General features: G+C 40.2%; 7 protein-coding genes across 11 annotated transcripts; 5 read left to right on the top strand and 2 right to left on the bottom strand.

The window, feature by feature from the left end:
- The first annotated feature begins 37,248 nt into the window (after positions 1-37,248).
- Positions 37,249-81,776, top strand: acsf3 (acyl-CoA synthetase family member 3). Of its 3 annotated transcripts, XM_062423628.1 has the most exons (11): positions 37,249-37,279; positions 37,365-37,432; positions 38,811-39,627; positions 43,217-43,372; positions 47,560-47,714; positions 48,774-48,919; positions 62,518-62,615; positions 62,976-63,102; positions 76,861-76,995; positions 77,482-77,593; positions 80,146-81,776. In XM_062423628.1, exons 3-11 carry the CDS (start codon positions 38,911-38,913, stop codon positions 80,258-80,260), a joined length of 1,761 nt encoding a protein of 586 aa, XP_062279612.1. In that variant the 5' UTR covers positions 37,249-37,279; positions 37,365-37,432; positions 38,811-38,910; the 3' UTR covers positions 80,261-81,776. The 3 variants fall into 3 exon arrangements, with proteins under 3 accessions (XP_062279612.1, XP_062279602.1, XP_062279620.1); XM_062423618.1 differs by lacking the exon at positions 37,365-37,432; XM_062423636.1 differs by lacking the exons at positions 37,365-37,432; positions 43,217-43,372.
- A 20,374-nt stretch (positions 81,777-102,150) lies between these two features.
- On the top strand, positions 102,151-119,494 carry cdh15 (cadherin 15, type 1, M-cadherin (myotubule)). The gene is made up of 14 exons (XM_062423551.1): positions 102,151-102,257; positions 110,588-110,755; positions 112,077-112,232; positions 112,791-112,935; positions 113,870-114,051; positions 114,369-114,497; positions 114,667-114,849; positions 115,401-115,642; positions 115,827-115,969; positions 116,686-116,916; positions 116,995-117,234; positions 117,506-117,654; positions 117,885-118,076; positions 118,657-119,494. The coding sequence occupies exons 1-14, from the start codon at positions 102,207-102,209 to the stop codon at positions 118,855-118,857; spliced, it is 2,412 nt and encodes an 803-aa protein (XP_062279535.1). The 5' UTR covers positions 102,151-102,206; the 3' UTR covers positions 118,858-119,494.
- A 147-nt stretch (positions 119,495-119,641) lies between these two features.
- On the bottom strand, positions 119,642-126,990 carry spg7 (SPG7 matrix AAA peptidase subunit, paraplegin). Its single transcript, XM_062423539.1, has 17 exons — positions 126,437-126,990; positions 125,257-125,359; positions 125,083-125,172; positions 124,734-124,975; positions 124,494-124,633; positions 124,166-124,268; positions 123,944-124,069; positions 123,682-123,844; positions 123,277-123,450; positions 123,065-123,189; positions 122,624-122,726; positions 122,318-122,428; positions 122,104-122,219; positions 121,746-121,902; positions 121,487-121,650; positions 121,263-121,340; positions 119,642-121,111 (listed from the first exon to the last, which is right to left on the bottom strand). The coding sequence occupies exons 1-17, from the start codon at positions 126,656-126,658 to the stop codon at positions 120,905-120,907; spliced, it is 2,424 nt and encodes an 807-aa protein (XP_062279523.1). The 5' UTR covers positions 126,659-126,990; the 3' UTR covers positions 119,642-120,904.
- A 2,240-nt stretch (positions 126,991-129,230) lies between these two features.
- Positions 129,231-246,342, top strand: ankrd11 (ankyrin repeat domain 11). Of its 3 annotated transcripts, none has more exons than XM_062423503.1 (14): positions 129,231-129,633; positions 162,452-162,531; positions 216,054-216,199; positions 220,600-220,732; positions 231,056-231,229; positions 232,310-232,510; positions 232,617-232,759; positions 233,019-233,166; positions 233,303-237,758; positions 237,862-240,568; positions 240,815-240,913; positions 241,294-241,437; positions 241,551-241,643; positions 241,764-246,342. In XM_062423503.1, exons 3-14 carry the CDS (start codon positions 216,113-216,115, stop codon positions 241,947-241,949), a joined length of 8,571 nt encoding a protein of 2,856 aa, XP_062279487.1. In that variant the 5' UTR covers positions 129,231-129,633; positions 162,452-162,531; positions 216,054-216,112; the 3' UTR covers positions 241,950-246,342. The 3 variants fall into 3 exon arrangements, with proteins under 3 accessions (XP_062279487.1, XP_062279469.1, XP_062279478.1); XM_062423485.1 differs by having other exon boundaries at positions 237,859-240,568; XM_062423494.1 differs by lacking the exons at positions 129,231-129,633; positions 162,452-162,531 and adding an exon at positions 194,840-195,170 and having other exon boundaries at positions 237,859-240,568.
- Positions 246,343-250,689: 4,347 nt separating this feature from the next.
- slc22a31 (solute carrier family 22 member 31) lies at positions 250,690-266,271 on the top strand. The gene is made up of 9 exons (XM_062423514.1): positions 250,690-251,079; positions 255,118-255,221; positions 255,308-255,462; positions 259,060-259,228; positions 260,061-260,206; positions 262,194-262,302; positions 262,557-262,771; positions 263,422-263,533; positions 264,165-266,271. The coding sequence occupies exons 1-9, from the start codon at positions 250,690-250,692 to the stop codon at positions 264,607-264,609; spliced, it is 1,845 nt and encodes a 614-aa protein (XP_062279498.1). The 3' UTR covers positions 264,610-266,271.
- A 65-nt stretch (positions 266,272-266,336) lies between these two features.
- dpep1 (dipeptidase 1) lies at positions 266,337-275,352 on the bottom strand. The gene is made up of 10 exons (XM_062423527.1): positions 275,024-275,352; positions 274,753-274,879; positions 272,161-272,293; positions 271,922-272,072; positions 271,127-271,196; positions 270,048-270,224; positions 269,442-269,526; positions 269,244-269,319; positions 268,411-268,546; positions 266,337-267,146 (listed from the first exon to the last, which is right to left on the bottom strand). The coding sequence occupies exons 1-10, from the start codon at positions 275,149-275,151 to the stop codon at positions 266,949-266,951; spliced, it is 1,281 nt and encodes a 426-aa protein (XP_062279511.1). The 5' UTR covers positions 275,152-275,352; the 3' UTR covers positions 266,337-266,948.
- A 3,530-nt stretch (positions 275,353-278,882) lies between these two features.
- On the top strand, positions 278,883-282,638 carry sult5a1 (sulfotransferase family 5A, member 1). Its single transcript, XM_062423473.1, has 6 exons — positions 278,883-279,163; positions 279,905-280,116; positions 280,211-280,337; positions 280,452-280,549; positions 280,800-280,980; positions 282,180-282,638. The coding sequence occupies exons 1-6, from the start codon at positions 279,025-279,027 to the stop codon at positions 282,311-282,313; spliced, it is 891 nt and encodes a 296-aa protein (XP_062279457.1). The 5' UTR covers positions 278,883-279,024; the 3' UTR covers positions 282,314-282,638.
- The last annotated feature ends 5,720 nt before the right edge of the window (positions 282,639-288,358 follow it).

Here is a 288,358-nt window from a genome sequence, read left to right as displayed (position 1 = left end):
TTCAATCAATCAATCATGGCAATGTAAATATTGATACTTCCAGTTAAGGTACCTATATACATCATAAAATGACAGAAAGTATATTAGCAAATGGTCTGTAACTATTAATATCGTCAGCCTTTTCAATTGATTTGCTGCATAAAACATAGAAAAAGTTAGTTGAATTGTATGATGTAAAGACTGTTGAGTCAGCGCTGACTCTGAAAAATGTTTCCTTTATGCTGCTGTGTTCACCCAGTGATGACAGGTGAGCCTGGCACTCACAGGGTATGGCTGGTTGGCACAGAGGGTCGGCTACGGAGCTGCATGGAAGGCGGGTGCATTGTTAGCTGGCGTGTGCAGGCCCTTAATGAGCAAAGTGTTGATTTGGCACTGATCCTAATAGGATCAAAGCTGTCATTTGGCTCCCCCAATGGCTGACAGGAGGCCAGGCCTGGCACACCACCAAGAAGGAAGAGAAACAACATCACTTTCACAAGCTACGTAAGTACACATAGTCAAACACAGCCTCCTTTCTTTTCACTGTTTTTCTGTCTCGCTCTCTCTCTCTCTGCCTCTACCTACTTTGTTGCTTTTGATCTCCATTCTTATTTTCTGTCTCTTAGTCGCTCTCCATCTTTTACAGACATACATACTCTCACAAGATAATGGAGCTCCAGTTTATTATGGGCATGTAAGGAATATGATATACGCCTGATGCACGTTCATTTCAACATATTTATAAGCCTTCAGTCCACTGGAAAAGCCTCAAGGCAGTTATTTCTAGCAAACAGAAATCGCCCACAGTGAGGGCAATAGGAACAATGTTTATTGAATGTAGATGATATTGTAATGCACTAAGGAGCGTCTCAGCTGGCTTCAGCTCATTGAGAAGAATGATTTATTGTGCAGGAGTAAGTGGGGTTTATTTTGGCTTGGGAGCACTGCATGCCCTAAGGGCTGGTGATGGATTCACTCACACATATATGCATTGTCATTTACACACACACACACACACACACACACACACACACACACACACACACACACACACACACACACACACACACACACACACACGCACACGCACAGAAAGAACAACTTAAAGGCAAATGTAGTCATGTTAAAATACTGTGAAATAGCATAAAGAACAAAATGAACTGTAAAATCCCAAACACAGATATGATGGAGAGAGCAAGGGCAAAAGAAAGGAGACAAAGAGACTGAAAAAAAATCATGCTTCCAAATTAAAATGCAAATGTTTTTTTTTCTTTTTTTTGTTATCATTATTTGCCTCATCCTCTTCATCCCACATGCCACCCCCACCCTTTCGCCCTCCAACCCCACCACCCACCCCCTCCCTTCTCCTCCATCCTTTTGTCTCAAAATTAGTGAAGCAGAGTGCTCGGGCGGCTAATTATGTATTCAAATGAAAGAGGCTCGTTAATGTTGCACTGGGGAGAGGCAAGATGATTGGAAGAGGGTGATGGAATTGAAATGAGTGCTGGGGTGTCGTTCGCTCGCTCACTCGCTCGGGTGGCGGTGGTGGTGGCTGCGGCGGTGGTGGAAGAAGCGGTGGTGCATCTGGAACCAGCCGAGCGCATCCCGGCAGATGTCACCTCCCGGGGGGTGATTGGAAGGCAGGATGGGAGAGAGAGTGTGGGTGTGTGCTTGGGGAGGAAGGGGGTTGGGGGGTAAGGTAGAGAGGCGATGGTTGGTGGGGAGGGTGTAGAGGGAGGTGTGAGGTGGGGGTAAGGACAAGGGGGGAGGGGGTACAGTCAGACAGGAGACGCACACTTTACAATGACAGGATGGGTGGGGAGTAGGGAGGGGAAGCCAAGCAGCGAGGGAGGAAGGGGTGATGTGGAGGAGGGGTGTTCGGGGGCACATGGCTTTGTTTCTGCAGAGGACACACAAAGAAGAGAAATGGGATGGTTAATTTAGCTCAGCAGTGAAAGAGAGAAATAAGACTAGGTCAAAACCTATTATATGGCTGGACCATGTATGAAACACTAGAGGGCTTTTAATTTGAAACAAGGGATACAGGAAGTGGCTGAGGCGAGTGATTCAGCCGACTAATCGTGTAACTTCATCACTCAGTCAGTGACAGACATTCACGTTTATAGTGCTGGTTTCTGTGGTCCAGCCAAAAAAAAGCTGAAATGAGCGGGTGACCTGCTGGACCTTGTGTCTGTGAGGAAACATGTGAAGAGGATGACACTGATGCTAATTCTGTCTAGTAGAGCTCTGCATATACACCTGAATTCAAACAGTACAGAAAGTTGTTAATCAACTTTTTCTTGTTATCATGTGTATAACAAGAAAAAATGCTCCATGTGAGTGTTTTCTGCAAGTGTCAAGGTTGTATTGAACTGAGCAAACAGTGAGGTAAAGTTAGTGATGCTGGAGATGAAAAAGTCCAGGCTGAACAATGCACAGAGGTAGGGAAAGACCAGGTGAGGTGTTCATACAGCTCCAACCAGCCATCTGCTCTCTGTGTCCTTCATCTGACATACTTCTCACCCGTATTGGCCCATACAGACACGCACACATGCACAGACACACACTCGAACTGTATGTAACATACACATGCGCGCGCACACACACACACATACTTTCCTCCAGTCTTATCCTGTATTCATGAGGGTTGTCCATGCCAGCCCAGTACCCTGAGGCCCCTGGCCCTGTGGCCTGCAGCTATCATTAGAGAGAGCCTGTACTCTCATTATTGATCCCTTGCCTGATAATGTTATGCATGCTCTGTCCCTAGAGGGCACCACTGGGACCAGTGGCGCCCGCCAGCCCTTTGCTGCTGCTGCTGTAAGGGTGTTCCATCAACGACACATCAATACACACATGCACACTCACACACACACACATATACTCATCTTTCCTATGGCCCAGCCAGCAAAGAGGCATGTGATGAGCATACCTAATCAACACATAGGTGTGACTGAAGCATGATGGATATTCTGCAGGTACAGTGTTACCTTGTGGGTAGACAAAGTGATGAAAGAGGATTAAAGGTTGCTTATGCGACCTATTAATCTTTGTACTATATGCATGCATGCACAAAATCTATCTATCTATCTATCTATCTATCTATCTATCTATCTATCTATCTATCTATCTATCTATCTATCTATCTATCTATCTATCTATCTATCTATCTATCTATCTATCTATCTATCTATCTATCTATCTATCTATCTATCTATCTATCTATGTTTTATGTTTATGTGTCTGTCTCTTTCTTTTTCTTTTTCTTTCTCTTTCCCTCCATTCCCTCCCTATTTTCTGCGAATCTCTGACGGAGATGCATGGTGTTTCTAATTTGGCATGCAGACATTAATTCCAGCACAGCTGCTGCCTCCTCCTCCTTCTCCCTCCATCCTCTCCCCGTCCTCCCTCCACCCACCCCCTCAACCCCACGTCTCCTCCTCCCTGCCTCTCTCCCTAAAGGCTTCTCTCTAATGTGCAGCTTCAGAGAGGCGCGGCAAATTAACACCATTTGTTCTGCGGAGCATGCCTTCTTCTCAACACTACAAGCATATCTTATGAGGTTTGTCTAAATGTGGGAGAGAGCAGGAAAAAGGAATCTACAGAATTTTTTTCCCTGTTTAACTCCACAACAGATACAAGCCCAAAATACGTCTCAGACTGATTTTTTTTTTCTTTCAATTTTTACACAGGAGATTGTAAACCATGTTACTTTTTTATCTCTGAAAAGTTGTGCCTTCAGCAACAGACAGTCTTTTGCATATACTCACCAGCACTGACAGAGATCAAAATATGTAAATTGTCTCTGTTACAACAGCCAACATCTGTGCAACTGCTGAGATCTATGTCGCCTTAGACAAAATGCTGCGGTTTACTATTTATCTATTAGCACACAGCGATTTCTCAAAACAAATGTTTTATTCAAACTTAAACTCCAATTAGAAACAAATATCTGAGGACTAGCGGTTGAGACGGTGGACCATATGTGTGAGGAGAATGGAGGGAGAAAACAGAGCAGAGGAGGTGGAGGAGGGAAAGGTGGGGAGTGGAAGGTGTGGATAGGCAGGAGCATCTGTATACTCCCAGACAGGTTGTTTTGGTATTCCAAGTCCAGGCTGACAGGAATATTGAATAAGGCAGACCTGCCTTTGCATACTGCACACAAAGAAACACAGACATGTGCACGGTTATACACACACAGCCCACACCCCCCTGCCTCCCCCAAAGACCCATCAGGGCTCTCTTCGTGGGCACATCTCCTTTTGAGCCGTGGGCTAATTCCCCCTTGCTCTTCTTGTCCTCCCTCCACTGTGCCTCTGTCTCCCTCAACCCTTTTTCTTCTTCTTTTATTTTCTCTCTGCACCCTTCCCTCCCTTTATATCATAGCCCACATGTCCACTCTCCTTGTCTCCCTCCTTCCTCCACCTCCTTGGCTCCAAGATAACAGCATTATTAACTGGCCTAGTTGACCTACACTCCTGATAAACTCAACTCGCTGAGGATCCCTGCTTTTCCTTCCCTGCTGCTGCATAGGGGTTACTATCTCCTAGACCATAGCAGAGGAGACCATAAACATCAGGTGATTGGAATAAAGTCCACCTGGAAAATGATGTTAGATGCAGATACACACTTGCAGAGACAGAGAGAAACTGAAAATAAGAACTGAGAGAAAGAGAGTATTCACAGCAGCATAGAGTCAAATTTTCAAAATTTGTTTAGAGTAGCTAATAATTGAAGAATTATATTAGTTGGTAATTAGCTGGTGATGTAAAAGCAATTTGATTAGCTTGAGTGGAAATAGTGCCGGATGTGGGCCAGAGAGTAGTCAGCTGTGTCTCAGCTGGGAGAGAGCTGAATAACCTCTTTACCACAGGTGCATGCTGGGAGACGGTAGGGGGATGAGTCTCTGAAACTAAACAAGTGCTTGGCATCAGTTTCTTTTTTAACACATACCTTTTTCTTGTTGCTTCGTTTGAGGGTTGTTGTTTTTTTTTTAACTTAGTCTAAAGTCCAATGGAAAGATTGCTATTCAGTCAAGAAGCAAACTGCTGAGAGAGACAGACACGTGAGATAGTGAGACAGATACAATTATAGAGAAACAGGTAGAGGGATACACAAAAGACAGGGAGAGCATACCCGGAGGCAGAAAAGAGAAAAAAGAAGAAGAAGAAGAAGAAGAAGAAGAAGAAGAAGAAGAAGAAGAAGAAGAAGAAGAAGAAGAAGAAGAAGAAGAAGAAGAAGAAGAAGAAGAAGAAGAAGAAGAAGAAGAAGAAGAAGAAGAAGAAGAAGAAGAATAGGGGAATAGAGACAGAGAGAGAGAGGAGGGATGAAGTGTTGTTGCACTTGGAAAGCTGCCGCCACATCTGCTCGTCCATGATGTCTGTGCGGCAGCCGTCAGCTGTCATTTTGGACCGCAGTCAAGTGGAGCAGAGGTACCGCCTGGCTCTCTGCCTCCCTGCCTCCTTTTGTACCCAGAAAGCTGGTTTGTCTTTCCAATGCTCTGAAAATGTAGTCTTCTCCTTCTCTCAGCCCTCCTTTCACTTTCTGCTCTTGACCCTGACTTCTTTAAGCAAAGATTGTTTTGGGTTTTTTCAGGCTCAGAAGCACAATATGTCCATGAATACTCCAGGTTCCTTCTTCCAGGGTTTCGAGTGCCATTACTTGGCCAACAAAGTAAATCATAAATGTTACTCGGGCATCTGCTAGAAAGCAACAGCCTCCAAACCTGCCCAAACAACAAGCCAATCCATCATGGAAAACATGCCACTAACAGCCCAACAGGATGCATTACTGTAGAGCATTTAGCCCAATTATCACCACCAAACAAAGAATTTAAGTGTCCCAATGCATTAGGCAGGGTTGTAAATAATGACATTGTATTTAAGCACTACCATTAGGCTTCACAGACAAACATCAGTTATTCAACACTCTATTCACTCCCCACCCATCTGCCTGATAAAAGTGAGGGTGAGAGAGAGAAAGAGAAAGAGTACAACAGAAATAGAGAAAGAGAGAAAAACAAGAGTCGGGTAAAAGAAAGGTAGGACAGAGGCAGGACAGGGAAGGATCCACCAAAATACCAACAGATGTGGAAAAAGGCATGTCAAGGAGAACTGTGCCAATGAAAAGATCAAGAAAAGAAACACTGGAAGAAAAAGCTAAGTGGCGAGGGTCTCTGAGAGAAACAGGAAGGTGAGAAGATGCTTTTGTATGTTGAACTGTTGTTGTGCATTAGGCAGCCAGGCAGCAGGGTGATGAAATAAATAAATAAGTGATCTCTGGTCTGTGTGGCGCGGTGCTGTGCTGAGCTGCAGTGCCTGGTTGCCCATGAATATTCCATGAGGCAGAGAGTGGGGAAGTGTGCTGCCTGGAACATCTGGTCCGGTCCACAGGGACCCTCGTGGCGAGAAAGCTGCAAATTCAGGAGGAAAGGAGGGAAAGAGGAAAAAATGCCAATAAAATGAAGGGGGGAAAAAACAGCAGCAATCAGCAAGCCTGCGCATCATATGGTTGATTTGTTTTGCTAATTTGATTTTAAGACCAGCGGCCCCTGCCAGTGCAAAACAAACTGAATGAATGAATTCAGTGGGTAAACTAAATCCTAAATCATCAGGGTCATCTTTTTTCAGGTTCGGCTTTGTGTGTGATCAAATATTTGTTTCACATTGCATTGTATATGAGGCACTTGTTTGCATATTGATACATTGGAATTGAAGTTGTCAAGGTTTAATGTAGATATGGATCCATTGTGAAAGAGTTGTTGAAGTTATATGACTATGTTGGTGCTCTCTGAGTTGTGGTCCACCTCTTTTTCATATTAGTATGTATGTGAAGAGAGAGTGAGAGGGTTGAACAAAGTCTGAAGAGCTGAGCGAGGAAAAGAGGGGCAGTCGTGAGCATAATGCCTACGGCAGAAGAACAAAGTGGCAGAATGACTGTGGCCTTGCTTCTCCAACTGTATTGTTGGAGAGATGCAAACATTTGAGAGACTGTCTTTCGGCTTTCTACGCTATCTGTTGATGACAACTACAGGTATGGTTATGTTTAGGGAAATAATGTATAAATGGCAAATACACTGTGCTTTAAGTATGGTTAGAGTTATGCTTCTATGTCACTTGGTTAAGCTTAGGAAAAAATGTGATCATGGTTAATAAAAAGAAAAATGTAGACTGCAGGTAAACCAAAGCTTTACCTAAAGGTACTGTCACAGGTTGTAAGGAGGAGGTCGGGTTGAATGGTTGAACATACAAAATGTGTGACTTTCACACCACTGTCAATTTTGGTTTCCTTTATTAAGTATTGTTAGAGCCTTTTATGTCTTTATCAGAGTTTATAGTTGATAAATGACAAGAAATGAGGAGAAAGAGAGATGAGCAGTGACATGCAACAACGATCCCCAGGCAGGCTCAAACCAGGGACGTTACATTTCATGGTCAGTACCTTGCACCAGTGCACTCCAACTTTGGTTTCTTCCAACCATGAAGGCAAATATCTACTAATTTTAGCATTTTTTGAAACATTAGCCAAGTTGATTTATTTGGTTAAACGTATGGGTGAAAGATCAGAAAACACCCATGTGAGTTTTAGGAACAGTCATGTGGCTGGTTTTGGATGGAACTGACAAACAACCTGTTTTGTTGTTTGTACTTATTGGAAAGTGAATGATCAAGATCAGACACATACACACACACAGCTATGGATTAATTGGTTCATACATGCACATGCACAAATATTTACACACAGTCATTCAAATTGTATGCACGCCCTCTTTGCATGGCAAAAAGTTGCTTTCTGCAATAATTTCAATCTTTTCTGATTCAAAGAGAATACACTGAATGACGAATAAATACTAACTTTCTGAGACGGAGAAAAATGATCAGAATGGTGTAATGACTTTCTCTACACTGAAAACACCTCAAGGTTTTTTTCTGCTTTAGAAAGCGTCTGATATTCGTATTTAAGAAACAAAATACCAACACTTTTTGCAACGTAGTAGTTGCAAGGTTAGTTATAAAACCTTGCACAGATTGTCTATGTGTTGAAAGCACCTGTCTAACAAACAAAAGATAGCATATTGAAATTCATTAATTTGGACTCATTGTGATTTCTTTTGTGACTTTTAATGGAAGTAAAGAATATGTTTGTTTGCTTTCAGGTCTTGTAAATCTGCAGTTCATTTATGAGAATGTTTACTTGTTTTGTTTTTTAATCACTCTTTTCATACTTTACCAGATTGGCTTTCATACGGAAACCTGAAGGACTTAATGTAATGGAGGGGGGTACAGAACACATACGTACACATTCTCTTACACATTTAACATGCCTTTCAGACAACCAACACTTTAGAGTTATTGCATATTCGCTGTTGTTAAAATTATGAATTAGTTCATAATGTTGTTTGCTGAGATGGATGATATACGTCAAGGTAGTTTAAAATTCAACTAAACAAGAAGGATTTTAAAATGTTATTTTATAGAAGTAAGAAAACAAGGCATCATATAGCCAGCTACATGAATGGAAAAAACCCTACAATAACAAAAAACAAAGAACAATTGTGTTTAAATTAATGTCAAAATGTATTTTCTTACTTAGTTGAGATAAGGTCAACATGATGTGACTTGCAATGTCATGCAAAAGAAAGTGTGTCCCCTCCTTAATTTTCAGCCTGTACCAGTAGATCGTAGTAGCAGCTGGAGCCCAGAGTTGGGAGGACTGGATGAGGGTCAGAGTACCCTGTTCTGGATACTGGATCATTGAGATCCCCTCATTAGGCAGAGCCAACCCTGTAATGATTGGCCTTCACTACCGAGCACCTGAGCACTGCTCACTGGTCAGGCATGCTCCTAACGACACTGCTGCAGTCGGCCATGCTCTCTCCGAAGGCTTCGTTATCGTGACAGTTGTACTCACATGCCTGCTTGTTGCAGGTGGGCCACACATGGGTAATACAAACAATGACTCTGAAACCTTAATATAATGTATGTACAGTGTCAAAGCTAAATTATGATAGTTATTAAAGTCTGTTGGGAATAACTATTACAGAATAATATTCAAAGTATCTTAGTTTATCATCTGTGATTTTAAGATATTTGTTGTTCAAAAATTTATTTTCAAAATAGAAACCAGAGAAAAAGCACAGAAAAGCTTTGGGAGATTTGATTTTATTCATATCTTGTCCTCTCAAAAATGTGTCACTGGAGAAACAATATCTTGTTTAGTAGACTGGCACATAAAATATTTTAAAATAGATGTCTAACACACATGCACATACGCAGTTTTGTGTCTGTGGAGTGGTCCTGATCCTGAGTGTTACGCTGGTTTAACTCTGGGGTGGTGCGCCACGTAACAATATCAACATGCCTTTAGTCATGCTATATTTTACATGTGCGCCAATATGCTTCATATTCTACCCATCTCACTGTCATGTTAAATCATAGCTTGGCCCATCCATGTAAACCTCCTAGGATCTCCCTGTTAACAGAAGAGACTGTCTGCATGTGAATTGCTGGGGCTAAAAATCACAAAGTTTTATTTTTTATCTTACTGATAAGAGTTTTTCAAAATGCAGAAAGCGGCTGAGATCTATTTGTATTTAGGATGTCAGAAATGGGCTCAGTGGGGTCAAAAGGATAGAATATACCCCATTGCTGTGAATTAATTTGTGATTTACGGATTTGTTTATTTACTATGGAGGCCATAGTCTGAAGTTGGAATCAGTCCATGTTTGTGAAGTTATTCAATACATTTGTTGCATTCATAGTGTTTGACTGACCACAGCTTTAAAAATGAAAGTAAATTGAATCTATAACAACCAAACAGAAAACATGCTGTAATCATTTCACTGAGGTCTTTGTTTTGGGTGTATATTAGCAGTGACTATCCACAAGCTGCAAGGTTTAGCCAGTTTATGAACAATGCAAAGTGTTAATGGGAGTACTGTTCATCTATGGCATATATTTGATTTGCATTGTATTTCTTCCGTTGAAATCCCCACTGCTACACTAGACGGGTATATCTTATGTGATCTTGTCGTATTTTGCTTTAATCATATTCCACGCATTAACTGTGTTTAAATCCTGTCATTAACTCTGTGATATGAGCTATACTAGGAAGGTCACATTTATTCCATGACTGAATATAAGGCTGTTCTGTGCAGTTGGTGTATTTACATTCATTCATTTGCTGTCAAGAACAGTGATTGTAGTGAGCAAAAGGTGTGCATGTCTTTGCTTGATTAGGGTCGCTATGAGAGGATAACTGAGCATTTTATCAGCTTCCTTTATATTGTTGTCAGTGTCAATAATCTTTGCTGGCATCAGAAAAATAAAAGTATAAAAAAGTAGCCCATGCTGAGCAATTACAGTTCTTGCGGTCCATTGTGTATAATCGCCGTAGCTGCCATAGTTTCGGAGCATATGGCGTAACTCCTTAGAAGTTTAAATGGAACTTTAGCCACTCTCTGCTTTGAAGACACAGCATCTTCATCCAATACCAATAGAGGATAAAAAAATGAGTTGATTTTAACCACATGGTTGGTGGCTTGTTGTACATGATGCTTTATAAATTGGAAAAATGAAAATAAATGTTTAAAGATGTGTTTGTGTCGAGTTTGTGTTGAGTTCTTTCTTTGGACTGATCTGATATGACAGCTTTAAAATGTACTTCAGCTGCTCTAATCTTAACAGTTAAAATACCCTTAATATGCTATGATAATATGTTCCATCTCTCTAATTGATGATTCAAGACTCACAAGATATATTTTTTTGCATCTTTGATCCTGGTAAAAGCTATTCTTGTGTGTTGATGGTCTTAGATTTAACCTCTTTATGTTATGTTGTAACTTATTGCAATGTTATTCTGAGAACATCAGCTATCTAGCTATGGAAATTTAAATTAAATTATGTACAGTGTGTGTCTTGTAAAATTTTACAATACATTACAGTTTTTTAAAAATCATTTTAGAGTGTCTGGAGAGTGCACTACATGTCTGCACAGGACTGATGGGAGTGGTGGAATCCTCTAGTCCAATATGCACTGATGGATCATCTGTTTGACCATAATATCTGTGGTGAGAGACCACATGATCACACCTCATCCATCACCCACAGACACAACGCCTCACTCTCACACACAAACACACACACACACACACACACACACACGCACGCACACACACACGCACGCACACACACACACACACACACACACGTACACACACTCAAATTCACCTTACCATCACTCCAACCCATATATTTCCTTTTCCACCTGAGACCCTCACATCCTACAAAACACACACACACACACACACACGCACACACACACGCACGCACGCACGCACGCACACACACACACACACACACACACACACACACACACACACACACACATACATCTGTCCTTAACCCCTCCTCCACAACAGAGAGGACCTCTCCATCTTCATCTCTACCCCTTTTACATCTACACACAGCAGGGCAGACAGATCTGCTCCCCAGCCCCATGGCTTTGCCAGTACTTCATATAATGTCTAAGCTGTATATGGCACTTCAGTGCAGTTGGAAATATGTAACCTTGAGCTATTCACATCTAGCTGCACTAATTATGAGAAGCTCTGATAATAAGGAAGACTATGAATCTGAACAGAAAGGCCACAAAGCCTAATATAATTGAGGAGGGAAATTTGTAAGAAATGCTCCTGCTTTTATCATGGATTTTAATCTTTAATGTTAAAAGCAGTATATTTGTAAAGGCCAAAACCCTTTCAACTGCACCCAGTATTTGGTGATTACATAATGTTCTGCTTGCAGTGAACTAAATGTGAATGAATATATATTGAGTGATGGATTCAGAGATACCCTCTGCACACCAAGCCCTCAGGAACAATGTTTGGCTGTATGGTGATTTTGGCCACATTACTATGGACGGAAAACCCAAAGTTTTTCAAATCTACTTTTGCATTCCCTTACAATATTTCTGCCTTACCTCGGAGTACTTTTACCATACTGGCAATTAGTGCTGCTCGATTAATCTAATGGCAATCGCAATCGCGATATCAGCATGTGAAATTATAACCAAAAAAGAGACTTTTAATCACAAAAGAGACTCAATTTAAATGTGCGCGTAAAAATGTGTGTTTATCTACGCACCTGTGTAGTCAGTGAAGCGTGTGCAATGCATAGTCACATGACTTTGCTGGTGTGCAGACCACAGACCAGGTGTTAATGGAAGCTAACAAACAGACCTACACTGAACTGGTGGCCAAAAAAACGCAACCTCTGTTACATGTTGATATTTCGGATTCAAGCTCTGTGACATCGCACAGAAAGAGGTACTCTGTATAACATCTAAAATAAAAATCTCTACGTCATGCAGCAATACAACACATTTATATCAGCAGCTTAAACAGCACAAAGTAAAATATGAATGCATCACAGTGAAAGGGCTAACTAATAAAGAGACAACTTACGACCAGCCTGTAAACAAAACAAAACACAAACTGACTCCATAACATACTGCTTGGAGAAAGACATGATGCCCCTGTACTCAATGGACATAAACTTCACCTTGCTATTGGTAAGTTAGATCCTCAAAATCATCAGTAATTATACACTCATAATACCGTTTTGTTTATCATATTGCAATCATAATCGCAATATTTTCCACAATAATTGCAATATGACTTTTTCATCAAATGGTGAAGCCCTACTGGCAATGAATTCCCTCTTATTCATAGAGAAAGGCTGAGCTGTATTATGACACTGTATTAGGTACTATGTATGAGCAGCTGCTTGTAACCACAGCATGTGTTGGTGACCCTCAGCTGTGGCTCAGTCAACCGCAAATCTGTATCATTACATCTTATGGAGGCTAGTTCGACTAGTTCTCTACTTTCCTTTATGACTGACTGCTACTGTGGCTGCGATTCTGACAAGCTGTTTGACTACAAACACAAGATAACTATGGATTTGTCCATGGCTGTGGCTTTGATTATTATGATGACCCAGGCAATGATATTAGGTTTTAAAGGGTGTAACTACAGTACATGTGAGGGTTATGTGTGTGCAGTGGCAGCTATGGACTGAACTCCTGGTGTATGATAACATATCTGTCATATCTAATAGAAGCACTGGGTTTAAATCCTGAGCGTCAGTAGTTAAGATGCTTTCTCTGCTAATGTTAACAGGAGCAGCAACGAGTAGCTATAATACAGCTACTGTATCCATACAACAACAACTGTTGTCATAGCTCTGGCAATAACTATGTCCAATAACTAATGGCCACAGCCAACTTCAACCATATCCCAACCAACAACCAGGCAGCGCAGCTGTGATCAGTGGCTGTATACTATTGCAGTAGAGCAATCATTTCAAGAGTAATAAATGCATGCAGTAATGTAAAGTGTCACATCACTTCTCCTTTCTGCAGCATCTGCAGAGAATTAGAGCTCTTGCGGTCTGCAGTATGTGTAACCCTCTCAAGGACTAGCCCATCACACTAGCTAACTGTTCCTATGGATCACAGCAAGTGCAAAAAGTATTGTAAAGTAACGCAGAAGTAGTTCAGAAAAAATAATTCCCATGATCTTTCAGAGGCTTCATACATAACAACAGTCATGCAGCCAAATATGTTTTTGGTCGAAAAAGATAAATAATATGTCCTTATTTCGTAACAAATGTTATGAATGTTATGTCTGAAGTTTTGCCGCTCTAACCTTGTTGTACACTATGATCATCTGCCCATTGGTGTGCGGTGAAGGATGCACTAGTACAAGATTTAGTGTGTGCAAACTCACTCTTTCTGTTTACATGGCTTGGTGCATGCACTACATGTATTATAGATATTGTGTGTACAGTGCAGTGCTCTCCTCCGTGTCTCTCTATGCTCCCTCTATCAAATCAGCAATTTAGATAGGATGTTGGTCTGTTTTCACAGCAGACGCAAGGAGTAAATTAAAAGCAGTGGCTGACAGAGAACCATATGGTACCACTCTCTGCAAGAGAAAAAACACAGCAAAGATTAATTGATAATAGCTTGCACTTCCACCACCTCCAACAGGGATGCTTGTGTGTGTGTGTGTGTGTGTGTGTGTGTGTGTGTGTGTGTGTGTGTGTGTGTGTGTGTGTGTGTGTGTGTGTGTGTGTGTGTGTGTGTGTGTGTGTGTGTGTGTGTGTGTGTGTGTGTGTGTGTGTGTGAGCGTTTCTGTGTATATGCATGCAGTACATGTGTGTATGCAGGCAGATTTCAAACAGCATGCTTATATTGAAAGGCCCAGGAGGGGGACCTGTCAGACAAGATGGTTTGCATTGTCGCATCAACATGCTTACATTTTTAAACTTGCCATCTTGTAAGAGATGTTGAAGACTTAAACAAGCAACACATTACTCATGCATGAGAGCTCTCAGGGCACTGTTGGATTCTATTGTTAAATGTGGGTTTCTTTGACTGTGGCTGTTTTTCTGTGTTATGTCTGTGCGTAGGCTTCAATCCATTCATTGCACAACATATTGCTTTCTCTCACATTTGCTGCTGCAGGAGCAAAAAGATGACATTGACATGACTAGTGAGCATGATTAAAGGGATACTGCTGACAAGGTTGTGGAAACAGCTCTCCACACTCTAAACATTATTACAAGAAAATCAGAATCTCAATTGTATCTGTGTCTTTTTGTACAGTCCAATGGTCAATGACCCCTCCAGTTCAGGATTGGCTGATGTCAGAAGGGTGATGCACCCTGCAGGGGTGGAAAGGGTTTGGGGGGCTGTCTTTGATTGGATGGACTGATGCAGAGAAACAGGGAGAAAGAAAGAGTTAGAGAGGGAGAAAGACCACTCAGGGGAAATCAGCTCTCTCTACTCATAAACAAATTCATCATCAGCTCTGACAAACCACACGCCGCATAACGATGAGCTTAAGTGCACAGAGCAGGAGGAAGAGAGGATGAGAGAAAGAAGTAGACAAGAACGGATATCAGGAAAAACAGGAGGTATATATGTGTGTATATATCAAGCAGAGGTAATTTCTAAGTACCACTGCAAAAAAAGAGCTCAGGCATGTTGCTATGCAAAACATTTGTGCATGAACAAACTGGTTTGCAGATAATCTGCTCAACTTTGAATGGTTGGGACAGAAATTGTAATTAGTTATCAACTGTTCCATGTATTACAAGCAGGTGTGTAGGGTAATGGGGGCCAGATAGGCAGCACTATTTGAATAAAAGTGTTGTAGCAGTTATCTACATTTATTTTTTGATTGCTTTAAAATTAGTTCCACTGACAAAGATTTTTTGATTAGTCTAGTAGTGGAATAGGGGTGGTGTTGGGGTAGGTAACTCAGATATATGTGATAAGTGGTGATGGTAAGTGATGGCAGTCTGGGTGTGGTGCAGCAGTGGTGCAGCAGAGGGGAGGACATGGACCCTTGAGATGGAGGAGCAGAGGGGGCGCCAGGGGCTGGACTGACAGCCCATAATTACGGCTCATTTTCAGTCATTAAGCCATGGAGTGTGAGCAGCTCTCACACTAAGGGAAGGGCCCTGATTAATAATGAAGCCCCCCTCTCCTTCTCTTAATACACACACACCCACATACACACAGATATGCAAATATAGTACATGCGCGCACAAGTACACACTACAATGTACACGTGTGCTCATCTAACGCTAATGACTGGCATGAGGAATGTTACATGTTACTGCATTGTATCTCTCACTCCCTCAATTTAAAAAATTAAACATATATATGAATAAAAACACATTTTGCCTCAGTATAGAAGTTGTTTTTCAAATGTGTCAACAAAAATTACTTCTGGTTTTCAAATGTGCTGAAGACCAAGGGAGCTGTCCGGGAAATTGGTGGTGCTGAATTTAAACTGAGCACACAGCAGTTCCTCCCTCCTTTCTTTACTCCCCTCCCCTCCCACCTCCCTTCTTTTCTCTTCCCCCCACCTCTGTCTTACCCCAGTCTCTCCTCCACTCTGTTCTGGCTGTTTGTCAGAGGACCCACTGTCTCCTTTGAACTCGAACACTGGCACCCTGCAATGATCAAACTTCGAGCTGCTCCCCACTATGAAATATTTAGGGGACATATTCAGTCAGTCGGTGGAGAGCCTGGTACAAAGGTGCAACATGAAAGATACAGAGAATATGAAATGACTGAAGTCGAAGCTCAGTCTTTTCAACCACAAAACTGCAAATAAATATGACTACTCAGTTAGCATTTTATTGAATGATGTAATATTTTGGCAAAAGAGGATTAAAATTGCATTTTATTCTCCAGGAGGAGGAGAAGAAGAAAGAAGACATAAAAATGAAACACAAAAGCATTCTCAGTGTTATCCAAACAAGATCTGTACAGTCTTTCACTCTGCCACCTCAATACACAATGCAAAGCTACAGCATTTACTTAGCCCAACAACACAAAAAAAACCTATGGTGCTGTGAACTTCTGCTGTTGTTGAATTCAAGCATTAAATATGGATGCAAAGCTCCAACCTTGGATCTGTCAAAGTCATAACTCAAAAATAAAAATATGAACAAAGTAACATCCGCTCACATATCAGTTCTTTCCTATTCTCTGATGAACCTTCAAAGGTTGAAAGGATGTTGTAGAACAATGTTGAGCATGAATCCCCACTTCTGCCATCTCATCACTGTTATTTGCAGGTGTCACCAGCTCCCTAGTGCCAGCACCACAGACACACATACAGTACACACACACACACACACACACACACACACACACACACACACACACACACACACACACACACACACACACACACACACACACACACACACACACACACACACATACACACACACACACATACACACACACATACACACACACATCAACACCAGCATCACCAGCTCAGAGAGGGCCGGGACAGAGCTGGCTGGTCCCAGCTGGTCCCTGCTAACACATTCCACTGCACCCTAATGACAGCGGGCCCCCCAGCCTCTGTGACCCTGGCCCTAACACCCTTTCATGGGCCCCCAGGGATCCCGCAGGGCCAGGAGAGGTGAGGAGGAGGAAGGATGGGGGAGGAGTGACACAGATGAGGGAGGACACTCCAGGTGGTGGGACAGCTCTGAGGGAATTGGAAGTCATGAATATATTAACTGACAGGAGGGGGAGTAATGAATTCAAATTAAATTATATGTGCTGAGCACCACACGAACACGAGCAAACACGCCAGGGATATTTCAAGGGGGCCGACATAATTACACCTTTCAGGAAATTTGATAAAAAGGAAATATGTGTAAGACAATCAAAGATGCAAAACACAGCTGCCAGGCTGGTGTACACTCTTAGAAAGTTAGATACTATCAAAAATAGAAGTTCTTTTTTTCTTTTTCCTTTGCTCTGTCTTTCCTGGAAGTATTTACACTTCATCTTGATAAGGGCATGGAAATAACAACATTACTTAATAAATAACCATTTCATAATATATTGTTTTCTGTTGATCAAGATATTTATTATTGTTTGGTTCTTTCACATCATTGTAAATAACACTGTACTAATCTTTGTAGATAAACTACTAATAGGGCTTTCATCCTGGACTGTTTTCTGGTCTACATTATTTGGGCTTTGGTAGCTGCACTCTCTTCTGGCCAAATCCCATAGACACTGGTCATGTTGCAGGCCAAGGATTTGGTCCTTATGGTTGTGGTAACAGGAATGACCCCAACAAGCCAGGAGGTGAGAGGGAGTCCAGCTGTCTCCCAGGGTTGGGACTGACTGAGGCGACAATGCAAACCCCACCTCCCTTGCTCCTCCTATCCCATCACCCACTTTTTCCCTCAGTCTGTCTTTGCTTCGCCAGGGGCAACTGTCAGTGCAAAATCCCCTCTGCTGTGGTGTGGGGCCAGGTGACCAGAGGGCAAACAGCACTGGGGGATGATCGGTCTGCAACAACAATCAGGACAGCAGCCCATGAAATTGTCCCTGACTGCAGAGGAGAAGGGGACAGGTTGGAGTGGTGCAAGAGGACAGGAAAAGAGGGTGAAAGGCAACAAGGAAGACGTCAAGATGTAGAGAAGTCTTGGTTCCTTATAGGACAAAAGGGAGAGAAGTGGTTAGGGCAGTCTTCTACACAGCCTGAGGCAAATCAGAGATAGAGGGAGGAGAGAAAAGCTCCCCTGCCTATTGTTCAGTTGATCCTATAAACAATATTCCAATCCCTGTGATCTGCTGAGTATTAGCTTGTCCATACAGTCCTCCCCGCTTATAAAAGCAAGACAAACCAGCCAAAGTAAACAGATCAGATTTATGAACCCTTCATTTCCTCAAAAATAGGGTTATCACTGATATTCAACCTCCAAACATTGTTGTTTTTGTGCCTTCTTTTAGGGTTGATTTCATATTCTGACACCACTGCATTCATTTCTTTTTTAAACTTCCTTTACTTTTATTTATTTTCCATTTGGTAGAGGGGTTCTGAGCCATTTATCTAATCAGACTAAGCACAGAATGATTCATTCCTAAATCTTATGGGGAATGGAATAAATTTAAACATTTATAATTTCCTTCAACGTGAAGTGTAATAAGCAAAATGCAAGCACAATCTGCAAGTAATGGCAGGCAGCGTGTTGTCTGCACGTTAAGACGCTGTGTTAATTACGGATTGTGAAGACCAATTAAAAACCACAGTCACACCGGGCTTTGTTTCAAGGTTTCTATTATTTTGTGAGACTGAGAGATGGGGAAAGATACGATGGAAGGTAGACATAGATAAACGTAGACTGAGATGACGCAGGGATAACCAGTTATCTCAGCTTTCACATGCCTTCATCTTTGTCCTTCCCTTACCCCCTCCTTCCCGCTTTCTCTGTCTCTGCCTTTCTATCGCTTAAGATCTCTCACAAGTAGCGTAATATATTTTTCCTGAAGCCCATGTCCTCTTGGTTGTCTTTCAATATAACATGCTTATTTTGGTATGTTGCATCTAATACTCATATCTCTCCATCTCCTCACACCGCCTTTCTGTGCACTGTATATATTCTGTAGCTTTCTTTTCTTTCTTTCCTTGTCTTCCTCTATGCCTTCTGCATTTTCTCGTTATCTTGCTGAGCACAACCATGGCCCGGCCTCTCACCTGGAAGAAGTACAAGCATTTGGGCCATTAACACTGCTCCTCCATGCAAACAAAAAAAAATGAAAACAAATCTCACAAGATTTTTATTCATCTTTTATTGTCTACCTATACGACTGGTTATACACAAAGGTGACGGTTGAAAAGGATATTGCTGGAGTAAATATATGTAGGACAGAATGGTGGCACCCATAATGTCTTTGTGTGTGTGCGTGTGTGCGAGCGCACTATGTTGCAGATTAGGAGGTGCGAGACAGCAGATGGGTATGTCTAAAAAAGCCCCAAGCTCCCAACACCAATCAACGATTGCAGGCTGGGATTGATGTTGAGGTGGCAAATTATTTCATTAGTGCAGATGAAAACTGATTACAAGATATAAAAATCACACCACAGTAGTGTCCATTTCACATAATTGAAAAAAAAGATGAACTAAAAAATTTAAAACTGATTCAACCTCTCATGAATTAAAAAAAAAAAAAAAGAGGCTTATAATCAAGCAAAAGATCTGAATTCAGTGAGACATTTTGTGCAACGTGTGTATGTGAAAATGAAGTGTTTGAGAAGAACATTTTTATACGCTTCAACAAGACAGCTGCTCATCCAACCTCATCTTTCCCTCATAAATAAGAATACGGCCATATCTTGCTGTGTCAATCCAGTGTGAGTGTGTGTGTGTGTGTGTGTGTGTGTGTGTGTGTGTGTGTGTGTGTGTGTGTGTGTGTATTTGTGACAGATGAACATGGACTAGTGTATGAGCAGAGTGGCTGATGACAATGACAGGACTTGATGAGCAGATATAGCCCACTACTGATGCCCTGACCATATGGACGGGTATTGTTGTGCCTCCCCCTCACTACCACAGATGGTGCCCGCAGCAACACAAGACAACAAAACCTAAGCCATTGTTTTACCAGTAGCAATCATATTAAGAGGAAGGAGGGAGAAAGACGGGGAAAAATAATTACTTCTGCAGCCAGGAAAAATCTGTCCTTCTTCGGAGCTGGTGTCCAGAAGGGCAGATTCCTGAGAGAAAGCAGCCAGAATGGTTGTTGGTAATTGACTGATATGGTAATGAGTACCTAATTATACCCAGTACACGGGCGCAGAGGGCCGCCTACACAGTGACTGCCCCATGACCCGCTTTCTGACAAACTGTCACTTCATCTTGCCATATCACTCAAGGGCTTATCAAATATGACCCCAAAATAGACAAGCGATAATATACACACATACAGGCAGCATTGGACATATGCGCGCACACACACACACACACACACACACACACACACACACACACACACACACACACACACACACACACACACACAAATATGTACAGTACAATTGCAGGCATGGTACACACACATACAGAGAAACATATGCTTGCACACTCTAACACTTAGATGCATGCGTGTGTGAATATTATGACACACAGGCGTCCTCGTAAGCAGTTAGTGGGTACAGTGATAAACCTCAGAGTCATGGCAAAACTCAGCAGTGCTATTACAGGAATCATTACTGTTGTACCCACTCATCCTGAGGCAGATGCAGTGCATGATAGTATTGTGTAACCAAAAATATTCAAGGCAATGCTTTGCAATATTTTGTAACAGCAGGCCTCTCTTTCCTTGATCAGAATCTTTATTATAGCGTTTACATGTTAAATGTGCTTTTATCATGCGCCCAACTGGGAGCACGAGTCACTGGCTGTGGATAAATAGGGATAACATGATAATGTTGTGCTTGTCACTTCTCCTATAATAAATCAAAATATGTATTCCACATAATTACCAGTCTATCCCATAATAAAGCCCTCTTTACATGTGCTTAATGGTACACTCTTTAGCACCATTTCACAACTTTATAAAACCTTAATTGTTCAAAAAAAAATTTTTTTTAAATACATCTACAGCAATGTTCTGGCACATTCATTCAAATCGCTTGCCATTGTTCACAAGGTATTCTTGTAGGTTAACATCTGGTTTTATTTTTGACAGTGATGTGAATGGTGTTCAAACTTACTCTGCAGGGAAGCTAAATTAAAAGCCCTCTTGACCAAATGGGATTTTAACTCAGTGGAGTTCCCAACAGTCTGGCTATGTTAGCTGACTTGATAAGTAAAACATTTCAGTAATCTTCATGAGGAAGTGCTCCAAGAGGGAATACTATAAACATAAAAATAGAATAGGAGAACAAATGTACTCATAAATGTGTATTATAAAACAGAATATGCAACATTTAGTATATGAATATGTGCGGTTACTGGTATATATGAATCAGAAATATTGAGACTAATATTTGGATTACAACATCATTTGGGTTGAAAAAAGCATTATGGGATATAGATATAAGTGAGAGGAGAGACACAGAAGTACAATTTGAAATTTACAATTTAATTTAACAGATTCATGCACAAGTACATAAAATAAATGTACATGATCCACACGATGTGGACCACAGCACTCAAATATAACAAGTCTTATTAGTAAATCAAATTTCTCTCAGTACAAAAAGTGGGACTAACAATGTTCATTACGTCTGTAAAATCAGCACACAGAGTGCACAGGAAACACACTTTTGTAACAATCAGGTGTAGTGTGTGTTGTTTTTTGCAATTTACATTTCAATTTAAAGTTTTATATGGCATTTATTTGGCTGACTAACATTTCTTCTCACATACTTTGGGACAATTTGGGGATGACTTGGTCAAGGACACTCTGGCATGTGGATCTCAGGGACTGAACCTTGCAATTAATAGCTGTCCTGCTCTGCCTCAGCATGATTTGTTTAGACAATGCTGTGTTTCAGGTCTTCATAATGGCAACAGTGTAGTCTCATACAGGAAGGCAGTAAGGTAAATGTAAGGTAAATCAGCGATTTTTGTGATTTTGTCTTGGCTGAGTCAGTGCATAAATTCACTCTCGATTACAGCAATAGTGTGTTACCGCAGTGGTTGGGTGTTAACAGATAGAGTTCTCAAAGTTGATGTTATCATGCCCCATACCCCACCCCACCTCCTCCCTTTCGCATTTCCCCCTCACTGCCTATAGAGTGCCAGCACAGAGTTTTAAAATACACATATCCTGTTTTATCACTTATCAATTAACCCATTAAGGCAGGCTGTTGCACAGTAGATCCTTCTGTTTGTATGATGTCCATGTAATAACCACAGCTTCGGTTCAAGAAAAACTGTTCTCTACACAGTCTCATAATGTTTTTAAAGCAAGTATAAGCTGTGAAACACAAATAATGTTTTGGACAGAAACTGTGTGACCTTTCATGGTTAGGTTATTGGGGAAACTTTGGTATTTTGCAACCAGAACCTTATTTTCCCATCTTTTTCTGTCCAAGTGACTAATGGAGACAACAATTTTTGAAATTGGTCCAGTATTGAGAGAGAGTGCTTCCATCAGCCATGTATCGGCCTGCCATGTAATCGTTGGGGGCAATTGCACCCAATCAATATAAGTCCCCTAAAGTGCTTGTTTTGTGGACCATACAGAGATTTAAAATGTTTTTCTTTACCGTATGCTTGATCCAGTCTATGTGTTACTATGTCTAACTAAGCCTCATATTAGTATCCCTCTGAAATTTCACAAGAGTTGTGTCATTGCCAAAATCAGCTAAATAACGAAAAAACCAAAGCACTCCAGAGAACACTTCCTCAAAGGAAGTGCAATTGTACTATTGCTCTGTTCAGATATGCTCTAACGAATTACACTAAGGGGGAAAGCAAAGAGTCAGATCAAAGTGGTCTATTTAAGGCCTGTTTGAAAACAGGTTTTGGTGAGGCACAAACTTATGCAAAACTTATACAAAACTTGGACAACAATGTCATTTTTTCATATCCTCACCTCTAAGTTAGAGACAAGAGATAATGGCAATATTTGTATTTTTGTTGATATAATTTTGGATTTACAACTAATACCTGTTATTCAGCTGAAAGAAAGCGAGAGGGAGAAAAAAATGAAACAGAAAAATAAATATATATTGATTGAGAGAAAGAGACACACAGGATTTCCTGTCATGTGGTGTAATCATGTATCATTGGTCAGCATGCGGGGTCTGACCTTCACAGTATCAGACTGGAATGAAAGCCCACCCTCCAGATGGCCTTGGTCCAACAGGTGGTCCCTTGGTGGGGGTGGGGCCTGAGAGGTCTGACATCTGCCATCCAAAGCTAACTCCTCACACAGACTAGTTTGTAGCAACACCTTTTCCTCCCTGTTCTATATATCTGCTGCAGTGAGAACTCAGGGGCCTGGGGCTCTGTCTTACTGTCTGCCTGTTTCCTCTATCAGATTTCACACTCATGTCACACATCACGGCTCAGTGTGCACTCATTTCCATGGCTCAGGCTTCAAACAATGACAACTAATTAGCATGTATTGTATGGCCTTGGATTGTCGTGAACTGGCAGAGAATGAATATGGATTCTATGCGCAGGCCTTTTGTTTTATTTTTTTTTCATTTGCTCATAATCTGAGTTTGTTTGATCTGTTTGTGCTCTACCACAGCTATATATTGTGTGCAGCCTTGCACTTGTTAGTTTACTGATGTTGTTTAATTGCTTATATAAGAGTGTTGCTACACAGGAGACATGACTCACTAGCATAAAACCTAATCACTATGGGAAGTGGGGTTTTAGGGCCTGTACAGAAAATATGGCAATTTACTGGCTATGGATTTCAACTTTTACAAAGAAATCATCAGATGGGACACATTTGGATGTCAGTGGCTTAAAAGAGAGAATACAAAGCAAAGAGCATGCACATTATTTTTTGGTATATTGACTACAGTGTGATATAAAAGCTTTGTGTTTTGAATGTTGTATTATTGATAATAGGCTAGTCTATAATCAAATGAATGATGGAAACAATCATCTCATTTACTGACACTTAAATGCCCTCTGTATTGTATAATTCTATCTATCAAAACTACCATATATGCTGAAAATAATTATAACTTGCATTGAATTCACATCACAGGTAATTTTGTATAATTATTCTCCATTATCCGAATGCCTACATGAATAAGTTCACTGTTTCATATGGTAAGCTAACCCCAACACATAACATTATGGGCAGTTTTGTTAACAATTGTGATCAATTTTGTCATACGAATTCTTGTTGTAGTAGAGTTGACTAATTTAAGACTTCAAATCACTCCAGTAATCATGGATTGCCAAAAACGTAAATTTTCTACATAGTACGTTGTGCATAAATATTTTTCCTACACATAAATCTTCTTTGCTTCCAGTGTTCTTACTTTAGCTGAAGAAAAATGTAATTTCAGGACTCCCCTGGAAATAGCAATTTTCAAATTTGTTCATTTAAACATATTGTATATAACTGAAGAGCTTGTAGACTGAAAAAAACTTGAAATAACCACTGTTTAATTATATCAAAATATTTGTGGAGATAAAATGTTGATTTTTACCAATTAACACTAATTACTATGCAAATAATTGATTCAAGCTTCATTATAAACATTTTTTGTAATTTGTTTTCAAGAGGCACATCACTTCCCTCAATCAACAATTAAATTACTTTCAAACTTGAAAAGAAAACATTATTAATGGCACCAGGTCGGCAGATAGATCATTTTCTATCATCAGAAATATTTGCTGTGTGACAGAAGTGAAAGATACAGTGATCTCATTGTGAAGGTTCAGGAAAACTTGCTGCCAAAGTTGAATTATTCATCAGATGTCATTGCCATTCTTTTCTACCTTCTATTGACAGGTGTCAAATACACACACGCAACACACACAGGAAGGGTGGGAGGTGGTTGAAAACAGATGATTGGTACTATGTACTGTGTGTGTGTGTGTGCGTGTGTGTGTGTGTGTGTGTGTGTGTGTGTGTGTGTGTGTGTGTGTGTGTGTGTGCCTGTTCACATGGTAGAGGTCTCGTTAGCACTACAAGTGTATGGCTAAATTAGTCTTCTCTATCTTTCCATCACACCTGCTCTCAGACCCTACAGCTGTCTCTAAGCTCATGTCTGCCTTTCTATTTATTTATTAGAGGTTTAACAATTCATTCCAAACATAGGTGCATCAACTGCAAACTGTGCTAATTCAGTGCATTCATCAGCACTGACTTCAGCTTAAAATAAAGTAATACAATTAATTTAATTTAATTTGAACCAGGTTCACTAATCATTACGAAATACTTCAAATTCAAAATTGCAACTGAATCAAAATTCTTCCTCTGCCAGAACTGAAAAAGTAAGATTACTGTCTGTTATTTTGCTGCTATCATAATATTACATCTACTACTGCTAATGCCGTTAGATATACAACAATTATAGATAAAAGTAATAATGTTTATAATGTACATAGATTGAATGTCATTTACTTTATTTTTGCTGTTTGTATTACACTTAGCTCTTATTTGTTTCTTGCCTTGCTAGACTGTTTGCTGGACTTCAATTACATGCACATTTCTCCTGTGGGGGCTCAATAAACTCTTATGTCTAATCTAATCTAATCTAATCTTATCTTATCTCATTTTATTTTATTTTAGATTAGTTTAGTTTAGCTTAGCTTAGCTTATTTTATCTTATTATCATAGCATATCATATCATTTAATGGCATCTAGCAGTGACATGGCAGATTGCAGCCAACTGAATAGCCCTTCCCTTCTCCTCCCCTTCAAAGTTTGTAGGAAAACCCTCAGTGGTCGGGACACTTACAAAACATGTGATAGGCCCTCTCTAGAGTGAGTGTTTGGTTTGTCCATTCTGGGTTACTGTAGATACATGGCGGGTTCCGTGGAAGAGGACCCTCTCCCTATGTGGATATAAAGGGCTCATTCTTAAGTAAAACAGTTCTTATTTTAGGTGATTATACTCGAATTAAAACATACTCATAAATATATTATTCATTTCTGCCAAGTCTGTTCCACTGCATGCCATGAAATTCTACATACTGCATCTTTAAATGCTATCTCCTTGTTTGACATCACTCTGTCACTTCATCTATGTATCTTGTTATATTCTTTTGTCACAATGACAAATAAGGACTTATTTTTTAACTGACTGATAAATATCTGTATTTTCTTGTTTGTACAGTATGTCAAAACTTTATTCTTTCTATAGTTCTTGCCTGGAAAGATGTTATATTTAGTGATTCATTGCATTGCATATCCAGGAAGCATACATACAAATTCCAGGCATAAAAGTCATATTTTGATCAAATGTCAATATCTTTTACCAGTATTAGGTTGGTTTTATCAAATACAGAGCCAAATCACATTGCTACTTTAAACATCTGTCTTGCTGCTTCTGCCCTACTACTACTCTTTGCCTCAAATCATTAAATTGCTGTACTTCTTTGCTCTGGTTATTCATGCCCCCCATCCAATATTGTGCAAAAGGATGAACAAAAGAAGAGCAAGGATGAACAAATAGACTAGAATGAAAATGGACAATGGACCACAGAAGGAAAAGGTTAAAAGGTCATTTTGGTTATGACCCTTGTGGTCAGTTAGAATCAATGTGGTCTGTGCTGCCACCACCTCTGCAGCTTGTTATTGCTGGTCGGGTCATATCTGTGACCCCTCTTTCAGCCAAACACAACAGGCTAACATATGACCTTAAATATGTGAAAAATATATAGAAATAACATATGTTAAAACAAGTTTGAATGGTATAAAATGTGCATTTTGTTTTTCTTAGTTCAATTTTGTGCGTGTGTGTGTGTGTGCCCGCGCACTCACTCCTGTGCATGTGTTGTCACTTTCTACATTACTCTCTAATTTTTCATTTCCTTGCTGTCTTTCCATGTATACTAACTGCTATGGTGTGACCTTCCTCAAGTATGCGAGTTGGCTCCCATAGCCTGCAGAGACCTTCACAATATTGCTTTTGAACAGGGTCCAATAAATAAACAATTACAAGAGAGGAAGACGTATCAGGCTGAATTGCTTCACGATGCTGAAGCGTTTAATTTCTGATTTCACAGTCCTTTGGATGAGGGGACAGGGGGCCAAGCCAAACAGCAGTCACTTTCCCAGGGACACACACTCCCTCTCTGTTTGTCACACACACACACTCAATTATTTTCATGCCCTACTGTTTTTGAATGACCTGCAATTACATCTCACAGCCTAATGCCATGGCTTCCATTTTCAATTTAATGTATAGATGTAATGCATTGTGGTCGATGGAAACATCCATCTCTATTTGGGTCTTTACATGCTGCTCATAACTGAATTGTATATTGAATAATTCAATTTGCAGTCATATATAATAACTATATTGTGGAGAGTGACCACAGTTTCAATACTCACCTAATGGATTGATTCAGTTATAACAGTGGGTTGGAGTAAGTAGTTTTCCTACTAGCTTGTCTAACCGCAGCATAGCCATAAAGACCAACATTAAGCTACACACAGATCAATACATACCACTGGGGGAGGGATGGGGGGAGGGGAGTTCTTGAGTGAGACCGTGATGAAGCTGTTCCTCAGTGAGAGTTAAATGTTCTTGCCATATAAAAATCATTTAACCCCTTTAGTTGCATTCATGCTATTTTACAGTAATTACACTAACCCTGAAACAACAACAGTGGTTCCCAACTGGGGGGCTTTTCTCCTGCATAGGGTTTTGTTTTGTTTTGTCTTTTTCTTTCTTTTGGAGGGGGCAGGTTTTTATCTGAACTAGGGGTCTAAGGATTGAGGTTATCAAACTAATTGTAAAGTCCTTTGAAGCAGATTTGATTACTTTTGCCATCTTGGATGGGAGCATCACGTTGTTTGAACTGCTTGCAACTCAAAGACATATGTGACCTGTAATGAGGGATCACAAGAAGACTTATGCTTCAAAGCATTGTTGCATTGCTTCGAAGGGACATGAGCCAAAACGTTTTGGAACTACTGATATACTGTATCTTCATATTATCATAGATTATTCATGAGGCCATCAGTCTCAGACAAAAATAAATCACAACCTTCAAGCTACTTCAGAAAAAAAAAAAATTATGAAAAACTTGCATTCAAAACTTAACTTGGGGAAATATTCACTGTACAATGGAAGACTTACAAGTGTCTTACAACAACTCATAAGAGAATGGTTCTCACCAAACAGTTTAATCATTAATGTTTTACTGTAACGTGTTTGCAACATTATAATGCTGTAGCCGGACTAGATGGTGCTATACATCCAACTACTTTAATGCTCAGTTTTAGTAAAGGAAGAATAGTAGATGAGGATCCTCTCTACTTTTTTTTTTTCTCTTCACTCTGGACACACACAAATACACACGCGTGCGCTTGCATGCTCTCATTGTTTCTGTGGTATTGTTCTCAGTGGCTTTGTTGTTATCATTCACCCCCCTGATACATCTGCCAACCCTGATCCATTGTCCAGCAGCGTGCCACACAAACAGGCATCAATTAGACAGCCTGTCGCTTCCTGTAGCAACGTGATTGTTTTGGCCTGGTCTCCGTCGCAGCACCTGTCTCGCACATGTTGGAGTCCTTTGATGGGCTGTAACTTAACCCCTGTTCAAATTACCCAGGGGTAAAAATAGCAAGTGCCACACAGGTCATGTTCAGCTAATGATTAGTTCAGTTAAGATGGCTTTACTGTACAAATTATTACAATAAACTCAGTGTGTATGACCCACTCATAGACCCAGTTACAGGGTATCATGGGTATTTAGACATATAAAGTAATTTCTATTACATTTTCTTTATATTTAATTTACCTGAAGTGATCATGCTGCTTTAATAACTGCTGTTATCAAAAGGCAGTCAGATACATAAGGTCAGTCAGTGTGGGCATCACTTGACTTGAGAGTAAGGAGATGCCAAAGGAAAAAATTGAGATCATCACTTTTTTTTACATGAGCAAAATCATTGGACCATCATCAGCACCTGACACCACACAAACCATTTTTTCTTTACAGTAATACTAGATAGATCAGTGGCCAACAGCTCAGAAAACAGTCTGTAAATACTTGTGTTCCCTTTTCACACATAATCAATTTGGTTTTAGGTAGGGTTTTTTGTTTGTTTGTTTGTTTTTTTTCTTTTTCTTTTTTAAGTAATATTGATAATGGACTTGTATTGTGCCTCATTAAACCTTTTTCTGTGATTGACAGTTTAGTGCTTATTTGTGTGTGTGTGTTTGTGTGTGTGTGTGTGTGTACTATAATACTAAGAGTAGGCTGTGTTTTAAAGTAAGCCATTTTCAATGAAGTCAGTAATTTTATAATAACAAATAGTGCTATTCACCAGCTAACTAGAGCTGTCACATGCTTAGTTTTTCAATAAAATGTTGTTTTAACAATGTTCTCCTTCCCAGGATTATCGTGTCTTCTCAGTAGATTTCTTTTTAGTTTTCTCTTATTATTACGGAGTCATTAGAAAATCAAGAGAGAGAGAGAGAGAGAGAGAGAGAGAGAGAGAGAGAGAGAAAGAGAGAGGGGAGCTGGGAATGACATGCAACACATACTTTATCTCAGTTAGGTTCAACCCAGTTCATGTTCAGCACCTTTAACTCCTAGGCCACAATAGGAACACAGATTTGAATAGATTTGAACAAACCTTGGCCTTAAGCTCACTTTTACTCAATAGATTTACCGTAAAAGAAGTGTTATCAGTAAAGTAGCAGTACTTGAGTAGAGCATTGTAGCACTTTCTCAATAACTGACTGAAAAAACAGTGTTTTCAGGTTCCAGTGTCTAAATGCTGTTTCAGAGAATTTTCTGCACTGCCAAGAATAGATTTTGCTGACCGCTATCTTGTTTTTGTTGATAAGGCAAAGATCAAATATAAAAAACTGAATATTGGCACAAATATCAGCATTAGCCTCATAAGGAAACATTTGTTTAACTTTATTTATTGCACTTTTGCTTCAGCAAAAAAACCTCAGCAACTTGAGGTATCGTCCTGGTTATGGATGTCTGTCTCATAATCAGTCTTAAAGATGCACACTTAAAGATTGTTGCAGATTGTTTCTTAGAATATTCTCTAGCAATGCTCTGAAAACATACTATGCTGGATCTATAACCAGGCCTGAAAAGTACCATAGTGTAACTGTAAACTTAGGCTCATTTATGTTAGGTTTGGCCAGGAAATTTGACATATTAGACACTCCAAATCCAGACTGCAGGAAGTAGAGGGATGTGATTGGATAATGAAAGCCAGAGCAGAATGCTGCAAGGAGCCAGTGTTCCCAAAGAGGAACCAGGCAACACTGACATCACATATTAGACTTGTACGTATGTACTCATGAAACAATCAGAAACAGCGGACAAATACACTAATCTCTGAGCTACAGGGTTATTGATCTTCAGCTGTAATAAAGGGTCACAGTGATTGAACAAAGCTTCAAAAAGGTCCCTTACTTTGGCTACATGCAGTTGGCTGAAATCACACCTGCTTACCCATAAACCCTGAACAATAAACGGTCAGTAATGATAGGATTAATTCAACCTGCCATAAAAACACAGCAACAAGCTGTAATACTGTAAGCATAATCACTTTATTTTTTAAAAACCTTTATTTAAATATAAATGTATAGAAAATGAAAACAACTGCACTCTCCAAGTAGTAGCCTCAGTAGTAAATGCACAATTTCACCATTTCATTGCAGAGGATCAACCAAACACCACTTTGTAAACATTTCATGCAAATTTAATGTAAATCCACAGTGAATTATATAAACATAAAAATCTACAAATTATAGCAGTGTTGACGAAATCACATTGTGTGTGTGAAACAGAGGTCAGTGCATATTTCACGAATCATTATTTGGTATTATTTTGTGAAAATATTGAAGAAGCAACAGTATGATACAAAATCATTGTTGTCTTTTGTTTCCATATGTCAACATCCATTGATATGTATTTCATCTATGTTCGAACAGATGGAGCAGAAGTAAATATTATCTTGTGTACAAAAAGATACTGTTAATCTGTTCTCAAACTTCATGGTTTAAAAGAACCGCAGCTAATTAACCGCACACCAAAACAGGAATACATTTTAATATTGATCCCCTTATGTCCCTGGTGCATTGTCTGTGTGCATATGTGTGTGTGTGTGTGTGTGTGTGTGTGTGTGTGTGTGTGTGTGTGTGTGTGTGTGTGTGTGTGTGTGTGTGTGTGTGCGTGTGTGTGTGTGCGTGTGTGCAGGCAAGAGTATGATTATGAATATTTTAAGAGCACATTTAACATGGCGAAGCCAGCGCAGGCTCGATGAAGGATTTGCGCCTACTCTTCAGCTAATGACCCCAGGCGCTTCCAGCAAAGCTTCTTCATATTTTAAAGAAAGTCGATAGAGCTGCAGCCCAGTCAGCAGCATTAAGATTCATACAGACGCCACAGGGACCCTGAAGAAATTAATAACACGCGTGTCTAACAATCCTTCCTGCGATTTAGTGGAGCACCCAAGCTCTCTGCCTGAAATGCAAAGTAGTAATGAACACACAGATAAGATAAATTCTGAACATGCATCCCCTACCCCTCAAGTCAATGCACAAACACACTTTTACTCCCACTCTTTCCTTCATCCTCTTCTCAACAAACATGCCCATCACCTCCCCACACCCCGACTAAACACTCACTTTTCATCACTCTGCACTTGAAGATTTTCTTTTTTCTCTCTTTCTCTCTGTCTCATCATCTCTTAAAAAGGAGAAGAAATTCAAGGGCTCTAAAAGATCCACGTTGGTACATTTAAACAAATTTTCTTTTTTTTCTTCTTTTTTTTTTTAACTTTGTCTGTTTAAAATGATTTTTTCAAGACTTCTGATATGCAAATATGCAGAGGAATTGGCTGGTCCTCTCAATGCAAGGTTAGCCATTGTCTAGAATTCCTTTCAACAGCTCTTTATTTGTTTACAATTTGCTAGAAGTGGTCACACTGCCAGTAGAACTTCCTGTCGACATGGACATGGGAGCTAAGTGCTTATATCACTATAGATATGTATTCGGTCTTTCTCTGAAAAACATCAAGAATTTAATTAGCTAATTTCATACATTTGTTTGAGGGTTTCTCTGTGGTTGTTTTGTCTGTGTAAGTGTAAAATCAAAAAAATAAAGTGTGCTGCCTAAGAATAGCTTAAGTTTCAGGACTACAGTACTTTAGGTGAGGTATTTTACTCCACTGGGCTTCCCTCGGAGACAGGACAACAGTACACCAGTAAGCTCTGCCCTCCCTGGGAGGCTAGACAACATATGGCACTGTCTCCCAGAGAACACACCACCCAAGCAGCCTGGCAGCCTCAGAGTATGAGCATGTGTGTAAGGACAAGTGTGTGTGCCTGCCTGTATGTGCATGTTTACAGGAGATGAACCAAGAATGATGGCTGCCAAGTTTATTTACATGGCAGAGGAAATAAATCAAAGGAAGTTGTGTTAGGAGGATGTATGGGAAATGTAACTTTTTTTCTTCCATAAGGTAAACAGACATCAAATAACAAACAGTTGCAAGGCTTTCGGGGAGATTATAAATAACCATCTCCTGAATTATGAACTCTGAGATCATGAAATTATTTTCATCCAAACTGTATTATTAGCATACTTAAAAAAGAGATGGAGGATGGAAGAACTACAGATCTCATCTATTACATGTGGATGTATAGTGCAACTTTACAAAATGTTGGCATGCTTTTATTATTAAGATGCTAGAATCCTTCCTATGTTGTATGAGGAAGCAGATTGTTGAAGACTCAGACCAAAATTAGGGAGCTGAATTAAACTCAAGGAGCGTAATTGTCTGCTATAGCAGAATAGTTTCCATTTCCATGTGTGGGAGTTAAAAGGGAAAGAAGAGAATCAATATAGCATTAGTGGAAAGCCATCAAAAAACTCTGGAGCAATCTGCAGCTTATTACAGCCCCGTAGGTCAGGAAGTTGGATATCATTTATTTAGGGTGAGTTACCTTAAGACTATAGTTAAATCAACTTTATTCCATCCATCTGACCACACTGTCTGCCTCAGTCATTCAGGAAACGTGTAAATTACAATAACAAGTTGCAGGCATAGTGCATTCAAATAAGCTTTACTGTTTTGGTGTTTCCCACCAGTGACTTTGTATGACATTTTATTTTAGAAAACTGAAGGGAAAACCTTCTTGTGGACAAACGTATCTGCTCTCTCAGCAGCTTGAATCCAACATCCTGTGCCAACCCAAACAATGCAGATCCACAGCACACAGCCACTTCAAATCCTCTGGTGGAGACATCTCTCTCTAAGGCCACGATGAGAGGCTCATATAAGCAGCTCATCAGCAGCCTGGTTGCCCATATGTGCCTCACACCCCACAGTCCCCAGTGGGTCCAAGCTCTGTGCAGTGATACCATCTCATCTGCCAACATGGACCACTTGGAAAACCCCCAAACCCTCTTCTGGTTGGCCTATTCTGCCCTCACTGGCTAATGTTATGATATACTCAGACACTATAGACAGCCTGTCCACCAAATCAATTGCCTGATGAAGGCTAGCCATTAGAAAACAGAATAAGTATAGGCAATATGCTGAATGATAGCTATGAGAGAGGTTAAGAGTTGTGATGGAAATTCAAAATCAAGTGGGGTCAAATGAGGGCAGGTATATATTTTGTCCAACAGTCATCACACAGTGCATGAAAAGGAAAAAAAAACAAAAACACATATAACCCAACATCTTTACATACTGACTTCATGAGATAAAAGTATTTATAACACAGACAGACATCCTTAACACAGAATATGACAAGGATGCAATAGCAGTGGTGTTTTGTCAAATCACTAAGGTGTGAATCCTCTGGGCCAGTATTGATAATGACATATGCTGTGGGAAGCAGACAGACAGGAAAGCAGGGTCCAGTGTCATATCTGCAGTGTGTGTCTGCAGGTCCCGTGCGGCGACGGTTCGCTTATCCCCCTGCCACCGCACATATGTTTGGGACATGGAACAGTTGGACGTGGCCGAGGGCTAAAATGGGTCAGACCGACACAGATGGAGGAAAAACTCCCACTGGGTCACTGTCAGATGACTAACACCCACAGAAAAAAAGAGAGAATATGTGCGTGTGTGTGTATGTGTCTGTTTGAGTAAGGGAGAGATGTAGTTGAATTTTGACAGATTTTAACAACTTGCAAACAACATTTCTGTCTCTCTCAAAAACTCTGCAACACAAGTTTTGAATTTAAATTGTGTCATGAAGTTCTCAAGTAGAGGACAGGAAACCACAAACTCTTGAATTGCTTCATATTCAGGTATAAAAATTCAGTAAAATTATGAACTAGTGTCATCCGTCATGATTTAATTTAATGCTGTGATATTTTAACAATGTGCGGCTGCCAAACTTGTATAACATAACAGCTGACATTTGGGATAAATTGAAAGCTTTGGGTCTTTGCCCTGGGAACAGTCCATATGAGGGCTTCTCTACAAGAAAAATCAATTGAAAGTCCAAACGAACCCAAACACATTTCTGGATTAGATGGAGAGGAGTTGGTATAAAATGCAGTTCATTGATGGAATCATCCAGTGAAGTATATGATATATTCCATGGCAAAGGGTAAAAAAAGATGTAACTGAATGAATGAAGTATAAAATAAAGCAACATTATATCATGCTGCCTATCATCTCCTTACTGTAGTCTTCCCAAATCAAGACATCATAAATGAAATCTTTATGAGCACATCCTTCCAAGGTGCTGCTGGAAATTTTCTTTCATAAGTCGAGGTAATCTTCAAACAAAGCCGTCCTTATTCTTTTTCAGCAATCCATGGTGTCACAGCTAAAATATATTCAGAGTGCTTCAAGCAAATGTCCTTGGTTGTCAAAACCTCCATTAGAAATGGAATGTGAGGCAATAATTGTAGAGTTGAAAGGTCATTCATCCATTTCTTCATTATAAAATGGAAAGAAAATTCCTTTCAGTGTAATCCTTGTCTTCCTTTTGATTTGATCGTTCAACAGTATTTCCCAGCACAAAGAGATGGGCTGAGGCTAGCTAATGAAGAGCACTGACTGAATCTGAAATGTGTCACCAATCTGAATGTTATGTTCTATCCAGTTATGTTTTTATCTTTTGCGCTCTTAAGTTCTTTTGTTGATTTGCACACTTTAATCAATATTTTTGCTTTTTGCAAAGAGCTTCCAGTAGTCCATGTGTTGTTCCTCTTGTTTTATTTGGATACAACATGTATAGATTCGTTACAGTGCATCCTGTATCTTTCGCCTCAATTGAACCATGCCATCACATGGCACAAGAGTCCCACTGCACCAGGATACAAGCCATGTTGTCAACAATGCATTAGTATGTGGGTGGCATGTGCTCTGCAAGGCAGTCATATGTTTACAGTGAATCTCTTGGATGAAAGTCAAGTTTGCAGCTGCAGCCTCGGAATAATTCATCGCCCGCCTTTTTATCCGGGAGGAGCCACAGGTAGTTGATGAAGTGGCAGTGCCAAGACTCCCAACTGGCGAAGATGAAGCGCAGCTGCCGGGAGTCAGCGCGGCCAGATGCCGCTGCTGATGTACCATGTGTTCCAAGCAGGGCAACAGTGTGTTTGTGTGTGAGCTGGGGTGGGAGGGGAGAGAACGGAGCGCTTGCCAAGACATTCTCACATTGATGCCAACCTGACACATGTTAGGGTACTCCCCATGGTTTGTGTTACCATTTCAGCCTCTCTCACAGATCTGTGGGGGGTCCCCTCTTCCCCTCTTCCTCTTTTCCTCAGATGCAGTCCTTTGCCAAGATGAGAATTGGCGCCTGCTTGCGGCCGTCCAGCCCCTCAGTTGCGAGATCCTTTCAGGTGGTTGCTGAATGTTGTGTTGGCAACAGGCCACTGCAGCAGAATGCCAGCTTCTGCTTACTATATAGGTACACTGTCTTATCATGTTTTCGCCATAACCATTTCCACAACTCCTTACGGTAGCCATGTCTTCTCCACTAACCCTTGACAAACATATACAGTACATATCTTTATTATCCTCCACTCTTCATCCATCCCTGCATGTTTCCAGTAGCTGTAAATAAGCCTCTGAATGGCTCAGATTCCAGTTCCCACATGTCAAAAATATGGCCAACTTCCAGGAAACAAATCCAAAAAACATCGGTTGCCTCTGTCTGATTTGTTTTCATCGGAGATGACATTCGGTCATTTTTAGGTTGTATCCTTAGAAAATGCGGTAGTGCCATCTGCATTAAAAAGACTAAAGACTGTGCAAATGCCTAAAAATAAAAGATTCTCTGTAAATTACATTGCTGCTGGGGTAGCATAGCATCCCCTTGAATAGCGCTTTCACCACGAATGGGAACGAGTGGTCTTTGACGATACTATTCCTGAGAGTGGAGGGGAGTTCTCTGAAACAAAGGCTCCAATTTCGTTAGGAACATGCCATCCTCGTTTGCAGTGTAGGGGGTTTGGGGAGGGAAGTGAAAACTTTTTGAACGTGTGCCATGTCTGTACCATTCTCTTATCTGAGGCCCACGACTGCCAGCTGGCGGCTGAATGTGCCCACTTGCACTGTGATGATGAAGCCAGCCAAGCTAGTTGGCAAGCTGAGAGGTAAGACTGGCATGTGATCTAAAGCCAAACACAGCTCTGTGTGGGGTAACTGCATATATGCCGCACTCTCTCCCCTCACATGTGTCCTTCTTTCTATGTTTCCTCTTTCTCTCCACTAGATCTGCAGGTCTTCAAGAATGGGAATCAGTCTGTCCAACCAACCAGCAGGTTGAGCTAAGAACAGGATGGCAGACAACAACAGAAGCCATGCTAGTCCTCTATAAGCAATGAAAATAAATACATAAAAAATATTTAAAAAGTGAAACTTGGAGGCTGTAAGGTGTGAAATGTCTGTGTTGCCTTATGCATCTAGTAGTTTACAAAGTGCAACATCAAACCACGTGTCAAAAAGTAACATCTAAACTTTAAAAATGACCAAAAAGGCCTAAGAAACGACCATTTTTATTCAGCCTGAAGCAACACAGTTTAATAATTATCATATGGCATAGAGCTGTGTGTATTTAACTCATTTAATATGGTGAAATGCGTTAAAGAATTAAGTACAATGTCATTAAGGTAATTGTTTAAACGATTAAAGCATTAATTTTAATGAAAGGTCTCTACCACCATGGTCGGCACACAGGAGCTGGAGACTGAGCTTTGGCGGGAACCACTCAAGCCATATCCGTTTCATTCAGGAAGGATAATACCGCTGCACCGTCCTTCACAACAAGACGTACCGGCGTTTGTTTTAGGTAAGGTGAATCTAAATTTAAGGTGACATGTTTTCAGCAGAACACCGACATCAAGCAATTAATATGAATGTATTATTAATGACAGAAAGGCGACTTTGAAGTACCGTAACCTGTCGTTGCTGTGGCTGATGTCCGGTCAGTGTTGCCATGACGGTCAGTACCCGAAATATTGTCAACTAACAGCAGGGTGATAATTTAATTTATTTCTGTCAACAACAAAATAATCTGGTATTCACTTATTACTGGAGACACCACCGTCAAGCAGTTACATATCACGTTTTACATGTACGGTAAAGTTTACGCATACTTAATGAATCTAATCTAATCTAATCTCTGTCGCTGTTCAATCATAATTACACAAGTTATAAAGGACAGGATATTGTTTAGTTTTGTATGTTTGTTGTGTTTGCTTGTTTTCGCCTCTTTAAACTGAATAAAAAAAGACATCATAGACCTAGACAGCAGTACCAGACTTTGTTGATCTGTTTTTTTTTCTTTTTTCTCTTATTTTTCTTTTTTTAATCACTGCCTTCACAGTCAGACTTCATTTTTAAAGATCTTTATTGGATTTCACATTACAAAATTACATACAGCATATCTAGCAATAAAGTATAAGCATTTATAAAGTGCATAGAGTTCACTTCATAAGTCCACTATTTTCCACTGAGACTTATCTAGACTCTCTAGACAACTATTAGTCTGCAGATAGCAAAGCTCTTTATTACAGTCTCTTGTATTATCATGGCACATATTGTTTCCCACAGTTTTTAACATACAATACATATGATACATAATTATCTGTATCAGCTTAAATGGCAATATAGAATACATATTACAATATATGACAGATTAATAACATAAATCAATATGTGAGCTTATCTCAAACTTCCTGAGCTGGGTGACTTTGATCTTTTTGATATTACAGTAGCCCGTTTTATTTATTTATTTATTTATGTAGTTTTTTTATTGAGTGAGTAACAAATAAACAAAAAATGTAATTTGTAATAGTAATATACTGCAACAGTTTTCTACACACACACTTGTTCACAAATACATGAAGTCTAAAATGTGACCCCATGTTTTACAGAATTCATTCATTCTTCTTTGATAGACATGCACATGTTTTATTACAAAACCTTTTTATTTTTCATTTTAATTTTTACCATTTTTACCTTTCAAATATTAACAATAATGTTTTCTCAATATTAAGAGCAGTACAAAAACTTCTTCTTCTGCTTCTTAAATGAGTCTTTAATTGGCAAAAATGTATGTATGATTTTCATCAGAGAGTGTTTGCAAATAAATGAGGGGTACAGCCTGTACTTGACAGATACTTAGTGTTACAAGTACTTGGTATTATGGACACCTTTTGGGTAGAACAAAAAAAAAGTATTTGGATTCGATCCCCAGGTGTAATGACAAAAAAGTTAGAACTGGTGTCGTGCTATATACACTTGGAGTGGTTGTTAATTTCTTTATGTTATAAGATTAAAAAAAAAACTCACACACTGTTTTCCCTTTGAACTAACAGATGTTGTCACTGTAACATGAATGATTGGAAGAGACCTAGGATGGAGCCATCTTGACATGAAGTTCAAATCTCGGATAGTCTGAACAGCTGTGTCTCAAAAATGCTCTCGGGACTTGTTGCTGCACGCCACTCTCTGAAGTGGACCACTCCTCACTGGAAAACTACTCTTAATAGAACTTATTGGCCATCAGAGCCAGGGCAGTGGCTGCTGAGAGCTGTTGTCTGGAGGAAAGCTCATAGATGGACGAAAGTACCGTCATCAAGGATAAACCAGAAGCCAGTCTTTGCCAGAGCTCCAGCTTTTGGAGATAAGCTAGCTATCATAGACAGTAGTGGCAGCCACAGCTACAAGCAGCTGTACGGCAGCAGCTTAGGCCTTGCAGGAAGAATCAGCACTGCTCTCAGCTCTGACTTTGGGGGTCTGGAAGGAAAACGAATCACCTTCCTATGTGCTAATGATGCGTCCTATACAGTGGCACAATGGGCAGCTTGGATGAGTGGCGGGACGGCGGTGCCGCTCTACCGAAAACACCCACCAGCTGAACTGGAGTACATCATCTCCGACTCCCAGAGTTCACTGCTGGTGGCAGGGCATCCTTACGCTGAAACCTTGGAGCCCCTGGCACGGAGACTGGGGTTGCCATGTCTCACACTGCCCCCTACCTCAAACCTGCACACTTTGAATGGGGCAGAGACACAAGAGAAGGAGGTGACCATCACAGACTGGGCTGAGCGACCAGCGATGATCATCTACACCAGCGGTACCACAGGGAGACCCAAGGGAGTTCTGCATACACACTACAGCATCCAAGCCATGGTAAATTATATATTTTTAATGTACAATTAAAGTACAGCTGAAACTACAAAGCAACTTGTCCACGGTTACTTTTCCACAATGCAAACGGACTATTTATTAATTGCTTTTATCCATTTAATTGAAATATTGGTGATTGAGGTTATAATTTAGCTCTCTGGCTGATAACTCCCTTAGTGAGATGTTGTGGCATCCAATTCATGTCAAATCATTTCTTTTTTATTTCTGTGATGGTGTGCGCAACAGCTGAGACAGCGTTCACAGCACGGGTCATTTTTTCTCCTTCTTTGTCTTTCTCTGGACCTTTAATTTCACCACTAACACTAAATAATAATATATGTTTGTGTTGACCTATTTCTGAGAGCGGTACCTCAGTCGAGAGCTCATAAAGTTGTTCTTCTTAGTCTTTGGTGCCATTTTCATGAATGGAGCTTCTCTACAACCTGCCCAATGACTGCCCTTATATGGCATTTTGAGGGCGTCATTCATGTTAATTTAATCTTCTCTGGAACGCACATTAATTTAGAATAGGTAGGTTTTTTCAGTCATATTTAATATTACAAGTATTGTGATTTACTCATTAATGAGTTCATGATATCATGATAGTGTATGGACTGTTTGATATGGCATAGTCCTCCCTCCTGGCTTTAGATCATTTCTTAAACTGTAACCTCAGTCTGTGTGTTCTGTCCAGAGGTTCTCCAAATAGAGGGGAAGTGATTTGTTTGCTACTTGGCTGTGGCTGTGACTGGAGGTAACACATTAGTCAAAGTTTCACACTGTCATAACATCAGAATATATGGACCTGGGGGTTTAAATGTCTCGTTGTTGGTGTGTTCAGGTGCTTGTGAGAAGCTCAGAAATTGGGGATTTGAAAGTTAGCTGCCAAGAAACTGCAAAAATTGACATTTTCCTTTTCACTTTGTCACTGCTTTAGTTTTCTGACTTTTATTTACTGAAAACATGACCTATGAGCACTTCTGTGGTGACTGATGCCTACATGTGATAAGTCAAAGTGTTTGTTTATACACCAACAAAGAAGAATTTTCAAAAACTTCTCATAAGCATATACTGTATTATATTAAGAAAAAAGAAAAACAATACAAGTCAAATACACTGAGTAGAGAATCAGTATCAAAACGTTGGGCATTTGGTTAATGGCCAAGAATACATTATTTGTTTTTCATAGGCTAAATGTATTCATTATTTCAATAAATTAAATAATTACTGGTAATTAATATTCTTGTAAAGTTAGATTTTTTTATATTGCCCAAAATTACAAGTCCCTATATCTGAGAATGTGGTTCAGCCTTTCTACAGAATATTTCATGAAGTGCAGGAAGAGGTTATTCAGAACTCCACTAAAAACTCAAATATAGACACATGAAATTATATGCGAGTTTGCAAGTGCAAGACGTTTGTAGACATCCCCAAATCACGCCCCTCCCCCACACCCATATCTGACTGTCTCATCAGCATCATTCCTCTTTTGTTCCAGTCTAGCTTTGTAAACAATCACTAATTTATGCCATTAAAGATCTTCCGAAGATTTCTCCGAATATTTTTAAGCAAAATTGACCTACATGTCCAATAGTGTGGAAAATTAAATCACTGTGAACTAAGTCAGAGCTTCATTTGTCTCTGGGTGACCGAGGGGAGTGAGTGAGTGAGTGAATGATTAAGTGAGTCTGTCTGTTTTCCTGCAAGGCAACAACATCAGGTTGTCAGAGTTCCTGGAAAGCTTGAAGGCTTGAGACCAATTTCAGGAAGGGGAATAGGTTTGATGAATCACTTCCAAACTCAAACTTAGATTTAAGATGAGACCATATGATCCCCATCTTCTGCTTACACCTCTTTTTCCATGTTTCCACGTACACTGAATGTTTTTAGTGTGATTTTTCTGAATTGAAATGCCTGCAATTTCTTCCTAGTGATTGGGGGAAAAAAAGATGAAAATCATACATATCAATTCCCTATTGTGCTTGCAATGTGTTTGGTTCATGATGTCAAAGGTGCTGACATCATGAACAATGTCAGATGAGTGCTGAATGCCATCTAAATGGTGTAGCCAGAGCAAACATTAACATGGACTGCTCTCAGCATGCGTGCATGTTTCTGCAAGTGTGTCAGTGATTACCAGCTGTGATCTGCTCAATTATTTTGCATTTACATTCAGAGGCACACAGTGGAAGTTTCACTGTTTCTAAACAAGAAAATATTACTCACAATAACATGAACACCTGTTCTAAATAATGCAATTCAGTACTGTATAACTGTAAGGTACAAATTATCTTTGAATTGCATTAACCACTTTTCTCACACAGCCTCAACAAAATGAAAACAATGTAAGCTTCTAATATCTTCACATTAACAGTAGTTTCAACACTATGCATTGCTTAACAACATCAGCAGTTGTTATAGGAACACAGGGATGAACACACTGATGCTTTCCATGCCCTCCATTATCACAGAATCAAAACTTGTTTAGTAATTGAATCTTGATGGAAAGTTAGTTGAGTTTTTCCTATTCAGAATCGACGGTCGAAGTATAGTGGGTCTAAGCAGGCATTAGACCCAGTATACTTCAAGAGAAAATAGTGATTTTGTGCAAAACTGAATTGAGTAGAAGAAATGTATTTCCATCTCCTTCATTCCTGAAACAAATTGCATAATTTCTGAGAGAAAAAAATAGTGTATTGCACTATATATAATTCAAGACTTGTATGACACTATATAACTATATATGATTTGATATTACCCTGTAACAATTGATTTCTTAAAAACTGTTTAGGTGCTTTAGGTGGCGTCCATTGCTTATGTGACCCTTGTTTAGGGGTTTCAATTTTGCTCTTTGTCTTACTGATAAAAAACAAATGATGAAGTGCATATTCAGAGAAGTTATGATCATATTAGTAACAGCAGATGCTTATTTACATGTAATATTTTCTTCATGCAGGGTAAAATCCATTGTTAAACATTTCTTCACAGATGGGAGCCTCAATTGACCCTCATGCAATTAAGTTATGACAGTATTTGTTAAAAAGGTGCGCTCTTACATTCTTTGGCCTGGAAGTTTCACTCCAATGCTTTCAGTACACCCTATCTATCATTATTATTATGCTCTCCAACTGCAACCAAATGCATTGTTTACAAGAGTCAGAATACATTGTTGCAAAAGGAGGAAATTACTAACTAAGGTATGAATAAAGAGGATTAAGAGGACAAAAAGTTAAACAACTGCAAAATAGAGTACATCCGATACAAGAATTTTGCAGAATTCTGTCTGTTGCGTGATCCTTGGAGTTACTTCACCGATATCCATCACTCTTAATGTCAAGGTTCAGGGTTTAAGTTTATTTTATTCATCCATAAAAACATGAAAATCACAGCCCTCCCATGCCTTCACTTTCAAAGCATGCCAATGTGGTGGTGAAGAATTCAAATAACCCTCAAAAATCAATATTTTTATTGTGGTAGTGAACCAAACGACAGCACGAAGAAGATCATTGTTACAAATATCTGCAACAGTGGAATCTGACTGAGGTGATTTATTTTAGAGATGCTGACCCCTTCCTCCTTTGTCACCCCCCAGATCCAATGTCTGGTTTCAGAGTGGGCGTGGTCCAAGGATGACGTCATCCTCCACACTTTGCCGCTCCACCACGTGCACGGCATTGTCAACAAGCTGCTGTGCCCGCTCTGGGTTGGCGCCACCTGCATTATGCTGCCTGAATTCCAGCCTCATAAGGTCGAGACTGCACTCTATCTGTCTCTTTTTTTCCCCTCTGACTCTTTCTCAAATCTTTCATTAACTTCTCTAAATAAAGGAGGCAGTTGTACAGCTGTAGTGCTCAGGAGCCAACTATGAGAGCCAGACTGTAATTGACCGTGAGCCATAGAAGTACATCAGATTTAGAAGTACCATATGGCAAAGGTGTAGCAGAGTTGAAAAAGACCTTTGACTCTTTCCACATCAGTCCCTCTGTTTGTAAGCCTATGCCTTTATAAGTGTTTCCTTTTCCCCTTCCACTTTTGTTCTCTCTGCTTTCTCCTTGCTGCATCTCCTCTCTCTCTCTCTCTCTCTCTCTCTCTCTCTCTCTTTCTATCAGTCTCCCCTTCTCCTCCTCCTCCTCGTCTTCCTTCTCCCACTCTGACTGTCAAACTAAGTGTTTGGGGCTCAGTGATGAATTGCCCTGTGTGGCTTTGTATCTGACCAACGCCGACTCACAGCGGGGGCTTAAGCAGCGGATCAATCGATGAGCTGACATTGAAGAATGATAGTGCTTCTTTGGCCAAGAGAAGGGAGGGGAAGAAGTGTGTGTGTGTGTGTGTGTGTGTGTGTGTGTGTGTGTGTGTGTGTGTGTGTGTGTGTGTGTGTGTGTGTGTGTGTGTGTGTGTGTGTGTGTGTGTGTGTGTGTGTGTGTGTGTGTGTGTGTGTGTGTGGGGGGGGGGGGGTTTTGGAACATAAAGGAGTGTAGATGCACATGTGTGCTAATGTATGTGTGCTTTTGTTTGTAGGGAGGGACCTCCACAGCTTAATGGCAGTGAAAGGGTCTTTGAAGGACATATGTATCTGTCAGCAGGGGTATTGCAACACGATCATAGCTATCAGTATTCGACTGTTATCCCTGACCTTGTGTACCAAACCACAAGCCCCTTCTCTCACCCTCAGAAAAAAAAGCCTTTATTCTCCTCCTCCTGAAGTTACAGTACATTGATGACGTGATCGATAGTCTGTCTCTTCTATCCCCTAAGATCTCTGAAGTGTAGCCTAGGCAGTAGAGGCTGGCATTGATTTTTTTTTTCTTTCTGATTTCGCCTGGAGATAGTGACAAAACTTTTCAGTGCAGCAATTGTGATCCGATAAATCGCAGATATGTCTATTTCAAGTGTGCTATTTCAGACTGACTGTGGTACGTACTCACACAACACAGGGTAGATTTTATTTCTCAATTTCAATTCAGACACTTCATCACAGCAGCGTACACAAGAAATAGATTTGTTAACACATTGACAAATTGTTAACTCAGATGTAATATCAAATATATAATTGTTGAGACATTCAATGAGAGGGTGGTATAACACATCTAGGGCTGCAGCTAATAAGTCATTTCAATATCGGTTCAACTGATGATTATGTTCTCAATTGATCAAATATTCTATTGGTCTGTAAAATGTCAGAAAATTCATCACAATTAGAAAATCCCAATGTCCTAAAGCCCAAAGTGGTGTCTTCAATTTTTATTTCCTGACTAATTTTTCAAAAGCCAAAGATGAAGAAAATCAGCAAATACTCACATTTGAGAAGCTGGAACCAGTAAATGATTGGTACTGTTTTGTTAAATAAAGACTTAAATTATTTACCAGTTATCAAAATATTTCTGATTTAATTTATGTTGATCAATGCATCAATTTAGAAAAAAATACTTAACTAATTAGCCCTATGTAGGAGTAATAATTGTATATAAAACTTAGCTCTTATGCCTACACACTACAAGGGTACTGGTCAGACAACTTGGTGCAGCTATCCTCAAAAATTGCTCTTATAATCAAGTCAAAATGTGCATCTCAAAAGTAGTATCTCAGTCGCCACTGGTGTTACAAAATGTGGAGGAATGAAGCCTCTTTTCATTGTTTTGTATTGTATAAAGAAATAAAAACAGTTTGGCTTGGGATAAAAGTCGACTTCTCAAGGTTTTAGATGCCATAACTAAAACAGCTCCAGCCTGAATTTGATGAAGCTTGGAGGGATTCTGTGGTACATTATTCCTCATTATTGTGGTGGATTCTGGGTACATTATAACGTGGGTGTAAGGATGATCATGGTTTGAAATGTTGAGAATCAGAACCAATATCAAAATGCCACTTTTTCAATATCTTACTTTGAAGAATATAAACCTTGTCTACAAAACCCTGTTTTATCAAATCATCATATAACGTATATTTTGTCCAAAAGCAAAACAGCTGCACAAGCTTTCTTGCGAAAAATACAAACTAAAATTTTCAAAATTATGATCAGGAAATTTACAGTCAGAGAATATTTTTAAAATGAATCTAAACATACCAACATTAAATAATTGATAGTTTTTCAGTGCTCTGCACTACCAGCCCATTTTGGTTGGTATCCAAAAAGTGTTGAGGTTCAGTATCCTGTCTTTCTCAGGAAGAGTCCATCAGTTGTGTTGTATTCTTATGTTTAGCGCAGGGCTCAACAGCTCACAGCATTGTTTAGGATGCAGGCCGTGGCTCTGGGTTCTCACCACATCCTGTCCCCATAGGTGGAGGCCAGCTATTTGACGGATATAAATTGCCTTCTACTCCTCTCTAGGCTGGACTAGGTGGAAGCGCTCCACTGCACTTGACAGACACCACACAGAATGGTCAGGGCACACTCAGTTAATAATCCTTCCCCCTGCACTAAGTATTATTCTCCATGTGCACAGGTACCAGACACACCCAACTTTTTAAGATCAGCTTGTAATGATACTCTGAGAAATGGGATAAGGATCTGATTAAACTGTCGACAAGTCTTAATCTTATCATCTTTATTCATCTATATGTTTCAGTGTTTGTTTATTAGATGCAGAAGGGATGATAGGAACAGAAGTCAGTAGTGAATACATTAGGTGAGTCTACGATGAGGTGACTCAAAGGAGAAGTGGAAGGAAGAGTTTAGAAATTGCTGGCACATTAAGAAGGATGCGGTGGTGGGTGAGAGGGATGATGGAATAGACTGATGGTTTCTGTGTGTGTGTGTGTGTGTGTGTGTGTGTGTGTGTGTGTGTGTGTGTGTGTGTGTGTGTGTGTGTGTGTGTGTGTGTGTGTGTGTGTGTGTGTGTGTGTGTGTGTGTGTGTGTGTGTGTGTGTGTGTGTGTGTGTGTGTGTGTGTGTGTGTGTGTGTGAGAGACTGCAGAGGCAGTGAAGCAAGAAATTATGAAATGGAGAAAGACGGTAAGTGAATGTGAGATAGGGAGGGGAGAAGGAAAGATAAAGGGAAGATGTGGGGTCAGAGAAGAAAGTAGAGAATGAAAAATAAGCACTCAGAAAATTGAGGTAGAATGAAAGAAGAAGAAGAAGTAAGGATAAGTAGACTGAGAGGGGAGGGGAGACAGCTGGGGAGGAGCGTTCGTCTCCCAGGGGGGAGACGGGACTTAGAGAAGCTGTCGTTCACCTTCACTTAATTCATGCTGTCGTCCCATCCTCCCATCGTCTACTGTGATGTAGCCAGAGTGTGTGTGTGTGTGTGTAAGAGGGATGAGGTGGAGTGGGTAGGGCGGAGTGAGTAAAATGACTTTGTCCTTGAACAAGGGAGTTTATGTGTTATTTGAACAGTATTTTTATATGTGCCTGTAGTTCATGATTCATGTTTATGTCCATTAACACCTGTAAGTGTGTACGTATGTGTGTGTGTGTGATGCAGTGGGGGGCATGAGTAGCTACTTCTACAGAGTCAAGAAGCACATTTGTCAAAAGTAGCCGTACAGAAGCTATTTAACTGGCCCTACAGCAGTCTGCTGTATTCCTCCCCCTGACCTTTACAAATCTTGACTTTTTTCTTTTCTTGTTTTGGCGTGATGTTGACAACTTTAATATGAGGCTGCTGCCTGGACCTTACTCTGCCATTTACGTCAAATAAAAGAAACAAAATGGCACTTTTTGATATCACAAATACTCTAATGGAATGAATGTGGATGTAATCATTTCTATTACATGGTCCCGTCCATCAGCCTGTCCTTATCTCTCTCCTCTTTATGCTGTCTCAGTCATATTCTGTGCTCATCTCTCTCTCTCTCTCTCTCTCTCTCTCTCTCTCTCTCTCTCTCTCTCTCTCTCTCTCTCTCTCTCTCTCTCTCTCTCTCTCTCTCTCTCTCTCTCTCTCTCTCTCTCTCTCTCTCTCTCTCTCTCTCTCTCTCTCTCTCTCTCTCTCTCTCTCAGGTGTGGGAGATGCTGTTGAGCTCCAAGTCTCCCCTGGTTAATGTGTTCATGGCCGTGCCAACTATCTACTCTAAGCTGATAGAGTACTATGATCAGCACTTCACACAGCCTCATGTCAAAGACTTTGTCAAAGCGGTCTGCAAAGAAAGGATCAGGTAGGGGCTGTAACATCAATCAAAGACAGCTTACTTGTAGGTAGGTATATTTGTAGATACACCTATGTGTGTGCAACACAGACTGGTGAGAAGTTTCTTCTATACAGGGTTAAAGCAGTCAATGAATAGTTTAATGAGTATGAAAATGATGTGAGTCATATTTGTTATGTCGCCCTCGCAGTCACCAGATCTGACAGACAAACATCAATACATCAACAATATATTTAAAGATCATCTGTCTTTTTCAGTGACAGTGTATTGAATCATGTAGTACAAGGCTGAAACAATTTTATTTTCATTATCGATTATTTTTTCAATTAATCGGTTAATCAGTGTTAAAAAAAGGCTATTCTCATAGGCCATAGTAATTTCTTCAGTTAGCTTGTTTTGTCTGAATAAGAGCCTAAAATGTTATATTCAGTGTATTGTCATATATGACAAGGAAAGACAGGAAATTGTCACATTTGAGAATCTGTAACCATCAAATATTTTACACTTTTGCTTGAAAACTGACAATTCAGTTATCAGAATAGTTGCAAGAGTCATTTGTCAATTGACTATTCATTTTTTTTGACTAATCATTGCAGCTTGAGTGTTGTAACACATATGCTGCTTATCTTTAAATCCATGATTTTGTTATCAGTCTGGTGTGTGGTGTCTGCACTATTTATTTGGTTGCCTCTGTGGCGCCAGTATTTTCTACTGCTTCATTTTGCATACTTAACATGTTTGATTATTCATCAAAAAACACAGAATTGTTCTCATCTGGAGCACTACGGGCATTCAACCCTTTGACACCCACCTGTCACCTATAAATCACATGTGAATACTACTATGACTACTACTACTACTACTACTATTACTACTATTGATGATGATAATAATAAATAAAAATAATAATAATAATAATAACTTTATTTTTAGGGCACTTTTCAAGCAAATAGGTTTAAGTGCAAATTTCAAACACAGGCAACTTTAAAAACAATAGCAAGCAATTTCAATTGCATCATTACTCGGAACCCCTGAGTGATTTCCTCACATCCATCCTTCCTTCCTCAGGCTCATGGTTTCAGGCTCAGCTGCTCTCCCTCTGCCCACTCTGCAACGCTGGGAGGAGATTACAGGACACACACTGCTGGAACGCTACGGCATGACTGAGATCGGCATGGCACTGTCCAACCCTCTGAGGGGCACACGCATCCCAGGTACTTAAGTTTGCACACACACAAACACACACACACATGCGCACATTCACTTTAATATTGAAAAGCATATTTAGGAGGAAGATAAAAACAAAACGTAAGGACACAGTCACACTAATTGTGTTTCAGAGTTTTTTATTCACTCTGGTGGATAACAATAATGCTATTCAACCTCAGGTGCCAAAACAATAACGATCATTAAGACAGCTTAAAACACAGGTCATGTTCCTTTTCCAAGCAACCTGTGGTGAGGTTTGGAGGCAACTGCTTAGTCAATGTTTGGAAATTAAACCAGAACACAAGGTTTTGTGAAGATTAGTTTAACATCTGACACTCAGCAGTTACTGTTTAATTAAATAAATGACAGTGAAGTGTGCAGGTAGAGTGCACGGCTATAGCACTTTGCCAGGTTACCAAAACTCAGTCAGGGGAAAAGGTATGTGTGTCTGTCTGTCATCTATTTACAAATCCTGAGTTAGGGCAATCGAATACTACAGTCAGTAAATCAGCTTGGTGTTGTGCTTTTTAGCGATACCACCATTACTATGATAGTATAACAAGAATGAAAACAGTTTTGCTGACTGTGAAAGCACATATGTTTGGATTAATCACAGTCAACAGTGTGCCTCTCCTACAAGTGAAGGTAGCCTAAGTGAAAGTGGGTGTTGTAATTTGTTATTAAAGGCTTTTCTCAAAAGAATTACAACTACATTATGTAAGTAGATGTTCACAATTTATCAAGTCTGTCTTAAACAACAGTCAGTCAAGACTGTTGCTTTGTAAAATATCCACTTTATTTGACTGACTAGAATTCAATACATTTTTGCACAGAAAGAGGACGTTGGATTTTGTCCCAGTGCATTAAAGGAATTTTTTAATGACCTGTATGAACAGGAGGAAAGATTACAGAAAGCTAAACCTGTTTTAGTTTTCATATGGGCACCTGAGTATTGTTTCAAGACAGACCTGAAAAATAGTGAACCTATCCTTGAAGTCCTACCAATATGTCAGCTTATGATTGTCATCCAACAAAGACATGAGGCTTTCATCAAGATGAATGCAAATGAAAATGACTTGATGGAACACATGCTTGTGGGTTTTACTCTCCATCTTTTCCAAAGTCAAAGTTTAGGGTTGGAGGATCAGATAAAAGCACATCCCCAGTGGTGTTTTGGTGAGGTTCTAGGTTGTTCTCTGTTGAAACAGGGCTAAATTTGAATTTGATAACATATGTTGTATTTTGATCATAGGCAGTTTTCTTTAGTGTGATGTCAGGTAAAACCCCATGATCCCAACAACACCTCCCTCACACATGCAGAAACAAAAGCAAGGTCTGAAAATTAGGTCAGACTAGTAGTGGTTGCTTTCTTCTTCTTTTCTTCCTCTCGGAGCTCTTTTCTTATCCCATCTTCTTCCATCCTCCCCCTCTCATTTTTCCCTTCGTGTTCCCCAGCCAACTCTTCCTCTTACAGGTAAGGCTAATTGGCTTTCAAGTGGATTGGGTAATCCTCTGTCTACTGTTTTGTTGTGGTATTGTTTTGTTTGTTTGTCAGGTAATGTTTGGCATAAACTGAACAGGATGTGTTTGATTCCTCTCAGGTGATTATTAAGAATGGCTTCAAGAGGTCTGCGGTTCTATTGATGTTTCCACTGCAGGGCATTTGTGGGAGATGTTTTTATGTAGGTGTGAGTATATGTAGGTGTGAGTATATGTGGGCATGAGCTTGTGCCTGTTTGAGTCAGTGTGCTCCTGTCTTGTCTTTAAGTAGGTTAAAATGGATCAATAGCAACCGCAAGAAACACTCTCAGAAGAGTAGAGGAGTGGAATCCCCCTCTTTCTTTCCCACTCTCACTTTCTTTTCTTTCTGTCCTCCGCCAGTTAAGCAGCAGACAACACAGTTCTTAATACACTTTATTGGCAGAAATGTTTTTAATAATTTTGTATCTTATTTAGGGCGTCTATCTGGCCTGATTATGTATCTTACAGTTTTGGAATATTCCAGATTAACAGCAGTGTGGCTTTCTGGGTCATATTACCCTTGTTGAGATGTAAATATGTAAGTGAGTTCATCCTTGTTCTTTCCATCTCATTAGTATCTCACTCTGCTGCCCCTTTTATCATTTTTACTCTTTTTCTTCCTGCTTCCCAGCCTCTTTTTTTTGTCTTCTCACTGACATAGAGAATCATTTTCATATTTCACCACAGCCTCACACCTTCCCATCTTCAGTCTTCCTTGTGCTGTCCCTTCACATTCCTGTCCAATCTCTTCCTATTTATATTTCCTGTTAAAAATGTGCCAATATTTTATGTAATTTGAGGCCCGAAAAGTAGTATTTCATTAACTTCTTGGAAGAAAATCTCTCATTGGCCTTTGACATGCTTTCTCTGCCCCACACATACCAGGTTGTAGCATTTTTAATATGCCTGTGCTCTTAGAAATAGCAATTAATATGGACAAAATGAAGAACCCAAGGAAGACTACATCTACACCTACATTACTTCACTCCTCATTAGCGGAAAACAGGACAGGGAGCTGAGAGATTGCCCCCTTTGGGTTTTGTAATCCCTTTTTACCAGGCTTGTTTTTAAGTCCAAGGAGGCAAAAACATGAGCAGTCAAATAGTCAGACAGGTTTTAAACAAATCACCACATCGGTCAAACAACTTTGGAAAAGTACACAAAGGCAAAAAAGTAAAGGCTCTCACTTCTTGATTTAGCTCTGAATAAAATGGTCTAGATCATGTTTAGATACAGTAACTGTCTGGTTTTTTTTTTTACTGCGTTGTCACAAAATTGCCAGTTATCAGCAGTTGTTTTGGTGAGTACAATGTTATCGTGGCTGATTGAAAACATGGACAAAACTATAAAAATAATCGGTTGTATTAAATTATCCTTTAATAACATATCCTTTTGAAATACTTTAAATATTGCCTGATCATTGACAAAGATTAGCACAACTTTCATCTTGAGGTCATTTTTAATTAATCCATCCACTACATCCATACTCTAAAGGGTTGTGGGGAAGCTGGGGCCACTCTTAGGTCATCAGTCACTCACAGGACTAACATATTGTATATGTGTGTGAATGGTTGTCTGTCTACAGATACAGAATAATTCACACCTATGGGCAATTTAGAGACACCAGTTACCCTAACCTGTAGGTTTTAGGTCTGTTGGAGGAATACCCAGAGAGAACATACACAGGCATGGAAAGAATATGTAAACTTCACATAGAAGGTGTCAGGTTTTGTAGAAAGTTCGGACCCAAATGCAGAAAGTTCCAAATTCAAGAGTTTTTAATTGAACAGAAAAAGTCAAAAAACAACTCCAACAAAGAATGTCCCGTCAAACGGTGAAAAAACTCAACAAAAATGCAGGCTCTTGGCCACAAAACTGAAACAGGAGAAGAGCTGACAAACTAGAGGGCAGTCCAAAGAGTGGTCTAGAGGCAGGCAAGGGTCAGGTCCAAATAAGCAGTCCAAACAGGCAAAATCCAAAAACCAGGTTCACAGGCAGAGTACAAACAAGCAGGTTGGCAGACAGGCAAAGCAGGTAACAACGGTAGATGTGCTCAGAACAAAAGACTGGGACAATCTGACAAACTGGGGCTGACAGAGCACAGAATAAGTAGGCCTAATCATTAGGACTTAACGGAGTACAGGTGAGCACAAAATGGCCGACAATGACCACATGGAAGCATGACAGGTGAGGGCGGAGTCATTACCCAAAACAAACAAAAGCACATGGTTGCAACACACAAAATGTCCAGCAGGTGTCAATGAACATGCAAGGATACTGACACTACCCCCCCCCTCAACGAACGCCTCTCGGCGTCAAGGCAGGATGGCGTGGGTGTTGCTGGCGAAAGTCTCTAATGAGTGTCTTATCCACAATGTGGCGGGCGGGAACCCACATCCGCTCCTCTGGCCCATACCCTTTCCAGTCAACCAAAAACTGGAGACCACGCCCACGCCGGCGAACATCCATCAGCTTCTCGACAGTGTAGACAGGACCCCCATCAACGAGCGGGGGGGGAGGGCGGGGCACAGCCGGGGGAGACAGAGGACTGTGACAGACAGGTTTGACCGGGACACATGGAAGGTGGGATGGACTCGGCGAAGTGAGAGGGGCAGGCGCAACCGGACTGCAGATCTGCCCAAGACCTGTTCGATGACATAGGGCCCAATGAAGCGGGGAGCCAGCTTACGTGAGTCCACTCGGAGAGGTAGGTCCTTGGTAGAGAGCCAAACCCTCTGACCGCTCCTGTAGTGGGGGGCCTTGACCCTTCGGCGGTCTGCCAACCGCTTGACCTGGGCACCCGAACGCAACAGAGAGGCTCGAGCACGTCTCCACGTCGCCTTGCACCGCCGGACAAACGCCTGGACAGATGGAACCGATGCCTCAAGTTCCTGGGAAGAAAAGAGAGGTGGTTGGTAGCCAAGGCAACATTGAAAAGGGAAGAGACCCGTAGATGCAACAGGGAGAGAATTGTGGGCATACTCAGCCCATGCCAAATGCCGACTCCAGGATGTGGGATTCTGGGACGCCAGGCACCTAAGAACCCTTTCAAGGTCCTGGTTGGCCCGCTCTGTCTGGCCGTTGGTCTGAGGATGGAATCATGAAGAGAGGCTGGCGGTGGCTCCAATAAGCCTACAGAAGTCCTTCCAAAACGAGGACACAAATTGAGGACCTCGGTCAGACACCATGTCAAAAGGCATTCCATGGATCCTAAAGACATGGTTAACCATGAGAGAAGCTGTCTCCTTGGCAGAAGGGAGTTTAGGCAGAGGGACAAAGTGCACACACTTGGAGAACCGATCAACAATAGTCAGGACAGCAGAGTTACCATCAGAAGGCGGGAGGCCAGTCACAAAATCCAAGGCTATGTGGGACCATGGTCGTCTGGGTACCGGGAGCGGCTGGAGGAGTCCGACAGGTGGCTGATTTGAGCTCTTGTTTTGGGCACAAATCTGACAGGCAGCGATGAAGGCTTGGACATCTGCAACCATTCGGGGCCACCAAAACTGTTGACGGAGAAATGCCATAGTCCTCCTAACCCCGGCATGGCAGGTCAGTCGGGAGCAGTGACCCCACTCCAAAACCTGAGGACGGACAGAACTGGGGACAAACAGGCGGTTAGGGGGGCAACCAGCTGGGCAAGCCTCCTGTTGCTGGGCACTGCGAACCACAGAGACTATATCCCAAGAAACTGCACCCACTAAACAGTGAGAAGGCAAAATGGTGTTAGGGGCAGGAGCAGCATCTGGAGCACTAAACTGTCGAGAAAGAGAGTCAGGTTTAGCATTCTTGGACCCAGGACGGAAAGACAAGGTAAAATTGAACCGACTAAAAAAAAGAGACCACCTGGCCTGGCGTGCGTTGAGTCGTTTGGCAGACTTCAAATACTCCAGGTTCATATGGTCCGTCCACACAAGAAAAGGAACCTCAGCGCCCTCTAGCCAATGACGCCACTCCTCCAGAGCGAGTTTGACTGCCAGAAGTTCCCGGTCCCCGACATCATAGTTTCTCAGCAGGCGTTAACTTGTGGGAGGAAAAGGCACATGGGTGCAGCTTATTGTCCTCCTTGGACCTCTGGGACAGGACAGCTCCAGCCCCTACCTCAGAGGCATCCACCTCAACAATGAACTGACACGAAGGATCTGGCATAACCAGAATGGGAGAAGAGGTGAAACGCTTCTTCAGTTGTTGGAACGCCTTCTCCGCCACTTCCGACCAGAAAAACCTGACAGAGGAGGATGTCAGAGCAGTTAGAGGAGAGGCAAGAGAACTATAGTTACGAATGAACCGTCTGTAAAAATTTGCAAAACCCAGAAACTTCTGCAGATCCTTGCGGGACTGAGGGGTAGGCCAATCAATGACTGCCTTGATCTTAGAGGAGTCCATCCCAACACCACCTTCAGAGACGACAAAGCCCAAAAACGATGTGGAGCGTTGATGGAACTCACATTTCTCAGCCTTTACATAAAGTTGGTTCTCTAGTAACCGCTGAAGAACTAACTGGACATGATGGACATGGTCACGAATGGACTTGGAAAAAATCAGAATATCGTCCAAATAAACAAAAACAAATTTGTTTACCATATCCCGCAGTACATCATTGACCAAAGTCTGGAACACAGCTGGGGCGTTGGTCAGTCCAAACGGCATTACAAGGTACTCGTAGTGCCCTGTGGGTGTATTAAATGCCGTCTTCCACTCATCTCCCTCCCTGATTCTCACCAAATGATAGGCATTACGAAGGTCCAATTTAGAAAACACTGTGGCACCCTGTAGCAGTTCAAAGGCTGAGGACATCAAGGGAAGAGGATATCTGTTCTTAACCGTAATATCATTGAGGCCCCGGTAATCAATGCAAGGTCTTAATGATCTATCCTTCTTGCCCACAAAGAAAAACCCTGCCCCTGCTGGAGAGGACGAGGGACGGATAATACCTGCTGCTAGGGAGTCCTCAATATACTTGTTCATGGCCATTCTCTCAGGGGGCGCCAGAGAGTACAGACGACCTCGAGGCGGACAAGCTCCAGGAAGCAACTCTATAGAGCAATCATATGGACGATGAGGTAGTAGAGAAGTTGCCCTGGACTTGCTGAAGACGGGTCTCAGGTCTAGGTATTCCTCCGGAACTCTTGACAGGTCTGGAAACTCCTCAGGTAGCTCAGGAAAAACAGGGAACCGGTTAAGGGCAGACCTCAGACACTGGGAATGACAGAATGGGCTCCAGCCCAAAATAGAATTCTTCTCCCAATCAATGTGCGGGTTGTGTTTGACTAACCAAGGGTGTCCAAGAACTATGGGAATCTGTGGTGAATCAATAACATAAAGAGCAATCTCCTCAGTGTGATTACCAGAGAGCATCAAACTCACCGGGGATGAGATATGGGTTACCTTGGCGAAACAGGTCCCGTTTAGCGCTGAGGCAGTCAATGGCACTTGCAGGGTGGTTACTGGAACTCCCCATCTGGTGGCCAGTGATACTTCAATGAAGCTCTCTTCAGCTCCAGAGTCAATGAGGACGGAGGTGGTGTGATGATGGCTCCTCCACATCACAGTTGCTTGCAGAACACTGCGAAGGGATGGGGAGATCCTTGAGGGAATTGCGCTCACCAGTACTCCCCGCCTCACTGGTGAGCATTGTCTTTTACAGGACAGGTTGAAACAAAATGGCCACGCTGACCACAGTACAGACAGGCACGAGACTCCAGCCTTCGCTGTCTCTCAGCTGGTGAAAGACTAGTCCGGTCTATCTTCATTGGCTCTGGAGGAGCCGGAGTGGACGACCTTGATCCCCCCTCAAGGACCTGAAGAGGAGAACTGGACCCTCGACGAAGCTCAGTCCGCTAAGAACTACTGGTTGTCTTCAACCGATGAAGCTGACCTAGCCGAGTGTCCACACGGATAGCCACACCCACCAAGCCATCAAAAGATGAAGGCAAATCGCGGGGAATGAGTTCATCCTTAATCCCTTCAGAAAGTCCATTGAAAAACGTATCATACAGAGCTTCCAGGTTCCAACCAGTAGAGGACGCCAGAGTCCGGAATTCTATTGCAAAGTCGGACACTGACCTGCGGCCTTGACGGAGGTTAAGGATCTCACGAGCAGCCTCCCTTCCCTGTTTAGAGCGATCGAAGACCTTCTTCATTTCACCAGTGAATTGAGTGAAGTCATCCTGGATCGCCACCTGGTTGCTCCAGATGGCCGTTCCCCACTCACGAGCTCTTCCAGACAACTGGGTGATGACGTAGGCAACCTTAGAACGATCAGAAGGAAAAGTCAATGGCTGTAGTCCAAAAATCAGCTCACACTGAGCTAGGAATGACTGACAGGATCCTGGATCTCCTGAGTAAGTCTCAGGTGGAGGCAGGCGAGGTTCTCGGGCTGGAGCAGCTGGAGGAGGTGGTACTGAGGAGGCTAACTGGAGCTGTTGCACCCTAGCAGCAAGGTCAGTCACACTTGCTGTAGCTGCCTCCAACGTCCTGGAAACAAACTCAATTTGTGCCTGGTGTTTCCCCAGCGTTGCTCCATGCCGATCAAGAACCTTACTTATTTCTGCTGGGTCCATTATCTGGTCAGATTGTAATGTCAGGTTTTGTAGAAAGTTCGGACCCAAATGCAGAAAGTTCCAAATTCAAGAGTTTTTAATTGAACAGAAAAAGTCAAAAAACAACTCCAACAAAGAATGTCCCGTCAAACGGTGAAAAAACTCAACAAAAATGCAGGCTCTTGGCCACAAAACTGAAACAGGAGAAGAGCTGACAAACTAGAGGGCAGTCCAAAGAGTGGTCTAGAGGCAGGCAAGGGTCAGGTCCAAATAAGCAGTCCAAACAGGCAAAATCCAAAAACCAGGTTCACAGGCAGAGTATAAACAAGCAGGTTGGCAGACAGGCAAAGCAGGTAACAACGGTAGATGTGCTCAGAACAAAAGACTGGGACAATCTGACAAACTGGGGCTGACAGAGCACAGAATAAGTAGGCCTAATCATTAGGACTTAACGGAGTACAGGTGAGCACAAAATGGCCGACAATGACCACATGGAAGCATGACAGGTGAGGGCGGAGTCATTACCCAAAACAAACAAAAGCACATGGTTGCAACACACAAAATGTCCAGCAGGTGTCAATGAACATGCAAGGATACTGACAGAAGGGCCCTAGCCAGCTGGCGTGTTTGAACCCAGGAGCCTCTTGTTGTGAGGGGATGGTGCTAACTACTGCACCATTGTGTCACCCCTCTTGATTCAGACCCATATTGACAGGCTTGTCTAAAAGGATTCAGTTTGCCTAACCCTGCTGAAGTGTCCTTAAGCAAGACACTAATTGCACTCTGGCTCTGAACTCTGTCCCCCATACTCTGACTAAGTATAATAAGGAAAATAAGAAATAAGAACCATTGTGTGCTTCAGGTGTCAATTAACCTTGTTCACACTGTCCTCAGTGGATCAGGATACAGCAAGTTGGCAATATTCAGCTTGTCTAACCCTCTGACTGAAGCGTGTTTGTTATCCTGCTTGTCAACTGAGAAGTAATCTAGTTACTTTAGTGGTCAATTGGTTTTCCCTGCTGGATTGGGCACGAGTGATGGAGGGCGTGTGATAGACATTGCCAATCAGGTCCAGAGTGGATTAGATCAATATGAAGTGAGAGAATCGCAATTTAATCAGGACCTGACCTGCTCTTTATTAGGAGAGCAACTGTCTGTGAAATTGCATAATAGCCTTAAGGCACAGGTGCGCACATACACATACAAACACAAAGAGAAAGACTACTAAAACTTTCTCTGTGCATCCCCTATGCAGTCTTTGCTATCATTACTTAAATCAAGGGGTCATAGTTGAACGCATACTTAAGGATGGCGACTCGAGGTGATGTCAAGCATGTCGAGGAACCAGCAGTAAAGGACTGACGGACTGAATTCTACTGTCAGTGCTTTTTTCAGAAACTAGCATGAGAACAGAGCAAATGTTGAGACTGTTTGTGAATGGTTATGGAGGTGTAAGGATTATTAATGGCTATATGCAGGCCAGCTGACAGTCTTGCCTGGGCCTGGGACGAGATAATCTTAGATGGGCCCCCACGCACCCGGATCTCTCCTTTTCCCTTGCTCTTCCTCTCCTCTTCTCTCCTCTGCTCTTCCTCTCCTCTCGTCAGTGTTGGGGAAGCTACTTTGCAAGCATAGCTTGTAAAACTACATGTAGTTCAGCCTGGCAGTAGTTTGAACAAACTACCATTTCTACCCCTGGAGAAATGTAGTTTGTAAAACTACAGCTAAAAAAAGTAGCTTTAGCAACTACTTATACTCATTATACTCGTTTAACTCAGCGTTAAATAAATCAACATGTGGTGTATATGAAACTAAATATAATAGCCTACAAAAAATTCACATGCCAGCAGAAATATGCCTCTCAACTCAGTTTTATTTTTTTAAAGAAAAAAAGCTGGTCAACATACTGTAGGTTCACCATAGACATGTTGGGTAATCTATAGATATGTTGGGTAATATAAAGAGAAAATGAAAAGCCTACCCCAACACCCACATGGGTCAATGACGTGCCTATGACATGTTCAGTCTAACTGCATTTTTTTCAGTTAGAAAAAGGTTTAAATTGATTTTAAAAAATACCATATATATGTAGTACCTTTCCTTTATATGAAATCACTTTAACTTTTCAAAAACCACAAGTTATTAGTAATTTTTCTGTTATTTAAAGTGACAAAACATCATGTGGTGCGACCGATAAAACCAATAACTGTATTAAATTCAGAGTAAAATATCACTTTTAATATTAATCACTGATACAGTATGCTTAACTGAATTGTATTTTTAAATTTTTTCAATCATTTTTAAGCAATTTACAGGAAAAATAAGTCTTACATACATTTAAGAAGGCAACTGTGACATAATAGAACATAAATATGAGATTATTATTTACAAAAACTTAAAGGACATGCAAATAATTTGTTTCGAAACACTTAAATTCATTTATTTTAAGATAGATCACGGTCGCACCACATGACTTTTTTAAGGTCAGTTCTAATTCATCGAGATGGAAAAACACATAAAACACCTAATTTACTATTTTAATATGTATTTATGTGTACTCAACCTTTCTTAATGTTTGAATTACTGCAATAGATATTCCCATATTTATTATTTTTAAATAAATCCTTATACGTCATTGACCCACATGTAAATCAGAAGTGTAAATCAGTCTACAAAAAATGTAATAAAAAACCCAAAGAGGTAGACATACTCTAGATCGGTGTGTCTTCAACAACAATGTTGGCATGTCATGACATGATTCATGCCTTTTTTCAAAAAAAATGTGCAGGTGGTCGAGTGGTTAGAGCACATGCCATATACGCTGCTAAATAAAGGCGTCCATGCCAACAAAATCTTAAAAAAATAAAATAATAATATTTCATGTTATTGACCAAAATTGTAGTTTGTAAATTGAGTAGTTTAACTACAAAAAATGACCCAAAAAGTAGTTGAAATACTTGACGCAGCACAACATATGAATGTAGTTTAACTACCAGCAAGTTACAGCTAATTGTAGTTAAGCTATTTAGTTCAACTACATGTAGTTTAAGTCTCCCCAACACTGCCTCTCCTCTGCTCTTCCTACTCCTACTCTATCAGACTCGGTCATTTTAGTTGGCCATAATGCAGGATCGCTGAAATTAAATGTCTGATCAGTCTCTGATCCATCCTGCTCAGACTCTCTGACGGGGCAGCGAGCCCCTCCCGCTCCACTGTGACTCTCTTCTCTCTCACCGGTAGCCTGACTCTGTCCCTCCATTGCGGGGCAGCTCTCCCGCATCACTCTCTCGGTCACCTGACTGCAGCTGGATCTCTCTCCTCTCTGACGGAGCTACCAAACTCAACTGTTTCTGTCAAAGATAGCGTGTTGTGTCAGGCTTTTATACAAGCTAATGGACGTTAACATTAGAGCTGGCCAGTTAGGTTACGTTACAAGGCTGCCGGTAAACGTTGTCTGCGCTGTTTCTTACCTTGCTCTACGTTGACTTTACTATAAGGTGACCAGATTTCTGAAATGAAAATCTGGGACATTTTCAATGCGGCGGTGAAAAATCATTAAATATTATCATTATGAAATAAAAAATGGGGACAAGTACTTTTTCGTGTATTTTAACCTGCTTTTATTACACAAAAGGACCAGGTTAATAAATCAAAATATCAGCACCCACAAATATCATGTATCAGTAGCACACAGCAGTGTCAAAAACACAAATGTAGAATACTTTAGAAAAAACATCTCTCTTCCAAAGTTAAGTGTCATGTGCAAGGACAGCTGCCAGACCAGTAGCTAGTAAATATCATCAAGATGTAATTAATAATAATTACCAAGTCAAAACATATGAGTATATTAATTTTATACATGACTCAGGGCATCAGCTAATCAGATGGTCTGCATTTATAACTACTACAGTCATTAGTTACCCACACAGCCCGACACAAAATACAGAAGCACACACAACTATCAACCATTGATTTATTATTAATTAATGTCTCATGTCCCTATGCCTACAGGAAAATCATATGTTACCAAAGCAGTCTTCCACCTCCCCCTCTTCCAAAACAGGGACACATACAATGTCATCACCTGGTAATCTCATGCTAACGTTAACGTTACAGCGTCACTAATGACAGATATGAAAACATTGTCATAATGTTAACGTCCACTGACTTTTATAACGTTACGTTAGGTCTTCAATTCAGATAAACAACTTACTTTAACGTTACATCACTTCTCACACACACACACACAGCCAAGTCTACTGCCAATTCACACAATATAAATAAGTTCATACACAACATACCATGTATGACCGCTGGTCTTCTTTTCTTTCCTTTTTGCCGCCTCTAGATTGTTGTTGTTGACGCTGCTGCGTCTAGTCGTACGTCCTGATAACCTGTACGTCATACGACGTCTTCTCTGGTGATGCGTTAAATGGCTAGCGTAATAACTGGTGTTTGAGTCTGCGCGCATTTTTCCCCCATTCAGTGTCAAAATCGGGGACATTTTCGGGGACAGCTTTGACCGGGGACAGGTCACCCAAAACGGGGACTGTCCCCGGAAATCGGGGACGTTTGGTCACCCTACTTTACTAGTTCCAGCTTCACCGTCACCACCTTTTTTTAAATATTTGTTTAGAAAATCTCTAAGGCCTCTATTTCCTTTTTCTTCTCTTCTTCTCTTTTCTTTACTTTTCTGAGCACCGGACTTGGGCTGACCGGACATTTTTAGCGTACTGAACTTCAAATGACAACATCAAATTTTGATCAGTGGCCAAACCATTTTTGTGTTGGGGGTGGGGGGGTTCTTGACCACTATTTCAAGAGCGATTAGGAAGAAAGCAATTAAAAGCTGTTATGTAACTCAAATATTACAATACAATTTCTTTCCACAAATAGGCCTATTTTGAAAAATTATTCCATAATTTAATGTGGGCCCAGTTCTGCCCCCCCCCCCCCCCTATCCTGGGCCCGGGACAACAGACCCGTTTGTCCCCCCCTATCGGCGGGTGTGGCTATATGTGTATCAGAGGAAGGATGTTGTTTTTGGGTTAACTTACAAATTCTAGATATTGTAGATAAGTGTTAAACTCTTAAAGTGGATACATCAGTAAGCCCTGGAGAGTGTTCTCTCAGACAAATGCAACACCGTCATCCCAAAAGCCATGCTCCTATATGGAGTTTACTTATGTTGGTGAAAACAGCTGCATCAGGCATTGCTCTTGAAATCCCAATAACTGTCCAACTAAGCTGACTTGTGGTGACTGAGACGAATGGCTTTCTGTTTACAGTGTTTTACAGTCTCAGCAAACCATTTAGTGACTAGCTATGCCCTGTAGATAGAGGTTAATGCCATTCTGGAGGAGAGCACTCCTACTGTGGTAGAAATCCTTCACAAAGAGAGTCGATGAAGATCTCTTCATTGGTTATTGCCATTTTAATTCCACCCTGCTTCCAATAAACTTTTCCCTTTGTATTTATATGTTCCCTTTCCTTTTGTAGTTATATGTTTTTGTGTTTGTGCTCATGCTTGTTTTTCCCAGGGGCTGTAGGGTTGCCACTCCCTGGTGTGGATGTTCGGATTGTTATGAATAACATGACCAACGCCACTATTGTGGAGGGAAACCACAGAGAGACTCAGGTGATTACAAAATACATAAATGAACAAATTAAAATGCAATACTAATTAATTTATAGTCATTGGATAAAAACAAAAAACATGCAAATGCAGAAAAATTTGATTTTTAAGACTCATATTACGTTTAAACCCAGTATATGGAGGATGACAGAGTTTAGAAGCATATTTAGTATATTAATATAATATATGGGTTATATTAGCTGTATTTATTAGCCATGGAAAAATAGCATTTTGCTTCCTAACTAAGCAATCAATTGGATGATAATTTAGCCTTTTCTTCCCTGATTTAACCTGCACTCAACTCTATTAAACTGTCTACTCCATCTGTCTTTGTCTTCCTGTCTTTCTATCAATATGCCCCAGGTACGTCCAGGTCTGGAGGGGAAGGAAGGGGAGCTCCTGGTTCGAGGTCCATCCGTCTTTAAGGAGTACTGGAATAAACCTCAGGAGACCAGAGAGGCTTTCACTGATGACAGCTGGTTCAAAACAGGTACCAAACCTCCCCACCCCCTCCCCATTTATCCCTCCCTCATTGCTTTTCACTCTTTAAGTCACTCTTGAGCACTGTATATGCTCACACACATTCCCTTGGAAGAACTGAATTCTGACAGTAATTGCATCTACATGACTCGTAACGTCAGAGGGATTCACAGGGGGAGCAAAGATGTCAAAAGAGTTTTCGTCTTTGCGGCCGACTGCAGTTTCAGGGATTTTAAACACTTAAAAACCAGAAGTCCATCCCAGGAAGCACACACACTCACAGACTGGCTATGTGTGCACTGTATGTTTGTGTGTGCACATTTTAGGGGACTATGAGCGAGTGATAAATGGACTGTGTGTTTTTGGTGCTCCAGGGCATTTTTCCTCCTAAGTGGTTGTGACTGCTCTAGGTCTTGAGGAACCAAGTATTGCTCTCTCCGTCTCTCTCTCCCTCTCTTTAGAGTGTGTGGGGTAGCACAGAGGGGAGCTGTCATCAGAGGCTCTCTTTCCCTGCAGCCCAGCACTTCTCTCTCTGCCCCCCAAAGGAGCCCTGCTTTTCTGCAAAACCACCGGGAGACAGGCGTTAGTTTGGTGTGTGCGAGTAGGGGGGGGGCAGAAGCAATTGGAGTGTCGTGTAGGCGACAGGAAATAAGAGCCAGAAGCAAAGAGCGGGGGAAAAGCTGGAAGTTGAGCTAGAGGATGTGGCGATGGAGGGGTTAGAAAGATTCGAGCTACAAAGGGTGGCATGTAAGGCCTTAGAGAGACCGGGAATGGGCAAGGTAGGGATTGGGGAGTTGGTGGTGGTTCGGGGGAGGAAGAGGAGGATGAGGGTGAAAAGCAGCAAGGAAGGAATGAGGGATGGAGAGCGAGGCAGTGGGAGAGCAGGGCAGAGTGTGTTTAATTGGCTTTGCAGGCTGGAAGGACAGAGATCCAGAGCACAGCACGCTGCTGTCACACTCCATTACAGCCACTGGCCACATAATGAGAGCCCGTGCAATCAGCTCCCCACAGACCAGTCCCTCCAGCCACATACACACACACACACACACACAAACCATGGAGTACTTTATAGGAAACTATCAAGCATGTTCCTTGCTCACCCACCTGTCTGTGTTCCCTGACTCCCACTCAAACACACACATAGAGTTGTGAAATGGTATGAATTATTTCCTGTTTATTTTCTACACAGACAATGATAGGTGAGGCACAATTGAAAGCACAGACACTCGTGGGTAAATCATCGGATGAAAAAGAAATGGAAATATGTTCAGAAGTATGTGCAGAGGTGACAGTATCTCAAGATCTCTTTTAATTCTTCACACAAATATTTTGTGTGTGTGCAACCCAATTCAGCACTAATGCCTTTGAGGATAGACTGTCCAAAACAGTTTTGACTTGACATGTCTTTTCTATGACAGAGGTTTGGTCATAGTATTAACATGTATTAAAACTTTTGATTTAGATGTATAGACAGATGAACAGATGGAACGATCTACCGTAGTTCATTTCAAGAATACTACATCCTTTAAAATTCTGTTTTGAGCACTGGTAACAATGACAATGAAAGATGTTGTTTTCTACACAACCTATAGAGTATTTAACAGTTTGAATTACTTCACTTTGGTATTTTTGGTAAATGTTGGACAAAGTTGGCAACTATAGTGAGTTGTTCTGTTCCCAATCATAATAATTTAGAACCATACCAAACGTACCAACAAAAAAAAATTCTCAGGAATGCAGTTGAAATAATTAAAGTTCCTTTCCAGACATGTATTAAGACCAAGCAGTTAGCTCCGGATCTGAAAAGTGAAGCCAATGTGGAAGTGCTTTTAACCTGCATTCTTTCTAATGGGCAGCAGAGGGCAATACCACTGGTTGCAAAAAGAAACCTGATTGTATGGAAGTCTATGAGAAAACTCACTTGATTTATTATGCTTGAGAGCATGGCTACCTTGTGATTGACAAGTCGCTACCACAGCGACAAAGTTCGTTAAGAAAAGTAACCATGGCATAACCCCAGATTAGAATAGTAGTATAGGTGTAGCTGTCACTATATTAGCGTGTTTCAGTACATGTAAATTAATTGTAACATTTTGGTCACCTAAACAAGTCTTGTTCAGTGTTCGATTGAACCTCTAAGGCTGGGATGTCCAAACTATTCCACAGAGGGCCATGTGGCTGCAGGTTTCCATTCCAACACAGCAGGAGCACACCATGCTTGATTCATTTAATCAACTGATTTCAGTCTTAAGACAGCTGATTGGTTGAAATTGTGTGCTCTTGATTAGTTGGAACAAAATCCTGCAGCCACATGCAGTACATCGAGTCTCAAATACCACCTGCTGGCCAAGCATAAAGCAAGCATATGTGTCCTCTCCCATGTTGATTAGAGTTTTAAAAACTTGAAAAATATCCCTTTAAAGTACATTTAGAACAAATGAAAAATGTGTGATTAATTTGCAATTAATCGCGAGTTAACTCAAGACAATCATGTGATTAATCGCAATTAAATATTTTAATCGATTGACAGCCCTAAATATAATTAATGATCATAAAATAAACCCATATTTTACCCAGTACACTTGTGTGTTTCTGCATTATATTAAGGAATACTTTAAAGATGTCAATACAAGAAAACTTTAAAATGGGATTTTACAGTGTGGAAAAATACTAGCACTTCTCCCACTCAATTCTTTTGACATCATGAGACACATACTGTACTTATGCACTTGATTTATAGATAGACACATTGATATGGAGAGTTAACTCCCGCACAAGTTATTGTTGTCCACACACACTACTGTGCCAAGTCCACATAAACCCCCTTAGTGTGGATATCTCGTTGGGAGAAGTGTTAGATAGAGACCCCTTGCACTTAACCCTCTCCTTAGCTTCATCCCTCCCCTCTCACACCCGTACCCTCTTTACCCTCACACCTGCTCCCTGTTTCACACTCCACCTTTCTCTCTAACACTCTGTCTTATCCTCACACTTCCATCTCTGACTTGCTAACTCTTTGCTGATCTCTCGTCACCTTCCCATGGAGCTTTTTGTTTCTCACTTTTTCTACATCCCCCTGGATTTGACCTTCTGGTCAGGGAGAAAAAGTGACAGGTGTTCAGCACTAGCTGAACTGTTCAGCGCTTTTTAGACATATGACAGAAAGTGTACTTTTTTTTTGACAATAGCTATCAAAACTGGCAAATTAACTTTGTCTGACAATAATGGCATAAACACCCACTACCTTGAAAACAAAGTGTGTAACAGACTTTCTGCTGCTGAGTCACATCTCCTAAGCACCATCTACTCTCAGGTTGCAACCCCTCCATCAGTCTACAAATTGTAGCAATGGAGGCACAGTTGTATGCAGCCTGAGAGAGCTCAAGGAAAGAAACTCCACTGGCCATTTGTCAAATGAGCTTCTGGCTAGAAAGCAGTACAATATTTTAGTTGAGATGTGGAGAATAAAAAAAAGATAGTTCTAAAGGTTTAAAGTTATCTGATGACTCCTAAGACATATTTGATATATTTTCACAATTACAATTTACAATCATAATACTATATAATACAAAATATATAATATATTATGCATTTAAAGTTTAGTCAAGGTACAACATAAATGACACAGTGCTTATCTGTTCTTTTTTTCTTTGTGTTGATTCTACATTAGTTTGATGTTCATTTGATTTTCATGTCAAAACTATGACAGTTACATAGGTTACATAAAGGTTAGTGCATCATTTTTCAACCTCATTAAAATGTTCATAATTTCTAACAGTGTGCAACACAACCTTGTCAAAAACACACCGATCTTAAACAATCCTGCGGTCTTAAAGGCCCTCAATGAGTCATTTGTTGTCAGTGAAATACTGGTGCAGAAAGCCATGTTTATCCAAATGGTAGATTAAAACAGAATTAAAACATTTCAAGCTATTATTGTATATTCTGAACATAAAAGCTGGTGCATCGGTTATAACCAGCAGAATTGCTTTGAGCTTAAAAAAAATCTATTGCAGTTGAATGTGTCTGTAAAACCATACTGTTTGCACTGTATGTGTGACATGCACAGAGTGGAAGATGAAATCTGACAAGAAAAGAAAGCTAATGAAGGATGCTGACAGGCAAAGAGGAAAGTGAAGCAAAGGAGATGGCCAAAGAAAAGTGGAGTGTAAAAAGCAGAGATAGGAGTGTTAGTTTAGATCAATAAGCACACAGCTGGCCAGAGGTGTCTTGCGAGCGGGTGCTGCGTAGCATGACTGGCAGCTCTATAGGGAAGCTGTCACCTTCTCCTGAGTGCTCTTCTCATTCCACTGATCTTCACAAACATCTCTGTGCACATTGATCCCTTCTTGCTTTTTTGTCGCTGTTTTTGTACAATGTACAGTTCAGTCTGTCTCCCGTGCAGAACTACAATATAATTTCAAGATGACAAATCTGCAACAAGATGATGCACACGTGTGAGCACAGTGTGTCTGTGGCAACAGAGGTGAGCAAAGAGCCACAGATTAATTAAAAGCCAGACAGTGTTGCAGTAGATTTGGGGTTAGTTTAGTACCAAGACAGCCCAGCACCCCTCACAGAATGGATTATGATGTTCTGAATCTATCCATAAATAAATTTAGAAATACATAAATAAGTAATGACTTGTGGGAAGAGATGGAGGCTTAAGATTAGCAATTTTCCAAATTTTTCATTTTGGTGGTGAATAATGGAAGCATGATTGTAGCCGGCGGTGCAGAGGAAGCTGTGTTTTCGGGGCTGGCTGTTAGCCCTTTAATTATTTATTTAATTAATTTGGAGAGGCTCAGGCTCCGGGGCAAAAATGTTAATAGTGGGGTTAAATCTTTGTTTTGCACTCTTAATGATTTATTCCCACAGAACCTTCTAATGTGAGCCAATGTAATCCTTGAAGAGCCAGAATAAGCAAGAGATGCACTAAAATATTTTTCAGGTTTTTTTTGGTTTTTTTGAGGGAGGGGGGGGGTTCTGTTGCAAGTAAAGCTATTTCCACTGTGTTTGAAGCCACAAACTATTCTAGGATGTATCTGCTTAGTGTAGTTTATATTATGACCATATGTTGCTGCTGAAGTTGTTTTCACAAATTTCATTTTTAAACAGACAGTATCCCCGCAGAGTGTCGAGGCTCGACAAAGCTTGAGTGTTAAAACAGATGAGGAAAATGTAAGAATATGTTTTAATGAATGTGTGCGCTCTTGTTCATTTGTGCCTGTCTGTTATGTGTGACCGAGAGAGATGTAACCCCAGCTGTAAAGGTGAGCTTCAGAACTGCAGGGTAAATTCTCCGCCGATAGACAGACAGAAGTGCGGCTCATATCCTGCAGAGCCATCACTAGTCATTTGTGCATCGCTCTTTTGCTCCCAGCTGTGCTCTCCCCTTCACTGCCACCTTCCCTCTCTGTGTTCCCAATGTCAAATCTCACCCGCAGTCACATTGTGTCCTTTTAAACTCCAATGTCAGAGCTTCCAGTGGGATTCACCAACACCCCATCCAGCTTAAAATCAGCCGTCCCTCCATCCCTGTAACATTTACAGGCAAGGTGTCAAAGCACGGTGGTCTTGGTGTTATTAACACCAATTGTAGGTAAATCTAGTCAAACACTGTTTCATGTGAGGCACTTAACTGCAGGAGTTTTCAGTAAAGTGTTAAGGCAGCTGCAGCTTTGTCTTCTTTACATTTTCCTGCAGAAAATATCGAATAAGACAAACTTGTAGGAAAAGAATTTCATTCATTAATTATTCCATGTTTCAGATAAAATCAAAGATACAAGAGTTTTGTGATTTCTAAAGTGGCAAAAGCTGAAAAAACAGCTTGAGTTTTGAAATCAGGTCTGCTTGGTGTTCAGGCATCATCGATGGCTTCAGATTTGTGTGTTTCACTGTAGAGAAGGAGCATGTAAACGGCAGTTAAGTAGTTTGCTTGATGAACATGGCGGATCTGAGACAGACATCAATCCTCAAGTTCAGCTTGTTATCTGCCGGTGGAGAGGCAAGCCAGCAAGGAATATAATCAGTAACATTAACATAAAGCAATTCAAGCTCCTTTAATTACATTATATTAAACAAATTAGATCACTCATCCAAGTGCAAAGTGCTTTCTTGTACGATATTAATTACTAAAAAAGGAGCTGTGACAAAAGTTAAGGATGATAAATAATGTCAGAGCTGAGATTTCACTGCTTGGCTGTCTGTTATTTGTCCTCATTAACTCTTCCATCTAGGCTTTGGGGCTTTAATGTGGAACATTAATATTCATATATGCTAAGTGTTTACAGTCACTTTGAGAAGAGGCATGGCTCACATTTAGACCTCGCTCATCTCTGTGCAGATAAGGCTCTCCTCTCCAAAGTGATGGAGGGCACTCAGCTTTAACCCGCAGTGTGAAAGTTTAGGTTCTGCTGAAAGACTGTGGCTCCACTTGTACCTTCTCACAGAGGAAAAGCATCTCCTCATCCAGCTCAATTTAAACACTTGATTGATAACGAGTGCAGAGACATATGCAAACACAACATTCACTGTCAAATAGTATTTCTAAAAAGTCAACTTTTTCTTTTCTTTTGGTTGATGAAAGGTAATGTTTGAAACTATTCAGAGGGTTTCAAAAAGGTTGTGTCACCATGCCTAATCTATAGATCTTTGCAAAGTTGATATTCAGGGGAATACACTATAGCTGAAGTGCACTCCTTCAAAAATCTAAATCCATCTGTGTAGATGGATTTAGCTTTAGACAGCCTACACAATGACTATGACTATGACTGCTCAGCTCAAAGCACTTTTGTGCCTTTCAGGATTCAATGGTGTTTGCCAATAGTGAGGCCAACATAAAGCGGGTATAAAAGAGGCTAACTAAAAATGTGCAAATTTCACCTTAACTACATTTTGACTACATGCTATGAGCATAGCCACATGACTCTGTATTTATGGTTTAGGATCATTGTAAACATCAGATTGTAAACTGTAAAGTGTCTATTAACTTGTCATAGACAGAAAGCCTTAAGAACTATAAATCATCCAGTACGTTGTAGATTTATGTTTTTCAGCAGTTATATTTCGTTTCAGAGCTTGGGCTGCATTGAGAATTTTTGTTTATATAACCCTTTGAAGACCACTGACAAACTGAGACATTGTGGGTTATGAAAAATAATCGTTACTTGACTAGAGTGACAGGCAGTGTGACTATAGCAACACCTTGACACAGAAATATACAGGTTTTAAAGATAAGAGGGTCCTATTTGTTAAAAGCTTTTTATTTTTAACCATCCGCATATTTGGTTGTCTGTCACATAGTGAAGTAAAGTGAGTTTAAGAGCCGTAATTCGCCTCGTCGAAAGCTGTCGTTTGGTTTTTGTTTGTTGAAAAAGAGCTCTATGGCAACACCTTGACGTGAGATTTTTTTTCAGTCAGTAAAGAATTTTCTGCCTTACCTTCTAATCTTGTGAAAAGAAAACACATTACAACAGCATAAGAAAAGATTTATAAGATTTGTTCATCCCAAAGTAAATGTTTGTGCTAAAAATGCTTAGTATAAACAATAAAATAAATGTATACATACTGTAATAAGTAGACACTATATAGTAAACTATATGTACACAGTAAATTAAATTAAACACAAGAGCAATACAAAGAGGTGTAAAGAACAAATGTCAGTGCAGCCCAGGAGAGAAATTGCCAATTACTGATTACAATGCTACACCCATAAAACGCAGAATGAAATGACACATCTTATTTAGTTGATGAGAGATCCAGCTTAAAGTTAATTTTTCAAGTAATTTGTGACTAAACAGTTTAGATCTTTTTGATGTACATGTTCTTAACATATATTGATTATGTAGATCTCTTATTTCACTATTAATGATGGGAGTTGTCGTTATGTTGCAGTCAAAGCGAGAAACCTCGAGGGGGGCGGGTGTGCTGATATGTGTTTGTGTATTTTTATTATGTGTTAGCCAATATTTATGAAAGGCCTTTTATTTTTATCCATCCACTTGAGTGCCTGAAATTACATTTTTTTATGCCACACCCTACCCATGGATCAAGGCATGTTTTGTTTTCTTAATAGTTGAAGTCAGCAAGTCAAAGACAGAATGCAGAGATGGAAATGTGAATGTGGACACACTTTCATTTTATCGATCAAAGTGTGCTCTTTACAGAAGGCTGCATGCCATCTCCAGGGTTGAGTGTGTGCGCAACAACAAGTACACTGTACTTAGATCAAGGTCATTCAATTACAAATACTCATCCGAAACTTATTTTAGTCTATTTCACTGAGAGCAAGAATCTTTTGTGTGGCTTGAAGGTAGTGACAGACTAACAAATTATTTCTGTCTCCCCCACAAAAACAGATTTTTTTCAGTTGCCTCTCTCCTTTCCCGGCACTTCTAGTAGTGAGGCCAGTGGCAGACAGGCGGAAGTGTTTTTGTGACTAGCTGTGGCCTTTGTCATATGTCACACTCTGCCCTTTTTTTCACACTCTTTTAGTTTAAGCAAAGTAACATGCCCAGACTCTATGTGTGTCTGTGTAATGTTGAACAGCTGTGTGGACAATTGAATTTTTCCCAAGGTGTAGTGTGCTCCCAATCAGAAATAAAAAATATGACACAGGATGTACATGTAAGTAATGTTTTAGGGAAATCATTGAACATACCCCTTTGCTTATTTTGAGCCCTAGAATCATAGTTCACATTTTCTGAGGTAGCATGCATGTTGTCAGCACTGTGGAGCCCCTGTGCTGCTTCCCTGCCAGCCCTGAGTGTTTGTTGAGTGGGTACTCGGGGAGAGAGGCAAACAGTTTGTTTGATGGGTAAAGAGCCAACAGCCTGGTGCTCTACAGTAACTGCCTCAGCTAAATTTTTTTGCTCCAAACATAATACATGGCATGTAATCTCATAGGTAAATATTAAATGAAGTTGTGTAAGATATATTTGCATAAACTGACGGGGTTTTTTGTGGTTTTGGTATTAAGCAATGTTTAAAAGGTTTATTTACAGTCAAATTATCACATGGCCTTATTTTGCTTTTACAACTTTTACTTTACCTTCCCAATTCATCCGTCTTCTTCCATGGCAGCTGTCATGGCGATTCACCCATTGCACTTGACTTCTTTGGGGAAATAAACAATTCTGGTCATACTTTCTTTAATGCTCAGACGATGGCACACTCACACTCAATACAGACATACGAGAGGCTGAAGAGGACAGGGCACAGAAGAGTGGGGCAAATACTCCTTTATCTCTTTCTCGCTGACCTCTAGGAGTTGTTGTGACTAATCTATGCGTGGTTATACCCAAACAGGCACGGCAGGATATGCTTCTGCTTGAACAGATGTTCTTTGTTTCTCTTTCACACAGGGAACATACTGTTCAGATGCAAAAACATAGTTTCTAGGACTGTCACTAAGCATTTTAACCTTTCAGAAGTTCACACAAGCATTTTTCATATTCATACAATAATTTCCACACACAGCCAATTTGTACTTCTCATCTCTCTTTCCTCCAGTTTGTTCAGTGTAATGTCCTTGGTTTTACATGGAAACTATCAACCATGACACAAATGCAGACCTTGATAAAGAAATAAATTACAGCAGGAATGGTTACCAATCACCAGTGTTCATTTTCAAATTTTACTCTCAGGCAGAAATTCCTCTAAAGTCAATTTTGCATCACACTGACAAATTGCTGTAGCTGGATTTTTAAAAACTTTTGCACAGTGCTGTTTTTCCTCTTACCAGAGTGATAAATAATGGCTTGAAATAATTTAAAGTGTTGATTTTCTGAAATTTGAATCGTTTTCTTCATTCTGCAGAGCAAACTAATGTCATTTTCTTGCTGAAATGTCTGAAATACATTATGGAAGTTTCTCTGCCCTCCATCCTCAGTTAAAGTCTTGATGTGTTTTTACTTCTTTTTTTTCCACACTGTGTGCCTTCACTTTCTTTAATGCGTCAGAATGAGATGAAAGCCCAGTGCAATTAGGCTTCTTATCGTTTTAATTAAGAAAGCCATTCGGCCATATCTGCCTCCGACGCCATAACACATAATGGCAGAGAGTCTCTGATGCCTGAAGTAGTGTTGTGTGTGTGTGTGTGTGTGTGTGTGTGTGTGTGTGTGTGTGTGTGTGTGTGTGTGTGTGTGTGTGTGTGTGTGTGTGTGTGTGTGTGTGTGTGTGTGTGTGTGTGTGTGTGTGTGTGTGTGTGTGTGTGTGTGTGTGTGTGTGTGTGTGTGTACGAGCCTCTACATGTGTGTGCGTGTCCTAGTAACACAGTTCGCAACAATCTCTCTCCCACCCTTCTTCCCTTTTTTATCAGTCTGTGTTCTCCAATCACTATTCCCACTTGTGCCTCTCTCCAAACATGCTGTACTATCCCTCGTTATTTCATCCTCCTCAAAGAGACAAGGTCAAAGAGTCCTGTGTAAGTGCTTCAAACTCAATACAAGTATGTTGTCTGAGTGTTAGTTTTCAAGCCTTTGTCAATCATTAATGCAGTTTCCTTCCTCTCTGCTTAAACATTTGCAGCCAGATGGATGAATGTATGGCATTTTTATCTGTCTCAGGTTTTGCATATACTCACACTAACAAACACAGGGCATAATCACAGCTTATAAATGTGCACATAAACTGCACTTTTTTTCCTCCCATATATATGTGCATAAGAAGAGAGAGCCACATTACTGTAACCAGATTATTTCTGTACTATTTCTTTTTCCTCATGCTAAAGAGGATGAGAAAAAGAGAAACTGTAACTACGCTGTTACTGATGTTAACACCCAACCAAGCTCCTCTTCTCCCCCCTCTGCCTCCCCTCCTTCTCTCTCCATCCTCCCCTGTTACCCCGGCCTATCAGTGCAGAGCAGTGGTCTGTGAAGAAATTCCCAATATCTAAATTTACACAGTGTATCAATCTTGTTTAATAGACTGGAAAGCTTATAGCCGCCGTGGCAAGCCGGCAGAGAGGGCAGCGGTGATAAATTGTCGGTGTGCAGGCGACAGCCGCCCGTGATGTATAATGAAATATTTATGATTTATCCCAGCTAATAAACTGAAATGAAGTGCGTGATGTATGGGAACAGATGGGCCCTCTATTGATGCTGAGGCATAGAGGCAAAGGGAGAAGAGGAGACGGGAAGATAGGTGGAGAGAAGGAAACAGGAGATGTGATGTGAGATGCTCTAGAGAGGAGGAAGGAACTGGTGAATGAATAAGGTGGTGAAAAAAAAAGTGGAGGGCTATGATGGAGTTGTGTGTTTTTGTTTGGCACAGGAGCAGAAGAGGCTGAGAAAGAAGGGGGAAATGTAAGATTGATAGAGGAACACAGGGTTAGAGATTAGGGATTACATTTGATTAAATGATGGAGTAGAAGACAGAGCAGAGATGGCAGTAGAAGTAGACCACCATCAAAATATAATACTTCTCTTAGATTGTGTTGATTCCAGACAAGAGTTGTTTGTTTGTTGGTTTTCTTTGAGCGTTGATTTCATATTTCAGGTTTAGACTAGACATGTGTCTCGCTGGAGTGTCTGCAAACACTGTGTAACCTGGTGGATCTGTGTGTTTTTCTAGAAATTATTTTTGTCCAGATTCCCTCAAAACTGCCCATCCTGTCCAAATTAAATTAATAGTTTGCTATTTTGGGACAAATGCTAATTAGATTTGTTAGATAAGAAGATTCCATTGTTGATACCATTGTCGTTTCTGTTCATCTAGTATGAATGTGTGATAGCCAGCAGCCACTTAGCATGACATAAAGACTAGAAACTGGGGGAAACTGCCTGCCTATTGTCTGAAAGTAAGCTAGCATATCAGAAGTGAGCATTTGGAGAAATAGTCATCACAGCTAATTTTCATGACAAAATGAGAAAATAGAATTTGAAGACCCAGACTGAAGCATCGAAAAAGGAGGTGGTCTTGAAAGCAGATATAAATCTCTTTGGGAATAAGATCATCGCTTCGCAAAGTAGAGATTGCACAAAGAAGGAAACAGTAAGCAAATAGATGTGTTTGATTAGTACTGGAAAACATCTATCAAGAAAGCAGAGAGATGCAGTTGTGGTCCAGCAAGTAGCACTCAATGGAAGAACTTTGGCCTGGGCCACAATGTTGTGCAGAGGACAGAGCTGTTACATAATACAGACAGCAAAACAGCCTTGACAACATTCATTGTGGAACAGTAGAAGCTAGTAGAGAAACAGGTAAAGCTTCAGGACAAGGAGCTATTTGCAACCTGTGGAGATATGTGCTATTGTCTTAGCAAAAAAAGACTATATTCCCACAAGGAAGTGAATACCTATATGCTCATACATGCAAATCACGCCAGCCAGAATGCTAGCAACCACAGTTATTGTGAGTGAGTATACGGATGTCATGATCCTCTGTAAGAATGTAAGAAAAGGCTGTCCTGTATAAGAAATGTGGCACTCAGAATCAGACAAGGTACATCAACATCAGCAACGTTGCTCAGCTCCTTGGAGATGATGATGGTGATGCTCTTATGGGTGTACATGCCTTAACAGGTTGTGATAGCGTAAGTGCTTTTGCAGGATGAGGGAAACTCCACGCTTTCAAACATGTCAAAGAAAACAGGATATTCCATTAGTCCTCCAAATCCCTGGGAACATGCTCGGATGTATCTGAGGAATTATACAGCAGTATTTTCTGCAGGATGTATACACCACCATCCAACATGTATGTGATGTCGGTGATCTGCATTACCTGTTTGGCACCGAAACAGGTGAAGCAGAGTCCAGCTTAGCTCCCCCTTGCAGGGATATCTTACAGCTACATGTACAGCATGTCAATAACCAGACCTTTATCTTCATATTTTTTCATTACATTTTATATATTCATTTAACCATTACATTTTAATTTCTTTAAATTGTATTTCCCTTCATAGTCTTAATGTTGTTTCAGTGTCTTATCCACAATGCCAGGAATATAATTCTGGTGTAAAAATATCAGCTCTGCATGTGTGAAGAAGGTTTATCACCCTTTGTCTTCAATGAAATTGAATTTACAGATTCTAGTTTTTGTGTCACAGCTGCAGCCCCTATTCCTGACCTTCGTTCAACCCTCCGACCTTAACTACAGCACCCACTTAACCTCATCACATTGTCTCACACACACTTGCCCTTCCATCCCCTCCTCCGTCCCAGCTGTGGACACACCACCTGTGATAATCCAAAAGGACACCTTCCTGTTCCTTATTTTCTATCCTCTGCTACTTGTCTCCTCTGTCCATTTTTCTCTCCGTCCGTCTCTCTCTACTCATCCATACTGACCCATTTCCTCTGCTCGTCATCCCAAGGCCCAGCTGAGCCCCTCATACCACAGACTGTACCCATCCTCCCCCACACCTGTCTCCCTAGACACCTATGTTTGTGGCGGGGGTGGGAGAATCTTAAACACTAATCCATCCTCTGCACTCTGACTTTCTCTGTCTCAAACACACAAACACACATATCCTTTGTACTGAGCCAAGTATACTCAGTCTAAAGGTGAGGTGAGCCTTTGTCTTCATCCCACTTCTGTCACCCTACATCCCTTGCAAGTCATCATAAAGGTTACACGTGTGTTACTTACAGATACTGTTTTTCAGTATTGAATAGATTTTCAACCATTTTTTATATTTTTGTTTTTTGTTTTTAAAGAAAAGGGAGCGCCAGTAAATTCTCAGCTATATTAAGAAAAAAATCTGACATGGACATAGATAAGTTAAAATTTTCATTTTCAACTCCCTCCTTACTTCTTTGTCTTTTAGGAGACACAGCAACCTTTAAAGATGGTGTGTATTGGATTTTGGGCCGAACCAGTGTTGACATCATCAAGAGTGGTGGCTACAAGATCAGTGCGCTCGAAGTGGAGCGTCACCTGCTGAGTCATCCAGACATCACAGGTAAATGTGCTGAACAGGTTCAATCTAAATACTTTGACAGCACTTTTCATTGTTTTGGCTCTGTCCTGTTCGCACATTGGGAGTGAAATGAAATGACTATGATGATGCTGTGTGAACTGTCAGCTTTAAAGGTGTCAACATATTAAGACAACAGTATAGAAATCATAAAAATATCCTTTTTTGTATGGTGTTTCCGAATTTTAGGACAATGCAGCAATCCAATTATTTTTTTAATGTACAGGAAAATTGATGGACAATGTATAAAAAAGGCTACAACTCATGCACAGTTAGTCTGACGTGGATGCAGACACCCTCAAATTAGAGACAAGAGTCAACCCCTTTAATCTCTTTATTGTTTCATTTCAAATCCAATGTTATGTGTAGAGGCCAGAAAACAACAACAAAAATGGTGTAACTTTCTCAACATTTGTGGACTGCAATGTATGATGCGAGGACATGTCAGCAATTTGATGTTCAACCTTGCAGATGTTGCTGTGATCGGGGCCCCAGATGCCACATGGGGCCAAAAGGTCACTGCAGTGGTGCAGCTGAAGAGGGGGCAGAGTTTGACCTTGCCTCAGTTGAAGACCTGGGCTAGGTACTATGACTTTCAGCTACATGATCTTTCCTTTAAATGCATTGCAAGTATTTAGTTAGTTATTTTAGTACATCTCTATTGTACTATGTAACACAGTTTTTTTCTGGGTAGTAAGTGTTTTGTCCTGATTGCTCATGCAGAAAAAATATGAACAAATTAACATGTATTTATGCGTATGAAAGTGACCACAAAAGATTCGGAAGTGAGTAGTTTTTCCAAGATTTAAGATTATACTGATCAAACAGCTCCCAAATATAGTCTCCCATCATTATATCCAGTGCTTCATAAATTGTTTTTGCTAGATTCATGTGAATGAAAATGTGCAAATTCGCCAGTTTTCCCATTGGAAATAGACACATAAAAAAATATCACTGTCCTGGTCACAAAAGCATAGTTTAAAGAGAATAATTGTCATTTTCTAAGCTTAATAGGCATAAGCAGTGAGAAAATAACACTACCCAGGAACAAAAAACTTTGCTACAGTGTACTTATATATATCATTATAATTGAACAACAAACAAAAAAGAAAACAGCGCTCACTATGGTACCTGCTGCAGGAATAATACTAAACATAAGCTACAGATTAGCTACTGATTTGATTCTTAAATTCAATCTTAACTTACTATAAAGAAAGGTTGTTTTTTTTACTACATGCATGAGAAGTTGTTGATATGGATCTATTGTTTTACTCAAAGCATGGAGGTAGTGTAGATGCTTGCTAAGACATCATCCCGCTGTACTGTAGTTTAAAAATAAAGTCATAACTACTGGGCCACCTGCTACCTGAAAAAGTGCTTTCTGGCAGCAGGTGGACTCCAACCCCTACCACCGGTGGAGACTGTGACCTAAATAACTTCCAACCAATCCATCATACCGAATGGCACAAAAATAAAACAAAAAAGAGGCCCATGTCCCTTTGTTGCAAAATAAATCTGACACTTTCCTGGTTAAATCTTATTAGGCTTATTCAAGAGCACATATTTTTCTGCTCGTCGGTCCTCAGACTCTGCAGCTCTGCGAGCAGTTCAGCACACAGATCCCCAGTGATTAGCCCTGAAGTCTTCGGATCAATAGGAAAGGATGTGCGAGAAAGAGAGGCCAGAGATGGACTAATGAGGGGAGCTGAAGGAAACACAAGAGATGAAAAAGAGAAAGATATGGAAGAAGCTAACAAATTATTGTTACGGAGGGCTTTGTCTTGCAGGCTAAGAGGTTTTTTTGTCTTTCTCTAAATGTCAGTGGAGTTTATTTTGTCTACCGCAGGCAGTTGGTGGTGACACACTGCCCTCCACTTTGGAGTGACCGAAAGCACAAACACTCCTTTTCCTAATTTTTTCCCTTTTTTTTTTCTTGCTTGCCCATTTTGTAGTATTTGCGCTCACTCATTTTTCCACCTCTTTTCTGTTTTTGTGTGTGTGTGTGTGTGTGTGTGTGTGTGTGTGTGTGTGTGTGTGTGTGTGTGTGTGTGTGTGTGTGTGTGTGTGTGTGTGTGTGTGTGTGTGTGTGTGTGTGTGTGTGTGTGTGTGTGCCTGTGGCCCAGGTTAGCACGTGCACGCACACACACACACACATGCACGCACACAAACACACACACACACATACACTTACACACAGTGTTTTCAGCCACGGGTGCTGCCAGCGGACAGGCAGTGCCAGCACACCGCCCAATGCTGAGGCCAGGGTGTGTGTGTGTGTGTGTGTGTGTGTTGGGGTGGGGGGGGCTAGAGGGAGATAAAATGAGACATAAACAAGTAGATGGATGCTCACTCTTCAGTGCCCTGGCTTCAGCTGTCAGTCCAAATCTCTTTCACGCCCTATGTGCCCTACGCTGCCTTGAACACACACGCTTGTGCACACACAAACACACTGCCCTGGAGAAAATGGTGACACGAGCAAAGCACCATTACAGACGTGTATGCATGCAGTCACTCACACTTTACCCACTGAGTCAGAGAGACGAAGAGACGGAGACATCTGCTGAAAGGAGTGTTTGATGGCAGCAGCATGAGTCATTATGCTCACTTGCACCACAAACGTGCACACAAGAACCCTCATACACACACAAACAAACAAACAAACTAGGTTAGAAGATAATAAAAAAAGCTCCAGGCTTCAAGACTTGACGTAACAACCATGCACTCAGAATGGAAAAAATAAAACACTTTTAATTATCCCAGCCTTCTGTTTATCCTTTTATTATTTGTTTTTTTAATTTCATCTCACAGTGATTGTATTGTTTTTGTATGAAGGGAATTGTCTGTGTCTGGAAGGCGAATTGGGGATATTAGGGAGGAGAGCTGCAGAGTGTATGAAGGACATTTCTTTCCTTATCTCGACTACTCTGCCACGGGGCTAGCCTTTGTTTTGCAATTGTTCACTGTTTTTGTTTTCTTATTTTGTTGTTGCATATGTGTATGTGTGCATATTACCGTCTTTGTGTGCATTTCCACTTGTGTTGTGTGTGTCCTTGTGCATGCCTGTGTGTATCTCCTTTCTGCAGTAAACAGTCTTCAGTGTTTTAATGTCTGTGCTCATTGGGGCTGTTTTTGCAGGGAGCACATGGCGCCCTACACCATCCCCACAGGCCTGGTGCTGGTGGAAGAGATGCCGAGGAATCAGATGGGCAAGGTCAACAAGAAGGACCTCCTGCGACACTTCTTCTCATGACTGGACTACTTCTCAGTGTATGACACCATACAGGTTCCTGGTTGAAGAAAAACAGATGTACGTCACCTCTTGACTGTCCCCATCTGGTCCTTAGATCAGACAATACATCACACGTATAGAGAGGGAACACAAAGTAATGAATAAACACCTCATGGAAAATGACTTCCCCTCTGAGGAAACTTAATCACAACTACAAACGCTGCTACAAAGGTAATTCTATTACTTTGAATACCAATTATGCCGAGCATTGTTTATTAGCTATGAGAGGGCTGGAAATTATCCCTTTGATATATAATTTACCATGTAACCATGGTCTTGAGTCAGTAAATTCTCAATGTAAAACAAAATAGCACAAATAATGTGTGCTCAATTTCCAGATGTATTCAATAACATAAAAGTAAGAAAATAAGAATTATATAGAATACCACTTTGAAAAGTGCTGAATTGTGACAATATGGCAAACAAACTGAATCAAAAACAAGGACCATTTATATTCAGTTTACATTTACTTAACATTGATGTGACAGAAAGTTGTGACTGTCTCAGATTCACACTATATACTAATTCTAAGCAGGTTTTGAGTATTAAATATATTCACGCTTAGAAAGTCAAATTAAATGCACTCAAAACAGTCAGTATGCATACAAAAACGTATTGATTTTTGAGTGTACTGTTAATGAACCCTGTTGTCCAACATCACAAAGCACAAAGGCAACACATTACTCTGCATGAAATTCTAAATGATTTCAGATTTTAGAGAGACAACAGGGAAATACAAAAGCATTAAATCCTCTAAAATACCTGGAAAAACATTTTTCTTTAACTTTGTGAAGTTTATTTGACAGAGGCATTCTAATTACAGTTTGATTGACGTTACACGTATTGTGTCATTTCCTGTCAGTACAAATTAGTAAAGTATTTGATTCCTTTATTGTAAATGCAAAACCAGTATACTGCAATGATTAGTTTTGGTACAAACTGCTTACAATAAGTCTTTATTGGGAAATTGGGATACAATATGTGATTTAGTTGCTTCAAAAGTCAAATTATTTTTTATTTATTGTTAATGTCATTTTGTCTTCTCTTAGCAAAACTGTGACATTGACCATTAAATCTGCCTTAATGAGACAGGAACAGCTAGCGTCATCCTCTTTGGCTACTGATGATTAATTATACTCACTATCAACAAAAGGTTTAGTTGTTCAGCAACATAGCAATATTGGAGTATTAATAATGGTATATTGGCATGTTTTTAATTGTTTTATCAAAGATTTTTGAATGATAGTTTGCAGTGGTAGGTTGTGACCCCATATGTGGTTGATAATACCAGCACCGGACACAATAAAAGACTATGAGGTGGTAGAAGAGAAGGCATGATGAGCTTTGAAATGTACTTTCAGGAGATCAGTGAGAATACACAGTTAATATTAGCTCCTCAGCACTGTGTATACACTGATGCACTTGAAAACGCAGATAATGTTTATCTGAAAATTGCAAAGTTTTATAAAAATCTAAATAAATTAAAAAGTGTTTTCGAGTTATTTTAGTTTGCTACTTTTTCATGAACTACAGTGTTGTTACACTTGTTTTCTCTTTGTAAGTGTGTATGTGTGTGTGTGTGTGTGTGTGTGTGTGTGTGTGTGTGTGTGTGTGTGTGTGTGTGTGTGTGTGTGTGTGTGTGTGTGTGTGTGTGTGTGTGTGTGTGTGTGTGTGTGTGTGTGTGTGTGTGTGTGTGTGTGTGTGTGTGTGTGTGTGTGCAGCTGTAGTTGCACAGGTGTGATGAGAGCCTTGAGGCAGATTCTCTAGCAAGGCACAACACCACAGCTGGATGCCCCGCACTCCATCTGACTAACCCTCTCGCTCCGCTCACTCTTCTCACCTCTCATCTTTTCTCATCTCCATTTCTCCAATACTTCGCCTCTTCTGTCTTCATCACAAGTCAAAACAGATTGCAGCAACACCGGGTCCAACTTGACTGTGAGACTCCTTTTGAATGAGCCCTGGCGTGCTGCCAGAATAGCAAGAGAGTGTGTGAAGAGATGAAAGAAAAGGCACAGGGAGAAGAGAGAAAATATAAAGCAGGACTGTCAGAAAGATTGGAGCCTTAACAAGAGCTGGCTAGAGTAAGTGGATAGAAGAGAGGGGGATGAAAGAAATGAGGATGCAAAAGAAGTCAGTGTAGGGTTTTGAACAGGGGATATGCAAAGGATTTGGAGATAAAGAAGAAAGGGAGAAGGGGGCCCTAAAATACAGTTGAGATAAGCAGTCGTGGTGAACAGCCAGAGAATTGAAGATGGAAAGAAACACAAGTGCAACCCCCAGCCGATACAACCTCCTGTCCACACACACACACACACACATACACACACTCGTCCGCCCACAGTCACCAGAGACCTGATTAAGAGAGCAGAGCTATCGATCTGTGGGCTGGCAAGCTAGGATGGATGAGCAGGCAGGGCTGCAGGAGCACCAGAGGACAGCTTCAGTGCCCCCAAATCTCCCCAACCACCCACGCCAGAGCTGGGAGTCGGCCAGGGCCACGGGCAGTTCGGCTGGGGCCCCCACGCTGAGGCCGCAGCCAGCAGCATAGGGTCAAAATCAAAAATGAAGAGTGTGGAGACAGTGTGCAGTAATAGGTAGGCTGTACTCCAGGTGTGTGTATTTAGGGGGGCACTCAGGACGGGTTCCCGGTGCACGCAAGGGGGGAAGGGGAGGCTGGTGTTTATTCCCTGGACTCCTGGCTTGATGGAGTACTCGTGCCCTTGAACTACCTCCACCTCCTCTTTCTCTCTCTGTCTCTCTCACACACATTCAAACACTCCCTGCCTGTGTTTGCTGGAGCGTGTTGGAAGAGGTTGTCTGCAGATGGCTGCTTATTGGGCCCCAGGGTCCTGGAGGGTGTTATGGGGGACACCGGTAAGGTTGTTTATGTTTTTGAGACACACAGAGAGTTTGGATAGAATGACAAAGGTTTAAAAAAGAAAAGAAAAAAAGCTTGTGATGTTACAAACTGATAGGGATAGCTCACATCATGTTGTTTTGGTGTCATTTGCCTTTGTCACAGCTTGCCTGCAAGATGATATTTACTCTTCTAGATTAATCTTGCTCCCTATTCAAATGATAGACACATTAGGCTGTAACAGGAACCAGCTGGCATCACAGGCTAACAAAGAATTGGAACAGAATTGCATTTCAAAGAGAGATATCTTTATTGCGTGGAGCACAGTAATTGAATGCCAGCTCATTCTATCATTCATTCATTTTCTCGACCTGTTTTCCAGAGACATATCTCAGCAAACTCCTTCTGTCTGTCTGAAGGCAGAAATGCTAGACAGTTTGTAAGTTTGTCACAGGGCTGGCAGACCTATGGGCAGTCAGTTAATGTGCTAACAAAGAAACCAACAAACACAAGCACAGCAAAAGCACAGAAAGGTTTTTATGTGGCACTTTTTGAACAAAAGTTTCAAAGTGCTTCTAAATAAAAACAATTAAAGAGCAATTTATAATAAAACCAGCTGACAATGCTTCGTGGTTAACTGGCCACTAAGGTAAGTAACTGACTGGGCATTTGGTTTTTATGGGCAGGCAAGCTGGCCCTCCCTGCGCCATCATTACTATTACCCCGTCCAAGCTGCACAAACATCAGCCACACTTAATTTGCATACAATAATGTTAATTTGCATACAATAATGCATCAACAATCACTCATGACTGCAATTTAATTTTATGACTGTTGCGGCACCAAATGCAAGTCATATAATCCAGCCCACAGTGAAGCTTACATATATGATACAGAAATTGCATTACCCAAATGCACACATAGGCACGCTTACACATACACATAGATGAAAAGATGAAAGTGAACCCTTTACCTAATAAGTTCAAATGCCATAAATGGCCACAATAAAAGGTAGAACCAATGTCCAAAATGTGATGACCCTTGCAGTCATCTGTTACAGTATGTGCTGAGTTTGCTGTGCAATTGACCTGGCTGTCTGCTTTGTTTTTGCAGGTGATTGTTAGCACAACTGGGAACACCTGAGGGTGGGTTATTTAATTCTGGTCTGCAGTACAACTCTGCACTTCTCTGCTGGTCCATCTCTCCCCTCTTCCCCACATACGCCTTTTTAATTTGGTTAGGTTGCTTTAGCTCTTTATATTTTGAGCACCATACAACACTCCCACACACATCTTCCACTCATGCACACTATATTAAAGTGACATCCACACCCCATATTGTAGATATTTAGTTAATTTGTTTCATTGGATTTAATAAATTATCTTTTATTAAACAGTGATATTACGTGTTTCCCTTCTGTTGTGGCCATTTGAGCCAGGTCATAACAAAAAAACCCAAAATCATACAGCACAGGCAAGTGAAGCCTGCATGCATCCACTCACAAGTGATACAAGCAGAGGTATTAAAGTCAGTTCCTTTAAAACAACTTCCCCTGGTTTCATTTGTGGTAAACTCCTTGCTTAAAGCCAGCTTCATATGCTGACAAACAGCTGATGGACGGTTTCCATTTCAGAGCAGAGATACTAAACACGAGGACAGACCTCAGTCTAACTTCGCTCTAAATCCAGACACCACAAATGGACAAATAAACAAGGCAGGAGTTTTCTTCCTCCCTGTGAATCTTTTTTTCACCACCAAGTCTATCGTGCCCTTTCACATCATCAGGCCTGGGACTTGAACCCTGGTAAGCACACGCATTAAAGCGGCATTGATACCAATTTCTCCCAGGAGGGCCACATTTCTTATGGGTGGGCCTGGCCACTGGCCTGGTGTGTGTAGAGATGTACTTAAATGTGCCAGTACAACATATCATCTTCTTTGGGTGTGGTGGCAGATGCAACAGGCTACACCACACTTTGCCGTGCCAGCATGCTGTTTGTAACGTGATAGCGAGGGTGAGAAAGATATTTAAATGGAGTGCAGGCAGCAGATATTACTCTAGAAAACTTTAATGTTTTTGCAGCTTTTAAGTTTTTTTCTCCATTTGGATTCACCCACTACAAGACATGAAACATTTTTACTAACCTGGACTGCTTACATTGTTGTTGGTACACATTGTATTTTGCTTGCTTGATTCAAAAGGCAGATTCAAGTTGGCACTGTGCTGGACACACTTTTTACTACACCCAACTGCCCATTAGTGGTACTAGATGATACTTGGAAATTTCAACCAGAGAGGACAGTGCTATTATGTTCATGTTTGAGCGTGAAAAATCAAACAGGCAGGATAGAAAATAGCACAAGAACAAGAACTTGAGGTTGATCCAATGCTGGCTTCAAAGAATCTCTGGCTCCAATAGACTACCATTTGACTTCTCACTACAAGTCATTTTAGCAATTGTGCTAGTGGACCTTTTGGAAATGATTCCCGATAGTAAGATTTGAGGACTAAGAGCAGTTTTGATGTCTGCCATGTCAGTGTTGTTTTTTGGGTTGTTTTTTTTTGACAGCTGTGGTTGACAGTTCGCTCACCAGTTGCTCTCCCCGGCTCTGGCTATTGTGGCAATATTTCAGCAAGTTTCAGTAAGCTGAACATAAGGAGCAGGTCTAGGCTTCAAACCGGCTCCAGTGTCAAGAAATGGTTGACGTCACATCTTGCTACGTTCATCTTTATACACAGTCCATGATTAGGACTTACAGTATGTAAACTCATCCTCTGTTACTCTGACTTTCCACATAAGTCCCTGTCAGCCCGGCATTCTGCTGTGAACATGAAAGCCGTCCATCATGAATGGTTTTGGAGGAGAAAGAAGTGTCTCCTTCTTCTCTTTGAACACTGACTTCATAATAAACAGGTCAGACTGAAGCCGTGAGCCACAGACAACACAACATCCTCTCAATTCATGGCAAAACGCTGCTGGACTGTTGCACATTCCAGACACAAACAGAAAATCAGACTACAATTATACAGTCAAACATTCACATGTGCACACTTTTGACAATCACAAAAGGTTTCGGGCCTGTGGGTACTTGATCAACATGACAGGCTTTATGGATTTAAGTGTGCAGAGAGAGAAGTGATGGGAGGATGACAGGCGAGGCTCTTCAGCCCAGGGGACACCCGGATTCTACAATACACACATTTGTGAATCCAGATCCCCACCAGGCCTGTGTGGGTGCGTAACCTATGCTTGTAGTGGCAGGTTGTTGTTTACATGCAGCTCATGTTTATTCTAAAGCTGCTTATACCTCACTGGTTCAGCCTCAGGCATATTTTCTGTGAAACTCCTGCTGACTCTTTTTGCCTCTTTTCCTAGTTGACCTTTGTTGTTCTCTTTTCCTTTTTCTTTTCCTCTCTGTCTCACATTGCTATCGTTTAATTATGTTTGTCTCATTTCCTCTGATGTTCCACAGCAGGTTTTTTTTATTTTGTTTTTTGTTTTTTTAAAGTGGAGAGATAGCTCACTGCATCACTTCTGTGTGTTTGCAGTTGAAACACAGCTAACAAAACTTTTCTTTTTGGGGGGGGGGAGGAGGGCAGAATCAATAGTGAATTATCATGTTCTAGCTCTCATAACTCGGCCCACTCAACAATGGAGAGAGACAAGGTCATGAGAGAATAAATAGCACGCAGACTAGCTAATGATCTATCATTCTGGACAAGCGGCTGCACCCAGGAGCGGGCTGGCTGACAAGATCATTAATAAAAGCTGCTGGGAGAGTGATCGATCGGCTTGATGGATGATCAGAGCCACAAATACTATAAAACACCTGGATGTCAAGCCATGTCTCTTTGAAGAGAGGGAGGAAGAGGAGAGAGAGCCTTAAAAAAATCATGACCCCAACAGGGAATCGTCAAACTTTGACGCTCAACCTCAGTACTGGGCTGGAAAATGAATTCAGCGCTGAAGGCACATGTGTGATTTTATGCATGTATCTTTCCATAGCCACGCTGTATAGCTGTCTGTGTTTGATGCAGTCAGTGTGCTGTATTTCACAAAAGCTCAGTGTGAGAGCATCAGTGTAATCTGAGGTAGATCAGGGAGTCAGCAGGGGTCGTGCTGTACAGGCTGCTGCAGCAGTCCAACGTGGTGTAATGGGAGGTATTTATTATTGACGTGCTCCCCTCACACCATTACTGAGCTCAGTGGTGGTAATCTGTGTCTCTACTACGCATCTCCACTCTCTCCTTTCTCTCTGCCCTCTCCCTGCTCTATCTGTAGTATCGGCCAGTGTGTTACAGTGTCTCTTTTGTCATCTACACACACACACACACACACACACACACACACAGACACACGCCTTACTCAGCAGTTCATCTAGATTCCTAATCTTTTCGGTGAGAGAGAGAATGACTTCAGAAGGACTGTACTCTCCTTGCATGGCTGCGTGTATCAATATCTGTACATTGATCTGGCCTCGCCTCTCCTCCTGCATTCGTCCAGATATAGATTGGTTTTCCCAGCAGGTATGCCTAGAATCTGACTGATGGGCGGAGTTCGTAAGGGAGGGTGTATTGAACCAGGGTGTCCCACATGCCACTAGAATGTGTTAGACCGCTGAGCAAAAAGCTGTTGGAGGGGGAAAGAAGGAACGAGGTTACACTGAAGAAGATTGTCACTGAATCGATGCAATCGCAAAGATAAAGGTGTGTAGGGCTGCACAGTTATTTTCATCATTGATTAAACTGTTGATTACTTTGAGATGAATCAATTAATCATTTGGTCTGTGAAATGACAGAAAATAGTCCACCTACACTCCAAGACAAAAATACATTGATTTCACAGTGTAACTGAGAAAAACAGCACCATCTCACATTTGAGAAGCTGGAACTGTATCTTTACCATTTAACTCCCTATAATTGTGACAAAAGATAAAATAATTGCAGCCTTGATAACTTTCCAGTGTTGTAAAATCCTGTGCAGTATTTTGCTGTCTGATGGATCTGTTACTCCAACTGGACTTCCTGGATCTCATTGTCTCATCAGCCTGCTCAGGATGGCAGTGTTGATCTGTCAGTCCACCATGTTGGTTCAGACTGAAATATCTATCAACTATCAAATTGATTACCATAAAAGTTTGTGCAGGCATTCATGGTTCCCAGAGGATGAATATAAATTCATTTTGTTATTTCCTGACTTTTCCTAAAGTGCCACCAGCACAACTTTGAACTCATCCATTGGAATATCTCAATATCTACTTGTTGGATTGGCACACTTTCATGGTTCCCAGATGATGTATCCTTATGACTTCCCATGGTTTACATCTGGCGCCACTATATGGCTGACATTTGTGATTTTAATTTAAAAAATACCGCAACAACATATTGGATGAAATACCATGAAATTTGGTAAATGTGTCCTGCTCAGGATTAATTGTAATAAGTGTGATGATCCCCTGACTTTTTATAAAGCACCACCATCGACAAAATTTCTAATTGTCCTCAGCCTCAGCTATTCTTAGCATGTTAGCATGTTGATGATACTGTTTAGCTCAAACCACCAATGTGCCCAAAGTACAGCCTCACAGAGTCACTTGCGTTGCTGTACTCCCTTAGTGTTGTTACCTAAGGATTTACTTACCCAGTACAATTAATGGGTTATCAAAAGTGTTACAATTGTTTCACCACCAAATGTGTGCAAACAATATGTGGTTACAATTATTTTAAGAAAAAATGTGTATTTACCTTTTGAGCAGTAAGTGTTAACATAACTGTACTGGCTATTGTGTTTAGTAATAATAATAATAATAATAATAATAATAATAATAATAATAATAATAATACATTTTATTTATAAAGCACTTCACATTTGCAAAGCAAGTGCTTAGTGTTCAAAATCATAAACATAATGGATAAACTCTATACAGTAAATAAAAAGGTGTAATCTGAGTTTAGGTTGTGTGTGAGAGAGAGAGAGAGAGAGAGAGAGAGAGAGAGAGAGAGAGAGACAGAGAGAGAGAGAGACAGAGAGAGAGAGAGAGAGAGAGAGAGAGAGACAGAGAGAGAGTGCAGGAAAGGATGTTTTGTGTGAATGCATTTTGTCTGTATGTGTCTATGCTGTCGCCATCAGTGCCTGACCATAAATCAGAGGCCCTCAGGCCATGGGATTGCCCAGCTCGTGGCTCCATGTGTAATTACAAAGCTGACATTTAAACAGCAGCAGCCATATTTCACTCTCTCCATAGCTGGACGCAGAGTGGATGGAGTAAAAGTTTTCAACAAAAAAACAAAAAAAAGACAGAAAAAAATCAATAAGAGATAGAATGCATTCTAATGCCTTGTTAATGGACCCGCATATTAATTATTCAATGGTGGCCATTTTGTCTGCTCATTAAAGTGGCAGCTGAGAGGAGAAATGTGCAGCATTACCCTGCACTGCTCTGCTCGGGCTGTGTTAATACCACATTCTCCTCTTCTCACAACACTGGATACACAATGTGAGACACTGTTTGTGCTGCTTATCCTGTCGTAACACAATTTGGATCTGTTGGTTCTGTGTTGTACACAGATCCTTACCATATCTGCATGACTCTGCCTGGCACGATGCTGCTGTAGAGATACAATCCCCAGAACTATTTTGTAAGGGAACATATTATGTTTTATTTGATTTTATGTTATTTATACACTGATGTCAGATGTATACCCAACATCGTAATAGTTGAATGATGAATGTTTAAGTTCCATACGTGAACATTTAGAAATGCTTTTTTCTACCTTGCTGACGAGCTCATCGCACATTCCCATAAACAGTTGTCCCTTCTGTAGTCTTAGTTGCTAAGGTTGTTGCTAAGGTATTAATGTGTGTGTGTGTGTGTGTGTGTGTGTGTGTGTGTGTGTGTGTGTGTGTGTGTGTGTGTGTGTGTGTGTGTGTGTGTGTGTGTGTGTGTGTGTGTGTGTGTGTGTGTGTGTGTGTGTGTGTGTGTGTGTGTGAGTGTGTGTGAGAGAGAGAGAGAGAGAGAGAGAGAGAGAGAGAGAGAGAGAGAGAGTTTTGGATAAAAGGACAGTTTATTTCACTTACTAATTGTGATTGTGACAGAACTGTGTCAACCGCAATCATTGCAATTATGGCTTTCACAAATGCAGAAATGTATCTTCCTCAGTTGTTTTTTCCAACACATTGGTTTGTCATATTGTTATAACACCTTGTAAACATGACGCAATTGAACAGAACACGTTCACCTTGTCAGAAACTATTTTTTAAATGTTGGAAGCACTGATTTAGTGCACTGAAGTAGAGGTAGATGGAGCTGGCTGAGGTATTCATAATATTCACTATTCATAGTAGTATATTCAGAATATAAAAAACTCTAAATTAAACCATAGATTTGTGGAATGAAACGAAGAAATATGTATTTATTTCTGTAAAAAACATGTTATTATTATTATTATTATTATTATTATTATTATTATTATTATTATTATTATTATTATTATTATTATTATTATTATTATATTGGGTGATGTGCATTATTCAGTATATTGACAATTATTAATCCAGAAGCCGGACTGAAAACATGATGAATTTGTCCTCCGTCTGGATTTTCACTTTTGATAAAATTCTGCTAAAGTTTTAGTTTTATAGTGTTATAAGTATTTTACAATATTTTTTCAGTGATGGAGTATTATTATGGGATTGCAAGTGGGTTTAATGCTGCAAGGGGCAGTAGTGTGAAGGATGAGTTTGTAGGTTATTATTGGCAGTGTGGGCTTGTACTGTAGTTAGGAAATGGAGCTGAGGTGGGAGCTGTGAGACAGGGGAAAAAATTAAAATTCCTCTTCGGCCTGCTGTCAACCTGAGTCTGCTGACTGCCCATAAGAGCTGCTGCGTGACGGGATTCCTAATGACACTGCAGCAGCCATTGCCACAAATTGCTTTGACTTGATTTATTTCTCCTTTTGCAACCCCACAACCACCCACCCCTGCTCCTCCTTCCTCCTCCCAACATTGCCATTCAAGCATTCAGTTTCTCTCTTTGTCTCCCTCTTTTTTTTTTAGACGCATATACTGTGTGCGCACGGGATAACAACTCCTCTTCAGCACCATGCCAGTGGCAGGGAACATCTGTCTCTAGGTCCCCCTGCCACACAGTGTTAGAGTCAGGGTAGGTCGCTCACTCGACTGGCCAGTCTGGAAAGGCCTGTGGGCAGAGCAGGGCAGGACTGGCTTGGGTATGAGGGCGTCCAGGCAGAAACTTGTCCCCAGGTCCATCCTGCTTGCCTGCCTCATGTCATTTGTGTGTGTGTGTGTGTGTGTGTGTGTGTGTGTGTGTGTGTGTGTGTGTGTGTGTGTGTGTGTGTGTGTGTGTGTGTGTGTGTGTGTGTGTGTGTGTGTGTGTGTGTGTGTGTGTGTGTGTGTGTGTGTGTGTGTGTGTGGTTTTTTTTGTGTGTAGATTTTGCAAGCACAGACAGTGATTTTGTAGGTCAGAGGGCACCAAGGCTTCAAAAACAACTAAAGGCTGCTTCTATCTGCCCTCTCGCTCTCTGTGTGTTTTTACTGAGCGTCTCTGATGCTCGTGTCTTTCTGTTTGACTTTGTGGAATATGTGCGCGCCGTATACAGTCCTACATGTGTGTCTCTGATTCTTGCAGCAGTGCAAAACTACAGCGGTGATGCATGCCTGTGCTCAGCCACTGTTTGGCCAGTTTTAATCTCCTTACATTTAGACTGTTTAAATTGTCTCAGTTCAGTTAAGTTCCTATTTACCTAACCAAAGTGGAATGCTATCAGGGGCAGCAGGCAGTAGTCTGCCAGTCACACAACAGATAGCTCCTTCATGCAGCGACAGCCCAGATAAGGGGGAATAGGGGGAAAGTACTGTTTAATCAAACAGTGGAAGGATGGGGAAAGAGCGACGGGAGCCAGGTACGCTTAAAGGACATTTTAGTTTGACTTTCTCTGTCTTGTTTCTTTCTGGGTTTTTTTTCTTTTTTTTCCAGTTTCATCTTGAATTTCTCTTCATGTCTCTCCTTCAGTTCCACTGCTTTTCGTCCCTAAATCACTCCATTTCAATATCTGTAACTGTCTTTCTCCTTCCATATCCATCCATCTCTCTGTTTGCCCTTTTCGTGAGGTGGGGTATTTATCATCTTTATACCTGGAGGTTTGAGGGCCATGCAATTGTCTGATAGATGGGCTAGCCACTGATGTGCAACCACCTCAGGAGACACAAACCAGACAGCTATTTAGTAGCTGAACAAGACACATTGCTTTTCTTTTATTGTTTTCAAACTGCAAGGATGTGTGTTTGTGGGTGGGGAGTGGGAGGTTTTAGGAAGGAGGAGGAAGGAAAGAGAGAAAAAAATAACAACAACAACACCAGATGCTCCTTCGCTGTCCAGAAAAATGCGGCAACTGTGCACAAGATGGGCCATTATCCATCTACAGTGTATCACTATGTTGTTGACAAATCAATGTCTCTGACAGTGATGGCTCTGTGTTACAGCAAACATAAAACACTCAGACAGTTTCCCTGCCTGCTATGGAGACTGCAGCAAGGGAGCACTCGGGGCAAGGGTACTCATAGCCAGGAGGGGTGTGTGTGAGTGTGTGTGCGTTTGTGTTGTGTGCGACGGAGAGTGGGTTTTCATTGAGCGCATTTATGTTTTCAGTGTGTGTGTGCAGGTGTGGGTGTGAAAAGTTAATGGAAGTGCACAGAAGATGCTCAATAAAGCTTCATGTCATTGATCACATTTTATGAATCATACATATTATTGCCAGGGCTGAATATTATCATTAATTAAAAATACCCCCAAGTCCTGATCCTGGGATTTAACTAGTTTCTGAACACAGCACTTAAAATTACAAAAAACACTCTATAACACAAATGTGAGACTTGACCTGTTCCTGGTTAAAGCCGCCCTATATTAATACACTACAGACTAGAAATAATGAACCACAACGGCAGCCTGTAGCTGCATGAGCTACAGAACAGTCATCCATTCATGCAGACATACTGTGCAGTGCATTGAATTCATGTTTAACATGCAACATGCATGCTGAGACAGGGGGGTGGAAGGCCTACACTCTGCTGGGCACGTATAGAGATATCATCTTTGTGTGGAAAAGGAGTTGGAGATAGGGGGATGGGATGTAATGAGTTACCCAAGACTTGCATTGTGTGTCCTAAGATGGGAAAGGCAGTGGAGGAAGTGGGGCAGAGGGGTGCATCTCAGTTTGATTGACGGGTAAACTCAAAGCCCCCTGTGGCAGGTGCCAGGGGCAGGTCACTGGGGCGAGAGTGCTGTTACCCATATAGATATAAACGCTTGACTGCTGTCTTTGGTGTGTGGTCCCCTCATTGCTCAGGACACATGAGCCCACTGTTTTTTTATTTGGAGAAGAGGAAAGATGAGAGACTTCCACAGAGAAGAGAGATGATTTGGTGAAGCTGTTTTAATAGTTTTTATCTTTTTTTATTCTTTTTTTTTTTACAGGGACAGTGCAAATTTTATCTTTTCATCTGCGGTCAGTGTTCAGATTTTAAAGCACTTCATAGTAATAAAATCTTGTATGCAAAGCTACAAAAGTAGCACAGCTACATAAAAAAAATAAAATGGCACAATACCACTTAACAACATCCGAATTGCACATCCTCTAAAGGGCTGGTTCACTAAAATCTAAAACCTTTTTCAATCGCCCAGTGGTATTTTGCAAAGTGGATAGTTTTGGTTTGAATTGTTCAGGTTTTGCAGAAATTTGTCTCTGAGATTTTTGCCAATTTTGTTTGTGATTTTAATATTCAACGGCAGCATCTTTTTACATGATGTGTGAACAGCTGTATTCAAATCAGGTAGCTGAAAATTATGTATATATACAGCATGTCCTAGTCTTTTTACAAATGAAGGCAATTTTAAAATATTAGGGAAAAGTTTCATATATACCAATAAAACTGACAGTAGAATAAAAAGAAAATGTCGGTTCATGGTGTACAAATTGAGAAGAGATATCTGATTTGTGGCTACCATCTTTGTTTGGATTCAGAAAAAGATAAGTATTTTTAAAGCACAACTTGGGAAACAGGTTATACATCTTTTCAATGATGGAGTATACTGGATATATTTTTATCTAAATGGTTAAAGGGGTCTTTAAAGTATTTTGGAAATACCTTCCTAACACTGAAGAGTGGCTTTCTGATATTTACTTTTGGGGAATTTAGGATGCTTATCTCTGTGGCTCAAATGGTAGCACACGGTTGCTAAGTGACATTTTTTTTGTTGTTTATTTTGTTTTGTTTTTGCTGTGAGCACCATGGCCTACCACAAACATTTCTCATAGTGAAATGCTCACTTTTCAGCACCCTCCAAAGGACAGTCTATATATGTATCACCCTGCTGCCCAAATTAAATCATTTGTGATAAGTGAACAGAGAGTGGAAGGGAGGGAAACTCACGCTACAAGTAAAAAGCCCTGTGAGCGTAATTCTCAATTCAGTTAAATGTTATCCATGCAGGGAGAGAGAGAAGAGCAGCGGGGAGAGAGGACAGAGGGAGCTGAAGGGGTTAAAGGGGAACAACATTTGCGTCACACAAGCAAGAAGACAAGTGTCGACAGCGACAGGAAAAAGACGGAGGCTGCCCGTGTGCCTATGTCTCCTCCACCCGTCCAGCCCACCACCACCACTGCCCCCATCCCCCACCCCTCTCCACTGCAGACGAGCATATGTGGGCTGACAACATGACATTGCCAGCGAAGAGAGAAAGAGAAGAAGAGAGGACCAGGAGCCTATAGCCCTGACATCCCCGACTCAGACAGCTGATGGAGGCAGATTAGGCTCATGCACGCACACAACTGTCAAATACCCCCCACAAAAAAAAACCCTCAACCCTCTCCACAATCCCCCCCCCCCCCCCCCCTCTAAAAAGCTATGCAGAGGCCTTCCTCTGCTTTTTCCATCCCTCCTCCACCTCCTCTTCCAGCAGCAGTGACTCCCAAATTCTCATACTTGTACACACACACACACACACACACACACACACACACACACACACACACACACACACACACACAAACACACATACCCACAAAACCACACAGACAAACAGAAACATTTTTCTAGACAAACTGAAGCTCAGAGCAGAAGGGTATGACATTACACAAGTGGGTTTGCATCACACAGAGCTTTGCGAATTTGCATTGATGCAATGTTTATGCTTTCACTTAGCCAGCTATGACCCAGCCGTATTGATAGCCGAGGTCTAACAACTGTACCAAGATGCAAGTCAGGAACAACAATGTCGAGACCTGACTACTGAGAGCAAGTTCATGCAAGCTGTCTGCCTATTAATGTATGCAGCAGATATCCATTACCGTAATGTCTGTAATCCCTATGATTTAGGTGCCCTCACACAACCCAGACGCCTCCTGTGGGGTTTGCCAGATATATGAACACACTCAGCTGATAGATTAGGTATATACATATAAACATAACTTCACTGTTCAACAAGATTTTTCGCAATCGTTTTTAAAATTATTTTTCAATGTATAATAATAAGATTCATTTTTCTAGTTGGAAGTTGTTTATTGTTTGAAAAATAGGGATAAAGAAAGAGAGCAGAAAGCCATTTGTGTGAGTGTGTGCTGCTTGTATATTTCTGCACAAGAAACAGAAAGCTGATATTTTACTCTCTGACAGATAAGAGGTAGCGAAAGAAAGAGTGTTTGCATGTGTGTTGCGTGTGTGTCTGTGTGTACTGAGGCAGACATCCACCCTGGGACAGTATGTCATCGATTGAGCTGCAGGAAGAGGCCTATTATCTCCAGCCATGGTTCAAGCGAGGGAGTCAAGTGTGTCATATGTGTTGGCTCTAATTGGCAACCCACCCTGGTGGAGGCTGACTGGGGTGAAGTCTGAGCTGCGGTAACCCAACCACCTCCCGCTCTCACACATTCACCCCTCCACTGTTTCCTACGGAAATGTTACATTGTGCCTTTGGAAGCTTTTGAGTCACTGTTGTTTGTCTGCACTGACACACAAAGAAAGTGCAGATTTCATAAGATGAAGGCAAAAACATATCTCCTTTAAAGACAGACATTATGGTAAACAAGGCGACAAGCTGACTTTAATGCATACATATTATATTTATACAATATAGTATTTGTTCAGTGTTGTGGTGGTGGAGTGAGTTGTTGCATTTCCATTTCAAGGCTTTTGTGTCTTTGGTATTCTGTTATTTTTTATTAGCAGCTTGCACTTTATTGTCTGGCTGTTGCATTGTAAGTCAATGTCTGCTGTCTGCCTCTTTGATATTTTTCCCTACATCCTCAGGGTTATTATTTGTTCTATTCTTCACCAGGATCTCTTATTAGACAAACCCTCAAATCTCACAAGTTTTCTATCATATTTCTTCTCCTTTCCTTTCAAGCTTTGTGCTACGATGGTCTAACACTGCCCTCTGCAGGAGTTCAAAATCACAGCATTTACAAAAGTGGAACAAAAAGTGAAACATATTGCCATCAAAACAAAATATGACATGACATGATATAATCAGTTGCTTCATTTCTGATGAGTCACAATACAATCTTAAGGTGGTTTTGCTGGGGGGGGGGCAACAGTAGAGGGAAATAGACAGACTCTGACTGCAAAGACAAAGATGTCCCATTTTAGTCTCTCACAAATATGAATTGCTTAACATTTGTGTTTATTTGTGTGCCTAAACAATAACAATTCAGCATCTATTGTACTATAAGTGATCTAATTTGAGAAAGCAATAGCATAATGTGATAAGGCATTGGCCTATTAATATTGTGTAGCATTTTATGTTTTATTGTCATGGAATTGATTTTTGGAAACACAACTTTTGCAAAATGTTTGAACAGCACATCAGTAACTCCCACTGATGGTAGTATAATACAGAATCACTTCTACATTATACTGTAGTATGCAGAAATCATATTAGTGCTTTGCAATGCACTTCAAAAGGGGTTTGTAGCTTTGGCCTAATTAGCCACTTGCTATGGAGCCTGTAATACTTTGTTGATTTTAGAATTGATTTTCTGTCAAAGAGGCAAGGAGGCAAATATAAATATTGTAATAACCCTAACCCTGTAAAGAAAGGAATAAGTCAACTTGCATTAGCTGTCTTGTAGAAGGGGTTTTCCCATTTATGTTCTTATTGAACACAAATAGAAGACTAGCTTAACAAATCTAACCTAATGAATGATCAAAGCAAATATATGGTGTTAATATGCTCATTCCTGTACAAAGGTCAAGCGACACAAGCTGAAGAAGCCACAAAGAAAAATAGGAGGATCTTTAAAAGAAAGGATCTACTGGATAAATGAATTATTAGCTGAAGATGACTAATAGCATCAGTTAAGAGAGATAAGGGCCAAATTTGTGAAAATGTGATCAATCCTTAAGAAGATGATCTGTGTGCTAAAAGAAATATTTAGAAAGCAAAGTAGAAAGTAAAACTCAGGTACATTTTCGACATGGAATGCAGTTAATGAACATAGGTCTCCTCTTAGGTTACATCATATTATTCCTTACTTTTATCAAAATGTATTTTGATGAGCACATGACATTTAGACAAACATGCAAACATCATCAATTTCAGCTCTGTCACTAGTGTTAGTGATAGTGAAAACCAAGAGGTTTCCTCTGCTTCCCTCCAATATTCATCATTAATAGTGTTACTGTCTGCCTGGTGTGCCAGACAGCAGGTTGGGTTCCATATTTCCTGATCAGTGGGGATTCAAGCAACATATGCGTTCAGAAGAATATTGTGTACTGAGCTGACTAAAGCTTCAAGAGCACCACAAATCTTCTTCGCTATTATCGCCTCAGTGGGACCCCTTCTCTAACAAGCTTTTGAGACTTGTGATCTCTATTCACTGTGTTCTGCTGGGTTAGGGTTACTGATTGATGTAAGTTTGGTGCAGTCCAAAAATTCATTTTTTTCATGTTAACACAAACATATTTATTATTATACTTTTGTTTCAATAAGAGACCTCATCTCAGTGACCATATTTCTATTTGTATATTGGTATCCCTTGCTGATCTATAGGAAAGGTTGTGAAACAAAAACATTTTGCTTGTATAAAATGTTTTTAATTACTTTGACCTGGATTGCTTTGCTGAACTGCATTGAGCGTTTCATACTTGAGCAAAAAACAAAAGATTAGGACTAGTCTATTACAAATTAAGCTAGTAACTAATTGTGTTGCTCAGTGGACAGTTCAAACAAATTGCAGCTATAGCATACAGACTTAAGTATTTCACTTTGGCAAAAGAAGATCAATACATTTATGAATATAAAATACAATTCACATGAACTTCAGACGTAAAATTATATGGGAAAGCCATGAAGATGACAATGGATCAGATGATATTTAATGTAAGAGTGAATGCTCATATGATGAACCCTGAGAGTATTGTCACACAAGCGGATACTTTTAGCCTCATTCAGCTCATACTTTTAACGCATTTCTACTGTTTTAATTTACTCTCACCACACTTGTATATCTGCTAAAAGGAGAGTGAATATTGGATTATTCTTTAGGCAGCTAGAAACACAACTCCAAATAAATGGAGTTAAATAATATAGTGCACTGGATGTGTAAATGTGCAACTGCTTGATAACACATTACCCATGTCAACTTCATAAGGTGACAATATTTCAATGTTGTGTATGCAGCTTGTTCTGCTTCCCTCAAAAGGCCAACAATATATATTTGCAGGTTTAAATAATGACATGATTCCCCCAAATGCAAATGGTGTAAAGGGAATATTTTAAAATTAATTAAGTGATACAGAAATCTCTTTTAAAATATGGTATAGGTAAAATAGATTGCTGTGTAATTTTAGAAAAATTGCAAGCTGCAGTGTCTGTCTGAGTTGATGTGAGCGGTTATCACTGCCAAAAGTGGGCAGCAGAGCGCTTTTTCTGAATCTGTAGAAACTGTTTTTGGTTTCAAGTTTTCAATTGCTTCAATTTTCAAACTTTCAAGCATCAAGTCTGACTTGGTCCTGTTCAAAACCAACTGTTCTTGAGATTTGAGAAGTCAAGAGAAAGACACAGAACATTGGTCTGAACTACCTGATGGGCAAGCTATATACACCGCCAGCAGCACACAAAATGTCAGCATGCACTGTGGTATGAGAGCCTGTTGTTAGGGCAGGGTGTGCGGGGGAGAAGGAGGAAAAAACATCAGGACGGCTCCTACCAACTGCCTCTGTCTGACATGACAGAGACAGGTGCTGTAAAATCACCCCTTTATACCAGAACTGTCTCCCACACACACACCACACACACACACGAACACATGCAGACACCCACTCTGCACGCACAGTCAGCCTGCCAACACGTTCAATTATTTCACTGCTCTTTTTCTAACATGAGAGTTGTCAAAATCTCTCTTTCCTGTATAACCACATATTTGTAATTCATAGAGATTCATTTGTGTGTTTGATTCCTTGTATATGTGTGTAATACTTTAATGTTGTTGGAGTTTCAACATGAATAGATCTGTTTTGCAAGTTAACGTGTGTCTCTGTGGAGAAAAGGGAAGTTACTGCGATCCGAAGCTGTTTACTTTCTAAAGATCCGTATCAACCTTTGACCTGTGAGCTGACTTGCTGAGAGGGTGTCGAAAGAAGCATTAAGGAGATCTGGACTCCATACTCTCCCCCTCTAACTGTTTCATAATACCAAACACATCTCTCCTGTCTACTTTGAAAACATGTACACAACAAGGCAACATCTTTGCCCTGTTTTTGCCCTCTAAGGTGTCACTGTGGAGGTTGCTGATTCTGCACATCACAGACATGACAGTCTCTTTTTGACATCAACCATAGACCACCATATATCTTCATCATCTGCTTTGACAGACTATTCAAAATAGAAGATCAAAGGGTTCAAGCTGAATGTTGTGTATGTGCGAGGGCACAACATGAACTGCACTTGACAGGGAGGTTACGTATGCGACCTGAAGACATGAAGGTTGATCCAGATTAGAAGAAGAGTGTGTGACGCTATCAGGTGTGGCCTTTGTAAAGTGTTAGCATGTCTGTGTGTGTGTGTGTCATTGTGAGATCCAATTTGAGTTTTATACCTGGGAAGTGAGGATATTTTAGGAAAGTCAGGACATGTTGGCCAGTCCTCACTTTCTGACATACGTTCAAACGGCTGTTTAAGGCTTCAGACTTTTTTAGGGGGAAGGTTAGAATTTGGATTGGGTTCAGTTTAGGGTGAGGATTGGGGTTATGTATAAGTGCTACGGAATGTCAATAACATACAAATAGTGTTATGCGCAGTATATAAACGGTAAATAAATGGTTAATAACCCACTACCTGTAGAAATAAGCAGCTAGTTAGCATATTCTCCAGTTAGGCAAGTTAAAGGTAACATGATACTGTTAAACGAAAAACTGGAAATAACTTAAAGTTGTATACGTTTTTGTTTTTTTGCAAGAGAGATAAATGAGAAACTATATACTTGTCCAGCTGGTTAGCTTAGCTTAGCTTAGCTTAAAGACTGGCCAGGAAATAGTAACAATTAAATTAGTGAACTTTTAGAGGTGCTGGTTGCCAGATTTTTCTGACTATTGGACAAAAGCCAAGGTAGCTGTTACCTCCTGTTTACAGTGTATCTAACTGGCAGCTGGCTGAAGCCTCACACTAAACAGACAGATTTGAGAACAATAATAATAATAAAACATTTATTTATATTTTAAGAGCAGACGTCACAAATTGCTTCACAATAAAAACACAATAGCAACAGACATTTAATGTAGACATTCAGTTAAATACACAAGGTGCGAAACAAAATTAAACAAAAGCAAGTCTAAACAAACAGGTCTCGAGCTGCTTTTTAAAGGTGTCCATGTGTCAAGTCCAATGAGAGAGACTTCTAAAGTTTAGGACTGGAGACACAAATTCAAAAGCATAGTGTCCTTTTGTCTTGTGCCTGGAGCGAGGGACAACCAACAAACCATCGTCCAAGGACCTCAGATGCCTACTGGTGTTATATAGCTGCAGTTGCTAGTAGAATGGTATTTATCTTCTTATCTAACTCTAACATCAACATTTAGTGAAAGAAGTTATGTCTTTGGAGTGTTAGCAAGGAGGAAAATAGCTGTGTGTTGGTAGACACAAGAGCCATTTATAAGATTCAGCTGCTGAATGCTATTGTGCTGTGACTGAAAGTTTTATTGACACAAAGTCCATGAGCAATGACTTCATGAGCTGATTTTGTTGAAGGTGACTCCACATTGCGCTGGTGCAGTGCAATCATATCTCCTTAGATTTGGAATCACTTCTATCAGAGACTTGGAGAAGCCAAATTTGTCAAATGCATTTTTTAAACACACTTTCTCACATTTTCAGTAGCATTTTGTTGAAAAAATTGTTTAACATTTCCTAGTTTCTTTCAAATATTGCCTTGGGTTTCTTTCCTTTTTGTCTCCTCTTCTTTTGTCTCTTTCTGTAAGGCATTATTGTTTTGAAAAGTGCCATATGAATAAAGTTTACTCGTGAAGTCAGTGTTTCTGTCTACACCACCAGCAGCTGCCCCACTTCTCTCCTCATCTCTCTCTCTCTCTCCCCCTCTCTCTCTGTCTCTCTCACATTGGGATTGTGAGTGACAGCACATGTGCTGGGGTACATGGGAGGGCCGCTGCTGAAATTCTAACCCCTACCCCACCACTGTGAGACATACCCCAGCTATGGACAGGGAGGAGCTGTGAGAGACAGACGCTGGGAGAGGGAAAGAGGGAGAGAGAGAGAGAGAGAGAGAGAGAGAGAGAGAGAGAGAGAGAGAGAGAGAGAGAGAGAGAGAGAGAGAGAGAGAGAGAGAGAGAGAGACTGTGAGAGTTAAGGCTATCAGAGGAGAGAGAGAGCAAGAAGGAAAGAGGGGGACAGGTTTCAGGGTTGTAGAGTTTGGCCCAGTGGAGCCTCTCAGGAGCCCAGTTCTTAGTGGAGGAACCGCAGATCTCGTAGTCATCAGAGGTCTGTTAACACTGAGTTTCTGAGTGCAGGTTCTGGAGGATGGCGGTACGGATGTTGATGGCGTGTGTGCTGGGTACTCTGCTATGTCAGGTAAGAAAAACCACCTCCCCTTAATTTTAATGTTGACTCAAATTAGCTAAATGTGTTGATTGATTTTTATGTCTATTATATTTAGATTAAAAAAGACTTGAAATACTTTTTTCTTTGCATGTTTATTGATTGCTGGTGGCAGGTCTGTAGACAAGGTCTGTAGACAAGATTCACTTTGGATGTTGATATGTTTTAACTTTTAAGCCTACAAAATAGTTATAGCACATGGTACCAGAGCTTCATCCTTCTCTGCTTTCTGATTGCTAAAGAATGTCAATAACAAGTAATTGAGCCCATAGATCAGATTAGTTGCTGTTGAGGGACTCCAGTTGCACTGAGATGTGCGATAGCATGTGACACTGCCCCCCTCTATCTCCCCCTGTGGTCTGATTCTACATAGATTCAGTCTACCTACAAATTTTAGCTTGGGACTTTTGTTTTTCTTTCTACCTCTTCAGAGTCTGATCTTGTTCAGTGAATGGCCTTTAGCTGCCCTGCTCCTCATATATACAGTTTATGTTTGTGATGCCTTCAACCAAACATCAACTGATTTTCATCGATAGAAGCACTACACTTGCTCTGCAATCAGAGGTTGAGGCCGATCTAAACATTTCATCCCGGTTGGAAAGAGAATGATGAAGTGTTTTGAGGACGAGACTCCAGATGTGTACAGAGGGCTCAGGGCATCATTAGTAGCCCCTGTCAGCAGACGCCATTATGAGATCTAAAATGGATGACAATATAAACTGACATATTACCAACAGCACTTCCAACCATCATCAGTCTTTCTCTGTTTGGAGAAGTAATGGAGCCCAGGTTGGGGGGGTGATATAGTTGGCCTCCAGTGATTATTCAGAGAAGTGTTGCATTTACTTTATGATTCATTGTAAATGTTTTAGATTCTGTATAACTGAATCTAATCGATAATCTTGTCAATCAGGAGACTGTCTCTGACATTATTGTTTTCAAGAGTTTCTGCACTTTTTGGTTGAAAGTCTTTATGGGGAATTTATGTCCTTTTTGTGTTGCAGTTTCATATTCCATGGCAAATTGATTGTCGAGAAAATCACTGAAAATACATGTTGTTTCGTTTGAACATGGTGATGATAGATCACTGACACAGCCGCAAGTAAAACCAGTTTGTCACAGTGAGGCCTAACCCCTAGTGGCGTTACACAAAAAATATTTCCATCAAATCCTCAGTACCTCAGTCGTATTTCTATCTATGACCTATATAAAAATGCCAAAATGAGCCTGTGAATGATTTGAAAGACTTGTAAACACTGAAGCATGACCTTTAAAGTGCAGAATCCACTGATGCAGGATCCTAGTCCTCAGGCTTGATGAAGATAATAGGGAACTACTAAAACCCGCAGTGCAGAACTTTTGTCTTGCCCTCCTGGCAGTGAGACTTATTACAAAAACACCATTAACACATGCTATATGACCACGTATGTATAAAAAGATATGGATACAAACATGGTGCCTATTCATTCCTATCAGAATTGCCTTGCTGTAGTAGGCATAAGCCACAAAAGTTCCTAGCTTTCAGCTTTTACTTTTGGGGGTTTGCAGCCCACTGAATATATGCAGCAGTGTTTCCCCCGCTGGCCCTGCCCATGAGGTCGGTCCATAGATTTTACATTGTGATGACATCACAGAGTTTTAAATTGCTTTTCTCAGCTCGGGGAAAGTGTAACAAATATAAAAATCCATGCATCAAAATTTCATAATAGAATAAGTCATACTTGATCTTATTTTTGAAGTTTGAAGTGTCCTGTCAACAGTTTTATAGATATTTATTTTACATTGTTGGTCTATGGGGAAAATGCTTTTTGGGCCACAGAGGGAATTCTTTGCTGCAATACCATGAGTGGCCACTAGGCAAAATTGCATTGGGCATTTAGAGGTGCCGTATGTGGATATTATACATTCATGTGTATGGGAATCTAAATTGTTACTTTCTTGCCTGAAAAATACTAAAACCTTATAAATTGACAACTTAACAGTCATACAGTGATAATTAGTTTTTGCCATGCACAACCAGTATGCTCTGTGGTCTGACGAAAATACAAGCACCCATCATAGGAACCCGGAATAGGTCGGCACGCCCAAATGTGAGGGAAATTAATCACTGCTGGTTGATCACTTGCAGTGTGATGGTACGGGAATACCAGACATCAGATTTAAAAACTCTATACTCCAGAAAAGAGATATTTATCTGGTGGTGGTGGTTAATCTGCATTGTTTGAGCTTGTTTGGCAAGTACTTGAATTTAACAGACGGTCAATTTATTCAATAAGGAGTTAAATTGCACCTTCTAATGCCAGAGGAGTTACAAGTCCAAGGGAACATGAAAAATGACTCTTTCAGTGTGTTTACTAGGTTTGACTAAATAGAAACAATCTCCATCTTAAGGAAATCTTTCTTTTGAGTATGACTTACCCGACTGCAGGCTGTAAAGGTGGATCTGAAAAGATTCATAGCAGTTAACGGAGACTCAGACCAAAAACAGCCTGACATTAAAACAACTAAGGTGGCTGTGTTTGGTGTTGGCATGCTTCATGTACCAGTAAGACATGTAACAGATCCATTCATTTGAAGGCTTATCAGATGTTAACACACTGGCACAAATATTTTGAATAGTCAGAGACAGGATCTTACATATCTGGAAAGGTATAACAGCAGGAACTATTTTATCTTTCATTATCCACAAAGTAAACAGCAGAAATACTGTTCATGTTACAAAGTAATCCACCAGGAATATGCGCTTGCATGTATGTGATTGGCCAACACACCACCTTGCCGGATGGTGTGACATTTTGTCACAGCAACATTTTTCCCCCCCCTGTGCTCCAATGATTTCCCACAGTCATGGCAAAAAAGCATCAAAATGGCTTTCAAATCACTTCTAAAGTTTATCCACTTCTCCCCAGTTGATTCTTATCTTCAGTATTATCCAAACAATCTTCAATTCACCAATACATTGCTACATATGCTAACTTCCAGCAAAGATTTGGAGCAATTAGGAAGCGATCATGCATCACTGAAGTAGTGCTTTTAGCTCATTTGGAGAAACCATGAGTGTTTTGGAACATACTGAACATACAGATTAACAGCACAGAAGTGGATTATACTGTAAGAGTGGTTTAAAAGGTATTTTGTGAATGTTTTGGCACATTTCTTTTGTCGTATCTAAAACATTTATGTTGGTGTAATCCTTTAATGATCATTTTACAGAGTGTTTTGAGTGCCTGTCTTTCCTGTGTAGTGTAAAAGGACAAGTTACTATATGCTTAAATTGTGTTTACATGTGAGAAATATCTTTTTTGAGATCCTCAGTATATTAAGCTTCTCCAGTGTTTTATATGCATTTTGGGGCAAGACGTCTATTCTAATACTTGATGTAAAACAAGTGATAATTTTTCATGAATTCTACAAAATCATCAGAATGAAATTACTTCAACAATCAACAGCTGTCAGTCTAATCCAAAGGCTTTCATCAGTGTCACCTGATAGCTTTCAGTTGTGCTTCAATGCGCTCTTTTAATTTTCAGAAGAACCAGGCGATATTGAGGCCCATTGGTGAATGTTGTGGTACAGAGTGGGCAGCAGTCACAGCTGTTCCCAGATGCATACGTGATGCCATTTGTCCCGCTCTGTAATCCCCCTTGTGGAAAGAGGAGTGGGCCTCTCTTGGACCATGAAATCGGGTACAAATCAAGGGTCTATAGCAGCAGCCAGCTGGCACTGAGGTCTCACTCATCGGAAACAATCAGTCAGAGGATTTAGAGACTGAATCACAGGTCCCGCTGGGTGAGGATACCTGCAGGCTGTTGTACACTGACTAGAGTTTCAGAGGGAGCAAAAGGTTGAGAGAAAACTACCAGATCATAAAAATTAGTTGACTGAATGGTGAAGTCAATTTCCCTTTCTTTTTCTTAGTTTGTTTCAGTTTCATTCTTTTTTTACAGATTGAGACAGGGATGACCAAATGGTGACAGTTGATTTTGCAGTTGAAACAGTAGCCATGCTATTATGTTTTTTTGTGGTACTTTAAACCACTTGTGAATACATGAATTACCCATGTATGGGTGTAAAGGGTGTAAAGGATTATTAATGACCACAAAAATTATTTTTCAATCAGCTTTTTTTAATGGCACAGCACAGTTTTGATTTAGATTTTCAATTGTTGTTTCATCAGCTCATTGTATCTTTTTATTGATGTCTTTTTGAAAGAAATCAAGAATATTAATACACATGCCCTATTAAATCTTTTTTTTTTAATCCCCACTTTGTCAGTAACTTAGTGTTTTATATACACAGTCCTACTTTTAGTCTTAGTTTAATGTTATAACCTTGCTCAGCATTCTTGAAGCTCAGACATCTGCTCCAAGGGGGATACACACTTGTAGTGGCACCAAAGATAGGGTGTCCATGCCCATGACAGGCAGTCATGACTTAGCAAACAGTAAGGTTGTGGGACCAAAAGTGCTACTGAGTGACTGGTCTGAGAATCAGTAACAGAAGTGACCAGAGGGACACCTGTGTGACCTCTTGCCCTGTGGCCAAAGAGACTGTTAGGCATGCTGTGGGCATAACGTCTCAGCTGCATACACTTTTCTTGAAGGACTCTCTGAGCCTCTAGGCATTTAATAGAGAACTGAACAGACACATACTCCTTTACACAATTACAGTGGACTCTCTTAGGGGGGCGATATATAACACTTTTTGTTAAAAGTACCAATTAAACCGGACAAACTGATATGGACTTACAGTTACATTCCTCCATTTCTGCTGATGTGTAAACATACTCCATGTCATTGCTGTAACCTTGTAACAACAACCAACATATCACTGAATGTTAATGGTTTGCAACATGTGACAGGCATTTGCATTGACGTATTAAAATACACTAAAACTAGGGTAGTTTATAGGCATGTCAGGATGGACAGCCCCAGCGGCTTGTGAATGTGTGTCCAAGAAGTAATGCATTTGTACCAGTAGCAATACTTGGAAGGTGGACCGCCCCGATGGCTTTGTGAATGAATGTCCAAGATATAATGCATTTTCAGCAGTGGCAAAAGTTGGAAAGTTATTTCATGGTTATCAAAATGTGGTGAATGCTAATGTGTGTTTACTACACTCTGAAACTAGATGATATGCAACCTTTACACATCTTGTCTCTTCTCTCACTCTCTATGCCTACATATCTAGCCTTTCTTAATAATCTACATGTGATTGCATTAACATTTTTCATTCTTTTAAATCTTTATGTCTTATTATGTCAATGTATGATTAGAAAATGCATCTAAAACTGAAATTGATTATTTTATGTTTAATTTCAAGCTATATTACTTATAAAATCAAAGTTAATTAAATATGATACAGATGGTGAATTAGTGCATTACCTCTTGATTTAAAGTTCAAATGACCCAAAATACTAATTACAGTGTTACAGTATAATTTTGCTCTCAAATACCAGCATCAAGGAGGTAAAATCAAGCTTTCTCAAACACTCTTTAGTCTCTGATTGCTCAACGGTTCCTGTTGTGAGGGCATATCAATCCCAAACAAGCTGTCCATACTTCTGTGAGGGCCTAGGGTCAAAGGCCAAGCTGTAAACGCATCTGGGAAAAGCTTCTAAAACAGTTAATCTGTGTGTGGTGTCATCACTCAGTCTGCCAGGAACGGTACTCATTCCTCTAATTGGTAACATGACACTTCAGTGTTACTGCAGCTTGGTCTGGTAAAAACATTGTAAAAGTGGCAGATATTGGGTGGAGACAGTAGAAAAACAGAGTGTCATCTAAGGTTTGGACTGCAGAGACAGGACAAAAAAAATCATGTAGTGTTGAAAGGAACTGAAATGACAAATCACTTGTTATCTGAAGGTTTTTCTGACCATTAAATATTTTATATTCTCAAAAACTGGTGTCAAGTGTGTTGTTGTGTTTTTCTTAAGCGTTACCCCGGTATAGTTCATCAATCAAACTTAGATACATATTGCACCATTCTTCTCTAGTACGCCAAGTTTTGTTCACCAAATGTTTTTCCTTAATCAGGGTATTATCAGAGCACATCAGACGGTCTTTCTGGTTTTGTTTTGTCTTTTTTAATTAGTTTTTATAAAATTCCAGATTTACTCTTAGTGCCTCATTGCCTCAGATTGACTCCTATACCTGCCCTGTTAGCAAAATTTACCTAACCAACATTAGCCCAAATGTGCATTACTCAATGTTTCCAGTAAGCCAGCGTTTCCTCCAGACATTATTTATTTGGAGGGTCCTGGCTCCAAATGGAAAAAGATGGTTCCGACCATAAGCTGCAACTCAGGGCTTCAAACGGGCCCCGATGCAAACCAGATGGTGATTTCACACCTTGCTATGTCTATGAACTTGTCCCATAGCATCAGTTAGTATAAGGACTGAAACTTCCAGTACAAAGCAGCAAATTCTGTATTGCTAAAAAACTATTTTGTTCCAAAAAGAACCCAATAATCTCAAATCCTTTCAATCTCTTCATATTTATTGATTGCATGAACTACTTTCAAAGTCAGTCTGCAGTTAACCTTAACACATTCATCCATCGTTTAATTAAATTTCCTATTCTTAGTTTGGTAAATAAAGCATGGTGTAGTGGAAAAAAGTTGTTCAGTGTATCTTTACGTTTGATGGACTTGAACTGAAGCTCACTGGACCACACCTTGTCCAAAGTAAGAAGACAGTGGTCATGTGAGCCAAAGTGTCCATGAATCAGGCAAACTTAAGAATAGCTATGTATGAACATGCAACTGGGATGCAGCTGTTATTGATTTTTTTAGGGTTTAGACACAATGCAGAATGTGTGCTATGCCAGTGGACATTTGAGGGCTCATACAGTATTTGCATAAGTCTTACGTATTACAGTACTCTAGACAGCAATCAAGATGAATTTCTGTGGATGACATACACTCCTGGAATGTGAGTGTAAACACCAACGAGTGTGTGGATGAAGATGGCTACAAAAGTTAAATAGGTAGCGGTCGAGAATATAGAAGAGTCTAAGATTAGCCTGCCCCCTGACTCGGCCTGCAGATACCAGCCATGGTTGCCATTCTTCCCTTCACTGTCCAGCAGCATGCCAAAGGATCAGTGTATCAGATCACCCGCCCTAGAGACAGGGCAGGGATCACAGGCCATTCACAAAATAAGGAATTTCTCCACTGATCCATGATTTTACTTATTTATTTATATTCTCTTTGTTATTCTCTTTGTTAACTAAAAATCAGTAATATTTTCTATACGATGAAACAGTTTATTCATCAGGATCCATTTAGATTTCAGTGAAATGATAAATATAGTAAGAATAGCTTTTTGGCAAATGAATACATCGACATTCATTTGTGGTTCTGTGGATTAGTTTTGAGCTGTTAAACATATGGGAGGTAATGTTGAATCCAGTGAATTCCCACAGAAAGAAAAGAAGGAAGCAGCTTACGGAAATGTGTACATATGAGTATGTGTGGGTGGATGTTTTGTGTATATACATTCATGTATGTCAGCCTGTGTGTGTGTGTGAGAAAGCGTGTATATGAGATGTGTCAGAGGAATTCCTACTGCGGAGCAGATCCGTAAGGTGACCCCAAACTCCCAGTCAGGTGCAGGGCTGAGTATAAAGGGGAATTTGTGAGTGTGAGTGGGAATGCGGGTGGGAAAGCACAGGGTCTAAATCCATAGTCGACAGCTGTTGTGCGAGTGTATCGCTGACATGTGTTGTGTGTGTGTGTGTGTGTGTGTGTGTGTGTGTGTGTGTGTGTGTGTGTGTGTGTGTGTGTGTGTGTGTTTGTGTGTGTGTGTGTGTGTGTGTGGATGTGTGGGTGTATTTGTGAGAACATGTTCAAGACAGCAATGTGGTGAATGACGGCTTGTGAAATGAACATGAGTGTTTGTGTTTCCTCGTCCTGAGATGAATTTGCACCCACATCAAAGGAAGCTAACAAAGACGTGTGTTAGTGAGTGAAACCTGAAGCCATGGCACTGCATCCCCTCTGCCCTGCACAATCCCATGGATTTCACATTAGAGACACAGCCTCAGTGTTACAGCCAGCACACATCCGGTCCATCAGGCCATCGGGAATGTCATACAGTAGCACCAAGGGGAAAATGGTTTTAAACAGCTGCAAATATCTATAATGACATAATGTCTATCTTCCATGAAGGGGAATTACTGGGTTGAGAATATACAATTCATGTGATCTGACTTACTGACATATATCTCCGTGTCTAATTAGTGGGATGCAATATCTTCATGTTTCTTTCTATTCATGCTGTATGTGTTGTTTCGTTCAGGTGTGGGGCTCTGCAGAAACCCAGGACAAGGAGGACAAGCTGCGTCCTCAGGCCCTTTACCCATGGAGAAATCAAGGCAAGGGAATGGTCAGGGTGAAAAGGGACTGGATCATCCCTCCAATCAGAGTGCTGGAGAATAGCAAGCAGGTTCCAGAAGATCTCGTCCAGGTAAAACTGTTTACAGCTATTCAGTGTAAATGGCACTTAATGGTGAAGGCTAGGACTGGATGTGAGCAGTAGTAGCACATTACTGGCTGTAGAGAAGATAAGGGTGAGCTTTAGTAGTCACAGCAGGTGCTTTTCCCCTCTTTTGAAATAAATATGTAGACATATTATCAGTAATAACAGTACTTGTATAACTGCTGTTAAATGCCATGTTGAGTCACAGATAGATTAAATGCTATTCTGCCTGATATAAGGTTTATGAACTGTAGTTTATGGCAATATAATAATACCTACTATTTGTAGACTGGTATTATGTTTGATTCTAGTGTGTGTGCCGCAACAGTACTGCTGATTATATTACAAACTAGTGCTGTACCATATTTTACTTTATTTTATTCCCAGTTTTTATATTTAAGAACAAGTATTATGTTTGTTTATGCAATTTTACTTTTACTTACTTTTGATTTACATGACCATATGAAATCGTAGCCATATTTTTTTTTCTACAAACCCAAAGAAGAGTAGCTGTTGCACTGGTAACAGCTGATAGATTCAAATAAACAAATAAATAAATAAAATGTCTTTCTTCTGCAGCCTAAATCCTCGACATTATCAATTTCCAATTTTCAATCCAATCCAGTATTACACAGACTAACAATTTTCGTAATCAAGTAATCTCCTTTAGATTATTTTCCTGAATATTGTCTGTATACAAAATCTCTGAAAAATGGTGAAAGATCACATCATAGTTTCCCAGAGTTCCACGTGATGTCTTCATATGTATTTATTATCAGACCAACAAAGATAATCAGTTCACAATAATATCCAATAAAGCAGTAAATCCTCACAATTGATGAATTGACTAATAATTTTAACTCCAGTATTTGTGCTTCATTTATAGCCTGTATAAGGCAACACAATACTGAATCCAATACGCACTGCAATCCAACATGCACTGTTGATAAGTCTTCATCATGGCAAACGCAGCACCGAGCAGTGAAATGTAAACTTTGTGTTAGGGCTGTTACAACCATAAGTTTAGATAAATCCTACCATACAAGGAGAGATATCGAGCCACCTTTATATGGGTAATATGTCACAGACAATCCATACAAAATGAATAAAATATATACTGCCTGCTATTATTAGTTTTTACTTCCTGCTTTGTGTTAAAGGCCTCTCTGAGTTTAAACACTCTTGTCTCAAGGTCCATAGTTGTCAGCATACTCACATCTGGTCTTACTACATATGGTTTACAATCCTCCCCCAAACTTCCCATGAGGTCGTGATGAACACCAACTTTATGTCCTTTCTCTCTGTCCAGATCAAATCAGACAAAATCTTCACAGGTGAGGTGATCTACAAGTTAGAAGGACCGGGGGTGGACCAGGAGCCAAAGAATTTGTTTGAGATCGATGACAAATCAGGAGTAATCAGGAGCAAGCGGCCACTGGACAGAGAGAAAGACCGTAGCTTCACGGTAAGAGAGTATTTATGGGAGTACCTGAACACTTTACAGCACAAACAAACAGAAGTACATAACACAAGCCAGAATGCACTTAATGAGACCTTGCATGCGTTTCAAAGCATTGGCTCATGTTTTTTTCTCACAGCATATATCAGTGGCTCAGACACTAGTAGAAACAGCCAGAGGTCATTTTCCAAGGGCCTTTATGAGCATCTTGGGAAAAACTTCAGAATGGTTCAGGCCAGATGACAGTGATGTAACCCCCTGATGTTGAACCAAACATCCTGCACATTTCTTTCTGCCATTTCCAGCATCTGTTTTGCACACATACTGCAAATACCCACATTCATCATGAGTGGCCCATCAGATATTTTCTTCATGGAATGCATGAAATATAGTAATTAATAGTAAGAAATAAACTCATGATTTCAGTTTAACAAAACACTTGTCTGGTGTGTGTGTGTGTGTGTGTGTGTGTGTGTGTGTGTGTGTGTGTGTGTGTGTGTGTGTGTGTGTGTGTGTGTGTGTGTGTGTGTGTGTGTGTGTGTGTGTGTGTGTGTGTGTGTGTAGCTGAAAGCTTTTGCACTGTCCCCAAGTGGAGAGAGACTAGAGAATCCGACCACCATAGAGATAGTCGTGCTGGATCAGAATGACAACAGACCTGCCTTCACCCAGAAGCAGTTCAATGGTGCCGTCTCGGAGTTCTCTGTCCCAGGTAAATCCATTATTTTTTATCTACATAGTGCTCCATAGCGTTCCCATAAATTATCTTTATTCCCCCTCTGAAGTTAAGTATATTGTTCCCATAATGGTTGATTCAGTGCATCACTCAAGCTACAGTATACAGTTAAACAACTGATAAGTTGTTAAAGCTGCTATAATAAATATTTAATATGAACAATGGTTCAAATGACTATTAGTGAAGAACCCACCAGTACCTCAGCTTTACTGAGCAGAGGGAAGAGTCTTTCAGTTCATTTGTTTTGTTTTTCTGGCCTGCAACTTTTTTTTTTGGTTCACTCTTATCGCTCTTATTAGCCTTGTTAGCATACACAACTAAATGGCAGCTGTTATCAGTAAAAAAGCTACCTGCCCAACACCAAATGGCAGATGGCCAAACTTACTGATTAGCTGGTGAGCATAGTAGAGCATTTGGCAGCTAAGGAATTAGATATTTCCATCAAGAGTTGGTGGAGAGAGGGCTAAGATGAGAGTGAAATGTGGATGTAACTTCATCAGGTGGAGAGAAATACAACTCCAAATAAATGCTGATGTTGCTCTGTATCTGCTGGATGTGTAAATAAGCAAATGTTTACTAATGAGTTTGCAACATCAAACTTCTAAGCTGACACTTATGTTGTGTTTACAACTTGTTTCTGCTGCTCCCAAGTGGCCAAAGAAAATCAGCTATTGCAGGTTCAATGGCTGCACAATACCATGTGCCGTTTGGATCTGGTCACACCAGATCATGGCATCATATTATAAGAGCAGCAGATCATAACCAATACCAAATGAATGACTTTAAAAAAAAAAGCCAAATGTTGTGTTCAAACTGACAGGCCTGCAGCCTCAACACAAATGTCACATATCAGTGTTTCACTCCAACTGATATTTCCACCTGACCCAAGATATTCAATTATTTTTGACAGGCACGTCAGTGATGTCAGTGTCAGCCACTGATGCAGATGACCCAATGACCGAAAATGCTCATCTGAGCTACTCTATCATCAGCCAGGAGAGCATCCCTGCCAACACTGTTACTAAGACTATGTTTGGTATCAACAACGAGACTGGAGCCATCTACACAAGAGATGTAGGCCTGGACCGAGAGGTAGGGAGCACCACTGAAACAATGTGGTGTGGATCTCAAATTAATATCATAACCCTTCTCCTTCAGCAGGTTTCATAAATCATCTAAAAGACCAGCAAGTAGGCAAAGATATCTATCATTTAAAACATATTGTATTAAAAAAAGAAAGCAGTTTAAAAAATGTCATTATTTTTTATAACTTACTTATTTTGCTGGAATGTCAGATTCAAGAATAAAAAAATAAAATGTATTTTTCAGGTTAAGATGCACATTTTTTTGCAGTGAAATATAATCACAATGTGGTTAATACCATTAAGATGTACTGTACTCTTTCCTAGGTGGTGAAAAGTTTCCGATTAAAACTGCAAGTTGGTGATATGGGGGGCATGGGGCTAACAAGAGACGGTGTGGCAATCATAGATGTATCTGACATCAACAATAACGCCCCACAGTTCAGCCCTGCTTCGGTGAGTCTCCAACAATAATTTCTTTTATTAATTTTTTTAATGAATTCAAAACACTTAAATCATAAGCAATTGAATATTTACATATTAATTGTTAATTAAATGAATTGTACATTATGATGTTAATGTGTGGTTAAAATCTTTTGATCTGTTTTGTGTGTGGGGCATGTAGTACAGTATGACAGCAGTGGAGAACTTGAAGGAATATGAGGTTGGTCGGGTGAATGTGACGGACAAAGATGATCGTGGAACAGGAAACTGGGAGGCCAAATACTTCATTTCTAATGACCCTCATGGAAACTTTGCTATCACTACAGATCCTGACACCAACCAGGGTGTTCTGATGGTGGTGAAGGTACAGTTGGCTGATCTGCCCTTAGATGTTTACTGTTAGACACTGACAAACTTACAGGGATGAGTAGACAAATAAATGCTATTAGTATTGTTCTACACCTCAGCTTTATGATTGACTTTTATTTTATCTTTACATCAGTTTGTTTTGTCTTCTTCACTCCAGACAAGTGAAAATTACACAAAATGCTAAATACAAATGGTAAGATAGAATGGCTACTAGTCATCCCACAAAAGAGAGAATATGACCCTCTATCAAAATGAAAACGCTGAAGCTAAAGTGAAACAAAGTTTTAGGAGTCAACAAGAATATGTCTTGCTCCAAGACTAGAAGTATTGCCCTTTAAAGAAACAACTCAACAACACTCTCTAGTGGCTAAGTTTTAAACTACAAGTTACTACAAAAAAGATACATATTTGTCTTTTTTCATTTTCATTTGATGTGGGCTGTTGTTTTGCATGCAGGTTTATTATTAATTCTGCACTCCACAGCCACAACACAGAGCAGAGTTTCCCTTCCATAAACAGGCTGTTCTGTCCTGTTTTGTCTTGCAGCCTTTGGATTATGAAACACAGAAAGAGTGCACCCTGATTCTGAAGGTGGAAAATATCAATCGTCTAGACAAGGCTCCAAACCTGCCAGCGAGCACTGCTACAGTGGTGGTGTCTGTTGTGAACGAGAATGAAGCTCCACATTTCAGGGAGGACCCCATAAAGATCGTGGTCCCTGAGTCTGTGGTTCCTGGAACAATTCTCAAACGCGATATTGCCTACGACCCTGATAATTCTGAGCTGAGGTATGAGCACAAGAAGAATAATGTGTTATGTTTCTGAGAAGGCAAGTTTGTGTGTGTGTGTGTGTGTGTGTGTGTGTGTGTGTGTGTGTGTGTGTGTGTGTGTGTGTGTGTGTGTGTGTGTGTGTGTGTGTGTGTGTGTGTGTGAGTCTGTGGCTGTAACTTCTCTCCACTCTCTGTGCTGCAGGTATGAAATTAGCAGAGATCCTGAGAGGTGGCTGGACATCAACAGAAATACTGGAGACATTATCGCCAAGAGAACCTTTAACATGCGATCTCCACATGTTAAAAACAATATCTACAATGCTGTGGTCAAGGTTACAGGTCAGTGTATTTAAACAAAATAAAATATTGAAATCAACCTAAATGAGGTGAAATGTTTCAACTTATGTGTCACTGAACTGGTAGTTGTGGTAAAATAATTTGTTGTTACATCAAGGATAAGTAAGGATCTGGGGCCAGCTTCCTCTTACTTCCAAAAAAAAGTCAAGGGAATCATTCATCACCCATCAGCGGCATACAAGCTGCACACACCAACTGTCTTGTCCCATCTTCAAGTTTCCTTAAATAAGGCCCAACCTCTTGACATTTGGCAACCAATCAATGAGCCTAATGACAACCTGTGATTGTCACATAAATGATGTAAACGTTAAGAATTTCAACAGAGGAACAGGTTTAGATGTTCTATAATGAAGAAATTTACAAAGAAAGAGATGAAGATGCAATCAAAACCACCTTAAAACTTAATTTTTCTTGTTTCCAATTTGGTTTACTTTTTATTTTATTCTATGCATTCAAATGTGGGCAAGGTTTGCAAGTTTTATTAAAATTGTTAAATGATCTTTCCACAACAGTTTATTTACCACCTCTGAGAAATAAATACCTTGATACAAACAGTAATGTATCTGTTTTGCACTTTAAGAGATTAACATAAATTCAGATTTCAACAGATCATAAATTCATTGTTGTGGTATAATTTTAGTAGGAATTAACAATGAACAGACTGTTGTAAACTCATGCATGTGTATTTATGTTCACCTGTGCAGATGCTGATGGTCTATCAACTACAGCCACAGTAGTCATCACACTGAAGGAGACCAATGACTTCCCACCTCAGCTTTTCCCTTTGAGTGGCTCTGTATGCAGGAATGCAGGCCGGGCGAGTTCTGGTCTGGTTCTGACTGCTGTGGATGAAGACCTTCCTCCACACGCTGCACCTTTTATCTTTGAAATGACCGATGACGCATCAAACAACTGGACTTTTATTCATGTCAACGGTAAAGAAAGGACATTAGGGTTTTGGTTTCCAGTAACTGTCCTGACCTCACACTAATTACTACCCTTTCTCACTCCAGATACACACTCACTGCTTCAGCCGCTCTTAGAGCTGGAGACAGGAGAGTATGCAGTCACAGTGTTGGTGTCGGACTCTGGGAGTCCAGTTCTCAGTGCTTATGCTCAGGTCAATGTCACTGTGTGTCTCTGTGACTCCTTCGGCGATTGTAAATCTGAGGCGGGGGCGATCTTTGGCTCCAGTGTGGGAATCAGCTTCTTTGCTCTCATCATCATCATGGTCTGTTTTGCCCTCCTACTGTGTAAGTTACATCTTGAACACATCATTCAGTCTTAAAATCCTTTTTAACAACCATGACCCTAGTTTGAGGTCATTTTTAGATTATGTGACAACTACAATGCGTGGAAACTACACTGTAAACAACTTGAAAGAAATAACTAGAAGGGATGTCCAGTTTGGAGTTCAGCGTACAAATAATCACACTCATTCAAACATGATTGAATGTAATGAGAGACAAATGATCTCAAAAGTATTGTCTATATGACATTATATTTTAACCTGATTGATTGCAGTGCTGCTCCTCCTGGCTGTGGCGGTGACCACTTGTGGGAGACGCCACCAAATCAAGAAAGGATCCGGTCTGCTTGTTGGGGATTCAGAGGATGACATACGTGATAATGTCCTCAACTATGATGAGCAAGGAGGGGGTGAGGAAGATGAGGTAAGGCTACATGATTTGCACAAGACAAGCCAAGAGAAAAGTTTTATTGAACTTTCTGGTAGATTGTCTTTTGTCTCAACACGGTTTAGGGTATAAGATCTGAGAGATTGGTCGTGGACATACATGACACGATTGTCTAGCTAGCTGTATAATAATAGTAACTTGATGGCATTCTAAGTGATGATGTAGCAGGCAGTGCTAATCTGCAGCCTGTGCAAATCTGCTTGCAGAATGCCTTCAACATCGACCTGCTGTGGAATCCCCTGGATGCTCCTTCGACCCCGGGGTCCTACTGTCCAATGCCTGGTGTTCCTCGAGGCAAGCAGCCCCTCAGGAGGGATGCCCCCCACAACCTGCCTTCCCCAACCTACCCACGGAGACCTCCTGCAGATCCTACTGACATTGAGGACTACATCAATGATGTGAGAGGCTTCCACCATAACCCTGACTTACCAAAAGTTTATAAAGAAAATGCACTTTAAAGGCTTCACCCAGAATCCAAAGCTAAACAAAAAGATAGACTAATCACTAAACATCCAAAACACTCAAAATCATGGAAAAGCCTTATGCTTTTCCATGATTTTTGAATGTTTTCTATTGTGGTAAAAGGTTTGTTCAGATCCATCTGAAAATATCCCAACAACTATTAGATTGTCATCGTCTCCAGAAGATTAAACCGACAGATTTTTCCCTGTAGCGCCTGTAGGTCGCCATGTTTTCACATAAATCGTGAAACATCTTAAAATCTACTAGATGGATTGGCACAAAAATCATTTTAGACTTCGATGGATTTGTCTAAGTTAGATGACTTCAAATAGTTAAGACCCTGTAAAAATATTTTGTCTTGTGTAGACCTTTTAAATCTTGTGTATGTATCCCAACCCCCCAAAATATTTCTAGTCTGACTTTTAAAGAGTAAACTGTGTCATAAATTAAAGCATCCTTCCCAGGCCATCTGCTTAACCTTATCATATGAATTACCTGATGTATTTCTCCCCTCAGGGCCTGGAGGCCGCAGACAACGATCCTAACGTGCCTCCCTATGACACAGCCCTGATCTATGACTATGAGGGAGAGGGCTCACTGGCAGGCAGCCTCAGCTCCATTGCTTCAAGCAGCTCTGATGGAGACCAGGACTACGACTACCTCAATGACTGGGGACCACGCTTTCAGAAACTGGCCAACATGTATGATCCACGTTAAGATGGAGAGCAACCTACAGAAAGAAGACCTGTGTGACTCAACACCAGTTAGAGACATGCCTTTGGGTGTTTCTCTGGACACATTTAAAAAAGGAATCCAATGTTATGCAGAACAATTGGTCTTTAACCTAAAGTGCCTAATGTTATAATGAGGATCATTTGGAGAGAAAACACCAATGACGTGTTGAAAGGTTTAGGGGAGAGCTCAGGAGACGCAAAGAAGAAAGAAATGTCAATTGTTGATATGATCAGTGGCAAAGAAAGGAGCTGTGCATGCTGCAAGGCAACAGAACGTGTGTTGAAATGTGTGTCCATGTCTGGTTTTGTTTCTCCTCAGTCTTGGATTGCTCAGTGATGATGCATACAACAAACCTGAGACATAAGAAAATCTTTTAAATGTATTTCTTTTTTTATATATTATTTTATAAGATGAATTTGCTTTGATATTGATTTTGTTTGTCTTTTTATTTGATCACAAATCCTCCATTCCAGCATCTGTTAGCAATATTTTTTGGAAGCCACAAGATATGACTCAACAAAAAAAACATGCTGTACCACACAATATTGTGAAATCAATGTATCTGGAGGTGAAGACTTTGAATGATGTTTTTTAATATGTTCATTGAATTTCGATTTTACTGGTGTCTATGGAATAAATGTAATATTTTATTTAGTGTGTGTATTGCTCATTATGAAGTAAGACATTCTTCACAGGCTTTAACATGTTTACTCCTAATTCATATGTGGTATTAAAATAGTTCATTCCATAACAGTGCAACACACAGTATTTAAATAAAACTTTATTTAAATATTAAGCAAGACTATCCATAGGGACTTCATATTCACTTTTGTCAATCAAACCAATACAGACCCTAACACAAAGACCTTTTTCCAGAGAAAACACAGCCTCAAAATGGCCCATCTCTTATAACAATATGTATGTCTCACAGTGAGAACAGGACCAAATGGTTAGGAGTAATATCTGCTGCTTAATCGTCAATTTGCATGACAGACACTTCTAAAGCCTTGAAGTGATTTTCCTATATCTGCATGAAATACAAGTCTCAAGACATAACTCAGTCTATTACAATAAAATCCAACGTCAATGTTTTCATGGCAGGATAGCAGCTTAAAAACATTCCAAGACACTTAAGAAAACCACTCTTCAACCCAACCACCATTTTTCAGATTTCATTGCTTTCAAGATTGAGTGGAAATTTTGCCATTTTTTGGAAAAACTATTGACTGTGGAAACAGAAACACAATAGGGTGGAATTACTGAAGAACTGCCCAGTCAAAGTCACAAATCAAACAGAAGCTGAAGTTTTTCTAGAATAGGACAAGTTTTAACATTACTGTTTCAACCCAGTCAATAGATGACTCTTGTTCACACTAAATGTCAACAACATGTCGACTACAAACAGTTGTGATTCTTCCATGTGAGAACTGAGTATAGTTGCAAAACAGAGCAATGCAAACCTCAATTGTGTACATGTAAGTCACCTGAGTTAATGCATATGTATTTGGTGCATATGTACTCTCTGTCAACGAAGAAAAATCACCCCCAAAGTTGCCTTTTTAAGTTTAGAAGCACTGGAGTCACAGATATCTATCAACTCACTTGCAATATCATCTGCACACATTAAGTGATTTAATTTTCAAGTGCAGCCAGTACAGAACTGTATTTGTTTTGTCTACAGGAAAATATCTCACTTTCACCTATCATCACACTGTGTTGGACACATTCTGTTATTGTTGATTGCACAAACAGAAAATGTTGATTAAAGGGCTTTTCTACACTATTTTCACTTTAGGCTAGTTAGATATATCCTGTTTAAATAGACTTCTAATTGCTGCTTCCATGGCAAATGACTCTTTGCAGAGAGGCTACAAGGACTGCAGTGCTTTATGAAACTTTACTAAAACATAGTTTAAGTTTGAGACTTATATATTTTTAAAGTGAGGTATCAATGCCAGGTTTCATAAAAGTCACTTACCCCACAAAAAGCAGCAGATGGGAAATAATTGTGAGACAATACATTTTAAGATCAGACCAGCTGTGGATTATTGTCCTCTTCACTGTGCTTGCGGGGAGGTGGCGGAGGTTCATCATCTCCTGTGTCCTGTTTGTCCCTCTCAGCCTCCACCCAGCTCTGAGGGAGGATCATCTTCTTGGGCCCATGAGGTGAAGGCCCCAGCAAAGCTTCAATGTCATCGTAGTTCACAACCTCACGCTCTAACAGCGCATTGGCCAGCTGGAAACACAGACCACAAGTTGACACTTACTGTAACTTAACACTAAACCAAAGATAATACAGTATTGTGCTCAACGAAAGCAAAAGGCTCAGATCTACCAAAATTCAAACAGTGTTGTCTCTACGTGTAATGAAGAAGGAAACAACTTACTATTGTCAGTTTGTCTCTGTTGTCTATTAGCAGCTTCTCTGTGCGCCTGTAGGCACGGGCTATCAGCATCTTAGCCTCCTGAAAAAACAAACATGCTGTGATATCTTTTCGGGTTAAAGTTAGGGTTAAAAGTAGTCCAGAACACCTGTTGACATTATGCCCTACTAAAATAATAGTAACAGTGGGCAAACAAAGAGTAGAAAAGAATCCAGTTTTGAACCCACGTGGTCCATCTGTTGCTGCAGACCCTGGCTGAAAGGCCGACGTCCAACAGCACCTTGCTCCTCTGTTTCTGGGAACGAGACCTGGCCGACACTGTTACACATGCCATACTGCTTTACCATCGAGTAGGCCACACGTGTCACCTTACGCAAGTCATCCTGAGCTCCTGGGGACATAGCAGAACAGGAGGAGTGTTGTTACTCATTGGAAGGAGGTGTTATGTAGGAGAATATGCTGTGGTTACGTGTATATGGTGTGTACCTGTTGTAACCTTGTTAAAAGTGATAGCCTCAGAAGCTCTTCCTCCAAGAGCCATGCACATTCGCTCAAATAGTTGCTCCTTGGTGAATAGGTACTGGTCACGAGGTAAGATCTGGGCAAATCCCAGAGCTGCATTAGTCCGCGGTGCGATGGACACCTGAAACACACACAAAATTAAATATTGATGATTTCAACTAAAGAGCTGTTAAAACAGTGAACTGTGCTGAAAGTGAAGCCTTGCTTCATTTCTAAAATTATGAACTGTTTTAGGATTGTTTCTATGCATCCGTTATTTTATTTAATTTCAAACAAAGACCTGCATCTTTTTGGGAACCCAGTAATAGAAATACTACGTTACCTTCATGACTGCCTCTGTATGCTCAAGTAGCCATCCCACTAAAGCGTGTCCAGACTCATGGAAGGCAACAACTCTCTGCTCCTCTTTAGATAGGATCTTACTCTTCTTTGCACTTCCTAAAGACACACACAAACACATTTGCACTGAATAGCAGCTCGGCCATAACAACATTCATTGTTTTCCTACAATACAAGTAGTGTTTGCAATGTTGTACCTGCTATTACTCTCTCCACAGCATACTCAAAGTTGAAAGTATCAATGGACTTGTACCCCTCTCTGGCAGCATGCAGAGCAGCCTCATTACAAATGTTAGCAATGTCTGCACCTGGAGGGACAAAGGTTCTAAAATCACCTTATGGGGATAAACTTTCTGTAAACATTGTTATGCTGTGATGTCCAAAGATATTTATATTTGTTGATTGAAGAGCTCAATGATGTCAACAAGCAATTGCTCTTTCAAGACCAAAGATGTTCATAGCTTTATAGATTTACATGTGGATAAAACAATACATATGTATACCACTGAAGCCTGGGCTGAGCTCAGCCAGACGCAATGAGTAGAAATTAGCTGGCTGGGTCAGCTTTAAGAGCTTCAGATGCTGCTCAAAGATCTCCTTCCGCTCCTGGGAAACAACAAAAACAAAACACAACAAAGAAAACAAAATGAAACAAGTTAAATTTAATTGACCAACTCTGTCTGGACTTTCTACCAGTTAATATGGTTCCATTTTTTCAGTGTGTAAGGTTTGAGTGCATAATGGAAATAACTTATTACGATACCAATTTATGTAAAGGAGTAGGTATGAGCACTCATGAAAAACATGGTTTGATTTGATAAGTTACAGTGAAACTATACAATACAGCAAAAATAAAGACTACTTGGGAAAGTTACTGTAACTACATCACTGTGAGAGCAAGGTCACTGCGAACTTTGAAACTCCTAGTGACTGCTCCAGGCTACCTGCAGGGTGGGCAGATCTATGAATATGTGTCTGTCCAATCGGCCTGGTCTCATTAGAGCATTGTCCAAAATATCTGCTCTGTTAGTGGAGGCAAGGACAATCACATGGTCTGTGGTTCCCATTCCTGGAGAGAAAAGAGTTCAAAATTACTTCAGTGTCTAAAAACCTGTGCTGACAACAAAGTGCTCTGAAATTCCCAGGCTTAACTCACCATCCATCTCTACCAGCAGCTGGTTCAGGGTCTGCTCCTCCTCAGTGTTGGAGAAACCTGACATATTGGTGGAGCGCTTCTTCCCCACAGCGTCAATCTCATCGATGTAGACGATGCAGGGCGCCCGGGTACGAGCTTCTTTGAACAGACTTCTCACCCTAGCAGCACCCAGGCCTACACACAAACATGATATAATTCACATAAAATATAGAATTCATAGTAACAAATAAAATATATTTCCTACATCAAACATCATAATATTCTGGATATGATGAGGAAACACAAGACATTTTTTTGTTTTCAGGAAATTACAGTATATCCTTTAACTGTCATGCAGTTTAATCTATATTACAATACTGATACATGTTGTATGCTATATAAAATGCTAGTACTATCCCTACATACCTCCAATGACCTCCACAAACTCAGAGCCAGCCATTGCCAGGAATGGCACCTGAGCTTCAGTGGCTACAGCTTTGGCCAGCAGAGTCTTCCCACAGCCTGGAGGCCCGAGTAGTAATGCACCCTTGGGAACCTTGGCTCCTAGCTGGAGGTATCGTTCAGGACTCTGACAAAAACATAATGTGATCATGAAGGTAAATTAAAGTTTTACTCATCTGAAATACAGGTGGTTAATCTACATATCACTTTAAGTTTGGATGCTTACCTTGAGGTAGTCAACAAATTCCTTCACTTCCATTTTTGCCTCATGCATGCCCGCTACATCTTTGAAACTCACACCTTTCCCCGACTTGCCATCTACAATGGTGAACTTGGCCATCTTTAGCTGATTCTGTGAAGTACATTGTAATATGCAATTGTAATTATGGTGAGATCAATTGAACGCAGTGAAAAACGCATGCAAATTTGTTTAAGTGCTGTCACTTACAAAAGCACTGAAGCCACCCTCTCTGCCACCCATCCCTGCCAGACGAAAGATGTACCAGAGAATAGCCACGCCAATGGCTGCCATTCCCAGAGCATAGACAGCACTGCAAAATAAACAGATAGAGAAACATTTCACTAGGTTTTAAAAATGTCTCTGTTATGAAATTACTAATGAGAAGAATAATCCATTATAATCACAAGTTTTTGTGGTTGACACATGCCCTGTATGGAGACAGCATTCCTTCAAATTGCTCAAAAATCCTCTGCATGCGCCACCCCATGAATGGCTTTCTTTGAGAAAAGTCATGAGAGAAAAGTCATGCTCTTACTTCCCAAAGAATCCTGTGCGTTTGTAGGAGACTGGTATCCTGTCCTTTGCGTCAATATTCAGCTCTTCTTCAGCAGCTCTCAGCTTCTCCTCAAATTTGTCAATGTTGGCAACTTGCATTCTGTACATGAGTGCCAGCCTCTGCCGAAACAGGGAATGAGACATTAGTATGCAAATCAACTGTAATTATTCAGATGCAGGTTAAGGGTTATATGTGTGTATTAAATCCTGCTCAACATACAGGCCTTCCAAAGATAACTGCTCCAGGGTGAAGGTAGATTTCTACAATGTCACTCTCGGGAACGACTTGTACACGTGACACCTCTCCCTTAGCCAACATCTCATTGACAAAGTCATTCCATGAGATGTTACCGCCACTCGTATTGATGGAGTTTAGCAGGCTCATGATGAGCGCTATAATGAACAGGGTCCGCAGGCGCTCCCGGTACATCTGGTCCTCCTGTTCACGACGTTTCTTCTCCTCTGAAAGGTGAGGCAGATTACAGAAGAGGAGTATTAAGAGGATCAGGGAGGAGGCAGAAATCAATGAGCCGTCATGTGCCTTACAGTTAGAGCAGTATAACCCTTACCTTCATTTTCTTCTGGAGTTTTTCCCTTTGGTCCATTACTTTTATTTTTCTCTTGTTTAGACTGAGATGTACTGAAGAAGTTTGTTGCCCCTGTAATCAAAGTGTTTTTCATCATGTGTAGGTAGCTAAGGAAGTATATAAACATATTAACGTTGATATAGAATTTGTGTGTACCTAATAAATTCACCAAACCAACAGGATTTCTCAGCAGGTTGTTCCTGATTAATTCTCTGCTGATTCCCACCATGCCAGGACTCAATGGTTGGTAGAGAAGGCTCTAAAATGGCAACATGAGGTAAAATATCAGAAATACATGACAGACAGGGAGAAAAAAATATTGCTGTAGTCTGCAAGTGCCTTATGAATACGACAAACAACTCCAGTGCATATAGAAAACTATGTCACAATAAGAAGCATTTACAAAAGCAAACAACATGATTTATCTCAAAGAACTTCAACAGTAGAACATATGAATCACATATCTTATGCCCATAACACATTTTAAATGGATCCCGGTGATTGTCACTGTTAATGGTCCACTTTTCTTTTTTTTAAGTCACCTGATTCTCCTAATTTAAATGACGGGTTCACAATTTTTCAAGTCAGCCTTAAAACAACACTTAGGAGCTAAAATGAACATTAAAACAGGCTTTTCATATTGGCCATTAGAAGATCCCTTTATAATGCACAATTACAGTGTAAGTGATGGGGGCCAAAATCCACAGACCTTTATTTGAGCAAAAATGTATTTAAATGTTTATCTAGGCCAAATATATAGTTTCAGATGTCACAATTAGTCAAATCAAATAGATATATTTCAATTTTACAGTATTTTTAAAGTCAAAGTCCATCTTTTTGTTACTATACTTCCACCACAGCACAACATTGTCCAAGGAAACACAAAGAGTAAAGTTAATTTTAAAAAGACTGTAAATGTGTCAGATACAAGCTTGATATGACTAACTCAGACTGCTGAAGCCTCATATAAGCTTAAGATCAATTTTAAATGTTTATATGTGTTTCAGTGTTTATATGGGCACTTGACTATTGTTTTATCACATACTTGAAAAAACTGTGAATCTACACTCACAACCACAACTGATACTACTAGTGCAAATCACTGTAATTGCAATTTTAAATACAATTTCTACTAAAAGGTCAGTCATGAAAAATGAAGCTTGACGTTTAGGCTAGTTGTATAACGTTGCAGATCACACTTCATAGACTGATTTTACCACAACTCACATCACTAAAAGTTACACAGTTACCACTAACTTACCAAATATAAGTACAACCTGAATCTGAGATTGCACTAAAAATGATACTTGGTGAATATATTATGTGTTTGGCTTACCTGAATAAGTTTCTGTGGCTGGCCTGTAAGTGTTCGCTCTGATTTTGAAATGAGCATCTTTCTGACATTACTGCACCTGAATAGCACATTTTTAACATTATCGCTGCTATATATCGGCTTTTTTGCTAATATGTGAGAGTTTTGCCTCGACAGCGTCCACGTTAAACCTCTGCTGTATTTCCTACAGAGGTTAATACGGCGCTGCAACAACAACGCTGCCATACCGTCGGTGTTTACTGAATAAAAGACAATTGCAATGCCATAGCTAAAGATTTCTGTGTAACTAAAAAGGTGAGGTATGTGCACGATTAGCACATTTGTTACCTCTACCTTTAGCTTAGCTTGCTATGTTATTCAACTCTGCTACCGAGCAAAGATGTCAGCACGAAAATCCCCACGGCATGTGAACGCTCCCACACGGAAATTAAAGCAAATATATATTTCCAATTAACCATACAATGAATTTTTATCGCCGTTGTTTAATTTTCATTATTATAAAGGTTTTGCTAAGACTGTACTTAATGTTGAAGGGTAAAGTTTAACGCATCTCGTATCCTTTCAAAACATCTCTGCCACGAACTTTGAACTTCGACCGCGTTTGTTGTTCTTCAAGGACCTGCTAGCTGCGCACACTTTTGCGCAGGAATTATCTATACACATATATTTTTTCTCTTTATTGAACATTTTGAATATACAGACATTCAGCTCGTAGACAAGGAGTGGATATTCTTGTACAAGTCAATATTACAATTTATGGGGGGGAAATAGATATCAGTCAAATGAAATATGAAAAATTAAACGCATTAAATATAAAAACAAAGTATCTAAATATGTTGTTGTTTTTTTTGTCATAATGATGAATGTTTCTATGGTCAAACTGAAACCATAAAAATTTTAAGGCTTGAGAAGGAGTTAGAGAATCTTGCCGGAATTATACAATACAACGTGAGCACTGTTGTCTTGCATAATATTTCTGACAGTAATGAATGCAGTGAACCGTGGATCCTATAAATTTACTAGCTCTTTATGGATGCTGTTCTGCCCCTGCCCAACTGTTAAAAAACTAACACTAGATGTGTACATTATGCAAAGTAAAAAAGACTGATGCTGTCCTTACTATGTTAATCGCAGGAACATTGCACACATGTATATAATCTCAGGAATTTCTGCATTTCGCATTTATATATGCAGATTAATTTATACAGGGATTATTTTTTTTTACTGTTTATAGTATTTTATTTTTCATTTCAATGTATTTATCACTTTCACCCTTACGCTGCTACTCCCCCCCCCCCCCCCCTCTATACTGCTTGTGTCAATCTGAAATTCTCCCAAGGGGGATTGATATAGGTACTCTTTAGGTCTTATTTTATCTTATCTCTCATATTTTAAGTAAAAGATTTTAGGGCTGCAACTATAATTATGTTCATAATGAATTAAGCTGATGATTGCTTTCTCGACATATGGATTGAGTTGTTTGGTCCTTAACATGTCAGGAAATGGTGAACAATGTAACAATGTTCAGAAGTTAAGAAGTAGACCTATTGGAAGCAGTAATATATTAAAAGTATTGTTCCATGAGTGTTGAGTCCTCAGCAGTACTCCAGCAGAGTGCGCTATTAGTCAAGTTGAATGAGTAGAGCTCTGGATCCTGTAGACGCAGTTCTTTAAAGTAATGGGTGCACATGCACACATTTTGTTGTCAGTTGAAAGATCACGTTTTAATGTGCCATGCGGGGTCAACAGTAGGCCTAAACACGTTTTAATTCCAAATGATCACCCGAACAGGTAATTTCATTGACGACCTCCTCTTCTTTACTTGAAGGAGCGCCCATCATTAAAATCAGCTGATGGAGTAGTTTGGTTGGAGTGAAAATCTGCATGATTGGCTCTCACGTCTGATGTAAATAATCATCAGCAGTAATGTCATTAATAGCGACGTGTACAGGTCAGTTTGAGTGGCAGATACAGTCATCCAATGAGATTAGAGGGCTTTTCTTTCAGCCAATAGGAGCCTTCGTTCCATCCTGTGGATTTTCATTTAGACCATGGATGCGTCAGGTTTATTACACCGGCACACTCCGCTTTAAAGCCAACTTTCTCCCCTCTGAGCCACACCGTCTATTTAAGGTCTGACCTGTCCATCCAAACAAACATTACATTTTGATGAGCGCTACAATATATGGTGAATATTAATACCTCATTATTAATTGAATATTAATACCTCATTATTAATATTCACTATATTGTAGCGCTCATCAAAATGTAATGTTTTTTATCAATGTAACTTTGATGACTGTGAGTAAGCCGTTATCGACATTTAATATTGATGTGGTTGTCTTAGTTGTCAGCTTTATAAAAATGCCCACAAGCATACCACTACTTTCCATAATACACACAAGCGTTTGCATTTTAAATAAAATTAAAATTCAAAAGTTAAAAGGAACTCGTCCAAGTAAACAAAGTCTAAGATTCCCAAATATGCATAAAACGAGCGCACCCGGTGCATGTACTCCATTTCCTTTGCTTGGTCCTCCAACTACATAATGGAGTGTGGTCTCTTGCGTGTGAAACTGTCTACCACGGTCAGCCATGTTGGATCCTTGCTTGCGTCAGCTTTCAGAGCGAGAACGGGATGCTTGTGTGGATCCAAAATGGCGTCAGTTTCATTCTGCGCGGAAACGGTATCCGCCCACAGCCGCACAGCCAATCGAGGCTCTCGTTTCATTCCCCGAGTGTTTCCGTCCCGAGCGTCCACACACCGGAGTCAAAGGCCGCTCGAAAACCGCTCGAATGGGTTGGCGGACAGGATTAAACCGAAACAAAATATGATCTTTTGATGGTTTATATTCACCCAAGCAAGTCTAGCGTTGTACAAATGGACAGTTAAGGGTTTGTACTTGGTGGTGAAGATGAAATTGCTACGCTGTAACCGAGTTTTCGTGGATATTTGAGGCTTTTTTCCCTCATCTTCGGTCGTCTTGTTTGTTGGTCTACTTGCTAGCCTCGATCCCAGTGAGCCTGCTGCTTTTTAGCTGCGATGTTCTTTGCAAGTATATGCGGATGTCTTTGGGCCAGTCTATTCTGAACCGACGGCAACAAATGGGAACATCCAGCATCGGCCGAAAATATTGTGGCAAAGAATAAACATTAAAGATTCAGATAACTATTTGATTCTTGTGGACATTCAGACAGAGGTAAGTCATTTTTCTCATGACCCTGCATAGCTAACGCGGTAACAACAAACCGACTATTTGCTAACCTAACCCCCGTGTTTAACTCTGGTTTGTTGTGTGTTGCGACAGAGGTCAATTTGCAATATCTGCGTTCACATGGGCATTTTAATCTGGATAATAATAAAATGTCCTTTATTGTCATATTTGTGTAATTTGCTTGTTTTCTTAACTGACAATACGCAACAATTTTAGCTCTCTGCTTGGATGCAGCCTCTTCATGGTTATGCTTGGTTTTTTTTTTTTTTAATGCAGATCATTTGTTTAGAAAAGTTTCGAATTGTAGTTAAAGCTGTTTGATCATGTAGAATACAGATGTGGTAAAAGATTTTTCACGTGTGGTGGACGTGGTACTGGCAGTGTGTTGACATTGTTAAAATCATAATTTAATGCTTTCAATAAGCAACTAGCTCTGTCTACATTGATGTATACATGCACATATTGTTTAAGTATATGATTCATACAAGATTAACAGATTATCTAACTTACATGGTCTCTTTACTGTAAGTTGCATTCTCTCAGGATTAGCATTTAGGGGCACTCATAATATCCAAGACAACAGTGGTCATTCATTTTCTTTCTAGACACTCTAGTTATAACTTGAAAATGTAGATAATTGTGATTGTCATAGTGACATTAGTAATTGACATTTGGCTTAAGCAGCAATAGTCAATCTGTTTTTTCTAGTCAAGTATGCACAGCCTCATAAATTCTTGTCATGAAGCTCTATGTCATGTCCATTTGCTGGTTTGTTCCAGCACTAAAGCAAAATGGATGTGCTACAAGCCCATCTTTAAAGAAAGCAATGAATTAGATTAAAAACCTATGAAGGGATATTTCAGTAAAATGCCCATAGGCTATCTGGATTCATCAGAGTGTCTGTAAATAGTCAGGAGCTGAACAGTGGCTTGTATGGATGAATGACTGTCAAATTACTTGCATTATTTCAGTGGAGTACTAGTGTTTTTCTGTATTTAATAACATGTATAGGAGGGGTACATGATCCTCTTTGGTGCAGTACCAATGCTGAGGAAAACACTGCAGTGCCGCTGGTGGTGTTTTCCACCAAGATACTGAGAGTGTTTTAGCTTGTTGGGGCGTTCATGTTGACTACACTGCAGAGGCAGTGATGCATATCTCAGCCCCCTTTGAGTCTGTGTAGGTCCTATTTCTCAGTGTTATAGTTACAGCCCCAATTCAGATGGTATCACATCCTATATCCTATCCTGTATCCTATTCTGTTACACATGAAGATTTAAATGGTGTTGGATTAAAAGACAAACTAACTTTTTAAATAACAAAATGTATCCATGGTATATTACCATATCTCACTAATTGTTTATATTGTGAATGGAAGCTAAGCTGTTGACAGAATGAAAATCTAATTGAAACTTTCACATTTGAAGTGTAGTCATTGTGCCTGTGGATCAATTTGATTGTTGTTGTTTTTTTTTACATTCTTTGGTGTACATATATTTTTTACATTTGTTTCATTAGTATTTATTTTTATGTGCAACGATTTTTATGACCAAACCAAGGTAGTAGGGGCGAGCTTTGTGTGTTTTTTGTTCCTTTCGATCATAAATATTGAAAGATTTTTCCTCTGTTTCTAAGTGGTTCCAGAGAATTAAGGCATACACTCTGCCGACAACAGGAAATCGAGTTCTGCCGGGGTCAGAAAGGTCATGAGCTATGTTTGTAGTTCTGGGTCACATAGTGCGTGTAATCGAAAGACAGACAACGATTGTGTGTTTCTACTCTTCTACTGCCCAACAGTGGCCGATGTGCCTTAGGATTATTCAGACTGTCATATTAAAGGCCGATTCAGCCAGGCTACAAACAAACACCACTGAGTACGTGCAGTGAGAGAACGCGACAGTCTTGATTGCTGCGTATAGGAGAGCTGGACTGTAACAGTTGCACAGGACAACTAGGCGATGAATATGACCAAGACTGAGAATAACCAGCCTGGATTGTTGGAATAACACACTGTATGAGTCCTGATAGTGAAACGGTTGAACCCAAATTAAAGAAGTAGCAATGTCATCAAAATGTGAAATGTATGAAACACAAGTGATAGTAGATTGAATAAATCAGATGCCAAACGCACTGCAGGAGTGTACTAGAGTACAACACTGCAAATTAATGTTTCAGCAGTGCAGTTTACTATATTCTCAATAGAGCCGTTTTTGTACTTCTCCTGTTTACTAATGCAGTCAAACTATGGATGGTCTTTCAGGTCACTTAATGCTTTCTGTAATTTACAGTTTTATTTAGTCTTTTTAGTAAAGCAGAACCACATGTTCTTGTGAAATCTGTTGTACATGTGCGTGTGTAAATTTGTAAATGTTCTTGGTAACATCTGTCATTGAGACCATTAACTGTCTAGTTAAAAGTGTCAAAAGCTTATTTCTGGTAGCTATCCTTGCAATGATTCAAGTCTTACTGTTCACCCTCAGTGTGTATGGATGTGTCCCGCTGCTTCCTTTCTTTTTTTTTTTAAGGGCAAATGTCCACAAATGAATAGAGCTCAGCTGTTTTACCTGAACATCCCACTATTATCTGTAAAGCAAAGAAGGAAACCAAGGCCCGCTGCATGCTTCTAGCACCATTGCTCAAGCTGAATGTTAACCTAAATAATGTGTGATATATAATAAAGGTGTTATGGTGCATGTATTTGCCACCATTCTGTACAGGATGTTGGGTTTGGTACTCGGTTCAGTATGCTCACTTACCAAACTTACTCCAACATACGGAGCAATAATTCGAAGGTGCGAGTTTCACCTGGAACATTTTGATATCAATAACTTAGCTGTAGCATGCTAATGGCGTACTCTAGGTGGCTTAGCTAAATTAGCATGGTTACCTGTTACCCTGGTTTTCCATTGGTAGGGTCGCTGCTGCCAGATTGACAAAAGAGAGGCCGAGTGCAACGTCTTTATTAAAATATGCGCTGTTACATCCCCATATTTAAGCAATGTCACATCTCCCCGCTCTCATCCCCTCTCTGTGACTGTTTTCACTCAGCCTTTGAGTGAAGCCTTTCACTACAACTACAAACACATTTGATTTCTGATGTGATCAGACAGCCCGTTGTAAGAACCAATTCTGAGTGGCCATCAATCATTATAAAACAGCTGTCAGCAGGTGTCCCGACTCCTTTCAAGTAACAGAAAGTTGTTTTCCTTTTCCATTGCAGCACAATTAACAGTTTCAGTAATAGTTACAACTAGTGAGGCATTATTGGATTTCTATATTTTTCAAGATAGAAAGACCCAAATATTATTGTCTACCTTCCTTTTTTTTCCTACTGTGCCGAAAATGTACCAAACCATGATCCCAAACCCTGCATATTGTGTGCCGTTACACCTCTAATACTCCGCTGGGCTTAGCTGTTATGTAGATAGCTGTAGTTAGTTACATATAGATATATTCATGTTCTTAATAAGCATATTTGTTTTTATCTATTAACTGATGTAATATTTTAGCTAGTGTCCCAAAATACTGCTGGATTGTGTGTGCAGAAAAGATGTAGCTATCACATTGACTCAAAACTTTGCAGAGGTGTTTATATATCAGTAGTCCTTAAGGGGGAAAAATTGTGGCACTTTTTCTCGCTCCTGAGCCTTCTTATAAGATGTATTATATAATAGTAATGTGCGTAGGTGGGTAACACTTTAACAGTACATTGTGTAATGTCTTCCTTGAATATTGCTGAGAAGACTGTCTTAGGGTTAAAACTGGGGAATAACACAGCTAGTCGTGTTAGTACGAGGGAGAGGAAGCCTTTAGCTGTGACTCCAGCATCCACTCTGCCTGCCTTCTGTCTATGCAGGCTCTCCCCTCCCCCTCTCGTGCTGTGAGTGTGGTCCTTTTAGGTAAACAAGCATGGCTACTCCTGTTTCTTGCCTCACTCTGTCTGTCTCTGCTTTTCTTTTTCTCTCTGTGTCTTGGATTCTTTCTCACTCCTGTCTCTTCCTCCCTGTTCAGGTTTTCTAAATCTTTTATAGCTCCTGTTCCACCAGCACAATCTCGGCGGATACTCAAATGGCATCTGAAGCCCTTTGAAATTCAGCCTAGCCCCCCCTCCTCTAAGCGAAATGGAACAAAATGGCGGGCCACAATCCTGCTGTTTCCCTCAGGGACTGTAGAGCCTCATTTTGGGGTTTTGGAGGTCCTGATACTTGATGGCGTCTTTAACTTTGGTTAGACTATATTTCCTTGCTAGCCCTCCACTGCACCACTCTTGATAATATTTTCTCTTCCCCAAGTGTCTTGGACATCAAAGGGAAAGTTCACTCTTCTGGCACTGCTGCTGCTTCTCCTGAAAGTTACACAGACTTGGTTTTTGATCTTTCTGATCGAAACTCGAAGAAAATGTATATTTTGTGTTGTTACCGATAGGCTTAATCACAATTTCAGATATCCAGAAAACTTTGAAACACATATCATAGAGAAGTTGGCTTCCAGAGTTTGATATTTTGTAATTTGTCATATTATGGACTGACCACAAAGTTAGGAAGCTAGTTTTTTCATATTGATTTCATGACTTAAACATTGTAAGATGTAGTTCATGAGGGACTGAACATGTGTGATTTTATATTTTTCTTTTCTTATTCTTAAAATACAGGAACAGTTGAACATCTGGTACATAATTTGTATTTACAGAGCTCACTCTGAATTTCCTATCTGTCTGCCTCAGCTATTTTTAAAAGGGGGAGACACAATTGTCTCACATTGTGAACTCAACAACTAAATATATTAATTGCTGATTCAGCTTAGTCTCTTATAGCACAATATCTTCTTAGTAGCTTTATTACATCACATATTTTTTACAGGCATGCTACTGTTGCATTTCTGATGACTGATTCTGATCTTGGGCAAAAAACAGAAAGTGTGTGTGTGTGTGTGTGTGTGTGTGTGTGTGTGTGTGTGTGTGTGTGTGTGTGTGTGTGTGTGTGTGTGTGTGTGTGTGTGTGTGTGTGTGTGTGTGTGTGTGTGTGTGTGTGTGTGTGTGTCACATTGAGAGAACCTGAGTAGGTAGTGGCAGTGCCCCTTAGTCTGGGCAGGCATGAATTAGGGGTGGTGCAAATCTGGAGACAACAGTTGGATGGATGTGCTGCTGAGCAGGAGGCTGCATGCAATGTGTATTATCCATACATGGCATTTGAAATGTCCTGAGGTTAGTTGGCTAGATCTGAAAGCTGATTGCAGAGACTGTCTGTGCGATGTGTCCCTCTGGCTCGGCTGTTCTGGTCTGTTTAGTCTGTTGTGGACACGTGGGGAATGGACTCACCAATACTGCTTTCATCTAGCAGAAGTGTGTATTCAACGTACTTAATGAATATTCCATTCGCTTAAGGCCCATTTCTCATTTTTAACAGAGCGTCCATACACCTAACTGATAATTACACATAATTACCAGCTAAAAGTGAAGTATATGTTTCATGCCTCACTCTCGCACTCTTTCTCTCAGGTGCCTTTTGAACCATACTGATACACCTCTGACACATCACTGTTTTGGTCTGAATGGGGTATCACCTTCTGTTTCTTTTTCTTAAAAAAAACATATCTTAAGACACGTTCTGAAGATTTTACCTTTGGTTATGAAGTCACGAAGTAGCCTTTGCAGTTCTTGTTGAATTGTAGGATTTGTGGAGCCCATTTTGAGGTCCAAGATTGAAAGAAAAAATGCCTCAATTGCCTTTTTTTTTTTTTTTTGTGTGTGTCTTCAGTCTAATACAGTAAAGTGTTTGGGTGAAAAGCTGCATGGTTGCATTACTGGAAAATAGTGGATTTGTATGTCTAAATGCCCCAGTATTGCACATGCATATAGTATTAATGTGATACTGATGTTCACATTATATTTATACTTCACTTATGTTGTTGTTGTTTGAAGTAGTAGTAGTAATAGTATTTTATCCTGAGCCGTCCATGCCATTTGCCTTTGCGGGTTCATCTTTGTCCTCCATTATGACACGTTAGCAGAAAAATGACATGGAATAGATGGCGAATACAATATATGTTAAAATACAGTTACATATTTTCTGTTCTCCATCATCCATCCATTCGTAGGTGCAGATACATGTTACAACTTTGTGTCTTTCCCTTAACTACAGCAATCTTACACAGCTTTGTAAAATTTTACAAATGATCTGTAGCTCACTCCTCATCTCTGCTGTCAGCTAGATGCTTGAGGCTACATTAGCCGCTACTAGCATAACACCCCTGAACCTCTGGTGAAATGTCACTTTGGATAATATAGGTGCATAATGTTGGTATGTAGGTTTTGACAAGAACAGTTCTCTAAAATTAAACTTTTTCAATCTGAGATTTAAACAAAATATCTGGGAGTTAATGGCACTGTGAGAAAACGCTTCATGCTCACTAATGTTGTTGTAGGAGGTGAGCATCTATCTCAGCTTTGTATAAGCCCTCTTGTGCCCAGACGTCCTCTTCATGTTAGGCATAAGCTCCAAAGTGAGGCAGGGGGTAAGGGTGTTAGGACAAAGTGTTGGGTGGGGGAGGGTAGAGGTGGTGTGGCCTGGCGGAATCTCAATCACCAAGGCCCTTCAGCAGGGCTGGCCTTTTGATGGGCCAGCTGCAGCCATTCATCCACCCATTTACATTGAAATGCAACAACAGGAAGGGGGAGGAGAGGACCGTGGGGAGATGGGCCTCTGCGCCTGTGCAGGTGGGATGTGAATGAAAAGCAAAGGCATACCGAAATACCAAAGAGAGGAGGTCCGTCAGTAGGACTTGTAGTAGTAGTAGTAGTAGTAGTAGTAATAGTAGTAGTAGTACGTCTACCTGGAATTAGGCACCAGTACCCAATGTTACCTTTTTTCGGTACTTAACACTCTCTGTAATAACAAAAATGTCATTTCAGTAGTTAGAAAATAGTCCAAACTTCAACATTATTTATTTTGAACATTTTGCTGTGTAACATAAAATAAACAACAATAAATAAATAATAAACAAGGTAAACCAAGTTGTTTAGGCTATCTGTTAGAGGTGTGCTTTTTGCCATAAATGCACTAGGAGCCTGTCGCCTGCAGCTCTTCATCAAACATCATCATCATTGTTTCTCCTTGTACTGTTCCTCTCTGCAGTGTTTCAACAAATTGCTCCAAATATCTCCAGATCTTGTTATGTCAATTTGCAAAGCTATGCTAACTCAGTGATAAACACATTTAATTACCTGTAAGTTCTTTACGATTAAAGTCTTGCATTAGTTTGACAGTGGAAAGCTTTTAATATGAAGCAGTAGGAAATGTTTTTACCAGCAGTAACTTAACCAAGCTCCAATACGGCTAAAAGCACCCAGGAAAAATAAAGCTGACATCTGAAAGAAAAATATGAATACTGGAGAGAAATTTCAAGTGCACTTGTCCGTAAACTAGCTTTTATTTGAATTCATAACACAACCCGCTCTCGAGGTACCAAAATTTGACACTGATTGATCTAATGTGAACAAAACTTGATGGTACCAATGTAAGGTGGTCAGTACTCTTAAAAGTACAGTTAGTAGAGTTAGGTATCCAACCCTTTCTTCTAGTAGGGGCCCATGCTGCTGCTCACCAATAGGTCCAGCCATACTTTGCTTTCCCCCAGCATGCTGTGGGGCAGTATACTTGGCACAAAGGGTCTAAGCACCGTTTTTTACCAGTACATGCATTCTCACTACTCAGCTCTTTTCTGTCTTTACAGCCAGGTTGGTGGCTATAAAGAGGTTGTAATTCATCCCGCTGTCCATTTTAACAGCACTCTACTGTTACACCTTTTGTTGATGTTGCTTTTTGTACTTTGCCTTTTCCATATTTTGCGGGTAATTGCCTTCAGACTGATGATTTACTTGTGAGTTCTTTTATCTAGGCTTATTTATGAAGCCTGTATGGACTTTGGAGTTTCAAGCTCTTGTCCCCAGCTTGCTGTAATGGAGGTCATACAGCGCTGTTGGCTGGTAGAAGACGCCTGTGCTGTAGCTCATTAAGGCCTTCAGACACAAACTGACAAATGAGGCCAGTGTGTCATTTTTCTGAGTTCATATGGCTTTCCAGGATAACTTGGATGTCCTCAGACGTGCAGATGTGACAGCATTTGAAAGGCATTTTGGAGAATGTGTTCAAGTCATGTTCAGACCAGCTATAGCACTGCATCAAAAAACACACCTTCCTCATTCATTTCAATGAGACCACTGTTCAGCCAGCAGTGCAAGAGGGCCGCTGCAAAAAAACAAACATAAAAACTTCTGGTTGAACTTTTGCCAAAACACAACGTAATGTAATCTAGCCAAACACTGAGTTGGCCAGTTAAATGCGTATAAACTTATATGGCAGGTAGAGTTTATAACACAATTGGGGCAATTCTACTATTAGCCTTGAGATTATTGATATGGAGAATAAAACTTCCTGGAACTGTAAAATACCAACATGGTTTTAAACACAGCTGTGCAGTATTTTGGCATCTGTCATCCGTCACTTAAACTGGAATATCTGGATCATATTTCATCTTTTCACTGATACCAGCAGCAAAATCCTCACACCAATGCATCCCCTTCCAGATTTTAAAAGTCTGTTAACCTAAAAACCAAGCTAGGCGCCTGCTTGAGGTTTGTTACCGTTTTTTTGACGTTGACCTGAGCGACACTTAGTTCAACTGCTCGCACTTTAAGACTTCCAGTAGGGGTGGGTAAAACAATCGATACGGCAATATATTGCGATACTTTGCTGGCCGATACAATATCGATTTGTTCAACTCCAAATATCGATACTATGTTAAAATAATGATTGATTGGTGTTAAGACGCGCTGTGAATACAGTAGGGTTTCTTTGCCTCCAGTCCGGTAGATGGCGCCTAAGAGCCACTCTGCTGTGTGGTGCATGCATTTCTGTGCTAGAGGAAGCTGCTTATTTACGATCAAAATGGCTAATAACTTGATAACACCACCGCAATTTAAAGCCGACGTATGGAAGCACTTCCAAATGAAAAACAAAGAAAAAAGGGAGCTCGACAAAGACAACGCTGTTTGTAGAATTTGTTTCGCGCGGGTAAAATATTGTGGAAACACAACAAACTTGCGAGTTCATCTCTTGAGACACCACGCTGAGGTGTTGAAGCAGCCGCCAAAACCTCAACCGAGCCAGACGACGTTGCACAACTTTTTGCCCTCCACCTCACCTCGCGCACAGCGCATAACAGAGGCAATTGTGCACTTTATCTGTAAGGATTTACGCCCTTATAGCGTCGTTGATAATGCTGGATTCAGGTGGATACTGCACACTTTAGAGCCACGTTACAAGATATCACAACGAAGGTACATGGTGGACACAGCTGTACCCGCGATGTATGAAGAGGTGAAGAAAGCGGTTAAAACATCCCTTGGCGCTGCGCAACGAGTTGCATTGACCTGCGACGGATGGACCTCCAGAGCCACACAGTCGTATGTGACCATCTATCCATTACAGAATGTTTGTTTTTTTACTTAATTATTTATTTTGATTAAAGGAACAAAAGGGCTATTCTGCACTTTTTTTTCTTGTACTTTTTTACTGCATGCACATAGGTATTTTATTTTCATTTGAACTTCAGTTCAGATTTCATACTGTGAAAAACTACTGTGCACTTTATTTCAGTTTTCAGCTCAGTGTTTCAGCTGTAAGAAATAAGAAATAAAACAAATATTGTTAATGTTTCATTCATTGAAATAAAAAATAGCTGTTATGAATGAAATGGTTTTGACTCAATTTGTCCTCTGATCAATATAATCTGAAATACATAAACTCTTTAAATCGCAATATCGTGATATGTATCGTATCGTGACCCAGGTATCGGGATACGTATCGTATCGTGAGGTTCATGCCAATACCCACCCCTAACTTCCAGTGTAAATATCAAGCATTAGATAACAACTGGGACAGGCCAGAAGAGGTCAGGAGTATGGAGGACAGTTAAAAGGGGCACACTGACCCTCTAACAGCAGTCGTACCTTGAGGGTCAATAATGATTCTGAACACACTTCTGGGAAAGCAAAGTCAGCCATCACATTGTTTCCTTGGCCTAAGGAGAGGTCTGGGCTTGGAAGTGTTTTTTTATTAGGCTGTATTGCTCTCTAAAGGTTTGCTTTCTGCAGTGAAAAAACAATTAAACCTCGACTTACTTCCAAGGTTTTATTATGGTTGGTACATTTTGGCCATGTTCTGGTAATAAGCAGGGTTGAATGGATGTATACAATTTGGTCTGTTGTTTATTTGACATACATCTGCATGAATTTAAAACATGATTTGATTGCTGATATGCTACCTGTCAACCAAGGATAATAATAATTCCTGGACTTCTACATTGCAATCAAATCACTATTTCATGCTCACAAAATCTTCTGAAAGCATAAACTTAAAGCTTTGTTGACAACTTCTGTATTGTGTGATCATCTTTACTCACATACAAAGTAAGTGATCACATTGAGTCAGAAGGGGCCTCTTAATGTTAATGCTGTGATACAGGAAGTATGGCACCTTGTGTAAAGTACCGTCCTCCCGTTTCATGTTCTGCTTTTTATGCCTGTCAATCAGCAGGTTCACTATTTTATAGTGATCAACATAAAAGGCGTAAATGCCAAAGTGAAAACAAATCTCAAATTGATTTTCACTGTGCATGCAAATGTGGACTATGGTAAATAAAAACTTTTGGCAGCAACTACTGCCGTGTGTCGACAGTGGATACTTACCTCAATCAAGACTTTGAAAGGCTGAAAATGATGTGACTGCATTTTCAGAGAGCTACATTTTACCCATCCACAACAGGCCAAGACTACTTTTTTCTGTATGGTCACTTAAGCTGTTGAACCTTTTTTACCCAACTCTTTCTCTGTTGTAACGGGACTTTAAACTCCTGATAGGGTTACAGAGGTCGTAACTGCAGTAGAGGCTCCAATGGTTTACATGTTCAAGTAGTTTGAATTTGAAACAAACTCCACACTGGCCAGCGTGTACATCAGCAACAGGACATTTGTACATTTTGAGGGGAGTAAAAGTTAAACCTTACATAAGAAGTCAGTGAGGAGTCATACATTACATCGCTGTAGCTTGTCAAAACCACTGCACTGTAAATATTGTTTGACGCCCCCCTTTGCTTTTTAGGGATTCATCACTAGATAATCCACTCAGGCTTTTTAACCAATATGCCCAACTGAGAAAAAGGCTTTTTATATGATTCCCCTCCTTGCTCTGCCTGATAGAGCTGAGTGAGAGCTTTCACTCAGTGTAGTTGTTACACCTGACAACAGGTTTGGGTTGGTTTCCAGTTTTGCCGGTCTAGTCCGGTGTATGAGCTTAAACCAGTTTGATTTTAAAGAAACCGATTGAACCGGCTTTCGTCATTAGGAGACATCGAAGCGCCTCACATGAATCTTCTGACACTGACAGGGCCAGCTACTGCTATCCACTCAGCTGGACGCAAAAGACGAGCTGGAGGAGGTGGGCTGAGCTGGATTAACAGAGCAAATCTCACTGATAACCCTGCTAAACCTGACCGGGCTGCTTACAGCTTCCAGCAGTCTAAGAGCAGCTTGTATTTTACAAAAGAAACTCAAATACATTAGCGTAGCATGGCTAGCAACATTAGCGTAGCTGAGGCGGTTCCAGCTGTTGAACTGGAAACAGCACAGCTCCACACACCCTGACACAAGAAGAAAGTTATGCTGAATGGTTGATATGAGAAATAAAAACCCAAAGAGGTAATTAGTTGTCCTTAGTGGTAAAATTCAGTATTACTGCTCCGTTTCAGTATTTGGCTTAATTTCTAATCAGTTTGAAAATGTTTACAACAGCACTTGAGAATCTGTCTTAATCTTTCAATGATGCACTTCAATCCTTAAAAGATATTTGCATTTAAACAGCTAGGTGTCAAAAAATCACTAGTGAATAGAGAACCTTGAAATGTATCTACATGTATATCTGTGGGGATTGGGACTGTTAGTCAGACAAAGCCAACAATTTGAAGACAACGCTTTGGGCACAGAAACATTTTAATTGGATTGCATTTTTGAAAATTGGGCATTTTTAATTTTCTGACAAATCTAAAACTAGTTAACTGAATAATGTGTAATTAGAATAACCATACGTTGAAGCCCTGCGTTATATTGAATTAAATGTTGTCCAAATTTAGATTAAGTCACAGAGAAGTTGAAAACACATTTTCTCAACTCTTTTTTTGGTGCAGGGACAGGAATTTGCCAATGTGTTTAAGCAGAGCAGTCTGCAGGGAGTGGAAAATCACATCATCTTCAGTCAGCCTGTACAGGGACTTTCCCTCCTGAATATGTGGCAGCACAGTGAGCACTTCTTAAAGCTACAGGCCAGTATGTGTTTTGGCTTTTGTATCGAGGCTTGTTCATCTACACTGTATCCCTGTGTCACACATTGTGGAGATACTTCACTGAGATTTTTTTTGCCCAGAAAGGAAGCACTCTAAATGAGAAGTGGAAAATGGTAGCAAAGGAAATACAGAAGACATTTTAAGTTGGCCTGGAGCTACCAATACTCTTTTCAGCATTTTACTGTGTTTGTCTGCCAAGGCTTGAATACTCAGGGATCTGATTGGGTGACTAGAGCTAACCAGACACTGATCTTTAAAGTTCTTTTAATACTAGAACCTTCTTCCCTATAAATACACTCCCTTGTTTGTGTGCCCATCTGTGTGTTTGTGTGTGTGTGTGTGGTTGCCTGTGTGCCTGTGCCACTCATACTCCCTGCAGTGAATCTTTTTATAGAAACAGCAGCCAGCAGTGTAATCTCTGGCATGGATGTAGGACAGCCTTTTATTCCTCCTCATTTCTTATGCAAAGCCATTTCTCACCCACGATCACTGCATAGCCTGTTTGAATGTTCACCGTTTTCTTGGAAAAAGGTGAGCATTTAAAGGATCATACCATAGTTTTTGCATGTTTAAGCGCATTGACTATAGACTATATGTAGTAACTGCTGGTCCTTTACCTGAAGCACACTTTTTATTAACCATTTTGAATCCATTTTTCTCACTTAGATGTACCATTGGTTTCCCTTTATTTTCAGTACGGTAGAAAATTCAAATTCTACAGACATGAAAGTTGCTTTATATTACTTGACTCGAAAGTCAGCAGACAAAAACTGTTGTATTCATAATCAATGGTGGCAGAAAATCACTCAAAACAATACAATGTAAACACAGTGTCAAGTGACTTTATTAATATTGCCTACTTTTCTGTATAGCCATTCATACACTGATGGCAGGCAGCTACCACGCAGGGTGCCAACCTGCACATCAGGAGGAAGCTACCCATTCCCTCGCATTCATACACCGTTGGCACTTCAACGGGAGCAATTAGGGGTTAAGTGTCTTGCCCAAGGACACATCGACATGTAGACTGGAGGAGCCGGGAATCGAACCACCAATCTTCCAATTGGAGGACGACCGCTCTACCTCCTGAGCCACAGCCGCCTCTAAAAACATCCACCTTTTAAGCTTTAAATGTGCACATACTTTGCCACGAGCATTTTACTTAACATGTGGTTTGTCAGGGGCTCTGTTTAGGTTATTACTTCCTTAACTCAAGGTTTTGATCTGTCAAGTAGTGTCTGTTTTTGTGGACCATGTGACGTCCCTTGTGAACATTTTTAGAAACAATCTTTCGCTTGCAGAAGGGTCCAGAATTGAAATCTATTTAAAGCTACAGCTGTTCTATTATGAATGTTTTTCCTGTTTAATTATTTAGTAATAAGGGTTTAAATTTAGAATAGTTGGTTGATAGACCAAAGGGGGTTTGGGTCCATCAACATGAAAAGAATTAAGGTTGTATTATTGCGTGCCGCTTATTTGCTCTGCCAGCCCTGCACACTTCTCCTGCATGTCTGAGTTGACTTAGAGCAGGTGTGGTTATGATGGGAAATGCACTCCTCACATAGCTGTAGAGCACACACACACACGTTCTCATGTACAACATATCTGTTGAATTTCATCATATCACCGCCTGGGATTCTTGGATTGATTAGGTCTTCCGCTGAACTCAGCCCAGTGGTGCACTGTTATGCTGCTCTCTCACACACTTGGCTAGACTCTTCCTCCTCTTTGCTCTCTCTCTCTCCGCCCCCCTTCACCTCTCCCTTCTTATCTGCTTCCACTTTCTCTTTGCCACCTTTGCCTTTTCAGTCTTTTACAGCTCAGAGTGTGCTTTCGTACTGCATCCTCATATTTTTGTCTCTCCTCACTCTGTCAGTCTCCTCCCCCATCTCCACCTCAATGCAGTAGCCCTGGTTCCTCAGGAAGCACTGCTTGCAGGAAGCTAAGGGCGTTGGACCTGACTGTTTGCCTAGTTTCCTCCTCAGACAAAAATCATAGTAAATTATGTGCACACACTGACAGCCTCTGTGATTTTCTGCTCTTAGCCTGCTGCATTTCGTGGAAACTAATGCAGGATGCTTTATCTGTGAGGCTTTGTCTGTAGTCCCAAATGCAAATATGCATATTTACTGTAAGCGAGCAGTTTTTTTCTGGCAGTAGATCCTGATGTCTTATCTTCGTGTGTTGGACATCACGGAGTGCTGATATGATACCTATGCTCTCTTCTTTTTCAAATCTGTATATATGGCTGTGGAGCTGATTTAGACCTTTCTTCTTTGTGTTAGGTAACAGGAGGCTTGCTGCTTATCATTTAACTAAAAAGGCGCTCTTCTACAATTGTGCATTGTGTCAGTACGTGACGTGCGCCATTTTCTTTTGTTTTGTTTTGTTTTTAAGATGCTGCATGTGAGAAAGCTCATGTTTGTGCCTCTGTATTTCGCTTCTGATTTGAGTCTAATAGGACATAAATGAACTAGCAGTTACTTTGCCTTTATGGTGCTTTTCCACTATACAGTTCTAGCACTGCTCGACTCGACTCTAGGACTGGGGCGACGTGTCGACCAAAACAAAAGATGGCAGCAGCATGTAGGTTCAGCAGCAGCAGCAGCAGCAGCGCGAGTCAGAGAAAAGTCCTCTAAAGAGAGAAAAGTAGACAGCGGAAACAGAGCTTTTAATCAAGAATGGACACTCTGATCCCTTGTCTAGACAGAAAGCGTAGCGTTAGCAGCATGTTTAGAAGATCAACAGCGAGTGTCTACACAGGAGACGTTCAGGTACATGGTTAAGTGTAGGTCACCCACGTTTTGGAAGTGCTCAGAGCCCAAAATGACTGTAGCTAAGCACGTAAAATGAAGGAAATGCTTCCACAGGTAGTTCAAAATCAGTTTGTCTCATCTATCTGGAGAGATTTTGGGAGCAATATTCTGAAAGGATGTATTAAAGAAATGTTAAATAAATATTGAAATGTTATAAGAATTCAATGTTTTTTGACATTCAAAAAACAATGTGTCAATGTATAAATTGCTATAGTTATCAAATAATGGGAATATAATCGAAGAAATAGTCGTTTAGGTTATCGAAAAATTAATCGTTAGATGAATCGATTAATCGAAAACATAATCGTTTTGTCCAGCCCTACTCGACTCTACCCGTTTTTTTTTTTTGGCGTTTCCATTAGGGATAGTACCTGGTACTTTTTTAGTACCTACTCTGGCGAGGTTCCAAGCGAGCCGAGCCGATATTAAATTTGACGTCAACAGACTGCCGGCCACTGATTGGTCAGAAGAGTTGTCGCTTGAAGAGTCATGAGCCATCCCACACAAGAATCAAACCCGGCATTTTTGAATACCGGCAACAGCGTTACAGCCATATGGCTCAATTTTCTTGGTTTGTGTGTGACAAAAAGCCACATACAGCAGCAAGTACACCACTGCCTCAATGTCCTCCATTGTTTATGTGTTTTGTGTCGCGTATAAAACGAAATTACGGCAGTTTCCCCGCCCACGTTGAGTAGGTACTATAGTAATGGAAAAGGACGTTCCTGGTACAAAACCGAGTCGAGCCGAGCCAAGTAGTGCTAGAACTGTATAGTGGAAAAGCGCCATTAGACTACACATTCTCATTTGTTTTCACACTAGCCTTTCCACGTCATCTTTGTAGAGATGTCTGACCACAGAGAAACACATGAACAATCAAAAAAAGGCTAAATCTTCATACTCTTTTCATTTGCCAAATACAAAACTATGCAACATAGAGATTGTTCTCAATTACATATTTCCCTTCTTTTTTTTTCCATCAGTCAACAAAATACGTATGACATACTCTTAGCGATATAATCACTGCTGATAAACAAAACCCGTAGCAGCAGAAATTCTCAAGATGCTGTGCTGCAGTGATAAAATCATTATTATGTAATTGAGAAGACGTCTAACAGAATCAACAGAATTACAGGTTAATGACAACAGCTGCACTGTGTGTTTGGCTATATTGACATTTTAAATGATCAATCACAGAGAAAGTAATAGGCAGTAGAAAGCCCTTTTTTTTTACCTTCACAGCCCTTCACTGGGCAGCTTACGTGACCGTACATACTGAAACATAAGATCCTGAGTGTATAAATACACTCTGGAGACCAGTTTTCTTAAGTCTGAGACAAGGGCTGAAACAAAGAGAAAAAGATACTTTTACAAATGTAACCAGCTCATGTTGGAATTATGCTTCTCCTAAGATAGATGTTAACATCTCGGCAAACCTACACAGAGAAGTGTGTTATGGGTCAACATATTCTTTGGACCAGTGCATCAAGCAAGTCGAGTGGTTGATTCGATTCCTGTCAAGACGCCATTAAAAAAAACATTGACAAAAACAAACAGGTGTAAAAGAAACAATCAGGTGAACGTTTAAGAGCGACCCCTGTTTAGATTTGTTTGGGAGCATAATTCCAGTTTAAGTGTGTGCATACTCCTAGTGCGCACATAGTTCCAGTCTTTGACTCTTTTCATCTGTGAGATCAAAGCTCTCTGCAGCAGTCCCTTGTGTGATTTGCTTTTCCCCTCCTAAGAGTGTAAAAAAAAAAACCAACATACACAACGCGTAGGTCTATGTGTGCTCATCATACACTTAAACATACAGCCTTCAATGGCAATCAGTGTTGATCGTAGATGCTCAAGTATACTCTGATAGCCTCAGAAAGTGTTGTCATGAAGCAATACTTAATGTCAGTGGGGCCTCTTCTAGATGGTTGTATTGTCTCAACATATTACCACTGACTGCTGTAGCGATCTCCCCCTCTGTGTCCTTGGCAGTAGTTTCACTCTGCTGTAATACATGCACACCCTACTTTGGCATGCAGACAGCTTTCCAATAAGGACGAAATGAGAAATGTCAGAGGAACTTAGGTGCATGAGTGTGTGTGTGATTGTGTGTCATTGGCTCGGTTGTGCACTGTCAGTTGTGAAAAGAGGGACGCTGACAGTCAAGCCCAGCAGAATACAGCAGAGGTCCGAAATGGCTCCTTGTTAAGGTGACAGTGTCATCGTGCATGATACGCATACAGCCGCACATGCAACAAGCTGACTTACTTGTGCAGCGTTAACAAGATATTCTCTTACCAAGATCTTAGTCGGCCCATGTACCTGCATGTAAGGCATTCTTTATTTTGAGGAACATACAAAAATGGGAATTGATAGAAATGTTTTTCACAGCCCTACGTGGGATTAGAGAGCTGGCTTTGTAGTTGAATACATGATTTATTATATGTGTGGAGACAATGTGTGTCAGCTGGAGAGTTTATTAAATGCCTATTTTTTAACTGGCTGAGAATCGTGTGGGTGAGCAGATAGCCGCTGGCATTCAGAACCAACACAGTCAACTTGTTCTGCGGTGTTAGAGCATGTGCGGGTGTTTATGTCGATAATGTACCATGTGCTGCTGCCGCTCTTCCATTTCCAATATTCATGAAGCTCTGTCTTTCACTGCAACCATGGCAACAGAAAATGACAAATGGCAGAACTGTGGAAACGCTCAGGTTATGTGTTAAGCTTCCTTGATAGAAAATCAAATTACAATGTGGGTGAACACACTGGCTGGCCTTCACTTGTGCAGAATGCCATTGTTAAAAACTCTGAATGTTCAAGTGCAAGGTGATTGAATGAACCGTTGCTACCCAAATATAATATTCCATACAGTGTATAGTTTGGGCTTTTTTTGCCCACATTTGGCAATTAACAATCACTATAATTAAGTGAAATATCCCATTACTCAGCTCAATATGCAACATTGTGATTATGAATAGGAGTATACAATCGACTCCTCCACTAGACCCTGCTGAGCAGGTATCACAATCAGGGAGAGTGTATGCTGTTTTTTTATTGCGTGCACAGTGCTCACGGTTAATGAGGAACAAATAAACAAAGTGTGGAAATACTATGAACAATCTAATCATGTTGAAACTAGTGATGATATGCCATTATGTAATCAAAAAACACAAATTTAGATTAACAGTAAACAAATTGTATTATTTATAATCTTCATAGTACAAAACCTAGGGCTGGGCAATATATTGAAATTATAGCAATACTGTGATATGAGACTAGATATCGTCTTAGATTTTGGATATCATAATATTGCAATATGTCATCAGAGTTGTCTTTTCCTGGTTTTAAAGCTGCATTACAGTAAAATATATTATTTTCTGAACTTAACAGATTGTTCTAGCTGTTCTTTTATGTACCTTTGACCCACTTAAAGTATCAACAGCCATCTCTATAATATTGTTGCAATATCGATATCGAGGTATTTGGTCTAAAATATTGTGATATTTGATTTAGTCCATATCACCCAGCCCTAACAGGACCTCATTTCCCTGCCTGTATTTCTTCACTAGAGTAGGACTGAATGATGTCATTAGGTTGTGTTTGTGTCTCATACAAGGCTCACCTGTAGCCAGATGTAACCATTGCCCCCAAAACATAGAGGCAGAGTCCAATTATGACGTGAGACTGCTTTCACAATGTTTTATCTATGTTGTGCAAATTATTTTTTCGTCCTCCAAACTTCCAGCAGTTATTAAGAGTTTGCTGCAGTCTTGTGTGATCCTCAAGGATCCTTACAGTCTTTAAGCTTGCACTGTTCACTATAAAGTCTTTGGTAATAAAAAAGAAACTATCTGGCTCATGTATGATTCAGCTTGATCATAAATCTGCTAGGGCTTTAAAATTATGCCTTTTTCTGTGTCGCCTGCTGCTGGACACGTAACGTTGATTAGACAGATTAGATCAGGTAGTACGACATTTAGAAGGCCAGGAAGGCTTTGAGTAGCATTTGTCTGGCAAAGCAATAATCCTTTGTTTTTCAGTGGTGAGCAGAGACATGATCTTTAGCCAACTTATGTCTTAGCCTCCTTAGCCTTTAGTCAAGGCAAGGCAGTTTTATTTATATAACGCATTTCATACACAACTCAATGTGCTTTACATAAAACGAACATTTAACAGAAATAATTGGAAATTAAACCCCCCCCCCCCCCCCCCCACACACACACACACACACACACACACACACAATAATAATAAAAACAAAGTACAGAAACATAGAAAGAGAGAGAAATAAAATACTAGAATGGAGCATTAAATATAAGGTTGCAGCATAAAATAATGATTTGCTTTAAAATCATTAAAAGGACATAGAATGCAAATGAAAGATTAGAATTTAAAGTGCTTTGAAAGAGCTCAATCATAAGCACAGGAGAAGAGAAGTGTTTTTATTTTAACCTGGATTTAAAATTATTCACAGTTGGGGCTGATTTCAGTTCTGCTGGTAGTTTGTTCCACTTGTGTGCAGCATAACAGCTAAAAGCTGCTTCACCATGTTTAGTCTGAACTCTGGGCTCCACTATCTGACCTGAGTCAGTAGATCTCAGAGCCCTACTGGGTTTATATTCTACTAACATGTCATTCATGTATTCTGGACCTAAACCATTCAGTGATTTGTAGACCAGTAGCATAACTTTAAAATCTATTCTATAGCTGACTGGGAGCCAGTGTAAAGACTTTAGAACTGGAGTAATGTGGTCTGATCTCTTTGTTCTGGTCAAAACTCGAGCTGCAGCGTTCTGAATGAGCTGCAGTTGTTTAATGCTTTTTTGTGGGAGTCCAGTCAGAAGACCGTTACAGTAGTCGAGTCTACTGGAGATGAAAGCATGAATCAACTTCTCCTGGTCTGTTTGAGACATAAAACCCTTCACTCTGGATATGTTCTTAAGCTGATAGAAGGCTGTTTTGGTGATTGATTTGATATGACTGCTGAAGGTCAGATCTGAGTCTATCAGCACGCCAAGGTTTCGGACTTGGTCGCTAGTTTTTAGAGAGAGTGACTCGAGATGTTTACTGACAGCAATCCTCTTCTTTTTATTGCCAAAAACAATTACCTCAGTTTTGTCCTGATTTAATTGAAGGAAATTTTGGTTAATCCAATTTGTTATTTGCTCTAAACAGTGACACAATGACTGTATTGGACTGTAGTCATCAGGGGACAGTGCTAGGTATATCTGCGTGTCATCTGCATAACTGTGATAGTCTACATTAGAGTTCTCCCAAAGGCAGCATATATAGACTGAACAGAAGGGGTCCAAGAACTGACCCCAGAGGAACTCCACATGTCATAGCCACTCGATCAGATTCATAGCTTCCAATGGTCACAAAATAGCCTTTAGCTGTGGGTGTTTGAGTGGTTGAGTATTGCAGTTGTTTTTGACTGTCATTGTCTTTGAAACCAGTTCCACATAGCAGGCTGCACAACTTTAGTATGGTACAAGCACAGCGTCTGTTTCAGAACTGTTGGTGGATACATTTATTTGTTCTTGCTCACCATCGCTGGGATTCCCCGACTCTGACACATGTTTCTTCCTAAAAAGCTGTTTCTTTCACTTTCACATTTTACTGTACTATCTCTCACACACTTTATATTTGTATACTCAGTTTGTCACATGGAGTAACACATGTCATTTGTTTATGCAGCTAAAGGAGAAATTATTGTTAGTTTTGATACAACTGATCTCCCTGGCTTATACAAAAACTGCAGAATCATGATCGTATTGCAATGAATCGTGTAGAGTGTGTGAGTGCTCAAGGGGAAGGGGAGCAGAGAGAGTGACTAAAAGTCAGAATGTATTTGGGTATATCTGAAAGTATTTAATAGTCATGTACCAAAGCAATGGAAAGGGCTGCTTGGACAACTCACAGGCATTAAGATCCGTAAATTAGGCTGCCTGTGCGGGAATTAAAAAGGCTCTTCTTCTTTGGTGTATTTTTTTTTTTCCTGTATCACCTGACAAAAAGAAATTCGACGTGGAGTAGCTGGGATGTGCCGTGTGAGAGAGCGGGTCTGAAATTCTGCTTTTTCTGGATCAGTGTCTGCTCTGTAAAATAGGACCGCAGCATATTCTGTTGCAGGGCAGCATGTCCAAACCACGCCTTGTTGATACTGGTGTATAGGTTTATATAGAAAATAATAGGAGATACTGTGTTGACCTACATCTAAGTAGTGAGTGTGTTTTTAACTTTACACACATATTTGAAACTAAAGTTGTTGCAGGTTCAGTGTGGTTATGTGACATTGGCAGCTCAGAAAGTTATTTTTCAACGGGTAGAGGAAATGATTGGTGTGTTGTTTGAGTCGTCTGTTGAAAATGTACCAATGGTAATTCTCAAAGTAAATTGTTAATCCGCTAACGTTAACTTGGAAATAAAAATGCATTAACAGCTTCTAACCTGAGGCTTTGCTTGATACTCATTTTCATACATTTATAAGTTGAGTTTGGGTTTTTATACAATGAACTCTAACTGATAAATTATTAGAGAAAAAAAAGATAAACACAGATAATTGGTAGCTGTAATTGTTGGAAGTGATGGCTTATTGATTGGCTGCTGATATGGATTGGCAAGTTCAGTCCAGATTTGTCATAACATCAAAACTTTGTTCCTGCCTCAACATTAATTAGATCATTTTCATTCAAAGCCCAGCTTCACATGGTTCCATCTGCATTCTCGGGTTTTGTCTACGCAGCAGCTCTACAAAAGCACTGCTGCAACTGCTACCTGTTTATACAACATGTAGATCATACATAATAATATACTAAAGAGCAGGAAAGAGGATGTTAAGTCATACATTCAAATGAACAGTGATTTAAACTTGTAATAGGAATTGACATAATTAGGGTTCCTTAAAAGAGAAATCTGCATGAAGACTGCAGCTCACACTGGTTCCTGGAAAAACAAAACAAGATGGTGGGCTGGTTTATCACTGTGGTGATGTAGGTACTTTTTCTCTCGATATGATACCATTTCATGTAAATTCAGTTGTGAAAAAGAGCTGCAGCTAGAGGAACAACCAATTGTGGTATATATGTGGTATGTAGAAACACATTGTTTGGTAAACCGTTCACTAAAACATTGAAACAGTGATGATTATACAATCCCTTAAAGTAAAATTGGACTACTTTGCTTGTGCGTGTATATTCAGAGTAATCATATTTTATAGGTAATTCAATACAGTTGGGCTCTCCACAAATTTTTCCATGTACAATGATGCTCTTAAATAAAACGCATGTTAAACTTTGAGCTACATTTGTGTGCTAATATGCATTCAGGTCCTTATGTTTAATGTGGAATTTCACTATTTTCACTTAGACCCAGGTGTAACTGGTGGTAATAAATGAGCGAGACTTGCATAGTTGTCAGTTATACATTTATTTCTTCTTAGGAATCTCTGTGAGGAGTAACAAGGTGCAATCCCACAGATGTTTTCACCCAGTCACCCAGTTAAATAGGATTGTACTTGGCGGACAAGAGGCTTTTTGATTGAGGTTTCTGTGTTGTTGATGAGGCCTGCGCTTAATAACCAATTTTTATTATATGAAAGGTGTTGTTGGCTTCTTCCTTGCTGCTGTAGCAGTGGTAATGAATAATGAATAATAAATAGATACGGAGTGTTTTTCTGTATGTATCGTGTGTTTCGCTCTAGCTGTGCTCCTGTGAATGATAAGTAGGCATGCAGCAGGACAGGTGACCTCCCATTTGTTACCTTTATAAAGAAGCTTACGGCTCTTTTATTAAAGAGTTGTGTATCACTATGGTACGCCTGCCTGACATTGAACACATATTTTAGCTTTAAGGCAGCTGTTAATTAAAAATTGTTATCATATTATTTCAAATAAGCACATTTAAATGGCATTACTGTAAATATTCCAACCACTATGTTTTCTACTACTACGATGTCATTTGTTTTCAGTCCAGCTACATCAGAGAAAACACTCAGAAAAAACAAATGTAATTTATGGTGGACATGTTTAAAATGCATGGGAAAACGTTCTTTGTTGTACAGCCAGGCTGAAGATACCTTCCACTGCACAGGCTGTTTATCAACAACACATGCAAGTTTCAGGTTGAGGCCATCATTTGAAAAGCCATATCTTTTAGAATGTTAAGCTTTTTTCCCCAGTCCAGAGAGCTTGTTACCTTGACAACAGCAGAAGATTCTTGGTAAGGGGGGCTGAGCGAGTGAGAGTGTGAGCTGAGCTTGCCGCGGCATGGCTGTGCTGAACAAAAAAGCGCTGTCGCTAACTGTGTCACGAGGAGTGCTGCTGCTGCTGCCTTCTCATTGAAGCCCTTATCCCCTGCCTTCTCCTTTCCTCGCCTCTCCTCTCCTCTGCCTTCATTTAGTATCAGACTTTTATTTTGCTAGATTGTTGTTCAGCTGGTATCCACCAATTCCAGCCATTTAACAGACTCACCTTTTCATAGTTGTTATTTAGACGTTTTACTCCTTCTCTTACTCTCTCTCATACTTTTCCCTGCATTTGCTTTTATTTCCTCTCATTGTCATCTTCTACGCTGGTGCTTCATTCTGCTTGAGTGCGTTCGGTCTTAAGATAAAGTGATTGTGATGGAGCTGCCAATGTTGCTGTCTGTGTTAGTTGCTCATGCTCTAGATATGGAGGATCAGTGTTCTCTGGTCCCTCCCTGCAGAAACCAGGCCTTATCAATAATGTAGATGTTTTTGAAGAGGAAAGGTGTGGTGTGCATCTCTTTTTCTCTTATGTCTCCCCCCCCCCCCCCCCCCCCCCCCCCCCCCGGCCCATCTCCACCCTCCCCCCAGCTGTCTCCCCACACCCTCCAGTGTCAGGTTTCCCCTCCAGTGTTTGCACATAGAAGAGCAGATGACTGAATCTAATTAGTGAAGATAGTACAATAAGCTGATACCTGATGCTTTGACATACTGCAGGCCGAACCCAGGCTGTTATATTGAGCTGCTGTTGCTTCCTATTGTTTATTTGGTTTAGTGCTTAGGTCTAATATAGGGCTGTGTATATCATCAACATCAGTGCAATAACGGTTACTGAGCCCTCTGGTGAAAGCCTACCTCACAAATACTGTAGCCACCACACCCTCGATCAGTCATTTTTAGCACATGGTTTTGCATTCGTACTGTAAGAGGGGTTGTAACAATGAAAGGAAACTGTTTTAACTTTAAAATGTTAATTATTATATGTACATTTTTAGTGAGAAATGTTTCTTTTACCTTTTTAATTAAGTGATGGCCAAATTAAGCCAAGATTTATTTATTTATTTGTACCTTTTTCTATCTTGCCTCCTCATTTGCTCTTTTTCAGTGGTGGATTCTCAGCATCACTACTACATAATCACCATTACAGTCATATTTTAATTAACTAAAACCACTTGGCTGTGATGGAAATCCTACATGAATGCACTATTGTTTTTTGCAGTCCAGCTTTTAGCTGATAGATCATCAATATGGATAATAAAGATGTGTGATTTTTTTGATTATTGGATGCTGTAAGGGCTTGGAATAATTTTGATTTGGTGTTACTGTACTTGTTTTCACCACATCGCCACTGGTTGGTCAGTAGGCTATTGTAAATGTAATATTATTGAAGTGTTTTTGTGTGCCAACATTTGCAATCTGGTGTGTCCTGCATATGAACTCCACAGGGCTCTGCTGGCCTGTGTATTTTATTAGAGATGATCTACTATGCTACAAAGACTGCAGTGTGAGTGTGAATGAGTGTCCCTGCATGATATGTACGAGCCCTGTGACACACTTTATGTCCGCCAAAGCTCCAGGCGCGAGCCTCAGAACGGGAGCCAGAGCGAGCACCAAGTCTTTGCTGGTCTAAAGCAAGACCCGATTATGTCAGCAGACTGGGGGCCCGGTTATGTGAGCAGGACTCAAGAATGAGATAAAGTCATATTTAGGCAGAAATAACCTTTCAGTAACTGTATTTGGCCTCCAATCAATTTTTGGCAGGTGAAAATGCCTTATTTTGTGTTATAATGGTCCTTTAAAAGAGTTCCAAACTGTCCTGTGAGCTCTAGTGTTTATATTATGAAGCTTATGAATGAGATCAAGTCATATTTAGGCAGAAGTCAGCTTTCAGTAACTGTATTTGGCCTTTAATCAATTTTTGGCAGGTGAAAACTGTTCGTTATTTTATAGGCGTATGTAACCCTCCCATAAATCATGTCTTTTATAGTCTTGTCTCCAAATAGTAGGCATAAACAATAATATTAGATATAAAACACATCCCAACATGGGAATCAAATACTACGTAGGGCCCAGATCAGATAAAAAACAACGCAGAGTCACGAGGATCATTGCAAAAGTGATAATTTCTTTACTGAACACACACCCATAAATCACATTCATTATAGTATAATTTATAATTGCGGACGTACAGTTGTATGTAAATGCATATTATGACCGTTTTAGCGCTACCGCTCAACGGACTGCTGTGCGTACTCCCGCGGCCAGAAATCAGATTCTGGCAGACGATCACTTTTTGGCGCGACACCGTTCCTGTATTTCTATGTAGGCTTGCAAACACATGAACAGCACTTGCATCGCGGCCGCAATTTCCTCCATCTTCGTCGTCTTCTCCTCCTTCTTTGTTGTCTTTTGTTTTCTTCTTCTCCTTCTTTGTTTTCTTCTTCTTCTTCGTTTCCGGCGGGCTAGATGCCTTGCGTCATGTTGCTGCCTCTCACTGGTGAATCATGGAAGTGCTTCAAAGGCGCACGCTGGCTACGTTATACAGTGACGTAATCGCGTGGCTCCTTGCCGGTAGAAACACAACAGGTTCGTAAGAGTTGCTCGGGTTAACACCAACTGAGCACTCGCTGTAGCACCAGCTCCCAGCAAGCTCTAGCTCCAGCTCAGTGGAAGAGGGGTATGATAGGAGAGCCAGACCCAGGACTGACTGGAGAGGTGCTCTGTAGCCCAAGGGGCCACACTGGTGTATTTGTGTTATAAGGGGGTCTGCCTCTTGGTCCACATTTCCCATAGAGAATGAGCAATGATACACGTTTGTGGAAATGGAAGCTCTTGCTGTAATCAGATGCCAAATGACAGAGAAATAGGACAAAAGATGGCCGTGTCCTGAAGCCAGCATTAGAGCTCCTGTCTCTTCCTTAATCCCACAGTACCCAGGGGTATTCTCCCGCTTTGCACACGCACACAAACATCATGTGTCATCACTGATCATCCTCACAGAACCAACCAGGGTGGCAATCTTTCAAAACCAGTTCTTGATTAAATAAATAGAATAGGATGGACTATTTTAGGCCCTTAATCCAGTGTCCACTGAACTGCAATATTAAACATAACTGTTAAGCTAACTGCTCTTGATGTCTGATCTCATTTGGTTCTCTGCTCTGCTATTATTTGGGCCACCTTTGTTTTGCAAATCTAATTATTAAGTTATTACATTCAAAATGTGACCATTAACCATTTTATCAATCTGCATGGCAGCTAGCACCTGGTTAGCATGGCTAGCATCAATACCATAGTCATGCTGTGCTGTCTGTAGCCCAGAGACTGTATAAAAGTAAGGTGTTTAACAGCACTGTGCTGGACAGTGACAGATGTGTGTACAGTGTTTGTGTGCTCTGCAAGACAAAGTCACACAGCTGACAGACTGTTAGCTTAGCATGCTAATCCTACAGTCTACCTGTAATAACAACATGGGTGTTACTTTGTTTTTAGGCCTTCACTTTGTTGGAGTGCTGAATGATTGAGACATATAGGCTGACAATCAGTGTGGTGGGAGAGATTAAAAAAGCTACTTCAGTATTTCAAGCCAGAGTACATAAAGTCATCAAAAGCAACTGTTACTGAACTAATTTAAAACACTTTGAGCTGAAGAAACTAAAAGTCAAGCTAACTAGCTCTGACTACCGACTGCTGGACAGCTCTTACAAACGAAAGTTACATCACAACTTTTCTTGAAAAGTAATTAGCCATTGAAAGCAAAATTAACCGAAATTGACATCCGTATTGTGGCATTTATGAATTGAGTCATAACAGAGGAAAATAATAATTCTATATTTAAATGTATTTTCCCCTCACATTTCCTAGAAACAACCCCCCTGTTTAATTGTTTTTGCCCACCAGTTTGTCTTGTTGGCAGTCTGCTGTCTAGTTGTGGTTTGTCTTTTACACCTTTACTGCAAAGATACCTTTTCTATTACTTAATATTTGACTTTGTCCTTATCAAATCAACTCTGCTTATAAACCAGGTGCCGTTCATGTTGGACATTATAATACACAAGGGGCTCTAGTGATGATTATAATTGTTAGATATGTGCAGTATTGATGCAGCTGTTGTGGTATGCTGAATGTTAGGCGAGTAAACCCAACCATCAATAGATCCTGCTTTGCTGCAGCCAAGTGTTTCAGTCACTCCAGTGCAGTGCCATTCTCAGAGCTCTAGTGAAGAGATTAATCCTTATCTGCAGTCATAGTCTGTCAGCATCAAAGGCAGCCTCTGATTCTTGTTGAAGGTCACCGTTAAACCCATGGTGGGTCTCACTTACAGCAGTGTTTTGAAGAGCTTGTAGAACAGCTGCTTCAACAATACATATGTACCAGCTCACCGGCCTGTGGCTCACAAATTGTTCTGTTCCTGGTCAATATATCACACCATCTCCTACGCTGTGCTGGGGGTCATTCAAACACTCTAAAGCTCACTGCTGATATACCAGCTGATAACAAACATGTCCAGCAAACATGCAGATAAAGAATTAAATATGCAGGCATGTTGTCATGGTGATGCAGAACCAGATATTTGCTGTGGTTACACATGGCCTCAGCTCATCATCGTATGAAGGCATTTTGACAAAAGGCTCAGTTTAATGGAAGTGAACTTCAGGAAGCTGTTTGACCTTTGAACTTTTCATCATGTCCACTGCATTAACCTTGTGCACAGATATATTACATATATTGAAAATAAGTATGCCAGTGTCCACATTGTGGTACATGTAATTAGTATTTATCGTGAGTGATCTGAGGATGTGATTTATGTTTTTGTGTAAACTTGGCTTGTCAGCAGTTTTTGTGTGTGCAACACATATGTGTCGCCTTCTCTCCTGGTGTAGCTTAGTCAAAGCTAATTAGTTAGGAAGCAACTGTTACTAAGGAGGCTGTCAATGCCACCCAGTGCGCAACTACTCCAGCCATGTAAACATATTCAGTTAGTTGGGAATTACATCCTCAACAAAGTTCTGACACGTCCCATCATTTGTAACTGAAATATGCATGTCCAGAGGCATACAATGGCTTATACATGTCTCCATTAATGGTTACCCATGTAGAAGTATTTTGTAGATATGCAGTTGAGTAACAGGCTTTGGCAACTGTGAAAAGAATATACCAGCACTTTAGTGTTCCCAATAAAGTTGGGATACTAAGTAGAGTTAGAATTTGTAGTCAAATTGTGGGTCAAAATCAAAACCGCAGAAACAGACTTTTAGACCCCAGATTGGGTCAGTCTCAAGAAATGGTGGATCCTGCAGTTACCCAACTCTATAATGCATTTTGCTTAGACCTCCCCTGCCTGGTAAATGCCCACATTTTTTATACCCCAGTTTGAAATTCTAGTTTTAAGGTCTAAGAGATTACAAGGGTTATCACAAGACCTCTGCAAAATGTCCATCATTGGTACAAATATTTTCATAGGCTCCTCCATGTAGTAAAATATCTTGATGTGTACATTTGTTGCGTGATGACAGCTGTTTCTGATCAAATATTGAAATTTATCCTAGGTAAGTTTCACATATGAAATACTTTCAATTGTACAGCTGGTATATAAACATTTGCAATTTTTTGTTGTGATTTTTGACATTGGTCTTGATTTTGGACATTATTTAAATCTGATTCCAGACCAACAACAAATTAATGCTTTGCTGCACAAACACTTCTCAGTGCCCTCCCACAACTGTTATGTTGTGCTATTAACTTTACACAGCAGAAACAGAGACAGAAATGTTAAAGCTGTAGTAGACTTGTTGTCAAGCTGAACTATGGAATCATACATAAGCCAGACAGTTTGTTGTTATTATAAATGATTTAATCGTGAACAATCTAAGGACTAATCTAAGGACTGGTGATTTTCCTTGAGGATCACACAGGACTGAAGCAGGCTCTTAGTGGCTGGAGATTGGAGGTTGAAAAAACAGTTTGAATAACAACAGAACAGGCTCCCTTCATAACTGAATCAGGCCTCAGTGTTTTGGTGCACAAGTTACATCTAAAGGCTAAAGGTGAGCTGTGCATTAGTAATTTTTAAAAATGTTTTTTAAACACACACAGGAAAACATCCAGAAGAGAATATGAGACTCTTAAAGGCAGAATGAGAATGATATGTCTGTTGCTATTTGTAAACACAGCATTCAAAGATGGCCTCTCCTGCCCGACTCAATGATACCAGATCTGTCACCAGGTCGCTACATTTTTATTGAGTCCCACCTTCACACCCTGAACAACATTGGCCCAATGCTAGGTTGCTAACCGTAGCTAAAAAGTTCATAGCATCCACCGACATGTACACGAACACACAAACCAGAAACAAGGTTTACCCCCTCGTCATTTTCTCTGTTATGTTTTTGGCAAGTCGCCTCTGTGACGTCACCGTCAGAGTCCGGTGGGTCCTATCCAGGTCCTAATCTGCTGGAGACACAACAGCTGAGAGGACGTTCCTGTAAAGGTCCAGCCTCTAGAAACGCGGCTTATCTCTGTGGTTTGGAACTATTTCCAAGTGTGTCCTACGGATAGTACATTTGCAATTTGCAATGACTGCAAAGCAGCATAATAAATATGGCAGTGCCATATTGGCACGTTTTTCCATAATTTAAGTTGAAGTTGTTCTCTTATTTTGCACAGACAGTGTTTACATTTTGAAAGCCATGTTGCATTTATGTATGTGGGGCATCACAAAAAAATTAGGCATAATGTGTTAATTCCACAATAGGAGATATGTTGTGTTGTTACCTAACAGTTTTGGTGTAAAAAGCCTGCATCGGTATCGGGTGATATCGGTATCGGAAATTAAGAGTTGGACAATATCGGATATCGGCAGAAAAGTCAATATCGAGCATCCCTAGTCATAAGTGATGATTTTTTTTTTTTTTGGAAAATCTTACTCATTCTGCCTTAAATTACCCTTTACAGTAACTGATGATGATATTATTTGTATTACAGAAAAACTGTAAAAGACTGATTTTTGACATTTGTGAATTGATGCTGAGTGGTCCACATCTACATTGTGTTTTTGGTGTGAAATGTTTTATTGTGCTGTATTTTGTGTTGTATCCAGCTGCTATGTTTTCTTTCAGCTCCACAGTTTACTTGCTAGCGTCTCTTTGTGTTTCCTCTGTCTACCAAACATTTCTGTGTTTGCTTTCAGTGTAAATACAGAAACACAATTCATAGGTTAAAACTGTGTCACTTGTCAGTTTTTGTAAGTGATCATTAAGGAGGATTGTCTTAGTATGTTCCATCCAAAACTAGTGTTCTGCTTCCTGGGTGGATTATTACAATCCTTCAATCCTGTGCTTCCTGCTGGGAAAGCCCCACAGATTCCACTACAGTACAAACACAAATACGCATCTAACCATCATCCTCCTTACCACTTAGGCCATCCCAGTGAGGTCTGGCCTTAATCCTGTCCCACGCACCCACCTGCCACTCTGCCTCTACTATCAGCCTTTGTATTCTATCCAGAAAAGCCTTCAACGCAGGTCCTTTTTGATGTTTTCCTTTAGCAGATTTAATTGAGCACTAAATGATAATACTAAATTAGCACTTACACATTTATGTATATGTAGATTGTGTGGTAAAATGCAGTTCTCAGGCACTTTAAGAGGCTGTCTTTTTAAATGGTGTCTTTTTAAATGGTGACAGCTAGTTAGTACTGCCGGCTGGTCTTCAGTCCTCTTGTGATGCTTTAAAACCAGATTGATGGAACAAATGTGGGTTTAAATGGGTAGGGAGTCCCACAATCACTGGAATGTTACCAGTTTAGCTCAACACTGGGCCTCTGTTACATATCCTCCCATGCCCCACCTCCTAAATCCTGATAAACCCTTGTCCTCATAGTTGGGAGGGGACTGGGGCGACCAGCCAGGAAGGTTAGGAACATGAGCAGAGCTGGGGTGCTGGGCTCCAGCTAGTTGGGCTTGGTTGTCTTGTGCTCCATTTGGCTTTTAGTGGTGGGCCAGATATGGAAACCACGCTCAATCCACTCAGCGGGTTTGCAGCTACAGTCTTAATTATTTAGGTGCGACTGGTGGGAAATGTTACATAATGCCAGCTAACTTAACCAGATATTGTTGTGTAACCGACATCACTGAGTCACTGACTTCAGGAGCTCTCTCTCTCATGACATAGATACATATTTCATTGGTTTTATGAGTGAGGCAGATGCATTTTGATGATATAATTTTATAAATCTTCAGGACAATATAAAAAGTAACTGGATGTTGATGTGTGAGTGACTCCATCTGTGGTTGAGAAGAACCAAGTTGTTGTTTTATCACCTAGATTTGAACTCTTGAGCAGGAATTTTTACGTCAAAGCTCAAAACTCTGGAATTCGTTTGTAAATGTATTATTTGTTTTGTGAAAATGTGCAAATGTTTTCCAAATAAAGAGCAAACATTTCCAAACATGGGTTGATGCCCCCGGTTTTACCTTAATTAAATAGACTTTGGATGACTTGCTGGCTACTGTGCTGAGTGTTCAATGAACATTTTAGGGGAAGCATGTCGATTTTAGCTTCAATTTTTACCATTAAAGTCTAAGCTACTTGTTTAAAGTGACAGTGAAGTCAGATATGTGTGCAGGATTCAATATGAAACCAACTGAATAAGCACATTGTTTCCAGAGGCAAAGTGTCTACTGTTGACATGTTATAGAACTTATGGAAGCTTTCCAAATGAAGTGAAGCATATTTGATATTTTTTTAAGTTAAATTACCCACACAAATAGACCACCACACATATTTTGCTGTTGTATCTCTAATATTGGGCAGTTGTACGATGCTAAACAGCTTGTTGTCATCTCTAAATGAATGAATTTCACTTTTTTTTTTTTACTTCACATACACCTTCACACCATGAAGTACATGCTATTTATCAGAGCTGAATCGATGAATGTGGTTGAAAGGATTTAGTATAAAGAAAGCTGGTACCATTTCTCCTCCAGAGTAGACTGATTTAGATTGACAACATTCATTTTGGGGGTTATCAGCAATATGAGCAATATTAGCCAATTAAATATTGGTTTATTTAGTTGGGTTGTTTTGCATAAAGGCAAAGTTGGGATTGCTGAATGTCGGGTAAAGGCAATGAAAACAGGACCAAATGCCTTAGTCAATGCCAGTGGCCTCTGTGTCACGTCCCTACACAGGCCTCTCTCAGCTAACCAGCAAACTATTGGAGGAGACGGGTGGAGAAACATGACCCTCTGCATCCACCCCAACTCCTTTACGTCGTGAGGAATGTGAAACTGCTTGTGCTGTCTTGGTAATTAACGCTTGGTTTTGTTTTCATCTTGTTTTTCAGGATTCTGTGGACTCCAGAGCGGCAGGTGTTTTTCTAGTTGGATTTAAGCCCACTGACATTCTCCCACAGCCATGGAATCGGTATGTTGACAAATAATATCTTGATAATGTAACTATTAGGCTGGTACTCTGTCGGTTTGAAGGCCACATATACTGAGACACTATTAAATTATTATTTTTTGCTAGCTTTTCATTTTTCCTTTTGTGCTATTATGGTGTGTGTGTGTGTTTGGGCAGTCTTGTGAACATGACAACTTGTCAACATGACCACACAGGATATCAGTGTCACATTTGCACCTTGGTTCCCTCTCAAGCATCTTGTTACATAATTTTACTGTATTAATGAGGAGCGTTGACAGTATTAATCTTTGTTAAATGGACTTGCATGAGTGTCACCTATGTGACAAGAAGACAAACATTTTGTCTCGCGTATTTGTCATTTCTTAGGCTTAGTCAATGACACGATTGCAGAATATAGAAAAGGACATCAGGCATCTCAAGTAACTCTAAACTTAACCAGTGTACTGTTTTTTCCCTCTTAAAAAAAAAAAAAAAAAACAGCAGAAAGACTGAGAGTGTAGTTACATATTTGCGTACTCAGTACAAGCATCGGGCACTTTGTCATGCAGTATGTAGTGTTGTCAGTCATGCAGGAGACTGTGTGCAGGAGTTGCTTGTACCAACAGGCAGGCTGAAAGCACATCAGCATTGAGCTCTATCCACTGGAATGCATGTATTAAGAACAGGGCTTAGTACATGCCTAACCTCTGCCTTCCTGTCCCATTGTGTGTGTGTGTGTGTGTGTGTGTGTGTGTGTGTGTGTGTGTGTGTGTGTGTGTGTGTGTGTGTGTGTGTGTGTGTGTGTGTGTGTGTGTGTGTGTGTGTGTGTGTGTGTGTGTGTGTGTGTGTGTGTGTGTGTGTGTGTGTGTGTGTGTGTGTGTGTGTGTGTGTGTGTGTGAAAAAGTAGGTCACAGTTTCTGTAGTGCAGAACTAGCATGTGTCCAACGAAAGCCACCCGTTACCTCTATCTGTTTATGCACCGCACACACATACAAACACTTTCCTGTTGGTTACTGTGACTGAAGTTGAAAGTCCTGATCATGTACATTTTTAGATTATGAGCACAAGGACACTTTTATAGCACATGTTAATGTCACAAAATCAGTGTTTATTACCCTACAAGCAGCGCTCCACACCAGTCATACTATCGGTATTGTATACAATCCACCACAGCTTTATGAAGGATATAACTGTTCAAATGTCTGTCAACAAAACACACTGGCTTGTAGCAGGAAAAGAAATGGCCTTGCCAATGTTGAAGCACAATTTAAAGATAAGATAGAAATGAAGCTTCAAGGATGCAGTCATGGTTTGCCTTCACTGCAGAGACATTTCATTTCGGTTTTTTTTTGTTTGTTTGTTTTTTTAAATACAACAAATATGATATACCCAAACACTTATTCTGTGAGAGAATAGATGGTTTTAAATACAAAAGCAAAATGACCTTAATGCTTCTACAGCATATCACTAAAAATATATTCCATATCACATAGACAAATGTTCATAGACATGCATCAGGAATACAAATTTGAAGTTACATTTGTGAACCACAAAAGTATGTTATTAAAAAATCAGCAGGCTAGTGATCAGTGGTTGGTCTGCTGATGCCAGCAGCTGCATCACTGGCTCATCCCCCTCTTCCTCTGCACAAGTTCATCTCTCTGTCTCTGACTCTCTTACATCCCTCCCACCAGCCTCTCTTGTGTCTCTGTGCCTGTGGCAGTGCACCAGCAAGAGCTGCTACTGTTTACCTCCCCGAGCTGCCTATATCTGCTTACTGTCAGTGGAAACCAAGGAAACTGATCACAAAGCTTATTATGGTGCCAGGAGTGGAATACATGCTGTGCCTATGGGCACTGGGAGCTGGACACACACACACACACACACACACACCCTCTGCCACTCTCCTCCTCCCTCCTCTCATGTGATGCCAGTCACATGGTTTCCAGGCAAGCAGCTCAGTAAATCAGAATCAGACTTTTATTTTTAACTGCTTTAAATCCTCCACCTGGCCTTCCTGGTTAGCAGAACTGGCTGAGGTGCCTGGTGATCACTGTCCTTTTTTTCTTACCCTCTCTGTGTTTCTTTTTCACTCTGACTGACTCGTTGCCACTTCCCCCAGCCATGCCATATCTATCTTTGTAGCTGCTCCCATCCTGTGTCTTAAATGGGCTTGAGTGAATGAATTTTGATGGAAAATAATGTACTACTGCAGCAGATATTAGTGATGACTAGTAGCCCTTTCATTGATGCGTTCCTCTGTGCTCTATTGCAAAGACGCTTGAACAAGATTGTAGAAAAAGCTGTTGCATAATAAGCATTAAGTTTTTAAAATATGACTGAAGAGGTCCAACAGAAGATCAGAGTGTCTGCAGCAGCTGCTTTAAATGTATACAAATATATGGAATACATTTATCAGCTATGGATCGGCTGTGTGAACTATGACTACCTTATATTAACCTGTTACAAACAGTCTTGTATGAGTAACCAGGGTATGTGTGTTGAATGTGTCAATATCACATGTCATAAACAGGGTTTTTGTGTGAAAGTGGTGTTTCCTCTCTATACTGTAGCCAGCTGTCAGGAGTGCCAATATAGTTCTGACTGTTATCTTTCAGCAGAGGAGCTCAGAGGGGAGGCCTCTGTGTGTTTGATCTGTTGCAGATGAAAGGCTAAAATTCTTGTAATCACACCTTCTCCACTGGTTTCCTCTCTCTGCTCCCCCTCGATCTCCTCCTCTTCCTCCAAAGCAGGGCTTGTTCCTCGGTGTGGATTAGTGTGTGCGGCAGCTCTGAACAGGGAAGTGGGCCCTGCCAGTCACATTACATAACTCGCCCCCACTAGTGCGGCTCGGCCTGTCCCGGCTGGAGAGACGACTATAGAGGCTTTGTTTTCCCAACCTTCCCTTCTTCCTCCCCTCTGCTTCTTCTCCTCCTCCCCCTCAGGCAGGCTGCATACTGATGCCGTATAGAAGGAGTCTGTTTGCAGGGAACAGGGGAGGCACTGTGGCGTGGAGTGCAGAGAAATACGCTAATAGCGAGCTGAATGGCAGGGAGCTTACATCTTAGGCAGAGGAATTCAAGGTTTGCCATAGGTCGTACATTTTCAGGGAGATGAGAAGTGAGGGAATGCAGCACTGTGCTTTTCTGCCCGCCCAGGGGTTCCACATCAGCATGCACAGCGGTGACACAGGAGGGTAGAGTTCATTTGAAGAGTGATAGAGCTGTTGAATTTCTCAGGTCCGTCAAGTTGTGTAGTAGTTTGTAAGTATTCCCTAATTCTGTGTTTTTGTGCCACTTTTCTGTGCAGCTCGACCACACACACACACACACACACACACACACACACACACACACACACACACACACACACACACACACACACACACACACACACACACACACACACACACACACTCTTCCCCATTTGGCAGTCTGCCACTGTTAGTAGGGTGGGAGTGGGAGGCCAGTGTGCTCTGTGTAATGGAGGTTCAGACCAGTTAGCACTCTGAGTGAGCAGAGGTAACTTGTAGGCGTGAGTGAAAGGGATAAATAGCAGTGCATGGCGGCTGTTATGTGTACATCATTTTGCAACATAGGTTTGTGCTCCATGTTTGGATTTTTCTCTCAGTTGGAAATTCACAGATTAGTGATGACAAAGGACTTATGCAATTTAAAAAAAGGTGAATATTAACCAGTAGACACTTGTTATTAGGAGCAATAGCAGTAATAATTTGCACAAGTACTAGTTCAAATAAAGAGACTATTTACTTCAGATTTTAATGTGGTTATTAAGATATGTATATCAGTAATCATAGCAGATTTGTGCAACAAGTTGGCTAACACTATATTTCTTGGTTTGCTTTTCACACACAAACGTAATACTGCAACAGTTCAGAGATTTAGTTTGGACACCTTGTATTGTTTATAATTCTTCATGCCTGTGGTTATTTATATCTGCTTATGAAAGCGTTTATGTATACTTTTATAATATTTATCATGCAGTTTAAAATGCCAGTTAAGTATTTCATAGTGAATAGTGTTAATTTCCAAAAACATTCTCATTGCCAAACCTATTGGTACTGATTAAAAAGAAAAATGTCAAAACTATTTTTTTATACAGTAAAAATTATTTCCAAGCTCCTCCTGCCCCCTAAATCTAAATAAAGATAATGTGGTTAAACAAATATATATAACAATGTTGTCTTTGCAATATTTCTGCACAGCCACGAGCACAGGATGTTGGTGCGCTTTCATCAAGATTTTTTTTTTCTTCCTGCTCTCACTGGGAGGTCACAGTTGCTTCCCAGGCACTGTTTTCCACAAGCTTAAGTACATGTTAATACACGCACGCACAAACAGGATCTGTACCTGGTGGTTAGACTGATTTAGACTCACTGCTGCTCTATGATGTTGGTGGTCTATGAATCTCTGTGTATTCTACTATCTACTTAAGCCATCATCGCCTGGAAGCCTGTATTTTATTTTATTTTTTTAAAGTAGCCGGTTTTCCTGTCGAGTCATACCAGCTTCCTTCTCTTCCTAGATTTCTAATTCACCTTAAACATCACTTTGTATATGCACAGTTACTTAATTAAAACAAATTAAAATATTTAATTAAATGTTTTTCAATGTCTTGGGCTTTTTTTTGGATAAGAGCTGCATCCAAGAGTTTCCAGTGTAAACATAGAAATGGAGAGAGTCAAGGACAAACTCGAGTTTGCATTTGTATACTATCCTGGCTTCATCTCTGCATTTGGAGAAGGGCTAGAGTGAGCTTTCAGTGCGTCAGCCAGGAGCCAAGTTCCCATCGAAGAGTAGCTGCTACACCAAAGACTGTGTTTAGATGAGACGGCTAATTTTAGAGCTGCTAGGCCCTTGTCCAAGGTGGGGGAGGATAAGATAACATTGAAGTAGCCCTCCCTCCTTACACAGATTGTTTTTGTTTGTCCATCCAATAACTCATCCAGCCGCATCCAACAGTCGTCATTCAGCCGTCTGTGGATGTTGTGCACTAATACAAATGTTGGATGTTGTTGATGGTTTGCACAAATACAAATTGACCTCAACACATCACTGGAAATCATGCTAGAAAGCACTTGTTTTTCCCCCAGATCTGTCAACATAGTTTTCTTAAATTAGTTGGTATTTGTAATATCATATGAAATATATAACTGAAAAAGTGACTGTGCAAGAGTGGGTGGACAAATGTTGGATACTAAAATGTTTAATTAAAGTTTTATGGATTTAACAACTAAGCGTCTTGTTACCTTGCTAATGCTTTCATCGACCCATGACTGAAACTCAAGACAGATATAAAAAAAGGGGACACACGTTGTATATAGTTTTATGTCTCCACATCAGTAAGGATAAGAGCTCAATCTGCACTAACAGCTAGTTTTAATTGTAATATTTAACAATACATTTGACAGTGTCAGGTTTCTGTGAAAAACTATGCTCTAATCCTTTCCTCAGTAGGCTTGTTTGTCTGTAAGGAAGGCAGACAAAACCATGCAAAGGGCTATTAATGGTTGAGTGAGTGCAGAGAGCCGCTACCATCCCTGCTCTACAGTTTCTAGCCATAATGGCAGCAATAATGGGCTCTGTTCTGATTTGTTTATGTCAGAAAGGCATCTGGTTTCAGGAAATTCTGCAATGAATGGGTGTGGATATGTTATTCGGTCATTTATTTATTTGTTTTCTGACAGTAATCTGAATTCCATCAATTTAAAGGCACGCACGCACGCGCACACACACACACACACACACACACACACACACACACACACACACACACACACACAAACACACCTAGGAAACACGTTCGGCCTGCGCAACGCATCAGACCTTAACACGGAGCCATGTGGCAAACCTGTCCCTGTCTGGCCCCACTCTCCTGTCCCTCTCGTAGCCACAGAGCAGTGACCTTGGTTTCAAGTAGCTGTACTCTGTTAGAAAGCCAACACCTCTCCCGGGATGGGCTGACCTTGTTGTCTGACACACTGTAAGTCTGCACACCAGTCTCTCTCTCTTTCTTTCCCTCTCTCTTTCTTCCCCTCTCTCTCTCTCTCTGTCTCTATCAAACTCACACACCAGCAGTCTTTCTGTGTTTACTTTGCCTGTGCAGTATAGTGTAGAAGAGTATCTTCTCTTTGTGTTGTTTAAATACAAAGACAAAATAACTTTGAGGGTCGTGCAGGTTTGGGCGTCTCCCTAACCAGGTGTTCCTCCGACAGACAAGCTCTCCTCTCAGTCACAACATTGTCTTTTATGTGTGTGTGCTACACTGCACAATGTCGTCTCCTCCCTTTATGCTCCTGCCTTTGAATTCCCTGCAGCTGTCTGGCTGTGCACAGTGCAGGGTTGGATCTGCACTTGTATATCTATTTTATTTAAGAATCATCACTAGTTTCATATGCTTTTTCTGGCTTATTTTGAATGGTTTAGTGTCCAAGGTATATGCCAAAGATACCACAGTATTAACACAACATTGCATAAGATGCTTCTGGGCCTTGACTACATAAAGTTGTAGGAGGTAGTTGGGAAAGCAAATTAGAAGCGATTAACGTTTAGTTTTTAGATGCATTCTTACTGTGTTTATAAGAGAAACCAGAGAATCCTCCATTTCTTCTGTTATATAAACACGGCCAACAGTTTATTGTATATTATGTAAGGTCATTATTGGAGTAAGCACATCTGACTTACGAGCTGGGATAATCTTTTATTTTGCATGCAATGCTAGTCACGTTAACCAAAAAATTCCCATCAGAATTGATACATCAGTGGTACAAAAATGGTTGGAAATCTTCCACATGAACTTCCATAAAAGCCTATACAGGACTCTTTATGAATTCATTGAAAGGAGGAAGATGTCTCTGGAGATATATCAGAAATGCTCCTTGTAGCCTGGCTTCTGAGTGGGCGGGCCAATGTACATATTTGACTGACAGCTGAGCTGGCAGGCACACAGAGACACAATGTAAACAAACCAGCCCTGGTAAATGTAGCTTACCAGCAAAGAACAAGCACTGAAAGATGACTCATACATTTTCACATCTAATGATTATTTAGTTGTTAAGCTGTTTGAAATATTACAGCTGACTAGTCAACTAGCTGCATATCCTGCAAGATGATGTAAAGGGATGTCCTTTCCATTGAGGATGTTTGTTTGCTTGCTCGCTCATTCAGCAAGTCAAAAGGAAGCACAAGATCCGTGTCCATGTGTCCATGCTCATAGATAAGCAGATAACTTGTGCTGTAGTTTGCAGTCTGAGGCTGTTTTATGATGAAGAATTGTCTTCTTTCTCTGTCTGGCTGTCAGTCAGTGTTACCCTCACACCACTTACATTGGTCATGACTTAGAATTATTTTATTGTGATTCTTTTTAAATGGTAAATGGACTGTACTCATATTGCGCTTTTCCAGTCTTTTGACCACTCAAAGTGCTTTATTAGTGCTGGACAACTTTGAAAAAATATCTTATTGCTGTTATATTGACTGATATTGATATGATGGTTGAATTATTTTTTTTAACCTCATTATGCTCCTTTTCTTTTTTTTTTAATTGGTGGGATATTTGCATGGATCTGTGCCAAACAAAGATTTTGTTTAGTCTGTCTGAACAGTATTTAAATAAAAATGTTTGCCTTTTAACAAATATTGCACCTCCTGAAATCTGAACATTGCAACAGGCCATATTACGAATTCGATAGTTTTGATTAATTGTTGAGCCCTAGTTCTTATGTTAAATTGTCTAAGAAGGGAAACAGATGCTGGTGCTAATGCTTTCTTCAGTATGAATGTAATAAAATGTTGAAGACATTCTCAGATGTTTATTTTAATTTAGTATCTTATTGAAGGCCATCTGGAAAACCTTTTTCTCTTTATAGAAAATAAAAAAACAAAGAATCATAGAAAACAAAAATACTCATTGTGATTTTGATGTGTACAGTGCAGTTGTGTGTGTATGTATGCATGTATGTATGTATGTATGTATGTGTGTGTTTATTAGGGGTGGGTAAAAATATCGATTCATCAATGCATTGCAATTTATTTTTCCCAGTTCAATATCGATTCATTAAATCCTCTGAATCGATTCAAGCCCCTGGCCAGTGGGGGCGCAGTGAGCAACACCTTTTGTGTGATTCGCGTTGTACGGACGGAGGCAGCACTCGACCAAACAACAACAACAACAACAACAACAACATGGCAACCGAAGCAAACTTGTTGACGGAGGCAATAAATGAATGGGGATTAACGGAGAAAGTACCGGCAATTGTGACCGACAATGCCGCCAACATCAGACATCCCAACTCTCCAGGAAGTTCCGGGAGTCTCCCGCATATTGATAGCGGCTCCCTGACACCCGCAAATGAGACGTAATCTCCCGGAATCTGGAGTAAACGAGCAAGAGCGCGCACTAGAGTGACTGCGTTTGTGTGACTATAAATGCAGCGTGTGTGAGCGCAAAGCATCCTTATAGCTCTGTGTTACCGCTTTATGAAAATAAATCATTATTTTAAAATTACCAACAGGTACTCTAATGAATTTTTGTGTATTTCTACTTATTACTGAATCAATATCGAAACATTTAAATCAATATTGAATTGAATCAATATCGAATCGATTTGGGACCTAAAGAATCGAAATCGAATCGAATGGTGAGATTCTTAACAATACCCAGCCCTAATGTTTATGCCTTGCATCAGGCTGCAGCCAGTGTAAGAGCTGGGCTGGGAGCAGCCAGCCAGGAGGACAGACGAGGAAGCAGATGGATCTGTTTGGACTTAACCCTTCCCACGCCACTTCATCCTCCCAGCCCTCCTCCTCCAACCTTCAGGCCTCTCTGCAGAGTCGAAGGAAGGCAGAATGGGAGTTTGTGTGTGAGTGTGTGTGTGTGTGTGTGTGTTTGTGTGTGGGGTTTGGGGGTGGGGGTACATTACCACATAGCGGAAGCAGCAATACAGACAACAGACAGTGCTTGAGTGATTGGGATCTTTGTACACAATCTCTGACTTAACCACGAACTCTGCGTGCGCTAAACTTATATACATTGCGAGAACTCGTGGTCTGCTTTGTTCCTCCGCCGTCTTTTTCTATACTCTGCTGTCTCAGCCAAACCAGCACTTTGCTTGTTTGTCCCAGTAATGTCTTGCCTTTATTGGGAGACAGAGCCACCACACCCTTCTGACTTTTTTTAGCTACTTAACCTCCTGCTCTCTGTCTTTGGCTGTCTCTCAGTTTTGCTTCACCTGCAAACATATAATTGTTGTGGTATCCATAGCGAAATCCTTGAGCAACAGACTCGCATCACTGTGTTCCTTCAATGTTTGAACTTTAACCACCAACTTTTTGAACATCATATTATACATTAGTGCTCATGTGCTCAGAGATTGTTTGTTTGTGGCTGTGCTGCAGAGGCAATCGAAGAGTGTTGCTAATGTCTTTCTACCAGGTGTGCTCAGTAGTGGGTCTGTGCTTGATGTTACCACATGTGGCAAAAAATACAAGAAAAAAAATACATACAGTATATAGTATGTCCTATTTGTCTTTTAAGTATTGCAGCTTTCCGTAATTATAGCAGCATCCCGTTTTTTTTTTTACTGTCGCTCAGTGGTGATGAGGATGGTGGGATACATGCCCTCTGTTCGAGCCATTTTACCCCTTTTCCACTGAGCTGGAGCTAGAGCTTGCTGGGAGCTGGTGCTACAGCGAGTACTCAGTTGGTGTTAACCCGAGCAACTCTTACGAACCTGTTGTGTTTCTACCGGCAAGGAGCTGGCAAGGAGCCACGCGATTACGTCACTGTATAACGTAGCCAGCGTGCGCCTTTGAAGCACTTCCATGATTCACCAGTGAGAGGCAACAACATGCCGCAAGGCATCTAGCCCGCCGGAAACGAGGAAGAAGAAAACAAAGAAGGAGAAGAAGAAAACAAAAGACAACAAAGAAGGAGGAGAAGACGACGAAGATGGAGGAAATTGCGGCTGCGATGCAAGTGCTGTTCATGTGTTTGCAAGCCTACATAGAAATACAGGAACGGTGTCGCGCCAAAAAGTGATCGTCTGCCAGAATCTGATTTCTGGCCGCGGGAGCACGCACAGCAGTCCGTTGAGCGGTAGCGCTAAAACGGTCATAATATGCATTTACATACAACTGTACGTCTGCAATTATAAATTAGACTATAATGAATGTGATTTATGGGTGTGTGTTCAGTAAAGAAATTATCACTTTTGCAATGATCCTCGTGACTCTGCGTTGTTTTTTATCTGATCTGGGCCCTACGTAGTATTTGATTCCCATGTTGGGATGTGTTTTATATCTAATATTATTGTTTATGCCTACTATTTGGAGACAAGACTATAAAAGACATGATTTATGGGAGGGTTACATACGCCTATAAAATAACGAACAGTTTTCACCTGCCAAAAATTGATTAAAGGCCAAATACAGTTACTGAAAGTTGACTTCTGCCTAAATATGACTTGATCTCATTCATAAGCTTCATAATATAAACACTAGAGCTCACAGGACAGTTTGGAACTCTTTTAAAGGACCATTATAACACAAAATAAGGCATTTTCACGTGCAAAAAATTGATTGGAGGCCAAATACAGTTACTGAAAGGTTATTTCTGCCTAAATATGACTTTATCTCATTCTTGAGTCCTGCTCACATAACCACGCCCCCAGTCCGCTGACGTAATCGGGTCTTGCTTTAGACCAGCAAAGACTTGGTGCTCACTCTGGCTCCCGTTCTGAGGCCCGGGCCTGGAGCTTTGGCGGTAGAAAAGCAAAGAGCAGGTGCTTAGTCAAGCTCTAGCTCCCAGCAAGCTCTAGCTCCAGCTCAGTGGAAAAGGGGTATGAGAGAGTCACAGATTTGGTAGAGGAAAGCAGGATTTAAATGTAAATCGATGGTTGCTGAGTAAAGTTTCTGGAAGGCACCCTCGCTGCTCTCTCTGCTATCCCGGCTAACCAGCAGATTGTAAATAGAAAACCCCAGGGGAAGATCAATACCAGCTCTGCCTGTTGATGAGAAGGGAAGCTTGCTTTGTGGACGAGTGTAGGAGTAATGCACTGCTTGTTTTGTTGAGTAAAGGTGGTCATGTGGTACCCAAAAACTTTTGCCACCATCTTTGGTTTTATTTTTCTCTATGAAGCAGTGCAGAAATAAACTTACCTGTACTCCTGTTCTCGACAACATACTGACTGCTCTCCTCCACCTCTGTTTAGAAGAGAGAGCAGCTGGGGGCAGTGCAATGATGTCATCTATAGCTATATGGTAACAATAGCTTTAGTTCCCCTGTCCACTCCTTCCCACCATCACCCTCTAACCCCCCCTCCTCGTTTTCCACCAACAGAAGTGATAGCTGAATGTGTCATTGGGGGGTGGGTGGCAGGATAGGCATCTGTGTCCCTCTGTGGGCTTCACTGCCTCAGCCTTATTGTTCCCAGAGATGTAGATAACCATAACAGAAGGAGGGCAGGAGAGCCACAATCATGTAGAAAAAGGGGTAAAGGGGAGGAGAACTAAGAGGCAAAGAAAAAAAAGTGTCAAGTCTGTAATTTGGGTGTTTTATGGGGTGGTTGGTGGGGGATGGGGAGATGGGGTTTGTTTGGTGATGACCCCTGATCTGAAAGAAGTATTCAGGATTTTTGTAAGTCATCTAGTTAAGTTCACACTCCTGTCGTTTTCTTCTCTTATCTTGTCAAACAACAGCCGACACTGCAGGATGGACTGTTTTCTGCTTCCCTCACATAATGATCATCATCACGCTGTTTTGCTCACGTCTTATTTTGGCTCTTTTTGCTTTCAGGTCATTGCTGGCCTCTTTTGTTTTCTTTGGCTAAAACTTAATGGCACTGCATTCACTGTCTCACAACCCTCACAGCCTGCTGCATTGGCTGTCAAACATCAGTACTGTTTAAGCACTGATTGAACTGTTCATGTAGTACCAGAAATCATAAACTATTCAGTATGGAAATATGACTTCTTAGTTGGAAAAGGAGCCCACACAGAGTTGGTTAAAACAATTTTGACGGTGTGCAGTGAGGAGATTAAAAACATCTATTCAGTTTTAGCTATGTTAATACTTTAGAGGAAACAAATTTTTTCATAGATGGTTCAGTGTCATCTGGAGGTGAATTACTGTGTATGCCAGAATTTCAATTGGAATTGGAAAGGTTTTTAGAATATATTCCTTGCTGTTCTTTTAAGCTCTGAAATCATGTGAATCAGTGAATTTCAATCATAATTGTTTTCTTTCACATTTTTCTATAGCCCCTATATCAAGCAGCGCTGTGAGTTTAAAGTATTGTCTTTAACCGTAACAGATGATGTGGCACACTTTAATCATTTGGCAGCTCGGCTATTCTTCTTGGTGGCTGTGAAAACACACAGACTTCCCACATGGCTTATCAGAGGCTGGTAGATGACTTTTCAGTAGTGTAGACTGAAGCATCAGGGGTGTGTTTGGGTGTAGTGTTGCAGGATTTTGAGATGTTGTTTCCACTGTAGCGATCCCCTGCCAGGCTTCCGTGGACTATGTCTTAGCAGCATTTGCCAGCTCTGTCACCACCTCTCCTGTTTGAATTGGCTCTGAAATAGGCAGAAATAGAAAAAAAAATAGCTTTTTTTGTAACTCAGTGGTGTATGTTGATGCACCAGTAGTTCTAAGACCTGGAGGACACAGTCATATTTATGTGACTCATAATCTTCAAACCTTTTTTCTTTGACATGTGGTTGATTAATAGATCAGTAATTTGCCATTGTTCCCTGTTTTAATGAGTAATAGGCATTATTGGCCACTGTTTATGAGAACATTTCAGAAATGTGAAGATGGATAAACACACGAGCCATGTGGAAAAATTTGAGGATGTATCATGACATATTTAATGTTCCCATTTTCTTGGCAGTGAGCCTTGCAGGAAAAAAAAAGTTTGTTTTTTTTGTACATTTGCTGGCTAAATTTTCCTTGCGATGTCTTCCTTTTCCAGAGCCTCCCGCGCTTCATTATTCAACATTTGCTCCAATTGTGGAGGGTTATATTTAGAAGTGTTGTTGGGGAAACCAACATACAATGTGTACCAAAAGTAGTCAGTGGCTTAATGCTCCAGTTTGAACCACCGCAGCTCAGTGCCTCCAAATTTATACACCACATGCTTTGGTCTTCGTCACTCATGTCCTGCCACTGTTAGTGTCAATCTCTCCCGTTGTTTTCTCACTCCTCCTGTCCCCTGCCCTTTCATTCTAAAGTATTTATGACATCCAATTATACTCAGACATTCAGTGTTCATTAAAACAACAGCTCCATTGCTCATTATTTAACTCCAGTGAATCCAGTGTTCCTGTATTTGGTTTTCTGGGATGATGTGAACAGTTTATATTACCACATGGATGCAGAATGACATCCCAGGTCTGTCCCCGGCATGAGTGCTTTATTTTTCTCTCAGCTTGTCAAACTGGGAAGAGCAGTGTAAAAACAACCTGCATCCTGGAGCATACACGGTGACATCTGCCTTACACACAGCTACTCCCCATGTATCCAAAAAGCAAGGGGGAGGGGATGGGGGATCCAAAAAAATGGGAGAATGAAACTGCTAAACATGTGTACAAATACAGGCCCTAAATGGCATTAAGAACACAAAGAAGATCTGCAGCTACTCTGGAAGATCATGAAATCATAAAAAATAAAATTGTAGATTATTTCCAGCGTTATGCTTCAACTACAATGAATGGTCATTTTTGTGCTACTGACTCCAAAAACATAAATTCAGAGTTTGAGGAAATATAAAGTTGCTTTCTTCATATTAGTGGTCTGTAATTCTTCACAATTTCCAAAGAGCTTTGTTTACCTTCATTTTTATTTGAGATTATTTTCAAAAAGCTCCATGTTTGGTGTGAAAAATGCTGCCTAATTTTGGATGGAAGACAAGAAGAAGAGAGAGAAAAAAGATGCCTTTCCAAATTTAGCCCTCTTGGTGTGGACATGGTGTTTGCTCGCAGTCGTGATGATCAGCCCTTCATAGTACCATATCTCTCTGTCTCTCTCTCTCTCTCTTTCTGCGTCTCTCTATCTCTCTGCGTATGATTTTCCGTCCCTGTGCTCTTACTTCTTGGTGAAATGGAGGGTTTGGGTTTAAACTCGACTGAACTGAACGAAGCATTGGTTTTAGGTTCAGCATTACAGCCTGCTTTTCGTGGAAAGCAGTGATCATCTGGACAGCTGTCATGGCAACTATTAAATGTACAGTGAGCTTAAAACATGTTTGTGGTTTAACTGCTTGGTTTTACCTTTGCAATCAAACAATTCTGGCACTAAATAGAGCTGATCAATCATTCCATGTGTGCACATACAGTTGAAAGAATGCACATGCTATATATTTCATTTCATTTGCTAAGTCGTGGTTTCACTGCCACAGATTGCTACTATTCATTTATTTATTTATTTTTTCATGGCCAGAAGGGAGAGTGACTCACTCTCATCCGCCCTCACATTGAGAGTGTATGTGTGCTTGTGAGGAGCATGCGGCTTGTTTGTGTGTGACAGTGACGTGTCTAGATAAGACATCAGAGGTGTGGTGACTGTCTACTTTGTGTCCTGCATCTTTATCTGCTGCTCCTGGCCACATCACAAAGCTTGAATCTCTCCCACTAAACATGCAGGGTTGTATTATATCTTTTCGATTGGTCTGTCAGCAGTAACCTGCACCCATCCTGGAAAACGCACATTTTATTTGAATTAAATGAGTCAGCTGGACGCAGATGAAATTAGCATTTAATCTCAGTTTTCTTCTGTATTTTTTTTGTCCCCACATTTTGGTACATTAAACATTCATTTTTATATTATGAATATTTGTTCCATCACAATTAGGGATGCAGTGATTGGCCAGTTTCACTATTAACTGCACTTTAAAGCCATAAACCATCAAATGTAAACATGTCACAATCAACAGTGCAGTGGTGAGTTAAGAGTTGGGCTTTCAGTACAATGTAAATAAATGAGAACAAAGCAGCAAAGGGAGCATTGCACTAATAATAAATTAACACTCACTAAAACAGCATGTAATCCTCTTAATCTTATATCAATAATAATAAAAAATACTAAATTAGAAATCAACTGAAGTCATTACTGCAATGTCCAGTCGAAGTTCATCTTACTGTGGATTATTTGTCTTAATTTTTCTTATTCTCTTTTAGTCTAAGTCTTCCTCTGATACTGCTGCAGTTCAGCCCACTGTTGCAGAATCCTTGAAGTGTTTGTTTTATGTTTCCTCTTCAAAACAAAATGGATTCATATGTTTTTATCCACCCATAGTGTTGTGAAGTTAATGCATAATAATCTTGAAACTGTTATTTTTCCTCAAAGTATAATTGTACCATCAAAATCTATAATCGTTGCATCCTTATCCACAATGACAGTCACTGTCAAAATGTTAAAAATATACAACTAAGTATAGTTTTTATTTGGCAAATCTAAACGAGTATGTTGAGAAGCGTGTTTGCTTAAGTTGGAGGTTTGTTTTATAGATGGAAACAGATTATCCAGAACTAGTTGACAGTAAAACGGCTGAAATATGAATAAACAGTTCAAGCTTTTACTGTGAGATTTTTTTGTCATCTTTTTTTACTATAAGTGGTCTTTACTGTAGTAATTTAGCATTTCAAACTGCAGTGCTTTTCAGCCTCCTGCTTTGCATCTGTTTTACTGAAAACACCTGAAATACCTTCAAACCAGGAAAACACACCGTTATAATAAGGAAAAGAAATAGCTGCATGTTCCTGAAAACTGATGTGTGTTTGTTAGACCTGAAGATGGTTACAATTCATTTTAGTGTACATGATGTTATAGTGTTGGTTAAGCTTGAGTTTCTGTAGATACCAGTTTACCATCTGATTGTGAATCCAGTCTTGAAATTCGTTGTGTGTGTGTGTCTTAAAATATGTGAACGTAATCTTCACGGACCAGATTTTGATCTGTGTGTTGGCGTTGAAAACAAGTAAAAATGGCAGTTTGCCTGAAGTGCCACCGCGGAAAAGCCCATGATGTACAGTTTTTGTTTAGAATGTATCTCACAGGTGTTGATTTAGATGGAAAATGAATTTGAAGCTCTCCTCTGTGGTGTTCAGTTAATGTTTTTTATCTCACTGAATTGCTCTTAAAACGCCATCAAAAAGCTCATTGTAATGCCATATATTCTAAAATAATGACACATATGTAAGAATTGTCTTCAGCTTTGCTCCTGCCTTTTTAAATTGTCTTAAAATCATTTCTTATTTTTGAGTACATTTTTTTCAAACACTTTGTAAAGTAATTTTAGTAAACCAATTAATTTGACTATACATCATTTGCCAGGTAGCAGAGGCTTTTTCAGCCTTACAGCACCATAATCGTTTCCATCGCTGTAGGTTGCAGGGTAAAAGCGCTGACTAAGCTCTTTGTGGTTGTTTGGATGTCTAGACGAAGCCTGTAACATTTCATCTGACTGTCCTGAGCATCTGCCATATGCTTTGATGAGATGAATACTCTCTGCTTGCTGGAACTAACCCCCACCCACTAAACAACAGCTCACCTATGCTGTATGCTGCTCACTCCCATTCAATCTCCACCCAAGAACCAGCCAGTAATAAGAAAAGCTTATAGTAAGTAAGGAAATAGCATTTTATATTTGTAGAAATTTGCTCAAACTTGAAGGTGATTCATTTAACTGTGTTCATTTGTGCCTGTAGTGCTGATTTTTAATGAATTCATTAATGTTCATGTTCCAGCAACACTCACTGTTTCCCATTTAAAGTCATAATTATCTGTCTTTATTTTATTGAATATCTTCAGGTTTCTGACTGTGACAAAACAAGATGTTGATAAGGTCTTATGGAAATATGTAGATCCTTTACTTACTCTACTAAAACATGTTTTGTCACCTCTGCTAGTTTACAACCAGGACCAATAAACAGTATGTGGATTAAGTTGTTTGCCTTCTGCTGCCTCATTAATATCACTTGCGAATCAAAATCAGGGCCATAACATTTTTTGACATACACTATTTATGGTGAATAAGATCAGTTATTTTAAAAATTGACATTGGCATGAACAATAGTAACCTGACTTGAAGATAATGATTGCAAATGTATCAGCTGTCACATTATTGCACGCTCTGCATTTTCTTTTTTTCACATCGTGGTTAATTTCAGTCCAGTAGCTGTAAACTCCCCACATGTGGAAGGCAGCCCAGCACATGAGAATGACTCATTGTTGTGTGTTGTGAAACGCTTTATTTTTGAATATTTTGGGGATTTATCAAAGCGGAAAGGAGAAGAAACGCACAAAGGGAGTTTTCTCTGTTTACATAGAGTCAAATCATCACAGCAGGGTTGTTTGCAGTTTATCTTCAAAAAATTCCATTTCAGATTTTCTCATTTTTCATATTTATTTTAACGTGACACACAATTCCAACTTTACAACGCTCATCCGCTTTGATATGGAAATACTATTTTGAAGTATGGACCGCATAAAATCAAGCGTGATTCGGTGAAGACTGAATCCAGTAGATGTTGCTCTGGATGCTGCTGAAACTGTCACTCTGATATGGTTGAATGCCAGAATTGGAACAGTAAATTATCCTGCTTATGCCTGTCACACACAGTAAAAAAGCAGGAGAAAGAATGTATACTCTTACATAAATGAGTAAGTGATGTGACAAACATGGAAACAGATTGATCTATGCTTCATTAAGATATGATAAAGGCAGAATTTATTTTTTTATAGCGTTACGTTTGCACTTTGCTCTGATAACAGCATATTGTCTAATGCTCGGTCCCATCTGATGTGTAGGGAGCCTGTTTCAGTTGTCCTGCCAGTGTTGGTGTGATGTTGACCGCTGGACCCTGAGGAAGATGAATGAATTGGAAGTGTATTGTCTTTTCTCCCCCCACACCCGCAGAGTTGAATGCTACATTTTGGCGTCAACGACATGGTTATAAACCCATCATCATGAATTCAAGTGGCAAACCTGCAAGACAGTTTCTCCAATAGTCCTGTTAGTGTGTGTTTGTTTATTTCCTCCCACACAAACAGGTCGTTGAGTTCAGCCAAGGTGTTGGTATCAGACAGTTACATCAGCTCATTGTTTTCTTCTTTCAGACCAGTTAAGCTCCAGTTTCATTATTGAGCTGCACTTTTTTTTCCTGCAGAAATGGTGATCGTGACCTCTTGCTCAATTCACCTGTGCCCCAGTTGGCATTATAGTCTCCAACTTTCCAGTGCTGTGCCTCACGTAGCCAACTGGGCTGAGCAGCAGAGAAATGAGGTCCTGCATAGCAGTGGAAAAAGCACAGCACCTGTCACTGAGGCCTGAGGGGGACAGAGTGGATAGAGCTATACCAGCAAGCTCTATATGTTTCTTCCTCCATTTCTGTATCAACTAAAACCCCCTTTCCCCTTTAGATTAACATATAACGATATCCACAATGAAATATCGCAAAGGACGATATGGTTGTTGGGGTCGTTGTTCTAACTCTGCTTATCAGTTCGTAAATGTGATATAACCCTTCATTATTGCAAACAAAGGCTACATGTCTGCAAGGACATGGCTATCTATGTCACGGCATGTAGTTTTGTCCAGATACAAGCTAGCACGCATGGCTAACATCACATCAGTAGGGAAAGATGGAACGCGGTAAATGTGGCCTCACTTTAGGAAAAAAACAAACGACAAAACGAAGTGCGGTGCAGGTGGGAAGCTTATTAGCCACAAGTCCGGTTGCACATCAAATCTGATGAACAGCGTCGATCTGAAAGACTGTACAGTGTTTGATGTATTGCGGTCTCTGAGCCCGAGTATGTCACCAGCCACCAGAGGACAGCTAGCTGTGACACTGTGTGTAAGCATGTACATTACTGTAATATTGTTGTCATAAGCTGTCACTTTTCTTTTTAACCTTTTTCTCGTTGTTCAGCCACATACAGGAATTCCTCAGCTGCATTCGGACTGAAAACAGTCCTGTGTAAAACAATCCATCAGGCTGTGTTGGTGTGTTTGTGATGTTTCAAGTGCTGGTGAGACAATGAAATAAGATCCAGCGGGTCTGGTTTGAGTAACAGATAATTGCGTTTAAAGGCTGATCAGAAAAACACTGCACAGCGGTTTGTAATAATCACAGACAGGATTTTACAACTCTGGAAAGTTATCACGCTGCAGCCTTGTTTAGTAGTGCACACATGTGAAACACGTCTGTGTGAATTGGCGTTTACAATGACAGCACGCTATGTCACTGAGGGAAAGATTAGGGAGGAAGTATTTAAAACAGAAGCTGAAGGTTCAGTTTAAAATACCTTGAATTTACTTATTTTAATGAAACAATAAATTAACGATTTTAAAAAAGAGATGTTATCTTAACATTTGACCTCTTTTTTACCATATTGGAATCCAAACTGGGAAATGATAAGAACAAGAATCGATAACCAGGATCGGAGTCAATAAAATTGAAATGATCCCCAACCCTTAACTATTACTGTATAGTCTTGTTGTGAATCTATCATCCTGTAGAGCTTAACTATATCCCTCCATAATTTGGTAAATGATGTGTTACATTACAGTACATGAACGTTATTTTTCTTATGGCAGAAATAATTAAAATAGATGTCTGGAGGTTTTAGTGATCTTCACTATAATTAAACTAAACTTAAATGAGACCTTAAAGGGCTCCAAGGAAGCTTAAAGCAATATATAACCTTTACGGGGCTCCAGAACAGCCATTTAGTCTCATTTTGTGTCTATTTTGAGAGACTGCAGGATTAAAATTTAAAGCTAAGACAGTGGTCTGAAATGTGCCCTTTATTTATAGATTGATTTGCAAAGTGATTACAGCATATTCATCTTGATTAGTGTTCACTGGGAAGTTTAAAGATATGTGTTTGTGTGATCTAAACCACTGACTGGCTGTCTACTTGTCATAAGCTTACAGGAAAAGTCTTCTCCCCCAGATGGAGGTTCATGTGGTAAGACCAGTGACTCAGTGTATGTTCAAATGTAGTTGCTTCAAAGACAGGTAACACATCACATCACATTTAATGATGCATTTAAAATCACAGAATACAGTTAAGAGCACAGAGTTGCTTTATTTTGAAATGTAAGAAGGCCATTGAACTTCAAGTCTTGAATGACATTCAAAAAACAATAGCAGGAGCTTATTAATATTACGGCTGTGGCTGATCAGGAACAGTTGCCAATTTTACACCAGGCACAGACACAGCTGACGCGCCTGACACAGCTGACGCGCCTGACGCAGCAGAGCGCGTCCATTATAATCAACTGAAGCTGCTACACTGACTATGTAAGTGCACAGGCATCCCCTTTTTCCAATTCTGAATCAGAACTGGTTCTAAAATTTTAAAAACCTGAAGTATTTTTTTAAGGTTGGTTCTTTTATTTGTACTATCTGTATACGTGTGTGTGTGTGTGTGTGTGTGTGTGTGTGTGTGTGTGTGTGTGTGTGTGTGTGTGTGTGTGTGTGTGTGTGTGTGTGTGTGTGTGTGTGTGTGTGTGTGTGTGTGTGTGTGTGTGTGTGTGTGTGTGTGTGTGTGTGTTGGGTCAAATGCAGAGGATCAGTTTCCCCATGAGGATCAATAAAGAACTTCTTCTTCAAAACATTGCAGCAGAGCACCTCCTTTATGCTGGGAAACATACGGTGGATAGAAACTGCCTTGTGTTCCGTCCACTTTCATAGTTTGAGAAGGGGAGGGTGCTGTGTTTGTGTGTAGGTGAGTGGAAGGATGGGGGAGCTGGGGGTGGTGTGTCCTAATGGAGCTAGATCCGTACGTGATCAGGAATGAGATGAGGCAGATCTGCTCCTCACCTGTCCTGTAGAGAGGGGTAATAGACAGACAGACACACACACACACACACACACACACACACACACACACACACACACACAGTGTATCAAGGCAAGCCTGCCCTGAGTGCTAGCGGGATAATCTGATGAATCTCCCTCGCAGCATGTGTGCCCACCTGTTAGTACAGCCTCTGGTTCCCACTTCAATCACTACTACATTACTGAGGGGGGTAATGGTGTGTGGATGAGCATGCAAGTGTGGCTCCAGGACTGTAAAGCCCGTTAACGGTTATAAAAATGTCTGGTTTGAGTGGGGTGGGTGCTGAACAATATAGAGGTAAAGTGATGTTTGAGCATCACTGATTAGATGTAGAGATGGCTTCTACTTGGGTTGAAGACAGATATATGGTTATGAATAATGAGGTTCAGTGTTTTGAAGACATAGGAACCTTCCAGAGCTTTGCTAGTTAGCAGTACATGTGCTAACTGGACCAGCCAAACCTCTGAGCAATGCCCCACTTACCACAGTTATCACCACTTTCCACCTCTCTGGAACGCTCCTTTCCAAACACCAACATTACTCTTGTTGGCATGATTTTTAAATGTCAATAGTTGAGCTATTAATTAATCATCATGGGATTAGGATGACAGACAACTGTTGAGTCTTGAACATTATTGCTGATTTCCCTCAATTTTCTGCATGAATGCTATTGTGTTCTGTTCAGGAGAATCCCATTTCACTAGACTGCTGTCACAACCCAGCCCCCCCACCCCCCAAAAAAAAGTTTTTAATTATAATCATTTATTTTTAACAAAATTGAAAAGTAACTACAAAAATAACACCAGAAAAAACGTAGCAATGGTTACAAGTTTGTCATCATGGAAAGTGTACTGCTGGAATGAATCCGAGACTTGCTAACACCAGCTTATGTAGCTTAGCAGCTAGTAAGGCCAGGTGAGAAGAGTTGATGGTGATCCAAATGACCCTGATGACTCCTCTGTTCCCCCCTCCAGCCTCCTGCAAGCAGCAGCTATAGAAAGCACAGAAAACATGTAGACATATGACCATCAAATTGTCCATACAGACCATACATTCCTGCTCACTCATCCAAAACACCATGAACCCTTTTTTCTACATCACACTCTGGTTCATTCTACACCAGCGCCTGCCTCCCGTGTGTTTTACTGAGCAGCCCCAACAACAACACGGGGGGATGGGTAGATTGAGTAGTGGGCAGTGATGTGGATAACTGAAAAAAAGCCTTTCGTAGAAAAATTAAGAAGCGCCAAAGCGATTGAGTGCGCTGGTGAATGCAGGAGAGCAAATAAGATGAAGCGGTGTGTTTTCCTTCTGTGTGGTTGTTGAAGCTGTTAGCTGGTGTCTCTAGGCAGAAGTAACCAGCAAACACTCATTGGTCTCCTGCACTTCCCCTCTACCGTTCAGTGGCTTTCACACTCTGCAGAAACGTGAGCCTGAATAAATTGTCACACGCTCACAGATTATCTTCCCAGGATGTTATTTTGTGCAGGGAGGATGTTTGAAATGCCAGTCACAGACGCACTGCACCCTCCCCCATCCTCTCTCCCACACACACACACACACACACAAGCACACACACACACACAATCCTTTATAATGTACTGTTGAGCAGCATTGGAAGAGTGCAGTGTAGTATTGCAGAGCTCTGCAGGGCTTATTTTTGTGTTTTTGAAGTGTGTGCACGTGTGTGTGTGTGCGTGTGCACGTGTGTGCACATTGTGACAGTGTGGTGTAAGGAGGCAACACGTGAGCAATTCTCACAGGGAGACTTTATGGAGAGGCTGATTTACAGCACAGCTATTCACACTATACTGCTTCTTCCTCCAAACCCTCCCCTCTGTCTTTCTCAATGAGCGTGTTCCTTTTTATCTCCTTTCAGTCCTTTTCTTTCCAGCTACGTCCCTTTCCCCTCATTCCCCTTTTTTTAAAAGCATTCAGCCTCCCCAGGTAACATGGCGAGATGAGCCATCTGAGGCAGGGAGGGAGGGAGATTGAGCACGGTCGAGGCATTGACAGAGTAGTGAGACCCAGCAGGGGTGTGAGCGGCTAAATATAGAGTGCCGCTTTGGAGCGGTGATGATGTCACAGGCCAGAGAAGAGAAGAGAGGCAAACAGGGGGGAAAGAAGAACTGCAAGGCTCAGAGGCAGCAGTCACTTTTACAGGTCGATAGTTAGTCATGCTCTGGCTCTCTTACTTTTTCACCTAAAGACAAACACAAAGAGCTGTTTTAACGTGTATCTGTCTGCATTTTGAGCTTTTTATATTGTTGTGTGGGAGAAATTGTTTTGAAATGCTTTTAGAGGCTGTCCTATGATATTTAAATTTGAGTAGCTGCATGATCTTTTATGCTGTAAAGCAGTAATACTCAGGACTTAACTGTTTATGGTAATCTTTCTGCAAAATGTCTGATGATTAACAAAGATAGGTACCATGTATTATCCTCTGAGGTGTGGGGGAAAATAATGTTCTCATGTAAAATACAATCATCTTTACTGTTTACTCACAGTTGGCATTCAAATTGAAAGATTGTTTCATTGCTTTAAGTGCTGATATTGTTTAATTATAGAGGCAGCAATAAAAAATAAAAAACTAGGACTGCTAGGACCTCGCTCCATCTCAAATGTACAGTGACACCCACCTTATCATTCCTAATGGGAATGATACCTATGTTGCACAGCACCTGTATGTAATCTGTGGATATGTGAACGCAACTGTAATATGTTGCAATAAGAGGAAATGGGAGGACAGCTCAGTGTACTGCAGAAAGATACATGTGCATTTCTGCACATGCTTCAACTCTAGTTCTGTTCCTCTGTTAGGACTGTTACATGCACCAGTACAGATACATGACTTCTACAGAGAGAAGTGTATAATGCAGTGAGCAGCATGTGACTGAAATTTACAGTTTAGGTGTGTGTGTGTGTGTGTGTGTGTGTGTGGCGTGTGTTACGGCTGAAGAAGTAGAGGGCAGGGTTCGCTGGTAATCCAACACAGCCTTTTTTTATCAGTGTTCGCTTCTGCCGGGTCAGGCCCAGCGAGGCTTTTATTGCAATGCGGCAGCTGCAGCACAAAGCCTGGGCCTATTCCTATTGATCTCTAAGCCTGATGGATTCTTAAGTACAGAGGGTTGGCTAGTCTGGTTGGAGCTGTCTTACATCATCTGCATTGACTCAACCTGCTCAGGCTAATAAGATGACTTCTTTCAGAGAATCCCTGTATCAGGTTGTCCAGCAGCATGTGACAAAAAAGTGTTGGCAGCCAAAAGGTTAATTTTTAAAACGTTTGAGGCTGTAAGGATCTAAGAGTAAATGACATCTGGCTGAGCTGAGCAACACTGAACTGGACTATGCACTGAACCTTTTGTGTTAGTTAACATGGCAGCTGTAAAAGTGTAAAGCTGCTCCTCTTTATGACCTGTCTTCACACTGAGTGTCTCCTTCTCAATGTTGTCCTTTCTGTTGTCCTGTTTTTCATCACATTATGTTAGTTGTTGGCCTTCATCTAGCAACATTTTGTTTTGGCCAAACAAAATTAAACTTTTCTGAAAACTTGCAAAAGCTTGGCCTTGAAAATTGCAGTTGTCACTCTAACATGTCCACTAATATGGACATAGTTTAGAAATAGAGTTGTAATTTGTTCAAAATGAATGTGTTGTTCTTGCTTTGACCTTGCTTTAATAACGTTATCGTTTTTACTCTGTTTTAGAAATGGAAGATATTGAGCTGTATGAAGTGATTCTATTTTTCAGTCATTTCTGGATTTGGCTGCGGGGGAGCATAAACCCCATATTTGTGTGTGTTGGTGTGCATGGGCCTGCCTATGTCCCTCATGTCTGATGTAGTGTGGCTTTCTTGTGTAGGTTGCTAGGCAACATGCTGTAGAATTCTCAGTCATAATCTTTGATTTTAGCTCAGAGACGGAGAGGAGCAAGCGGAGGAGGAGGAAGCAAGAATGAGCGAGTGTTTCAGACTGCATGACTTAGCCCTCCTAGAAAACATATTCAGTGACTTTTTAAATCTGGACTTACTGGCTGGATTCTTCTCCATCAAAAAACTTCTTAAAAAATGTACTTCTAAATAGAGTGTTTCTTGCATGTGAGGGCTACACATTGCTTAAACGTGTGAAAACTGGAGAAAGAAGGAAGGTTTTGGATTTAATTTAGCATATAATCTGCACATGACTGCCTCAGGTGATGCCACTGTTTGTAGGACTACCAGACCAATAAAATATAAAACTTGTTGTCTGTCACACGACACTAGGCTAGTTTGGTGTCACTAGCCAAGGGATGGCACAACTAAGCTCTCATTGCTAACAGGTTAGTTGGCTACACAACAAGGTACATTAGCTGTATTCAACTAATGCTCTGCTCAAATCGTGTTCACGTAACCTATAACTCATACAGACATTTGCACACTTTGTTTTCCTACCTAAGCATGAGAACATGTTTGTGCCACTGTTTCAGCTTCAACCTCTTTACCTGTAAATAAACCTTCACATATCCATTTTTTCCTCTCACTGGCTGACTGTATGAGCTAGCATTTGACAATTTGACTAACCCAGTCAATTGAGGAAATTACACAGACCTGTCAGCCAATGAGACACGAGTATTTCCATGTTTGTTTGTTTTTCTTGTTAACCCTCTCCGATTGGTCTTGCTCTGAGTGTCCAGACCAGGTGACGCACATGGTGATCATAGTAATTAAATGATTGGTTTTCTAATTTTAAGATTTAATGTAAAATGCACAGAATATTAACAGTGTTAAATTTGGATATCAATCAGCTGCTTATACTAACAGCAAGAAATTATTTTATTTTTGGAGAATCAAGCATAGGATTTTTAACATTTTATTATAATCGACTATATTGCTTGAACTCTTCGTGTGTAACTGCATTCAGAAATGTAGGGGCAAAAGAACAAATTAAACATACTATTACAGAAATTTCTGATTCATGTTTGCTAGCTTATCTGTACAGAAAGTGTTTCTACTACGTTTTTCAGTTGTTCGTTACACAAATACTCTTCAATTTTTATCAGTACAGCTTTCTACACAGGTTGCGTATTAGCTCATGTTTCACTTGCGTTTCAGACTCATAACTGTATTTTTGCGCTTCAATTTTATTTTCTGCTGACAAAACGCAGGTGGCCTACACTCAGTACTGTGCCTGAACGCATCTTGTGTAGATACACAGGCAGAGCTCTGAAGCTACGGCTCTTCTGCTAACGTGCTGCTTTTGCTACGTAGCCTGTGTGGAAGCTGTGTTGATCACAGGGGACATGAAATAAAAGTAATTATTCTCAACGGGAAGGGAATTTCAGTTGTGTACCTCAATAGATAGCGCATGACGGGAGTAGTAATTTGACTTATCCTGTAGTAATCCCTGCTAAGAATAAATTCACTCATGCAGAACAGTAACAATCTCTTCCGCCATCTCATATCAAGTTGGTCCTAGTCACACATTTTGATTGGCTGAGAAATTCCACGGAGCGTCTACTCACAGTCTTTATCATCGGGGCATTAGGCTGCTGTGTTTACACTGGCTTCATTTGAAGCCTGACACTCCATATGCTTAAAGCATTATAGTCAGACTACATTCAATACTTATGCTATTCAGCTCCACTTTCCCTGGGTTTAAACATACTATCTGTCATAGTTACTGTGTTACGACTATACTAACAGTATCATAATCTCTAATGTTTACAGTTGGATAGTGTTTTCACTGGCTTATCAAAAAATTAGCAGGAAAAAATGTCTGAAGCAGTGAGAGCCCGCTTCAGTGCGCTTTGAAGCAGGCTGAGCAGAAATGAAAGAGACGGAGGAGGTGGAGACGGGTTTGTTGTTGAAACCGAGCATTTCTTGATAAAGAGCAATTTGGTGAGCAATAGAAGAGAGAGTGAGAGTGAGTGAGGATGGAGGAAAGCAGCCGTGTGACAGCACAGGGATAGTGTGTGTAAGCTGATGAGCTAGCTAGCACCCTAGCTGGAATGAAAAGCCTTTGTGTGCTTAATAAGAGTGCTGGCAGCGGTCCAGCAGCTCTGGCTAGTGTAGGATTAGGCTCGGACAATCAGGACTGCAGGATCAAAACAAGTGGCAGGAACACCAGGGTCATTCTGCTTGCTAGGATACCATCTGCTTTGCTTGCCTGCCTGCCGCAGTCAGGGGGAGGGGAAAGAAAGAGAGAGAGGAATGGGGGAAGGGCAGACCAGAGCTCTACAGGCAATAATAATGTTGAGGAGGCAGCTCTGTATGCAGCTCAGCTTTGCTCTGCTCAGTTCAGCACGCAGCGCTCTGCTTGCTCATACACATACGGAAACCCACAATATATGCCTGTGCACCAGTATGATCAGAAAATGTTTACTCATAGTAGAGACCATCTATTTTTGCAGCTCCCCAAAAAATAGACGTGGCTTATCCTGACATTTGAATAAATATTCTTATATGATAATAACGTTTAGTTAACCAATAAAATTAGGGTAAAACCTGACTCCTCTTTATTGATATTCATATAAAAATGGTTTGTTTTGTTTGATCTCTAGAAATACTAATCTGACCTTAATGAGAACTGACATGAGCATATTTGTTTCAACTCTGGTCTCATTGTCTCGCATGTTCACAGTTAAGTTTAATATTCTTCACACAGAGAATAATTGCACGCAGATTTGGTAGAAGTATTACCGCTGCATGTGCTCATTTTTTTCTTTTTCTCCTTCCTCCTGTACCTTGTTCTGACTTGGCAAAGACATGCTGCATAAGAAAAATGGCCCATGTCGAGGGAAAGGTAGTATAACAGGAAATTGCATGAATAAATATGGATAAATGTGTTTTACGTCTCAGTGGCTGTGGTGGAGGGGCCTCTTGGACGAGCTGATTGCTAAGGCTCTTAAGGGATCTTAGTATTCAAACAACATCATGCTATCAAAAAAAATAAGCTGCTGCCTTCATTTTACGACGAACACACTAAAACAGAGCAGACTAAACACTATTCCACAATTATCCTTCTTACTTTTTATTTCTGTCTTTATTTGTCACATTTCTCCAAACCTATCGGTCCTGCTTTAGTCTTACGCTCTCCAGTCTCAGACACAACATTTCCTGCAGGCCCCATGACACACTCTTTCTCTCCTCTCTCACACACACACACACACGCACACACGCACACACGCACACACACGCAGAGCTCAGAGTAGGGGTGGTAGTCAGATTGGTTCAGTCCCCCCTTTGTATTAGTGTGGAATGGATGTGTCCGTGCTTGGCCTGCACACAGTGTTGTTGGGGGATGGAGGGATTGGGGGGGGGTCAGCCAGCATGGCTCCTAGCCTCTACTTGAACTCAGATCTTGTGGTTAGCACATTCCATAGTGTGTACCTTTACCTTTAAAACAATTATTTAGTTTACTGTTATAAGTGTGATAATTTGATACATCTTACCTGGTTTGTGTGTAGTTTTTTGGACAGAATTGAGAAGCAATGGGCAGGGTAAGAGATGTAATGGGGGACGATGTGCCAGAGGACAGGAGACAGGTTGAAAGTAAAGAGACATGAGGACAGACAGTCTAAATCGAGGTTGTGGGTGGTGGCTGAGGAACAAGAAGAGAGAGGGGAGGAGGCACAGCTGATGTAATGTGTAACAATATCCATGCTCTGTATAAATGCCTGTGTGCACCTTTAGTGTGTGTGCATGCATTAGTACTGAGGGCCAGCCTGCTGGCTCTCATCAATAATTCACCAGTCCTTTTAGTGCATCGCCCTCCTCCTTACATCCCCTCCTCCAGCTGCCTCCTCTGTCCTCCCTCTCCCCTCTAACCTCACCCCATCCCCCCCCCCCTCTTTGCCCATCTCCAAAACACCACACCCCTCATTACTCGCCATACTCTTGTTACCCCAAACCCCCCATGCGATCAAGTCCCTAGCCGGTACCGACCAGTGTCCATCTCTATGCACCTCCCCCTCTACTCACACACAATTGGTGGCAATGGAGCATATGTCAAGCAAAGCACATATCTCTTCCTAATATCTGCGCTTTATATCATCAACTTCATGGTCCAAGTTCTGTAACAGGGACATATCCCAAGATAATCTGTGCATGTATGAGAGGAAGAGAGAGAGAAAGTGGATGGAAATGTATTCAAAGAGATGACGTAGTTGGTTGTTTTGGTTGCAGCCGTCCTCTTGTGGATGGCAGTCTTACAGCCTTTTGGCAGAGCTCCCATGGCCGCATTAAATGGTGATGCAGCACAAAACAGAAAGAAAGGAAAGAGAGCGCAGTGGGGAGAGGAGTTCTGCCTCTCTAGTCATTTCAATATTGAATTTTTCAGTAATTTTGTTATTGTAATATTATTTGCCCTTTGCATTCTGCTCTATGAATTGCTTGCAATGTAATTTTGTAAAAGCTAGTTACTGTAGTGGCCCAATAAGATGCACTGTGAAACTTCTAAATGTAGCATCAACAACTTTTAAAAAGTTTCACTCATTACTAACTCTAATGAGTTAGTAATAAGTTAATTGAAATGATGGAGCTGCGATGCTCCATTTTGGAATAGAACAGTTTGAGATTTACTGCATATTTTTATACTTTTTAGGGGAAATTATTCCATAAAATGTTTATATTGACGAATGCCAACCCTTGGCTTAGTGTTAGCACTGTTTTGATTCCACACTAAAGTCTCTAAAGGTTTATTCCAACCAGTACAAAGTGAGCAGCCTCAACACAAAACACAGTTGAAAGCCCATACAACCTAATCTGAAAACTGACTTTTTAAGACTGATAGCTTTCCCCCCTCTGTGTCACCACTTCTCCTTGTTCTCCTTTTGCTTTCCATCAATGCCTCTCACTGAAGGCACTACTCCCCCTTTTCTTCTCCCAAACAGGCCGACCCAGCTCAGGCCCACATATAGTGTGAAAACCGCTCCATTGTATTGGAAAATCTGTGGGAGGGACAAAGGGAGGAGGAGGAACAGGGTGCAGCGGTGGAGGTGATTAGGAAACCAGATCCGTGGCCGGGCTTCAAAGGGAACTGGATCTCTCTGCAGTGCTTATTGATCAGCCAGGAATGTTGCCGGTCTCCTTGGTATTGGAGTGAACTCTATCTGAGATACTGTACCAGGGAGGCACTGCACTGCCCCCACATATATTTAAATCACAGCGCTCATCAGTCCCTTGTAAGACGATGCCTGTATCTTAGCAGGCAGGAGATGCATGCTGCTTGAATATTGGCACTAGCTGTGTGATGTGTGTTCAGACAGCAGTGATCTCCCACTCTCAAGGTGTGCAATCAGACAGATATGTTGGACTGTCTCCCACCGTGACCCTTTATGTGTCAGTGTTAATCCAGGTTTCTGTGTGTTGGGATTTAAGAGTAGATTTTAAGAATAAGTTGGCAGAGCTTTTTGTTTGCCATGAAGTGCAGAGATCAAGGGAGGCAGCAGTAGTGACAGCCATTGTTTTATTTAACTCCCTCTTTCCTGTCCTCTCATTTTCTTTTCCATTCTAATGTTATCTACCCCCTCTTCCTTTCCCTTTTTTCCTTTCCCTCCCTCCCAGAGAGAAGATGCATGCAGAGCCAAGTAAACACTTTGATATGCGGAAGGAATCTCTCCCACCCCCCACCCTCTTCTCTTCTCTCTCTCTCTCTCTCTTTCTCACTCTCTCCTCACAGCCTATGTAGGTCATCATGACTCACTCCTTTATGCTTCAAAAGCCGGATCCCTGATCAGTTGCTCTATCTTGAGCCCTCTCACGTTCAGCGTTGTGTAAGAGGAGTGTGTTTGACAGAGTGTGCGGGGAAGGGAGCTGCAGACAACCATTTTATGTTTGAAATCAGTTTTCTGTTTAATTCGTACGTCAGAATGTTTCAAAGCGTTAATGCTGTTGTTGTTGTTGTGTTTGTTTCTGTGGTAGTGGAAGTGAGCATTTTTCGCCTGCAAAAACTCAATTTTTAAATAAATGTATAAAAACAATTGTGGATTACAGGAAACAACCCTGCCTGCCTCTCTTCTTGTCTGTACACTGCATTCACTCTGACCTAGATGCTGAATCCATCAGCTGCGGCAAGCAGATTTAGTATTGCGTCAGAAATACAATGCTTAGGCCTATTTCCAGATCTGTGGTGAAGATTTAAGTTTGCTATCAGTCATATTGTTTTGTCTTGTAACTTTTCTGCTTTATGTTAAATGCAGCTTTTCCCCTTTAATACAGCTTTACTGAGGTCCTTATTCATCTATGCACCTTCAAGTGTAATTTTAGATAAATATTGAACATCTGAACATCTGTTTTTAAGTCCAGACCAATTCCATGATCATGTTTACTAGTTATTAGTTATTAGATTCAAATCCAGGTTAGATATTTTGCCCACTAGGTTGGATGAAATGTAAAAACTTTCTTACTGGTCTTCATCAGCCCAAAAATCAGCAGTTGTCAATATATTTGCACTTGTTAGTGCGCGACTGTGTTGCTAGGTTCACAGCCATATTGCTAACTTCATACTCACTACTCTGGTCACCTGATTCACTGCCACATACACACTCTCTCACGACCACACACTCACTATACATACAACTTACACACTGAGGTATCCCTTAAAGCAGCTATACTGCTTGTACAACATTTTAGCAAGTTAGATAAAATCATGCAAAAAAAAAAGTTCCCGGAAAAAAACACCTGTGATGGACTCAGCCAGTCGCCGATTGCCAATATTCTCGTCTAATCGCCCAAGCCGTGCATACACTGCACATCTGATGGCTGTGATTACTGCTACCAGTCCTCCAGCCTACCTGTTGAATGATTAGCTCACTTTAAATGTGTATAGTCTTTGTGATGGATTGTTTAGCCATGTTCTAGTGTGCAGGAAAGCCCTTTCTTCTCCGGTCCCTCCACAAATGGTGGAGGATCTCTGTATGAATGTTGCCTTATGCTTCTCAACTCTGACACCTCCTGTTAAACACTGTGGCCTCTTGACGTGCGTGTGCGCATCCATGTGCGTGTGTGTGAGAGGAGGAATTATTGCCTGAATTCAAAACATTTAATTTTACATTTTTAATTGGAAGACCGCAGATGAAACTGTGTTGTCTGTTTCTGCCTCATCTGCTTGCAAGTGTGTGTAATTTTAAAGGGTATGGTGAAACTGCCGGGGGCTGCAGTCTGTCAGAGGCATTTACTAGTGAAACCCAGGCTTCAAGGACCAGTTCACTATCCTGACCCAGATCCCGAAAGGCCTTAGCGTGTCACATGCATGTCCTTTTGTCCTGCTCTCTCCGGGGCTGCTTTCATATTGGCCAGACCATGGCTGGGGAGAAAAGGGTGCACAGGGACTTTTTCTGACGGGTCACTCAACCAGACAAAAACAGAAGGAGGGTTGAAGGAAAAAACACAATGCCATGCAAACCCCCCCCCCCCCTCCTCCAGTGCTCCCTGAAAACACTCCAATATTACATCACATACATGGAGGGCTGACAGTTAACAGTGTATCGACTAGTCCTAATGTTGGTCAACCGTTACATGCAACATTATGCCATAACATAAAAGGACATGCTGAGAGCAGATTTTAATAGCCAGACGAGCACAATGGGGTGAGAAGCTGAGGAGGGATGTGCATCTGTGTGCAAGATGAGGAGGGGGGTTGGGTGTACCATGGTAAAATGGAAGCTTTGTGGAGGAAACCTGAGTAGGCTGGGTTTTTGGGGCTGTACATTCACACGCCTGTATCATCTATCCCTTCTCCCTAGCCTCAATGCACCCCTTGTCCTCTGAACTGCCCCACCACAGTGGACCCCTTTGCCTCCACTTCTCCGCTGGTAAGAACTGAAACAAGACGTTGACTTTGTTAACAAGTGGCTCTCCTTTAAAAAATGCAAAAGTCTGGGCAAAGACAAGTTTTGAGTTCTGTGTAATCATGTCCAGTTTAGTGAGCTGCAGTCCAGCTTTGCCTTCCTGTCCCATATTCTATCATTACTTTGCTCCCATTTTTTTACCACTTGGTCAACAGCTCCTATTCCCTCCAGTCACGTGTGTGTGTGTGTGTGTGTGTGTGTGTGTGTGTGTGTGTGTGTGTGTGTGTGTGTGTGTGTGTGTGTGTGTGTGTGTGTGTGTGTGTGTGTGTGTGTGTGTGTGTGTGTGTGTGTGTGTGTGTGTGTGTGTGTGTGTGTGTGTGTGTGTGTGTGTGTGTGTGTGTGTGTCGTAGGCTGTCTCCCTCGCATGGGTAAATAGAAATGTGTTCCAGCAGTGTAATACAGCAGTGCATTTCTGTTCTGTAGTTTTCTTCTATTCTGTCTTTCTTGCTCATCTTCAAAGTAAGTTTTCCGTAAGAGAGTGGGCGTTTGCAGTGGGCCATCAACAGGAAATTCCAGCCTCGGAGTGTGGGGGTAGGGGACGGCTGAGAGAAAAAATGAGGAAGATCAGGAGTTTGTTTGGCAGCTTTACGAGAGCACCCAAAGGTCTCAGACTGATTTAGTCTGCATGAGAGCTCCTTCTAGATAGTTGAATGGACTGTTACATGGCCAGATAAATATCGACTATATTAGAAACTCTCTCTATTGCTTTGTCTTGCATGTTGTATTTTTTTACTATTTTAACTTCAGCTCTCTCCTTATCCTTGCTCTGCATGTTTATCCACTATAATTTTTCCTCCATCATGCTAAATTTATTTACCTCCTTTCATTTTCCACAAAACATGTTTGTTATTTTTGCTCAAATTCTTTGTTCAGCTCCATCATTGTTGCTGAGATGACTCAGCTGCTTTACCCACCACAGCTCTCACTTAAGACACTCAGCAAAGTTTTAAGCCTTATTAGGAATGTACATTTTCAGAACAGTGTGTCCTCATATTTAGAATAATTCCCTCCGAAGTCCTTCTAAAACTGAAACTACCACAATATAACCTCTACCAGTCTAAGTTAAGTTTGTTTCAACCTCTTAACATGTGTTCAATTCAGACACAGGAAAGAGCTGTACTCCATCTGTCTGTTGTCTCACTGCACCATCAGTATGCTCCAACAAATACAAAGCAACAAAAACAAAAAAAAAGTCAAGAATGACACAGCCTTTTCTATCATTAATACAGGTGAAATAAGAGGTCCATGGGTCTAAAATAAGGTTTGGCACACAGGAGAAATCTGATCACTGATCTGCTGCATTTATACACAGATTTACAGTAGGCAGGTTGCTACAGTGCATATAAACACATCTGTGATTACCTGTGAAATCTGGTTTCTCTGAGTATCCTGGTTGCTTAAATGAATATAAATGCACAAAATGAAAAGAAAGGGCTGAAGTCAAGGGCAAGTGCCTGTTTTTAAGAGGAAACACAAAATAGGTTATACCGACCGCTTAACAATACGGCTGCAACTAATGATGATTTTCAATATCGATTAATCTTTAGATTATTTTCTCGAATAATAAATCATACATTTGTTGTATAAAATGTCTGCATAAATTCCTATCAGGGTTGTGTGTTGGCTATTTTCCTCGTGACATGAATCAGGATATTTATCTTTTTTTCACCTTTTCAATTCCAAAGGAGTGAAAAACACTCCTGTTTTCCTTTTTAAAAAGTATGCGTCACCCCTTTTCTACTTTCTTGTTGTAATAAATAATTTTTTTTATCCCTATTTTTCATCTTCTTTCCTCTCACACGAGAACAGTTTGTGTTACCTCTGCGGTAGGGCTGTGAAGGGTTATGGGTTAAAGCTTTAATTGGCTAAATTGCATGCATATGTTGATAGCTGTTGTCTGGAAGTGTGTGTGTTTGTGTTTGTGCACATCTGTGTGCAGGCTCAGATGCTAAGGAGTGATACCTTGTGAACACCGGAAGAACAATTCCCTCAGGATAGTGCCTCTTTCAATTATTGCAGTTTCCATTCCAGACAGAGATGGGGAGCCAGTACACACGCACACGCACACGCACACACACACACACACACAATTAGAGACACACGCACACAATTATACTGAGAGATAAACAGATGCTTAAGTGTTGGGTCTAGTGGTCTTGCAGATAGGAGCCGTAGTTTCCTAATCATCATTTATTCATTGATCACGTTGCTGGCTTTGGGTCCAAACAGTCATTTCATAGTCCAGGTCAAAGGTTAAAGCTTGGCCAGCAAAGACGTCATGTCATTTCATGCAAAGTACTTTATGAGAATTTAATGCTAGCCATAATGACTAAAGTACCCTTTGTTTTTATAAATGTGAATGTTAGGTCCAAACTTTGGTGTTCCTTATTGATGGTATTTTTAATCTAAATCTACCGTGAACAATCTGTTGATTGTTGTTTGTTTTTTGTTGTTATTTTTTAAACTATTTTACAAAGTAGCCAAAAGTATAAAAAGGATAAAGGGAAGTAAAGAGCAATAAGTCGGCACCAGTGCAGACTCTGTGTTGAAGGATTATTCTCATTGTTCACTACGCCCTTGGTGGTTTGCGATAGAACAACCCTTGCACGCAAATGTGTAGCAGCTTATAGGATTGAGTCTTTATCCCTATATTGACAGGAGGAAGCGTTTGTGTCCCTTCACACCAGGTTGTTCTTTTGCTGGACAGGGTGAATTTTGGGATGACGCCCCATTTAAGCCACACACAGCTTTGATTCAAATGGAAACATAGTTGATTTTTTTTTTTTTTTTTACCCGGAATCAAGATCAGAGTTGCAGTTGTCTTTCCGGACCATAAAAGATACTGTTAAGTATCTTGGCAGTTTAAGGTGATGACTCCCAGCATTATTGAAACACCCTTAGTAAGCACACGCACGAAGTGAGCTGCCTGTTAAGCACAACAATGCTAACAGCAAAAGCATTAATGATTATGAATAAGTCAGAACAACCAAGGATTCGGAACATTTTGATGAACTTGACTAACTAGAGCAGCCATGCTAGGTGGCTAATGTCAGGCTACTTTCAAATTTGAGTTGATTAGTCATGTTTGAGGTCGACCAATGATGGGCAAATCTTTGCAAGCAGAGTTTACATGGTACCTTCTTGTGGCCGTCTTTTACACACTCAAAATAATAATCCCACAGTAGGTTGGCACTGTGCGTAGCAGCTTCAGCCTCAGTGAATGGGTGAATGTTTGCGTGTATTGTAAAGCAGAAGTCTAGAAATGCAATCCATCTACTGCTATAAAGGGGCAGCCCTATTAATGGCCATTTGAAGTGTCCTGAACAGCACTTGCTCAAACCACTAATTAGAGCCTTTCTGTCTAATCTGATAGGTTTATTGATTGTCCCATTATGAGTGCATGTGGCCTGCCACAGAGCCTACGTGCTCAGTTGTTTGTTTGTCTGCCTACCTGTTAGGTTTGTTTGTTCTCTATCAGTATTCACTCTACTGAGGTTAAGGTCAGGGTTTGGCTCAGGCAAGCTTAAGTACTTAAGACTGTTTCATGGTATCGGTGCATTTCCATATGCATTGGATGTATGTAAAATGCATATGGCAGCAGTTTGGTTGGGTATGTGTTTATAATGAGTTGCACACACCTACAATGACTTCAGAAATTAACTAACTCAATGTAAGTGTTAAAAATAGTTCAGAGTGTTTAAAAGTTGGGTTGTCCAGGTTTAAAAACTACAAGGACAGGTAATTAAATGGCCACAGTTATTTTTATTTAAAGTTATTGCTGCCAAAAGGATGCTGGGGAAAAAAAGGAAACGGTTCATCTGAGTCTAGATGGAGTCATTAGCAGTGTTGCCAACTTGGCGACTTTCTCGCTAAATCTAGCGACTTTCCAAACCCTCTTAGCGACTTTTTTCCTCAAAAGCGACTAGCGACAAATCTAGCGACTTTTTCTGGTGTTATTGGAGACTTTTCTGGTGTTTTTGAGACTGAAGTGAAAGGACGTATCGCTCTGCAGTTACTGTCCTCAACGAGCAGCGGGTGCTGCTGTGAGCCCCTCCCCCGTCCCAAAGCACGCACAGGCAGTCAGGTTCACAGTAGCCTCGCGCAGCAGACCCAGCTGCAGTCAGAGCAGAGAGGAGACCCACACCACTCCGCATCCAGACTGCAAATTCCACCCCGCATAACAGTCTTTTGATTAAATGTAATATTCTGACATTTAACAATACATAACAAAATTGATTTAAATTTTAAAAAACAAACCAATAATCAACATAAGAATATTAATTTGTAGATCTAAACATATTTAGGTTTTTTTTGTTATTCCTCTCTCCTACAGCGTCCATTATAATTACACGCAAATCGAAAATTATGCAAATTATGTGATGACGTCATTTAGCGACTTTTAGGACAGCCAATAGCTACTTTCCTTACTGAGGAGTTGGCAACACTGGTCATTAGCTCTGCCTCTGTATGATGATGATGTAGTGTAAAAATAGCATTTTTAATTTAACTTTTTAGTTTTTCTTGTGGGAACTTAACTGGAACTTATGGGAACAGGTCAGCTTGATGAAGACATCATCTCAAGACGAATGAATTCTGATGTTGAACAAAAAAGTGTTCAGATGTCTCTTGGAGTCTTGGACCTATAAGTGTGAACACAAACAAATACACGCTGAAAAAACAGATAGTCTTTTTAGAAAATATTCACATGCCCTCACCACTGCCTCAGTCTGGCATCAGTTCCCTGCCCCCTCTTTAAGAAGGCACCGCCCCAACCCTCAGCTGGTTGTGCTCTGCAGTAGCAGGCCTTTCATCCCTCCATCCTTCCATCCCGCCATCCGGCCCTGCCCAGTGATTTATAATTCATCTGGGATCCTGCCCCCCTCCACCCCTCTGCACCAGGACAGCATTAATATTCTGTTTGGTCCCCAGCTACGCTGCACCACGTGTGTGTGTCTGAGGAATGATTCCTGAGTCTTAACAGCCTCGCCACTGAGGCTCCACTTGGATTGGTTGTTATTGTAGCTGTATGTGTTCGTTCTGTTCTGGCTGTGCCTGCGTTCCTCTGTCACTGTGAAGATCAGGTTGCTTGTCTCGCTGTCTGTCTGCTGCTGGTCTCTGCCACTGGTTTTCCTTATCCTTTTGTCTTCATGTGCCAAGTCAGCTCTCCATTGCACCTTATCATCCTGTGTAATGATAGAAAGCAGTGTGGCAGATAACAGTGATGATGTATTGGCTGTTTTTCTCAGAGGGCTCATTGCAAGTACTTTCACGTTTCTTCATCATTTCTGACACCTTTCCTCACTAGACTAGGTTTGGGCACCAGCCTCAATACTTTTAATGCCCTGTTTACATGACAGGGCATTTGTCGTGAAAACGACAAAATATTTTATCGGATGTGCCTTTCGTTTTAGACGGTGACTGCGTTTTTGAGGCTTAAAAACGCAAAAAAGTGAAACCACCTCCACAGTGGAAATCTTAAAAACGCTCCACCGCCGCGTTCCCGTCTAAAGGGTAAAAACGCAAAAGTCTGCCTTAAATGCAGCAGAGTTTTTGCTGCGGTCTGAAGCTGTAACCTAGGTGACAGAGACGCTCTTCCATGTGACGTCACTTACCTATCCTTCTGCTGATACCTGTCTGCTGCAGCGGGCCGACAATGACAGAGGAGGGGGGAGAGAAGTGTAGACCGAGACGAAATGGTCAGTTTTTGTTCGCTTCTTAGCCATGTTTTGGTTTTGGTTTTCCATTTCGCGCTACTAAAGAGAGAAGTAGAGGGAAGGTTCTACACAGGCCCGTGGACTTTGTGGTGTTGTGGCCGCCTGGCATGCATACAACATTGAATTCCACAAACTTTTGCGTCACCATATGCACGCAGATTTCCCCCAAAAAATGTTTGTCTAAACGCGGAATAAAAAGTGAGAATCCAACTCCACTTTTGCGTTTTTTGTTCAGATCGTTTCCGTGTAAACACAGCCTAAGAGTACTGACTTTGGTATTACCAATATCTATTAACATTCGATCAGTCTGTGCTAAATTTCATTACCCTTTACTGGCAGGTTGTGGTTTGAATTGAAATAAGCATTGAGAATTGTTCTTATGAGCTTTTCAGAAATCAAGATCTGGGGATATTTGGAGCGATGTATTCAGTGGATCAATTGGAAACACTGCATAGAGGAACAGTACAAGTAGAAACAGCCACAGTGATGATGATGCTTGATAAAGAGCTGCATACGACAGGTACTTAGTGCATTTTCGGCAAAAGGCACATCTCCAACTGGTACCTTAAACAACTTATTTTACCTTGTTTATTGTTAATTCATTATTTATTGTTTATTTAACGTACACAACAAAATGTTCTAAATAAAATGTTGAAATTCAGAAGTTTGGACTTTTAGTAAAATTTTATTTATTTTTTAATATAATTTTTTTAAAGTAAAATACCAAATAAATAATTGATATAATAACTGATTTCTAGGTACCAGTTTCAGTTCAGATTTGAACGGTACCCAAACATAAAATGGGCTTAGGTAAACCAGACCTGTTACGTATTTCTACACATCACCTGTTGGAATAAAATATCATTTAATAAATACACAAGCGTCCGTGATGTTCATTAAAATAGCTATATTGTATAATAATAATAATAATATTTATTAATATTATTATTAACAATAGTATTATTAATAATATTTTTTGACCACTGTTGGAATACAATATAATTTAATAAATACACAAGGGTCTGTGATGTTCATTAAAATAGCTATATTGTATTATAATAATAATATTTATTAAATGATATTTTATTCCAACAGTGGTCAAAAAAATGAAAGAAACCACATTTATTACAGCACTGGACGTCAGGAGTGGATAAACCCGGTTGAAATAGTGCCCGCCCGTATGCGACCCTCCTCGAAGAGCAGCGAACGCACCCGTTTACAGTTTTGATTCGAGAGCACAGCAGAGATCCGCAAGCACAAACTCCCTGAGCGCGAGAGGAAGAACACGAGTGTGAGCGCAGGAAATCTGCGCGAGCAGCGTTGTAACTGAGTGCGAGGACACAGTGCGAGCATGCGCACAGCAAATTTGAGCGTGAGAGCAGAGTTTTGAGAGTAAATATCACAAAATCTGAGCATGAAATCAATAAATACTGCTCTCAAATCCATTTAATATGCTCTTGAATTAAGAAAGGAATAAACTCCATAGACGTCGACCCTACGTAGAAGCATAAATCAGCCTTTAATGATGTATATGAAGACTTTGTGGCCATTAATTTTATAAGGACAGCTGTTGCAATACTGTTAGATATGATGATTTTTTTTTTTATTGTCATCGTCCTGTTGTTCACAAGAGGACACACTTACAATATTTGATTTTTGACATGTAGCTCTTTTTCCTTTTGAAGGATGAATGCAATTGTGAGTTACTGTGGACAGAAGCTAACGAGATAGAGATGATTGTGGTCACATACTCTGTGTAAAGAAAAAGAGCATCAGTGAAATGCTGGAAGTGGCAGGAAGCAGAGAAACCAAACAAAACCAAGAAGGACAAAGTGAGGCAGCACACAGGTTGTGTGGAAGAAAGAATAGGTGAAGATGTCTTCATTAAACAAAAACATAGGAGTCTTCATGCAAAATAAAATGGCTGTCACCCGCTGCGAACATGTTCATTATCCTTTAAAAAAGATTTACTTTAACCATCATGTACAAGAACAAACGATGCCTGGTGCAAGATATACAGACCGTGTAATGGGAGTGTTTGCAGCTCTTTGACGACTTACAGCTGACTTGCATGAAGATTCTTGAATACCTGTCTGAAACACTGCAGGTTTTTCATCTGAGGAGTCTGTCCTTCTGAATGAAAATGGGGCTGTGAAAATATCAAAATTACATTAAAGTTACTTTTGTATCGGCCTCATGATTATAGTTTCATAATTAGACATCTGACTTCTTATCTCCTGGAGAGGATCATGTATATGGTTGTGTGTGTGTCTGTCCACAGTTAATCTTGCATCCTACTGGACCCATCAGTTTAATATTTTTGTGCACATTTATGCTCAAGGACCTCTTGTGGTTGTGGTGATACACAATTTTTGAAAAACCTATTTTATACCATTGGCTGCTGACTCGTCACTCCTCTTAACCAACCAGTAGGAGGTGATCAGCTGCTGCTTCAGTTTGGCATGTTGTTTATGTTAGAGACAACCAATCATGCCTTGTTGGGATCAATGCCAGATTTCAGTACCATGAGAGCAAGTGTGTTGTGAATACAAATAAATATTGATAAGATTCTTTATGAGCCTTTCATAAAGCTTAGACTTTTATCTTTTCAGCAGTCCTCGCTATTTTACGAACAACATTACAGCAATGCAGGCCTGATTTTGACCTTTGTCGTTGCTCAAAAACTGACATTCAAAGAAAAGTTTGTTTTAATCTTGAAGTGGAGCATGTGCAGATTAATTCCATACCTGTTATGTTACGATCCACCAAAGTTAGACACAATACCAGAAGAATAAATGCCTGTTTTTGTTATCTTCGCCATCCTTACTGTACACACCTGGTAGAGATCTGGACTCTTCAGTGCTCTCTTCTAGTTTAATAATTGTATTTTGTTAAATGTTATACAATGTGTTTTGAATGTAATCAAAGCTCATATTATTTATTTCCTTTAAAATATTGATGTCCATATATTGACAATATTTTGTGTGTATTTCAAGCTTGTATTGTTTAGTACACACTGTGTTCACAAAGCTGCTTAACAACAGCTACCATCATGGCATACAGTGTGCTTCAAAAGTGGGACGCTTTTTGGATGATGGGCGTTTTTTACAACCGTGTGTGTGTGTGTTTGTGAAACATTATGATGCTCATCTTTGGAAAGGTCATATCCACCCTCTGTGCCTCTTCTCCCTTGCCTATCTCTCGCTCTGTTCATTATCCATCTAGGCTTTCTCCCTCTGCTCTGCATTTATTTTTACCTCCTCACGTAATCCTTAATTAATGTAGATCCAGTCACTGTGCCTCACATTCTACTACCATACACACATACTTGTACACACGCACACACTCACTCATTCATGTTCTCTAAAGCAGGCGCACAGCACGCACACTTTCAGTCATTTATCTTCTCTGTCATTCTCCTGCAGGAGCATAATGATTTAGATCACACGCACACATCTTAACACGTTGCACACTTTACAATAATATGCAGATGTATTGGCCTTATTGCTCAGTTAGCTATAAAACACAATAACCATCATGTCCTGGGTTCAAATCTGGACTGGGACCCCAGACGCATGTCATCTCCATCATTCTCCAGCTGTTCTAAATTGTCCAAAGAGATCTGATTCAACACCAGTCGCTCATTGTTAACCACACTATGTTCTAGATTTCAGAATGCGTGCTGGTACTGGAAATTATTTTTGTATTGATCGACACTTCAGACTAAATGATAGTGGAATAAATATCTGTTCCTTGAGAGTTTTTCTTAATCATATGAAAGCTTCATGTAGAAAATATGTTATTCATTGGATTCATTTTGACTTTGATCCATTTTTTTTTAATTAAAAGTGATCTAAATTAAAAACAAATATGCACAACTGTTCACTCTGTTCACTATTGCATACCTAAATTATTACATTCAGTACTTCTTAGAACTTGCATAAGAAGTTGAACAGAGATCATTTGTGTCAAATGATTTTAGGATAGTTGAGGTTAGCTGTCTGCACAGCGCCTAAACAAAGTCACTGTTGAAAACAAATCTGGAACTGAAGGCATGTGAGAGACTCTTCGACAAGGTGGAAGAAGCTTCTGTAGTCCGATGAGACCTTCCTGCTAATGGCATTGTTTGGTCCAACCACTATACATGTCCAGAAACACACCATCCCCACCATGAAGCATGGTGACATTTCAGAGCTGACTCTCACTTCTGATGGCCACCCTAAACACTAAATGCTCACAATCTTAAACTGACGTCACTGGTATGATCAGTGTAAGGGCGCACTCACACTAGGCAATCGTACCGTGCCCAAGCACGTTTGCCCCCTAAAGTCTGGATTATTTGGCTAGTGTGAGTACAAGTGTACCGTGCTTGAGTACGGTACACTTCCCTGGCCCAGTACGGTTGGAAGAGGTGTGCTTGAGCATGGTACACCTGGTCACGCATGCACACTAGGGATTAATATTTTTCAGAAAATAAGACATTTATATCCCGCGAAATGAAGCCAATTTTCCCGGGAATCCCGGGAAATCAACGATTTTTAAAAGGCAACATTGGCTGAGCCCTGGTCATTTCAAGCAACACTAAATGCAGCGAGGAGACATTATGCATATATGGATTCCCAATCTGACCTTTTTTTGTATATTATTTTATCATTATTAAGGCAAAAGAACTCAATTTATGACCATCGACATTATAATGAATAGGCTATTCGCTTAATATTATTTGCATCCAGCGTGCTGTGTGGACCTCATTACGTCTTCTGCACGGCTGCTACCACAATTATGAAATGCTACGTTTATTGTCTGTGACTGTGACCCTCATAAAAGTAATATTTTACAAATCTGCATTATATAAACTAAAGAAATTTGTTAAAGTCATTTGGCGACTTCTAAGTCATTCAATTAAACTAAGTATTCCTGCGAGCGTGAATGATCACTCGAAGTGATCGAACTTTCTTACTTTTACTGGAGTAAAGAGTTGAATCAGTATGTCTGCTTTTACTAAAGTCCTTTTTACACAAGTATCTGTAGTACTTTTGGCTCCTCTGCATACTACACAGGCATGACTCAGAAGAAACAGGCTTGCACTTTTTAATCATAGTGCGTTGTGTTAATTGATCGGCTTTGTTGTGTTTTACTGGCGCTCAGGTGTGTGTTAGCGTACACACACCTGTGCATGTTTTATGAGAGTAAACTGTCTGCCTATGTTTTAGTGAATATATTTCACTAATGTTCTGTCTTTTTTTATTTTTAATAATATTTTTTCTAGGTTCCTGTCATGTTGGTTTTGATTGGATTTCCCGGGAATTCCCTTTCCCGGGATTAAACCCTAATGAGCACACAGTTACGTACACAACGTGCAATGTATGTGTGCGCCCTAAGTTACTGAAAACAGGCTCATGTTATACTTTAGCCTGGTCTTTTTAACCCCTTGGTGCTGCCACTTGTGCTTTTAATGAGGTCTAGACTTGATAAGCTAATGTTGTTTATGTAGTTATATAACTGGGAGACAGGGTTGTCTTTTCTTGACTCATTTAATGATTGTATATTGTCTATCTTCAGTGTATATGCATGTTGTTCCTCCAGCTCTGTGAAGCCCATTGTGTTTCCATTTGTGTAGGAATGTGTAACACAGCAGTTTGACTTCGGCCGCTCATCTGCAGATGGCTCTAATGGCTTATTTGCAGAGCTGCGTATTGTTTTAATTCTCCCTGCACAATTTTTCATCAGATCTGGTTTTTATTCAATCTTACTTACAATACTATTAGTGGTGTATGGGAATCTTGGTAACGGAAACCTTCCCTTACATTTCATCTTCATGAATAAGAGGATAACGTCTACTCACTGTTTAATTTCACATAATGTTGTTTTTTATGAACTAACATTCTTTACTGAAGAATAATTTTCAGTGTTTGTACGTCGGTGATACATAGACTAGTTCGATTAGTCATTCTTTGATGTAGAAATGGTCAGGACCCATTATTCTTTATCCTGTGACTCAAATCCTTCTTTTCTCTCTATAAATTTCTGGATTTAATGCATGCATTTTCAGACATGCCACAGATCTTCGATGTAACTAAGGGATTAAATAATTGTAAAGTTCATATTTGATGGAAATATAAGGCTTGCTTTAATGTTTTCTTGGCTAGCATTGTCAGTAAGCAGACATTGTACTGTATCAGTAAACAGGTCTGTAATGGTGTTGTGGTTCTCATGCAAACTGGCTGTCGCATCACAGCGTGAAATATTTTTGATAATTTCATGGAAAGTCATGAAAGTCATTTATTCACGACTATGTTTTTCCTTCAAATGATTTGTTCTGATTTCACTTTGAAGGAAGTTTGAAAGCCATTCAGCACGAGTGGTTGAGGAAGTTTGACCTTGTTTTGGACTGGTGTAGGTCTGAAGTAGATTTGCATTTGAGTGTGGCAGAAATGTTAAAAATGATCTGAGCTGCTTACAGGCCTGGAAAACAAATGTTCCATAAGCCAGTTTACAAACACTTTGTTATAGTTAAAAGTGTTCTTGAAGTTATTAGTTAATTTGATTAAATGATACACAATGTTTGGTGCATATAAATGAACTCAGCTGATGAACTTGGTTACTGTGAATAAACCGTAGAGGAGTCGACATGATAAAATATGTAATACTTGTACCAGCTCATAGTGAAGTGCATTTATACTGTTGTGATTTTGTCTTTAGATTGAAATGCTCAGCTGAAAGTCCAAATTATAATAGAAAAGAAAAGGTCGGTGTGATGTGTTGTCCAACCAAATCAAAAATCCCCCCCGAATCCAATATGATGGAGCCATACTAGTAGCTTAAGGCAATGGCTGGAAGTGGCTAGCCGTCTAAGTTGCCACACACACACACACACACCCCCCCCCCCACACACACACACACACACACACACACACACACACACACACACACACAGATAACAGATTTAGCTTGTGTCAAACCATTTCTAAGTGGAGTCATCAAAGTATTAGACAAAAACAGTGACGATAAATTCAAAACAATAACATTCTTTCAACCTACTCCTTTAAAGAACATAGTCTGGTAACTAGGACACTTTGAAGATGAATTGTTGTTATTGTGGTGCATTTTGTGCGTGTCTCTGTGAACTTAATCAGCCCGGGTACATTCCCTGCATGGGAAGATGGCTTTACCAAACACAATGTTGTTCTTTCCATCGGTCCTGCTTGACAACCACTCAGTCAGGGGGGTTGGGCATGTGAAAATAAGGACAAGCTATTCAGAGAATTGGAGCAGATAATGTGGCTTTGGCTAATGTTTGTTGTTGTTGTTGTTGCCTTGATGGTAATAGTGCTGTAAATATACTGGTTATATTTCTAAACAGTGTGTTCGCAATAAACAGTTATAATGTTTTCACAGATATGAGTTTCACTGCACATCTTACACTAGGTGTCATTGTCCTGGTTGTTTTACTGTTTATAAACATGAATGCAAAGTGACGATGTGACGAACTAACTGCGTGCCCCAATCTAGCAGCTGTGTTTGGTCAGATGATGATCCAAAGGTCAGAAAGTGATTGAATCCTCATTGCTTGAGGTAGATATGCAGAGGCACTCTTCTATCAATAGATTCCCTCTCTCCGTTCACGGCTCTTTCACCAGCTTCTCCGATAGGCCTGCATCTGTCTCATCCCTGAGTTGCTAGGCAACAGGCTTTCCATGTGTGTGCGTTCACACGTTGCTGTGGCAATGTCAGGCTTTTGCCTGTGAGAGAGGAGAGAGAGAGATATGTTGAGAATAGAGAAAAAGGCAGATGAGAGAGAAGTACTCAGAGAGGAGAGGGGGAAGAAATGAGAATGAGTCAGAGCACTGATGAGGGATTGGAGAGGAGAAAGCCAAAAAGCACTAGATTGTCTCTGGCCTTTCCTGCAGCCTAGCTGCATTTTTATACATATGTATATATATACAGGCCTGCCGCTATCTTAGCGAGGTCACTGGCAAAGACACCATGATTTACCAGACTGGCAGGCAGGCAGCAAGCACTGAGCTGTTATTGGATGGAACAGAGGTGTAAGGGAGAGTGAACGTGCTCAGAATAGAAAATCAGACCAAGTGATTGGATTCCTCCCCACATCTCACTCCTTTGCTCTCTCTACTCCTAGAGCCTTATGGATAATAGGACCACTCCCACTCACTCACATTTAACATATATCTAGTCATTTCCAGAAGAAGAAATGACAGCTCTAATATTTTTCTAACCCAAGAAGTTTGTTGTTGAAAATACAAACTGGTTCTAGGGACATAGTTATCAAGCATACAGGCTAACCTTTTCTGTTTTCCTAAAGCAAACTGTAAAAACTCACATTGAAGCTTGATCTCCACCTTCCAGAAGGACATATATTCAGGGTTATTTGATAAAACACGCTGCACCGGGTAAATCTGCTCATTTCTTAGTTCATTTTATAAGCTCGCAGTTCTGCTGTAGCATAATACATATTTCCTTTCAGCGCTTGTGTGTGTGTGTGTAAGCCCATGTTTGTGTGTGCGTTTGTATGTCGGCCTCTTCTTTCTTTACACAGGTTTATAATGAAGTGAATGGGCCCAGGTCAGGGACTAAGCAGCCAAGCTGGACTCTGGTTGCCAGGATACAGCAGCCGATCCCGGCTGGCTTTATTTGCACACCAAACAGGATAGCTAGCTGCTTGCTGCTGCTGTCCTTCTGTAGTCCATTCTCCTGCATGGCATGTCCATAGACTGCCACAGGCATCGCAGGGCACGAACATACACAAACTGGGACTGGGTGATATGGTAAAATTTTAATTTCACAGTAACCAGAAGACTGTCTTCTAACACAAATTGCAGTAGTTGTTTAAATATCCAAATTACCTGTTAAAATGTATTTTAATTGATCCAACTGCATGGTAACAGGAGGTCAAACTAGACATCATTAGCTGACATTCTCCAGTGTTTCAATTCAGTGTTGGAGAAATGTGACTCTGCAATTCCTTTGTTGTTCAATTCAACAAAAAATACTGCATCACAGTTCACAATTAATTAATAAATGATTGATTGAGAATGAGGAATACTAATATATTTTGCCTAACTGTATAATAAACATACAAGCTTTGTCCCAATACCCAACATTAACCCTTCACCATCTTTGATTTTGGGCTTAAAGTGTTGATAGCCCAAAGGTTTGTGTGATGGTGAAGAATCGCGTCATGCATTTTACACCTCTGTATTTTACTGTATGTGAAGGTAAATTATTAAGATGTGACTTAACCCTGATTATTACATAATGACAAAAAAGCAGAGTGTGTTTGGATGAGTGATACGGTTCTGTGTAATCTCTGCGGAAGCAAAATTGGGATTTTTTTATTACCTTCCTTAAACCTTTATCTTTAGTTATAGTGTGTGTAGGAAGGCCTTTGGTTTAAAGGACTGGAAAGACATTAGTCTGACAGGTGTTTGGAAGGTGTAGAGTTGCACCGACTAATCAATAAGTTTACAACTATTAAATTAATGGCCAACTATTTTGAAAATAATAATTAATCAATAGGAGTAATTTTTCAAGGAGGACAAAGTCAGGACTCTCTGATTCAACTGATTAATAATTGTAGTTATATCAATAATAGTTAAAATAATAAATGAAAAATAATTGTTAGTTGCAGTAGTAGGCAGGTGTGTGTTTGAAGCTATTAGCACTAACTGTAAACTTATGCCACAGTGAATCTCGCTGTGATACCGGATGTGTTGGGTTCTCCTCATTGTCTCAGCATGTGTTTGATTTTGCCATTCCTCTGACAGGTATATACTTGTTTAGTTGAGACAGGTGCACTTGGATTTTTGTCAAAAGCTGTTTCCTACTTTCTGCCTTAGTAAACTTCCAGAAAATACATTTTAAAATTGCATACTTTAAAGACAGATGTATGAATATCTCAGTGAGATCTGGCACCTTTGCTCCTAATGAACTTCCACTGTGTCGCTGCAGCAGATGTGATGGCTTTCCTTAAAAAGGATAAACTTAGCCTGCATTGTGTGACTCATAAACATCTCTGGCATGAGGACACTGGGACCTGTGCAACATTTGCCTCATTATTTATGTTACTATATGTAAGCGATAGAGTATCTGTTAACCAACACAGGGATATCAGTTGACTGACTGCCAGAGTGTCCTGTTGTTTTGTATCTGATTGTGCAATAGGCAATGGGGTTTGTGCACACACACACACACACACACACACACACACACACACACACACACACACACACACACACACACACACACACACCAGAGCACAGACAGACAGAGAGCAACATGCCCATCCCTGTATGCAGCTGCTGTGTCATTCAGCTGTCAGTCTGGAAAATTTGAGGTGTGTTTCTGTGTGTACAATGAGAGTCATGAGTTAGGAGTGGCATAGGGTTGGTGCAAACAACTGCTTTTCGTCTCTGCATCTGCACCTTCACTTCTCTGCAATGTATGTGACTGTATCACTGTAAGTTTTATAATCAAGAGTGCATGTAGTAGCAGAGTTTGCTTACAAAGCTAAAAATGGGTACATTAGAGACTGGTCAATAAGCCCTCCAGGTTTGAGATCACAGTTGCTTACAATTTAGAGCACCCAAACTCTGGCACAAAATCAGCATTTTTGTACTACTTTTAAATGTCGCTGCATTTAACTCCTATTTAGAGATTCATGAAGGCTGAGATAGCATTTTTGACCTTTTATGATCCTGGCAGAGGCTTCTGCTACTTAGCTTAGCTCCTAGCCTCAGAGCAATTATTTTAACTGGAGAAATAGTATTTTCAGTTGTGAATCAAACTGCTAGTAGTCATTTTGCATGGTAGTTTCGCTTTCATTCTGTTATTGTTAAGATGCAGACAAGTGGTGATATAGTTTTCATGCTGAAGCTGCTAAAATAGCTGAACATGGCAAGTATCAAAATCAAAATATCACATCATGAATTTCCCAGGTCAAGTAGGCTGGTACTATAACATCCTGGTGTAAGTGTGCTTGTGGTGTGTCTCTGAGTGTGCAAACAGCATGCTGCAATATGCTGAAGTGTTGGCCTCTATCTGACCGCAGAGGGAGTGGCTCAGAGGATAGAGAGTATGCTACAGGAAGATGAGAGAAAGGAACAAGGGACATTGGGAGAAAGGTGTATGTTTGTGTGTGTTTATGCAAGGGAGTGAGAAAGGATGGAGAGTAGTACTGGCAGGTCCTGTCCTTCATTTGGAAGAGATTGCTTCTCTGGCTCACTTCTCACCGCTCCTTTCTGCCGTTATCGTCTCCATGGCCAAGTCAAACTTGGCTGACGTCATGCATAAAACATTAAAACTGCTCATATATTTATCCGGACTACCCCGTTTGAATATTTAACTGAAGCGGATTTAACTTCTCTTTGAAATTTTTTTTTTTATTGATGTTATCATATCTTCTAGTCAACAATTGTATGTATTAATTCAATCTCCCTACAATGCATGAAGATCCTTTCCAGCACTAAGCCTCTATTTTGTTTTTTCATACAGTGGCTGTTTAACCTTTGCCACTACATCTCTATTTTAGATCAATTAAAATGGCTGTAGCTCTGAACCACAGTGAATATATGCAACTGGATTTTTCCTACCTAGTTTTTACTATAGTTTCCAAGCTAGCAACATTAAAGGCTCAAATTAATTTTAGTAGACTAATGTAAATCAAATATTATGAATGTTATTTTGAATTATTAATGCAGCTCATCCACTACTCCTTGGTGAGATTCAAAAACGTATCACGTAAAACACTTAGATCAACCTTTGTTTTCGTTAAAGCGTTATACAGGGTACTCAACGGGATCATCGTCATTCAAAAAGAAAAAAAAAACATTTTGGCAATACTAGCAATAGCAGAATAAATTATAGTAGGCAGATATTCTTTGATATTATGTAATTCATAAATGTTTCCATCCTGGTTTGCAAAATTTATAATCCACTCAGCTCCTATTTTAGAGCTTCCAGTCCAAGATTTTTTTTTTTTTAGCCACCCACTGCTGTTTTAGTACACTGAACAAACGGGTTTACAGTGATTTTAAATCTAGATGCCAGGGGCAGCTAGTCAACCTTTACAGTCAAGCCCTGAGGAGGAATGATCAGACGCGATGCTGCTTGACATCATTACAAAAGAAACGCGTTGTTTTGTTATACTGGGGTGTTATTTTTGTAGGGAAACGGTTGAAACCCTCACACGTTCATGTAAACACAAATACACATGGCACTAATCAACTGTTTAGTGGCAACAACACTTCTCTGAGTGAAACACAGACATACACATACACACACACACACACACACACACACACACTGTTAGCAGATGTTATGTATCTTTTGATTGGGATGGAATTACAAAGGAAATGAGGCCTGTGGTTTTGAACAGGGTTTCCTCTCCTTGTGTGTGCCTTTTGTGACTGCGAGCTTGCAAACATCATTTTCCTGTATTTTGCATGTCAGCGAAATGCTCTGTTGCTATAACCGCCCATCATAGTAGTCCCAAAATAGTGCAGAGATTATTGTTCCTTAAGCCCAGCTGACCCAGTTTGAGGTGTGTGTGTGTGTGTGTGTGTGTGTGTGTGTGTGTGTGTGTGTGTGTGTGTGTGTGTGTGTGTGTGTGTGTGTGTGTGTGTGTGTGTGTGTGTGTGTGTGTGTGTGTGTGTGTGTGTGTGTGTGTGTGTGTGTGTGTGTGTGTGTGTGTGTGTGTGTGTGTGTGGTTTGTTTATTTTTGAGAGTGGTCGACCTTCATGCCACTTTGTTTGGTGTGGTGAGAGGTGGGAGTTTAGGGGATGGTTGAAGCGAGTGGCCAACAGCAGAAGAAGGAGTAACAATGAGCCAGAGGAGAGAGGGAAGGGGGCTGTATCTATAATGTCTCTCTTTCCATACACTAGTAAAGGGGGAGCAGTACATCCTCTGTAGTTGTGTGACTCTCTGGTTGGCTGGCTGGCTGTCTTGACTTGACTGACTTGAACGGGGGGATATAAATAGCAGTCTTTGAATAGGATAACTGCAGAAGGAAGGGAAGAAGGGTGGGGGCAGGGGAGATGGAAGTGGCGCCAGGGAAAGATAGGAGTGCCAATGTCTCAGCGTAGAGAAGAAAACGATGCACCCATGGTCTCATCTGTTCACTCACTCGGTCAGTCACAAGGATGATTATACTTGGACGCACTCAGAAGAGAAAGTGCATTATGGAGGAGAGAAATAAAGGATGGAATGTATGATTAATTCATGGCCCTGTGAAGCAGAAGGCCTCTCTTCATGAGGGGAAAGCAGCGGATAGTAAAGCACATATTGTTGTTGTGATCCAGCACATGAGACAACAAAGACAATGGGAACACAAAGCGCACTAAACCATGCCGACCTCTCTGAATTCATAATAAAACCAATCACTCATAGCAGGTAACTTTTTGTTGTTTTAAGAAGGCTACTTGGTTAAGATAATGATGCCATGAATTAGGAGAGGGTTAAATGGGGGGGAAAATCACCACTGAGAATATGATTGTTTCTTACTAGGTCACCTATGTAGTAGAAATGTGTATTTTAGAAATTAGTGCCCTATGACTAGAGAAAACTGAGAAAAAGGCTGTCGATTCCCCAAACCACTCTATCCTACAACATGAAGAATGCATTGCGCACGTCTTGTCAGGTGTGTTTAAGACTAGCCGGTTAGCAAAGACAACGTGAGCAGTGTTGTATATCTTTTATTGAGGCTTGTGTACAAAACATTTCTCCTCATCAAGTCTAGATATATTATACAGGTGTTTCTAACCTTTTCTTTTACCTGTTTTGGATGATGATAATGATGATGATGACATTATATTGTAAATTTTTTGTTAGATTCAGCTCTTTAGTAGTATTTTTTTGTTTTGTTTTTTTAATGTCTGCTTTTCTCTGTCACTGGTGTATCATGGTAGACATGAGTGATTTGGGAGATCCATATTTTATTGGCTCCAACTGAAGCTGAGGAAACAGTTTGTAGTATAAAGATTTCCAGAGTCCAGATGATGTATTTCGCGTCACCCAGCCGACTTTTGATGGCAAATGAGCAAGGGGAGCTCTGGGTGCAGGCAGCATGGAGGAAAGTGAAATTTGTATGGTCTATCATCAATCCTAAATTTCTGTTTATCACAGTTTAAATTGTACTATACTATTGACATGAGTAGTGAGCATCTCTTGTTTAGGGCTCTTTCAGTGTCTCTTGTTTTAAAAATGAGCAAAAATTACTAAACATATTCAAGGTATTTGGACAGACGGCAGAAGCTGCCACCATGCCCCATCAGAATAGTTTATCAGATGGTTAAATAGCCTCAGAAGCCCCCTCCCCCCGCACCTTTCCAACCTAGGAAATGGGAGTGGCTGTCTGACCATGTCTGTAACTGACCATCGCACCTTCACACCCACTTCACACCTTGATTGGTAGGAGTAGTTAATAAATATGTATCACCTATGATTCTGAATATATTTATTAATGTCTAAAATACATTTTCTAGCAAAGCGGAGCAGTGAACTCTAGCAGTAACAAACAAAACCAGCTGACCAACACACACATAACTTAACTTAAACACAGAAGAAAATAACTCTGTGCACTTCAAAACTCCTGCGCCCGTTCAGCGTCTTGGACAAAGATAGCTTTCCCGGAGCCAAAGCTATTGATTGGCCAGGTGTGATGAACTATTTGTAATTTTTCACTCGTGCAACCGAATGCAACGCTGAATGACTTCCAGAAGAGAACGTTTGAAAATGTGCGTCGTTATCACCATATTTAACAATGATCGTATCTCCCTCCTCTCTACGACAGCCAGCTTTTCACTCGACCTTCCATGTGGACATTTGGAACAGCTATAAACACATTTGATAAACCACCCTGTTGGGACAGTATGTCACATGAAGCCATACTTTTCTGTCATAACCAGGCCTTAGCCTGCCACAGCTGCAACCCAGACTGCTGTCCTCCTTCTCAACTGCTCTTCCTCCAGAGCAGGGGAGTAATGGTTGAAAATAGAGTGCTTAATGTACCGCTAATGGCTGCATTGTCTGGCAGTGTGTAAATGTGTTTTCAAAGAAACATAGTGGCCAGGTGCTAACCTCCCCCACCATCTCTTTTTTTCCTTTTTGTTTGTTCTAGACGGTTGATGACGATGCAATGGCAGCGTGAATGAAGCTTGGCGTGGGGAGAGCTGAACGATGCCCAAAGGTGGGGGTTCTAAAACCCCCCAGCTGGACCACTTCCCACTCAACACCGACATGGTGGAAAAGCAGGGTGGGAAGAAGGTAAGACTGATAAACAAACACACTCTCTCAGTGCCCACAGCACATAACCACAAATAATTAACTGTTTATGCTTAAAACCTGACTTTAAACCTCTACCCTTAAAGACAGTAAGGGAACGTGAGCTTAAGAAATACTAAAACTGCTTTTGAAATGGTAGCCAGACCATCCTTCAGCCTGAAAAGCCTGGGTTACATGTACTGTGATAGAAAGTATAACTGCTCCCTTTAAGTATCCTTGGGCATGATATTTGAATGTTTATCAGTTTCTGTTAAGTGATGCTGTTCTGTGGTTTATGCTGCTCCCCAACTCCTTTCTGATGGAGGCAAGCAGCAAGTTTCTCAGTGTCTGTGATGCCATCTATGTCAATGAGGTCATGTTAGGAATTTGGCTTGGATTTGCAAATCTGTAGTTCTAGTAATGGAGACATATTGCAAAAAGTCCTCATATCAGTAACAAGGTAGAAGGTCGAGAGCCCTGCCAGTTAAGCAAACATGTTGCTAAACATGCCTCCTTTTTACCAAGTAGCCACCTCAAACCTAAATATGTGTTAATCCTGTTATCTACTGATGAAGCTGATATCAAAGAGGAGCAGCCAATATCAGATGGACACTTCGGTACATACAGAGTATGTTATCTATATGTATAAACATAAGAAAATAGCTACAATTATAAAACTTATATAACTCATAGCTTCACCGGATTATATGGCTAGTGCAGAAGCCCAGCTGGACCTGTAGCCCTTTTAATATACTCAACAGATGAGGAAATCATCTGTGCGACTGATTAATAGTCAATATGCCTACATAAGAACTTTCTATTATTTAGACATTGCAGGAACCACCTCAATGCAAAATTCCTGGTAAATAAAATGTTGTTACTTGATTTTTCCAAACTTCTACAGGTTTACTATAACACAGGTGACTGTTGTTTAATGGATGTTGGGTACTGATGGCTGCAAAGACGGCTGCATCTCTCAATCACATACAGAGGCAAACAAGGCTATCATATTCTGTTAAGACATATTCTATCTTGTATCGTAGGCTATGAGGGAAGCGTCCCCATAATTTTACACAGCTGCAGTCATGTCGTTTGCTGTGGAACAAAGTGCTGGGCGCAGCTTGATGATGTCATGGCGTGTGCCAACTGTTAAACTACAAGCAGCAGCACCAAGAGGCGAAGAGAGGAGAGGTTGTGCTTATGCAGGCAGAGATTTACAGCCCTCTGCAAAGGATTGCATCAGACTCTGGCATGGAGGAAGGGAGGGAGGGAATGAAGTGCACAGGGGTGGGTGGAAAACGGAGTGAAACGAAAAGATCAGCCATTGCTAGGAGACCACCAAACAGGGTGTCTTTTGAAGGCAGATCTGTGGGAAGTCTCCAGTTGTCACTGCTTTTTAAAAATTCACTTGATCAAAAAAAACAACTAACTTTGCCTATTTGAGCATTCTTCAACAAAAATTAGCCCTACATTTACGGCTGTCTGTTTTTGTTTTCTCTCTCTTAAGAAATCACTCCCTTGCTTTTCAGTCTCCCCTCTTAGGTGCACTGTATCTTTTGCACATGCCCAGATGTATGCATCATGGTTTTCACATTAATAGTCTCCTCTGTAAAAGCCTTGGTAGCTGAGTGGAGACACAGACAGAGAGAGAGGAAGGGAGAGAGAAAGGAGAGATCAGCTAACTGTAGCTGACACTGTTTGTCTCTACTGTACCATGACATCATAGTCTTATGACTGGGGCAGGGCAGGGGGAGGAGTTCAAAGAGTCGACACATAATGGAAAACCTGCCTCGAGGACAGATAGATATGAGAGAGAGAAATTAAGCGAAAGAAAGTGAACATGTATACATTACACCTGAGCTGCATCTCCACTGAGACATTAAAAATCCCCTCCAGTTATCTTTTAAGATAAATATATGAATATATTGAATAAAAATGTGTCTGATATGGTTATACCACAAAAATAGGTTCAGTTATCTTGTTAAAATCCTGAATATTGCACTTACTGTGTCTCATTAATAATGCCAGAATCCATGAATATGTAAATATATTTCATTTCAGAAGTTTAACGTCTGGACACAAGATGTTTCATCCTTCTCTGTAATTCATTCTCAGTATATGTGCACTAGAGGGTTTAGGCCCCCCCCCCCCCAAAAAAAAAAAAACAACAAAACCACAGGATTTTCAATGAGCACAGAGAAACTGTATGTAGGAACAAGAAGAAAAACATATTTTGAGTGGAGGGGGACTTAAAAAACCTTCTGTACTTGGAGCATAGTGGTTAAAAGCATATTGACCTTGCATCAAAATACACACTTTTTCAGTACGTTCATGTGTTAGGAGTGAGAGATTTGAAGAAAACATGAGGGATTTACTGGTGGAATTTCCCATCTCACTAAGTGTTTAATGTTTATTTCCTGTAGAGAGTATCACCAATACTGACAACTGTATCCCATAACCACAGCCTCCACCTGAAATACTCCTGAACATAACCTTTTTTCATGAAAGTAGTTTTCTCTTGTAATAGATAACAATTTTAGATATTTAAAAAAAAAAAAAAAATCTCCTTCACACTTTATGTTGTTTATAAAGAGGGCATCAATTATATACATCAAGTGGTGGAGGGAAGAAATACAAAGCCACTGTCTCTGGAGGTGATTAGGATCCTCACCACCAAATCTGAAGTAATTACCCGTACAGTCTGGTCACTTAACTTACTTCAGTTTGTACCATACACACTTGACTATATGCATTAACACTCATTAAGAAATGAGTCGCCGGCACATCGGCGATGTGGTGTCCATCGGCAATGCCTGACAGCCATCGCCGATGGACGATGCCATCGTCCATCGGACCAACCCTAGTGGAGATAAATATACAAATTATTATTTGGCTTATTTGGTATTTATCTTATTCACTAGTGTTTATCTAATTCCAAGCAGCAGCCTTTTATCTGCCGCTTAACACAACACACAGCAGAAAATGTGCGTGGATATTAGTACTCGCCGAGCGGGTTAAGATGACTATAGTTCACACAACACATCCTGGTTTTTAATAATTAGTCAGAAAACTCAGCATTGTCTGACGCAAGCTGGAAAATGTGCACTTTTATTTACAGTTAAAAACATTTCACCGTGTGTTTCAGCTTCTCAAACGGGAGAAAAGACAAAACGGGAGGGCGGCGGGAGATGGGTCTAAAATACGGGAGAAACCCGGGGAAAACGGGAGTGTTGGCAGCTCTGGTGTGCAGTGCATGCTGTGGGGGAGGGACGGAAATATGTATGCGCAGCTTTTTGCAGACTGTTTCTATACAACGTTGCACAACGGAAAATGACAAAAAATCGTTTCCCCCCCGTTTTTTTTAGTTTTGAGATCGTTTGGCCCCAAAATCGTAATCATGATCAAATTTTGATTAATTGAGCAGCCTTACTGCCAGGACAGCCTGCTGTGCCGGTTTTAATAATTGTTTATTCCTTATTAGTACAACTGTACACTGCAACTTTGACATTAATGTTATGATTGAAGTTAGTAGAGAATTAAATATATTTGATTGGATGAAGACAATATAGTCTGCATTACAGTTTTTGATGGTTTTCTACATATTATGTAATAGTGTCCTATCTTTGTTTTGTGCTTCTTACTCATCCAAGTTTACACAGTAAAATTAATGAACAGTTGCTACTTAAAGCTTCTTAGTAAGAATTTGTTACTTTTCAAAGCAATTTTACATTGAATGTTTTTTTAATTATTAAATAATAAAGGTGACATTTTATAGTCGAAGCAGGAAATCTGTTAATCCAAAAATGTATATTCATTAATCTAATTAAGTAATTCAATTAAAATAATTCTTAATTATATACCCAATAAGATATTAAAATCTTGTCACATATCATGTGCATTGACCCATGAAACAACTCGAGACATGTTTCTTTTTGTCATCTTTTCTGTTCTTTTAAAAAGCTGCTAGTCGGGATAAGCAAGTCACTATCACCAACAGATTCCAAAACAACAAAGAAACAAGTTCATCAAACATAAGTATTTACATATGTTGATAGCAGATACACTTGGCTTTGTGATTGTTTCCAGCAGCCGTAGACCACAGAGCCGAGCCGGCGTCAGCTTAGCCTCCTCTGCCTGCGTCTGGCTCTTTGTGCTGTGGAATCTAAGAGGAAACTCGATGGAAAAGAAAAGTTTTCCTCTGCAAAGCCCATAGAGGCTGAAAGAGTCAGAGCCGAGAGCAGTACCAAATACACGAGGAGAATAGAGGATCCACTGCTAGTTTATACATGTCTGTCTCTTTATCTTAAAAAATAGACATTGTGTAAATTGCAGTGCTGTTTCTATTCCTGCCTCTTGGCTATGTTATTTAAAGTGTTTAATGCGCTGTTTTGTCTCTTTTACAGGATAAAGTGTTGTCAAACAAGACTCCCAAATTGGATCGCAGTGATGGGGTCAAAGAGATGAAAGAAAAGGCCCCTAAAAGGAAGCTGCCCTTCACTGCTGGAGCTAATGGAGACCAGAAGGATTCTGATTCAGGTTAGGACATATTGGGATGCATTTACTCATCTGGCATCTCCACCTCCATGTGACTATGAAGTGGGACTGGGAGCTGTTACATCACATCCTCTTGGGCTGGCAGGAAGTAGTTTGGCATGCTCTGTGATAGGGGGGTTGGGCATTGTGGAGTAAATGGGCTCCTAGCTCCAGCTTCAAAGTTAGCTGTGTGTCTGTGGCAGAACCAAGGAATTTGTTCCCGCTATCGCAATCTGAAAGGAGGGGAAGACCACACAAAATCATGATCCAATTAAGTGAGGATTTGTATAACATACAGGCCTGACCAGGTCTGGCTTCGGTAAGGCTCCGGCTTTGTGTTTTCTTTAATTAGGGAGAGAAGGACTACTGCTCATGCTTGTTTGGCTTTGGGCTTTATGGGGTTCAGGATTTAGTTTGTTGATAATGGTCCAACTCAGAGGCTTTGGTAACAGCCTTCATCATCAGCTCTGGCTGAGTAGCTACATTGGTTTATGTTCTGTGATTACACTTGAAAAAGGGTTTCCACTCCAGACAGGAGTGGAAAGCTGAATGTGTGTGTTGCAACAGATAACTATTATGGTTTGTGGTCAAGTTTAGTAAGATTGGACATTTACTTTGTAGACATGTGGGCTTGTGTGTAATTACCACGCAGCTCAAGGGAATTATAAATTTGTGGAAGGATTAATTGAGAAGCTCAAAAATATCTCATTACGTTCCTCATTGCTTCTTTGATTGGCTCTCTTGAATGTCTTCAGTAGGGGTGCATGTCACAGCCTTTTGCATGCTTGCATTTGTGTTGCAAGATTGTTGAGTGTTGTCCATCTTAGAGATGTACATGCTCATCTGTTTATCTGTTTAGTTTATTATAACCAGCTGGTTTAATATGACTTACCTGTTGGCTTTCCTCAGCTGCTTCTTGTAGCTTCTCCAAAGAAGAGGTTTAACACCCCCCTCGGTAAGGGGAGGTGTGAACTCTCATCTCAGTAACAATAGCTGGACAGTTGATTAGTATGCTAACAACTTACAGGTTGGGCTGTATGGTCTTTCAGCTCTTGACTCTCAATTTAACCTCTCTGCAACATATACTGAAAAGATCTGGCTTTTAGTAGTTTGTAGTGTTTATAAAGTTGAGAAGCCTGGAAGACTCCAGGGTTGATGCCATTACACAATCCCCACAGTTTATACAAATAGCCAGCATCTGTCTGTCATCTTAATGCTACATGTTTATTTAGATGTATTGCATCACTCTGACAAAATGATTTTGTCTTTGTGGTAATTAGCCTGTTAGTTTAATCGGATGGCTTTTAAAAGGTGTCCGTTTGCTCTGTTTCTATGACTGTGTGTGTTGTTTTAGTCCCATACTACTTGTTGGTCTCGACTGTTGTGTCTGCATATTTTTCTAAGCTGTATATTGAGAAGTTCCTGCATATCTCTGTTTTATAGTCTGACTTTGTTGCCTTGCCTTTTAAGTCCTGACCCTGCTGGGTCAGTGTCTAGCCCTTCTGCAAAATTTTACACCTCTGACACGTCACAGCCCCCTTCCACACCCACTCCACCATATCATACTACCAACTCCTTTTACCTCCGTGGCTTGACCTGACAGAGATTAACTCTGCATGGGGGGTAATGGTAAATAGTATACCAAAATACTCTGCAGCCTCGACCTGTTTGTGTGGTGAGATTGGGGAAATGTATTAAAATGAGCAGGATTATGTTCTTGTTGTTGTATGTTCTGTGTTTACATTTTCGATTGATGATTGCTTCATTATAACAACCGGGCAAAAAGATTAGAAGATCAAATAACGTGATAAAAATAGCAAATAATCAGAACTCAGGTGTTTGAACTGGCATGTGTTATTTGAAAGAAACCACAGACAATTGTACTACTACAGTTCTTAAATCCTGTCTGATCAGTTATTATAATACAGACGTCTCAGCTGTATTCTTTATTGGTGTATTCAAATCTATTGTTGGAAAATATGTTTTGGTGAGACTGTCTTTTAAATGCATTTCCCAGCATTGTCCATTAATATGGCAGCGGAGGCCTTAGCAGTGATGCGTATATTTATATGTGTTGCTATCAGCTCTGCCTCTGAATGGCATGCCCAAGCAAGTTGCCTGCATAGTGTTAACAAATATTACAAGAGCCAATAAATCAGGCTGAAGGAGGACAGCAATATATGCCGTATGCTGGAGGACAGTACACTGCAAATTTTTTAAATTAAAAGATTAAGTTAATCAAAGCAACCAACCAAACTCAATTCTCACCCCAATGCAGAATCGCCAAGCCTTCCTTGACCTCCTCCTGACGAGCGCTAGACAGCAGCATTCCTCCTTCCTGAGGTCATCCTCCTTCTGCCCCTCTCTCCCATTTTTCCTCACACCACTGTCCGCAGCAGCAGCAGCAGTCAGACTTGAGGGATAGATGGTAGAGCGATCTTGTCAGATTAAGACTACGCCCCCACAATGAGGAGGGTAAATCTGAATCTGCTGTTTACATGTGAAAACTGTTCTGCCCACACGTGTGATTTCAGGGTTGATTGTGGGAATACCTCCATCCACACCGAAGCACAAAACAAAACAAGGAAATCAACTCCTCTGCTTCTTAGTTGACAAATGGCAACATTTTGGATCTCTGACATCACTGTACAAAGAGCAGGACATACGCAGTTTGGTTACCTCACTCCGTCGCCAGCTGGTCTCTATGATCCTTTATCTCATGTCTGACTAAAGCAAACATACTACTTTGTTGTACAACTTGTTGACATATATTACTGTGCTGGTTAATTATGGTTAATTTAACTATTCATTCATTTTATAAATCACAAATTCAAAACATTTGCTGGTTCTAGCTTCATAAATATAAATATGTGCTGTTTTTTATTTTATTTTATGTAATTTAGTTATGTTTGTTTCTGTTGGTTGGATGAAACAAACAATTTGATTATATTATTTTGAGGTCTGAGTAATTTTGATTTTTTTCCCGTCTTTTATTCACAACATTTTATAGACAAAAAAATGAACTTATTACTTACTAATGAAAGTAATTATTAGTGGTGGCTCCATATATTTATGCTCATATGTAACAACACCTCTTTGTTGTGATTGGCACTATTGGCATTCAAAATGAGTGATCAAGAGAGAGTTTGCCTACGTCAGACTTTTGGGAAAGATTCCCCCCATTCACAGTAAAAAGAAAAGACTGACATTTGAAGTTGTTCCACTCTGAAAGGCATTTTTGAAAAGTATTGTTTTTTTATGTTTAAATGCCTCATAAGGATGTACAGTAGGCCAAAACTTAACATTTAGTTGGCTCGGTGTTGATATAGACCTAAGTCGGTTGTTTTTTTGTCTTTTTTTACCTACATACTGTACATTCAAACTGAGTCACTTTGTCTTTTTTTTTTCTTTTTTTAAACCTTTTAAGACATTACTTGTAATTGCAGCCTGGTCCTTATCATTAGCTCAGTTGTGCAGCACAGCAATAATGCTCAGGTTTGTGAACGTTGAGGGAAGGTGTGAGCTGAGCCATGTAGAGTGGGTTGCAAAAGGAGACAGTGGTTTTCACAGATCTGCAGCCCACACACCTTTTTCCCTGGCAGGTTACAACACAGAGATTTGTCTTTCTGTCTGTCTTCCAGACAAACTGGCTCTGAATGAAACCAGCAGACAGAAGGAGTATACTCGCAGCATAACTGATTAAAGCAATATGAAGCAAATGTTCCAGCTGGACAGAGACAGAGGATAGAAAGTGAGAGAGTACTGTACAACCCACTATGTTCATACTGTATATTTATGAGTCTCTTGCTCAATACAAAGCATTGACAAAACATCCTGTTGGCCACTTCCTGTCTCTTCTGCCTTAACTTCCTGTTTATGCAATTTTTATAAGTCCCCAAACAGAAAATTGTTTCCCTGTAACGTGTTACGGTCAAACATACCTGGTTGAGCTGGTTAGGGTGGTTCTTCTTGTCATGAACCAGCTAACTGAACCAGACAGTCTCTTTGTTTTGGTGTAGGCTAACACTATAGTATTGTCTGCCTGCCATATTAAAAGCTATCCCTATTATAACCTGACATTTAAGTTGTGGTCCCCTCCCCTGGCTCAGGTAGGCAATCTATTCATGGGCTGACTATTCCTAGCCATCTTTCTTTCTTATTCTCCTTTGCTCTTGTCTTGTTAGTCCAGTTTCAAAGCAGTGGGGAGAGTTAGGTTTCAACCCTGTCTGTAAGCTCAGTAATATCATTTTACTGAGACACATAAAAAGCCCTAGCCGTCTTCCCTAAATAGACATCCAACAGAACGACATGCTGTGGGAGCAGTCACACTATGTCATGTAATTGTCCATGTGTATAATATAATGATCCACATGTGATATATATTTTTGACTCCTGTGATAATGAATCACCTAAAGGATCAGTGTTAGGACTGTGCGGGACATATCATAATGGATTGATATAATCAAATGTTAAATCTTTCTTTACTGTATTATGTCCACCTCACCCTGTTACTGTTGCAGCGCTGCTCTCCTTTGCGACAGCCTGCAGTGCTTTTTGGCCCATATGCAAGTGTGTGAATGTGAAAAATTATTTGGACACATCGGTTAGTGTCTTGAGTTCTGACACTAAGATTGGAAAAACACTCGGATGTACTAAGCTCCAATGCTAACCACTGGCAGGTCATATCAGCTTTTGCTAATTAATGTTAATCACACAATTAAATTGATGATGGGTCAAATAACTTGACTGTTGTCAGGTTCAAGTGATCTCTGCAAGCTGATGTCTTTATGCGGGTGAACATAATTTGTGATAGATTTTCTCCAGGAAAACCTAATAGTTTTTAATAAGGTATGTATTTGGCAGGCTACATCTGTTTTTTCAGTGTGTCAGATATGCTTCATGTTTAATCAACAGTTAGAAAAAATAATTAACTAAATATTGAATTCTTAAGGATTTAGGCATCCCTACTTCTTAAGCCATTTTGATTTGTATCTTTCCTCATATTTGTCAGGATGATTAACAATAAACACATGGAGTGAATTTTGTATGTCAATTAGGGGTGTGACGATACACTCACGCTCACGAGACGAGACACGATATTGGGTTCACGAGATCGAGACGAGGCGAGATTTTAACTATATTTTTAAGAAAAATTCAATGAGGAAATACATGACTGTTCTTTTATTTGAACTCACAAAATGAAAATTGAATTGAAATGTTTTAACTAATCATCTTGTAATGAATCACTTTAGTTCTACTTTCTAAATATATAATTATCATATACAGTATGCAGCACTGTAAAAGGTTTCCCCATATAGATATTTTATAGATGGATAATTTTGGTATTTATGGAAATAACAACCATAAATACAAAAGTTAGATACAATCACAAATACCAAAAAGTAAATTATAAAGAGTAGAAACAATTCTAATATATACATATAAATTAAATAAAGAATCCAATTATCATAAATTATAACATATTGCTAATAAAAAAAACACAGAAATGAAAGTAAATTGCACAAATCCTGTATCACATAAACACACAAGTAGAACAACATATAAATTGTGTTATAATTTGGTAGTGTGACTCATTTTACTTTTTGCATCATTAGGCTTCCATAGCTGCGCTAGATTCCCTGCTCCTCCTACTTCAGGCTTTCAGTGTAGAGACCTGAGGTTAACCTGCTCCTCTCCTCATCTCCTACTTCTGTGAGATCTTCTCAACAGGTAGAAGCTGCAAAAAGGTTAATGATCCACACGTGACATTATAAAAAGAAGACGAAGTGCGAATGAGCGATAGAAAACCGATCGTTTTCTCTTTTTTAATTGGTGCGCCCCTTAATTTTAGCTTCGGGAGACAAAATTCACTTCGACTTGAAATATCACCGCGTTTTCGTCTCGTCAAACCCCTAATGTCTATGCTTTTCATTTCCCCCACAACTTCCCATCAAATAAAAATAAAATCATACTGCAATTTTCATGTTTGCTTAGCTGGTGTTGCTCGATGCTGTTTTTGCTCAATAGCTGTTCATGTGAATCAATGATCATTGTCTGTAAGTGAAACAACTGTCCCATCTTAATTTAGATTTGTGTTATCTGGAGTCTAATTCATGCCAGAGATGAGCGGACCAGTAGCTGCCACTGATGATAAATCTTGTAACTGAGTCATAAGACTGAGGCCTTGTATGTTGTTTAGTAGCATTTCCCTGTATCTGTGCATCAGGGTAATAACCACCTTTCTGGTTCTCAATTTTGTAAACATACCCTGGAAAAGCTAGCGTAGTACTTTCTCTGTTCTGCTGCTCAAAAAACATGTTTGGGCTCCTTCTGTGGTTCCTGCTGTTAAAGTCTTAGCAGAAGGAATGTGTCTAAATGGCAAATGCTTTGGAGAACGTGAGAGTGTATCAAAGAGGGGTGGGGGCACATTCGCTGTAAGTATTCACAGATGTTAGTGAAAGTTCATCAGCTCTGTACTTGTGACTGGAAAAATGTTTTTCTGGAAAGCCTTTAGCCACCGGAAGCGCAATCCACCATGTTTCCTTCTTGCCTTATGTGTTTATGGCCTTGAGCAATGGGGCCAGTCTTGGAATGGAAAAAAAGTCCCACAAAAATCAGGCTCAGACACATCCACTGCTCCTCTGATATCTCTGCAGATGCACATTTTGATTCTGCTGTTTCTATTTTCTCTTTGCGGCACGGGTGTGTATTGTTGCTAGTTTTGTCTTGCTGGGCTATAGGAGCTTGTTGCCCCCGGTGATGAAATGTTACAGTCATCATGTGTAGCATTACTCTCTCCAAAGGGTCATCACATGGTATGTTGCCACTGAAAATAATTGCTGGGTGTGTCTCTGTGGAGCAGCTGCTTTTGTCCAGTAGCACCGTGTCTCCAGTCAGCCTGGCAGGCGAGCAGGCAGGCATGTGGTGACCTTGGCAAGGCCATGTTGAATTGAAATGCACACCAACTATTTCATAATAACTGTGGTTCTGCCAAGTCACACCCTCTTCCTTCTCTTCCCGATTCAGACTGATTGGCTTGGAGACAGACAGACATAAACACGCTGCCTGCTGGCCCCTCCCTTCCTCAGGGGCAGCTGGGTAATAAACATAAAAGTCACCCCTTTCTACCAGCAAACCTCTACATACTGGACTGCGTATACAGTATGAAAATATAAATGTGTTTTACAGAGAAGCAGAAAGTAGCTGACTTTTTGCAGTGGAAATGGAAAGATTAATTTATGTACACGATTTGTTTAATCATTGAATGCTTTGTGTTGTTGGACTTTAAGTAAGCAATATAAGTTTATTTGTCATTATTTTTCTCATCAAATAAATACTAAATAACTCATTAAAAAAATAAATTAAATAAAAGTGAAAATAATCAGTAGTCCCAGCCCTGTTGTTGTTATATACTTAATTAGTTTTTCATACCAACACAGAAGTACAAATTGTATTCATGTGGAGGATGATTTCATAATAATATTGAAAGTCATCAACAGTGAAACACTAATAACACACCTATTACTGTTCCCTTGCACAAGCAAATTAGATTTGTGTGTGCATATATATATATATATATATGTATGTATGTATATATATGTGTATATATATATGTATGTATGTATATATATGTGTATATATATATATATATATGTATGTATATATATGTGTATATATATATGTATATATATGTATGTATATATATGTGTATATATATGTGTATATATATATGTATATATATGTGTATATATATATGTATATATATGTGTATATATATATATGTATATATATGTGTATATATATATATGTATATATATGTGTATATATATATATGTATATATATGTGTATATATATATGTATATATATGTATGTATATATATATATGTATGTATATATATATATATGTATGTATATATATATATATGTATGTATATATATATATATGTATATATATGTATGTATGTATATTAGGGTGCATCAAAAAACAAAATTCTTGAATTTTGATATGGCTGGGTGCTAAAAGTGTTCCAATATATGTAGAAAAAACACAGTCAAAATATCTTTCCAATACTTGATGATTTAGGGGTGCCACCACACATCTGTTTTTGTTGGATGAAGTAACAGTGCTCAATGGTCGTCGTAGAGCTCTCAAAGACTGCAGCTCAAGAAAACAGATCTTTATATTTTGTTTTGTGTTGGGTATGTATACTCTTATTACATATTACTACTATATATGTAGTTGTGTCTTTGTATATTATACAATTATATTATATACCTCAATTGTGCACCCTACACTGGGACAGCAAGTTAACACCAAAGCTCAGCAATGTGCGCCAGTTGGAGGAGCGTCTTACAGTGGTGGTCGGAGATGCAGAGCGGCTGAAACTGCTTGGTGTCCCAGCGTATGAGAAGCAGACCAATGAGGCATGTGGAGCGATCATTGCCCGGTTGACATGCAAGTTGCTGCAGGACTGGTGCTGCACTGACCAGGTTGTCAATATGGCATTTGACACCACTGCGTCAAACACTGGCCATCTCACGGCAGCCTGTATTGCCATACAGCTCTCACTGGGCCGACCACTGCTTTGGTCTGGGTGTCGGCACCACATTGGTGAGGTCCTCCTGAACCAGGTTTTCACACACCTGAAGGTGGAGTCATCACGCTCGCCAGAGGTTACCTTGTTCACACGTCTGAGAGAGAACTGGAACCTGTTACCACAAGAATCCAGCACCCAATGGTGCTACATTCCTGCCAACACCGAGCAACCATTTCTGGGCAAGTTACGTGCTGAACTTGTCACGTGCGCAAAAGAAGTGATTGACTACAAGCGAGGTGACTACCGTGAGTTTGTGCAGCTGTGTCTTGTGTTTCTGGATGCAGATGGTGAAGAGCAGACTGCACTGACCTTACAACGACCGGGAGCGCTCCACAAGGCACGATGGATGGCCAAGCTGCTCTACAGTCTCAAGCTGGCCTTGATGGAGCAGCACATCGCATTGCTTCCCCAGGGCACAATCACCACACGGCAGCAGGTGCCGAAGATTCGAGCATTTACCAACTTCATCACACACATCTATGCAAAGTGGTGGCTGACCTGCGAGAAAGCTGTAGATGCTGCCTGGAATGACCTCACACTCTACCACCGCCTGCAGGCATACAAGGCTGTAGATGAGGCATATAAGGCACTAGAGAGGCATCGCTGGTACCTGACAGGTGAGATGTTACCCCTGGCTCTCTTCAGCAGCAAGGTGCCCATTGATGACAAGCGTGCACTTGCCAGTGCGATCTTGGAGCACAAGCCAGCTGATCTCCCCATGCATGTCCCACAGCAGCGCTTTGGCAAGCCAAAGTTCCCTGCCCTCTTGCCAACCACCAGCTTGCCCGACCTCGCCAATACAGATTGCTGGTTTGGGATGCACCAGCTGAACATTGATCCAGCATTTCTGTCTCTCGATGTGAAGGAATGGGCTACCAATGCTGCGTTCAAAAAAAGTGAGGTCAATGTCCATGCAGTGAATGTGGTCAATGACTGTGCCGAGCGTGGCATCAAGCTCACATCTGAGTTCGTTGCAGTGGCCAGGAAGGAGCAGCACCTGCAATTTTAACCTGTAATGTGCTGCAGGCAGTTGAACATGACCGCAGCCAACAGCCAAAATTTCGCCGCTGCAAGCGAAAGCTAATCCCTGAATAAAAGGGTTACTCCTGGGTGGCAGGTGGGGAGACATATCTGGGGGAGACGCACTGGCTAGGTTCAGAGTTCAGGTTCCATTTCCTTTCTCTCTCTCCCTGTTGATGTTGCTCAGTGGAACTGCTGCACCATCTCAGGGAAAGGCCACGTGAACATCTCCCATTGACCTCCATTCATTTTGTCTATAGGATAAATGAATGGAGAATCTTGAAAGTTGAATTCTGAGAAATGCCCAAGTTGCCCAAAGGGCAAACAAACTAATTATACTTTGATAACCCTATAGAACATGTTACTGTATAAAAGTTCACTGTACACAGCATTTCTGGGTCAACCTTTTGGCAATTAGACTAAAAATTGCACATTTTTCGAAATTTCACAAAAGTTTGTGTGTTAGGTGGCACCCCTAAATCTCAATGGATTTCCTCAAAACTTTGCAAAAATCATTTTTATGTTAATTGGAACAAAATGCAATGCCAGCCAGATTGATATTTTGAAATTAAAATTTCCCATTCAAATTTGATGCACCCTAATGTATATATATATATATATATATATATGTATATATGTGTATTTTCATGTGTGTCCTCGCAGCCAAACAAAATTAACTTTGCTTCTCACCTCTCACTTTCATTACAGAGAAACCAGGTCCAGAGCGGAAGCGCATTAAAAAAGAGCCCACCAACACCCGGAAGGCGGGCTTGCCGTTTGGAATGGGGATGCCAGGGATCCGGGCCGGGTACCCCCTCTCTGAGCGGCAGCAGGTGGCCTTGCTCATGCAAATGACAGCTGAAGAGTCCGTCAACAGTCCAGGTGCGTGCTTATCATGGGGGCCACGTCTCCTGTAGACGGGTGGCAGACAAGGAAAGAGGGATGGGATGGAACTTAATATGTAGACTGTGAAAGTGTGTGTGGAAGAGTAATGAAGGTAAATAATTAAAGGCGGGGGGCTGAGGCATGAGGTTGATTGTTTCTGTTTTATTTATGGAGGTTGCCTGCTGTATTTCTGACAAATCTCAGACCTACACTGTCTCTGGACAGAATTTAGATATACAAGCAAATCCATAATAACTTTCATTACAGTTGCAATGTAAACATATGGCAACAGTGAAAGTGGTTGTTTTATCTTTCCAGCCATAACAGTCACATATTTGTTCATCTACAACAATGGAATTGTTTGTCTGAATTGCAGCATAGGACCATCAAGGAAATGAAAGTAACTGCCCTGTTGGTATTGCGTTAGCCTGGAACCAATGGTGCAATCTCAGCAGAAACAAATCACACTCAAAAGTGAAAAACATTTAGCTTTTGTTTATTTGTTATCTAATGTCTTATCTGCTGTTTGACAATTATTCATTACATTTTCTCTGTCCTGTATCCCCTCAAATGAAACTTTTATTGCCGTTAGACAAAGGCATATGGCTGTACAAGTATTAGATTCTTAAAAAAAACATCATTGTTGCAGTTTTGTACTTTTTCCTCTTATTGTTGACATTTGAGGTAGAATTCGGTTGGTGAGGGCTAATGCATAGCCATTATTATTTATATGTTAATTTCTTTGTTGCATGCCTGAAGGCATGGACATAGATTAAGTAAGTGAGTTTCAAATATCATTTGGGACAATAGCTGTGCAAACTCAATAATGTAAATGTGATTAAGGCTTGGGTTTAATCTCGTAAATGTGATGAAATGAGCTCAAGTTAAGTGGGTCCAACCAATCTGCCACCGATTCTTAGAGTAAGGTTGCCCCCTTGTGGCTGTAAGCACTTCCCACAAGCTGTTTTGAATAGCAGTAGTAATACAAATGGAAATAATGATTTATGCATCTTTTTTTAAAATGTAATCCATTCAAGTGCTGAAGTGAACTGTCTCACGTTTGTCCCTTATCACCAGACACAACACCAAAGCATCAGTCACAGTCCAGTCTGGGTCAGAAGGGAACGCCAAACTCTGCATCTAAAACCAAAGACAAAGTGAATAAACGAAATGAGAGAGGAGAGACTCGGCTGCACAGAGCAGCAATCCGTGGAGAGGTACGCCGCATCAAGGAGCTCATCAGCGAGGGAGCTGATGTGAATGTAAAAGACTTTGCAGGTGAGAGGCTTTGTGTACAAACTGTCCTCTATTCTGTTCATGTAGTGACATAAATTCATTCATATGCTGCATAAACCTCTGACATGGCAATTATTCTTATGATTAGGCTGGACTGCATTGCATGAGGCGTGCAACCGGGGGTACTATGATGTGGCCAAGCAGCTGCTGGCAGCCGGAGCAGAGGTCAACACCAAGGGTCTAGATGATGACACTCCTCTACATGATGCATCCAACAATGGACATTTCAAGGTAAATAAAATATGTATTGTTAATAAAGATAGCTAATGTTTGATCACTCAACATTATAATCAAGAGTTGTAAGGGAAGTAGGAAGAGCATTACTCTGACTCTTTGTCAAGATTATTTATGACTCATGTGTATGACCTAATAATATCTGTAAAACTAGTGGCACATTGACCTTTTTGTTTGACCTCTAAATTCACAAGAATTGGTTAAAATTACCTCTTAAACTGCAATTTATATAAACTTCTTTTTTTATTTGCTTCAGGTGGTGAAGCTACTTTTACGGTATGGAGGAGACCCACGTCAAAGCAACAGACGAGGTGAAACACCATTGAAGGTTGCCAACTCTCCAACAATGCTGAATCTGTTGCTGGGGAAAGGCACTTACACCTCAAGTGAAGAAAGTTCATCAGGTATGTAACATTACGTAATTACACAACTGTTATCAGTTATGTACTGCAGATATTTAGTGGTTATGTAACATGTAGATGGGGCTGTAAGTGTTCATGTAAATTGTGTGTTGATGTTGCCTCTTTTTACTGTCAACAGAATCTTCAGAGGAGGAAGATGCCCCTTCATTTGCCCCATCCAGCTCTGTTGATGGCAATAACACAGACTCAGAGTTTGAGAAGGGCCTGAAGTTGAAAGGGAAAACAGCAGACCCTCCTAAATCTGCAGTCACACCCGTCAAAGATGAATATGAATTTGATGAGGATGATGAGGAGGAACGTGTCCCCCCTGTGGACGACAAGCACCTCTTGAAAAAAGACTTCCGTAAGGAACCGGTCACCAAGCCCAACAGCTTCATCGCCATACCCAAGATGGAGGTTAAAACCTATTCCAAAAGCAACTCGCTCACACCAAAGAAAACTGTCAGGCGGATCATCTCTGACAGTAACAGTTCAGACGAGGATGATAGGACGTTGTGTTTCACACCAGCGCCTACGCCACGGCAACAGGCCCAACAAACAAATACCAAGACTAGAGACTCTGGCAGCCTGAGCTCTAAACAACAAAAAGACAAGAATAAAGTCAAAAAGAAGCGAAAGAAGGAGAGTAAAAACAATGTCAGTAAAGAAGTCAGGTTTGGTAAAGTAAATGACAAATTTTGTACATCTGACTCTGATTGTGGAGATATGGAGAGTGAGGATGATAAGGGCTCAAATAGTATAAAGGACTCTTCTGCAACGAGCCTGAAAGATTCCCCTGGCTTTAACGCATCCTCTTCCTCCTCCCACGGAAACTTGAACTCTCAGAAACAAACGCCATCGTTAGCAGAACAGCACCCAAAGCAGTGGAGGACAGATGGCTGGAAGACAGTGTCATCTCCGACATGGTCAGACGTCAGTTCTCTCTCAGACTCTGTCAGAACAAGACTGTCCAGTGAGTCTGACTACTCCTCTGCTGATTCCAGTGTGGAGTCAATAAAACAAGTGAAGAGGAAAGCACAGGAGAACAAAAAGAAGAATAACAATGTGCACAGTAACACGGTAGACAAGAAAAATTCTGAGCTCTACAAAAACTCCAATGCAGACAGTACGGCCTCCAAAACTGATGTAGATGGCAAAGTGCTGAAAAAGCATAAAGTGAAGCACAAGCACAAAAATAAGGAAAAGGACAAAGCTCCAAGTCTAGTTCTTAATCAAGACATGAATGAGAAATTTGTCAAAAGCTATTCTTTTGATTATGACGATTCAAGGCAAAAGTCCTTAATTGTTGAATCAGAATCCCCTGCTGAGAGCAAAGTCAAGTTATCTAAACATGAAAAAGACCATTCAAAAAAGGAGGATAGGCTGTCAAAAAGCAAGTCTGAAGATAAGGATTGGTCATCTGGAAAAGATTTGCATAGAACAGTGAAAGAGGAGAAAAATAAGAAAACAAAGGACTCAACCAAGGACAAGACAAATAAGGAAGAGAGGGAAAAGCCTGTAAAATCTGACAAGGACAGAAATGTCAAGGAGAAGGAGAAGCCCAAGGAGGATAAACAAAAAGCTCACAAAGAGGAGAAGAAGAAAAAGTCCAAGGAGAAGTCCTCCTCAAAGGCAGACAGGAAAAGTGAGCAGAAAGAAGAAAAGCATCTAAAGGTGGACAAGGAGAAAAACACCAAGGAGGAGAAGGAGAAATGTAAAAAGGAAAAGGCACAGAAGGAAGAGTCAGAGTATGAAAGCTATGATGTTAACAACCATTTCCTCAACCTGGAGGACACAAAGCTCAGTGCCTCAGATGACCATCATGACAGATGGGGCTCAGAGATGTCCTCGGACTCCTCCCTGTATGGAGATGACAGCTGGGACGCTCCTGTCAAAGAGTACAAGGAATACAAAGCCAACAATGCTGTTAAACTAATTGTTGAGACTGTTAAGGAAGAGACAAGGAGGAAAGAAAACAAAGTCAAGGACAAGAAATCAGATCATAATGAGAAAAGATCTGAGAAGGAAGTCACATCAAAGAAGAAAGACAAAGACTCTTCAGAAAAGACAAATGAAAAGAAAAAAGACTGGTCTGAAAAACAAAAAATAAACTCCAGTCACTCAGTTGAAAAAGAAAAAAAGCGGAAGGAGTCCACAGATGTTCTCAAAGACAAAAAAGAGAAAGATTCTCTGGACATTAGTCGAGACCGCAAAGACTCATATGAATTCACGAAGGAAAGAAAGGACATTAAAATCAAGCAAGAATCTATAAGAGATGAATATGGCAATGATTCTTTCTTCAAAGACATTGATGCTGTCAGTAAATCCTCTGATATCAGAGAAAGAAACCACTCTGGAAAGGAGAAGGAAAAGAAGGGTGAGGGAGTGGAAAAGCGAGAGAAGACAAAAGCTGATAAGCACAAGGATAAAACAAAAGACAGAGGAGCTGATCAGGAGAAGGAGAAGAGTGAGAAAAGCGCCACAGAAAAAGCTGTCAAGGAAAAGGATGCAGACCGTAGCACCAAAGACAAGAAGGAAGGGGCCAAAGACAAACATAAAGAGTCTCATGGCAAAGACAAAGATCGGAAGATGTCATCAGAACAGGCCAAGGACAAGAAAGAAAAGGCCTCTCAAGACAAACATGCTGAGAGGGAAAAGGATTTCATCGAGGTGAAGAAAGAGGAAAGAAAACCTGAGAAAATCCGAGAGAAAACATGGTTCAAGATAGCTGACATTTTCACTGATGAAAGTGATGATGATGAGGACAGCTACAATGGTGGTGGTGCACTTGTGTCTGACTCCATCAGAAAAGACTCAACACCTGATCAGGATGAGCTGGATCACTTCCCTTCAGAAAAAGTCCGGAAATCTTCTGCAGAGGCTAAACATAACACTGACAAGGCAAAAGAGAAAGAACACAAAGAGAAGAAGAAAGAAAAAGCCACATTTGACACAGGTAAAGAGAGGAAAGGCTCTCTAGAGAAACATAACAAAGACAAGAAAGACTCTGTGGATGCAAAACATAAGGAAAGAAAAGACAGAATGTCAGTGGACTCAAATCAAGAAAAGAAAAATAAGCAGAAGCTGTTGGACAAAAGGGATACCAGTGAAGAAAAGACAAAGAGCAAATATAAAGACAAGCTGGACCATTCTAAGGAAAGAAAACCCTCAAAAGGCAGCGGTGAGAATGAAAAGTCCCTCTTAGAAAAATTGGAGGAGGAAGCTATGAATGACTACAAGGATGACTCTAATGACAAGAACAGTGAAATCTCTTCGGACAGTTTCACTGACCGAGGTCACGAGCCAGTCCTAACTAGTTATTATGACTCCATCAGCCTGACAGATGTGACTGAAGACAGGAGAGACTCCCTGTCTATATCTACACCCCAGGATAAGTTCAGAGAGAAAGAGAGGCATCGACATTCCTCTTCATCTTCATCCAAGAAAAGCCATGACAAGGAGAAAGAAAAGGTCAAGAAAGACAAAGGGGACAAACGTGACAAGACAGAGGAGATCAGAGAATCTTACAGTCGCAGAGAGAGCTTACCCTTTGAGAAAGAGCCCATGCCACTTGAGGCAGACCCTTATACTTTCCCATATGGAGGTAAAGGAGATGGTGAAGATGACTTTGATAAAACATTGGAATTTGAAAAAGAGATGTCCAAAAAGGACAAAGCAACTGGTGTCATCAGTGACAGAATGAAGGACAAAAAGAAAAAAGAAAAACACAAGGAAAAAATTAAGGAGGAGAAGAATAAATACATGGATGGCTTTGGGTCATTTAAACACTCCAAAGAGGATGTGAAGTTGGGGTTGAAAGATGGGCCCCAGGTAACTGTTCTGAAAGACAGATCAAAAGAAGAGAGTCCCAAATTTGATATGAAAAAAGACAGAAATCGGGATACATTGGACAAAGACAACAGAATGGACCACAGCAAATCAAAGGCTAAGGATGAAAATGAAAAGCTCACTCAGTCCAAAGACACAGTGCGGAAAGATAATCGTCCACGCGAAAAACTGCTGGTGGACGGTGATTATCAGATTACAAGTTTTGGTCAGATGCTAAGTCTAAAAGACCAGGAGATTGAAGAGCGCCACAAGAGGCATAAAGAAAGGATGAAGCAGATGGAGAAGCTGAGACCCAAGTCAGGGGATCCTAAACTCAAGGACAAAACCAAGTCCACAGAGGAAGTCCGGAAAAATCGCAGTGAGTTATCATCAAAGAAATCCAACAGCCTGGAGTCTGGTCTTAAAGAGAAGAAGCTGAAGGAAGTGGGTCTCCCAGCCCAAATGATGTCTCCAAGCAGGAAGTTCCAGCCCACTGACAGTCAAAACTCTAAGGACTGGCTGGCTGGACACCAAATGAAGGAGAATCTTCCTGCTTCTCCCAGACCAGATCAGAACAGGCCAACTGGTGTCCCCACGCCAACATCTGTCATCTCCTGCCCCAGCTATGAAGAAGTCATGCAGACTCCTCGGACCCCATCTTGCAGTGCAGAAGATTACCCTGACATCATGCTGGATGGACTGGACTGCCAGAATTCCTCAGCTATGACTATGTCTATGAACGCTTGCTCACCTTCCTTCTTTGAAAGGTATTTAAACATTACAATTAACTGTGGTTTTGTTTTGATTTATTTAAAGCGAGTTTTACTTTGTTGACTATTTTCTAATGTCTTTCTGTTTTCCACCCAGCAGGTACTCTAACTCCCAGGGTTTCCAGGAGGGCACCTGCCCTACTCCTGCAAAGAACCTCCAGCTCCCACTTGTCAGCCGTTCTGCATCCTCTGATGTCCGCAGACCTCTGGAGGATGAATTCAAAGCTGAAGCTGACAAGTTCCTTCGACAGCAGAGTGATTCAGCTGCAGAATTTGATCAAGCTTCCTCACAAACTCTAGAAGAGAAATCGGCATCTGCGGATAGGCTGGAGTGCCTGTCATCAGCCTATTTCTCCCCAATAAGAATGTTGTCTCCTCAGGAGCCAGCCCATCCAACGCCAGATGTGTCAGCACCAACTCTTGCTGGCACAGAGGGTAATGAGCACCTTCCTGACAGTGTGTACAACAGTTTCTTGCCCAAACCCTCAACACCAGTTCACAGACCAGACCCACAGGAGCCCTGCTTCGACATTGCTGCACCACCAACCCCAGCTCCTGCTGCTTTGCCACCGCTGGACATCGATGACATCTCTGAACCTCACCACAGTGAGCCTAACCTGGTCCTTTCAGATCTTCCTTCTGTAACAGAGGAACAGGAACATGAACAGGAACAGGAACAGGAAGAGGAGGAAGATGAAGAAGAGGAGGAAGATGAGGAGGAGGAGGAGGAGGAGGGTGATTTGGATGAAAGAGCTGATGGAGATCACTGTGTAATGGAGGAGCCAGAGCATACAACGGAGCCCTGTGCCTTCTCCCCTCAAGTTGAGGATCCTCTGAGGAAGAGCTGGCCTGCAGAGTCTCCGGATCATCAGGATCCAGAGGTCCACCAACTCTCCCCAACACACTCTGCACCCAACCATGGAGAAAACTGCTTTGATCATAACATGGGTTGGAATCCTGATATGGACCTCAAATCTCCCCACAGGACCTACAGGGAGATAGAGGCTGCTGTCTCCAAAATAACCAGTCCTTACTCTCACTCAGACAACGACATGCAGCACATGTCTGGACACCCCTCTGTCACTCCCCCGTACGCCACCTGGAACAGGTGGCACAAAGAGGGCCCCGAGGACTTTGATGAGCAGAAGGAGGCTGTGGCTGACATCCCTTCTCCTGAGAGGCCTGACACTGCTATGGATGGTGAACCCAACTATTTAAACACCTCATCATCCTCCACTAGGCTGGAGTCTTTCTTCCAGGACTGCAACAAGCCTAACATAGAGGAAAGTCCAGAGATGGACACAGAATCAGCATGTGTAGAGCCAGGCAGCAGACAGAGCACACACAGCTTTAGTGCTACCACTGATGGTGACTTGGCTCCAGCTGTGGGCCCTGAGCCAGTGGTGCCCTGGGCAGACCCATTTTCTGCTGATGCAGATGAACTGGATGACCTGGGACCGTTCTCCTTGCCTGACTTACCACTCCCAGACAAGTCTGAAGAAGCAGAGTCTCGAGACCCAGAACTAGCTGATCACAACAAGACTGTACCGACCCACATTAGACATACCATCACAGATGTAGATGACCCAGACATAATGGAGGTGGACCTACCAAGCCTAGCTAAGACTTCATGCCCTGCTGTAGATCTAGGGCTAGACGAACCTACCGGACAAGACCTGGTTGTACCGTCACCACATGCTAACTTCCAGCAAGAGTTGGAACCTGAGCCTCAGAGTGTGCCAGTCAATAGCTCTCTGTCTTTCACACAACAACAGAGCAGCATTTTGGAAAGAAAGGGACCTTATGGAGGACCTGAGGAGTCGGATCCCAATCTGTTGTATTCGCCTGTGAAATCAGACGCAACTCAGCAACATCACATGCAGATCCACTCCCTGACTGAGTCTTTGCCATTACCCCTGGATTCAGTGTCAGCTGTCAAGTCAGAAGTGAGACAGGAGGAGATGTCTGAGCCTGTAGCAGAGTCCTTATCATGCAGTCCTTTTCCGCAGATCCCAATGGCAGTCACCCTCTCCAGCACAATGGAACTATCCGACACTCAAGAGGCCACATCCAAGCTGACCCCGGTGACTCTGACTACAGTGTCCCCCACTATAGATACCCCCAAGAAGGTGGAGGAAATCCCTCAAAGGATGACCCGCAATCGCGCCAAGAACAATCCCTCTGCTGCTGCTGTCCCTCCTACCTCCACCATAACCTCTTCTGCGACTGCCACCCCAGTAACAACCAGTCCAGCAGTGAGCATTAACCCTATTCCTACGAGAACTCCAACACCCACCTCTACCTTCTCAGCTCTGAAGAAAGACAAAGAAACTGTGCTTAGTGTCTCCTCTGCTGCATCGAATTCAACCCCAGCAGTGTCTGTACTTACTTCTGTGACCACCTCGGCGTCAGTGGTTCTCAGTAAGACCACTAAAGGTCGTCCTCTTCCCATGGATGAAGAGGAATCTCAGACCCAGCACCCACGGAAGAGGAAATTTCCACGCTCGGCTGGGCAGCAGGTCCAGGTCCAGCTCGTGAACACAGCAATGCAGCAGACCAGGGAAATGATCCAGCAGACTTTGGCTGTAGTGGTCAATGCCATCAAGCTGGATGATATTGAGCCTTACCACAGTGACCGTTCCAACCCCTACTTTGAATACCTGCAGATCAGGAAGAAGATTGAGGAAAAGAGGAAGATTCTGTGCTACATCACCCCACAGGCCCCACAGTGTTATGCCGAGTATGTGACATACACCGGCTCCTACCTGCTGGATGGCAAGCCCCTCAGCAAGCTTCACATCCCTGTGGTAAATTCCCTGAATCTGATAAATGATCTAATAGCTGACAGTACTGAAACAATGTTTATTGTTTTCATTATTATTATTATTATTATTATTATTATTATTATTATTGCATGGCATGTTTTTTTAGTGGTATAATGTCTTACTGTGGAAATGTTAATATAAGCTATAGAGTGTATACTGTCTGTTCTGGTATAATAAAATTGATAGGTCATAGGGGAATATGAACGGTCTGTGTTGTTTGTTCATCAGATTGCCCCACCTCCATCGCTGTCAGAACCTCTGAAGGAGCTCTTCAGACAACAGGAGGCAGTGAGAGGGAAGCTCAGGTTGCAGCACAGCATAGAGCGGGTAAGGAATATATTGCATAACATGACACATTCACATTTCTTATTTTCAAAGCTTATTCCTTATCTATTAATTCAGTTATTGCTCACTCCCTGTTCCCACTTTCATACATACAGCACCACAGATATACACTGAACGCCATAAGCACTTCTTTGATGAAAGATCAAAGTCTGTTTTTAATAGAAATGAAGTGAAATCTGCATACCCTCTACTCTGGCTGTGCCAGAGTGAACTGCAGGCAGAAATCTAATTTAATAAAACGGACAGAGCAGCTTTATGATCAAGACCCACTTCTATTGACCCCACCAACCAGCCTGTTATTCATCTTATAGTCCATCTGTATATCTAATACATATTATCTCTCTTTATTTTGTTGTTCACAGGAGAAGCTGATCGTCTCATGTGAGCAGGAAGTGTTACGGGTCCACTGCAGAGCTGCCAGGACAATAGCCAATCAGGCTGTGCCATTCAGCGCCTGCACCATGCTTTTGGACTCTGAAGTATACAACATGCCATCAGAAAGCCAGGTAGGAAATATACAAATACACACTAAAGTGTTGAGTCAGTTGCGAGTGATTTAAAAAGAGAATATGGCAGTCATTATAACATCATCTGCATTGTATTTGTTCTGTTTTCTCAGGGTGATGAGAACAAATCTGTTAGAGATCGCTTCAACGCTCGTCAGTTCATTTCCTGGATCCAGGACGTGGATGATAAATATGACCGCATGAAGGTAAATAGCAGCACTGTGTAGTCGGCTAATATGTGCGGTTATGTCTTGATTTAAAGGCATTGATATCATACTCTTAAGTGCTTGGCAGGTGGATTTATGTTCACTTTCTCCTTTTCCTAGACATGTTTGTTGATGCGGCAACAGCATGAGGCAGCAGCCCTCAACGCAGTGCAAAGAATGGAGTGGCAGTTGAAGGTTCAGGAGCTGGACCCAGCAGGGCATAAGTCCCTCTGTGTCAACGAAGTGCCGTCCTTCTACGTGCCAATGGTCGATGTCAACGATGACTTTGTCCTGCTGCCTGCGTGACACATCTGTGCTCACAGATAGAGAGCAAACTTCGTCTGAATCACTTCTTCTCAAAGAGACTTCGTTGAACAGAACGAATGGAAAGGGCTAGCAAGTTTGAAAGAGGACTTTAGACAGGAAAAAATATTATATAGAAAAAGAGTACAGATGGAAAAACTTGCTCTTGATTCCCTTCTGTGAAGAAGGAAACCTGTTTTTACTGGGGAAAAAGAAAATACACAACTTGCACTTTCATCCTCAAAAGTTTTTATTCTTTCGTTTGATCAGACCGTGAAAAGCAAAAACAGTTTTTGCTTTGAGGCTCTGACATTGGGACACAACTCCTCAGCGCTCAGTTACAGTGAGACAGGGGACAGAGATATATTTTCTGCGTTCGTTTTTGGTCCCTGCTACAATAGACCCACCACCACCACTGAGAGGAGTTATCAGAGAGGAGCTCACCCAAAAGCGTGGTGCCTGTCCTGAGGGAGGACTGAGGAGAGAAGCCTCCCCTGTTGACCCAGGGCTCCTGGTGGGCTAGGAGAACTAGTGCAGCGCGCTGACCCAGAAGATGTCAACGGAGCTGTGGTGCATTATATGGATCTTCAATGTGTATCTAAAGCAAGACAGCTGGGACAGACAGACCAGGAGGCTAGAACCAGCTGGCGAAGGATTTGGGGCTATAAGACCGTATACCCAGAGGACACCCTCTCTGTTCACACTGCACCAGGCCGAGCTAAACAGTTGTGCGGCAGAACCTGCAGCAGGTTGGAATACAGCTGAGGGATATCGATGTGTGCGCACGTCTGAGAGGAAGAGACTGATCCTGCAGCCTCTCAGCCTTGCTAAAACAGAAGGGGACAGGCACGGATCCCTGAGGACAGACCGGAGTGTTCCTCAGCTACCCTGCTTGCTCCAACACAAACACATCAGACCGCCATGGACTGCAAAAACACCACAGGACAACCAGAAGAAACAAACATAACGAATGTTGAGATTCAAAGAGACTATTGAGAAAATTGTGGTTTTGGCAGGTGGAGAGAAATATTGTTTTTGTCTATTTCTTTACTTGGGCATTTCATTGTTTCTGAGGAAGTGACTTGAAACACTACAGAGCCAATATTAGTTTAATGGAAAAAAAACAAAAGAAAACTGAAAAAAAGTTGTATTCCGTAAATTATGTACAGTTTTTATATTCGTTAACCAATGTATTCTTGCTGCCTTCTAGATAATTTATTTTGCCACACATTACTGCACAGTTGTAAATAACCTATGTACTGTAATATCACTCAGTTAAGTGTAAAGAAAAAACATAAAAGAAATAAAAATGATCTTTTTATGTACAGTTCACTTTTGGGCAGCACTTTCCCCCCTCATATCCATGGGCCAAAATGTGTACACGATTCTGTCAGTATTTGAAAGACTCCAGTGCACAGTTGTATGATCCCATCTCTAGATTCAGTCCAGGCTAAGGTAAAGCAACTCACCTGGATGTGGATCACCACAACAAACAACACACATATAGCTGACATAGACCACTTCTGGATTTAACCGGCCTCTCACAGGCCAAACCACCATATAGTCCCTCAGATGTAGCAGAAGAGTTGTTGAGGATTTATTTAAAGAATAGACAGAGGATTATTATTCATTGCTTTACTACACAAGTATATCTGAAAAATCTCGAACCAAGAAAATGCCTTTTTCAGTGAAAAAAAAAATGTACTCATTGTTGGGCAAAGTCGCATAGATATATATGGGTGGGATGAAAGTAAGAGAGATGTCATTCATGAGCAAAAGCATAACATAAATGTGTAATAGTTTCAAATTAATTCACCTTATTTTGTTTTTAATATACAAAAATTGGACTGAAATCATTTCTAATCATCACAAAACATCATTGTCTAAAACTGACAGGACATGGGTCGTTCATCACCTCCTTTCTTTTTGCATTAGTTGGACTGAAGAGTTGTCACTTCCATTTACAGGTGTCATTCCACTTAGATTTGTTAACATCGGTGTGTCAGTCTGTCTGCTCCTCCGTCACTGGAAAGCAGTTGACATTTTCTAGGTGCTGTTCCAGCTTTACTCACTGGATGGTGCCAGTGGTGTCAGAAAACTCAAGAACATTATTTGGCTTTGTACAAGACGCGCGTGGCCTTTCAATTGAATGGGTGTTTTTAAATATATTAACATTTTAGTACAGCCCATAGGGAGCTCAGATCCCTCACAGGATTCCAACACAATAACAACAACAATAAAAAACATGAAGCTCCAGTCACATCCGCCTTCTAAGTTTTATACATGTTTAATCTGCAAGGGGTTTTGGCTAGTGTTGTCAGGGATTTTAAATGTTAGGTTACTTCCTCATATGACCGTTGTGTGCTTGGCATTTGCCATCATCACGTTATTGTGTCAGGCCCCAAGCAGACAGTTACGAGACTTAAATCTTCTCAGAATAAACTAAAAAGTTTAAATTAACAAAACAGCGGAGGGGGAAAGAAACAGTCTATGCTGAGTCAACTTTTACTGTCCTCAGTTTAAAAATTAATCTCATCAAAATGGTGATTTGTGATGACTGGTAGTGATTCGACTTTCAGTGGGTCATTTGAAAAGCTTTCCTGACCTACCACATAGGCTGCCTGTCTGTGTGTGAGAGCGGCTCGTGTATCCTGATGGCAATACTATCTGAAACATTTAAGTGATTTACACACTGTCAGTCAGCATAGCGGTGTATGGTATGTCTAGTCAAGTGCAATGGTTGTTGCTATTACACTGTGCAGACAAGGTGGCTAGATGTATAGTAACACACACATCCTGGTTGGTATACATACATATTTGGATACAAATAGCCAGAAATTCAGTTTTTGGTTTTTTTAAAACCCCATGTTTTGGTTTTTACTTTGTTGTTGGTTTCTTACACAGTTTTTGGGGAAGAGGTTTAGGGTGTCTTTTGTTCACAGAATCCTTGTGTGTTTTTTAACTCGGTGTATGTAGTTTTGAATGTTGTTGTGTTTATCTTAGGGGTTTTTGTTCCTGTATAAAGCATAAACACCAGTGGCATGTCAATCACGTTGCTTATCGAGCAGAATGTATACCGTTATTATGCCCTGACCGACCACACCCTCACTATTGTTTACAAGACATCAAATGTGTTTCCGTTTCATGTGTCACCTTTTTAAAAAAGAGAAAAAAGAAAAGAAAAAACGGTTTAAGCCCTTGCCTTTGTTTTTTTACTCCTGTAATCAGTCATTCATTTGAACCACAAAGGCTTGAAATGGTGATGGTTGACACAAGACAGTCACGCATTGAACAACTGACAGGCGATTTTTAATTTTTTTTTTTTCCCCTCCCCACCCCTCCGGTCTGCAGTACACCGCTGCGCAGAGCAATAGACTAAACACATCCATCCACGTCGATTCTCCAGTGTGAATATTAAACTAGCAAAAAGAGTTATTTCTGGATAAATTCAGTACAGAAGACACACACACATCAGTCCTCAGATGCACAGTAGAGCACTTGGCCGTGGTGATACAGATGCTAGCCTGACACCACCTCAGTCAGCAACATATTACCTCTACTCTCCTCACATTCACTCATAATGTTTATTTTAGATTTGTTATTTGTTGTTTTTTTTTCTTACTGGACATAAATATACATAATTGCTATTTTTTCATAATATAGAATCACGATTTCAAGCCTTTTTTTCTAGTTTTCTTTTGTTTATTTTTTAATTAAAACCCAGACTGTAGCTGTTTCTTTGTTCCTTTTTGTTTTAGAATGGAAAATGACTAATAAAAGCATGGAGAACTACTCTTTAAATGGTGAGAAATAACCTATTTATTATCTTTTTGTTTTTTCTGACACCTGTGGTATGTTTTGAGTTGAAGTTGGTCTCCGCTGTGTAAATTTTCCTCCTTGTAATGCGTGAAAGAGACATACTGTACATAGCTCTGTAAATAAAACCTCCCAGGACGTTTTGCACCCTCCTCTTTGTACTAGTCTGAAAAATTGCGTAGAATGTGGGGTTCTAACAGCAACGAGCTGCGTGCGCTCGCTGCAGGTGATTATGATGTAACATGTAACATTTTTTTATTTGTACAATGTAGTTTATTTGTGTACATATTGTTGGAGCAGCTAAGGGGGGGGGGGGGGATAAATGGGGGGTTGTTGATGCTATCGTCAGTGCTGTAACAGAAATCCAGTACTTTCACCTTTAGCTGTTGTTGATTTCCTGCAAAAAAAATGAAAGAAAAAAAATCACAAAAAAATAAAAACGAGAGAAACTGAAAATGAGGATGGATGGGGAAAAAAAGACTAAAACTGAAAAGTAAATTCTAAATTGTTATTTTCTACAGTTGCATGTACAGAGAGCGCGAGAACTGCTGTTGTTCCTCAGAGATTATGTTCGTTAATAAAATTTTGAAATATTACCAGCTTCCCTCCTTTGGCTCTTCATTTTGTGTTTGCATTGCCTCAGTTGTCATGTAAAATGCTGCATCATCAAATATATAGCACTAATTATTTCAGATACATCCCAAATAAATCCACACGAGATAAGAAAAGAAAGAAAATATACTGTTTGAATGACATGCGTATTAATATAATGGCCAACAAAATCATTATGGTTTTCTTGTGTTGTTCCAGTGACATTTTTCCATGTTAAGTGTCATAAATTACATAAATCTTCAGCGTGAGTAAAAGCTGTTTCACAATCTGAACGTTTGAAATGTCTTCTCTGACACAGCTGCCAGTTTGGTTCATGTTGTAATCTCATATCCTGAAAGAGTTCAGTCACTAATTCAGTAAACTAATTTCTGTTCATATTTTCATTTCCTATCATGGATTTATCAGTAAATAGTAATTATTTTCAATTATCTTTGCCTTTTTTTTTTTAGTCACGCACATTGGAGTCATGTTACCAAACCTCTTTGTCTTTCTCTGCAGTTAAACTTCTCTGTCACAAGACAGAAAAACCTGTTGATGTTACACGTCACGTGAATATGCTGTCGTTCAGTTTCCTTGTAACTTGTTTCACTTCCTGAAGGTGAGTGTGGACTGTTATATTTCATGTTAGAGCCAGTTGAGACGAATACAAGTCACCTGCTGAACCAGAAAAAGCACACAGCGAGTCAGAAGCATTTCTGGATCCTGAGTCCATCAGGTCCAACTGATCTACTGATCCCACGCCGACAGTGTCAAATACCAACACTTCACTATGGCCCCAGCTAAGTTACATGAAACTCTAGCTCACTCTGAGAATAAGTCACACTAGTTTCTAATAGTTTGTTGTTGACTCTATGCTCAACAGAGACAAATCACAGTAGTGGCTTCAGCTTTTACACTCTTAGTTTCATGTCACGTTTACTTTGTGTGACATCAGAAATTAATTCCTTTTTTTTAATAAAAGAAATTTTTAAAAATCATTTTTTATATCAGTTTTGAAATCTTTGATATCACAATGTAGATTTTCAGGTATGTCATTTGTTATACAAATAGACTAGGTAAATATTTAAAGTGGCACTTGAAGTTTAGTTTAGGGGAGAACAGGGTTGGTAGTCACACTTTTTACTTTCCTATGAATTCCCCATAAATCGTATACTGAATAGATTTCCTTTTAATTTGTAATCAAAGCCTAAAGTGTCAGGTAGGAATAGAGTGGTCTTACTCTCCTTTAGCTGATTCTGTGCAAAAGAAATGGCCCATCAAATATGTCTTGTGCACTTGTGACAACGTGGGGTTGGCAGGTTGTCCCTGTGTTATTTTATTGGAGAAAAATAAAAAATGTAGACAGTCTTAAAAAATTATTTAAAATGTTTTAGTTTAATTGATATACAAGAGAACATATACAGGAAAAAGCATTCCTATAAGTGCATTTTGTTGTCCTTATATAACAATATTGTGCATTTTCACCTCCCTGACTGCTCTGAGCTTCACATCTGGAGGAGTCTAACCCTTGTTTGCCTTCCTGACAAAGTTCCTGCTCATTTTGCTCTCTTAAAAGTAAGACAGAACTAGATATATCACACTATATATGTATATACCAACATGTGACAACCAACCCAAAAGAGAATGTGACAAGCATCCCCAACATGTTTTGGCATAGCTAAGAAAAAAATCTACCTAACCATCACTCTCTCTTCATACTTTTTAATGGTAATGTTTGTTTTATTATAAGCTCATTGTATGAAAGCCCAGAAGAGAAACACTGAAGAGTTGGATAGTGCCCTCTAGGGACCGAGATCTGATGAATGTGACAACCAACCTGTGTGACAACCGACCCCGTTCTCCCCCACTCACCACATGGAGTACTGCTCAGTTTTTGAAATGTCTTCTGTGGCTCTGGAGGATCTTTCTAAAATTTGGGAGAAAAAACCTGATGTCATCAGGGTTATCTTCGCTTGGGCTACAGACCAAAAAATGTTAACAGAAGGTGGTTATTTTAAAATGGCAATGTGGGGTTTGAAAGACATGACCAAATGACCAAGCCTACAGGAAGATGTTATTTAGTTGCATTGTGGGAAATGTAGGATCCAGTGTTCTTTGAGTTTAACAATTAAAAGGGGCCAAAAGTCAGGATTTCTCAGCCTCGGTTGCATTGATTGAGACCATTAACGCCCCCCTCAGCTTTATGAAAGTGCAATATTGAATTACCAAAACGCCTGCTGATCCTGGGTTATCAGCATTAAGGCAGTAAAGTTCTAAGGGTGTGGGAGAACCCACCCTGGACCTGAAAAACATGAAAGGCCCTCTCTACAGCCAGTGTTTGGTTTGTCCATTTTGGGCTACTGTAGAAATACGGTGGCACAACAAGGCAGGCTCTATGGCTCATTCTAAGGTAATGAAAACACAGCAATCCTTATTTTCAGGTGATTATACACTTATTAAAACATTTTTATGAATATTATATTCCATTTCTGCCTAGTCTTTTTGCTAGATGCCACTAAAGTTTACACATAAGCACGTTTATGATGGATGTGAAACACTACTATGAATCATTATTTGTGTATAACATGGTTTTCCACAAAAAAAGTTCAATTATCTCAATAAAATCCTTAAAATGACATCTACTCTTTTCCTTTGTTAAAAATATAAAAATCTACTAATATGTGAACAATGTTAATTCCAATATTTTTATTGGATGTTTTTATTCAATGTAACGTAAGTTCTCACTGTTTGTGCACTGGAGGCTTCAAGTTTCCATATCACACTTGTGTAAATTGAATACTGAATCAGAATTGGCTCCAAACTAGTTGTCACATGTCCTACTCACAAGTACAGGCCCTTTTAACTCAAATTTTCATTGAGCACAGAGAAACTTTCCACTTTTAGCTAATGAATGTGAAAACAGCCTTCTAGTTTCAAATTCTGCAGCTCAAATATTCAACTGAAAAAAAAGTAAAGTAAAACACATTTTAGAGTCTAGGAGGACTTTATTTAATGTGTCTCATCTTTTATCCCTTAGAAAAGGCACAAATTGGGATTTTAAATATTTTAGGATATCTCCCAATTGGATCACACACATTACTGAAGATCTCATGACTCCCTATTTTATTAAACTATTTAGTCCATATAACTGGTTGTTTTCATTCTACTCGTATCACCCAAGTACACCAAAAGTTAGGAGCAATCAATCAGTGCCAACACACAAAAAATCAGCAAAAGGAAAATGTTCTATTGTTCTCATGCTTCTACTTTTAAGGAAATATTCAACCTAACCCAGGCCCAGACTTGAGTTCTTTGAGTATGTGTTGTGATTTCAACACAAGATATGGGCTTGGTATTATTCATCTGATACTGATATTCTTATTTTGTCTGAAACTTGGTTAAACAAATCTATCACAGACTAAGACATTGCTTTGAAGGGATACAATATTTTTTGTTGTTGGGTTTCTCCTTATCTGTGTACATACATGTGTATAAAAAAAATCATAATCAATGTAGCCTGCACTCTCATGATATTCTGCAGATCTTGGTCCCCAGAGTTAAAACAGAATTAGGCAAAAAATGTTTAAATACGCTGCCCCTTCTTCTAGGAATAATATACAGAAGGTCAAAGCTGTCAGAGCTGATTACTGTGGGGGAATTTAACTCACTTTTAAAGAATGAAGAAATAGTACTAACAGTAATAATTTCACTGAAACTGTTTTAGAAAATTGAACCAGTTTATGCATCATAAGTGGATTTTGTCCTTGGCCTTATTAACATATTAACTGGATATTGTGGTCCCTCATTTGTAGAGTGCATCAGTTATATTTGTCTGTTACTATTGTTTTTATGTTTATTGTTGCAACAATGTTTATGTACGCTGCTTTCTTAAATGTCTCTCTTGGAAAATAGATTTTAATCTGATTGAAACTGTTAGATAAAGGATACATACTGTGTATACTGTGCTCCATCACAAGTGTCACCACTCACCATATTGAGTTCACCTATTTAAAGATCGAGTCACTAAAAGGCCGTAGCTGCATCTCACCAGCAGTCTGCTCTCTGTGCTATTGTTGGTAACAAAAATGTGACTCGGGGGCTATCCAGAAATGATTCAAAGCAGCGGCCAAACAGGTGTGTCATAGGTAGTTCCCAAAACCCCTTGTGGAGTCTGATCCACACAGCCCCCGCCCTCTTCCTCCTCCTCCTCCTCCTCCTCTTCCTCCTCCCTGTGTGTTTTACCTGCTGCCGAGGCACACGGCTGAGTGTGCGCACTCACTGCGCAATGGCCAGCCACGGCGGCGATCCATCTGTTTCAGCAAACACTCCACTTCAAATGGATTATGAGGCGAAGGTTTTCCCCCACACTGGCGGCTATGGACGCTACAACCGAATCGTGGTCTTCTTCAGCTGGTTCCCCAACTTTGCGGTCATGCTGAATCTGTTTAGCGACGTTTTTTACACTCTTATCCCGGACTCGTACCACTGTAAACCCGACCCGCAGCTTCTGCCCTCAGCCTTCCTCCTCAGCAACTTCTCCAGGCAGGGATACCTCAACCTCACCATCCCCTGGGTGAACGGCACCGGCCGGAGCCACTGTGAACTTTTTAAGTATCCAGCCAACACCTCGGAGTTTTCCGAAAATGTGCCCAGGGAGAGGGTGTCCTGCACTAAAGGGTGGGAGTACACCCAAATAGCGGGGCTCCACAGCAACTTTGTAACTGAGGTAAGAGTTTGTTTAGTCCTCAAGTCATCATTTAGGTCTCTTTGTGTGTTGGGACCTTTTTTTAAAGAAGTTAGAAAAGATGTTGAGTCAGATTACGCAACTTTTTGGGCCGAAACACACTTAAAAATAAATAAAATTACAGCTTTTCTGATCGAATTACAGTGCAAATATTGGTTGTACCCATTTCTGTTTCACCTGACCTCCACAGTTAGGTCAGTAACATATTTTTCAGACAAGACACTGAAAACATTTAACATTTTAAATAATTTCTTTGATCACGTTGATAATTAGCTAATTATATTTTTGGGCCTTGCACTGTTATTATGCTGCTGAACTGGAATTGATCCAGATTCCACAATGTAAAGGCAGTTTATCTCTGCTGGAAGCTCTGTGTGGATCTGAAGACAGACGAAGGTTCAGTCAATATTTGCTCAGCTTGAGCAGTTAAAACTTTGTAGTTGCCCTTTTTCATTCTTACTTATCTGCTGTCTGGTTTATATCTGCATCAGTTTCCCTCTGAGAAAGATTGAGTGAAGAAGAAAAGTGTTGTTTTTTGTGAGAAATGTTCAAGCTCCATGTGGATCCTCTTAGATTGTCTTTTATTACAACAACCAGACAATAAGATTTACTTTGGGTGAGACAGCGTCTTGTTGTGCAACATGTGTAAACAAGCAATATAAGCTTGTTTATCCTCTCCCCTGCCTGTTTCATTGGACTTGTGTCACTCAAGGATCCATCCCAGTCTGCAAACATTGATAAGACTCCTAACGGAAATATTTCTCAATGTGACCCAGTGCAAACATCTTATACATGCACGCTGTTACATGTTAAAGCAACACTAGTATTTGATGCAGTATGTAAACCATATTAGTGAGTGTTATGACCTGCAGAGGGAAAGTGGAGCTGACAAGCATCAGGACAGAGTCATTATGGCTAATTACGCCTCAGCTCTTCCTTTAGATTGCTGTCTGTGTATCATGGATACTGGCAGCAGGGAACTGTTTCTCCATTTCTCCATGACCAACTGTGACGCTAGGAAGTCTGAGGCCTCCGTGTTCCTTTCTGAGACCCTCGTTCACCGAAGCAGCTTCCGCTGCCCCGACGTCAACATGGGACAAAGGAAAAGTTCAATAAAGGAAAGAAGGAATACGTATTTAATAATGTTCTAAATAAAGGTAGTGTGGACAAAATATCACAAACACCATAAAGTATATTAGTTCTGCACGATCAGGTGGTCATTATGTTTTGGTTGAGACAGTCAGAGATTCATATGTATTCAAGCCATTTCTGAGACCATTGTTTATATCACTGTCACCACTTACATACTTTTTGCATTGTTTGTGACTCATAAACCAGCAATTCAGACAACTATTTGGCTTCCCTGTGATCAGGGCTGCATTAACCACCGCATTGGACCCCCTCCCACCCCAAAGGGCCCTCTAAAGGCCCTTCATTGTAGGGCAATTGGCTTGTGTTCATTATGTTGTTTTGAACTTTGTTTGTGCATTTATTACAGATATGACATGACAGACATGCCACAAAGGTCCTCAGTTGGACTCAATCCAAGCTCCCAAAATGTATTTTTCAAAACTTTCATTATTAAGCTAAAGCTACATGTGATTAAAGCTGCAGTTATTTGTCAATGAATCAATTTTGATATTCAAGTAATCAATCGCTTAAGCAACTTTTGGGCTGTGGGAACTTTAGATTAATTTTTTTTTTTACAATTTGCTGGCATTTTATGAATCACATGCATAATCAGTTAATCAAAAAATTAATTAGGTAGATTAAGTGGTAATAATTCTTAGTTGCAGCCCTGCAGTTGATGTTGTGTTAACATTGTGCATATTCCTTATTCAATTTGTTTATTCAAATAATCATACAGCAAATATGGGACATGTAATATTCTGATAAAGGAATAGTGTACATAATGCACAGGAGGAGGGAAGAATGGGGGTTAAGAGGAGTCCAGTTCCATGTTAATCCAGTTATGTGTGTAATTTGCATTATGTTTCCTTCAAAACTGCAAAAAAAAAATACTGAAGTAGATAGTATCCAGCTTCATGACACACTTGTATATCTGTGTAGTTTTGTTATTGTGATACAGTTACAGTTTAGAAGTCACCGCCTGAATTTCTGGAGATACGAACACTGTAAAATTAGTGTGTATAATATGACAAGGAGAAAGTCCCAGAAATCATGATGACATGCCAAACACGGGAGAGATACATTAGCAAAGAGGAAGTAACGGTCACAAGTCGACCCTCAACACCTAAAAGATATGTAATATTTTCTTTTTTCAACCTTTTTTTTTTTCTTCTTCTGAGGAAGTCGTGTGTTTGGTAAAAAAATTGCTGATAATTATCCACAATTTACTCATCCTTTATTCAATACTACCTTATTGAAGCACTTTGATCTGAAACTTTGCAGTCATGTGTATCTGTAAAACACAAAACCCCAACACTGTTATGAAATACTGTGACTACACACACAGAGAGAGCAGAGAAGAGGGGGGAGGGGAAGAAGGGGAGTAGAGAAAAGAGGAGAAGAATTTCCTCACAGGCAGTGGCTGGTATTAACTACGAGTATAGTCTACTGGCAAGCTCTACTTTGAGCACTGCTTTGTTTTAATGTAATAACACTGTCAGCAGACATCTAAATTCAATTAGGAACGACATGATCTACATTCCTGCTGGCTCACAGAAATCTCTGTGTTTGTGATGTGACTGCTACCCTGCTATTCTCATTGTGTTACGTAGTTGAACTACAATGAATGCAGCGTGTTTACGATCATTTGTTCACGTGCCTTTTTCTTTGATTATACTAATTATATTCAGGGTGGGTTTTGGGGGGTATACAATCTGTATATCTCTGTTTTTTTTAAAAATCTCTTTTGTTTAGTTATTTTTATCCCATTGAGGACAAAAATGTATCCTCCTCCTCGTCATTTATGCTGCTTCCCCCATAGACCATTTAAAATATATTAAATAGAAATAGGGTAGTTTTTTTTTTTTTTTTTAAAAGAAGAAAGTGCTGCAACATGAGAATGCAACATGAGAATAATCTACACTTAAAGTTTATCTGGTGCATACTTTATATACCTTAAATCATTATGTACTTTACTTACCATTTTCTGAAGCACATTACATGTTTTTGGATTGATTTCCTGTTTCCAGTTGATGTCAATCAACCTTCTGGCACTTGGTAAAATAGCTCATCCAATTGAAATATGATTGAACTAGTTTTGCTTTCAAAGACTCAGTGATATCAAATTTTGAGTGTCAGCTATCGGAAAGGAGTTCATTCTCAAATTAAGTGTGGACTCTCAGTCATTGGAGCTTCCCACCAACATGTTGAAGAACCATTTCCCTATTTTCAATGCTTTAATTCTATGCTCTCAACTGCATGACAGCAGCAAAAAGGTAACTTTGACACAAAACAAGGGCCACTACATATTCTCTTTGGTAAATCAGGTTTCAAAGTCCTGAAAATCAATTGATAACACAATACAATCCAATGAAACCAATGACTGACGTGTCATTCTGTCTAAAACGTTGCTGTATGCTTTATAAAACAATTTAAAGTATTGTGAATAATGCTGAGTTATAGTTAAAGAATAAAGATGGTGTATATGCTGTTCTTATTGTCAGCAAATTCCATGAAAAGACCAAAACCAACAATGAGCTGATCTCACTCACAATTTTTGTCTGTTTTACGAAGCCAGATTCCTCCTCTGAGCCATAGACTTTACTGTTGTCGAAAAACACACCAATGAGTGACATGTTCCTTCGTTGAACATGGGGACTGCAGTTTATTTTCTAGTTTACAACTGTACTCTCATTCTTTTGTGCTGCTGTTTTCACCCTGTAACTACAACATAACATCCTTTCCATTAAACCACAGTGCCCAGATGTTTTAGGAAATTACATAGCCTATTTTAAATATTAAACTAAACTTCTTCATCACATACTGCAACAGCTTTTACACATCAAATATGCTCAATAGCTGTCCTCAGTTTGTCTTTATCTTCCTCCTCAGTGGAACCTGGTTTGCAGCGACTACTGGAAAATCCCTTTGCAACACATCTGCTTCATGACAGGATGGATTCTGGGATACGTTTTACTCGGTTCCTTATGTGACTGGTAAGTAATAATTAGATTTCACTTTTGGGTGTTTTTGTGTAAGTGTGACTCAGAGTCAGTAGCAGTGGGATTTTGTGTGTTTTCAGGTTAGGTCGGCGGCGGGGTTTCCTCCTCTCCATCAGTCTGTCCAGCCTGTTAGGAGTGGCGGTGTGTTTGTCTAACAGTGCCGTGGTATTTCTCCTGCTGCGCCTCGCTCAAGGCACCATGCTTGCTGGGGTGTTTGTATCATCGTACATCACCAGTGAGTATCCATTTAAATGTTAATACTCTGCGGTTGAGCCTCATGCAGCCTTATTCAGTAATAAACTTCTCTGGGGGATTGAAAAAAGAGAACCTCAGCTTCTTCACATTCAGCAACTCACTTCTATGTTTATGTTAGAGAGCACTTTTGAATTCCTGCACCTTTAGTCATTTGATACACTGTGTTTATGCAAATGTCATGTTTTTTGTGAAGTCATATTTTTGTCAACTTGTTGCTTGGACTTTTACGTAGACAATCTAATTAAATATATAAAGTAGCAGAAAAGACATAACAGAAAAGCAAGGCAAGGCAATTTTATTTGTATAGCACATTTCAACATCAAGGCAATTCAAAGTGCTTTACATAAAACATAAAATGCATCAGGATACAATATAAAAGAAACACATGGCAAAATAAATAACATGTTAACACAATTAAAATTGTTGAAGTGGAAATTAAGCTAAAACAATAAGGCTGATAAAAACAGGAGAATAAAAAGTTACAGTGCAGATATTAACCCTAAAATTCGGATTATTCTGAAAGCAGAAAGGTGAATTCCAGAAGGATGGTGACACTTGAACATTACCGTACATCCAATTGTCCACAATCCAAGACATGCTGAGGTTTATTATTATGTTAACTTGTCATTAAGCAGAAAGTCCCTCAACTAATCATGTGTAACAGTGCTCTGATTTTCGATTTCTTACATTTATGGGTTTTTTGTATAATTTGCCCAAAGGTTGATATAGTAAAAAATGTTTTTCCTTGTATGAAATCTAATGTAAATGTTTTATGGTGTTGGTATAATACTGTATATTGTGGCCTTGTGGTTTAGGTGTATAGTAAAATGTTGTCACGTTGTTTGCATGCAGGAGGTTCCTGAGTTTGTATTGAAGCAGACTGCACAGCCTGTACTCAATTTAGTGTTTTATTGTGTTATCCATTCAAAACAAACACACAAAAAAAACATTCAGATTGTGAGATAAATACTGAATACAAATGCCCCGCACACATCTTTCTACCTATAGTAGCTAACTGGTGGAGTATCTTATCAGTCAAAGATAAGAAAAATCCCTTTTTGTCCTTACAGAAGCAAATTAGAAATGCTGCTTGTTATCTTATCATAGTGTTTCCTTCTTCTTTTTTTTAAAAAAATCTTTCTTGCAGGAAGCACAAGCAACTGTAATCAGACTTGACATTCTTATTCATGATGTTTGCGGGTCTGAGGACAGTCTGAAGTCTATTTAATGAATTATTGTTAAAGTTAACAGTATTTTAGTATGAACATTTTCTGGTGGCCTCAATTTACAGTCAAAGCCAGATATGATCTTTTAGAAGAACATCTCACATGCTCTGTAACTGAAGCATTTCATGTCAGCACGTTTATCATCACTTTTAATTAAACAGCAAATTGCGTAAGGAGAGGATGTAGGTCCACTGTAGATAAATTACACAATGTTCGGGACATTATCTCTAATCATTTCCCATCTCCTCCTCATGTGATGTCTTTTTTTCCCTGTCGTTGATAACAAAGAATAATTTAATGATTACCATCAGATCATATCCATGAATCAGAAAAAAACAGCTGTTATATAAGATACTAAAAACATGCAGTTGATGCACAGAACATGTGTTTTTGATGATTTTGTTTTTACTTCATTTGAAATTACGTAACTGTTCTTGCAATAATTCAACATTTTTTAAGGCCTTCTGGATAAATTTCTATTTTAAAAAAAAAATTGGGTTTTATTGGTTCGTAGAAAATAAAGATTTTGAAGATTCACCTTACAAAGGCAGTATGTACTGATAAACCTAAAAAAGGGCACATCAACAGCAACTATGACTACAGCAGATCCAGGTAGTTTCTCTCTGTTACTCAGTAGTTCTAAAATGAATAAAGTCATTTTAAGTAAAGTATTTATCTCTTAGAGGTCATACCAGAGGCTCAACCACACCAACCTGGAGTCAAAAATATATCCAAGTTCAGTGATTCCCAACCTTTTTGGCTTGTGACCCTTAAAATTGAAACCATGTCCACTCACGAAGCCTTGTTACAGGTTTAAAATTTGTGTTATGTTTTTAGAGGCCTGAACATGTGTAACCATTCAGATTATGTAAAAAAGTCAGAAACATTAACTTAATTTGGGTTGCGGCTTTTTTCTTATTCTGTATCATGTGAATCATTCATGACCCCACAGATTTATCTTGCAACCCATTAGGAAATAATCACCACACTTACGCAATATTAGATCAGTAATGTTACAAGAAACTGAACATTTTGTAACTGCACAGTGTGGTTAGACTGTAACTTAACAGTTGAATGCGTTCCTAGCACAAATTGTTTCGATAGCTTTAAAGAAAATATACCTGAATATACTGTAAATCTGACCAACAGAATGTAGAAGACTAATGATAGATTAGAGAAATTAGGTTGAAAACTATTTCAACATTTCACATTATTGCTTTACGTATGCAAGTGTATGACAGTGGATTTCTAGGTTGCCAAGATTTTAGCTGATGACAAACTGCAGCATGTTGTGCTGAGCTCTGACTGACAGCAGGCAGCTGGTGGGGGGTTTTATGGTTGGGGGTTTCTTTTCCTATCACTCAGCTGTCCTCCTTTAAGGGCTTTCGAGTGTGCAACCCCTTCTTCTGCATGAGTTGGTCTATGATGAGATGTCTCCAGCTGGTGGGGACACATAGTGTATCAAATACAGCATGTTCTCCCTCTAGAACTGTTCTAAACACAAGAGAAAAGGCATGGGAATGTAATTACGTGAGTGTTTGTAAGAACAGTACACATTCCTGTGTGGGAGGAGGTGGCATTAGGTACTGGAGTGGTCCCATCTGAAATACGCACACCCACTTTTTCAGTTTTTTTGACATGCATACGTACATACTCCCACATTCCTGTAAGGTCAAGGTTAGATTAAGTCCAGAGTTGTTTTTTAGGTTAGGCAGATGTTGGGTTGGGCAGGGGGCCTGAGAGAAATGTTTCTCAGTGATGTCCTGTCAGTGCAGCTCTACTGCAGAGATGGGAAAACAATAGCAGGACAGAACTGAAGGCAAGAAAGTAAGCAGGAAGTGAGCTCCTCATTTTCCTTCTCTCCCCCGCCCCTGACAGGGAGGAAGTGGAAAGAGGAGGTTAAAGTTCAGCCAAAACTCACACAGTCTGACAGACTGTGTGAGTTTTACAAGTTTACATGAATACCTGAGGTTAACAGAACTTAATCTTTTAGCAGTTTTATCTAGCTTCTTGAAGTCTGTATTTGCTCATTTCCCGATGGTATGCAGAAAACACACACACACACACACACACACACACACACACACACACACACACACACACACACACACACACACACACACACACACACACACACACACAAGCCATACACATGACGTATGTTGATATGGAATTGGAATCAACAGATAAACACATATTACACACTACTACAGCCAGTAGAAGTCATGGGGTTGAGGTTCATGTCCGGCCTGGCAATCAATTGGTTTTGGACAAATGTATTCGTTTTCCTTCCGCTATGTTTTGATGTTATCTGTTTTCCTTCCCTTTCTCTGTTCCCATCGCTCTCTCAGGGTTGGAGCTTTGTGACCCTCCCCATCGTCTCATGGTTGCTATGGTCAGCAGCTTCTTCACAGTGTTTGCAGAGCTGCTGTTGCCGGGCATCGCTGTTCTGTGCCGCGATTGGCCTGTTCTCCAGGCCGTTGCCACTTTACCTCTGCTCCTGCTGCTTTCTTATTGGTGGTGAGTCAGGGAGACAGTCATGTTTGGAGTGCGTAGGTGGGAACACCATGAGTGTATTTATTGTTTTTCTGTGATGCTCACTGTACCAGTCTCACATTGTGACATAATTTCACTTATAGGTAGTTTAGAGTTGATACTGGTTCAAGTTCACACCCCAAACAGCCACACGTGAATTCACAGGAACAAGTTTAAATAAATAAAATCCTACTTGGAAAATTCTTGTGAACACCATTCAAAGTTAGTTTAGATCAGTTAAGTTTTATTTATTCAGGAAATGGGGATCTCTTTTATGTGAGAGATCTGAAAAACATTACAAGACACACAATCATCAAGTATCATTGAAAATATCAGAAAGTAGAAGTTCTAAGTCACGTTAAGGATTAATTGAGTCTGGTTCAGTTTGTTTTCCAGTTCATTCTAGTAAGAAGGTGATTTGTACCAGAAACCAGCCATCTCCAGTTCAGAGTCGGTATGAGACACCTTCTGTTACTACTGTGATTAATAAAGCCTATTTATTGGATCTGAACTCAAGTAAAAATGTGAAATATCTCAACAACCTAGATAGCAAGGCCTCATAAATGAAAACACATGTCATGTCAGTGATGAAGTGATGTGATTCATTTGAAGAGTCTTTTCTACACCAGTAAAATAATGTTTTCTTTATTCTTCCAAATAAATCATACTGGTGTAAAAAGTTCCTTTTAAAACCTAATATACAAAAGAAACACAATTCAAGGGGTCTGTTCAACCTTTGAACCGGTGTGAATATGTTAAAAAGACTGTTTGAGCTTTGTATCTTTGTGAAGTATGACAACACAACTGTTTTCCTCAGCTGTGCGTCAGTGTTTCCTGAGTCTCCTCGCTGGCTGCTGGCCACAGCTCAGATCCCTCAGGTGAAGAGGAGCCTCCAGGAATTCTCAACCAGGAATGGTGTGTGTCTGCGGGATGAAATCTACCCTGGTGAAACCCTGCTGTCAGGTACAAACACTCACAAGCTTGTGTATGCACATAAAGACACAAACATGAGAAGTTAAATGTAACGTGTGTGTGTGTGTGTGTGTGTGTGTGTGTGTGTGTGTGTGTGTGTGTGTGCGCGCAATGTCCTATTCCTACCAAGAGTTTCCCAGGCAACCACACAGTGGTTGGCTCGCATTTGGAACAGTGATGCACAGAGGAACACCTAAACACTATTGATTTCCAAATGAATGGATATTTGGTGTTATTTTTGGCATTAAAAATATTTTGATGGCCTGGCATAACATCAAGCCTGTATGATTGTAGGGGAAATTCTCAGGCCTAAACAACAATCAAGTGATGGCAAGGACAGTTTGACTCCTAGGGACAGTGTGGAAGTCGTAAAAACCTTGAAAAAGCACCTCATCAAGGAGAAGCAAAGAAGAGCCTGGCTGAGGTTTGTAAAAGACAATAAGGATTGGACCGTAGAGGACTGGAGTGAATGGGTGCGTTTCAACAAGGCTAGAAGGTTATCCTCAAAGAAAACTTCCTTCCTTCCTTCGACAATGTTCACCAACTCTGAGTTGTTTTTTCCTGGAGCACAATGCCACATGCCACACAGCCAGGTCAATCAAGGTGTGGGTGGTGGACCACCAGATCAAGACCCTGCCATGACCAGCTCAGTCTCCAGACCTGAACCCAATTAAAGACCTCTGGAATGTGATTTAGAGGAAGATGGACTGTCTCAAGCCATCAAATAAATCTGAGCTGCTTGTACTTTTGTGCAATGTGAAAGACTGGAGAGCATGTCAAGATGCTGAAAATCTAAATTGTTGAAAGTCATTTTCACCAGTTGTCATTTTCTGCAGATAAATGCTCTAAATAACAATATTTTAATTGGAATTTGGGAGTGCAAATACCTATAAATAGTAAAAACCTGAGAAACTAATACTCCTGCAGTGGTCTTTTTTTCCTGGGCTGTATATACAGTATATACTAGGTCATTCTGAATTGTGAATACTTTTTTATTTTTTTACTACTTTTGATACTTTAAGTACAATGTGCTGCCAATACATTGCACTTTCACTTCAATAAGATTTTAAATGCAGGATTCTTACTTGTTATGAATGATTTTTTCATTGTCATATTGCTAGTGTTTCTTTACTTGCCCCACCACTGTTTTCTTCTCTCACAATGTCATAACTCAATCCATCTTGTATTTAGTGGTTTTATGTCATTTTATCTAAATAAATCTTACTAACCCAATGTTGATTGACCTTGCTATTATCAGAGCATTTTTCTTTGTTTATTTTCCCCAAACTTTCCCCCCATTATCTCCTCTGGAATGTTTCTATGCCTCTCAAACTCAGGGTGAACCATTGACCTACATTGTACCTGGAATAACCTCATAACTTGACTGGTATCTCAATTCATCACGTCATGTTTGGTACTTCATCAAATCTGTTGAGGAGATTATAACATTTCTGCTTGTCTGTCTTGAATGCAAAAATAATGTAACCAAACTGAAATGACATTAAGGCATGGTCGTTTTGCTGAATGCAGGTTTAAGAGCAATAAATCAGTTTCAATCAATTATTTATGTAAGTGCTGTAGAAAAAGGCCAGGTTGTTTGGCATGTATTGTGGTGTAAACTATTTTTTTTGTTAAGTTTTTACTTGCATGTTTTATTTAGATTTCAGCGTCCTGTAAAGTGCAGAACAATTTGAGTACATTTTCACATCTTTACATGTCTGTGATGAGGAAAATGTCAGTTATTAAAAGAAAAACACAGTTTATAAGTAAATTAAGAGTGGAAGTAGGATGAGATGAATGATGAGTTATTGTATTGAAAGGACCATCACATTAATTATAATATGCTCAATGGCATCAAATAGCAGGTTTTGTAAGAAATAGATTTAAACCTTGCCCTCAAAACTTGGAATTACACCTAGATGATAACCTTTGGATCTTTGGGAAAAGAATTGTCTTAATCCTCTTTTTCTGTTTATAGAGATCAGTTCAGCATACGGAGAAGACTGCCAGCCGAGGTATCATTCGGTTTTGGAGCTGCGTCGGACTCGTGTTATCTGGAAGAACTGCCTCATCCTCAGTTTCACTCTGTGAGTTTTTATTCTCTGTGAACTTAATGGTTCATGAAACAGACAGGCTGGGTCAATCAGTATAAAATCTGCCACTGATTTCCCCTCTTCATTTCTATTTGATAATAAAAATTAGAAGGCAAGCAGATTAGAAGCCTTAAGCCTTGAGACTGTTGATAATGATTCTCTGTGTGTAAAATAACTGAACACATACAGCAGCTTGTTTCTTGGGTTTCATAGATGTGTATTGTCCAACACTATCCTCTCCCCTCCAGGTTTATTGGAACAGGGGTCCAGTACTGTTTCACCAGAAACCTGCACAGTTATTCTACCAACTTCTACTTCAGCTACTTTCTCAGAGTGATAACCGGAGCGTTGGCCTGCATCTTCATCTGCCTGTCTGTCAATCGCTTTGGTCGGCGTGGTATGCTTCTGCTCTCTGCCATCATCACTGGACTGTCATCGCTGCTGCTGCTGGCCCTCACTCAGTGTAAATTACGCCTCCATCTTTCGTTTATAAGTATTTTACTTTTAGAATATTTCTGCTACAAAACGAATTGTATATCAAGTGTTGCCATTTCCTGTGTCTTTTAGGGATGATAAGCCTTTTTGCAAATGTTCATTTTCAGCACCTTGAAAATAGCCAATACACCTCTTAAAAAGGATCAAAACACTAAAAAAAATGTAATCGTGATTAGGGCTGCAACTTACGATTATTTTCAGAATTAATTAGTCTGTTGTTTCATTTCTCAATCGATCAATTAATCATTTTGTCTGTAAACCTCAGAAAACAGTAAAAAAAAAAAAAAAAAGTCACACTATACCAGAGCACAAAATAAGACATTTAAATGTCTTATGTTGTCCGATATACAGTCCAAAACCTTAAAATATTCAGTTACCTATAATGTAAGATCAAGAACCAGGGAGCAAAAATACAGAAAGACAGCATGGAAAAACAGGATGACAGGATTATAGATGGATTGATAACAAATTCACATGACAAATCTAAAAGTTTGGACCAAGCCAGTTTTGGGTCACATGCAAGAAATTATTGTCATTTCTGAGGTGAAAGATACTGCAGACACAGTTTTTGCACAGCAATTTAATAACTTAAGAACTGTTGTTCTTCCTGTGTGTCAGACCTGCGTGGAGGCCTGGTGTTGGTGCTTTCTGTTGTGGGTCTGCTGTCCTCTCAGGCTCTCGCTATGCTCAGTATGTTCTTCGCCTGTGAGGTGATGCCCACTGTAGTGCGGTAAGTTTCTATCTTCTGGACTGAAATGATCGACATACTACTTTTCTTAGTGTCCACATCTCATTAAAGACCAAAACTTTTATGTTTTTTGTTTTCATTCTAAATTGTTATGTTTTTTTTTGGGGGGGGGGATTTTTATTTCAGTGAGTCTTTTGCTCCTGAGTAAATAAAGGTTAAATAAAACCAACAATGAATTGATTCTAATTTAAAAGTATTGTCTGTGCCAGCCACAGCCTCATATAGCTAGTTCCAAATGTGTATTAATCTGAAGTTGAAAGTAGTCCCCATCAAATGCATTATTTACTTATTATTTACTGTTTAAGGAAATTATTCAGCCTTTTTTGTAATGTATTTTAAAAATGTTTAAAGATTTACAGTTATATTTTCAGTAGGAACCGCTAGGCCATTGTTGGTTTTGGGCTTTTAATAAGATTTGTTGACAATTAAAAATATCGTAGTTTTAATCTTTAACACACAAGGTATTAAGAATTGCGTGATCATTACATATTTATTTTTTTCCCCTGATGAATTTTGTCCCATTTCCTTGTGGTCCACTCTCTCTGTCTCTCTCTCTCTCTCTCTCTCTCTCTCTCCCTCTCCCTATCCCTCTTTCTCTCTCTCCCTCTCTCAGAGGTGGTTGCCTGGGCCTGGTGCTGGCAGCAGGGTGTGTTGGCATGGCCGCCTCCTCCCTGATGGAGCTCCAAAACAACGGCGGATACTTCCTACACCATGTCATCTTCGCCTCTTTCGCTGTGCTCTCTGTGCTAAGTATCATGCTCCTGCCTGAAAGTAAACGCAAGCCGCTCCCAGACTCACTGAAGGAGGGTGAGAGCCAGCGCCGGCCACCTCTCTTCCTGTCCCAGCCTGGCAGGGACAACCTGCCACTACTCTGCACCCGGCCCCCTTTGTCGGAGTACAACCCTGATAACTATTCCCGCTTGGTCTCTGCCACCAGGAGGATGTTGACTAAAGATACTTTGCCCTATAGGATTGCTGTGCCAACCCACACTGCTCTGCTGTCAGATAGTGAATCACAGGGACGAGAGAATGAGACACTAAGAGAAGTTATGTCTTAACTATAAGATCTTTCTCATCCTCCACTGTACAGACTTGGATTATACTTCCGTCTTATACCTCTGACAGACCGTTTACCATTATCCCTGAATGAATTATTGTCTGAGTCACTGGCTGGTCATAACTATGAACCAGCCTTGGCTTGGATGCAGTGCACTTTAGAGCAATGGCTCCGAGTCGATATGTCAGTGTCTGGGTGCTATATTTAACACTTGAAAGATGGTTTCAGATTATTTTTGTCATGTCTTTTCAAGTGTCAGAAAATGTGGCCTTCTGTTTTTGTTGCATTTTATTTGTCATCAAACCATACTGAGTGCCAGAAAAATCCACCTGAACTGTCTGTTCTGTCTGCTTGACTTTGACCTCACCCTTATTTTTAGTTGTGGTCAAACTGTTTATGTGTGTGGAGGCATTCAAACCAAATTGTCAGACACCAGTTTTCAACAGAGAGGCTTGCTCGACCATGCGACTGCTGTTGATCATGTGAGCAGCAGCACTTTGTCCATTTGTTAGTAACTCATGCACTTTTCATTAAGTCCGTCCACCACTGATTCACCAATGTCTCAGAGCTGAGAGGAGCCTAGGGAGCACTAGGACACACCCGGCCGTCGTTTCCCAAAAACATCTAAAGGCTAAGATGATTTTATTGTAGATCTACATTGAAGATAATCTCTGCTCTAAGATGCTTTGGGGAAACTGGGCCCAGTTCAAACTGCTGTTGTGGAGTCTTTTGATTCTTGTCGAGCACACAATAGGGCGCCAAATGAAGCACTGGTCACTGAAAACTATGAGGATATTCCTCTAATATTTTAACTGCCTTTTTGAACCACTAACAAGCCTATCAAATATTTCACACGTTTGGGTGTTGGGCGGTGACCTGTGTGAGAGATTAAAACCAGATACCAACCAGATGCCAATGAACAAGTTTATACACTCTATTAACCACTTTGTGAGGCTACTGTAACTTAAATAGGTGCTATTTTTAAATCACTGGAACACTGGAAGTAGTTAATGAATTTTCAAATGTACTCCTCTGTCTTGTGATTATGACGAATCGTTACCTCGGAGGAGATTCTTGAATAACAAGAAGTTATGTTAGTAGAACATGTCATAATGCCACTGTTTCAATGCCTCAGAATTGAATAGGACTAATCTTAATTGAAGGGCATATTCTCACAATGATTGCTTTAAAGCTCCATATATATGATATAACTCACATTTATTTTGAAACACTACAGTGAGTGCTTTTTGCCTCTCAATGTCTCTACATCTTGTTAAGCCAATGTAATTATTACACCACTGTTACTGAAAGGATTTTGTACTGTTCAAGGTTGTCTTTTGTGTTTGTGTGTGTATAATATGATATAAAAACACACCACTTGACTGGCCTCTGGGAGATGTCGTTGTGTAATACTTCACTGTATATTCACTGGCAGTCTGGATTGATCATTTTAACTTCAGTGGGAAAACACTGATGCTTTTGTATGAATTGAGGGTTTCCTTACCATTTAATTAAAAAAAAAAGTTAAATGGTTTATACATTTGCCTAACAAGGTAACTTAATACCAAATATAATACCAAATCCAGTCAAAGTTTCTTACCTCTGAAATTCCAATTGGTCTGTAAATTTAATTTAAAACATGAAAATCTCCTTTATTGGATGTTCAGAGCTGCAGTGATGTTGTATTTTTCAGGTGTTACCCTGTCAGAACACTAGATGGAGCTCTTCTCTTAAAGATATCACAGTAAACTGCATGGACATCCTGTGACACAAATGAGAGTATGATATAGAGGAATATTTTGCTATAGAGGAAAATTTGTTTTTGTGTACTTATTTTCAAATTATACTTGACTACACTGCAGTTATCACAATATCTCACAATATATGCCTGCAGCAGCCTCTTTCTGACAGTCTCATGGTGGACTTAAACAGCCAGATGAGTTGAAACTTTGACTCGGGTTTCAATAAATTCAGCTCAGTCTGATATGATAATTATTATGCTGTTTTCTTTATTTTAATCACTGTTGTATATACGAGCATTTACAGTGAGGTTAAACACCATTGTTTAAAATAGCTTATTTTCTCCTAAATTTCTGCCTTTTTCTTGTAAAACAAAGAAAAATCATACATTAACATTTCACATCATAATTTCCATGATTGGTAATCTATAACCCTAGTTAAAATTTAGACCTGCGAGTTGCTGTTTACAAACTGCAGCTAATGTGTGTTGTCAGCCCAGAGACAATAGAAGCTCCAACATTAAAGTGGAGTGAATTTCTTTTTTTTTTCAGATTTCATTTGTACTTGTGGAAAGCATAAAATCAGGAGTTGATAAGCAGCCTAGAAAGCTGTTGATGTTATAAGAGTGTGGAGAGCCAGTGTGAGCAGAAGGACCAGTGTGCTCAGTGAATGGACGGCACCAGCATCACTGGGATTTTCAGCGTTGGGGTAACCGTAGCTCGTCCTACAGGAGTTCTTCACCTCGTCATATGGAATAGGAACATCATCTGGCTTCGTGTTATTCAGACTGTCACGTACCTGACACACAAAGATAAAACTGTCAGACGCCAGACAGAAATCATTGTGACAGGAGTGTGTTCACGCACAGATTCCACCTGCTTCCACAGCACAAGCCCTCCGTTATATAAAAAGAATCCTTTTGATTTCAAGGACTCGGTTATAGAAGTAGATATATAGATCTTTCCTTTACAGCTTTACATAGTTTCTTAATATTTGATTTTTTTTCCTTCTCGTTTTCAACACATCAAACATATATAATACATATATTACATATATAATATGTAATATGAATATCAGAGCTCCAGGAATATAAGATGTAAGGAATATGTTGAGGCAACATTTTATTTAGATTTTGGTGAATCTGCAACATTGAAAGTCATGCTGCACTTGCTACTATTTGTTCCAACTTGCACTGTAATCAAGGACATTCAAATAACAATCACTGGATAACCTTTGATACTGAAGAAAACGTCTGATCATCATGATTACAGAGCAAGGTCTTAAATTACAGCGTGTGTGTACAGTGTGGTATCTGATAGGTGTGGACATTTATGAGATGGGTATAAATGCATAATGTAATAAAAACCACTATCACTGAAATGAGAAATAATGTGACGCTGATTGCTGGGGTATGGCGTTTTGATTGTTCAGTTTGACCAAAGATGAAATGATTTTTATGCAAATTTGATGCGTCAGTGAGTTTAAAGGTTTTTTTACAAAACCAGTATGGTCACAATTAGATCAGAAGTAATCTTAGCTTTTAGTCCATGATAAGGTGAACCCCAAAATTGATTAATTCTACCCTTTCCATAATGCAACTTGATAGCGTCTCTTTGTTGTGCTGCATTCATGTCATATCACAGTTATTGTAATTATCAGTTTCCCACAGAATAGAGTTCACTTCAACCTCCATGTAGTAATTACAATAGTGAAACTCGTTTTTGTTTGTTTTAAACCAAACAAATATTAGTGACTCTTTCAACTAAAATAAACATGTTATTAAGGACTAGACAAAGCTCCTTAAGTGCCCCTAAAAGCATTATAACTGTTTTAGTGCCTCCTGTAAGCGCATAGTGCTACATAGATATGCAAACAGAGAGGCTGGATGTTTTGCACACACACACACACACACACACACACACACACACACACACACACACACACACACACACACACACACACACACACACACACACACACACACACACACACACACACACACACACACACACACACACACAGGACTCAAGGTTATCTGTGTCTGTGTGTGTTCACCTCTCACCTTCTCAGTCTCTTGCAGTACACGGAGCAAGTTGTCTCCTAGAGCATCTTTGACCTCCTCATCAGTCCACCCTCTCCTCAACAGTTCAGCAACCAGTTTGGGCACCTTGGACACATCCTCCAGACCTTCTGGTAATCTAAGACGACAACATGCAGGAGAGACCATTTTACTTTCCTGCTGTTACACTTTCTCTCTTACTTTTTCACCCCAACTCTCCACTGTTGGGACTTTCCCAGCAGATCATGTTTAAGGCTCCTCATAAAGTATTTTTTATAATATTAAATAGTCATTTGATTGTCAATATTACTGTAAAGTTGGAGGAAAATATATTTAGTTATTTATAGAGTTTCACTCTCAAACATGTGTGTGTGTAATAAAAACCCTGAAGCTGTAAAGCTTAAAGTAATACTCAGCATTTGATAATCAAATCATTGTTTTATTATTGTTTCAAGGCAAACGTTTGCTGTTTGGATTTTATTCTTTTATGTGTCATATATGATAGTAAACTTCATATTGTAAGGTTATGGACTGTTGATCTGACAAAACAAAGATGTTTGAAGGCGTCACATTGCTCTCTCAGAAATTAGAACAGGAAAAACTTGAAAACACTTCATGGACAAATAATCATTAGTTTCAGCCCTAACAACCCCACTACAGTCATCACATTTTATTCAAATGTTGCTAAAAAAATCTTAATGGTACATGGAAATATGTGGCAGAAAAATACAAGGAGGGACAAAGACACAAGACCAAAACCTAATTTCACATAGTAAAAAACATATTGAGAAAATATGTTTTAGGACCTTTAAGTCTCTGACATGTTTTCCACATACCTTGTAACCCCATCATAGTCTCCACCAAAACCGATGATTCCTGCCCCGGCCACTTTCTTTATATGGTCAAAGTGGTCTAGAGTAAAAACAGGAAACATGAAGATAAAGTTGATGGACATAAGGGGAAGAAAGAATGCTAATAAATGCTAATATTTAACCAGGTTTACAGTAGTGTTCATGGTCAGAACATGAATTTACCAGCGACATCTGAGAGTTTAGCAGTCTTGCTGCAGGTCACGTAGTCATTGTAGAAGTTGATCATAACAATGCCTCCAGTTGCATTCTAAAGAGACAGACAGGACAGACGTGACTTACTCAACTTGAAACACTGATCTACAGAATGTAACATGGAGCATGACATGAACTGGTCTAGGAGTGCCTGTGACCTGTTACACCTGAGCAACTTTTTATCTGTTTGCTATTTTACAGCGACTGCCAACAACTGGCTTCTTGTTTACAGTTTTATTGCCTGTAACTGGAAACACTTTCAGTGCTGATTTGCAAACACGTTTAACCCTTTGGTGCTGTAAAGACCAATTATGGGTGGGCTATCTGAGATAACAAACAGCGAAGGCAGAAAGTTTTTCACTACTTTAGTTGGCAGGCCAGTTTACTGCAGTCAATCTATCATCTGTTGATGCTTTCTTCTTTTTCATTTTCAAATCACATCCAATATACCTCTTTCATTTAAACAACACATCAGGCTTCACTCAGCATTGTTGTTTCCTTGCTTTTTCTTTCCACTTTTCCACTACCTGGGCACTCGGCCCTGGATCCCTACACAGCACACCCACACTCACTCACCACTCTCCTGAGAACATCATCGGGAACATTCCTCTTGTTTGGACAGACACTGTAGGCGGAGGAGTGGCTGAAGATGATTGGAGCTTTAGAAATGTCCAGAACCTGGTTCATCACTGCTACAGTTACATGAGCCAGGTCGATCAGCATCCCCAGACGGTTCATTTCCACAATAAGTTGCTGTAGGTGCAGAAAGTTAGTTGCACTGATTGTTGTCATGATTAATCTTTTTTTTTTTTAATGCCAAATACAAAAGTTATATAAGATTTCCTTAAAGCTTTGTGTCTTTAATTTCTACTGTCATTACCAACAGTTTATACCATTTATGTTATAAATGCAAATGAAAGGAATAGATTTGTGTGCCAGACTCAGATGTACTATCTTATCATCACATTTGAGATGTTGGTATTGAAGAATGGGAACGGCTTTGTCATTTATGTCAGTTAAATTAAGTTTAAGCATTTTGTTTTTTATTGCTTTTTGTCTAATAATTATAGAAGGAGAACTAAAAACTACTTATTTCTATGGTAGAGGTTGCAGTTGTTATTAAAATACTTGTTTTGTTTTGTGTGAGATTTTGGAAAACATTTTTTTGCTTTTATGCTTCGTTCGTTTGAGGAAAATGAATTTTCCTCATACTAAACAGTATGTGGTTTGATGAAGCAATAATTAATTTCCCCTGAAACATGAACTTCAATTCTAAAAGTTGTTACTTAAACTATATGTTGTTTTATTGTGTGATTATTATGTGTACTGTGATCTATGTGGGATTAACCATTTTTAGTGTTATGTCATGAAAACACAAAAATCATTCATTTATTCATTCATATGATTTTCATTATGTTGTTCGGGAAAAGGTCACATTTTATTGGTGACAATAAAGACATTTTCATCTTAACACATTTTGGAAATAGACTTGGCCAACACCTGTAATAAACAACACTTTGTGAAGTTGAATAAAATGTCCTCTTCCATGAACATTGGAACGTCATAATAGCATATACATATAAACTTTAAGACACTAATCTAAAATGTTGTAAGGTTTTACAGTACAATGTGCCCATCCCTGCTTGTAGACTGACCTTGCCAAATGGGGACAGACCGTTGTGTTCAGATGGCTCTGATCCAGTGTCGACAAGCCAGTTATCTGCCCTGAAAACACAAGTCATTGATACCATGTGAAATCCAAACCAAGGAGGAAACCAGAAAATTACATTTTAGTGTCTTTTTGAGTTTATATTCCATTAAATGTGAAAGGTCACATACTATGAAAAGGGAAATTATTACAAATATATTTTACATATTTTGCACTCAAATGGACTAAAGAAACAATCATTAGGATTAAACGCATGTTCTGATGTTTCAGTGAGAAGTTTTTCAGTTCTCTAAGTGTAGAACACAAGGTTTCTTACTTCAGCAACATACAGTTACAATAAATCCAGCCAGTAATTGTCCTCATTGCTGTGGTAACTGACTCTGTGCTTCAGCAGTTTTAGTTACAAACTGACTCTTCCAGAAAACCTGATACTTCTTTGTGGAAAGCTCAACATGCTGGAATCCCCCCTAACTCTCCACAGCACAAATTTAACTGGCCATAAGGGCCAGTGCTTAAACCCATAAAAGAAAGGGCTGGACCATACAGAGGACTGAGGTAATGAATAGATTAAATAAAGCTTTTATTCATCGTTTTCTGTCTCCAGCTATAGCTCTCCCATTAGTTTCTACTCTATGCTTCTATTCTGAAGCTATAACATATAAGAAAATTTAAAATACTTGTATTCATTCTCACACTGTTAAAAAGCATTTGTGGGGCTTGTAAGATCCCATTTTTCACTGTGTGTGAGGTGGCATAAATCTTCTGTGTTTCCAGCTCTTACCAGGGTGTGTTGCAGGAATGTGTAAGTGTAAGGTAGCGGACCCCCAGATGGTACATGGTGCGAAGGGTGCCCAGGCTGCTGTCAATGGAATGACCCCCCTCCACCCCGATCAGACTGGCTGTCTTGTTAAGTTTGAAGGCATCTCTGATGTCTGTGCAACACAGAGATATGAGAGATGCAGCTGAAACACCGTACATTTTGATCGACTTTGAGAATACTAATACAACTAAAAATCTCACCTTGGGTACTGGTGGCAAACATGAACGTCTCTGGATAACTTTGACACATCCTGTGGATGACGTCAATCTGCTCCAGTGTTTGTCTGACAGCATCTTTATACTGAGTGTCACAGGGAACATAGGCTGACCAAAACTGAAAGAGGAACAAAGTTATTGTTAAAGCGATTTGCACCATATATGGGCCTGATTTGCTGAAGGTTTGCGTGTGTACAAACATGTGCAAACTTGGCATCACCCGCAAAAAATGTGTTAGCTGATCTACTAACGAGGCACACTGAGGCTTGCGTCTTTCAAATGTGCAAGATAATACGCACTGTCCATTTAGTAAGTTTGCCATAATGAATATGCGTTTTAACCCCAGTGTGCAAAATACAGGGAGGAGAAAATTCAGATATGTTAATTTAGCACAGGCATTGTGATTTAACAAACCCGAGAAAACAGTGTCATCTGCATACAAATGAAACTTTGCTAACTGTTTTTTGTTTATTAACATGGAGGAGAAACAAGTACTAAACCTTGTGATACAGCTTTTTTGTGATCCTTTTCTATACAGAGCAATACAGAAGATAGTACATAATAAATACAATACAAAAATATATTAAATACAGAATGAATACCTACTCAATGCCAGATAGCAGCTCTAATAGATAAAACAAAAAAAGGAAACACACACACACACACACACACACACACACACACACAGTACAAAAACGCAGTTTCTCAACAGCACCAGCTTTATCTGGCTTTCACCTGCTTCCATTTAAAAACATAATAGACCCAGGGATAAATGAATTTTGGAATTTGTTTTTTCTGCAACAAGGGACTCTGAGCCTCCTCCAAGAGAGTAGCAGGTTGAACTCATTATACAGGACATAATCTCTACAGGATATGTCCTTTGATTTTCCTGTTTACAGTACATTGTGTTTTGTTATGTACAGTTGTGACCAAAATTATTAGCCCCCCAGGAATTATGGAACATTTTCCTAAAATTCTTCCCAATGTTTGCAGCATTGATGAAATTCGATATAATCAAACATTCACCAGTGCTTTTTAGTAGCTTTTGGTACATTTTCGAATATAAAATAACATTTTAGGCTAGATTTATATCAAATATAGAGAAAAATGGGGATGTCAAAAATATTAGCCCCCATGATGGGGTGGTCAATAATATTTCCCCCAATGTGAATTATTGCCTTCAAAAACACACCTAATTAACCAATCAGCTTTCAAACCACACCTGTGCAGTCAATTGGCTTCCTAACAACACCTGAACATTAAATCAGCATAAAAGGACTCCAAGGAACAGGGCACTTGAACACATTATTGAGAGGGACTACTTTTACTCACCATGCCAAAGACAAAGGAAATCAGTCTTGAGCTCAGAAAGAAGATAGTGGAGGCTCATGATAAGGGGGAAGGCTATACTGCCATTTCCAAGCGTTTCACAGTGTCTAGAACCACTATACGTTGCATCATTGCCAAGTACAAGGAGACAAATTCTATAAGAAACAAACCTGGGCGTGGTCGTAAGCTCAAGATTTCAAGAACTTTAGAGAGGAAAATTGTCAGAGATGTCAGCAAGAATCTCCAGACATCTGCCAAGATGATTGTTGCTGACCTGGCCTCTTCTGGAGTTGATGTTTCAAGGAGCACAGTTGTGAGGGCTCTCCATCGTGGTGGGCTTCAGGGCCATTGTCCAAGAAGAACCCCTTTACTCAAAGAGCGGCACATCAAAGCCAGACTGAGGTTTGCCCGTGAACATTTGAAAGGTAAAGATGAGTTTTGGAAGTCTGTGCTTTAGCCTGATAAGACTAAACTGGAATTGTTTGGGCACATGGATCTTGTTTATGTTTGGCGAAGAAAGGGAGAGGCCTTGAACCCTAAGAACACAGTTCCCACAGTTAAACATGGCGGTGGGAGCATCATGCTGTGGGGCTGTTTTGCAGCCTCAGGCACAGGGAGCCTTGTTCGGGTGCATGGCATCATGAAAAAAGAAAATTATGTTGACATTTTGAGGGATAATATGCAGAAATCTGCTCGTAGTCTATCCTTAGGTCGTCGCTGGGTCTTCCAACAAGACAATGACCGAAAGCACACATCGGAATTGGTCCAACAGTTCCTGAAGGATACCAAAACCAAGGTCCTGGAGTGGCCCGCACAGAGCCCAGACCTCAATCCTATTGACAATCTGTGGCGGGTGCTCAAAGTGAATGTCCATGCTCGGAAACCACGCAATTTGGACCAGTTGGAACAATTTGCAATGGAAGAATGGGCCAAAATCCCTCAGGAGACCTGTGCCAACCTAGTAAAGAACTACTCTAAGAGGTTGTTGTCAGTTGTGGCTCAGAAAGGGTACACTATTGACTATTAATGGCCAGGGGGCTAATAATTTTGGATTTCTCATTTTTGCCCTTTTTTGTTTCAACTCATTGTATCAATAACATATCCTAATCAAACTTGTCAACTTTTGTCTTTGTAGTGTCTTTGTTTCCACAATAACAAACACGTGTTGTTAATGGACATTTCCATGGAGAAATCAAAAATTTTGACTATTTTCACAAGGGGGGCTAATAATTTTGGTCACAACTGTACCTGTGCTCCGAGCCGCCCTTCCTTTATCTTAGGGATGTTGGTGTGTGTTGTACTGAGTGTGTTAAGATCCACTTTGTTGAGCTGGTTGTTGAATTGCTTTCGAAGTTGCCAAGGCAGGTCGTTATGGCTGAAGGAGCAGAAAGCAAAGGTCCGTCCTCAAAACTTTAATCATGAACTCAGATTGGGCAAACATAAGGCAAAAAGCAGACCGTTTAAGTAAAATGATTATACAAAAGATGTTTCCACAGAGTGTGTACAGAGTGTCACTTACCCATCGATGAGTGGAGTCTCAGACATCAGCTTCACAGCTCTGGTCATGAGCGGGTCCTCAGCTGAGGTGATGACACAAGACGTGATCCAGAGTGTCACACACACAGCTGAGATAACCTTGGCCAGCATGTCTTAATCTTTCCCACACTGTTACACGTGCAACTCTTCTTTCTTTTTCTCTCCCTGTATGTTCTTCCCTATTGGCAAACAGCAGTTTAAGATTATACTGCTGGACTTTTGTTTAAACTCTGAGGAATTCTAGTTTAACTGCTGGGACTGGTTTCTGTCCGATTTGCTCGTCTTTTAGTTTTTAGTTTGTATTTCTGCAGATTCCTTTCAGAATCTCACTCCAGTTTCCTGCCTGTGTGTTAGATAATGCCTTCAAATATCAACTCTGCTCATCGCTCCGCCTCTGTGTTGGGGCTGTTTCTCATCAGCGTCAGCAGCCATAAATCGAGCATAACAGCTTAAATATTCTCACAATCTGTCATTGTTAGCCAATATATGTTGGTTAATGTATAATTGGCCTCTGACTTCCTTTCTAAAGTTCACAACTTATGCCTGGACAAGAATAACTCTCACACTTACCTATGGCCTTGGAAACTCTGTAGCAGAACCAGAGCAGCAGTGTGGAAAGGTTTGACCATCTCCATAGTGAAGAAGAACGACTGTGGGTACAGCTTTTATATGTTACACTATAATTCCTCACATGATCTTCATGATTGCAATAAGGGAGGTTACCTCTCACACCCCTCTTGTACAACCCAATATTACTGGAATCCCACATCTGTCACATCTTTAGGGAGTTTGACCATAACCTCTGTAACAATAAAAGTACAAATCATTAAATAGGTTTTTGAGGAACCTCATATCAACCTTCATTACTCACAAAGTTCCTGTCTCTCAGCAATAAGAAATTATTTTTCTATTGTAAGAGCGTCTGTACTACAAATAAATGAACATTTGACCTTAAACTTGGATTAACTGATTATCTGACCCCTGGGCGGCAGCGGAAACGAGTTGTGAACATAACGCTGACATATCATTACCTCTTAAGTTGATATGTTGAATTTGTCAGCAAACAGTTGTTTATTAACATGTCTAGCAGTTATGGATCAACATTGTTGTTCATTTGAAGCTGTGCTTCTGTCCTGATTAATGTAAGTCCGGTCTCGCATAGCCAGACCTATCTACACACTTAGTTTTAGCGCTGGCACTGTAATGTAAGTCCAATATTCATTCTCCTTTAGCTCTATTTTAAAAAATCTGATATTTATCACCAATAAATGAACTCATGATTACAATATTCATAGTTTGATGTATAATGCACATTAAGCCAACGAGCTGTTTTCTGTTCCAGTGTGGTAATAACAGGCATAATTTACAGTTGCAGCTTCATGCAAGTTTTGAAATGTTTACTTCAACATGCTAATGAAATGTTATGGACCACATCATTTTAAAAATTATATTTTGATTGAATTACAGTCAAAAAGCTGCTTTCCAACGTGAATGTTAATGTAAAAACAAACTAATCAGCTTGTCATTGTTTGACTATGATTTGGCTGTGAAGCCATCAGGACTGGGAGCCTTGCCTATAGATAAGGTTTGTAAAATTTCCAAAATTTACACATTTGTTATTGAAGCTTCAAATAAATATTTCTGTTCGTTTTTTAACATAACAGCTACAATTTATTATAGTGAAAGTAAATGTTATTGCATTTCAATCATTTAGTAATAGTTTTTGGCTTACAAAGAAGGAAATAAGATAATCAGGGGATAATGACATTGATGATATCGATGATAATCATTGATGCAATATGAACTATCTCGTGGTCAAAATATCTCTATAAAGCAAGGAATCTCAGCCTGTCTGTTTCTATGTATGTTTGTACTTCGCATTTCTCTTGAACTGTTCATCTGGTCTACTTCACATTTGCAGGTGCATTGCTGCGGAAAGCACAGGTCACCTGCATTCCCGAAGCGCTCAGAGCCCAATACACAAGTTAGGTGCCTAAAATGGAGAAAATACTTCCACAGGCTGTTCATAAAACTCTTTTGGCAATTGTGAGGCGCCACTACAGACAAAGCACAAATCTTGGATGTCAGTCAACCTTTTTCTCTTAATATCTTTATATATTTAACTTAATATCATACAGTATGATCTTGCAAGCAGTATTTTAACACAAACTACGAGTATAAGGAGGGTTCAACATGTCTGTGAGTGAGAACAGACCACACAACCTAAGATAACTTATCAACATATGGTCTTACTCACATCAACCCCTCTCCCTCTGAATCATTACATTCCTTAAAAAATGTCTTTATGTGAAATGACAAATTTGTTCATATCAGTATTGGGTGGTTCATATTGCATTACAGGCATGCAACAATTATATAAACTAAAGATAATGTATGGGTTTTCTCCTTAGTATGTTTTGTAAGTATCAGTGTCATATTTTAAACTTTTAATAAACTCACAAATATGGTTTATTATTTTATCTTTTGCCATAGACTTTCCTCTCTTTTTGTTTTATTCATATTTATTTGGTTTGTTATTAAGCAGGATTTAAAATCTACTGTAAAAAGCACTCCCCCTTCTTACAAGACACATACGCCACCCGCCTCATCCGTAAAGCTACCTCTATTGTGTGCAACACCAGCCACCCCGCACACAGTCAACAGTCTACATATAAAAAGTAGACTCCAAAATCTTATTTTACCTTACTGCCTATCCATTCTATGTTTTATTTTTATTTTTATATTATTATTAGTAAATGTCTTATCTGTTGTGCTCTTCAATGTTAACTCTTTAGTGTTAGGAAACATGTCTTATCTGTTGTGCCTGTGCACTTTATCTGTTCCACCGTGGGATAGTGAGAAACGTCTTCTCGATTCTTTTGTATGCCTTAACATGTGAAGAAATTGACAATAAAGCTGACTTTGACTTTGACTTGACTTGACAAGAGGGATCTCTTTGGTCATTTTCACATTCCTGAGCCAGTTTGTGGATAAAAGGATTATTCCAGCTTTAACCCATTATTCAACCCAGCAAGTCCCATTGGGGCCATAAAAAAGTTTGTTGCGGTCAAACAAAACAATACAACATGATATAAAAGTATTTAAGAAAAGACAGAGCTATGAACAAAGACAATTGGAGGCAGTTTAGACCTGCAGATGTAGACATGTTGAAATAAAGAAAGTAATAGCAGCTATAACAGTTGCTCCAATTGCAGAAAATGATTACAATGATGACAATAAATCTATCAGTTAATCACCTCTACACTCACACTTAATAACTGAAAGAAATATAAGAAGAAATACCTTTTTCAGACTGGATGAAAAACTCAGAACTGCTGACTTCCTTTCATTGAAGGAAACCAGCTGAAGTATAACACAAAGCAAACAGAAACTTGTACTGTCGAATTTTAAAACTGTATAAGCACTGAGTCATTTGGTGCAAATTCAAAACTCAAGAGCTCACATTCCACAAAGATGCTTGTTGTAGGTGTGAGTAGTCTTTGTGTATTGTAAAAAGTTTCCAGTTTCAGTTCCTCCTATATTTTCTCTTTGGGGCATTTCAAAATATATTTCAACATCTTTCACAACTTTTCTTTTATGTTCCTTGTCTTCTGACTTTTTTTTTCAACACCAGACAGATCATTGCATAGGTTTGTTGCTAAATTTTCCTGTTTTAGTCTCACTGATATACCCGCAAGTGTCGTGTTTGGAAAGCATTGCGAACATGAAAACACAAAACACACCCACTTTCTGATGTCCAGTTGAGGCGTTTCATTTGCATTTCCTCTTTTTACTTAATGTGAAGCTTATCTGGTCCTCCTCCTCAGTCTTTGCCACAGGGACAGACACACAAAGAGACAGAGTAGAGAGGTAGACAGGTACAGGCAGAGCCACAGGAAGGGAAACACAAAAGGGAAACTTGACAAGCAAAGCAGCTGAGAAATTTAAACAGAGACCAATAAATACGGACGTATATTTCAAGTTATGGCCAGGTTAGATGTCACAGAGGTATTTCATGGTATTTCTTTTCCTGGACACTTGCACACCCAGGATTCTTTGCAGTTTGCTCTCAAATTCCCATTTCAGGACACGGACATCCTCATTGTCTCCTATCCAAAGTCAGGTAAGAACATGAGACAATAAAATGGACACACCATCATGCCATCATGTAAACTGCAGTATCTTTACATGATGACAGGTAACTTTGCATGTCTAGACTTTCAAGGTCCTCTCCGAACATGTTTTAAGATGTATATCAAATAATCTGCTTTGAGTAGTATGGTTTGTTTAATATGGTTTTTACTATTTTTGTGAAAATCCTTAAAATAACATACATTTTTTTCTTCCTCATAAAAATTCCAGAACCGATAAATATGCAAAGTTTTTTTCTTGTCAAAAGTTTAGCTGTTTATCTTTGTGTCACATTAGTGAGCGTGCAGTGAGACCCCCACAAGCACACACTTTATATTTTGAACAGAAAATAATTATAAGAACAGAAATGTCTCCCACTTCACTGTGAAGTGCATTCTCAGTGTTTGTGCACTGGAGGCTTCAAGTTTCCATGTCAATCTTGTGTAAATTGAATACTGGACTATAATTTGCTCTAACTAGTAGTGATGTCACAAATCATACTACTACAGCTTTTTTGTGAGCATTATTTACTTTCCTCTTTCAGTAGGTAATTGTGAAAACAGCCTTCTAGTGTCAAACTCTGTATATTTATTTCAAACATCCAAATTAATTAACAATAAGCAAAATACATTTTTGAGAGTAGTGGGACTTTAAAGTAGTACAGATTGTACTAATTAATTAATGTAATTAATGAAAGTCAGTTCCCAGATGTTTCTCTCTTGTCTCTTAACAGGCACCACGTGGATGCAGGAAATAGTGACTCTAATATCAAGCAGAGGGGACCCACAGTTTTCAAAAACTGTTCCAAACTGGGCTCGGTCTCCCTGGCTGGAGCAGCATTATTGTGCTGCGGTACTGGAGGCCTCATCTGCTACACCTCGAGTAATCACCACACACCTGCCTTATCACCTGCTGTGCCATGCCCTCCAGGGCTCCAAAGCCAAGGTCATATTTACATATTTTACAACTCTTTGCGCCACAGCATGGTTCACACTACAGTATAGCCATTCTGACACTGTTGCTCCTCATCATTACACAGGTCATTTATGTAAGCAGAAACCCAAAAGATGTGGTGGTTTCTTTTTATCACTTCCATAAAATGGCCAACTTCCTCCCAGAGGCTGGTTCATTTCAGGAGTTTTTAAATCGATTCCTGGGAGGCAAATGTGAGTTGACGTCAGGACAATATATTTTATTATATTGTGAGAATATGTTAACTTCAGCTTTGCAGCCAAGAGTGTAATTTGATTAAATGTATTTGTTACATCTATTTGTTACAGTGTCCTTTGGCTCCTGGTTTGACCATGTTAAAGGCTGGACAAGTCAGTTAGCAACTGTGAGCAATCTGCTCCACATCACTTATGAAGAGATGTCATTGGTGAGTGAGAACTGATCCATAATTCTTGTCACTGAAGCGTCAACAAACGTGTTGTTTTAAATACACCACTAAACACGTCTTGTGAGATATACATTTATCTTGTTCCCCAATCTCCAGGGCTGTGTCATGTCTGATAAAGAAAGTGGAAGCTTATGGTGTGAAAATGTTTTTATAACTATCTTTTAACTTAATGCTAAAATTACTATATTATTTATTTTATTTTATAACAATTGTCGTCTTCCTCCCTCAGGATCTTCAAGGTGCCATAAATAAGGTAAGCTCTTTCCTCCAGTGCTCCCTGGTGGAGGATGAGCTGAACAACTGTGTGAAACACTGTAGCTTCAACAGCATGAAAGACAACAACATGGTCAACTACACCCTCATTGATGAAGGAATAATAGATCATAGCAAGGGGGCCTTCATGAGGAGAGGTAGGCCTCTGTTCTTTTATATGTCATATTTCCAGTTTTGTTCCATTCAGTTCCAAGATGTTCTTCATCCACTGTGTCCCATATGACTGAGTCATAAGTATCATCATTCACATTGTAAACAATGTTTACACAAACAACATATTAGAGAAAAAGACTGGGACATGCCATCACTCCAATATAAAGATCACGATGCTCCAAGGGGTGCTAAAATTAATCTGAGGGGTCAAAGGTTAAACACTGGATACAATTTTCTCACCAGATCTCTAAAAATCCTTCAAATAGTATAAACCAAGAAACAAAAATGACCGATCGACCTGCTCGCTGTTCATCGCCAAGTTAAAGTCATAAGTAGGCACAAGTACATTTTAAGGGGTTATGAAAGGAATATATTTGGGAAAAACAGATTTAATGCACACAATTATGATTAGAAATTGGAGTAACTAAATTAAGTTATTAAAGCTTTCTGATGCCGTCAGAAAAGATTTATAAATTCAGTGGTATCTTCTATAATGTCTGGAAACACAGGAGTCATCAGGCCTGATGCTCAATTTAGAAGCAAAGTAATGATTATTTTTGAGCTTCAATTATACATGTACTCTTTACCTGCAGTAACCAGGGGAGTCACTGATGATTCAAACACATAAGAGTAGAGTTACTATACCCCTAACTATACCTCTATACTTTTTCACTGATTTTCTATTTATCTAAAAATAAAAATGATGGATGGTAAGGATGGGAAAATTCCCATAATGACTTACTGGTGTGCATATGATCAAGACAGTGATGTGTTGTGTGAGGGTTAAAATGCAGTGCATTGACAATATAACACCATAGCCATGAACTGTAATAAGGTTGGCTGAAGTGTAGCATCCATGTTGGTTTGGCTTTCAAGCATTTAAGTAGCAAGCTGGATATATCAGAGCTTTCATAAATATATGAGTGTGACTTGGAAGTTGATGAATGAATGTTATTTTAGTCAAAAACTCCAACATGACATGTACAATCAGCTGCCATACCTCTTGTACAGTAGCTGTTGTTTCCTGACATCTCTACCTGCTGGATGATGGTTTTAAAGTAAAACTAAAGGCAGACAATACCTTTAAAAAAAAAAAAAAAAAAAAAAAAAAAAGACTCATTTGACCTTTATTTAATATCAACCTTTCTTTGCTTTACACTGTATTTGCTTCCCTTCAATTCAGGTAAGATTGGTGACTGGACAAACCTTTTCACGGAGGAGCAGAATCAATATTTTGAAAGTGTCTTCAACTCAGAAATGCAGGGATGCACTTTAGAGTTTGTGTGGGAAGAGCGAGATAAAGAGGAGACACGTTAACAAATCCCACTGAAGACTCACCACAGAACTGTGAAAAGCTTCATGCCATCAGAAATCATGTTGCATGCTGTTAGATGGATGCCAAGTGAATTGTTTTCTCTAAGTTGTAGTTTTAAGGATATTATCTGCTTAAATCATTGTGATATGCAATTGCAGAGATACAGTTAAGGGTTGATACATTATGATAATGCATTGCTCAGTACTCATAAATTGTCTTTTTGCTGTCTTGCTTCCATGTATATGTCTGTAAATGTTCCTCTAGTGATGATGTATATAAGGTTTTGATATGATAAATGTATGAATACATCTTACATAAACTGAATCCCTTTATGACTGACCATGAAAAGTCCAAATCATGCCTTTCCTTGGTACTGAACAAGTGGCACTTAAGGTTGCTAATGTGCAGTACAAGCAAATAAATTGACAGTTATGTAACTGCCACAACAATGGGCAGAGGGGAAGGACAGGCCAAAGGTTTTAATATAAAGTTCTTTGTCCAGAGGGTTGTGTTGTCCTTGTCCATCCTGTCACTTCACAGACCCCAAGAAAGGTATTCATTCATGCATTCAGTGTGTGTGTGTGTGTGTGTGTGTGTGTGTGTGTGTGTGTGTGTGTGTGTGTGTGTGTGTGTGTGTGTGTGTGTGTGTGTGTGTGTGTGTGTGTGTGTGTGTGTGTGTTTGTGTGTGTGTGTTTGTGTGTGTGTAAGAGTGGACATATGGTGCAGAGTGTACAGAACACACTGTGCTCTGTCACTGTAAGGATGAACTGATAACGTGTAGAAAGGCGCCTGTCTAGTAAAGCTTGATATGAGCATTAATCCACTGAGACTCAGAGCTGACAGCTGATTGATCCCACGCTATATCCCACTATAAATATGGTGTTTAGCACTCAAGTGTCGCAGATTGTTGCAGATATTCAGCTATTTGGGGTTGACAGTCCTATAATCTATAGTCGTGGTTTTAGCTGGGTGAAGGTATAGACTACACTTGAAATTCGTGGTGTATCATGCTTATTTAACTTGTCTCCCAGTTCTTTTTGAAGCTGTGTGGACTCACAGTTTCCACCTCCAATCCCTTCTTGAGTTGTCATCTGAATTAAATCTGGAAAACAGTTTTGATGTAATTTTAAGTTTGGAAAAATTCTATATTTTACAGGAGAGGCAAACCAACAATTAATTGATCTACTTACAAGTATTGTGCGTGTAAGGCTGTAACAATTGTCTTTGAGGAAAAGGAACACAGTGCAAGGTGTGGCTCATAGAAATGTTTCAGCACAGAGGAATATGATAAATCAGTTTATGGATACACACACAAAGTTAGTCTTCACATCATTTTTCCAGTTTGCTCTGTCCAGTTCCAAGATGTTCCTCACCCACTGTGTCACATATGACTTAGTCACATCAACTTACCCACAGTAATTTACTAGATATACCTTCTGTTCAAAGAGGCATCAAGGAATTTTGCCTTAGAAAAAATAGAGTGTATTTATTTAAAAAGTGTATGAATGTGTGTGTGAATGGATGAATGTGACATGTAGTGTTAAAGCGCTTTGAGTGATCAGAAGACTAGAAAAGCACAATACAACTACAGTCCATTTACCAACTTGAGGATTTATTGTGGTTTACCTTGGATACTGGTCAACTCTTTCACATTATACCAAACAAAAAAGGGGAAACTACTGGGCAGTGACGCTGTGTTAAGCTGACTAATGCATAAAAGCTTAAACAAAACCTTTTACGTCAATACCACCAAGAAAATGTTACATTGAGGCCAAGCTGACAGTTTGGCTAAATTGAGATGTTATTTAAGATAAGCAGAAAACATAAAACAAAAACTGTACCTAAATAGCTACAACGAGCAGTATTAAATTTAAAACTCGTTAGTTTAGATTCTACTCTGGTAGATTGCATTGTGTGTCGCTAAATGCATTTAAAATGTCAGATTAAGGTATATAATGTTTAATGTACATGTAAAACTTTACCTGTTAGAGTAGATGTTTAACTTTAAAGGGTCAGATCACTAAAATTATAAAAGAACGTCCTAATTTTTCCATTGTGGTTTGTAGCCATGCCGAAAGGGTTGGTTAGCTTTGAGATTGATGTCTTTGACTTTCCATTAGAGTGGAGGACAATGTAAAACAACAATGTTGACAGTGTGCCCTGTGGATTATCAAGGGTAAAAACTGTAACTGTTTCTGGAAAGAGATGATAGATAGATGATAATTCATTTTTTTTAAATATCAGATTTTAATCCTAAAATAAAAACAAACAAACACTGAATTAGGAGGCAGACATCTCAAATACAGATATCTATAAGCCTGGACAAATTAAACCAATATTCTCTGCACGGCTACACCAGAGGTTAATGAGAAAATGTGTTTATGACTTGTGTACTGCAATGGTTAAACGTGTTCAGTGACTGCCTTTGAGGTAAGAAAAATACATGAACTAATCAAAAACAATCTGTGCTGTTCTTTGAGAAATGGTCAGATCTTTTTAAGGCAAGGCTACACTTGAAATAAAGTGAAAAGAAATACATGGTATATCCCTTTATCTTCTGAGACAGGGAGGATTCAGTTGTGAGCAGATTATTTGAACTTTCTAATTTAAGGAGCTCTTGTCTGCAAGTGTGTCTGTATTTGTTTGCTTCTATTGCGGCAAAAACGTGCCACTGATGATTTACACAAACAGCCACTGAGCGAATTTCACATTTGTGTGTATTTGTGTACTTCATGTTTGCATGCAGGAACTGTGTGTGAACTTGTCAATTGCACATGTGTTTCTGCATTGACTTGTGTGCACATTCGAATAGGAATGCCATTTGGTTTAACTTGAGATGCACTGCATTCAAATTCAAGCTCATGCAACCTTGAAGATTATTGTCTCATGTCTTTACAAACATGTTGTTTGAGCCTGTTTAATGAATTAGTCATTATTCCTGCCTGTAGATTTAGGTGAAGGATGGCTGAAGGTGTACAATCTGAAAAGTAGATTCAGCTGTTCAGCTCACTGGAGGATGAGATGAATGACAAGCAGACAAAAGCTCTCTACCTTTGTCTGGGAAATGAATCTTTTCAGGGAATGGTAAAATCAATTTAAGGAATACTTCCATTTTCATTGATACACAGTTCCCCAAGCAGATTCCCATTTTTAATCTTCACTCACCATCTGTCACCAATCTATGTGATCTTAGTTAAATGTGTACAGAGTAATCAAGTTAACAAGGGCTCAAATGTGCTGTTGTATCAGCTGCCAATAAAGTCCACCCTTGGTCATACCCACACGCTTGTAGCATTGAAGTTCTTTGTGCTGCACACACACTCACACATCGTAGCCATGTGAGAAGCCACTTCACACCTCTCTATATATCAGGCTTCAGATTCTGCTGAGGGGAAAGAGGTTGAAGGGTGAAGCTGGTGTAAGTGTTAATTGCCCTGCATCACAAGGATTCAAACAAAACCACACACTATGTCCACATTTGTAAATCAAAAAAGAAAAATAAATAACACACAAAACAAATGTAAGATTAATATTAATTTGTTGTTGCTAGCCTGTTTTAGGAGGGGCAGAAACATTTCGGCTCACAGATTAATTAATTAATCTATTTAAACTGTTATGTAGAACACACATTGTGACTTTTTAAGATGTGTTCCTATCAAATATCAACACCCACACAGGTGTTTTCTGCTCAGGCTAATTAGACTTCTGCTCAGGTCACAGTTGGGCCGAGCTGTGCTGCAAATTAAGCTCTTTAGAAACTGTTCAAAAATCTTTTCAAAGGCTTTGACTGCCCCTCAGCTTATCCTGAAAGCTGAAAATCTAATTACCTTCTTTTAAATTATGTTTTTTAAAGTGTTTGAAAAGTGTAACAACAGTGCTGTGGACCAGAATGTGAAAAAAGATCTAATGTTTTCCACAATAAAGAAACATTAACAGATGCTCAATGTTACAAGCTCTATGAGCCTCAGATAACGCTTTATAACGAACACCATCACCAACAAACACAATCATCACTGACTGTACAGTGCCAATAATAACTAGGCTGTGTCTGCTTCTACACACAGACTTTTATAACTTGCACCATGTCTTATATTTAAAATGATAATTTTCTATGTAGCTACAGTATCTCATAGAGTTAATGATAATGAATTATATGAATGAAAAGGTTCATGGAAGTTAAGTCAGGTATAAAGAAATTACATTACATGACTCCACTGGCCACCGGCTGCCCTTGTTTAGCCAGCACACTTCTGGCTGCTTGAAGGAATTTAGGAAGACCCATTTAAACTTTGTCACATTTTCTTCTTTGCAGCCTTAGACTATATTGCTAAAATAGCTTGCAAAAATGATGGGTTAAACTAATACGTTGATAGGGAGCAGGTGACAAGACAAAGGCAGGCTGGAAGTTGATTGGCTGGGAGGACAGTCTTCGTGCAGACTATCCTCAGCAGGTGTGAAGGTAACGGCAAGCTGGGGAAAACACTGAGAGCAAGGCAGGGAGAATGAACCTGGTGCAGGGCAGGTGTGGAGAGAAAAATGGGCTGGGGAGGACATATTTGCATATCTGTGTATTGACATAACAAAATAAAGTCCTCCTGCACAACAGCAGGAAATCACTATTTAGAAACTATAACTGTCCCATTCATAAGCAGCCCATGACGTTGAACACAGATCAAATGGATTCACAATGGCAAAATCAACCACAGAGTGACACAGCAGCATCAGTCACATATGACGAATTTAAACATAGGATCACAAAAAGAGGTAATACAGCAGCAATAAATAAAATCCAAGAAAGGCTTGCAGGAAATTGCTGATCGATTGAATGGCTCTGATCTGTCTCTGAAGGTGTGCTCTTGTTGCAGTGCCTTGCGTACTATGGCAGCTCCTTCATGTACAAGCTTCTCAATCAAGGGACACGCCATGACTAACACAGAAACAGCGCATGGGTTGAGGTCGTTAATTAGGCTGGACCTTAATTAGATAAAAGAAAAAGGGAAACGCCTAGACATGCGTCCACTAAACACGTCTTAGTTTACTTTTTAGACATTATACTGACTATATTGGACTATATTATGTACTAATCAATTACCAATACCTTTTAAAACAGTACTGCCTACCAGGAAAGTAGGTTAAAGGCATATGGATATAAATATTACATTTCTTGTCCAAATATTTTTGCAGTTGTTCAATATTTATGAGGCTATTATTCTGTCAGGGTAATTTAGATTTACTAAGCATACGCCTCAATGTCAGATATCATGAACACATACAGTACCAGTCAAAGGTTTGGACACACTTTCTCATTCAAATGAATGGGAAGGTGTGTCCAAACTGTTGACTGATACTGTATGTGTGTGTGTATGGGTCAATGATGTGACACTACTTTTTTGTGTCTCTGTGGTTTAGTCAAATTTAAAAGGGTTAAAATTTGAAAAATAAATGCATGAATACATTGCACACATTCTTTTCTTGTAGACCGAGTATAAAATGTCTGATTTTAATCCATATTGAGAGAATATATTAGAGGATTAGTGGTGTAACCATTAGTGTGTGAGGGTTAAATGAGCTTTAACATGCCTTTTCCTCAGTAATGGAGTCTTGCAGGGTGAGTGTGCATAGAGGCCATGGTGGTGAAGTGCATTGACTATTGTTTTCTCTGTATCAGTTGTACCGGCAGCCTCCAAGTCTTTCTGAAGCTGTTTCTGAATGGTCCTTATGACTAACCATCTGACTCATGGTCAGACATCTTGTGGAGCTCTCATACATGGCTGGTTGAGGGTGGAGTGATGTTCCACCCTCAACCAGCCAGGAACAATACTTACTGGATGATTCAGAAATTTTGAAATAGATCTGTAAACAGTTTTATTGAAATGTTTTGTAACAGTCAGGTTGCGAAAATCTTGGGAAACCCTTTGCTATTACCCATCTTGAGATGTTTCACCTTGGCAACACAAAACCTTTTTATAGCTCATCAATATGTAAGTACCCAGCTGATATTAACTTGCACAGATAGAGGTAGAATCAATGTCTAACTACTTACAGAT

This window comes from Scomber scombrus, chromosome 1, assembly GCF_963691925.1.
Source record: "Scomber scombrus chromosome 1, fScoSco1.1, whole genome shotgun sequence".
Lineage (NCBI taxonomy): Eukaryota > Metazoa > Chordata > Actinopteri > Scombriformes > Scombridae > Scomber > Scomber scombrus.
This window is presented reverse-complemented; position numbering and strand designations above follow the sequence as displayed.

Coding starts and splice junctions, on each gene's coding strand:
- acsf3 (XM_062423618.1), top strand. CDS start 38,911: ATGCTCTCGGGACTTGTTGCTGCACGCCACTCTCTGAAGTGGACCACT. Junction 47,715..48,773: donor GTCTGCAAAGAAAGGATCAG/GTAGGGGCTGTA, acceptor TTCCTTCCTCAG/GCTCATGGTTTCAGGCTCAG. Junction 48,920..62,517: donor GAGGGGCACACGCATCCCAG/GTACTTAAGTTT, acceptor TGTTTTTCCCAG/GGGCTGTAGGGTTGCCACTC.
- cdh15 (XM_062423551.1), top strand. CDS start 102,207: ATGGCGGTACGGATGTTGATGGCGTGTGTGCTGGGTACTCTGCTATGT. Junction 110,756..112,076: donor TTCCAGAAGATCTCGTCCAG/GTAAAACTGTTT, acceptor CTCTCTGTCCAG/ATCAAATCAGACAAAATCTT. Junction 116,917..116,994: donor GACTTTTATTCATGTCAACG/GTAAAGAAAGGA, acceptor TTCTCACTCCAG/ATACACACTCACTGCTTCAG.
- spg7 (XM_062423539.1), bottom strand. CDS start 126,658: ATGGCAGCGTTGTTGTTGCAGCGCCGTATTAACCTCTGTAGGAAATAC. Junction 123,845..123,943: donor AATTTGTTGACTACCTCAAG/GTAAGCATCCAA, acceptor TGTTTTTGTCAG/AGTCCTGAACGATACCTCCA. Junction 121,112..121,262: donor ACAGAGACAAACTGACAATA/GTAAGTTGTTTC, acceptor CTGTGTTTCCAG/CTGGCCAATGCGCTGTTAGA.
- ankrd11 (XM_062423485.1), top strand. CDS start 216,113: ATGCCCAAAGGTGGGGGTTCTAAAACCCCCCAGCTGGACCACTTCCCA. Junction 231,230..232,309: donor AGAGTCCGTCAACAGTCCAG/GTGCGTGCTTAT, acceptor CCTTATCACCAG/ACACAACACCAAAGCATCAG. Junction 240,914..241,293: donor TGCAGCACAGCATAGAGCGG/GTAAGGAATATA, acceptor TGTTGTTCACAG/GAGAAGCTGATCGTCTCATG.
- slc22a31 (XM_062423514.1), top strand. CDS start 250,690: ATGGATTATGAGGCGAAGGTTTTCCCCCACACTGGCGGCTATGGACGC. Junction 259,229..260,060: donor CTGCTGCTTTCTTATTGGTG/GTGAGTCAGGGA, acceptor TGTTTTCCTCAG/CTGTGCGTCAGTGTTTCCTG. Junction 260,207..262,193: donor TGGTGAAACCCTGCTGTCAG/GTACAAACACTC, acceptor TTCTGTTTATAG/AGATCAGTTCAGCATACGGA.
- dpep1 (XM_062423527.1), bottom strand. CDS start 275,151: ATGCTGGCCAAGGTTATCTCAGCTGTGTGTGTGACACTCTGGATCACG. Junction 272,073..272,160: donor GTTTGCCACCAGTACCCAAG/GTGAGATTTTTA, acceptor TGTGTTGCACAG/ACATCAGAGATGCCTTCAAA. Junction 269,527..270,047: donor ATGATGTTCTCAGGAGAGTG/GTGAGTGAGTGT, acceptor CTGTCTCTTTAG/AATGCAACTGGAGGCATTGT.
- sult5a1 (XM_062423473.1), top strand. CDS start 279,025: ATGGCCAGGTTAGATGTCACAGAGGTATTTCATGGTATTTCTTTTCCT. Junction 280,550..280,799: donor CTTATGAAGAGATGTCATTG/GTGAGTGAGAAC, acceptor TTCCTCCCTCAG/GATCTTCAAGGTGCCATAAA. Junction 280,981..282,179: donor GGGGGCCTTCATGAGGAGAG/GTAGGCCTCTGT, acceptor CCTTCAATTCAG/GTAAGATTGGTGACTGGACA.